The sequence below is a fragment of the Rhopilema esculentum genome, chromosome 11 (genome assembly GCF_057945365.1).
Source record: "Rhopilema esculentum isolate cy_ngs chromosome 11, ASM5794536v1, whole genome shotgun sequence".
Taxonomy (NCBI): Eukaryota; Metazoa; Cnidaria; class Scyphozoa; order Rhizostomeae; family Rhizostomatidae; genus Rhopilema; species Rhopilema esculentum.
In genome coordinates this window covers 9,393,252-9,647,566 of record NC_142825.1, presented here as the reverse complement: position 1 = coordinate 9,647,566, position 254,315 = coordinate 9,393,252, and the positions used below count along the sequence as shown (strand labels likewise).

Sequence of the window (254,315 nt, the reverse complement as noted above, 5' to 3'; positions counted from 1 at the left end):
CTTGTTTTTTTTATCGGATTGAAGTAAACAAAGAACTTTTTGACTGTTAATGTATGTATACGGGATATGTTTTATACTTTACTGGACACCCTTCTAGCAAGATGCCCTTACTATAGCGTTACTGGTTTAACGATTTCAAGTGCAGATATAGTCAAAAGTTTACAAATAATTTGATCTCTACTATGAAAGCGTTGGGAGTCGTTATAATGGTGACATGAGACAGCTTGTTAACCATAAAAAATGTTTGATTCATGTTTGAAAAATCTTGTTGAAATGCTTTGATGCAAAAAGTAAAGGAGAACTAGCCACACTAGGGATATAGCAAAGTTCATTTAACCCATAGTCATTAGATGTTGAATCAAGAAGTTTCTTGACATCACGAGCATCTGAGGAGCATAGTTTTTCCATCCTTAGAAAAACAGTTGTACTCTCATCTAAAACATCAACACTGTCTAAAATCCTTTCTGAAGGTTTCTTGTCACCAAAGTGAGGGAGCTGCTGAAAGTTTTCATTATTTTCTGCAGCAGATTGGGTTAGGACCCTCACCAATTCATCACAAAAAAGATAACTGTGCAGCAGTACAACTTTTTGCAGGCATTTGTTGAGAAAAAATGCTTCCTTGGCCTTATCATCATCAGTTAAGTGGAAACAAGATTTGTCAATAAAATGACTGGTTTTTCTTTGTGTAGATCTAATACTGTATAATGACCCTTCATAAATTCAAGCTGTGATGTTAGAAAGTGAGTCAGTCTTTCGGCATTGTGTATAAAGGTGGACTTCAACATGGTTTCCAAATTGTCACACTCAATCCAATGCATATTTGACTCAGTACTTTGTAAAGCTGCCCTTATTCCAACTTTGTTCCACAGTTGCCTAGCTAACTTACTGTCTTTAATGTCTTTAGCATAGGAAAATGAAAGACCTGTCCTATTTAAAACAGTCATAAGGTTCTTGCTACATGTTAGTGAAACTTCATTTGAAACAACTTTTTGGGTTTGATTTATTGCCCTTGGGTCAATAAGTTTTTCTCTGATCCCAATGATGGCAAGCAATTTGAAAAGATTTTGCTTATCTTTCCATCTATCTAATTGAAGGTTACCATTGCTAGCAATAACAAGATCAAAAAGTAGAAGAATAAACGGTGTGCTGAGCACCTCGGCTCCCACCCTAAAGTCAGACACAGAAAATGTCTGGCCCTGGAAAGCTTTTCTTGAGTTAAGGCACTGAGTGAAGATGGTATTAATATTCTTTGCAGCAAAATAAATAAGAACTTCTAGAGCATTTGGTTTTCTATTTTTACCAAATAGTTCAAGAAGCTGACAGAGGTCACTGTTTTCACTGCCATTGACAGAAAACTCATGGCTTAACTGCATTATAATTCTTTGAGGATCAAGATCGCAATTGTAAGCTCCCTTTTCATTAGAACAGTACATGTTGATTGCTTTGAAAGACTCTTTAAAGGATTTCCCATTCAATTTCCTATCAACCCAGTAATGGTGCTTTAATAACCTTTCCCAAACATTTTCAGACTTTAAATAATTCAAAACACTAGTTTTAAATCCTTTGCTAGTTCGGGCAAGCCTTTGTAGATCATGATAACCAAGGAAATCAAAAATTTTGAAAACCAAGCCTTCTTTACTCTCATTACAAATTGAAAAAACAGAGATATCTTCTTGACATGACTGTTCATTGTCAAATTCTGGTATACCAGAGCATCCAAGGTCCTCATCAAAATTGTACCCTAGAGAGTCCTTCAAATAGTAGTTATAATTATACCACTTTTCCCAATGATCATGACATATAAATCTATCAAATGGATCACCTACATTTTCAAGATGGTAATAAGTAATAAGAAGAAAAGGTACTTTGAATGTCTATTATGCCTGACCTTGACCCTCTAGATTTCTGCCTTGCCAAAGTCTTATGTTTTCTGTTACTAAAACAGCCTTCAACAATACATTTGCTGTTTAACTCTTCTTTGCTTGCCTCATCAGTTTTGGATGCTAACTTATGAAACTGAGAGGAATTAACTGGAGAAAATCTAGAAATGCCATGTTTTGCTGACAATGGTGTTGATATCTTTTGCCTTTTAATAACAAAACTTTGCAGGGGACTAGTAGGGGGAGACAATAATTCCAAGACAGGATCACTACCTTCATTGGGTAGAGAGGAAGCTTCGAGTCTACTATCATTAGGTGAATCAATAGGAGCATTCATGAGAATTTTATTGGCACATAATTCTGTTTCGTGCTTGGAGCAGATATGCTTCTCCATCCTCGTTGAATTCAAGCCTCGAAAGAAAACTGCACAATAGTTGCAATGATAGTGACTCTCCGTTGTTTTAAGCATGCACCCAGTTCGGTTACAATGCCTTCCAATTCTTGTTTCCTTACAAAAGAAGGTAAAATGATCCTGTACTTGGAACCCCGCCATACTACAGAGGATCAGCCAGTTAAAAAACCGAGACTACGCTAAGAGCGTACCATGCACTAGGTCAAGGCTTTTTGCTTACAAGGGCTCTACAGGCCTATTCTGACGATCATAATCGGCCTGTGCCCTGTTTCACCTTGCCCAGGCTGATATCACACTCTATCTGGGCCAACCACCACGTAAAAACACTGCACTAAATAGACAGAACCACGCAAAACATCCATGGCTGACCTCCATAGCGCGACCAGTGAATTTTTCCGGGAACAGCAACCACATTCGCGGGAATTTGATTTCGTACTGCGCAAGCGCCAATGAAGTATGGCCAATCAGACTTGACTTGAACTTCTTTGTCTTAAACAAAAGGGGGACATCGTTATATCCCCAACAAGTATGTTATCGCTCGGAGCTTCATTCTTTTAGGCTTCTCGCCTTCTGTCCGCAATCTCAATTGCTTCACTTGTTAGTGTTAGCCATTTCGATTTTATCCTTTTCTTTGCCTTGTGCATGTTCGCCATGGCCTCTTCTCTAACGATGATGGCCACAAGGAGTCTTTGACTTCGCCTTCTCTTTTTTTCAGCATGTAATCAATCAGGTTTCTGTGGACTCCATCTTGTGTTGTCCATGTGTACAGTCTTCGCTTCGGTTGTTTTTGAACCAAGTGTTGGTTATTTTATTACCATCTCGTTTGCGTTACATTCTCTCCCCCTCTTCATTCCTTTCACCTAAATCATTATTTCCTGAAATTCTATGAAATGCCTCTTCGCTTACTTTTGCATTTCAATCTCCTGTGATGATAAAAACATCCTGACTGATATCAATCTGTCATTTACTGGACAGTCTTGCTGTCATTTACTGGACACTGTTATCAACCCATCACTGTTGCTGCCATCATTGTTACATATAAATGAAACCCCTTTTTTCAATGTTTCGTTTCCGCTGTAGTAGATTTTGTAGTCGTCTAATTGAAAGTGACCTCCGTCTTCCCATTTCATTTCACTCACGGCTGCAAGGTCAATTTCAGTCCGCTTTATTTCACGTTTGATGATTACCAGTTGTCCTTGGGTTCATTTTTCGGACATTCCATGTTCCGATTTTGTGTTTTTTGCTCAAAATAAGTCTACATTCTTTGGAGTTTGTTGTGTCAGACGCCAGGATTCTTTGCGGGTTTGTCCTACCATCGTCATTTCTACCCTGGGTATCTAACTGATGATACCCAGGATTTCTACCAGACCTACTTGATGCATCCTGGAGCTCTTCCCCAGTCACAGAGTGGGTACCGTCAAGCCTGAGGGTCTCGCCGTATGGCACTATAATTGTGGTTTGTGGAGATATAAGCATGACTTTTTTCTTAGCAAGATACGGAAAAGGTTTGCTGTTGCCTTCTTCCGGGCCCAGTATCTTCATTCTTCACTAGACAGTTGATCCCAACCATTATCCTCCTATAGAGAATCATTTGCCTAGCATCAGCGACATCATAGCCCATGCTGTTAACATTTATTTGGTGCCTATTCCATCATCCACCACCTGGTCCAAATGGCTTCACTCTTGACCACAAGCCGGAGTTATTTGACCCATAACTGGGACCCTGACAGGTACTACCACTCCGGGTCAGATAGGGCCTGGGAGCAGTGGCTGATCAAGGGGTAGCTCCATTATTCCTAGAACTCTAGGCCTCCCGGCCCAAAGACTCATCACCGGTTGCAGTTTATAGTAAAACCCGGTATACGCATCTATCTATCTAAGTACCATGTCCCTTGTGGACGTAGGCGACCATGGATTTCCACAACTTTCTGTCCTTACAGGTTCTTATCAGACTCTGGACCTTATACCTTCCTTGCTGTTCCTCGGGAACTTGATCTTGCATCCACTTGCTGAGACTTGTCAGGTAGTTCAGCCGAGGTCTTCCCCTTCCTCTCTTTCCTTCTATCTTGCCTGTGATAATAATCTCTTCTAAACCCTCTTTTCTCATGATATGCCCAATGAATTCGGCCTGTCTCTTTCTAATCATTTTATTTAGCTTTCTTTCTTCTCCGGCTCTTTTCAATACTTCTTCATTTGATATATGGTCCACCCATGATATTCTCAACATCCTTCTGAGGAACCACATCTCAACGGCTTCGATCCTGCTATCCATACCGGCTGAAATTGTCCAGCATTCGCTGCCATATGTTAAGATGGAATAAACATAGCAGCGTAGAATCCTTTTCCTAGTTCCCAACGACATTTTTCTATCTTTCAACACTCTCTTTAACTTCTGAAAAGCTTGCTTAGACAGCCCAATTCTGCGCTTGATCTCGGAGTCGCATTTTCCATCGTCTGTTATTAGGCTACCTAGGTAACTGAATGACTTTACTTGCTTTATTTCAGTGTCCTCTATTTTTAGTCTGCATAGCTGGTCAGATTGCTTGCTAATTACCATACATTCTGTCTTTTTACAATTGATGGTTAAACCTTTTTTCTTACTTTCTTCTACTACCTTTTGTAGCTTTCCTTCAGATTGGGCTATTAAGACCGTGTCATCGGCCATACCGACGCAAAATATTACAACATGCCATTTCTTTTTGTATCGTTTTGCATGGTTTCTACTAAGACTCTATGGAGTCATGCAGAACCTCTACAAAAATGGGACAACTAGTTATACTTGAAATTTCTAAGAAAGCCTATAGAGTGGGTTTCAGCACCTCCGGTACCTTTGGCACCAGATTTTCTGTAAAGTGATGTCAAATTCACAACTGGAAAACTAATATCTACTCAAATGTCTAAGGAAGCCAATGACAGTGGGTTTCGGTATCAATGCTACCTTTGGTACCACATTTTATGTAAGTGATGTTCTGTATCTATTACATGAATACTTCAAGTGTTTCTCTAATTTTATGCAAATGAGAAAATTCTCTAGAAGTTCCACATGACTCATAACAGTTATTTATATATAGCGTTATAACAGTATGGACGCTACCAATGCGTGATAGAAAATGTAAGTAAGGTTTCTACGGAATGAAGTAACGAAATCAGACGCACTCCTACGCGAAATATACTCACAATCTTGTGACAGTCGCTAGGAAGGGGAATCCTAGGGGAAAAAGGGATTGGAGGCTCCCCATAGCATTGTTCTTGTCTTTCCAAGGATTACACTCATACTACATTTTCATTAGCCTCCAATTATCAAGTGTCATAATTTTAATCTTTTCGAAGGTTTCCCCTAGCTCATCTAGTTATTCAGTCCCCATATAAAATCATGTAAACAAATTTCTTTGTACACCTCATTCAAATCTTCTCGACGGTTATCCCCAAGGTCTTCTGTTTTTTTCCTGAACCCCAGACGAATCTCTGGAAATGAACTTCTGTTAGGCCTAGTTTGTTCAATTCCTTTTTCTAAAATACCGAGGAAAAATTTTTCGCTTTTTCTTTGCAGAAGTCGGCTTCAAGTATAGTTTTGAACAGAGTCAGGAATACATCACGGCCCCCCGGCCACTGATCGGAGAAAGTTTGTAGAATATTAAAGAATTGAGGAAGTTTAGAAACTTGAGGCAGTTGAAGAAATTTTGTTTTCAATATGAATGTGTTTGCAGAACTGCTTTGTACTGTAAAAAATTCAGGCATAAACTGTTTATAATCTATTTATTTAAATTATGGCACGCTTTTGTTACTAATTGATCTGTCTAAAAATATCTATAGTTGAGAACAAATCATGACTCAGCGGATTTTGGCACTTTGGGAATGCCCAATCCATTTTATCATGATTCAATTCCTTGAAAAATTCTTAAAATGTTGTGGAAAAACAGAGTTGCAAGGAGAGGAGAGGAGTTGAGTGACAACGCCCATTTTAAACCTATTAAAAACGAGGAAGGTTTCATAGCACGATTTTCTTGGCCGCAAGAAGGTTGCCATTTTTCTGGACTCTGGTTTTAAACTGCAGCGCATTCTTGTCTTGTTATTAAGTTGTGATAAACATTTTTGCATCACAAGAACGGATTTGCCAACAGGTGCTCGATAGAGGGTTGACGCCACTATAGTATCATTCGATTGCTTTTATTATTGTAGAATTTGTCATACCTAGCTAACAGATGACGTAGCTTTCTGTAAAAAACCTCCATGTTATTATATAGATCTAGCGATATTTGCTATAATACTTTGGTAAAAGCTGTTATGATTTACATCATAATACGAATCAACTCAGAGTTATTTTTTGAGGATGTTTCATGTTGTCCAGAGAGGACTTAAAAGAAAAACTCAGTTTCCTAATGGAACAAAGAAAAACAATGAATTACCTTGATACTCAACGTAATGACTGAATGGTTTTAATCACTATCAACATTTACAAAAATATTTCTAAACATCAAATGTCAAATAAAGACGCCTCTTTGCAGATTAATCAAAATAAAACCAATTTGGTTGTAAAGCTGTAAGCTTGGTGGCAGATTTGGGGCAGATCGAGTTCCTCGATACGATCGATAATGCGGACTTAGTAAATCATGTGGACTTGCAGTTGATAACTTTCACTTTGTCAGAATTTAAAAGTATATATACTTTTCTAGATAGAAGAGGTCCATCTTATTGTTCTTCTTGAATTGCAGACAAAGCAGGCTATTCACATCGGAGCCAAAAAGTGCCTGCGGACAGGTGCATGCTGATATAAATGAAGTATGAATACTGAATTTACATGATGCCTCGCTTTCTCCCTGAACAGGCAACACAGAAACGTCACAAGTATTTACAAAATATCTGTATGCACCACCCGATATCAACTAGAATGCGCGAAGGAATATCCCACATTTACAGATTTCGCTAACGAAACGTTCTAAATTAATAAAAAGCTAGCCAATTCAACATAGAAGTATTTAACAAAAATCATAAGAACGGCCGCACGAAAAATTATACATCTTGACTGTCGCTACAGTTCGTGCTGTCAGGGTCGTTCTTCGCCCTTCGCTCAGGGTCTTCTGATTTCTTTTGTATGGTGCCATTTCTACTGCCGTACTTATTCCTCAGCTGCGTCAGAGCAGCAACAAGCCTTCGATTAGCAGTGTCCAGTGACTTAATCCTCTTTTCCTGCACTTCAATTATATGCTGCTTTGCCTCTATGACCTCTTGCATTTCAGCCTGTTCTTTTCTTAGTTCACCTTCGACGTTCATCAGCCTTGATATGATGCTTTTCATTTGCTCGTCCTTCTCCTTTTTCTGCTTACGCAGCCTAGCTTCGGTGTCTGCTAGCTTCTTTTTATGTGCAGCCATTCTCTGCTCGTAACTGTTCGCAAACTTGGCAAGCTCTTCTCCTTTTAAACGCAGTTTGACCTGGCACTCGAGCAGCTGACGTCTCAAAGAGGCATTCTCAATCTCATACTAAAATAAAGCGATTCAAAGATATAAAGGTTTCCATTCAATAACGTTCACTTTTGGGTAGAGAGATTCTACCATGTGATCTATAAGAGGTTTTCATTGAAGTTATAAGCGATTATGACCAGTTTGATATTCAAATTTCAGGTATAGTTACAAACAATTTTGAAAATATCTAAATGATTTAGTCGTTCATAAATCCACCCAGTCTTGCAAAACAACCAGAAAAAGGATATGCAAAAACAGATGCCAACAACAGAACAGAGCACATCTTAATAAAGAACTTATGCCTGCAAACCTATGCCTGCTGTTGACCAAAGAAATAACTTGCGTAGACTTTATTTGGTAGTTGAATACACCCGATATGGGCAACGTTAACTCCTGAATTACTACAAAATATACAAAAGGTACAGGAGACTTGGAATTCAGATTTGTTCTGAACCTTGCTCTTACAATTTTTAGCTAACGTATTGTAAAAAATATTTTTCTTCACTTTCTTTTAAGTTGGTAAACATACAAGTCGAGCTAAACTAGAGTTTATTATTTAACAAATACCGAATTCAGCAACAGATTTTAACAACATTTTAACAACTACTGCAAAATTTGGCTTCAATCATCCCACCAGATTAGGCAAGTTAATCTCTATGCCTTCTTCCTTATTTTCAATGGGCCTGTTGCCTCGAAAAAACAGCCCTTCCCTCCGCAAAAAGACCCTTCCAAATTCATCTTGATTGATAAAAAAGTCTAGGAAAAATGCTGCACTTAAGTTATAACGTTTTTCATACGTAAGTTCAAAATGAGTTAAATTTGTTTTATATTTTGTAGTTTGCCATTCAAAAGGTTTGCTTGTCTAGCATCCATTGTCATAGCTTGAAACTGGAACACTGATGCCAACTTCAAGCTTACGTTTCCCTATTAAACTTGCAAAAAATTAATTTTTGATGACAAAAAAACTGGGTGAAATAACGAAAAACTTATATTAGAAAATGACCACTCTCGAAAAAGCGCTCCCTCAAAAAGCTGAAAGGCATTCGAAATTATAAAGCGCCCTGGAAATGTAGAATACAAAAAATCAGTAATAACTTTAAAATAAATATAATGTCTCAAAGGGGGCCTTCCAAAATCGCTTTTTTACTTTGGGAATTCCATAAATCATGCGTCAAATACAAAAAATCTTCACCTGGTATTTTTTCTAATGTCAGAAACTAATGTCCCTTTAGCCATTCTACAAATGGCCAATCAGTGGGCGTGATACCGTCCAAGCACTTATTGGTTGGGTAATGTTGATTGACATGTGGCTTAGGCCACATTAGTAAGAGCCCCTCTTCAACGATATATGTATTTAGATAAATTAATTTTTTATGATGGTGATGATGGTGATGATGGTGATGATGGTGATGATGATGGTGATGATGGTGATGATGATGGTGATTATAATGATGATGATGATGATGGTGATTATAATGATGATGATGATGATGATGATTATAATGATGATGATGATGATGATTGTGATTATAATGATGATGATGATGATGATGATGGTGATGATGGTGATGATGATTATAATGATGGTGATGATGATGATGGTGATTATAATGATGATGATGATGATGATGATGATGATGATGATGATGGTGATGATGATTATAATGATGTCGGTTGCCTTTACTGTTGGGGAGACTAACCAGCATTTGTCTGAAGGTCGTTTGCCTTGCTGCCTGTTATTATTCTGCTTCTGCGTTGCAGACAAAAGGCTACTAATTCCAGCAAATCAGCAAAAACTACTCGTTACACGAATTTCATTCTTGTAAAACTGTACCCTGGGTACCAGGCAGGGGCGGACACTTGATCAAATATTGGGGGGGGGCAAGCCTATTGTTTTAATAAGATGACGTCACATGTCCCATTGTTCTAGAACAAAAGACCATTGTCCTCTAAAGTATTGGGGGGCGGTCGCCCCCCTCACCCCCCCAAGTGTCCGCCACTGGTACCGGGCTCACTCTATATAAAATAAGTCTCTACCCTGGGTATCAGATTAAGTCTCTTATTTTATATAAAGTGAGTCTATTACTCAGGGTAGTAAAATTGATACTGATCAGGTACTGAGAATCGGAAATAAATTCAATTTGATACTTGCAGGCAGGGTCAGAAAAAATGAAAAGAAAATTATTTGTTTCATCGGATATCGGATACACTGGACATTGGATAGGGAAAAAGAATGAAGGCCACAGTAATGTAAAACATCGAAAAGTGCAATTTTAGAGTTTGGAAAAGGAAAGAGAGCGATAACATTTGATAAATATCGTGAAGACTTTCTTGCATATATGTTAAATACATTTCATACATTTGCAAAAACTACCACGAGAATGAAATGATCGCAAGGTTTTCATTTCCAAAGGTTTCTTACTAAAAAATATAGGTAAAAATGACAACACAGCTATTAACACAATTATTTGCATAAAAGAACAAACCTCTTCAGGTGCCTTTCCTTCAGCAACGACGTCTCGTTCCATGCTCTCTTGGACGTTGTGATGTTCGTTTGAACTGAAAAATTACAAACAAGGCTGATTAGAAGACGAAAAAGAATTCCTGGAGCTTCAGCGCCGGGGGTCTAGTACTTCAAATCAAGCAACCTTATAGTTATGACTAAAGATAAGAGGGCGATAAAGTAGAAGGCAAGGATAATGTAGATGTTCCTAGGATAAGCAATGGATTCTTGATGAAAGTCAAAAGATTTTCAAGAGATTTATGCATTATTCATCGCTAAATTAGTTTGTATTATTTATAAGACGACCTTGGGTCATCTAAACTATGACTGGAGTATCGTATGGGTCGACAGGTTGTCCTTGTTGTTACTGTTATAATTGTTAAAACCGCACAAATGCTTGACAATACCGTGTAAAACTCGTATTTATCAAGGTATCCATTGAAAAGCCAATGATAAGTTATAATTGGGTAATAATGCACAAAAGCGTGTTCAAAGACCATTGAAGTGCAGACTACTTAAAAAAGCATGTGGATCTGGATTTTTCAACACTACACTCAATTCTTTTATAAGAACCTGAGGTCGGGTTTATAGCACTCAAATTCTTAACATTTTTGTTGATTTAAAAGCAAAAATTTTTATAAAAAGATATTAGATACCAAATATTACACAGCTTTTTTTAGAAACACAAAATTGCAAACCTGAAGATAACTTCGAGCCCCCGTGCAAATGGTGAAAAGAAATTTTGTGATATCTCGACACAGGTGATAAGAGAGGTGAACAAAAGACATTATAAACGAATTTGATCTATGAAACATATCAACTTTGAAAGGGTTTGTTTTCAATAGCGTAAAAACCAACACAGCTGTGCACTGCAGCTTAAATGCACGAAGATTAACGGCAAAGCGGCTTCATATTTTGTTGACTTGTAACAATAGACCAGCACGAGTGCAGAGAAAGTTCGCGTTTTCTTTTGCCTTTGATTCGCTGCTTCTTGTCAAGAAATGTGAGAAATAGGCCTCCTATTCGCAAACCTACAAAAACATTCAACGTTGAAAATTAAAGACTAAATAACGATATTGCCGACCAGCCAATTAAAGATCTATTTTTTGTTTCGATGTCGTAGGTCTCGATGTTTATGTAACTGCTACTTATTATTCAACTCTCTTTTAGCGATGTTTCTATGCGGCGATTATTTTAACTCATGCCTCTAACAATCCTTAAGACTAGAAATAATGAACAGTTACCAAACTGCGCGCACTAATGAACAGTTACCAAACCACAGCTGTCTGTGATATCATGTGACCCGTTCTAATTGTTGCCAATGATTGCGGGTGGCGCATGCGCACAGAATATTTTGCTTGCTCCTTCGCTGTGCGCACTAATGCGCAACCACAGCTGTCTGTGATATCATGTGACCCGTTCTAATTGTTGCCAATGATTGCAGGTGGCGCATGCGCACATAATATTTTGCTTGCTCCTTCGCTGTGCGCACTAATGCGCAACCACAGCTGTCTGTGATATCATGTGACCCGTTCTAATTGTTGCCAATGATTGCAGGTGGCGCATGCGCACAGAATATTTTGCTTGCTCCTTCGCTGTGCGCACTAATGCGCAACCACAGCTGTCTGTGATATCATGTGACCCGTTCTAATTGTTGCCAATGATTGCAGGTGGCGCATGCGCACATAATATTTTGCTTGCTCCTTCGCTGCGCGCAATAATCAAATAACAACAAAACGATGCTTAGTTACGCTGAGGCAGCACATACTGTATTCAGCTTACAAAGTTATACCCTTGGGGAATATCTGCACTGGAAAATCGAAAATATTAAACCTAATATAAAAAAAAATGATTCAAACATAAGCTAAAATTCTTAGAAAGCATGCAATTTCATAAGTGGAAAAAAGAGGAGGTATCTACCAAAAGAGAAATTGTCACCTTTCAAGAGGTTGCCCTGTTGATCGATCGTCGTAAAAACTGTCATTCAGATTATGAGGATGGTGGCGTCTGTGGCTGCGTTCTTTACCACGATGCGCTGGGGATTCCTGGTCCTCCGAACAGGTGCAGCTACACGTTTCGTTGGAACAAATGGAAGCAGCCTCATGATCAGAAGTTCGCTCACGGTCTGAACTAATCGAAGAGTACCCGGACAAAATTGAGTCCGAGTGCGGCTTGTATTTAAGTCCCTCGTCGAGATTTCCATCCTGGGGGCTGATGAGGCTCATTTCCGAATTCGATGACAAATTTGGATGTTTAACAATTGACAATTCGGCGGCAAAATTTCTACGCAAGTGAGGTGTGCCGGTATCGGTACCATTCAGTTCCTGCAGCGATATACGGTAATTTCCTGGCGCAGCAAGCGAGTCACTGTCTGAAGATTTGCTTGACCACGTGTTATAACTTATAGGTATGGCAAGTGGCCCAGCATCGCTGGCTTCGCAAGAACTTTCATTATTGCTACGATCTCCATTTGTCTGCTTTGCATTTATATGCTTCTGGTTGTCAAAGTCCGTGATACTGTTTAATGAACCCTCCTCACTTTGATTGCCATAACTAAAACCAAACTTGAAGTTTCGATTTCCTAACGGTGTCATCGGTTCAGTTGCTGGCGAAAAATACAGGGGTTGGTCGGGCTGTAAAGTGATATCATCTCGTGACACCAATTCATGGATGATGTCTGGAAGACGTCGGATGGTTTTATCGCCATCCAAAGACGAATCCTGCAGCCGGCTAGCAGAGAGAGATTTAGCACCGTTGGCAAAACTGTTACTTCGAGCCTTGGCTGTTCCATCGTCATTGATTAGCAAAGAACGCTCTTGAAGTGATCTCGAATTTGCAAGCTCGGGAGGCACTGGGTCGGACAGAGCTTTGAGCCTTGAATCAGATTTTAAAGATGCAGTTGATCGATTCGGGTTAGAGCCAGTATCAAAGGATTGCGACATCGAAAAGTAATTTGATCGCTCATCCCTAGAGCTCCGTCCATGATAAGATGAACTGCGGACAAAGTTTGATTGATCAAGTGACAGATTCGAATCTTGGCCTTTAAATGATCTGTTTGACCAAAATCGCAACTTCTGGTCGGACGCACGACCTTTTGTCCGTTTGGAGTTACCTGACTTTGGTTTACATGGCGTATGGGCTATCAACGAGCACCCCGACACATAGTCTTGGGCACTGCTTAAGACACAGTCTTTATACATAGAGAACCTATTGGCGTTTACGGGCCTGCTGCCCGTCGACATACTGCGAAATACTCCATGCTCAGATTCTTTCGGTATGCTATGAGAACGAGGCATTGGCGAAAGCCTATCTACTTCCAGATCATTGACTTTCAAAGATTGCACGCCAATTATCCTACTTGACGTCATTTTCAGTGATTCTATTATTGATTCCAATGGACTAAGTCTTGCCCGTGAATCCTGAAACAAAACGTTAGCAACAAAATAAGCTTCAACTGAGAGGACAAATTTAATCTAAAAGACATAATCTAAAAAATAACAAATATTACTTTTCGATTTTGATCCAAACGTGGCAATTCACTCTCACTATCAACATCGGGTCAAAGACAACTTCAGACGTGAGCCCTACCGAAATCTCTCTAAATTCTAACAAGGTGGGCTGAGCACCCAAAGCTCCATCTACGGAAACCCTCAGTCCCTGGTATCGATGACAAACTATTAATGAAATGCAGAACTGGCGCGCGGGTTGTTTACGAAAATATTGTACTGCCCCTTGAACAACATTTTGGAAAAACATTTCAGAAACGTATTTTAGACAAATATTTTAGAAAAACCATCTCCGGAAAACCTCCCGTGGAACCTGGCAACATACTCCGAGTAAAAAATATTGTATCCATAAAAGACCAAAAGAATCGGCAAAGAGAGCCTTCTTATCGCAAGTCACCTCATTCAGCAAGGGCAGCTGTTCCATTAGAAGTTTTGAGATGACCGCCAGTTCCCTACCAATATCGATGTAACTGTCAAAGCTGCTTTGCTCGCAATGCTCTGGTTTACTCTGAAAGATCAAAATGAAAAATAAATATCAAGGAGCAATATGTCCTTTTTTGCTATCCAAAATTAGCAACATACATATATAAATGGAGGAAATCTAATCAAGGGAACAAAACAGGCACAGTGATGCATTATAGAACGCAATTTGTTTGGTTCAAATTTTCGAATTCCTTATAAAGGGAATACATTTTGAAGGACAAAAACACCTTGGTGGATACTTAAGATCATATCCTGCTACATTTTAACTCTAAGTAAAGGCTCTGTATCATGCAAGAGATATATCGTAGTTTTCTTATTATTTAACGTTTGGATTTTTACTGTATTGGACACTGGAAAAATATATGGATGTACGTAAACATAATGGTCTAAGTGACACAACATGTGAAAGTGAAGAAAGCTAACAGAACATCATGATTCGATCACCTTTGTTTATATTCTTTTGCGAAATAACTCTCCCTTATTGAACACTCTATTATGTTACGTTTCAAAAGGACGTTCACATTTATCAAAACGATCAAAAGACTTACTGAAATAAGATCCAGAAAATTTTTCATGTTTGGAAGCTCTCTCTCAACGAACTCGTTCAGACTCTCCATGTACTCTTCTTTACCACCAAACCTGTAACACAATAAATTTAGATCACTGCACTATATACTCGGATGTCCCTTTCGTAGCGCCGTGGTAAAAAGTTGTGAAGTGCGTTGTGAAGTTGGTATTGGTGTATTACGTTTGTAAACACGGGTATTACGGTTTTTGAATGTGTAAGTTTTTAAATCAGCAGTCGTGGCCCCTTTAGTTTAAGAGTTTTCTGATAATCTGTAGCGAAAACTCAGCACAAACTGCAGCTCAAAAGGCTGTATCATGGTTCGGTAAACTGGCTAAAATGCGAGACATAGTATGTTTTTAACCAAATTTTAATTAAAGGTTCATGGCAGAGGGTGTCCTGATGATTCGAAAAAATTCAAAACTTTACTATCAGACCCTCTTTAACTAACATGGAATTGCAATTTGATAAGAAACAAGTACTGTAATTGGCTTAAGCGAATGAAATAAAGCATAGGTTCAAGCCAAGTTTTACACGAGAAATACAACGATTATTCCAAAATTGTCTTGCAAACTTGACTGAATGCTTCTGCCAATAACTCGAATAGGTAGGATAGGTTTCTCATATCATTCTTAAACCATTTTCGTGTTATTTTTTTCGGCCTCACCATGCTTATCAAAAGAAATATGGCAATATAACTGTAAAATGAGGTTTTGGTATTTAATTCCTTTAATATGTAGCATATGAAATGCGACAATTTCAAAAAATTCCTTTCAACTTGCGTTTTCCAACACCGTTTATCCCGTGACACAGCCCTTAGACATTTCAACAGGTTGCTAAAAACACCTTACCTTGTAAAGTTTGCAAGATTTTGAAGTGCTTTTGCAATTAAGGTGAGACATCGCCCGGTCTTTTCGTCGGGATATTCTGAAAAACAGAATTCATTTTGTTAATGGAAAAAAATGACGTCATTAGGAATAATTTAAAAAGCCTAATACCTACTTTAAAAGCCTAATTGCGGGGTAATGACTAAAAAGCAAAAAAAACTGACCTCCAGCTCAAGCGCACTTCGTTGAGGGTGAATTTAATGCTTGGTTAGGTTAATCAACTGTAACAAGCTGCAGCTATGACGCTTATGCCAACCAAAGGATAAACAGAAAATTGTATGGAGAAGAAGAAAGAATATTCAGTTAAAGAAAATTGAAAGAAACAATATTGAGATGAGGGATATTCTGAGGAAGAATAAAGGCAGGAAAAATTTTCAGAGGGAGAATATTAAGAGGATGAATATTAAGTGGAAGAAAATTAAGAGGACGAATATTGAGAGGACAAATATTAAGAGAACGAATACTGAGAAGAAGAGGATTAAGTGGACGACTATTAAGAGGAAGAATAATAAGAGGATAAAGATTAAGAGGATTAAGAGGTCGAATAATAAGAGGACGAATATTAAGAGGACGAATATTAGGAAGAAGAATACTAAGAGGACGAATATTAAGAGAACAAATATTAGGAGGAAGAATACTAAGAGGAAGTAGATTAAGAGGACAAATATTGAGAGAACAAATACTGAGAAGAAGAGGATTAAGAGGACGACTATTAAGAGGAAGAGGATTAAGAGAACGAATAGTAAGAGGACGAACATTAAGAGGACGAATATTAGGAAGAAGAATACTTAAGAGGACGCATATTAAGAGGACGAATATTAAGAGAACAAATATTAGGAGGAAGAATACTAAAAGGAAGAAGATTAAGAAGACAAATATTGACAGAACAAATACTGAGAAGAAGAGGATTAAGAGGACGACTATTAAGAGGAAGAATAATAAGAGGAAGAAGATAAAGAAGACGCATATTAAGAGGAAGAGGATTAAGAGGACGAATAATAAGAGGATAAAGATTAAGAAGACGCATAATAAGAGGAAGAAAATTAAGAGGAAGAGGATTAAGAGGACGAACAATAAGAGGACGAACATTAAGAGGACGAATATTAGGAAGAAGAATACTTATTAAGAGGACGCATATTAAGAGGACGAATATTAAGAGAACAAATATTAGGAGGAAGAATACTAAGAGGAAGAAGATTAAGAGGACAAATATTGAGAGAACAAATACTGAGAAGAAGAGGATTAAGAGGACGACTTTTAAGAGGAAGAATAATAAGAGGAAGACGATTAAGAGGACGAATATTAAGAGGAAGAAGATTAAGAGGACGAATAATAAGAGGACGAATATTAAGAGAACAAATATTAGGAGGAAGAATACTAAGAGGAAGAAGATTAAGAGGACAAATATTGAGAGAACAAATACTGAGAAGAAGAGGATTAAGAGGACGACTTTTAAGAGGAAGAATAATAAGAGGAAGACGATTAAGAGGACGAATATTAAGAGGAAGAAGATTAAGAGGACGAATAATAAGAGGACGAATATTAAGAGAACAAATATTAGGAGGAAGAATACTAAGAGGAAGAAGATTAAGAGGACAAATATTGAGAGAACAAATACTGAGAAGAAGAGGATTAAGAGGAAGAATAATAAGAGGAAGACGATTAAGAGGACGAATATTAAGAGGAGTAGGGTTAAGAGGACGAATAATAAGAGGAAGAAAATTAAGAGGAAGAAGATTAAGAGGACGAATATTAGGAGGAAGAATACTAAGAGGACGACTATTAAGCGGAAGGAGATTAAGAGGAAAGTTATTCACAAAGAGAGAGCAGTGCGTTTGGTTGGTCATAGCTTTGATTATCTCTACTAAAAATAACACCATTTTTAAAATGTGTATGTAATTGATTATAACGAACCTCTTGTTAAATGAAAAAGACTTGGCGATAGGATTGCTGGACACAGAAATCGAAGAAAAATGGAACCACTAAAAAAGAAGAAAATAATTAAGGAAGTGCATCTAGACCTTTCAATGGTAGCTGCATCAAACATTGAGAAAATTTAATCACGACAATCAAATCAACATTGAGAGCTTTTATTCAAAAGCTTAAATGTTAACAACATTTTCTAACTTTACTTTTAAGATGTTTGTTATTTTCATAATTTGTAAAAAATCAATTAATTAATTTTGAATCGCATGGCTCGTTGAATTTTTAAAAATATGGTGTGTATGAAATAAATGACAGCTTTAAATAAGAGTCAATTCACGAAATTATCTGTATATCAACATAAAAAAATGCCAGGTAATTAGGTATCCCAGTAAGTATCTCGGCCAAAAGTCTTTGGAACACCAAGTTGCCTAAATTCTGTTTCGGGTAAAAAAGACCCAAACTTTTTGTCTCTACAGGGAACAAAAGAATGCTATCTGAATGAACCCATTGGACCACACCAAGCCTCTGACCTCTGCAAATAACAACGGAGGGAGAGAGGGGTACGCAGCATAGAATATTCATAAATTTAGTGTAGTGTACAATTTGAGTGTTAGGCATTGTAGAATGCCCATGTTAAGTAAGCGGTATCGAATTTGGCTGGCAAAAGATTGCAAATAATTTAAGCATTTACATACATACAATGTTAGTATCTGGAGAACCTTAGCGATGTTAGTATCCTTAGGCAACTATGCGACGGGCTACGTAACTGCATAACTCTGGATTGGGTCTATTGATAATATCTAATACAATACCTTATAAGCTTTACACTGACATCCTTCTCAATCGCCTCGCACCTCTTCTTGATCAGGCAAAACGTTTCCTGAAGGTCACTTCAACGAAAAAAACAAAGCATATACATTTAATTCATCTTGAAACAAAAAATAAATTCGGGCATAAAATTATCCTCTTAGTGTTTACTAAGAAAAATTACTATCAACATACAATAAGTATATAATAAATAGCTATAGAAAAATATATACTAGATCTGCTACAAATACACTAATGGGCACAACACAATAGGACAATGTATAAAACAATTGTAGATCAAAATAGAACTGAAGATAGAATGTCTTCCACTGAGGTTTTCTGTGTTTTTACTTTCAAGCTTGGCTTTGCGAATACACTAGTCTCTTCTAATAAAGATGCCAGTAAACGAAAAGTTCACAGCCGTTACCAGGGTAGCCAAAAAGATTATCGTCCAGGTAGGTCTGACAGAATACAGTTTATGACCTTGGGAATGCGTTCTCTCTGTACAATCTTAAGCCATCATGAAACCAAATATAACCTTGCATACACTATACATGGCATCGTGCGCTATCACATCAGGAAACAGTTACACATCAAGAATAAAACGAAGACGAAACATAGTTCCTGATATAAAAGGCTTCTAAACAATAGGATGGTACAAAAATCAATTCTTTTACAACAACATAATACAATAAATTTCTTTCCAAGGAAATCATGTTCCATTCCCTCAAACAAAATACATCCAACATTGCCGACTATGGGTTTTTGTTGCTGCATTCCAGCCTTGCCAAAGGTGGAGAGAAATTGAAGACAAGAGAGAAATAATTCTTACGCTGGGAAGAGGTAATATGATCCAAGAACTCGCGCCCAGGCTTCTTCCACCAACTTTAAGAGATTCTTTTGATTGTCCAGCAAATTACCGCTAGTAAGTTTCGTCGGGTCAACCTAGGCAAAATAACAAACCTTTCGTTCAAAGTCGCAAGACCCGATAAGGAAATACAAAAAAATCTTAAAAGATGTCGGAAGGAAAACGAACAGATGTTAAAAGTTCGATCCTGTTAATAGAAGCAGGGTTTAAAATGTTGGCCGGCTTTATTTTGTAGAAAACAAAGCAAAGCAATGATGTTTAGGTTGGCCACTTGTTTAACCCCGGGTATGCAAGAGATTCAACACTGGTTCCTTCGCCATCCCTGGGTATGCAAGAGAGTCAAGACTGGTTCCTTCGCCATCCCTGGGTATGCAAGAGAGTCAAGACTGGTTCCTTCGCCATCCCTGGGTATGCAAGAGATTCAAGACTGGTTCCTTCGCCATCCCTGGGTATGCAAGAGAGTCAAGACTGGTTCCTTCGCCATCCCTGGGTATGCAAGAGAGTCAAGACTGGTTCCTTCGCCTTCCCTGGGTATGCAAGAGAGTCAAGACTGGTTCTCTTGCCTTCCCTGGGTATGCAAGAGAGTCAAGACTGGTTCCTTCGCCATCCCTGGGTATGCAAGAGATTCAAGACTGGTTCCTTCGCCATCCCTGGGTATGCAAGAGAGTCAAGACTGGTTCCTTCGCCATCCCTGGGTATGCAAGAGAGTCAAGACTGGTTCCTTCGCCTTCCCTGGGTATGCAAGAGAGTCAAGACTGGTTCTCTTGCCTTCCCTGGGTATGCAAGAGAGTCAAGACTGGTTCCTTCGCCATCCCTGGGTATGCAAGAGATTCAAGACTGGTTCCTTCGCCATCCCTGGGTATGCAAGAGAGTCAAGACTGGTTCCTTCGCCATCCCTGGGTATGCAAGAGAGTCAAGACTGGTTCCTTCGCCATCCCTGGGTATGCAAGAGAGTCAAGACTGGTTCCTTCGCCATCCCTGGGTATGCAAGAGATTCAAGACTGGTTCCTTCGCCATCCCTGGGTATGCAAGAGAGTCAAGACTGGTTCCTTCGCCATCCCTGGGTATGCAAGAGAGTCAAGACTGGTTCCTTCGCCATCCCTGGGTATGCAAGAGAGTCAAGACTGGTTCCTTCGCCATCCCTGGGTATGCAAGAGATTCAAGACTGGTTCCTTCGCCATCCCTGGGTATGCAAGAGAGTCAAGACTGGTTCCTTCGCCATCCCTGGGTATGCAAGAGATTCAAGACTGGTTCCTTCGCCATCCCTGGGTATGCAAGAGAGTCAAGACTGGTTCCTTCGCCATCCCTGGGTATGCAAGAGAGTCAAGACTGGTTCCTTCGACATCCCTGGGTATGCAAGAGAGTCAAGACTGGTTCCTTCGCCTTCCCTGGGTATGCAAGAGAGTCAAGACTGGTTCCTTCGCCTTCCCTGGGTATGCAAGAGAGTCAAGACTGGTTCCTTCGCCATCCCTGGGTATGCAAGAGAGTCAAGACTGGTTCCTTCGCCTTCCCTGGGTATGCAAGAGAGTCAAGACTGGTTCCTTCGGCATCCCTGGGTATGCAAGAGATTCCAGACTGGTTCCTTCGCCATCCCTGGGTATGCAAGAGAGTCAAGACTGGTTCCTTCGCCATCCCTGGGTATGCAAGAGATTCAAGACTGGTTCCTTCGCCATCCCTGGGTATGCAAGAGAGTCAAGACTGGTTCCTTCGCCATCCCTGGGTATGCAAGAGAGTCAAGACTGGTTCCTTCGCCATCCCTGGGTATGCAAGAGAGTCAAGACTGGTTCCTTCGGCATCCCTGGGTATGCAAGAGAGTCAAGACTGGTTCCTTCGCCATCCCTGGGTATGCAAGAGATTCCAGACTGGTTCCTTCGCCTTCCCTGGGTATGCAAGAGAGTCAAGACTGGTTCCTTCGCCATCCCTGGGTATGCAAGAGAGTCAAGACTGGTTCCTTCGCCATCCCTGGGTATGCAAGAGAGTCAAGACTGGTTCCTTCGCCTTCCCTGGGTATGCAAGAGAGTCAAGACTGGTTCCTTCGCCATCCCTGGGTATGCAAGAGAGTCAAGACTGGTTCCTTCGCCTTCCCTGGGTATGCAAGAGAGTCAAGACTGGTTCCTTCGGCATCCCTGGGTATGCAAGAGAGTCAAGACTGGTTCCTTCGCCATCCCTGGGTATGCAAGAGATTCCAGACTGGTTCCTTCGCCATCCCTGGGTATGCAAGAGAGTCAAGACTGGTTCCTTCGCCTTCCCTGGGTATGCAAGAGAGTCAAGACTGGTTCCTTCGCCTTCCCTGGGTATGCAAGAGAGTCAAGACTGGTTCCTTCGGCACACCAATAGTTGCCCTAAATGACTGCTTGTCATTTACTCGAATAAAACTTTTCGAAATGAAAATTTTCTTCCCAGAAACAAGAATAAGCAGTAGAAAAGATAGTTGTTTACCTCGAATTCGTCCTGAAGATCATATAGCCGTTTTATGAACTGTGCAAATGTCTTTTGCAAATACTAAAAAGAACAGTAACAAAACGTGAAAAACTCATTTAAAAAAGACGATAAATCGCAACGACTTTGAATCATCCACTTACAAAAAGCTGCAGCCTGCAAACAAAACAGTTCTTTAATCTGTAGGATTAATCTTGGGCACCCAACAGAAGGAAGGAGACTCTTACTTACCAAGCACAACAACAATGAAATTACGTTGAAACTAACAAAGAAATGCTACAATTTTGTAAAACATATCTAAAAGCCGTAAAATGAGGCGTTTTCGTTCATTTTCTGCAGTCTTTGGCCATTTCTCTTTATTATAAATCCTATTTGACTTATTCAATCTAAGCAACAGTCTCCTTAATTCATTATCCCCAGAAAACCCAATTATATATTCTCATCCCCTATATGAAAGTCATTGACGAACGGGTTTAAACACAAAGTCACAAAGTAGGAAAAATTCATATGATATAATAAAAAGAAATTCAATTTGATATGATTGAATCGAAATTGGGGAGGGGGGCCTGCCGTTTATTATTAGGAGAAATTTACCTTGTGACCAACCATCTTCATGTAAGTGTCCATAGATTTGGTAGCAAGTGTGTTGCCGCGGAATGTTAGGTTTTCATTGTCTAAAAGAGAAATACACAAAGGGATTACACAGTAATAACTAAAATATGTGATTAGCTGAAACTGGTATTAAAATTAAACGTGGCTGCATAAAGACAAGAAAAATCAAAATGTTCAAATCCGGACATTCTTCTTCAATTATTCTTCAATTAGAAGCCTCCTCTGTGTCTTTTCGCTTTTCTATTGACTACAAAAAACTGCAGGTTACAAAAAATTTAACATCACCAGGGGCAATTGTGACATGGCCGGGGGTCAATATGACACCACCAGACTTGAAATGGTGGTCCAGTGAAAATAGCGGCCTATACTGACTGGAATCACGTTTGCTCATTATAAAACTTATTTTGTTACCTTGACAAGCAACTCTCGTTGAGCCTGAAAAGATAACATGAAAGGGGTCGTCCGTGTAGTTTTCGATTAGGTTCTAGACTCGAATTATAGTTGTATAAAGATTTAATCACGGAAAATCTGTCAGACTGGAGAAACCTATGCTCGAGCGAATTTACGTCAGCGTATTTAGACTCTGTCTGGTGAGTGCGCAAACAAGAAGCTTTGAGTAACAGCGAACTTGCCTCAACTTCGATCAAACCCCAAATATACCAATGGCTAATGTACTAATGGCTCTGTGCCTCTGTGCATCAAGCACTTTTATGTCAGCATGGACAAAGCATATTTAGATATAAAAGTGTTTACATATGCCAGGAAACCTACCAAGAGAATTGACCTCTGCAATTATGATATCAGCCAGAAATTCTTTGGCTTGTTTTGTCACTTGAAGAATTCTTAAGAGCGTTTGGGCCAAATCATCCTGGAAAAGGAATAGGAAAAGTGATGCATAATGATGATCAAGTTCAGTCGGCATGCCCTTTGGACTGCTCGGGGGGGGGGGGGTTGGGGGGGGCACTTGTCCAGGAGAGTGATGCGGGAAACCTTTAGCATCCTGACCCTGTCCCATAAAAAATATGCCAAAAGTATGCAAAAATGGCAGAATTACGACAAAATATACCTGAGCAGAAAAAGAATCTGCACTGTTCCTAGTGTGCGTCGTTTGTGCAAGCAGATAATTAAAATAATTTCTATCCTCTGCTTATAAATTCCCTCATAAATTCCCAGACTTTTGATGCGCTTCGTAATACCCTGCCCCATGATTTCAAGTATGGGATTGCTTCCCGTTGTTATCCTTCATTTCCCCAGCAATATCCTTTAGTTCTCGATGCAGAATTCAGAATTAAGCAACTTAAAGCAGGGACCAATGGGGAAAGAATTTCTGTTTCAAAATCTCAAGGGCAAGATTTAAAATGGTAGAAGTCTTTAAAAATAACCCCGAAAAATACATGCTAAAACAATATTGAAATGAAGAAGAAAACAAGATAAATCTTTATTTATTCAATGCGGAATCACCGGTAAAGATATGATTTAACGAAAACACAGAGCGAATATAACAAGTCTGTGTCTAAATGTTATACATTAAAAGGCAAGGATCCTACCTTAGCTCTTAGGCTTATAGCGGGTTCCAGCTCTTTGCATAACAGGAAGTAGTTTTGTTTAATGTACTAAGAATAAAAAAAGAACAAGCGAATTTAGAAGATTTAGACAAACCGTTCAGCAGACGAAAAATATGCAAAGAAGGACGAGACATCGAGAGAAAGGGGCAATAATCGATCCAACGCAATTACGCCGTACCTTTCACTAGAATCCGTGCGATTCTCGGAATCCATGAACTACGCTAATTTTTTCGTTTTTTTAAATTGTGTAATCATAAAAATGTATTGGGGTATACGCTTCGGCTTGGGAAAAAATTGAAGCAAAAGAAAACAAACATTATACAGTTGAATGATAACAACATTACCCTTAAATTCAAATTTTTAGATCCAAAAAAGAGATGCTATGTCCATTAACTAGTATATGATTAAGATAAGCACTGTTTTCGATAGCAGCCAAATATTCTTTTAGAAATTAGCATTGAAAAGTAATAAAATATATTTGATATAATTAGTTACAGACAAGAACTTTCTTCAACGTGAGCTATGGAAAGTATAAAATCGAATTACCTCGTGGAGGTCTCTGTATTTTGAGATTGGCTGTATGGCAACTGTCTGTGGCACAAATTAAACAAATGTACAAGCATTAATGTAGCTACAGATGAAATTTTTAAGGATCTATTGCATGAAAGAAGCAGAGCACGTAAAATTTAGATTATATTCTAAAGAACTAAGTGGATAAAAACTTTGAGTGGTGGGTGCAATAGCAGGATAATGGGAGAGGGTGCAGGGGGAGGGGGTTAGGAAATCATAATTTCAAGGCTTACGTATCCCTTGGATGCCTTTAAATTAGAGCTGTATACAAACAAATAATAACAGATGCATTCAGCTTTTTAACCCCGTACTGCCTTGTTCGTAGCAGTTTCAGACACATAAATTTGTGCTCAACATCAACCAATTCAGTGCAGAACCATCTTTTTTACAAAACTATAGAAGTCCTACCTCGGGTTTTCAAACCCTTCTCTGTTATTAGCCATATGAGAGGAGGTTACCAAACGCTGGCAATTTCAAATAATTTCAAGTTCATACAGAAAAATATAGGTGCATTACCTGGTACTTCACCTTAACGCGAATGGATGGCGTATCATTTTTATTGCTGGAGTTTTTCGGAGAAGGTCTTGGTGAGGTTCCCGGTAGGCGGAGGTGTAGCCATTGTTCAACTTCGTTGTTCGCAGGAATCGTGTCCAAAGGAACTTCAACAGACCCTGCAAGACACATGAAAGATGCATCAGAAGACATTCATGTAGGATTAATAATGGTTCTAAAATGCTTTTTTAGGACTGAAATAGAGAAACCTAGAAAACAACTCTATGCGCCTTTGCCTTGATCAGTGAATTACTTTTTATCTTAAATGTCAATTTTTTTAATTTCCTATAGATTGAAAGGGGTCATGATGAAGAGGGTATTGGGGTGTGATACCCCCTATTGTTCAAAAGGTTTGAAAAAAATATTGTTCAAACGGCGAGGAGTTGTTTATCTTTTTACTTCCATAGGCAAATTTTCAAACCTGTCAGACAGATCAGCCAATCTAAGCAATATGTTTGCTTCCAATCAAATCTAGACAATGGTATCAATGATGAAGATAATGATAATGGTGATTGATAGTGATGAAAGTGATTGGTGAGGATAATATGATAATGATTATGATTGACGATAATCACGATTGGTGATTGAGAATCACGTTTGATGATTAATAATGATGAGGGTGGTGATTCAAGATGATGGTGATAATGACGCTGCAGATGATGATAAATGGTGATGATCAACCGTATGAGAAAAAATACCTTATCATTGAGAAAAATCGAGGAAAGGTGATTATTTTTTTGCAAGTTACTAAAACTTTTCATAGGTGGCTAAAACTTTTGCAAGATGCTAAAATATTTTTGCAATTTACCTAAAGTTTTCGCAAGTGGCTTAAAATCCTTTGCAAGTTACTGAAATTTTCACAAGTTACTAATTCTTCATGCAGGATACAAAATTTTTTGCAAGTTACTAAAATTTTTACAAGTTACTAGCTCTTTTTGCAGAATACAAAATTTTTTGCAAGTTAACGAAATTTCCCCAACCTTTTTTCACCTGATTAGTGTTCTCCCCTGTATTTCAACCCTTTCTACCCTAGAATGTACGTTATGTACCAAAATACAAGTAACTGATGAGCCTGAATTTTCCCGCTTTCTTATAAGCTTGTGAAATAAATATAAGAAGCAATTTTCAGAAACAAATCAGACTTTTAATAATTTAATCAAGAAAAATGTTCTTTAAAAACTCACTATTTTCTTTCCAATTGTATAATTATAAGGACTTCTCAGGCTGGTTCTGATATATTCCTAATCTTGCGAGAAAGTCGCTTTTAAAGATCAGATTCATTTTAAAATTTATTCCTTTTATAAGAACCTTAAAGTTTGATTCGAATCTTTTTTGCTGGCTTTTACTGTAGCTTCATGTACAATTTACTCCATACTTTATTAGGGAAAAAAGGACATTGCCTTGGGCTAACTAGTTCACGGACTTAATTTTTCCTAACTAAATTTGTCTTAAATTTTTCTTTACTGCTATTTCTTCTTTCCCAGATAATTTGAATAACTCACCGACAAAAGCACTCCTTTCTTTCCGTTTCTTTTTGCTGTCATTCTCTCTGAACACATAAAGACATAATCTTTCGACGCCTGGGAGGTCACTGCGAACAATAAAAACTAACGTTTACACTTGAACAGAAGCATGTTGCAAATTATGTACAATGCCTGCCGAAATCATGGAAAACTGAAGTCCGTTTGCAAGGTCAATTTCAGCCACCAATCCCCCCTTCTCCCCCATGGAACAATGTTGGTTCACTATAAAACGGGTAAGGGAATTAGGGAGCACCTTTTTTTGCGCTTTCCAAATGATATTTGCCTAAACTATCAACATTTTTTTATACATTTCAAAAAATTACAAAACAAGTTACTGTAATACCTAAACTACACGACCTTACATACAGTTCAAGGACGATACCCCGGAGAGCATTAACTCTGTCTACCCCGGGGCCACAACATAGAGAGGAAAAAATGCACGTTTAAAACTGCAAATACTTAAAGATATAAGAGGGGGTTGGTCCATCAATATTGTTCTAGGAAAGATATAAAATGAAATGAAGATTGCTGGATCTTCCAAGTACTTTTGGCAAGCATTGTAGTTTCTATGTACAGAGACACAAAAACCCTACAAACATCAAGACCTCGTTTGGACAATAGTTTTGCCAAAAAATGAGGATAGATTTGTTGACAAAAACAAAATTTTATATATCTGTACTTGTTCTTTTAAGTGTGAAATAATAAATCACCAAATAAATCTTACTTGGAGACGTTTAAAATCAGGTCAATAGTTGCAAATTTATACTTCCAAATAAATCAAAGGAAGACACTTAATGACATGTTTTCCTGTGGTACAGAACACCGCTCAGCAATTGTAGGCCATAAAACTGCAGGTTTAGAGGAAAGTAGAAAACCTTTTTGCAACTCTATCTGTGTACACAGTCAATACGAAAACGTCACAAAATAGATCAATGCGATACATTTTACCATGTTCCAGTCTTTGATCTGAGTCACCACAACCTGTAACACCAACACTCTGCCGGTAATCCAGCAGACTTCAAATGTTTTGATAACTATCTACAAACAGGAACTTGCACTTGGCACATAGAAATGGGGGGGGGGGGGGGGGATTTTCAGTCTGATTTTTTGGGGTCAAACTTTTGCCTAACAGTGGTGAAAGATTTGTCAAAAATTATTTTTGGATCCTGAAAAAATACAGAAACGATTCGGAACTGCTAGGTACCAATTTTTGATTCAGCTTACTCACTCGAATGAAAACTGTTCGCCCCAAAAAAGTATATCAGACTTCAATTTCGTTGATGTCCTTCCGTAGAGAACTTTATCCAAGACAATTTCGCAGTAATACCTAGAACGACAAGATTATATAATGGGAGATAGGATTCGGAATTGGCTTACATCACTTTAAACAAAGATTGAGATAAAAACAAATTTTTGATATTCAAAAAAAGGTTGGGGAGATTTGAGGATTCTTTTTCACAAAAAGTCCATCTTTTTGGTTATCGTAAATAAAACGGTTGGGGAGATTTGAGGATTCTTTTTCACAAAAAGTCTATCTTTTTGGTTATCGTAAATAAATAGCGGGGGGAGGGGGGGGCTAGAGGGAACACCTTGAAAAAATACTTTGTGACGTAGCCCTTAAGGGTAACGGGAACCGTCCCATTTTGAAAGCTAAAATGAAATGAAACTTTTTTCAAACATCATCTTTCGCAATAACGGGGCGATTTTTTGCCTACAACAGGTTTTTTGCTTACTTTTTCAATACTTCAAGGTTGTTTGAACAGGTCCAGAAATATTGATGTCTTTAGTCAATTGAAAATGATAAACACGTCATAAGCATAAGTAAATATAAGGATAAGTGATGATTCCGTAGAGACTCCTTGGCTGTAGCTAAGTTTTCCTTCATGGCTAATCGACCTTTAGTGAAAAGGCTAAATGTTTACTCTGACTTTAAAAAAGGGACATACATAAAAGATGTGGTAAAATGGTTTGCAGTTGAGCAAACACATACAACTGCAGGGCAAATCGGTGACAGTAAGGATTGATTCGATTGGGTAATCTAGTTGTTTACATGCTTTCCTCGTACATCCTACCCTAGTGATTATTATCAAAACCAAACTGAATTAGGTTGAACATCACACTGGATTTTTTAAGGAGCTATTTCGATCTTATATGGTACTTACAGCCTATATCTACCAATTAACCAAGATATATTTAAAGATAAGCTGCTTTCACCGCAAATCAACAAGCATTGTGTAGTTTTACCTTTTCTTTGATGGAAGCCCTTTGGCCTCAAATAGCCAAACATCCAGGGAGGTGTCAACCCTTTTCTCTTTGTCTCGATTTGGGTAAATTATTTCCTTGAGGCTAAAACAGAAAAACCAGTTACAGACAAAATTCAACAAATAATTTCAAGCAAAAAATAGCAAAATAAAAAACGTAAAAAAATAAAGAGAGGCTGATAGAACTATCGAGGCAGAATATCCGAACTGGATGCCGAGTTATAACTCGCATTTTTCACTCTCTACTTTGCATTGAAAATTTGGTGTCTTCATTCGTAAATTTTCTAACTTCAACTGAATTTGCAATTATCAATAATATTGTTAAGATATAAAACAGCTTTCAAATGAACAATTATCTTAACCAGCATGTGAAAACAACCAGGGCGTAAACATATGGGCAAAGGGAGGGAGTCTCCTAAAAATCGCAAGACTTTTGTGTTGCAATTTGCTTTTTTTTCATTACAAAAATTGGCCTCCTATTCTAGAACGAAAGTTTAAGCTTCGTTTCATTCTAGATTTATCCCAGTTGGACAGCATATCCATTACAAGTAAGCTAAAAAAATCTTTAAAGCTGGGAAACTGTTAAGCTAACCAACTGGTAAGCTAACTAACTGGTCAAAAAACAAACAAACAAAACAAACTAACTTGTTTGCAAAGTAAACTGACATAACTAATTAGCTACTAGATAACTAGCTTCTTTCATTTATGGATAAAATTTGTTGCATACTTTTAATTGAAGAATCATCCTTTTTCTTTTTACATTTGATTTGAAAATACTTTGTTAATTATTTCTACCCACGGACCCAAAAATGATGACGACTTTACTATAAAAAACATGCATTTGAAAACAATAATTAAACAGCAACTTGACTTCAACATGAAGGTACCTGACTATGCCTAATGACAACCAGCCGAAAGCATTCATGAATTTTCACAAAATTTAAGATTTTTGTGTCCTTCACAGAGTGTATATATTTCGTAATTTTTTGCTTTTAGTACTGAACTTTGCATTTTTTTTCTGATTTTCAAGTACTTGTTTCTTCAAGCCTCTTTAATACTGTAACTCGTAGGAGAAGAGAGCATTTAAAACTTTTTCTAATATGTCATGATCGGTACTCCCCTGATTTCATCCAATGCAACACTTACTGGAAACCTCAAAACTCTCAGAAGGGATGAGACAACGGTTTTAGCTTAAAAAATTTTAAGCAGAAATTGAGTTTTTAAGCGGAGTAAAAGACACCTAAGATTAGATGTACAATATTTCATTTCATACCTTAAAGGGTCAGCGGATAACTGGACCTGCTCAGTCATGTTTACACCAAGACAAACTCATGAGCATAGAAAATCAAGGTTTAATGTCGCCGTCGGTTGAAGAATCTTCCCAAATCACTTTGTTGTTTTAAAAATTTTCAAGGATTCAACAATTGATGAGCCCTGTAAGCTTGAATCAATGGATACAGAAGTACAGTCACAGAGACGGCCTAGTGCTTGCGACAGCAAACAATTCAAATGAAAAGGCCAGCGAAGAGACTCACGTGGAATGTGGAAGTACACTGGCACCTGCCATGGTGTTTCGAAGAGAAACTAGCAATCAAATTGATCGAAATACAGTGCTTACGTCACCAGGGCAATTCCAGCCGTAAAAATTACAAGTTTAAATAAATTCAGGCCACATTTGTGAATTGTCGTGACGTTTGTGTTAAAGAAACAAACTTCAAGAAACCAAGAGTATTTGGTTGAAATGGCGATGAGAGAATTTGAATGTTTATTTACAAGGAGCAAAGGCTTTTTACAATGAAGCTTAAATATTTAGGAAACTGAACAAAATGGCTTTCATTACCCCGCCGAGCTCCAGCTTAATATTGTCTTTCTTGTATATTTTTGCTTCGTTCAGCCTCGTGCACTTGTTATTTTTCTGTAAATCCTATTTCCTGCTTTTCAAAGTGACCTAATCCAAAATATGATATTCAGCCCAGATGCTACAGCTGATTGCATTTTAGCAGCATCTGCTGAAATCTTTAGTTTGATTCATAATGTTTTACTGACTTTCCCAGCTAAACAGTTTTGTAACCTAGCAACGAGTAGCAGTCAATTTGCAACTACCAAAAAGGTTGCCGATGACGATTTGCAAATGTGAAAAGAGCAAAAACAAAATCAAAATGAAAGCGTAACAAGTTGAAAATATTTCGAATATAAAATGAAGAAAAAAATGCTTAAAGTTGCACGACAGAATCAGAATTAGCGCCCTGGATATACGCGATTTGTTATGGAAGATTATGCAACAAATTGAAAATTTGTCCGATGCGCCGGTGAGTGTTGCCAAGGGGCATTTCATTCTTGAAAACAGCGTACGAAATTTCCACAAAAACAAAAGGATTTCTAGGGATCTTCAATAAAAATATTAGGATTTCTGCCAAAGGTGTACGAGATTTTTATGGAGTGATTTGCCCCTCGAGTGTGGCAGTGATAACATTCCATCAAACAAAAGTCAGTGAAACAGATAAAAATGTAGGGGAGGGGGGGGGGCTGATTTTATGTCTTCACATCGTCCTTAACAGATATCTAGAATGATAATTTTGTAAATTTCTTAACAAATTTCTTCCTTTTAACAAAATGCCTTAAAACTACCCTTAAATGTCTTGCCTTTTTTACTTTCGTAAGCAAAATGGAGTTTAGCTTGAGAGTAGCTGTAATCAATTAGTCCCATTAGGTAAGCAAAGTCAAATGTTCGATACAAGAAAATTTTGAAATGGTGAAGAAAAATTGTCATCATTTTGGGAAAAGTTGACAACTAAGAGGTAAGATGAATAGAACTCTGTGCTTAAAGAAAAATCTGTGCTTGAAAACTCTTAGATGGTGTGCTTTGCTATTTAAAAGCTAACAAAAGAAATAAACATATATTTGCGTTCATATGTAGTTTCATTTGAATACTGCTAATGTCACTAATAGTTAAGACTAGATGACCTTTTGTCTTTCACCATCATAAGAGGCATCAATTCCTGTAGTTTTAGTCGTGGATAGATTCTAAATTAGTAAAAAAAATTTAACATATTAATTTCCAAAGCTTAATTCGTCTGATGTTGTTTAGTTGCGTTGCAGTCTATATTTTAGAGTGGGCCTAATAATCAGAATTTCCCGATAAAACTGTCGGATCGATCAGAGACTTAGATGGCAAAGTGCAAGCCCTGCCTCTTAGTCGCTGTCCATTCACTTGAATCATAAAAATAGAAGCGAGAACTCTTACCCGGCAACCCAATTGCTTGCATCCTCGGCTGAATTGCAAGTGAAATACCTCGTTTCTAAAGGTGTTGTAATTTGAAAACAGTGACTTCTGTGGAGGACACTTGAGTGGACCGGTCGAACAACTGTGAGGCCACGCAGCGGCAAATCAATGGACTCAACCTGCAACGATAGATGCAAATAGTTCATTCAATGATTCAACTGATCTTTTAACTTCTGCAATTTAGCTCCTGCAAAAATATATGGTTATTTGAGAAGAAAAAGTTCAAATATTATCAACAGTTTCTATCAATAGGTTATTGCTAGTAAAGGAATGAATGAAAATTTAAGAAAAGTTATTTTCCACGAGAACGTCGACTGGAAAAAAGACTGCAAAAACCATAATATGTTAACCGGAATGGGAACTTAATCTCTTGTTTAAGTTCAGTCCAAAATTTTGCTAAATATGACTTTTTCATACATGATGACTTGATTCTAGCGAGAACAGAAGATCACAGTCTATAAAGCTGTCTATATGAATAGAATCAGGTCGACGTTTCGAATGTCGTATCTAAGCTCCCTTTCACCTCCAGTCATCAACCTCTTTTGGCTTGCTTTAAATACAATTCTACAAAGTGCAGCATCAAAAAAACACACACGCATACTCCCATATCTTTGACAAAGCAACAAGATCTATAAAAGTTCCCCCCGGTATGCAGGGTCATACATTATTGACATCCGATATTGACATCCGAAGTATGGGGGTACTGACATCCGATATATGCAAGACGGTGGTTTAGTATTCTAAAACCTTATCAAATAGATTGTTTGGAACGTTTAATGATTGTCTTCTTTCTATAATTTTCGTTCTTTTCCCGAAAACTGTCACTTCAGGTACCACTTAATCCTAAAACAATGTTGATTGTGAAATCATATCATACAAAGCATATTGAAAGCATTTTTCATAGACCAATTCGTTATTGTGTAGAGTTTAGTCTACCAAGACTAATGTACCGTGTAAATTGAGACGTTAGTGTACCACGACTAATGCCAATGGTTGTAGGCCCAAAAGTCCTCCTATATTCATTTTCATACAGATAAGATACGTATGTCATTTAACGACAAATAACCGCCTTATTCCTTATTACTTTATGTTTGGGTTGGGTTTTAAGCGCTGCTTGAATCATGATAAAATGATATTTTCTTGATAGGAACTGCCTACTGCGTCTCACGAGATGCCACGACAAGGAGCATAATAAAGAATAGCAATTAGGCAGACACATTGTGATCATAAGAGCTGGAAATTAGTTTGTCTTGTCTTTTTGAAATCTCAACGTCTTTCTTTCTTCGTGAAACATTAAGGTACTATAAAATATTCATGCAATACAAAAGCCCGTGATTTTTAACGGTTGTGTCGTACTTTTAGTGACATGGGTAGAATCTACACTGAAAATATAAGGCAAACCTGACTGGTCAGCAACATTTAGTTGGTTATATGACGTAGAAGGGGCTTGGGTTTAAATGAAAGGGCTTGCAAATGATGTTATAGTACTAAATTTGTGAAAAGATGTTTCAATTCAAATTTAGTCATTTTTGTCAAAAAAGCTTATGCATGTCGACAGAAGCAATCAGTAAATTTCTTCAACGGGCGTAGAGCCAAGGGGCGAGGGAAAATTGGAAAATATGAAGAGCATGATTTGCCACAACCTTTTTTGGAAAGTGTCGACGATGCTCGTTATCAAGACCACATCAAGAAAAGAAAGGGAAAATTGTACCTACAAGTCAGCTATAAAGAAAGAATGTGAAGTTTACGAAACAACTAGCAATAAAATATTCTTATACCAACTACAAAAAAGAGCAAACGGAACAAAACGTGAATTGCTAAACATGAAAGCCTCCTAAGAAAGGCTTGATGAAAAGAAAAAAGGAAGACCATGACTAGATTTCACCGCTTCTGAAACTAAACAATGATCGATGCTATGAGCTTATCATGGCGATAGAACCTTAAATCGACACATCATCGATATGGAATGGGTTTTCAGTGCGTCTTTTACGAGAGCCGTGACCGCAATCTTCCCCTGATAAATGGAATCTAATTGAGTAAAGTTCATTCAAACTAATAATGATTCTTTCAACCATTCCTCCTAATGGAGCCACTGTGAAAAATTTGGTTACCAGCTAAAGGCATACAATTTCATATGCATGAAATAAGCAACGGAGCAAGAGGCTTTGGTTACAAATCAGGGTAAATCTATGGTTAGAATGACTTAATCATTCATGGTATCCATAAAATGAGCGACTTAAAACTAATCAAAACATCAAAAATCTAAAGGTTTTCCAGCCCCATTCAAATCGCAATCCGTTAGCAAGATGGCATAATAGCTATTCATGAATTACGTGAACTGTCTCCTCGGCAAAGATAAATTTAACGTATAAGCCCTCTACAGGTACACCCAAGTTCAAAATCCTTCTGTGGATCACAGAGCAGGGTGCCAAGCAAAAAATACTAAACACAGTAACAAAGAACAAAATTTTTGGGGATCCTCTTCACATCTGATGATGATACTCTCGAGTCCGGAATAATTTTGCGAAAAAACCACCAATGAAATCCTTATTCAAGAACCCCCGTTAACTACTTTTGGGTCACGTGTATCAAGAAACTTCAAGGTCCATACAACAAAGCACGCCATAGCGTTGCGATTTTCACGTAACTGTTATGCTCGATATGTTAATACGTGTTTTATACAACGTATTTTTATATTCTTGGTTTTTTTAGCCTGCGTCACAGACCAAAAGGTTTTTTATATTTTCGTTTTTTTCATATTTGCGTTTTTTTATTATTTCGTTTTTTTATCTAAATAAACCAACGGCTTGTCTTTTTTCTTTCTACTTCCAATTTAGAGGAAATGAAAGCCTTTTCCCATGTTCATCATAATTTGGGAAATTTCCGCCCACCCGCCCCGTTTAAACCAAACCCCATCTATTCCGAATAATAATTATTATTATCATTGATGACTGTGACTTTGTCAATGATTGCATTGAAGATGATCATTATTCCATGATTAATACCACAAGTGATGATGTTTTGATGCTGAGGATGATTAATGACGATTGAAGATGATTGATGGTGATGAGGATGATTGATGATGGTTGAAGATGATTGATGGTGATGAGGATGATTGATGACGATTGAAGATGATTGATGGTGATGAGGATGATTGATGATGGTTGAAGATGATTTGAGATGATTGTGAGATGAGGATAATTGATTTTGAAAAAAGATGATCGAAGTAGTCTGATAATGATTGCAGGAGATCGATGATGATTGATGATGTTTGAATACGATTGAAGCTGATTGATTACGATACAATATTAATTAATATCTTTTACAAAGGCTTGTAGGCCGGAATGGCTTATCGTCAGTTAACCATAAATGCAATTCAACTATATGATAACAAGAAACAACCAATACAAAATATAAGAATATTGTAAGTGATCAAATATCATTATCTAGATTGAGATAGAGCAGCACCCGAATGATTCCCGTGGATCAAAACCCAGCGATATAAAATCAGCTATTGATTTAAGACCAGGGACGCCGGAGAGAGGGGCAAGGGGGGCTAGTTGATAGGAGGGGCAAGGGGGGTAAAGTGCCCTTTTCATAGAAGTGCTTTTTTCATAGAAGTGCCCTTTTCATAGAAGTGCCCTTGACGCCGGCCTTTTGTAGGAAATTCATGACGACAATTTCTCGAAACTTCGAAGAAATTTCTTATGCCAAAATTTAGCCGATTTTGAGATACCGACAGAAGATCGAAAGAAAATGACAGTTACGAAAGAATTGCTGGTAGCTGGAAATTAATTTTTTGAAATGCCCTTTTACTCAAGCCCGCCCCCTTGCCCCTTGATCGTTCCGGCGTCCCTGTTTTAGACTGTCCTTATCAACCAAATCGTCTTATTAACAATGTTAATAAAAGGTTCGAAAAAGAGAGGTTTTTCATCAAACTAGTAAGTGGTGAAAACGAAAACCAGCAAACTTTAAAAATATTATCTTCCTTTTGCACAAAAAAATATTAGGGAAATGTTTGTTTAATCGGCATTTTAAAACTTTGAAGTCTGTCTTACCGTTACAAAGACGTGCAAATATTTCCTCAACTTGGGTCAATTTGTATTTTTTGCTTCCGTATCAAAACAGATCAAAGGAACCTAGAGAGCGAACGCACACGTTTTCGACACTAAATGTATTAGCATGGCACAACTAGATGTTTTCTTCAATTGTTTATGGTATTAGTATCTTCCATTTCTTTACACTTGCAGCCCAAAAGATCGAATGATTTGGCACACGCTTCAGTGCCGCGAAGCGCAAATGTTTGGTTGCGGCGCGTAACTGAATTTGACATAACTCCACGGCCAATTCAGAAGGTGCCGCCACGATTCAAGAAGGCTCAAAATCGCTGAACTTTAATATAAATTTAAGAATAATGCACGGCTCAAGCTTCATCAAGAATTAAGATTTTTGTTTATTAGACTTTTTTGGAAAACAAACGAGATTCACGATAAATGTTTTGAAATAGACGTATCTGGCCTTGGAGTCTTAGAACTATTATGCAACACCGTTGCACCTTGTGATCTTAGGCTCAAATAAAAAAGGTAAGAATATTGAGGCTCAGCAAAAAATTAGGCAAAAATATAAAAAAAGTTTGAACGGTACATAAGGTCACACCACTATTTATCAGATAGCGGCTTGGAAGTAGCAACATTGTCCCTGCCATTTTTCTCACAAGGGGGAAGTGCCCCTTTTCCGGGAAAATTACGTAAAACGCTCGCTTTTCCGGAAATTATTGTGACTCCTAATTTTTCTGGACTTTGCAGTTTTTAAACAAGAAGTGTTTCTAGCCATTAATCTAGAAAACTGGCATGGTTAAAAAACCTAAGAATTACTTAAGTAACATGATCCTTTGTAGTTCAGAATTCTAAAAACGGTTAGGTAATAAATACTCAATAAACATTTAAAAATTGCAGGGAAGGTTGCCATGAATTGTAATGGTCGGAAGGAAGTCGTATATACTGAGCGTGACCGCGTGATGGGAGATTTGAAGCCCAAAGGGAGGTTTACCTGTCTTATGAAAGGAATCGGAAACTCGTTCATGTTAATCCAACGTAAGTTAGTCTTAAATGAATAGCGGAGAGCGGATTCTCTAATAGCAGTGGGTAGATCTTTTGTATAAACGTTACGCAAAGTAATAGTTTCAGCATCATCTAAGCAACAATATTTTAGTGAAACTCCGCTACGCTGTGTCAATTGGCTCACTGCATAGGAATGCTTTTCAAAATATGATATTTGACAATGAATGAGCAGAACGGGTCATAAACTCTCTTTTTTATAAGAACCAGTAAATTTAAGTTCAGGCTGACTGTTCTTAATTTTTTCGAAAATCTGAGGCTAGATTGTTCTTAATTTGTTCTTAAATTAAGAGGGTGTAAGCAATGCTATTGCTAGCTTTTCGCTCTAAGGAGGTGTAAGGAAGTGAGTAAGACAGCCTTAATTTGCTGACAAATTTGAATATTCACCAAAAAAAGCACCCACACAATGCTAAAAATCCTCCATTTTGAGAAAAAACGTTGTTCAAAATTGCATTTTGCAGAAGCTCAGCCTTAGCTTGTTCTTTATTTGTTCTTAACTTTTGACCAGTTTTGAGGCTTGTGTTCTTATAAAATTGTTCTTAAATTGTTAATAAAATTGTTTCAAAATTGTTAAAAAAGAGTGTATTTTATAAAAATACAAATAACGATGCGCTTTTGCTGGTGAAAGGTTTACAGTCAGGTTGAAAGAACAACAACCTTAATGCTCCTCATACTCAGATGTTGCTAAAGAAATGATTAGTGATAGTAGTGATTGTCATTGTGATTATAATTATGATTATGAGAGTATTGTATTGTAGTGTTTTCTACCTAGCTTCTGAAGATAGCTTTAGGACTCTGAAAAGCTATGCTTATTGAGCAATGTCCAGGACCTTCTACTCAATGTGGCTACACTTTGTGACCCCTTTGCCTGGAATTACAGAGAGCTGGAGACTCTCCTCACTCTGAGAGAAATTGGGTAATGTCAGGGCCCTGAACCGAGGATCTTTGGATTTGTAGTCAAACCGAGGATGATTTCAGGCACTCAAAGTGAGGGACTAGCCTGGTTACCATAATTTGTGTTTTGTTTGGCTATTCATTACAATTCCTCCTTTGTTTGGAATTACATGCTTTCAATATTTATTCACTGTTCTATTGTGGATTATAAAATGTTTAATTATAATTCCATCAAAATTTTAACTTCCATGATAGAAAGTTCATATCAAGTAAATTGCTTACTGAAACAACTTGGCCCACTTTGCTCCAAGAAATAAGATAGTAAAAATTATAAAATTGCAAAAACAAGTATCCTCAGTAAAAGCAGTGGAAGAACTACAGAAGAACATTTGTCAGCCTAACTTGCATTCTACACAACAGTACAGTGGTTACTAGATGCTATTTATTGACTACTATTTAACTGAGTAGGATAAAAAAAAGTTTATTAGTAATCTATGATGTGCCAACAGTATTTGGGGAAGCCAAGAGAGCTTTGTTTCACCCCCTCCCCCACCCCTTAGGCACCACTCCGGATAAAAAGTTTAATGCATTTTTACAGCTAAGACTAAAATTTGATCACTCCAACCAAAAATCAGAATAAATGAAGGAAGCTGGAATTTTTGGTTTTACAGAAGTAAAAAAAATAGCATAATATATAAAGTATTTTTTGCCTGATACTATTCAGAAAAGGTTGGATAACAAAAGATTCCTCATATATAAAGTTTTTTTTCATCTAAACTTAAATAAAAATATTACTGAAAAATTGAGAGTTATCCAACATCTTATACTTAAGGACAGTTAAAAGAATTCTACAAACATTACTTCAAGCTAAAAATAAAAGTACTTCACATGACAAACACAGTATTCTTGCATCCTTAATTTGTTGAGTTTTGCACAGAGGCTCTAATACTGATTTTTAGAGACACAAAAAAATTCTATACCATACTCTGAACAGTTTTGTCACATTCCAGATTGCTGAAATTTGTTTCTCTGGAAAGATCTGCTTGACTTGCATTTTGAAAGCTTGGGATACTGTTGCATAATTGTGCAAGATCAAAGAAATGATTCTTGCAAGGATAAAACAAAAGCCTCTTATGGAAGCCTCTTCTGTAAAAAACTAGCATTATACACAACACTAAAAAAATGATGACACATTCCTTAAGAGAAAAATATTGTGTTTGTGGAGACAATGATTATTATGGCTAGCTGACGACAATTATAGTGAAAAGAATAATGAGCTAGGCAATCATTGTAATTGTGATGATGATGATTGTGACTTTGTTGATCTCAATTTAATATGGACTGACAAAATCATCTGAATACAAAAGTATTTGCCAGAAACTGTTAATAAGAAGTACAGTAAATCATTCTCCTAGGCGGAGGAAAGGAGGCTTTGATATTTCACTAAAAACCAAGAATTGACAGAACCCACCCCCTTGTCGAATTATCAGTAAATAAAAAGCAAGGAAACTGGAGGTGATGAAGTCATCAATACCGAAAAGAACAACCTCTTCCGTCATAACAGACAAGCTGTTGACTGAACCAGTCTAAAGAGAATCAATGTCGATGTGAATAGCAATAAGATGAAAGATCGACATTTCTGAATATCCCATATAAACATTCAAATAGAAATGGGAGAACGATTTAAATGGGAGAAAATTCATCAGCACAGTCAACTGATGCAACATTTCCGGGAACAGAACTAGATATCACCGTTTGACCGCAGGTCACAAAGTTATTTGGATCAAAAACGAAACAAATTTGCTATGACTAAGAAAATAGACATCTTTTCGCTTTTCAGTGTAACTGCATCTTCGAAGTCTGTTTCTGGTGTTAAAGAGAACGTCTGTATATCTACTATTCTAAAAATTTTAAAGATTGGGCGTAGGACAATTTTCTCAAAGTCGGTGTGATCAGTTTTGATGTTGGCCTATGTATGCGTGCTGGTGGTGTAGTTTACAGCTTGTGAATAGGATAAAATCTGCTCAAAATAACTAGACTGAAAGTGTGCGAGACTATATTGACCATTTGGAAATAAAACAACTAAATTATGTACTGCTCGCTTTGTATCTAGGTTTGCCTGGAACATCTGCTCTGAAATTTCGCACACACCAAAGCCGAAATGAGATGTGAACAAAGGTTATTTCAAAACATGAATATTTCAAAGTTTATCAACAGCACAGAAAACCTGCAGAGGTCGAAAAGGTCACGGTGTATTTTAAAATGAAGGCGAAATTACGATGTCTTTTCTAAGGCAACGCCGATAGGATGGCGGCCTTCCACATGAATGATATCTCGCTTGAACGAAATAATTTCAAGTGAACAAGACAAAACTATCTGGAAAAGGTCACTGATTAATTTGCTGGTTAATAATTATAAGACATCACTTACAACCATCCTAAGTTCGTTCTCCCCTGCGCTTGATCCATTCTGATCAGACGAAATTTTTCGAATAGACAGCTCAGACTTTTCCATAACCATTTTTGACCGCGAAATAGGTAAGAAAATGACTTAAAAACATAGATAAAATCACTTCAAAGGCCAGCAATGTTCAACGGTGCGGTTGGTGGCAATAGCATAACATATCCAGTCGTAGATTATCGTCAAACTAATCTTTCTCGATGAACGAAATCCTGTCGGTTACGATCTTGTTACACTCCAGTCGCGACTGACCACTGGCCGGGGGGAAGCCACCCAAGCAAAGACTTCATAACAATGGGGGAGAAAATGGTTTACATATCGGAGAAAATAACGAGTTTTTGTTTTGTTTACATTGACTCAACAGATTCAATGGGCAGAAGAGTAAAGCATGCGTCATAAAAGTGGCAGTGCAGTTTTAAACGTCCTTCAAAATAGAAAGCTTCTATGAGTAGTTGGGAATAACCAAACAAACGTAATGTGCGAAATGATTCAAAATATGAACGCTGGATTGCATTGATCAAAGTCATGCATTGATAAATCTATTCTGTTTTCTGAATACCTTTGAGAAAAAACTTTTCTACTTTTACAAAGTATTTGGGAAATAGAAGCATTTACACTAGTTTTTCAAAGAAGACATTCACGACGAATTTGTCCTCACAAAAACATGTGGAACTTTTTCTATTGCAATCAAGTTTTTGTAATAGATTAGATAAACTGTTGTTGAAATTCATTTAAAAAACTCCGTCTCATTAAACTACAGGTTCTTGTCACCTAGGGGTGATTTTGGCGAGTTTTCAATTTTATCGGAAATAAGTGGTGTCTCATATATTGAATGGGCCAGAACGCCCTCCTCCCCTTCTTCTAGAGCTCACTGACAATCGAGTTCACTATCTACATGCTAATAATTTATGAACAAACAAATCTGCAAAAATTTATAAAACAATACTGTTTGAGAAGGGAGATGGCGACACAAGCGAAAATGTGCAAAGATTTATTGTAATGTACTAAGATGTAAGGCAGGGAAAAACGAGGCAGTTCATTGAAAAATTACGAGGTTTGGAGAAGGGTGCCGCCATTAGCTCGCTGCGGTGCAGCACGGGGACGGATTTTAGAGGCAAGGATTGGGGAGTGTCATATAATGATTGGATATTGGAGCCACACCCTTCAGATGGCTAGCGAATGTAGGAAACGCCCATTTTTACGACTAACCTTTAACGATAAAATAAGAAGATAAACCAAGTGAAACATTTGCGTTCTGCATACTAAAAATTCATTTAACAGAATAAAAGCAAAATTGAACGAATGACAGAAAAGCATTGTAGGGTGTCGCAACCCCAACACCCCTGGTATGTGCGTCACTAGTGCAGTGTCTCACCTCTTTTCCAATTGCACATATACAAGCCTTATTTCAACCAAGATCACCCAAGTATCTTCAATAGCAGAACTGTAATAAACTTCGAAGTGACACACATTCTTTTGTACAGAAAAATTAATCTAACAGAGTTCACCGTACACGCCCGTCCTATATTTCGGTTTCTTCACAAAGAACCCAAGGCTTAATAAATTATTTAAAGAATTTCTACACGTGAGTAACAAACCGCGATTTTCATCTCACAACTTTGTGCGGTAAAATAACTTGAGAATAAGAATTTCGGTTTTGGAGTGTGTCGAAACAGTCTCAAGATAATCTTTCCAGAAACGCACAATACGAGTTTAGGAAACGCGTATGTTTCAAATGAAACTTGATAAATGCTTTTTAGAACTTTTTCTTAAGGTTGTGGAATATTCGTGAACTTTTGCCTAATTGACCTTGATAAAAACGACGTCAAGATAATATTAGGCAAGCCTTTTTACAGTTAGTACATCCAGAGCGTTTTATATGTCAAACAGAGGGTTTATTAAATCTTTCAGTTCTACACGGGCGACTACAACCATTGCCGAAACTACTTGGAATACCGAGCGATTTGCGTTGTGTTTTTATATTTTTCAATTCTTTTCCCAGATTCTCCTATTTCCGCACCCCCTCCCCTAAATAATGTCGATAATTTCGAAACATATCTTAGAAGTCGCAGAATGAAGGGCTCTTCCTAAACCCCTATGTCGTTTTGTCGTAAACCAACATTGTTCAAAGGGGGTGGCTGAATTTGCCGTTGGAAAATGACGTTAGTGTACCAAGCCTTTTGGCAACCATTGTAGCAGGGCTTTCACAACAAAGTTATAGCTATGACGATGTGGGTGAGTGCAGAATCACTGCTAGCATTTGGAAGACAGCCCCCATCCCCCTACTCGCACCCAACTGTCTAAATTACATGAGGTGAGGTTACACAAAGACAGCCTCGAATCGAGTGCTGGCAAAACTTTTCGATTTTACAACAAAGGAAACCAACGATAGCAAGTTGGAGTAGCGCCAGAATTTGAGTAAATATCTGATAGGATAATTGATCCAGAAAGAGTCTTTTTGGTGCTTTCTAATCACAGTACGCTAAGACTAGATGTGAAAAAACCCCTGGCGACAGAACTTAGAGCCTCGAGGTGGTAGAGAACTAAAAAGGTTATTTGTAGTGGTTTCGTATTTTGCATCATGTTCTGTTAACGGCTGCCAAAACAGAGAACAATTTCCGGATAGTGTAAATTCTTGATAAAGCTTTCTAATTCAATACCACAGTGAAATTCATTCTATTTTGAAAACTATTTATCAAGTGCAATCAAATATACTTTATATATTTCTTATACACGCTTTTTTTGTTATAAGGAACCACTTTACAAAGAACCTACTTTGAATCTCTATTATGAATCTCTGTTATGAATACTATAAGGAATCTCTATTAAATGTAAGGGCTTATTTAGTCAAAACAAATTAAGGAACTATTAAGGAACTTTTGGTACTACAATTTGATTATTTGAGGTCTACGAATATAGAACTTTTGGAACTAGGCCTTGAGGTAGGTTCCTTATATAAAAAAGCGTGTAATTCATCCAAACTTGTCAAAATATTCATTCAGTCCGTATTCAGAATGTTCATTGGGACTGACGTCATCAACTGAATTCGATTCAATGACGAATTTCGCCAAAAAATGACAAACCATTTAACCCTTTCCTGCATAATGTTGTTGCTCAACAACAATCTTTGGAAAAGTTGCTGTCGCTGCGCAGGAGACTAGATTTGTCTGAAAACCGTGTGGTCTGATTTGCCACAGGTAGTCTATATGAAAAGTTAATAAAACCTTTATTCTGGCGTTTTACATGAAGTATTGGTTTAGTTGAAGTTTTGGCCTAAACTGATTTCAGAAGGTGTCAACAGCCCAGGTTACAAACAGTCTCTGTACTAAGGTAAGCCTCTTTTTTGCATGATAAAAAATAATTTCTACTTCAGTTAACTTAGTTATACACATTTTCATGGTCGATCAGTGTATTTGTTTGTTATGTTAAATTCCAGGCATGTAGACATGATTGTTGTTGTACAACAACATCATGCTGGAAGGGTCATAATGGTGTACCGTTTATAGACATATTTTGATTTGTATCCAGCATACATATCGAGGTATTTTCTGAAGTCTTGTGGGAAATGGTTGTTCACGCAGCATAAAGGGAGGTAGGGAGGGTCTGGCTAATTGTTTGGGGGGTTCTGGGGGTAAGGGGGCTAGGGAGCCAGAGAGATTATTTTTAAATTTTTTGAACGGATATAATATCTTAGATAAGTTCAAGTTGTTTCAAATAAATCAGGAAAGATTGATTGAATTGTTTTATTTTCATCCCAGATAAACAAGGCTCAATTTGCAAGATGGCAAAGAGCATACCAACCACTTCGTTTTATGGAAGCAGGAGAACAACAATTCGAATAACGAATCATGGGGTTGAGGAAAAAGAAGCAAATTTGGGAATTATTGTCCCTGATGCTTTTAACAGTGATATAGAAGATGAAGAGAGTGATGAAAATGAGAACAATGATGTCATTATCAGAGGAGACATGAATATCAGTAATGATGATGATGGTGAAGACAGTGATGATTGTGATGATTATCATTATGATGATAATGAACATGGAGAGAACAATGTTTTCAGCTTCCCAGAGAACCCAGTTCCTGATAATGTAGTCAATACCACACCAGAAGGCACATCAGTTACCAGAAAATCAGCTACAAAAAGCAAAGCAACCATGAAAATCCCAATGCCAAGATGGCGCAAGAGGGAAGCTGCCGTGGTTAACAGTGTGTTCTGTGGAGAACCTCTACCAAGTCCACCCAATGAAGTTTTGACACCAATAGAATACTTCAAAAACTTTTTTGATGATCAGCTGATAGGTCACATATCTGAGCAGACAAACCTGTACTCTGTGCAAAAAAATGGATCGTCAGTTGCTACAACAGCTGATGAGATAGAGCAATATATTGGTATACTTCTGCTTATGGGTATTTACAAAATCCCTCAGTATAGAATGTACTGGTCAAGAGAACTGAACATTTCCAGCATTTCAGAAACAATGCCTGTAAACCGCTTTGACAAAATCAAAAGCTTTTTTCATTGCAATGACAACTCAAAAAATGTGCAGAGAAGTCACCCAGAGTTTGACAAACTCTTCAAAGTAAGGCCAGTGATAGATTCTGTTCAAAATAAATGTAGGAAGGTTCCACAAGAGGAAAAGCACTCTATTGATGAACAGATCATTCCTACAAAGGGCAGGTCTCCAATAAGGCAGTATATTCCCAACAAGCCACATAAATGGGGAATAAAGGTTTGGGCACGCTGTGGAGTCAGTGGCATTGTTTATGATTTTGATGTTTACACTGGTGCTTCTCCAAAGGGGAATCTAGATGAGTCATTGCAAAATTTTGGCGTTGGTGGTAATGTGGTGGCTCGCCTATCATCAACGATGCAAAGAAATGTTGGCTACAAGCTTTATTTTGATAATTACTTCTCTTCCGTCGCACTGATGCAGTATCTTCAAAAGGAAAGGATCTGGGCTGTAGCAACAATACGGGCAGACAGACTGAAAGGTGCAGAGAAAGTCCTAGAAGACAAAAAAAGCTTGAGCAAGAAGGGAAGAGGGTCCAGTGACTGGTGTGTTGATGCCAACAGTAATGTTGTGATTGTTCGTTGGATGGACAATGGAGTTGTTCAATTAATTTCAAATTACATTGGCAAAGATGATGGTTCCAAGGCTCAAAGGTGGTCAGCTAGAGAAAAGAAGTTTATAACTATATCTCGACCTCTGATGGTTGAAGAGTATAACTTGCACATGGGGGGAGTAGATTTATGTGACATGCTGATGGCTCTCTACCGGATAAGACTTCGCTCTAACAAATACTACATGCATATCATTTATTATTGTATTGGCGTGTCAGTCATCAATGGATGGCTTCTCTATAGAAGGCACTGCATGCAGCTAGGAATTCCAAGTAAAGATGAATTGACATTGATTCAATTTCAGTCCATGGTTGCAAATGCCTTGACACTTGCTGGGAAGAGCACACAGCCAAGAAGAGGACGGCCATCGATTACCCCCCCTCCAAAGAAGAAAACAAAATGTCATGCTGTAGCAACACCCATCAATGATGTTCGCTTTGATAATGTTGGGCATATCCCAGATTTTGAGGAGAAGCAACAGAGATGTCGTTACTGTCCTAAGGGGTACTCTGCAGTCAAATGTGTGAAATGTAAAGTTCATCTCTGCTTTGTACGAGGGAGAAACTGCTTCAAGAATTTCCATTCAAAGTGAAGATTAGGACCATTTGCTAGGCATTAACTGCAGTATGATAGGTTCAAGATTGTCAGTTCATTTAAGAGTTTTAAAGTTCATGTTGAGTTATTATAAAATATATGAACAGTATATACCTTCTGTTATCACTTGTACCACAACGGAATCAATATGTATGTAGAACAGCCCAGGGGGAGAAAGTGCTAATTATCAAAAGGCCAATCCTCTTTCCAAAAGCCCTATCTGAACTGAAAATTCAAATAATTGGCTATCTGTCTTAATAAAGTGTGTGGAAATATACAGAAAACCACATTTTTAGATATTTTGATATTTCATTATCAGCAACAACTTTATACCATTGCTGCATAATGTTGTTGTGGGACAACAATCTGACATGACATCATCTTCTAATAATAATGTCAAAATTGGTCTGAAAATAGTTCTCCACATCAAAATAAAACATTCTAGTGCAAAAAATTTTTTTTTTTTGGATTTAAAAAAATTAATGCAGGAAAGGGTTAAGCTCTGTTTACCTTACACAAACTAACGTGGGTTCGCCCCACGTTAAAACTAACCCAGGTTAGATTTTTGTAGTGTAAACGCAAACTAACCCAGGTTCGCCCCGCGTTAGTCAACCCATCTCGAAAGGTGGGTTCGTCCTAGGTCGAGCCTGGGTTAGTTTAGTTAAAGTGTAGGGTAAATAAACGCAAACCAGGGGCGAACCTGGGTTAGTTTCGATTAAGTGTAGGATAAATAAACGCAAACCAGGGGCGAACCTGGGTTAGTTTAGATAAAGTCTAGTGTAAATCAACGCAAACTTGGGGCGAACCTGAGTTAGTTTCGATTAAGTGTAGGGTAAATAAACGCAAACCAGGGGCGAACCTGGGTTAGTTTAGATAAAGTCTAGTGTAGATCAACGCAAACCTGGGGCGAACCTGAGTTAGTTTTTTTAGGACGCATGCGTAGTGATAGAAATGGTGCCAATTGCAAAACAATGCAAAGCGCGAATGAAAAGTTAGCATTCTGTCTATGCCACTTGACCATACAACTAAAAACTTTAAATTCGAAACTGGTGACATGGCTTATATTTTGCTGCTAATTTTTTATATTCTTTAATTTAAGTTGAAACAGGCTTCTGCTTTGACGCTTAAAGCAGTAAAAGATTACTGTTTGAGATAAAGTCTAAGTGGCTAAGCCACCCCCAACTCCCCCTCCTCCTCAGGGCCATCTCGGCTCTATACCTTTAACCATAGTTAATTGTGGCGTAATTCTGGCTTATGGAGTCCGCCACTTGCGATATCTAGTTTAAGAGAAGGCAACTCAAAAACACTTTTATTTGAAAAGAACGTCATTTTAAAACATTTGCTCTGCAAAAACTGTTTACTTTTGCGTGGTTGCTGTTGGAAAAAAGAGTAGCATTGCTTTGGAGATTACGTAGGGTGATATCCTGATAAACAACAAAAGTTGTTGTAATGCATTCTAAAATAAATTCAGTATTATCAGGAATTCCCACCCATAATTTCTAAAATGCTAAACAGTTAATAGAATACTTCAGCATTCGCCGCTCTTCAAACAACAACAGCAGCAAATAAAGGCATTGAGAAAAGTTATTGTACTGGAATGACGAGGGTGGCCTGCATCTGACTGAATATAGAAAAACGAATGTTTCAGTTAAGCAGTCTGTTTAGGTCAAGAAACGAATAAGAATACAGATCAATCCTTTGAAGTTTTTAACCATCACAGACTGACATAATCTATCTCCTAAGAGGACAATGTTGCTAAATATTGAATAAATAAAAGGATTTGCTCAAAGGGAATTAGCAAACTGTTACAAAGGTAAATAATTCACTCGACGTGAAACAGTTCTTTGTCTTGGTAAACCTATGAAGGGTTGTTTGGAATAAGTCCAATAACCAATACGCTATTATTGACAACAGAATGTTATTCTGCGTTTTAAACGAATAGGAACTAAACGGTCCTTTTGACTGATGACGAAGAAGTGGACGAGGAAGACGATGACATTATAGGCTAAAAATAATTGATAACCATTATTGTGATAATGATTATGTGTTAGATGATCGTAATGGTCGGTAATTATCATTTATAACGATGATATTATTTAGCCATGACATTGAAAACTAATGACAAATATTCATTAATATGATTAAATGATGATTATGATTATGATTATGATTATGATTATGATGTGTATGATGATGCTAATAATTGGTAATGAATATTTATAATGATGATATTGTTTGGAGATGAATGATGGATTAAGATAATTGATGACAAGTGATGATAAGTTCTTAATTTCGTTAGAATAAAATAAAGCATATAATATCAAAAAGGAAACTACTGAAACTTCAGAAAGTTAGCGAAGAGCATGTTCATAAGGAGAAAGCTTTACTGGCATTTTCTTGGTCAAGCCAGAATCTAGCAAGAATGTAGCATGATTGACCTAAATCAAACCGAATCAAAATAAGATAAAAGGTATCTTTTCCTATTGAAACCCTGGATGTCAGCGTCGACGAGATTTCAATAACAAATTAACGATTTCCAGGTATTTTTCAAAGGAAAACGAGGTTTTCAAATAAACAAAGTTGTATGAAATTTTCATGGAGTACAAATTATATTTCTTCAACGGACCTTTCACCTCAAATATTGCGATTTGTATAAATAGAGGTTGCACAATGAACTTTATTGCGAAGTGAATTTCAAAAAATCTTAGCAAAGCTACTAGAAAGAGCATATATTAGAAGATTGGGGGGGGGGCACCGGCCTCCATTACCACAGGAACCTACGCCTTTTTTGGACCTCTAGAATTGCAGTAATACTTTAAAATAAAACAACCGGTTCGTTAGCATAAAAATAGCCTTAAGAGGTAATCATCCTGTTGTTAATCTAAAACACGTAAGCATGTTCATTAGGCCTGGCCCAACCCAACACAGGGCCCGCCACACGAATTTGGAAGTGGGGGGCCAAGGCTAAAAAAGTTGGGGACCAAGGCTTCTTACCTGTTTTACTGCAGCTTTTAAACTACTTGTTTCGCAAGAAAGTGGGGGGGGGCATGGCCACCCCGGCCTCCCCGGTGGCGCGGGCCCTGCAACAGGAAGATGTGTCCTTGCAGTTGACCGAATCCTTCTACCTACATTAATCATATGTAGACTTATTTGCAAATCTGCCAAATCCACAAAACGTGCTCCATCTATTAAAAGGGAATTCATCATCTTAACACTATGACACTAATGATACACTGAGATCGAATCCAATAGATTGGATTTTCAAATAGATTAGGCTGTATCAAAGAACACAATTGCATGTTGTTTGTGAAATGTCTAGATGACAGTTTAATGTCATAAAGACTAACAATGTAAAGATTTCTCAAAAATTTATCTATAGCAAAATACAAAAACCAAGACGTTACTAATATGGCTATCTCCTTTCAAATTCAATTCCGATGCATTATAATTACCACGGTTTAGTTAACTAAATGTAAGATCTGTATATTCCTTAATAGAATTTCGGCTGAATTAGGCTTTGTAATAGACAGACTTTTTAATGATAATGATGTTACGTCTGAAGCAGCATTTTACACAAAAACTTGACAGTATTGCACTTTTGAAACATATCGTGGCTTTATGTCACATGCAAGGTAGTAGTTAATGAGGAAGATCAATGAGTTCTGGATTTGGGGGAGGGGGGAAAAGAACTACTGAAAGGAGAGTTACAAGAAACTATAACAAAAGTCTTTTAAATATAACTTATGAAATTAAACGAGAGCAGCCCACAGAGTGGTATAAATAAAATAAGGTATAATGAGTCATGAATACATTCAACTCTTTCTGTGGCATAACAAAATGTGAGTGCTATTTTTTTAAATTTCAATGCAAACCGGAGAGTGCACCTTACGGGGGGTGCATATTACCCCTGATAGAGGAGAGCCCAAAAGGGATGAAGCCCAGGCAGTGGGCTGTTGGTCTTAATATACACTGATCTGATGGAAAGAGGGGGGCATACGCCTCGAACCCCTTCTGGATGTGGCCCTGCAGAGCTACTTGGGTATAATGTATTATCAGCTCATGGATCCAACATATTACTTCAAGGTTGTCTGTCGAAGAAATTACAAATCAAACGAATAAGTGTAAGGATTTTATGGATTATGTTTTCGAATGAATTATGCTTGCTGTAGCCCCCGTCTGTCAACAAAGATGGAAAGATAAAGAAAGCATGGTATAAAAACTTGACACGGCATTAACATTGAGGAAATTTGAACAGGAAGAGTTAAAAATATTTCTTGACAAATCAAAGTAAATGTTGTATTCAAATTGTTTCCGGGCAGTGGATAATGTACAAAATACTCAAAAGCACTGAACTGTGCGAACTAAAAAAAGGAAAAAAAACATTTGTGGGAAAATGTCTTGGCAAGTTCTTTGTTCCAAAGTTTATCTTTTTCTTCCTACAATTTCATGCATCAGGCAGCATATGACAGATTGAAACCAAATTAACTCCCATAAAAGATTTTGAAAAACACAACAGCAGCTTCATTCATGAAAAGATGCTGTTACAAAATTGTTACAAGGTCTCAAAGCAAGATATTAATCCTGCCCTTCCAAACATTTCTCTATGTTTCCAACTACTAGAGAGTTTGCAACTTTATTGCCAGTGCAAGGAAAAAATAATCATTTTCGCTGATCCAATTATCTGGGCGACTGGCTTTAATCTGGGTCTATCATGACGAATCTGAGCGTACAATGATATCTTTGTCTTTAAACTTTAATCCAATCGAAAATAACCTTACAATAGTGATAGTTTCGTTGAAGGCAGGTCAGAATTCTTGGAATATCTAGACAAACTAGCGTTTACAAGTCAATATACTATTTCAATCAACATCCGGCTTGTAACTAATTGAATAAACAACAGACAACTGAGAACTTTTATCATTCAAATCCAACAGTATATTAAGATATTCCTGTCACCCGGGCTTCGATCGGAGGAATGGACCCTAAGACCCCGTTCACTCTAGCACGGATCCAAATGGATCCGTACCCAAACTAGCACAGATAGGCTTTTCGTTTACACTGGACCTGCTGGATCCGTACTCATTTGGGTCTGCTATCTGGACCTGCGTGGGATCGCTTTCCAACGTGTACTCACTTGGATCCGTTCCCGTTTAGGTCTAGTGTAAACGGCTGGAACCGAATCAAACCCAGCACACTTCAGGCCCCGTTCACACGGGAACGCAATCGTTCCGTTCCGTTCTTCTCCGTTCCGAAAAGCGGAACGCTCAGGGGTTGTGTTCACACAGGAACGCTTCAAACGACATCGTTCCGTTCCAAAAAGTGGAACGATAAAATAAGTGATACGAAAAGTGGAACGGTACGCAATCGTTCCGTTCCGTTCCCGTGTGAACGCGCAGAACTGGTCCAGAAAATGGAACGATAAGAGTTTCGCCCTTGGCGCATGCGTCTGTGTTGTTGTTGAGGGAAGGAAAAGGTGACAATAATAAACTCAGCGAAGAAAATGGAGGATTTCAAAAACACCATTGGGCTGAATCTCGCCGTTAATCCATTTAAAAGATTCAACACCATTCTGCAAACATTGAAACTCCTTCCTTTTAGGGTTGGCTTCAATTTTCCCACGAGCTTGCTTATTTTGGGGCGCTTTTGTATTCTCCATTTATTCAAATTGTTTAAAAAATTTAGAGATAGCTCAGAGATAAATCGAAATGATGAAATCTATCTCCATTATGGACATGCGCATTAAAAATCATTTGCGTATTTTGGCGCGCAAATTGCAGAACGGAACGATTGCGTTCCCGTCTGAACATAAACAAAAATCGATACGCAATCGTTCCGTTACCGTGTGAACAGTATACTTTTTCGTTCCAGAAACTGGAACAAAAATGGAACGGAACGTGGGGCCTCAGATACGAGGCATGAAATTTTCTCCTTAAGAGGCCAATTGTTTACAAACAGAAAGTTCTTCTTATACTCAAAATGTAAGTGTTATGTTTTAATTCCTGGCTGCAGTATATTGCTTTTCTATGTGCTCAACACAGGATTCGTTAGTTGAGACTAGCTTTGGTTATATCTAAACAATGTAGCCTGGGACTAGGCCTACATCATAACATTCAACAACATCAAAATAGAAAATCCACTTCTGGGAAATCAGATTATGAGAAGTTGGTCAAATGAAAAATGACAAGAAAAGTTCAATGAAAAATAGGAAAACAGACTTTAAACAAAGTTTCTTTTCCCAAAACACGTAATAAAGATTGGATGAAAAATGTATCTAAAGTTAACAAAAGATTTGTTCACGTTATCGAAATGTCAAGAAATGTCAATATCGAATTACTTTCGAATAATAAACGTACTGTAAAAACTATTTGTTACTTCTTGTTTGGTGTGTGCTTTTCTAGATGCGGCGTTTAAAAGAGGGCGGCCTCGATCAGAGGGCGGCGCTCTTCACAAATGAAGGTGTGGCGTTCAATAGAGGGCGGCGTTTATCAGAGTGCGGCGTTCAGTAGAGGAAAACGGTACTTGGTCATCTTCAGCACAACTCTCAACGCATAACGTTATAATGAAAGAAATCCTAATTGACCCCTACATACCACACTGAACACACACAAAAATCTGAGTGGGGGTACGTTTTAAGTTCCAATATTGTTCTCCTTGATAGCATGCCTTTTCAGTATAACTTTGCGTGTTGAGTTTCTTTTATGGTATCGTTGAAACCTCTCATACCTTTAGGCATCTTTTATGCTTCTTTGAGTTTTCTGATGCTATTAGGTAGGACTGGTGCATCGGCTATTAGTGGGGAAAAGAAGCTTTTCCTGTCCATTCCCTCCCATTTATCAACCATATTTGGGGGTTATTGTGTAACTTCCCTTAGTAACCCCTATATGGTAGGTTGAGCGATTGGCGCCGATGCACCAACGGCCCAACTCGCTCTCGATGATGTGGGAACGTAGCCTCATGACTGACCTTTCTGATGTCAATGGCAGTTTTTCTGAGGGAGCTTTATGCCCTTCATGTTGCATTGGTATTTCATTCCCGAGTAAGTAAATTAAATGAAAGAAATCCTAACTGACCACTACATACCACACTGAACACACACAAAAATCTGAGTGGGGGTACGTTTTAAGTTCCAATATTGTTCTCCTTGATAGCAACCCTGTCCCAAATCAACGATATTACATATGCCTCTTTGACAGCAACTACAAAGGGGTCAAAAAGACCTGCAGAAATAACCAACGACGAATAAGTTGTATGGAAAAAGGGGAGGGGCAAATCACTTCTCTGAAATCCCGTACATCATTCGTAGAAATCCTTATGTTTTATCTAAAAAATACCTGGAATATAGGGGCTGGGGCTGCATTATAGCATTCAGGCTCCATTTAGGCAATTTTATCCTAAATGAAGCAATAGTTTTGGACAAGATCCATACTAAGCCCCAACCACCCACTCACCCCCACCCCGTAAATACGAACTTTCTGTTCCCCCCTTACCTATGTATATGGATACAAGTTCTTCAAAAAACGAGCAAAGAAATAACAACGTTTCTCGAGACGAAAATAAATAATTGATAAAACCAAGATAAAATAAGTTCTGTTAATTTGTCTTGATAAAACTTGTTCGATTATGAGTACGGAGGGCGTGGTACAGGCTGGCTTTCACGCGTTCAGTGATTGGATGGCCGAACAGTTCTTCTGCACCAAATGAAACAAACAAACAAACGAACAAAGAAGAATTTTGAGGATATATGTAAAAAACTATGTGCATCTATGTTCCTTAACAAGTAAAAAGTTGTCTGGGTCAGTTGATTTGATCATTTAATCAAAATCACGGTCATACAGGCAAGTGAATCGAAGATGGTCCTTTCTTGAAACAAATAATACAGTTACACATACATACGATCCAAACTAATTGATCACAAAATTAAAAATGTATTTGAAAAACTTTACCTATATCATTCATCCTGGCGAAGTGATTTGGCAAATTAATTTAGCAAGAAATTTCACAGTTATAACCCGCACACTTCTATCCAACTGTGAGATTTTTGTTACCAAATAGCAATCAATACAGAAAGAGATGTCAGGATTCTTCTAGCGCAAGTAGGATTCGTCTAGCTTTGAAAATGCATGAAAACGTGGGTTCCCTTTTTTAAATTCTACGGAAGACAGCTTTATGTAGAGATTATACTTCGTTTAGGAACCAAGAAAACGGTTGAAGCTAATCAGGATGAAGGAAGCTGCAACTTTTACTTGCAGACCAAGTTATTAATAAAACTTAATTTAAACGAGCAGCATTCGAACATTTATATAGCAATGGTTATGTGTTCTAGAATAAAGAAAATTATACATTTGAAAATAACAAATAGAAATAAGTCATCCTGATAAATGTCATTATTGAGTCATGATAGCAAATAGTCCTAACGTTATAATTTAAATAATTGATAAGCTTTAGTCTTCCAACAAAGTCCGGGTGGACATTCCGTACGCTCGGTAGCTTGCAGGTGCTGTGTCATTAAAATTCATATTTGGGGTATTAACATAAGTAAATTAACATTATGTGGATTTAGCTTATGTAAATTGAACAAATTTAAATTTACACACTTGTTAAAAAATTTGAGACTTTTGAAGTTGGTTATGAGGAAATGCTGAGGCTGTTCAAGAATTTATGTTGTTTGTGTCTTGAGTTTTATGCCAACCAGCCAGACCGAAAGGAAAACCTCCCCAAACAATGAGTTTTAAATCGTGTATATTATTATACACGCGTCTCTTTTGATATAAATAGGAAAGTAGAAGCCCATAACATATGAGCTAAGAGCATCAACTGCCTATGAATAGGATAAAAAAGTCTGGGGCAGAAGGATTACAAGCGACCGCCTGAGGTACAAAAATTCTTTCTTTAAACTTCATCGAAAATTAATACAAACGAAGTTTAATAGTAACGACCGACCCACCCTAAGAAATAGATAAACATTAAATTAAATAAGTACCACAAAGGATTAAATATAATCTCCTCGTTTTTTCATCAAAGCAAAGTTATTATTCGAGCTTAAAAAATGTCATGAACCTAGAGTAGTTTGCGACCTAGGCCCTAAATAAAGATAACTGTGTTAATGTTGTCATTGTGTCGCTATTATTGATGACAGAATAGAGCCCATTGGTCCTTGGCTTAGGATCTCATTTGGTTGAAGCGTAAAAGAAGCAAAATCAAAATCCAGGTTGACAAATTAAAAAATAAAGAAAAAATAAGACCTTATTATCCAGTTGTGAAAGATTTGTATAGAAAATGGCCAATTTACAGCTGCTAGAGGCTGAAGAAGTCTAGTATAAAAAAGAACTTTCACCGACAGACCACTAAGCTAATATACAGTAATATGTCTAAAATGCTAAATCGAAAACAGCAAGTCTCTTGAAAAAGCTAGCCTCCGAAGAAATAAATGAACTTCAATATAGTATGCTTTAATAAACCAAGTAGGTTTAAAACAGACGAAATATGAAAGGCCAATAGTGACAGCACAACGGAAGGCCAAAACTGGACAAGACTCGATAGAGTGTTTAATGGAAGAGTTTGAGAATCGAAAAAAGATTTGGAATAAATACCTTCATGAAAAAAATCAGAACCGTTCAAAAGTTGTAGTAGACTTATTATAATTGTTATGTGCGTTTGAAAGGCCAAGCTCTGTTGACGTTTTAAAGCACTGAATCTTGTCCCTATAGCTTTGCTTGAGGGTTAAGAGCAGCTCATGCTGAAATGCTTAACAGAATAGAAATAGAACTCTCTGATTGGCTATTCAACTTAATGTTAACAAACCAAAACTCCTTTCGTTGCAAAATCTGCCCTTGCTAATAGAAGCAGGAAAACAAGCGAATGAGCCAAACTTCATTACAGACTAGCAAGAAGTCCAAGCACATTAACATCTAAATGGAGTAACGACTTGCTTTTAATACCAATCGAAACGAAAGATGCGACGAATGCTGAAACAAGTATTGCAAAAAATTCATGGCCTACCTTCTCACTAACAGTAAGCAAGGATTCATGGCTTCGCCAGCTGACAAGACGTGCTTGCTCCCTGAAAGCGACGGCAAACAATCAATATTCTTAAAAAATTGCTGGCTATTGCGCATAACACCACAGTAAATAAATTTTTAAATAGAACGAAGGACCTCTTACTGCAAGTAGAAGGGTGAGCTCAGAATACGATCACTCCTAGCATCCTTTGTCTACCACTGTTGCTATTTATTAACCATCTTTTAAATGATTTGAGGCTTAATAAAAATCTTTAACTTATGCACTTTGGAACGTTCAGACAAGTCTGTTTATGGAAGGCCCTGATTATGAATCCTGTTCTGCTTTAGGAGGAGAAAAATTGCAAACCTTGGCCAATAGGGGCAACGTACCGAAATTGATTCTATTTCAAAAAGGATTATGAAGCCTGATTTTAGATATTGGGAAGTTAATGTTACCCTCTAAAAATAATAAATAAGGGCTAATTTTTTCAAAAAGATACTCGAGGAGAAATTTATTTAGAGGTCACAGTTGATTGTAGTGGTCACAATCCTCTCCAGACAAAGAAGCATTAAAGTTTACAAAGCCTTCCTCGCGTACTCGAGGAAAGGGACTATTTCACTGGGACGATTGGTAGTAGCATGGCTAGGAATTATCTCTACCTAGAAACTGTATTATAAAAACAAGTAACGAAGGCCTTATTCCTTTATACCATAAGGTCCTTGCAAGGGTGTTATGTGATAAAAAAATAAGGTGGCTTTTGATATAGCATTTAAAGGTGCAGTGAAGTGAAAATTATGAAATCTGTAAAAACTTATTTTTTGCGTTGTCTAGGGTCAGAAAAAATGGACAAGTTTTCTTTTTCATTCAAATTTGATGTAAATTGCACAAAACGGCCATCCAAAGTATGACCATGACGAAAACTTTTGCTGAGAGTTCGTACTTCCATTGTGACGTCACACAGGGTATAGCACCTTGATAGCCTCCGATGGACTTAGCTTCGTTGAACGAATCATCATCAATTTCGTGACTACCTTTACTTCTATGTCTTTTATCTGCGTTTTTACCCCGGAAAGAGTTAGCACTTGGTATTTGTCAGGGTTAGCATGTAAGAAGTTATCTCCATACCATTTACACATCTCTACCATATTGTTGTTGATAGCCTTCTTTACATCTGTAGGTGTTTCTTTTGCGATATATAATTGATGGTTATCATCTGCGTACATTGACAAGTTACAGCTCAATGTGTCATGACATAGATCATTTTGGTAAATGTTCCATAATAATGGACCTAGTGAAGATCCTTGTGGACATCCCCTGGTTGATTTCATCCAATGACTTCGCGTTTCACCAATTTTCACTCTGTTTTTGCGATTCTCGAAATAATATTTCATCATATCTATGGCATTCTTGCTAAGGCCATATATTTCCATTTTCTTTAGCAGTAGTGGAGGGTAAAGAGAGTCAAATGCTTTACATATATCGGTAGACAATACTCCAACTATCTGCTTCTTATCAACTGCCTCTTTCCAGTTCTCTACCAACGTGAGTAGTGTCGTTTCTGTACTGTGGCCCTTCCTGTAGGCTGTGATACTGTCACTTAAGTAGGGTTTGATCCCTGGATGGGAGCACCTAAAACACTAAGAATTCACAGGATGGGAGCACCTAAAACACTAAGTTGTCTACCATCTCCATTTGATCTTCATGTTGTACATGTAATGTACTAGCCTGTAATCAATCTATATGTCATCATCTCTGTATCATGTTCGTAATGTACTGCTGTCACTATGCTTTGTACTCTGTTGTTGTTGATTGATTTTAACCAGATTCGTGTATTATAAGTAATTGTAATTAACAATGTAAGTTAGTCGTGATTCAGAATATGATGAATACAGGCGTATAAACCAGTGTCTTTTATTAGCGTTAACGCTACATACATAATTCAACTAAGGAAACTAAACTTTGGACGCATAGTGTAACGTTACAGTTCTTACCCACTATCTTCTCTGTCACGTGTACCAATCTTACTGGTGCTTCCTGTCCTTCGCAGATAGGGTATAGGCAGCTTCTTGCTTAACTAAAACGAAAAAAGAATTTCACACTTGAAATTAACAAACATACGACAACTAACCAGTCAACCAACCAAAATCCACCTATTTCAACCAACCAATCAACTTTTATACTTGAACCAACCAACCACTTCAACCAAAACACCCACTTTAACCAAACACCCACTTTAACCAAACACCCACTTTAACCAAACACCCACTTTAACCAAACACCCACTTTAACCAAACAACCACTTTAACAAAACAACCACCTCAAATAAATACCCACTTAAACCCAAAAACCACTTCAACCAAACAACCACTTCAACCAAACACTCACTTTAACCAGGCAACCGCTTCAACCAAACACTCACTTTAACCAGGCAACCAAAAACCCACTCAACGAACTAAATAACTTCAGGTGGCGAATAAATTTTCTTACAAAATTATACTTGTTTAGTAGCACTGCGAGTAGTGCGTCTAGATAACTGATATAATTAAGATATCAATTAAATCGTACTGTCATTGCCACAAAAAAGTATCCACGAATCCCTATAATTAAGATATCAATTAAATTCTACTGTCATTGCCTACCCAAGTCAGATCTATATCACAGTTACAGGCGGTGACGCGTGTCTTTTGAAATGGTTAAGACATTAAAACTAGTCTTCTTCAAAGGAACGTTAGGGGTTTACAGAGTGACAAACTGATGAAGTCATAAAGATCTATTTTTATAATTTTCAGTTTTGACAACTTTAACAGAAAGAACAGGGTGAAAATTGCGTGAAAAATCAGCTAAAACTATTGCATGTGTTTGTGATGTAGCCAATAAAATATTTGCTTTTGCTAAAGGATTCACAAGTTACTTTGATCTTGGTTCCGTAGAACCTGTGCCAAATTACGGTGGCTTTTCCTTTAAACTGTATGCCAGAATTTCACTCTTTTATGCATTTCAAGTAAAAGGTTTCATAATAGCACCGTTTTATAATAGTTTCCTTCCATTTCCCCTTAGCAACATTCAAACTGAAAGCGTTCTTGTGAAACTGTTAAGGCTAGTTTTGAAATTTTCGTTTTGGTTGAATACCATCTGATGAAGGGCCATGAAAATGCGTCATCAATTTTGATATTTAAATTTCCGAGTTTGCTTTGGGGCGGTTAATGATATCTATATAAACCCTGTTGATAATCATTTTATGGTGCATCCAAGTGCTGAGGCTTCACAAACCTGCATTGATGTAGGTAAGATAACAGATGTCATTTGTAATCTTATAGGTAATTTCCTCGAGCTGATCAATGTTAATTGGTCAGAAAGCAATATCTATTATGCCTCTCTATTTCAATGTTACTTTCTTTTCCTCAGATGATTTGATAGGAAAAGCCTGTACTCGTGTGGCCAATCTCAGGCGATCTGAAACAAATCATGTAAATGTGAAATAGATTGTGCACATTTCGAGGAATTTTGTGGTATATTTCCAGGTTAAAAGGAAAAACCCAAAACTTGTAGAAACAAATTTTGTGACGTCAACACTATGCCACTCTGTCCTCATCTATCAAAAAGTTGCCATCGGGAATTTTCTGGTATCTGCTATCACTAGTATCATCCAATGTTTAAAGGCCTAACGACAAAAAAGTGAATGCAAATATGAAATTGCATTTACAAAACATAAAACAAACAAATAATATTTTATATTTCGAAGTCGCCGTTTCTCGAAGTTTAATTTTTCTTACTCAATGTTTTTCTTGAAGATATTTTGCAAAAATTCAGCTATTGCATAAATTTATGATCTCAACTGAAGGAGATTCAATGAAGATTCGCTACGTATGTATATAAAAGGAACAATCGCTGCAAGTATCTTTTGTCTTAATTCGTAAACAAGAATCAGGAACCTCTCTAGAGTTTCGCCTCTGTCAATGGACGAGACGTTAACCCAGCACAGGACAATTCAATTGATTCCCCACACGACATGCAGGGTCCTTCTAAACCAGATTTTATGATCTCCTCTGACCCAAGCTAGAAGTTTGTTACGGCAGTCCAGTAGACCAGGTAGCAACCCCCCTGGATATGCCCATTATGCTAGCCTAAAATCTTATTTTCCTCACGCAAAACTTGGAGACTGCGAAGCCAAGTGAAGGATAGCCTTTGGCTAGATCCCGCAGAAATAAGTCCGCCAATACGGCTTTGCCCAGCATGCTTAAAACTACGGATATCGCGTCTTTGATGCTTAAAGTATAATAAAAAAGCAGGTATACAGGATGGCAGCTTGGTGAGAGCTTATACATTCGGATTTGCTTGTCATTTCTAAGCACGAGATTAATTCATAAGTGTGAATTAGAGTACGAACTAAAAACGGAAAGGATGCTGCTATTCAGGCTATTAAGCTGTACAAAATGCAGGCCATTTGGATATTTCTATATCATGGACTGCGTTTACCAGCATATCTCGTTTTTGTTTTATCATGTATTAACATCCTTTGACAGTACTAGATTTTTAAAGCATCATGACTAAAGACACTTTGCAGAGAAAGAACAGGCCAAAATGGGAAGCTAGAAGACCATAGGGTAGTCTGTGTTGAAAACATATACCTAGTCATGGATTAAGATAGGCAAGAAGAGAGTGTTCCATACCTATAGAGAGCATTACCATTTGAGTCCAAGGGTTAAAATAACTGTCTACAAAATAACGGGCTGTTCCTTTTTATGTTTAGATGGGAACCTTGGGTAACATGAAAAATACACTTTATGTGCTTGCCATTGGCCTATTTCGATGCAAAACTTGGTATATATTCTCTAACTTTACATTTTTAATCAATATTCTGAAGTTCAAGATTAGTTTTAGACATTTCAAACTAGAATTTAAGTGTGCTTTAAAATGTTTGCTTTTTCAACCTATTTTTTACCCATTTTAGTGTTTTATACCTGTGCGGGAATGACGCGCGCTCGTGGTAGCCAAGGCTATCTTTCTTGAAGGAGCTTACATAAAAGAAGTCTTCATCGTTCTCAAGCTCCAATTCACATTGGATCTCTTCAATCAGGAAGTTTTTATAGAAATTTTGCAAACGGCGACCCAAATCTGCTTCCTTAGAGAAAATATCACAAGGTTCTCCCTGCTATCTGTTTATTATAAATCATCCAGCAGTAAAATGGTAAAAATCGAATGCCGAAAACAGATAACTCCTATTTAAAGGTTTTTGCTTAACCGGCATGCTTTGCGACTATAATTTCAATAAAGCAGTTTCAATCCTGGAATTAGTTTACATACAATACTCATTTTGCTTCTGAAGGTTCCTTACTGTTAGCAATTTCAGCTTGATCAAAATATTTTTTTTTCTCAAATTATTGAGATTCAAATATTTTTTAAATAAAGTATTCAAGCCTTGATAGCAACATAAACATGTGCTAGACACTTTTTTTATAAGAATAACGTCTATAAGAATACTGAGGCTCAAAATGTCTAAAATTTAATAATAAATTAAGAATAATGCCAGGATCAACTCATCAAGACTAAAAATTTTCCCTAATCTGAGTTTTCTCCCAAAGCAAAACAACTGTCACTTTGACATTTATGATGAAGCAACACATCAAAAAAGATTTAATTTAATTCTTTGATTGTAAGGCGAATTTACACTTGTGTTGGGCAAGAATGATTTAAGAATAATCTTAGGGTCAAAATCGAAAATTTTTAAGAATAATGAGGCTCGGCAAAAAATTAGGTATTCATATAAAAAAGAACTGTGTACTGTGAAAGTGTTTGCAGACCAAAAATTGTAGCAATTTGAGCAATTCTAGTTGAAAAATGAAAGGTATGGACTAAAATACCCTGGGTACCAGCGCCACAAAAGTTCGTGCAGGGAAATAGACTAAAATGAATATCCGCAGAGTCCATTAGAACTTAAGAATCAAAATAATAGAACTTTTTTATATTGATAATGTTTCGGTCCGCAGACATTATCTTAAGCCAGTCCTAACTAGAGAGTTGAAAGCTCCCGTGGCTGATAACAACCTGACGCCACTAAAATAGTAATATTGATATCAAGTGAGATTCAATGCTGGGGCCCTTGAAAAATAATATTTCCAATTTAATATAAGATTTGACTGCTCAACTAAGAGACGGCTCGATTAATAAATGTCATGTGAAGGGTTGTTGCTATCAATGCAAATAACACCACCACATCTCATTCCTCAAAGGGCCTAAGTAGTATCATAACTTGGCTACAAGCAAGACAAAAGAAATAAACTGCCTCTTGATTTGTCAGGAGTGCAGGGTACCGAACTCGTTAAAGATTGTAATGCTCAACCTTAACAAAATTGTTCCAGGCTCCCACTGTCTTGGCACACCATCACAGATTGAAAAATCGAAAAACCATCATTGCTCTCCCATTTAAAAAAACAAAACTAAACTGACAGGAGCAAAAATTTACAGCCTAGTAAAGACTGAACCCAGGTACTAATACTACACGACATAAATGTACTTTGCGGACTAGCTCAATGGAACGAACTAAAAAAAAATTTTATCATTAGTATATGAAAATACAAAAATTAAACGAGTACAAAATCAATATACAACCTTGATTTATGCCAAGGAGTACAAAGTAAAAGACGTTTGTTTATTTATGCAATTACTGTTATCAGCTGAAATGTTTCGTAAAAAACACATATAAATATTATTGATAAAACTTCGGCCTTGGCTAGGCAATTTTTTCATTTAACTTTATTTTTATGAAATAAAAATGTATGCCTGTCCGTTTTAGCACAAAACCAAAAAAGCAATAATGCTATAATTGATCGGGTCCAACCCATATAAATAAATATTATGTTATGGCACTGATTGGTCAACTATACCGGTCTTCTATACTGATTGGTCAACCGAATTTGGCACTGATTGGTCAACTATACCGGTCTTGTGCTTGCGTTTTTCTGATTGGCCTATTTCGAAACAAATGGGTATATATTTTTCATCGTGTTCTTTCGGACCCTTATTCTGGCGTTTTATGCTCTGAGGAGTGTCAGAAGAAAAAGCTTTTAGTGTGTTGTATAATGTTTGCTTTTTTCAAAGCCATTTTCAAATTCTGTATCGCAAAAAATTGTTCATATTATGTTAGTATGCCATCTAAAACGTTCGTTCACCCGCTTTCAACTTTGGGCATATTCACACTCTCTCGACATGCCACTGGCACTAACTCACTTAAAATTTGTCGATTAAAGCTCCATATTCTTTATTCTTGAAACAGCAATATTGGGAAATGATAAAAAAGGTCTAGGCATCTTTTAAACAAGGCGCACCTGGAATCAGCAATTAATATTAACAGAAATCGAGTACCGAAGTGATCACGTTACAAAATTCAATTTTTAGAATTTTCCACTTTTAATCCCATAACCTGAAATAGCATCATGAAATGCCTCTAAATATGCAAAATCAGTAGAATCTGTTAAAAAGTGGAGGAGATGTGGCCACTTGAGCACAGGGTCTCGCTTCATCAAACCTCTGTAATTTCGTTTTGTTCATAACTCTATGAACCAGGCCAAAATAACAGTAACCGTTAGTAAACTTTAAGTCTTTCATTGGCCATATCTCACCCAATTTTGAATAAATCTATCTGATTTTGCAAAATGAGAAGCTTTTTATGCCGTTCTTTCAGATCATATGGTCAAAATTAAGAAATTCTAAATATAGATTTTTAATGACGTCACACTTCGGTACTCTATTAAGCAGAAAGCGAAAATCATATTCAAATCCTGGCTATAGAAATAAAGGAGACAAGGCATTAAGAAGAGCTTAACTTCTTTCAAATAAAAGACTTCTTTTTAGAGAGGAAACGGAATGTCCAGCGAAGAAGGCTGATCAAGATATCCTGTTAGGAAAGAAAAGTGAATCTTATTGTCTATATGGATATCTCGCAGAGACTCGCAGAACTACCCGAAGTTTAAGGTCAACGAACTGAAATTGTAGTAGAATAAGAAGTGCTTTCAGAAAAGCAAAGGCCATAATTTTAAATAAGCTTGGAAACAAAAAAACCATTTGTTTATGCGCATAAATTTTGCTAATTTAACGTATGTTTGTGCTTTTCAAGGTTGTTGGAATCTTACATCAGAAATGTTGCTCAATACACTCTACACTAGAAGTAATGCAGCGATAAAAATTCTGAAAACGAAATGGCCACGAAAAGAAATTCTGAGAACAATGGGGGACAGACTGCCTTTGATCATATTTAAAAAAAGTTTTCAATCATACTCTGGCTAGTAAATCAAAACTTTAAAAGACTGTCCTAAAAAAATCAATGAAAACAGACCCCTTTAATCAAATACAACTTTATCTTCATAATTATACCGTAAAAGCTCTGTTAAGTCCTCCCTCTCTATTAAGCCCCCCTCTCTATTAAGCCCCCCGTATCAAGCAAAAACATTATATAAGCCTCCCTATCTATTAAGCCCCCCCCCCCCTCTTTAGCCTTTGATGTCAAACATAGAAAACATTCACATTTAGAGGGTTTCTTGACGGGTGTGATGATGATAAGATCGTGTGCATTAAATACGGCCAGTGTAAAGACTTACTTGTACGACTTGTAGTCAGTCAATATATGTTTTGGAGTTGTCCAAGGGTTACCAGTTTATTCTGGTGACATTGATGAAGGTGATTGATTAATTAAACTTTCAAAGCTGCTAGCAAAGTTTTTTGAGAACATTTGTAGGCCATTTTCATAACAAATAATGGCCAAGGTATTTTTAAAACATTTTTTGCTTCAAACTTTCAATAAGCCCCCTCTCTCTAATAAACCCCCTCTTTTTTAAGCCTCCCCCTCAAGGACTGAAAAAACAATAAGCTACCGGGGGCTTAATAGAGCTTTTATGGTAAGTAAAAAAAATGCTTTGACGTATCAGTAACCCTCAACGCCAATTATAAGAAAAGATAACAAAAGGTTCTGCAAGAAATAGCAAGAAATGCAGACAAGATGCCATAAACCACATGAAGAATCTATCTAGAGAAAAATTTGAGGCATTTTCTCAAACCGAACGCAGGCTGGGATACGAATTGTTAGGTTTTGTTAACAGCATAACAGCATCTCATTATCTCTTTGAAGAAAATCTCGCAGATATCCCGCAAATTTCAAACGGCACAATTTTGCTAGCCGTTCTCAATTCCCTAGGAAAAGGAACTTATTTGGGGCATCTCCTGAAAAACAAGCGGACGTTTTCAGTACTTAACAGTTAGCAACCAAGTCACACCCTTGCCAAAATTTCAGATCCTACAAGAGCGGGTAAGTTATTACAACGATTGCTTAAATCAACTGTGTTTTGAGAGGGCCCTAAAAATCCAATAAACCTTGTACTGTAATGCTTAAAAATAAGAACCTGTACTAAAAAATAAAAAACAGCACCTTAAGATAAGGTTATAAATGAAAATCTTGACGAAATTAATATTGAATGAATAAATTATGTAATTGATTGAAGTGTTTAGCGTTAACAAGATGCATTGCTGGCAGTTAGACAACATTTGCATTTTTTTCAGAGTAGGCTCAAAAAATTAATGACAATTCCTAATGGCAGCTGCTGAGGTCACAGGATAGAAAGTGGATTAGCTAAGGGCTTATAGGTGATTTTTCCGTGCATTCTTCAGTATCGAGGAAGAAGAAACACACAAATGAAATTGATGCTTCCAGCCTCTCTGAAGGATTGGCCTCGAGTTGGATCTAAACTCATGTTCACAATAATTTCATACTTTATTTTGCTGTAAACGCAATTATCTAATGCAACAAATCTTATGTGTGAAACCACTAATATAACAAACTAATCTAAAAATTGGTGAAGCACTTCCCTATTTTCCCGGTTTTCACCAGGAGGGACTGAAGCCCCAGAGCCCAACCCCCCCCCCCCCCTCCCGGAGTTTACGCCTATGTTAGACAAGGTGATGTAACTCTAATGAATTCGAGACATGATCTCATTTGTTCAAAGCTAATCGAAGCCATTTTCTTGTTCGAGATATAAGAAAATTGAAGAACCTCTCTAAGAGAACTGTCAAGGCAGTAGAAGAGAAGGGAACATCATTTACTGGTTGCTTCAAAAATAGCATTAAAGATTTAGCTATGCAGACACTGAGTACTAACTTACAAACTGTTTGAATGCGTTGGTTCCAGAGCCGTCAGCAACATCATGAACATTTGGGGCGCTGCTTCTTCGGCTTTCTAAAAAGCTCCCAGCTACAAGAAAATAACATTTCCATCACTAAAAGTAAACCAAAAAGTCTGCTTGTGCAATAAAACAGTCTTTTATTTCAACTGGCAAGAAATGATGACAGTCAATGTATTATGATGCTGGCGACAAAAGTTGTTTCATTCAGAAAAAAATAACCAACAAGACGATCTAATCACTTCTTTTGATTATTTGATGCATACAGAGCACCCCTGCAGGGTAACAGCAAATGGACTTTTACCAACCCTTTTATATACATTGAAAACTTTCACAACAGTTACAAAATTCAGTCTTCCAAATCCAAATCAAAATCCAAAATTCAAAACCAACCAATGCGAATGGGACAGTGGAGTGGCACTTCTACATTTGATCGAAAATAGACTCTGACTTAGAAGCTTGTGCATGTGAAACGATTGCTGAGTGGAAATACCCCTTTACGTGCGATGCTGGTGGTTAAACCAAAGGGTCCTTAACTTGTTACTTGAGGCCACTGAAAATTTTTGGAGGGGCAACGTTTGAGACAGCACTCTTAAGGATTGTCCGCCCCTAAAAAGTTATAATAAAAAGGGTGCTGTGATAGTAAAATCCAGCCTGAAAAGGGCACTTACTTCACCTGAAAGGACACTTGTATAATCTGAAGGAGAGGGGGGGAGGCACGGTACCCCTCATGTCCCGGTATCTACGTCCAGATTGGTTAGCGATATTTAACAATTCTGCATATGATTCTCCATTTTGTCTCACAAATTTCGGGACCTAATATTTTCTAGCCACCAAAACAAACATTTCTTTCAGTCCTTTAAGATACCTACACAATTTCTTATAATTTCATATAACAGCGCATCATTTGATTGAACTTGATTCCACAATCGTTAAGGCGAATCAAAATTCCATCGAGAAAAAGTAGTGTGGCGGAGTATTGACGTAATAAAAATCATTTTTAGAATTTTTGGATTTAGAACATAAAGCCCAAAATAACACCACAAAACGCCTATTTGCATATTTCTTGAAATATGGCCACATAGGTCTTCGCTTCCTTTCCAAAACCACTGTAATTTGGCCCTGGTTCTAAAACTTATAAACCAGACGTGGCTTTGGCATTGATTCAGGCCTGGCAAGGAGATGCGATCGAGCTCCATCAAGCGCCTCCACACGCACCTAGAAAGTTCTAGTAGCATGACTGATCGAGCACCTAGCGTGTTTATGCTGTCTAAAAACTGAATGCGAAAAAAAGGTGCAAATGATGATATTTGATGATGCTCAATCGAGTGCCTAGAAAGTTGAAGGTGCTCAGTTTGTCAAGCACCTGCTTTTTGCTCCTTACCAGGCCTGCATTGATAGGGAGAAACTTAAAAGCAGCAAATAACGGTTGCATGAAACTGTCATAAAATATGATTTTAAATGCAGTTCGTGATCTGAAATCATTAGGAGCTTATTTACAAGGAATTGAAAAGAGCGATGATAATTCCAAATCTGTCTTATTACATACTATATTATATTATGATAATTACAAGGGGCTATAGCAATGAACAGAAAAATTGAATAAAGAAGAATTTGAGTTTCAGGCGTATCGGGCTGTACACTGAATAGCCTGTAATGGAAATTATGTTAACAGCCTATATTGTCTCTGGCAGGTCATATCGAATAAGGAATTAGAAAAATTTAATGTAAGACTTGGAAGAACGAGTTCCAAGCAATTGGTGTCCGTGGAGGCTACAATAGACCATCTCGGAGTTCGCGACGACATGAAACAAGTGGGGCAAAAGCCGCAACAAAATACAATAGCGACCTATAAAAACCAGATTTGTAAAATGCTCTGTAGCTCAAACAAGATCCATTGTTAATCAACCAAATTCAGTATTTTTCTCTAATCTAAAGAAGTTTCATGACCGAAATAGATGGAAGAGCAGCCTCTATTCATCATGAATTTTTCTCTAGTTTGGCCCTGTTGAGGGATTGGAACTAAGTAATACCATCATGGCGTCATGAATTCCGAGATGGTGTTTCCATGCAAAAAGAAACACATACCACTTCTTGACTTATGAAACCGTATCTTGGGCTTGGTGTGCTCGACTTCATCTTCTGAGTCGAAATTGTTTGAAAATGTCTGGAAGAGATGCGGAAAGGATCTGTCAATCTTTTTTATTAGGAGAGAATGTTCAGCAACGTAAATAGATAATTTATTCTATATTAAAGATAAAGAGAATGAATAAAAATAAAGAAAACTATAGCACTCACTCAAAGGATAAGTTGAATAATATTGACAAGTTGGAAATCGAGTCTCATTTTCTTTTTTTTCCCTAGTTTTCATTTTCTCTAGACCTCGTTAATTTTACAAGCAATAAAACTTTTATAAAAGTTAAGGTATAGATATAGACTTATAATCAGGTTATTGCGGCCATTCTCTATCCTGAGGCCGTAATTTCTTTGATATGCTAAAAGTCCTGAGTTTACACAAAAGATTTAACAGTATACTTAACGCATATAAAGATAAAAGTACAAACTAGCGTTAAAAAGCCCTTGTCAGAGAAAGCCATTTATTGAGACCAAAAAAACTGTAAGCAGGGCTAAATGACTTTTTGTGGGCCTGGAAACGATAACCGTAAGCAAAATTTGCCTGTACAATAAATTTTGCCTGCGTACGACATCCCTATATGTCTCGGGCCATTTCACATGCTTAGATTGCAATAGTATCCAGTATACTTGTTTTGCAAGTCACATTTCTGAATCAATCTTCATTTCTATCAAAGGAGATAATATTTATACAGAGATAAACACACATTTTTAGGGCAAACTCTACTTGTAACGGGTGATCTGTGTAAGACCCAAAGAGATCGGAATATAATAAAACACAGTGTTTCAATCTCTTTGGTAGTACGAAAAAGGCAGTGATTTCAAAAGAAAAGCTTTAAGCCAATAAAGGGAAAATTGAACAATTAAAATATTACAGATAAAATAAATGAAATATTAGACAAATGAAATATTCAACTGATCTTTCTTAAGGCAGCTTCGACCCTTTCTTAAGGAAGCTTCGAAACAATTTTTAGAAAGCTGTGCGAAATGTTTGATGCATTCCCATGGGTTATCTAGGTATGAGTGAACCAGAATATGGGCTTTTAAAGAACCAGGGCTTTTAAAGAGACTTGGACTGTGTGAGATGAGCCTTATCCAAACGCTTATAAATTAGCTTAATATTTTTTATTTTCTCAAATACTAAGTATGATTGAAAATTACCTCGATGGTAAAGCATAAGTGTACTCATTTAAATTCAAAACTAATAAAAATTCAATTTAGAAGATGAGCTCCTCCCAACTACTACAGCCCAGAGCTAGAACTACGAGTCTCTTTTTAGAAACAAAGTAACCGTGAATTTCTATTGTACTTGAAACTTTATTTCTAGAAAAAAATGCTTTATGAATGGAAAGCTCTTCGGTCAGGTTGTAGGGACTTTGTTCATGGCTGACAATGAATCATGAGCATATTTTTGACAAAACAAGAGCACATTTTGTTCTAGACCAATCAGCGAGTTTGTTTACAAAATGTCATTAGCCAATCCCCTGCCTCCATTTCGAGCTTGATTTTTCAATATTTCAAACCAAAACACAGCTGCTGTGGAGAAAAACCTACCCCCATACTTTTGCCCGGGAAAAAAATTTACATTCTTCTACGAAGAAGATTTTTTAAACTTACTTTCTAGAGTAATATTTTGGTACGAATCTAGGAGCCCTAAACAGGAACACAAACGGTTGGTAAAATATCTGCAGTGAAACATTACCTATTTTCTACCTCGGCCCTACCGCCAAAAATGCCCACCCCCTAATTTATTTCTTATGAAGTTTTCGTTAATTAAACAAGGAATTTTTTTTAAGATTTGAGTTACCTGATATTTTGCGCAAACAAATCACCCAGCCATCACCTGGGAATATTGTATTTTCTAAACAAAACTAGGCTTTATGATTGCCTTTTCCTTCCTCTACTGTTAGAACACAGGGTTCCCATTCATTGCAGGACATCACATGACAATTGCATCATTGCGCTGCAATTGCATCAGCTTCTGTAAATTGTATTATTCTTAGGGTATAAAAGGGGTGGCTTTATAGTTAGGTTGAGTCTTGCCGTAAGCTTTGTCGAACTCAGTGTACCTTGTCGCTAGCTTGTAGAATTGTGTTTGCCGTTACATTGTCGCCGTTAGCCGTTTAAGATATTTTTAGTCGTTTGCCGTGAACTGATGAATTAGAAGAAGTGTATAGAGAATTGGATAACAGTTTTTGCCGTATTTATCGTGTACGTTTCTGCGAACGACCTACGAACTCACATTTGTAAAACCCCCTTTTTAAGTGGTTTTACACTACACTACCGCACGGGATGCCTAGGCCCTTTCTGAACCTCCATCGATTTTGACCCACGACAGGAATGCCCTTTCTCGTAAAAGGAATGTTCTTTAGATTTAAGCCAACAAGCACTTTTTGAAATGGCTCTTTGCCCTAAGCTGGGAAAACTTAAAATTTTGGAAAAAGCACATTGAGCTATACCTACTACTGTACACTAGATGAGCCAAACTTTGTACTGTACACAACAAACCGGCAGTTCTGCCGCAAAATGTTTTTAACTAACCTAATTAAAAAGGCTGTGACCAGTTGCATAAGAGTTCATGACTGTTTAGATGGGGAATAATGAACGATCTATATAGGTAGAGTAACAAATATATGAAAGTTTTCTATTTACAAACATTAGCAACAATTGCGAAAGCACGGAAATTGGGCTACGATGACAGGTGTGCACTGTGCCTAGAAGTACCTCTGTATTTGCAATAAAATAAGCTTTTCTTTGCACAACCTCGTAAGATTTCCAGAAAGTGAACTCGCATATACTTAACATTATGCTTCGGTGTCTAAGACTGCTCATTTTCCTCTGTGTTATTCAAGAAATATTATTCGATAATAACACAACAGCTAAGTTTAGCTTGCGATATATTATAGACAATGAACAAGGTTTTATCTTTCCCGTATCAACAACAGTCAATGGCGAAGAAATTTGTCAAAGAAGGACCAGGCGCGTTCAAAGAAATGGATGATACCAATGGCATAATTTCTGTCCTTATGCTACCATTTGAAGGTTATTGTCAAAAAACACTACCATTTGAGGGTACTTTTTTAACATTTTAGCTTTGGCCCTGATTGACCCTGATTGGACCCTCCTGTTAGGCCATAATGAGAGTGGCCCCCCTCCCCGGGGTTAAATTGCACCAGAAAACTAAGTTTGAATCCGATTCACTTATAGTTGAATCCATATAAGTTATAGCTAGCATGGTTTTAAAATTTCTGATAAATACCCAAGAGAGGAGTAAGTACAGGTTACCTTGGTTCAAACATTTCTGTGGTTTGGGGGTCTTTTTTAAATGAGGTCTGCATCTCATCCTATGCAGCCTGCACAGTTGTATACACTCTTATTTATTTATAAGAACAATTTTATAAGAACACGAGCCTCAAAATTGGTCAAAAGGTTAGAACAAATTATGAACAAGCTGGGGCTGAGCTACTTACTGTAAAATGTAAGTTTGAACAATTTTTTTGCCACCTAGGGGTTCTTATTTGATGAATTTTCAAACTTGTCGTTAAATAAGGGATATCTTGTTCAATTTGTTGGCAAAGGAGGCCAGAACACCTTCCGAAAGCGCAATGGCTAACAATCGCTCTGCTTACACCCTATTAATTTAAAAACAAATTAAGATCAATCCAACTTCAGGTTCTTATGAAAATTAAGAACAGTTAGTCTTAACTGAAATTTACTGGTAATTATAAAAAAAGAGTGCACCACTTTTCATGCTTTCCTTAAAATGCAGAATTCGTCCATTTTTAAGGTTGAGAGGCTGTAAGAAAGTCAGGGCTGTAAGAATCTAAATATTTGTGAATCTTGCAAATTGTGGTAGAAGCATGAAGCGTCGTAGAGATACACAGTTTGTTACGATAAAAAAGTATGATGCAGGCCTCTTCAAAAAATGTCCCTAAATGCCATTTTTAAAATGGGGTACTAGATCCCAACCTTTACAATGGTTACTAGAAAACAGAGCTGTGATTTGCGAAATTGGAACTAAAAAACAGTGCTGTGAATTGCGAAATCACTTACAGACTAATAGCATAAAAGTTTCCTACGAGGAAATTATCACGAAATGTGTAAGGGTAGGCTTCCAGTTCTCCTTCGAATGGCGCCTCGATGTTTTAATAATGAGTTTCTATACAGTGCAGACAGTGGTCTACGTACCCAAATCGATAACTGCCTTGCAAAGGATACCGAGTTTTCACCCCAGGCCCACCTTTCCTATTGTTCTCACAACCCCCTTTGTACCTGGACTTATTTGGAAGATTGTTTTTAAACCTCAAAAAAATTTAGAAAAAGATTTCAATCAAATAAGCCCAAAATCAAGAGTACCCAGGGCGTTGCCCCTGGTCAATAAAATGAAACCATTTTTGCTCCAAGACCCCTCAGTTCCAAAACAGAAGCGATCAACCTTAAACCTTTTGAATTACTTCAACCGTATTTTTACCAAAAACATACCCGCCATTTACTTGCCCAACTATGCCAATAATACGCTATGGGCCCTGTGAATCTTGATTTTATCATTCTGCTTTCAAACCAAGCTATAGGGTTCTGGAACTTCTAGTTTGCAAAATAAGAATTTGGATTTGTAACTTGAAATTCGGCCCTTACTTTCTTAAATTGCGTCAGCATCCATATGTTATTTGTGATAAAAATGTACAAATCTCACGGTGAGTTATTCAGTATTCTTCTTTAACCCAGGGACGGATTTTAGCGGCATGGATTGGAGGGGGTATCAGATAATGATTGGATCTTGGTGCCACACCCGTCAGGTGACTGGAAAATAATGGAAACGCCCCTTCTTTTACCGAATCGAAGCAAAATTTAAATACGAACACAAAAATATGGGGACGGGGGTGTCACACCCCCACAGCCCCCACCGGCCAATCTGCCCCTGCTTTACTTTTGGACAAGGTATGAAACCAGTTAAGGCGTTCGGTGCATTGATCCTTTGTGGTTTAGCTGTGAGAAGCAATTTGAATGGCACCTGTTGACATGATTGCCTCTGAATGTAAGCAGTTAACCACAAACTCTGCTCACAAGAACACAGATCAGCGGCCTAGGGTCAATAGCAAAACATTTATCATTTGATTTTTGACACTCTTTGGCTCTAAATTGTACCAAAGAGCGAGTTCAATTTTCAATCAAACTGCGGGCCAAGTTTAGACGAGGTTCTAATTGTTTAAAACACTAACCATTTAGATTATTGTCGTGGACGGGGAGCAACAGTACAACTAATCAACTGAAGCAAAAATTAGAAATCAAATCTATAATTGAATACTTAATGTTATTCTTATTATCACTGCCTTTCTGTGGAAATAATTAATAACTAACTTATCTCAAAGCCCTTCTGTGTAATGATGGTCGCAGCTGGCACCATCTGAATCCCCGGAGCTTTTCTTGTTTGATAAGAGTCGCCTTGGCTGTCCTCAGAAAATCAACTCAAAAAAGGCTTGCACAATCTGCACTGTTTCGACAGCCCGTCGACATTTAGTTTGAAATATAAACAAATTCTAGGTTGAGAACTCACCTCTCCATCAGAATCCTCGGCATGGAGGAAGAATTGTCTGCGATTTGAATAAATAACACAATATTTCTGTTTCCATTCGAAGACTTGTAGATTTGCTTCCCCACTCTTTAGCACAGAGTCTAGTTTGTGTAAATAAAATAAAACTGAATCGTAATCAATGAACTGCTTATGTTGTGATCGCCTGTCATCCAAACATGATTTTCATAACACGACTTAACTAATGGGTTCTAAGATGACGAACCTTTGTTGTGAAAAAGAACTTTCGAACCCAACAATTTATAATAATAACATAATACGTTAACAGTGATCTATGCGTTAGAAAAAGTTATAGAAACATGTCAACTTATCGTAGAATTCACAAGCAGTGGCATCGAAAGAGGCCTAGTTTCAATATATTATCTATTTCAGAAAAATTAAGTGATTCTTCAGGGTAAAACGAAAATGGATCAAAACAATGCATGAAATAACTAAGAATTTCTAAGGTGTGAAAGTATTGACCTGTTGCTTGCAGCCATCCACTATGCAGCACGCTGCCTTCGCTTTGGCAAAGAAACTCCATCAAATAAACTTTAATTCGTATGACATGCTTGCATACACAGTTCCCTGGTGATCTTCAAGTGTAACTTCTTACTAAACCGAGCATTTTGTATGCACAGAGTTTCGAAAGATTGTGTTATTATTTACTCATTTCCAGCATCTTGCTTACATGCAACATATCAAACAGACAAGCCGGAAGTCAGCTGACCATCCACTTCCTGCTTTCTCGAACAAAGGAAAGCCATAAGAGGAAGTGGTATTGCTTTGTAGGTTTTTAATATTGTTTGGTGTCAAGCCCTTATCGAAAGTCAGATTCGAAAAGCTAACGCATTGAAAGCATTATGTTATTATCATTCAGCATACGAAGGATCAGTGAGTACTTTTGGGGTCTGCAGCGAAATCGAAGCTAAAAATTGTCATAGCAACCAAGTGCTGACCTGTACCTGAGTAATATAGCGCAATGTGTCGGATCCTTATCAAATTGTATTGTCTGGCTGGCTTGTGTGTACAGAACAAGGGCCAAATGCAAAGCATGAGTTGACTTGAGTCTTTCCGTATTTGCCCAACACTTTCAGGAATAACGTGACCGCAGATTCACTCTTTTTAGATCGCAATTGACGCAAATTTAGCTAAGGGAAGTTTAATGTTTTCGGAAAGGCATTACAACAAAGCCTTGTTTTAAATAATTACTAAAAGAATTATTCTCCAGTCCAGGCCCAGCCCACACCTCCCACACGCCCTCTACCAAATGATAGTTTCAAGAATTCGTGGTTACACTTTTTTTTTATAAGAACAAGTAAAGTTAAGTTCAGGCTGACTGCTCTTAATTTTCTTAACCGTACATGCATCGGTTGTCTGAAACAAGAACCGAGATACCGGGGGCCGGAGGGGCCGAGCTTGGCCCCCCAAAAAACTTACGTAGCATAAGTAAGTCTGTAAAATATGGCTGTTATTACACTTATTTGTCGGTGCTGCCCCCACCCCAACAAAAAGGCTGTATTTCAGTCTTTGGTCTGAAAGATCATAGAAAAATGCCGCGATGTGGGGCAATCTTCTCCCTTGCTGATGTCCTCAGTAGTGGCGTAAAACTTATAACTTTAAAAAACTCTGCTCCAAATTTAGATATAAAACGAAATGCACACCCGTAAATTTATTCTAAATTTGCAAACGTCCAACAGCTGAATCAAGTATATGAAAACATTTAACCTTTCTTATAAAAACTGAAACACCAAAAATTAACTTCATGCTAAAAACAACCCCAACATTTTTGACCATGTTTGGTTTTACCAAAATCGATAACCCAAAATTTATTTTCTTATTGAAAAATGGTACCCCGGACAATGCCACATCCTGTGCCAGCGTATCTTCCTCCCAAAAGTATTCGAACCGTCTAGCAAAATTTTGGGACTAATTTTAGCAAACGCCATGTTAGTGAAAAAGTAAGATAAAATTTTGGAGGGAAAATAAAACGATGGCGTCAGGAAATGCGGAATTATAAATTGTTACCTAAAAAGAGAGCCTAATTTTTCAGCAAATAACTGCACCTACCGGCAAAACAGAGTGCAAGTCATGAAGGAACGACCTGTCACCGACTTGGGCGATAATGTCTTCTTGAAGGAGTCATAGTCTATTGAAAGTGTAGATTTAGTTTAAAAAAATAATTCTGGAGCCTTCTCAATCCGGAAAACAACTGGAGAATGAAGCAATCTAAAGTGTTTTCAACCAAATGTAAGGAAAGGAAGGATTTTCAGTAATGGTCTGTCTAGGGTTGCGTTAGGCCTAATCGCCATCTTGTTCTTCGGGGGTAAACTCCGGGGGGAGCCAAAAGGAATACTGGGGGGAGCCAGGGATGGCGCTTCAAAATTCATTGAGCCCCCCGTCGGCACTTCAATTTTTGAAAAATTTTAAGCAATGTCGGCACTTTCATAACTTCCACTTAGTGATTTTTTTTCAGTGTTTGATTTTTTTCCAATTTTTTTTCATTTTTTGAACTAGAATTCACACAGTGGAACTGGTGTTATATTACATTGTTGTGGGTGGTTCACTAACTGTGGGTGGTTCACTAACTAAGTGACATTACAGTCCCCCAGCATTTCATTTCTGGGCCAGAAATTCTGGCGCCATCCCTGCGTGGAGATGGTACAGTATTTCATTAATATAATGAATAATGGCTTGAAATTTAAAATTTCGTGTAATTTAAACTTTGTTTTATGATTGCTTGATATTTTGAATTGATTTTTCCTATCGTCATTCTATAAAAATAAGCAATTAACTTCTCTCTTCATGTTTTCAACAACTTGACCCGACACTGGCACAGTGGCAACATTGGCTTCCATTCGAATACCTTTGGGAAGGGAATGTATGTGGAAGTTACCCTTTCTCCTTGGGCTTTAGCAAGATATCTTAATACTTACCTTTGCACAATCGTGAAAATGATGAAAACACTGTTAACAATATCTTTTAAGTGTCAGACTATTTGTTGCTACCTGCCCGGAATGGCAGAGCTGGCTACTGATGTCGCTCTGGGTAAACACAAACCCCAGGCTCTTGGATCTGTAGTCAGCGACTCTTAAACACTGAGCCATCCTCACCCCTTAGCCAGCCTCAGTGTCAGTTTCCTTTAGACAAAATGCGGTCATATGAGAAATGTTTGGCTTGGCAGCAAATTCGAATTTTATTAGAATAGTTCATAGTGGTTTAGAAATCGTTGTTACTGAGAACAATTGTCTTATCTTTGTCCCACAGTCAGTTACTGAGATTCTGAAAACTATTTCATTAGCATTGGTCAAACTTTAAATTCACTGAAATGAGCATTCAGCAGTCACAAAAGAAATGAAAAGTCTTTATCAAAAAATATTCTTTAAATAGAACCTGTTTGTTGCTGGGTATGAATGGATTCTATTTAACTTACTCGAGACTATTTATCTAACAGAAAGCAAAGAGCCAAAAGAAAAGGACACTCCACCAGGGGCGGATCCAGAGCAAATTTGAAAGAGGGGCAGTTGGTTGTAAGGGCGATGAAAAATTTTCAGAAATTGTTGACGAGAGTACGCTGTATTGTATACAACAATTTCAGACCCTAACTACTGACAGAAGGATCTCTATTCACTTTCTAAGGATGAACATGACTGAAGGACTCTTTAAAATTTTTTTCTCTTAATGGAAGAATTCTCCAGCTGAACATTCGCCATTCCGCCATAGTAGTTCCAGCCAAGGGCACCGGAGAGTTCCAGCTGCCCCCGTTGCCCTAGTGGTGCAGAGGCAGCACGGGGGCAGCAAAGTGCCCTTTTCAAGAAATTGTTTTCCGAGCAATTTTAATTCATATAAATATTCTGAATGCTAATAAAATCTAGGTTTCAAGCGTCTCTTGATACCAACATGCCAGACAAAAGTCAATATTTTCCATTTTTATGAGAACTTAAAATCGATTTGCAAACCTGTCAAAGGAATATGGAATTCGATTTATGGAATAGGAAGACGGAAATAAGAGCATGGAAAAGAATAATTTAAACTAGTTGGCTTTGTTTAGCTTGAGTACAGCTGTAGATTGTATAGAAATAAAAAGAAAGAAAAAAACGGTAAGTTCAGAGGAGTTACATCCAAAAGTTATGTCAGGCCATGAATATGGTCATCAGAACAAAATTTTGTTTTAATGTAAGGTTGGGTGCAGCCTCTTTTGATGAGTGATGTTGCGGTGAAAGAAGTTTTGAGAATGAACTTTGACTGTAGTCTTGATTCAAACGTATTATTATGGGTGTTACCTCCATTCCCGTGAGTCTTTAGGGCGTAGCAATGCAAAATTTTCCAAGGGGCTGCGCCCCCAGAACACCGACCCTCTCTTTCTTGACAGGGCTTTCACCTACAACAAGGCTTCGTCATTGGCTAAACGACAATTCACGATCTGTTTCATCAGCAAACTTTGACACCCTAAGGTGCCATTTCTGCTAGTCCTGCCCTACCCTGGGTACCAGACTCACTATATATGAAATAAAATAGAGCATTTTATATAGTGAGTCTGGTACCCAGGGTAGTCCTGCCCCCGCCGCATCCTGAAGCTTCCAGCACCTCTGGCTCCAACTCTGCTATACTACTCTGCAAAAGGGGCTGAATAGAATGCTTTTCTTTACCGGGAAATCGAACTCATGGTTCAATTTTGGAATATGGCTGTATAGTTAGGCAGTACTTAAATAAATCGCCAAAAATTCAATAGTACGTCAATATTGCAAAAAGTAAGATTGATTGTTCAGGACTTGATGAAGGCGACAACCACGGTTGGTGGCAGAAAAAGTTTTGCAACTTTGACATTTTAGAGATAGCAGGAAAATGTGTCTGGGATATATGCAACAACTGTGAACCAAGGATTTCGTTCCAAAAACACAATTCTCAAAAAGGGGGACAGACTTGCTTAAATTCGATGAGGGAGGGGCAGTAGCCCCTAGTTTCCCCCCCTTAAATCCGCCACTGCACTATAAGTTTTGGGAGAGCTTTGGGCACGGAATACCATACTTTTTCTTTGATTTTCAAACGGCATTTTCCAACCTTAATGGTGGTCATGTATGTTATGTTGCCGATGATAACACAATATCTGACATTGTTAATACTACTGAACTTTCACGACTTATAAAGACCGAAACTTAAAAGTGCTTTGACTGGTTGAAATAAAATAGAAATCGCCGCAAATCTCTCCGCATCACGAGTTATCGGAAATAGAAATAATCGCATATGCGAGTCTGAAGCTAACAAAGATACAATATAGAATTAGACAGTCATGTGAATTTGCTTGCCATTCATTGTCTGTCAATAGCTTTCACTCATTAATTGGATATTACGCGTCAAAGAAAGCCTGTGTAAGCTAAGATTGTTTGCAATAATAGGTTGGATTAGAAAATATTCAAGAAGTTCACTCTGATACAACTTTGGAAAATGTTTTCTAAGGCGAGATTCTAAGTAGTACCAGCTCGTCTTGACTAGGAACCCTTTTTGGTTCATTTTCTTGGTGTTTTATTTTGTTTAATAATGTGTTGCATTTTCTAACTTTGTTAGCTTGTTGTCTAAATATCCTTACATCTACTTTCATAGTAATTGATATCTTCTCTGAATCGGACTGTTTGTAAATAGTAATTGGAAAGAAGCAAGTATTTTCTAACAGGGGTGTTTTCCAGCGCTCTAAGGGGCGTGGCCTAAAAAACTATCGGTCACACACTTTTTACTCTATCCACTTTTAGAATGGGGCGCGGTGCCTGATGACCACATACTTTCACTAATAGAGGGGAAAGCCAGCTCTCTGTCGCCAGCTCTCTGCTATCCCAGGCAACACGATGGCATTCGCGAAGTGTCTGCGTGCGTACCAATAATTGCTGCGTAACCACTCTTCACCTTATGTAAATCGTTATGACGAAAACGATCTTTCCCACAGTGCAATTCTGCGTTGCCACAACAACAAGCGAAAAATTAATGGCGGCCAGAGCTGAAAACATAAGGAAGATTATTTGGCGCCCGAATTGAATGGTGGTTATGTCAGTTTCAAGTGCCCTTCCTCGCAGTGTTGAAGAAAAAAATGTTCATCGCAGTGCTTTTACAGGAGAGGTTAGCTACGATTTTATACTAATTTTGGGTTATGGTTTTGAATTCACATTTTTATAAGGCCGACGACTACTGTTGAAAACTCATGCGACAATTTGGTGTCCAAAATTCATCTCCTTCTGTTTTGGCTGTCATTAAAAAATATGCCAACAGGAAGAACACTGCCACTATTACTTGGCATCTTATTCTCTAGTAGACATAATCTACAGACAAGAATAAACTCTTCATTGTCTAATTAGTACTGGAATTATTCTCTTCAGCAATGATCAACTGTTGCAAATATTTGTTGTGGTAGGATCACTGAGGTGGATCTTTCATTTCTTGCCTTTCTCATCTCTTCTTTCAGAAACTCAACAGCTTTTTCAGTTCATACACATGAAACATAAGGCTGGTTTTTTCATTTTAAGTTCTTCTTCTGACTTGGAATAAACTGGAAATATAACTTAAGTGTCTGTATTGACAGAGCTGCATTCTTCCTTTTTTGTTTTTATTATCCCCATACCCTTTAATCCAGGTAAACTTGCTCTTGCAAAGACCTGCCAATGACCATTCTCTATGTTGTAGCATTTGCTGTTGCCTTTCCATCTCTGTAGTGTCTAGTCTTGTCATCTTTTAGGGTTTTGGTTGTTACACAGTAGCGTAGCCAGGGTGGTAAAATTGGGGGGGGGGGATGCAAACGCAAATATAGGAAGGAAAAATTGGGAGTCCACACCCTTTTGAATGTCAGAAGTGCCTTTTTTCAAAGAGGTTTCTTGCCATTAGTAGGGGGAAACCTGCCCCCTCTTGCCCCCTCGCTATGCAACTATTGTTACATTTGACTTGTGAATGTACTTCATATGAAAAGATAATTTTTCTTCTTAAGCATGTTTTATGGCCTTTCCTTGCTTATAAACTTCAGTTTGTTGTTTGACATCTTGCCTGTTATTTTTCCTCAAAGACGGATACTACCTTGTTGTAATTACAGAATGACAAAATAACTAACCATTAATATATTGTAAATCTATTCACAGTATATAAAGACAAGTCCTTTGGGCCTTTAGGACCTGACCTGATCACAATTGCTAGCGTCTAGAATTAATTATCTGATTGGAAGTGGTTACTCTTCTCATGATCTTATAGGCAACTATCCACTAGACTGTGATAAAGCTTTTTTGAATCTTCATTCTTCTCATAAAAATAGAGTCATCAACTTTCTCTCAAAATAAAGTTGCTTAATCTAAATAAGCAAAGCACTTAAGGGTCTCATTGAAAAGCATTGCACTTTTGAAAATAGAAGGTATGTACAACATAAACCTAGCAAAAGTTTTCATTGCAAAATAGAATTTTATCGATGTGAGACATAAACCATCAATACAGACATTAGAAAAGTTCTATCATTGGAAATATGGTGCTATCAAATTATGATGAAGATTTCCTGGACAGACAAGATAAAGAATGAAGGGGTCTTAAAAACAGTTAGCGAACAAATGCAAATATTCAAAATGATAAATAAAAAACTTTCAAGGAAAGATTGATGGTTCACAATCTAGAGAATGCCAGAGAATAAAAGTATCTGGATAATTTAGCTCTGGTAAAATTAGGCTGCTGGCTGCTGCTGGTAAAATTATGGCTGCTGGTAAAATTAGGAAAGAGAAAACCTCTCCATACAGCTCAAGATCAAACTAGGTTCAGGATCAAGTGTCTAAATTGGATCAGTGGTTCAGTTTCTTAGCTTACTTTAATACAAGCATTGTTTATTGGACTTATAACCAGTGCAACAACAAAGAAAGACATAGTGGTTCTGTTTTAACTCGAATCCATTAACAAAATCAGTGATCAATTGACAATACTTGACAAAATCGTTGCCTCATGAAAATTGACAATCCAGTGCGAAAGTCCGGTGACATCTATTAAGTAATCGTTTCAACTCTAGCTAGAGTCACCTTCAGTATATTATAATAAAGGCAAATAAGGAAAAGCTAGACAAAGGGGATCGTTAATCATGGAATCTAACAGTACCATGAAGGAGCAATCAGGACTTGAAAGAAGACACAAGGAATGATAAACAACCAAAAGAGGAAAACAAGGAACATTGTTTATTGTTACTTGAGCAGTGTTTTTTTACTAATGAAATTCTATTTGAATTTTTCAGACTTACCATGGGAAATCTGTTGGTAATGCAAGGACAACAACATCAAAAACAGAGCCAAACATTCCTGTAGCTAAAAGCAATTTATCAAAAATTGAATCTGGCATACTGACAGAGAAACAAAAATTATGGACTAGAGCAAAACCTAATGAAGGGGACATTGAAAACCCTGTTCTCAAAAAGTATGACACCCATCTCTCTTTTCAGATTATTCTTTTTAGTCTAGCTAAGATGAAAGCCATTCCTATCATTCGGGTGGCATAAATGCATAATATGCTTATTTTCTGAAGCAATCCTAAGAAAGATTTGAATTACCAATTTTTATGACCTTGTTGCAATTTTGTCACCTTAAGCTAAGAAGAACACCAGTTTATGTCATTCTGGTTATCTCTTGGGTCAGAGAAAGTCATCAGTATGAAATATCTGATATAATTTTATCATGTTCAATTGACAGTTTTGTTTGGTCAAAAATATCTGTATTCAATTACATTCACACAGACCAAGAGAAAACAAACTACAAGTCTAACTGTTTAACTTTCAGTTTTAATTCCTATTTATTCTATTTTTATTGAAATTTCCTATGGAATTTGACTAGTTAGAGAACATATCAATATCTTCATCATTTGACTTTTTTTGTAAACCCCAATCTTTCTTAAGTCTTATGAATTTTATTGAGCAATTTTGATTTTTCAGGCTTCAAAAACAGATCAAATCCAGAAGAGAGGAGGTGGCAGAAAATACCTTTGCATCACAGGAAGTCAGGGGACTTTCTTCTGATTTCAAAGGTAATAGCATCTGTAATATCCACATATCATACTTCTAGGCATAAAAATGTCAAGTAGCATCTTTCTTCTTGGAGAATATTTTGTTACCATATTTATGTTTTCAATGGTTTCAGAAAAAGCTTGTATCAGTGATATTTTTGAGAAGTTCCCTTTTGTGATTTTTTTTCATATTGCCTCAAATAATTTAACTTTAGGAATCCTTGAGTTCATTTTTTAAAATTATATTTCAATAAAATTTCAGTGAGCAAAATAGAGAACTCAAATGGAATTTTAGAGAGAATTCAATTGAATAGAAAAGAAAGGTAAAATTAATACATTTCCAGTCATTAATGTTTTCCTGTGTATCTTTGTTACCTTGAATGTTGGTAAGAAAGGAAATATTAAAGGTGGTTTCAGGCCTTAACAGCTTTTTATGGAGTAACTGGGAAATTTGATTGCTATTTTCTTTAAAGTTCACTTTGACCAGATCATGCTCCGATTCACATTCAAACTTGAAACCATTTACAACTAAATCATAAATATGTTGTAGTGACTCTACTTAGACCTGTTTACATTAATTCTTTCTTCTCATTCATTTCATCACATCACAGCACAGGCATTTTTTTCATATATTCGGTATAAAAACTTACACAACAAATTACCTAAAACAGTACGTACGACTACTAAACTACATTACAAGGACGGAACCCAGGAGGAGCAATATAAAATGACTGCCCCTGGGGATATGACATGTATTTAAATATAACTAATAATACAACTATAATACTACATATACATATACTAGAATATAATAATACATACATAGTAAAATACAACATATACATATTATACAGTAAATACTTGAGCCTGTTTCACATTGAACGCCATTGGAAAATATGTTATAATGTTTGAGGTTTACACCTAATATGTAATTTATTGAGAAAATTGGTATGGAGCACAGGCATCCTCTACATCACTCTTTTACCACACATTCACTAATTACCTTTTGTTAGCTTCATTCTTGCCATGCTATTCAATTTACTTATCACCTTGACTCACCCTTTCAATCATTAATTTTTCTCACATAATTCGTGTTAACTTTAGATTTTCATTTCTGTAAAGACATAGGTATGTTATTTCTTAAGCAATTTTAGTTCAGCTAGAATCAAGACACGCAATAGGCACATCATCTCTTCTCTGGCTCTGTGTTTTCACTCGTTAAATATGAAGTTTTCACATAACTCTCAATCTGTTATTGGAACCAGATAATGATTTTAGTTTCTTTTAACTAAGACACGATGCTATTGTCAGTGAGATGCATGAAGAACTAGCATTGATAAATTCAGTAAGTACTTCCTTGATGATAGTATTTGCTACAATTAATTTCTCAATGATAGAACAACTATTACCAGTTATATTATAATTAACTAAGTGCCGAACAAGGAATAAATGTGACACATTGTTTTCACACTTTTTGGAGACTTTGCTTGAAAGTGTTGCAAGAAATGCTTTCAAATACATCTAAAAAGAATGATTGAAAATCATTTCTTACTGATCTGTCACAGAGTGTCCTTTGCTGTATAGGTAGAGCTGTACAAACTTTAGGTGACCATTTTCCTACACATATGAAGAGGATGACAGCTTATGGTTTCTTCTGGCACTGTAATTTTCATCTGGGATCAACTTTTGTGATTTATTATGTGTAAATCTTTGTATCTTTCTGAAACCCCCAAGTAGTATTCCGAAACTTTTAACAATTTATAAGTTAAGTAAATAAGTGTGTTTACTTTGCAAGTTAAAAAATAAATGAATGTTTCTTGTTGCAATATAAGATCAATTTCATCTATGTATGGAGGATATCTCTCTACTGCAAGACTTTTTGCCGGAAACTTATTAGCCTTTACTCACCCTGAGGTTTAAGTCATAATATATTTTCAATAAAGTAAGCAAATATAGCTTGTAATATCTTGCCTCAGAGACCAGCTGTTTCATAGTTCTGAATTTTAGGTTTCTATGTTTTTTTAGAATTTCGTCTCCAACAATACACTACTATTTTCCACTACTATTTTCTTGTTTTGTTCCTTGGATTATAATTTGTTTGGTTTCTGTCACACTTTCAGGAACTGGAACCTCAAATTACAGAGGCTTGTGTAACTGTCAAAGAATATCTTGAACAAGACCAATTGGGTGGGTTGTACTTTCATAATCAGAAAGTTAAATTAGTATAATTTTCTATTTCCATGCAATCACTGATTCCAATGCCGCAATTTTTTAGGCCATTTGCAGAAATATCTTTAATTCTTTTTTCAGAAATAATGAAGGTCATTAAGTTGCTTGAGAACAATGAGGTAACAGCCTTTTTTTCTGTTGCATAAGATTAATTTGTTGAAGTTTGAATCAAACGTGTGTTATTTAATGCATCTGCTTTTTATCTTGATTTATTTTAGGGTGTAAGAAGCCATTAGCTCAGCATTTCTATTTATATCCTATTAGCTAGTTCTCTAGTTCTCGAATATTTTGTTTATTCTTCCTCTTATCCGCTCTTAATAATGTTTTCTAGGACCTGGTGAATTTTTCGCTGAAAGACTTAGATGGTCTTTGGAAACAGGTTGAGAGTCACACACAAGTAAGGCATTCATGGGTTGAAGAGCTTGATCTCACGCTGAGTGCAATAGCGACGGACAGAGCGACTTTGGTAAGGCTAGCTTTTTTTTCTCTTTTCAGATATGGCTCGAGAAGATCAGAGGAGGAACTCGTGCACTCTTTTTTAAAACTTTTTCAATGCTGACGCAAAAACTGGCACATTGGTACATGTCCCTCCCTGTTTTTTCCCAACATGTGCCTATTGCAGCTCACAGAAGCGCCCCTTTTTGCCTATCCTCCCCCTCACTTTTAGAAAGCTTCCTACGTCTATGCGGTGCCAGATATCTTGGGATCATATAGAGGAAAAGCAATCTTGATCATAAGTGCTTCTTTTGGTTTAGATCGAGGAGGTGTACAAGGCATACACGCAGAGATTAGTGAGAGTTGCCCATCTAATGCCACCAGATGTGCACAGACTCATGGAAGATGAATGCTTAGTAAGAAATTTTAAAGTTGTTAAACAATAACTTAATTGTTGAAACTTTCTCGGAAATATCACATACAACGTTAAATAGTTGCCTATTGTCCAGCGAATAATTGTTCTGTTATTTCGGAAAGAGGAGGAAACAAAAGATGAGAACAATCGTATGCAGAATGTTTCAACTGAGTCCGGTTGTCCATTTCTAGTTTGCCCAGGCTTCTGGAACAAGACACTTTGGTATCTGTCGTATGTCATTAAGATAAATATGTTTACAAAAGAAATGAAAGTTCAATGCCTGTAGCTATTTTGTCTACAAACAATGTGATTTGATTTGATCCGTATTTTATGTTTCATATTCAATTTTTCAAGGGGGAGGAGGGGGGTTGCCCTTCAGCAGAAGCTCGTTTTCAAGAAGCCCTCTGATAATATTAATTACAAGGCTCAGCCTTTTAAAAAAGTTCTGTCCCAAGTTCGACATCATTTTGAATGTCTGAGCCGCGTACCCCGTATTTCTACTTAAAGCCTTGGTAGTTTTCGATATTATTAGCATTTGCCCCTGTATAAATATGTACTATGTTAGAGGTAGCTGATTGATTTTCACTTAAGGGAGATGGCTGGACAAATCTAAGACTTATTGGATTATTAGTTTCTCAGCTGATTCATGGAGAAATTTACTTTCGTGGCTTCAAAGCTAAATGAGAACTTATAAAAAATCGTCTTTTATCATCTGACAAAAGTGAGAAGATGTTCGCAGATTGAAGTTCTTAGAATATTTACCCTTTTCAGAATTTGGAAACTTCCTTATATACAAGGCGATTAAAGCACATACAACAATTCAGAATTCTTAATGTAAATATGTGAAGTAAGGCTACAGTGGCGTTCAATAGAGCTTTTGCAAAAGTTCTTCTTTCTTACCATGTATATAATTAAAGGGTTACTGGATTGATGGTGGAGATTAACAATATCCTATTGTATTATTCACCCAATGAAAATTCAGATGATCATTCGAAATACATCAGGGCCTAGTGCCGTTAAGAAAGAGTCTATTTTAACAAAGTATTTTTTGGATTCTCTTACGTTTAGGGTACAAACCAGACATTGCTTTCAAACAAGAGATACTGTGCTAACTTGATCAAACGTTTGAAAATGGGTAAAGTATTGTTAAACAGCTTACTGTTTCTCAACTTTATGTATCATTGATAAACATTAATTCTTGTGTTTGTGCATTATTTGCCTATTAAAGGCAAGACACTAAATGGGCTTAAAGGCAATCTGTCTCGTTGTGGATTGGTTAACGAAAACAATAGCTGGAACAATAGCCCGAACACAATTCCAGTGCTCCGCCATATTTTTTACAATGCGATAAATTAAAGGGGGCCTGGAAACAATAAAAAATCCCTTTGCTCTTATAATCAATCAACTTCGTGACAGATTCCCTTTAAGCCATCTTTCAATGAAAAATTGACCAATCAGTGAGTGTGATTCCACTGTCACGCCGCCTATTGGCTGACTAATTTTGATTGACAGATGGCTTAAGCCTTAATCCACTTTTGTATCTGTCGTTTGACTTTAAAGTAACGAATCAGTTGGGTAGGGGTATTTTAAATCTTTCGATCCATGTAACTTTTCTAGGCTCGATCATAGTCTTGGCAATAACATTAACCCCATAATTTAAAAGAATGATTTTATTAAATAAATGAATGATTTAGAAGAGCTCAAAGGCAATCGACAGTAAGTAAAGTGGCTTAAGCCATCAGTCAATCGATTGCTTACTGACATGCTGCAGCTTGATTTTAGATCAACGTTGTTGACATTACGAGATTCAGCATAACGATAGCCCCATTTCATGCCAGATCCATAAAAACAGTTTAGGAATTTATACCTAATTTATAACTTGCAAGCTACAGTTAAAGACTCTCGGTGAATTTTGATGTCCATTCAAATTTTCCAATTGGTTGGAATACATAATGGGCCTATTGTTTCATAGCCAATCGGTAATTTAAGGCAAATTCTCGATGTTACGATGGTGCCTTTAAGCGTTCAGAATCCCCAATTTAGTGTGATATTGTTTAAAACATTGCCGACCTCTATCGTTTAAGCCAATCCTCCCCTGTTTATTAGTTTTTTCCCTCTTTAGAGAAGTCTCAACTCCCGTTCATTAAGACCTATGCATCAGAACTTTTGCCAGTGACTTTTTATTCGTGGTACCTTTTATAATCGTAGCTGATATGGAGAAGGAACGAAAGTACTATCTGCATTGGAAAACAAGGGTAGAGGATTGGAAGAGCATGAAAACAGAGATGGCAATTGAAGGATTCACGTAAGTCATGTAAAAATACATTTCTTGAAAGATTCTTAAAGGCATTGAGTCATGGTAAATAGGCTTTCTCTATAGGGGGTCATTTGGTTTCGTCGTCATCGCTGCTATTTCATGTGATATTTGCATCCGCTGTTGACAACTTGCTATGTACTAGTACGAGGTGAGTTCATGTGACCAGTTCCAGGTCAACCAATAGCATGGCAGTCATGAAAATCACTCAGCGGATTTTGCACTTAGGGTATACCCAATCCATTATATCATGACTCAATGCCTTTAAGCTATGGCTGTCAGTCAGCGCTAAAAGGGTTAAGGACCATTATCAGATTAAAAGATTTCCAAAAATTTCTGTCGGAGTGACAGTGAAACAAATGTCATAACGTGTAAACGCTTAAAAGCTAAGAACTATTTACGTAGAGCTATTTGTATATTTTCTAGAGCGTTGATGACAAGCTCAGCTATGAATGATCCGCCAAATGTCCATCATGCTATGAATTCTCTTGTCACCGAGCAGACGAATTTAAATCAAAGAAGACTACAGCTTTTCAATCAACTCAGGTACTTTTCTCAGGTATTTTAGCAAAATAGTAGAATGTACCCAACAAAGAAGTATATTCAATTTATCGTCTTAAAATGTAGCAAAAAATATGCCTAAAAAGGAAGCGAATTTTTGTAATATCTCTCTATATTGTAATGACTGTCTTAATAATCTGTACCGTAAATCCTCCATGCTCGAATAAGCCCCCACCTAAAAAATCATTTTTGCAAATAAGCTCCATAGGGGCGTATTATAGGGAAGCATAATTGCAGAATAATGTCTTATTTCAAGAAAGCCCCCACATGATAATAGCTATACAGTATTACTTTCTTTGACTAGAGACCATAAAACAAAAAAACGACTTTTGTGATGATAAGAAATTATGATATTTGTTACATCTTCACACAGCACTTTCTAACTCTTTTAATGATATAAGTTGTTGTAATAAGAAGCTCAAAATGCTCATGTTTATCTTTTTTCCATTCAATTGGTCAACATTTCATTGAGAAAATTATATCGTTTTTATGTCGAAATTTGAGGAAAATACTAAACTTTGATTCAAGCCCTTCTCAAATAAACATCCCCCCCTCGAATAAGCCCCGAGGATTTACGCTAAACAGGCCAGCTTTTCGATAAAAGGTGAAGGTGAAAATATCTAATAATCAGCCAAAGCACAAATTCAATGATTATTATTCATTGTCCATTGCAAATTATTAAATTTAAACTGAGTTATTGTACTTCATTTTCTTTGCGAATTTTTCGTTGACAGGGAAATGAAGCCTCCTGGATCTACAAAAACTGCAGTTTACCAATGGCATAATTCACTAACCAGTATAACTGAACAACTAGGTAAATATGATTGCAACTAAAAGCTAGGAAAGGACCTGTCAGATATATTAAGGCACTTTACAAGGGTCAATTTCCTTGAAGACGATTGTATCTAGCTAATTTAGAAAAGGAATCGAATGTTCTGACGAATGAAAAAAAACCTAAATTTTTATAAGCATTCCAATATCTCAACATCCAGTACTCTTAATTTGAATTTCTTGGCAACTGTAGTTTACTTAGCAGGAATTTTGCAAAATGATGTCGTCCGGGCATGGAGAATTTCATTCTAAAGCCGGTTGTTTCAAAGGAGAATAATTGCAGCATTTAGAAAGGTGTTCTCTTATTTGTCCTGCCAGGGTCTCCATCTATTTTTGTGCAATGGAGCCTAACAGTTGAAACGCCTACTTGGTGTTATCCGTTCTGAATGCCTATTGGCTATTGCATTAGGACCTGTGAATTATCTTGATCTGCGGATTTAACCAAAAAGCTGCTAACAATGATGCTTTCTTTGTCGAAGACGTCTTTAAGAAACAAATTACATTTCAGTCTGCATCATGCCGTAAAGGTTTATTTGGGTGTTCTTGTTGCGCAGCATAGCACCGCCATACTTTTATGATTTGTTATTTGTGATAGTCACATACCATATGAATTTTAACAAAATCTAACATAACAGACGGATTCCAGATTTCCAATATCTTATAGCTCCTTAGCTGATTTACAATCAATTTATTGGTATATCAATAAAATTTACTACATTCCCATTACGCTTTGCTTCATATTAGATGATGTCCATAAGAGATACATGGGCATATTGCGTGTTAACTACGAGAAGGCCCTCTCTGAATGCGAAGAGGAGTTGGTCAGAGTTAAGGTACTGTTATTGTGCTTTTGTATTATATGGCTAGTTACGCCTTGGATTTAATGCTAAATGTTTTTCATCGATTTCCACATATATACTGGAAATACAATAGGGTTTCTCATTGGACTAGCAAGGGTAATTTTTCAACAAGGCTTCAGTATATTTCAAGTATGAATTAATATTTTGGTCATAAAAGAAGATATTTCATAAATGTTTCTAGATACTTCATAGAAGATATAAATTTATAAATTAACAGCCATCCGTCGAACAGATTTCGGAAAATTGTCGAGCTACTGTAATTTGAATAATTATCGCTCTATACTTATTTTATTATTTGACTATTTTATTAGCCCCAAAAAAATCTTTGAATATCATTTTATGAATCAAATTTGTTCGCATATACCATAATGTGTTTAGCATATTTGAAATGATTCCACTTCATTACCTACCTTCATAATAAGTTTCTCCCTGTTTAATTATTGGAAGGACAGTCTTGGGGGATCGGATAAAACAGCATGTTCCTTCCAACATAAGAAACAAAACTGCCCCACAAAGAGAACAGCCTCCTCGATCTTGTAGGTCTAGAAACACTGTTAAAACAACTGATTCTGCCATCGGTCAACATCTTTTAGACAACCCAGATTGTGCAAAACTCTATAATGACGACATGTTTCGGATAATTGGCAGAGTCGGGTCGTCCTTCCATCTAGCAGTTTTGGAATCGATCTACATACAAACGAAAAAGCCGCCATTTTGTAGACAGAAGGAGTTCGTTTTCTCTCTTGAACTCCAGTGGTAATTTTTCTATAGGCACGCAGCACTGATTGGTCAACTATACCGGTCTTGTGCTTGCGTTTTTCTGATTGGCCTATTTCGAGCCACAACTGGGTATATACTTTTCATCATGTTCTTTCAGACCTTCATTCTGTCGTTTTATGCTCTGAGGAGTGTCAGACGAAAAGGCTTTTAGCTAGTATATTTAAAATGTTTGCTTTTTCAAAGCCATTTTAAAGACAGTCTTCTGTTTTTTAGTGGATTTCCCAATCGGCTGTACAGTATTTTATTCCCTTTTGCAATGATATTGCACTAGCATCAAATATGGAACATCAAATTATACATTTTCTATGCTTACATCAGCATAGGCAAGCGAGGATTGTTGATCGGCATGTCTTTAGGCCAGACAAGAGTGTCAGGTGCCGCTCTTTCGAATTTCTTCTCACGGGAATAGTCTTGGAGATATAGCCAACAAATTTGCTAGAAATTTGACGGCAAATCACATTTTCTCGCCTATAAACTCCAATTTGGAAATTAAATATAAGATTACATACGTCTGGGAAATCGATAATTTCTTGGATATTTTTCAAAAACGACAATTTGTTTTATGTTTTTTAGAGATAAAAAACATGGACAATTGTTGACAAAAAAAACACTCTCATTTTAGTCATACTGCTTCAGTGATTCCAGTAGAAAATAAATTTCAACTTTTAACTCTTATTATTAGCCTTTTCTCAAACAAATTCATAATCATCAAACATTTTAGGCCTTGACTATTTTAGGATCGATTTGTCTCCTTATTTGTCAGCTTCAGGCTAACCTTCTTTTTTGATAGATTAGAAGTTCTAGCGCTTGCACATGTTTATACATTGCTTTCTGTCTTTATGCATTAATTCAATGTATATTTTTCAATATTTTAGACTTTGTTGTTCAATGAAGGTGTTTGTAATGAAGAAGATATTGAACAGGTAAATTTGAAATATCAAATTTTGCCTAGAAATAAGTAAAAATAGATCTTTGGTATATTTTTTCATAAATGGCTTACTAAGCTTTGACATTTTACTCAGAATCTGTTCCTTAGATAAGCAAATAAACGAATGTATCTGTAAAGCTAATATAACTAGTCTGCGCCCCAGTTTACAAATGCTGCCACGTTTATGGACTGTGCAATATTGATAAACATACTGTCCAGAGAGAGGGCTGGGTCTTGTGTATGAAAATAATTTAAGCAATTAAACCATTGATATGTACCATGAAACATCATCGAAGAAATATGCACTGAAACCAAACAGGACATAGATAAGATAATGTATGGAGAGTTTAAAGTTTTACAAGGTTGGAACAGTTGACAATTTCAGCTAATTGCATTATTTTGAAGGCTCGCATAAATTAACACCAGATCCTGATGGAAGCTGAGGACAGAATATTCATCAATATTGCACAGTCCATAAATGTGACAGGATTTGTGGACAGGGGCACAGGCTTAATGTAATAGAATAAATAAAAATCAATGAAACAAGAAAACAAATCATCAATAATGACAAATGTGATAATACTTTCCTCACAAATTTCACTTTTCACTTCTACTTTTTTAAAAAGAAGCATAAGCTTTATAACTGGCTGTTATTTATAGCTAAACAAAATGAGAACATAAGTTTATTTGTTACCATTAATGAGAATTTGAGACAGTAATGCTACCATTTTTACTTTTATTTAACTAAAATTTTCTTAGATCATGTGCTGGTTATTTTTGCATGATTATTATTCGCTGGTTAAGCTAATGATGATGGTTTTTACTAAAAGTTCTTCATTTTATTTTGTGATTAATCCACGTTCTATTATGTTACACTTAACAACTTTATTGCCTTTACAGATTTCTACAGATCATCTGTCTCCTTTGGTTGGTGAGAAGAGAGCAAGATTTGAATATGAGCTCGATAAGTACGAAGTATGTATATCTAACAAACAGGCTCTTTGCCACATTAATTTATGGTGTTGGTCTACCGTAGAAAGTGGCTGAGGCTCGAGTCCTGTCATGAGTAAATTTTTACATAAAATGGGAATGTCGTAAGCGTGTTTAATCCCATGGAGGGCAGGGACCAGGACATTTCTCTGTATTCTTAGCTTCTTCTCTAAAGATAAGCACATTCGATAAACTTAGCTTCTCAGTGTCCCTCGAATGCTATTTACACAATAATACAAGTAGAAAGTGTCCGATCTGCAGCTTCACCCAATAGTAGTGATTGAGTTTTGGTTTTAAGTTCGAGGACGGTTAAAACTAAAACCAAGAGACCAATGGAGATAAGAAATGACTCATATACTCATATATAATGCTTTTGAGACTAAAGGGTCGAAAGAGACATTGTTTACTTCTAGAAGTCATAAGTCAAGATGACTGAAATTGGAAACCGTTAGGAAGTGTCCTCAGCCTCTTTAGAGTGAACGAGATAATCTTAAATGGATGACTAGATTCCTGGATGTCTAACATTTCTATCTTACTCTAGCATCAATAATTGAATTGTTCTGACATTTCTTACCCAGAAATTCGTAAATAATCTCAAACGCAAATGTTCTTGGCCTGTTTTCTCACAGAAATTCGTAAATAATCTTAAACACAAATTTACTTGCCTGTTTTTTCACAGAAAACTGTAAATAATCTCAAACGCATATTTACTTGCCTGTTTTCTCACAGAAATACACTGATGAAATCCCTGCCGCTCAGAAGCAGCTGTTCAAAATGCTGTTTAAATTCCTACTAGGAGCTGCTCACGTCTGGGATACCCATGAAATTGGACTGACAAGGGAGGAAAGAGAACTACAGGCACAACTAGCATATTTGTTTATTCGTATTTGCAGTGTTATGACCTGTTGATATCCTAAAGGCTTATACACATGAAGTGGGCTAGCCCACTTAAGTCGCCTGGTCACCTCAAGTGGGATCCGTACGTTCAACACCTTCTTTTTGTTATCTTAATTTGCGTTTACATGGAGAGTGGAGTAGCCCGCTCTGGTGAGATCCGCAAGAAGGACAGGTGGGATCCGCATCAGATGGGATGAAAATTAACCATGTAAACGCAATCAGGTAGGGTGGCCCACCCAATGAATTGAATGCAAATTTATTGCAAAATGAAAAAATTAGCTTGCCTTGTAAAACTGGCCTTGTAGCGCTGGTATTTTGTCAAATGGGCTCTTTCGCTCAAACCCATGCATTTTTTTGCTTTATTCATTTTAAACGAAGGTGGTTTTTCAACTTTTATTACATCTGTTATGCTTAATTTTTTCCATATTTTGTAGGAGCGGCTGGACAAGAACAGACGGGAACATGATACACAGAATCAGGTTTGAAATTGAGATTTCTTTCTGTATAGTCTGAACTTACCGCATCAGTATTTGGTATAATATGAACACACCTCTACAAAAAGCACTCTGACCACAGAAGCCTAGACCGCTTCTAGTGATAATCGATGATTTGTTAGAAATCATTTTTTGAAAGATCAAAATGTAGACAGTTTTTTCGAGGCACATTTTTACATGCCTCGTTCGGTCAGAGAGCCTTAGTTCTCCAATATAAGGGAGTATTGAATTTAAAAGCAAATGGATGGGCAGCCCCATTGGAAAAAATTAGTTCTGAAGACACTTTGGCATTTCTGATGCTCTGTTGTTCCTATGTCTCTCTTTGTCAGTTATCAGACATTTTTACCTATCTTGATGCCAAGTTAGCTTTCTGAAATCATCTTGGTTCATTTCATCCCGTTTCAGATCAAGGAAGCAAAACTGGACATAGTAATGGATAGAATGAGACAAGATCCTTCGGAGGAGGTGAAAGCTGATTTATTCCCCTTGACATGCTGACATATTGACATATTAATCGTTGTAACTTTGAGATCTTGAGCAAGACTAAGCACTTGCCGCTTTTGTATAGCACTATAGACCTAAACCAAATGAATTTGATACTATTTCCTTACGCCAAGCACTTGAAATATTTTTATTTCTATTTTAGGCTTTGAATATGAGTCTTAAGCAATCTCTTGAAATGCTGGAAGAAATAAAGAAATCGTGAGTTATCTTTATCTGCTTAGAATGTCTCTCTCTCTCTCTCTCTCTCTCTCTCTCTCTCTCCCTCTCTCTCTCTTTCTCTCTCTCTCTCTCTCTCTCTCTCTCTCTCTCTCTCTCTCTCTCTCTCTCTCTCTCTCTCTCTCTCTCTCTCTCTCGCTTTCTCTCTCTCTCTCTCTCTCTCTCTCTCTCTCTCTCTCTCTCTCTCTCTCTCTCTCTCTCTCTCTCGCTTTCTCTCTCTCTCTCTCTCTCTCTCTCCCTCTCTCTCTCTCTCTCTCTCTCTCTCTGTCTCTCTCTCTCTCTCTTTCTCTCTCTTTGGTTCGACCGGCCTCCCTTAATTTATGGTCCTAATTTTGCTTTATGATTCAACCCAATCTCTTTAAACCCGTCTTTGAAATAGATAGGCAAATTCGTATAGATTGCGTACACTTCCAAAAAGTATCTAAAGGAGAATGTTTGTGAAGGTTTTCTGCGAGAAAAAGGATCAAAGAACACTTACAGCTTGTTCAAAAAATAGCACAATTAACTCGCAGTATAAGAACCTTATATGATGTAGATTTAAATTGCAAATTTTCCGCCAAGGGGTTAAAGAATCGAAGTAATTTTTTGTCTGAAATCTTTTTTTGTCAACAATTTCTGTAATAAACTTCTGCAAAGTTTATTAGAGAGTTTATAAACTTCTGTCAAGTCATCAATCATTGCAGATGAAATGCCTGCTTTCGTTTTCCAGGTACCACGATTTCCAGACACTGCAGATAAAATCTGCCAAACAGTATCCATTCCTGGTAGAAGGAGAACTGAAGAGTTACTCTGAGTCTGTTTGCAGCTACTTTGGGGTTACTCTTAACAAACCGAAGAAAACGAAAGAGGAACTGAAAGCCAATGAAGGTATGCTATTGAAAAAGTTCCTTGATCTGAGTCATGTGAACTAAAACAGATTTTAGGTAGACTTTTGAAAGCATATTATTGTTTTGAAGAACGTTTGGGATCGAATATGATTATTTTCATTTATTATGCTAGATACCGGAGTTGAGGAGGAAGCCACAAAAGCGTCGCACGAAGAGGCAAGCTCTCTTTTATTATTCATCTCTAGTATTAAAGTGAAGATGCCGTCATTACCTCAATTTCTTATGAAAAAAGTATTTCTGTGCTTCTGGGTCAAAATTGCTTTCGCTTTAAGTGTTTTCATTTTTGCGTGCGTTAAACAGTGCAAAAGCTTTGTATTCCTGGCTGCCTTATCATATAATTTCATTTGATCAGATAGCATGACTTTTCTTACCTTTTATTGCAACAGACTGTAGATAACTTATTTTATTTGACGAAAAATCGTCTTCTATTTTAAGCATTGATTCATATGATTGACGATCCTGATATTTTGAAGTTTTTCCACATAGGAACCATGTAAAGACCAGGCGATCCATTTGTCATCTGGAGTCATTTATTATTTAGTAAATGACAAGGAAGAACCAATAGCACCTCCAGATACAACAGCAACCACTCGAACCAATTACACATTTCTCACAGATAACTTGGGTAATCGCTTATTTCATAAACCTATTTGTCCTTACCGCTATCAATATTTCTCTGAGAACTTTTCAATGAAGCTCATAGCGTTACACATACAGACAGAACATACTACAAATTGTGTGCTTATAAATTGACAATCCTCTGATGCTACCGCTTGCTGCCCTATTTTTTCTGCTTTCATTTCCATGTTCTAGTTGGATCTTTTTTACATTTTACTTTCATCGACCTACTTTTCTTCTCTGACCACTACTTGTTTGTATCTGTTGTCATATGCTAACGAAAATTATTTTACTGTTATGTCATGTACTGCTCGATGCCGTATAGGCAGGGCTGTACACAGAATTACCTTATGATTGCATCAAGTGTGAAACGCGGAGTTGTAGCTTAGAACTGTATGAATGTAGTCCTTCTAATATTTGTTTACATCTATGCAGTGCATGGTACAGTGCATGGTTTTTTTGTATAACAATTGATTTTTCAACCTTTACATATGATACTTAATATTAAATCTTCCTTTCCTACAGATGAAATGGAAGTTATGCCGTATGTGGCAAGCTTTGAAATCAGTGACATCCTTATTGACGAGACCAAAGAATTGTAAGCATATTTGAAACTCATATTTTAGCCCATTCGTCATTCAATATTCAAATAAATTACATTAAGAATTGAGAATACATAACATAACAATGGATAGCATTTTCCTCTTTTCATAGCATTTTTTGAGTATAACAGTTTACATGCGGTTTTTTGTAGGATACGAAAAGATTTTCTCGAACATCTCGAGTTTTGGAAAACGGACGCGATAAATAAATCAGAAAATCTTATGGCCGCAAAGGTTTGTTTAAATCAGAGTACGCGAAAATGATGACTTTAATCAGACTAAAGCGCCTTGAATGTTATGATTAGATGTCACGGATATAACAACAGTAGTAACGAAATATGGTACGATGAGGTAGTAAGTTAAAATAACGATTATGAGGACAGGCACAAAGAATGGGACGCAAAAAAGAGAAAAGGACATTAGAAAAAATATGCTTCTTCAAAATTAAAAAAAGTGCTTGGTTTTTATGTAAGTTCTAGTTTTTTCTTTTCATCTTCTCTGCGTGTATTAGTGAGACGTCTAATCATTATGTTCATGGCTATTAAATTATATTGATAATCATCATCATCTTTGCAAATATTTAAACAATTATAGGCCTATATGTAAACAACTAATATATTTGAAATCTTGGTTCAGGTTTAGTGGCTTCTTCTTCTAGATTTTGTCTTTCGTTTATTATGAAGAAATCTTGCAATTCTTGTTTATAGAAAATCGTAGCCATCATTGAAGGCGATCGTTTGTGTCCAGGTGCAGCACACGCATGTGTTTTTCCATAGTCGATGATTTTCGAAAACTGATAGGCCTAGCCACCTTTGTAACCTGTATTAAAGGGTATTTTGTTTGTTGCAATTAATTTAAATAGTATTTTATCTATATTTGCAATTCAGTAAATAGCATTTGTAAGCCTGCATTAAAGTGCATTTTGTAAACTTTTGAATGCAAGAAAGAGTGCTGCATCAAGGAAACGGAGAAATAATTTGGTTCTTTAGTTGTTTATTTGTTTGCAGATCGAGGAGCTTAACAATGAGCTTGATTTGCGCTTACATCTGCATGAACCGAGGCCAAATAGAGCGGAGAAAGACGTCCACAACGTGAGAGCTGGTAATACCCATGTTGATTTATTTCTTAAAATAAAATTTGGGTAGCGTAAATCCTTAAAATGAGCAATAATTCAAGGTGCGATAATTGTTGGGGAGGGAACTCATTCGAAGGAAGCTGCAGATAAAATTTTCAATATTGCACTTACATTCGATGTTATATAAAGAATATTAATTTTACAGAGTCAGTACAAAATTATTTCTCGTTTTAAGGAGACATTTTCGTTTAAGTAGAAGGCACTCATTCAGGGGGTGCTTATTCGATAATTTACTTTGTCTACCAAGAGCTCTTTGCAGCTCGCTTTGACAATTTTCTAGTTCTTTTCATTAAAATACTCCTTGTTGAAGCTTACAAGACCTGTAAACATTGATTTTTATGTCATGTTAATTTGCAGCCGAATTGGTTGTCCACAGAGAACGGGTCACACAGCATTGCCAAGGAATCCTTAACTCGCTGTCAACATTTAAATCGAGGTTTTCAACCATGATTCACGAGCATGATAGCGAGGTAATTACATTGTGTCAATAAAGCATGACATCATATATCAATTTTTATAATTTTTCTGTTTCATTGAATAGCCATATTTGTGAATTATCTGAAAATACAACATCTGTAAGATCCTCTACAAATTTACTGAGATGAAAAAAGTGTCAGAACTGAATTTTGCTACTGCATTTTGCCTGGTTCATAGGTTTAGAACAAAGAAAATTGAAGTGATTTGATTGGAGAAGACCGTCTGCTCATCTGGACACGTCTCAGCAACTTCGTAAAAGATTCTTCTTTCGGTTATATCGTCTAGTTTTAAGAATACAAAAAGCCTATTTATATGGTGTCATGACTATTGAACTCTATTTGACACTGCGAAAAACTTGTGACGCAAGTCACTATTGGTTCCACGATTGTTGGTGTTTGCCAAAGCAGCTTTTATAAACACTATATCAACCCATAAAAGTCTGGACACTTTGCTTCTAGAGTAACTTGTGAAATTTTTGTAATTTTACTCTCTTTAAGATTCAACAGAATTATTGTCAATTTACAGAGAGTTTATCTGAATTTCCATGAAGTTTTTTGAAATTTTGCCAATGCATGGAAATGATAATTCTCCCAACAATCCCCAACGTATTTATAAGCTTATGTGTACCGTATTTCCTCTTAAGAACGCCACGGCGTTTATTAAATATTCTAAATTTTGTATGCGGCTTTCGATAGAAAGTTTGTCAAATGAAAAATGGCAAGAAAAGTGCGACGAAAAAGATAAAAACAAGCTGTAAACAATTTTTTCTTTTCCGTAATAAGACACGTAATAAAGATCGTGTAAACAATTTTCTAAAGTTCACTGAAGATGTGTTCACATTATGGAAATGTCAAGGAATGTCAATATCCCTGTTTCTGTCATAGGAGTCCCCGTCTCTATGACATAGCAACTTTCATAGCTTTCGAATAGTAAGCTTATAATTGATTCGTTACTTCATGTTTGGTCTGTTTTTAATGAACGCCGCTTTTCAAGATGCGGCGTTCAAAAGAGGGCGGCGTTTTTGACAGAGGGCGGCGTTTTTTTCTTCAAATGGTTGGCTGAAGGTGCGGCGTTCAATAGAGGGCGGCGTTCATTAGAGGAAATACGCTATAGTGGAAAATAGTTGCAATTTAAATAAGCTCGTTTTCATGAAAGATGCCTGTTGTTTTTTACAGACAGAAAAGTTCAAGATCTCGGTTGAATCTTTGGAAAATACGTTTGTTAGTGCGACAAAGTCACATGAGTAGGTTTAATATATTTCTATCAAATAAATTCTAGATCAATGAGGGGTTGTGCTTATAATGTTGGGATGGTCTCATTTGCACGGTACCGGTTTTACTTGTAATATTTAACTTGTAATTTTCTATTCAAGCAGCATTGCATTTGACTCAACTTACATTATAAATACATTAATATTTGCTAACAACTTTTTAGATTACTTTCAATAAAAGACGAGGTTTCAAATCAACTTGACGAGGTATTGTTTTCTCAGCTCATTTATGATTTTAGTTCATTTTATCAGCTCTTTGAGAATATCAACATCATTAGAAACTAGGCTGTCTTTCAAGTTCTCTGCTCACTATGATAACATGAACTTCACAACATTGCCATAAAAACAACTTTACAACAACTGAACCATAAAAACAAACCCTGTTGAGATGTTGCATGATAGAATGAGGAAGGGATTTTGCATGTCAGTCTCCCTTTTTTAGGTAGACTCGAGTTATTTTGTTAATCTTTCTCATCTGATAACAACGAATCTTTTGTATTTCAGTACATGAAGGTTATTCGTGCATCTTTGCGGAAATTTAGACAAGACCTAGATGAAATGCTCAATAATTTGAGGAATTCAAACGCTAGATTCCGTCGAATGCTCAAGTACGTTAATTGAGAATCCTTTGTTTTAATTGCAATAAACGGAGATTCGAATTAGTACCTTTGGAATAATAGAATTACAAGGACCAATCATTGTTTGAAAAATATGAACAAATGGGATCATTCATTTGAAATTCCATAAGGAATACAAGGGAAATTTTTATAATTTTTTGGGAGGGAGCTTAGGGGGGCTAAGGGGGGCTCGTGCCTCCCTTGAAAAATGGTCCCTACGTCCCTGCAAACTTCAGAACTCTTTCCACCGGCATATCAGGTCACTGCAGGTTGTTGTATTTAACAAAGCTCTCTGAGTTAGCTGCAATTTGTAAAAGCTACTTCTCATTGTTTCCGATATCCGGTATCTCATTGTTTAAGAGTATCCGATAAAACGATGATAGATGAATCAGCATATCAAATAAGAATTAAATTTATTATTATTGAAGAAGGAAAAGACATTTTCTATCATGTTTTCATCCTCCTTATTAAACACGAAGTTCCTTGTAATTCTTAAGTGTCAATAGTGTGGTGTATTTGCCATAGGATATTTTCTGAGGGTGGAAACTTTTGTCCTGAAGAGGTTGAAGAATTTCGAAAAAAATTGGTAAGGCAGCCTAAAAAAGATTTGGGCATATTTTTCTTTGTTTTCAGCATAATGTTGAAATTAAGTACATTTGTTTTTATCACTTAAAAGTTTTGATTTTAAAGGCGAGTCATTGGCTACTTATTGTAAACTTGTGCTCGAAGTAAAATTTACATAAAAGAATATTTTAGGGAAATGCTTCTTTTGTCAGGTGTCTTCTAACAGCACTCCTAAACCTGAGAAGTGAAGATAGAAATCGTGATAAAGCCAAAAGGAAACCTTTACACTATGTTGGCACTCCACTCCTTTTAAAGACATTTCAAATTCGTTTTGATAATTTGGTGAATGGTTCTCTTGTCGAGCTGCACCAAAACCATTCACATCTACTAATAATGTAAACGTAACTGATGATGTTAATAATAGCATTGCGTATTAGATACTCAAAGCATTTTTAAATCAAAGATATCATAGAATTCCTAATTATCAAAAGATAAAATACAGTGCCGTAAGAAGGATTGAATTGTTGAGGGCCAATTGCTTGAGAACAATATCAACTAGAGGGATCATTTATTGGAAAAATTGATTGAGCACCCCAACCAAGAGCAATAAAATTTACGTTGTGTGTGTTTTTATCAGGAACATATGGCTACCAAAATTGACAATGCCGAAGGCTCAATGATGGCCGAGCTTGAAGGCATGGAAACTAGACGATTGGATGCGGCTCATGAATACTCAGGGAAACTTGAAGAGAGGTAAGATATTGCAGTATATCGTGTTTGCATTGCAGTATGTTGTGTTTGCAATATATAAGCATCATAGTAAGCATAATTGCAGATTCAAATATCTTATTTAAAGAAAGCCCCCACAGGACAATAGCTATTTACTTCCTTTTACTGGAGACCAACAAGCAAAAAGCGACTTTTGTGATGATAAAAATTTTTATATTTGTTAGTTCTTTGTTAGATTTGTCAGAAAAGTAATGTCGTTTTTATGTCGACCTTTGGGGAAAATACTAAACTTTGAAATAAGCCTCCCCTCCAATAAGCCCCCCTCGAACAAGCCCCCACGCAAAAATTAATTTTTGCAAATAAGCCCCCGGGGGCTTATTCGAGGATTTACGGTACTTAGACTATTAATCGTAGCTAGTTTTATAGTACTGGTTTTCATGTCTAGGATTTCAACGAGAAATTTTCCTTTTCTTTTCGCGCAGATTCAAACATCACTTGTTCGATTTGACCTACCTTGAAAAAATATCACGATGGCTTACTAATATTCAAGTGAAGATCAAATCGGAGGTGAATTTATCTCAAGTTTTGTTTTCATCATGCCCAAGCATTAATAAGTCATTCACTCCGCTTATAGCCACTCAGTCACATTAGGTTTAGACTCAAATATAATAAACTATCAACTGCTTACAGTCACAATCAGTTTTCAAGCAACATTTGGTGTAACTTCAACCGGAGTCTACTCTATAAGCAAGGAAACCGAGCTCTAATGACAGGAAACTTTTGGAATTGGTTTATTTCTAACAAATTCACATTTTGAGTTTTCTGTCATATAGTTTAATTGGTCAAAACTATGAAATTCAGCCGTGCCTTAAAAAGTCATTATTATGACCAAAGTTCTGTAAATAAATAGAGTTTATAAACTATTTATTTCCTTGTTTTTCTTAGTTAGCATTTTTTTCTTTTTTTATGCTCATAGAAATTTCCAATACCCTACTACACAAACTACGGTACAATAACGATACAACAGGGGCATGAATCTTTCGAACTGCTAGCCAAGCACCCCAAAACACTCATAACGTTTTACAGGACCCACCCCTACCATTCAACAATTCCTTGTCTAGGAAACTGTGCAAAGTTTTGTTTATTTTTATTTTAAGTCCCAACCCATAATCCTGTTGATGATAGTATCAGAGGCACCAGGTTATCCTTTTCGAGCATGGTGTCAACTGGCTTTCATTTGAATCTTTTCAACCCTGCCTCTTACGGTCGAAGGAATAATCAAGGATTGTATTCTTGGATTTGCTCTGTGTGTTGATGTCAGTTGCATTAGATTTGCTCATTTGATTCTTACTTTCGGCGCGAATAATAACTGGGAAACATGGCCTATCGATTCTTTAGTCTAAGGGAGGACGTCAGGAATAGGTGTGTCCCCAGTTGTGATTTTCCGTTTGGTGTGCACTCAATAAAAGTTTCGGAGGAATGTGGATAGCTTTATCTTATGTATTGAAGCGGCGTTGATTAATGCAGTTACAGGGCCTCCGACGAAGGGAGGGGCCGGGGGCCTTGCCCCCCACTTTTTTGCAAAACAGTAGAGTTTTTTTCAAAATCTTTTGTTATGGGTGTTAAATTTTTCCGTGGCCCCCCCCCCCCACTTCTCAACCTTTGTCGGAGCCCATGAGTTAGTATTTATTACTTGCTTACCGACTTGTGTTTTTTGTCGATTTAAGGTTGCAAATAGCAACACACAAGCGCAGAAACTTGCCAAGATGATAGCGACATTTGACAGGCGTATTGATGCTGTTTTAAGACCCAATCTAGACAGAGAAGTAAGTATCAAAGCCAATCTACTTTGGACGTGTGATCGAGTAGGAGGAGCTGGGTGAGAATGTCAAGCTTAATCAGGTTGAACCCTGTCAGGATGGAAATTATATAGGTGTAATTTTCAAAGATTTTTTTTTCAAAATCGAAGCATGTAGCTGTTTTGAATCAATTAACAGTTTAGGTGGTCAACATAATAACTGCCTTGCTTCTGTCGTAGTACGTTGGCCAAGAACGCTTTCAGGTTTCTACAAAATATCTTGTTGCAAGAGGCAATATGTTGTCACACCTGGCAGACACTTTTGTAAAAGGCAAAAAATTGTTCTATGTAGCTATCATATGTAACTCTGACTTTTGAAATTGCCGAATTTTCATTGAATAACGCAGTTATAGTACCAATAAACTTAGAATTCCCTTTTGTCTAAGCACCAGTCGAAGTATCATAGGTTCGATGACGCCATAAAGGCGCTGATGTTCCAAGTGTGCGAATAGAAAACATCCTTTTAGCTTTGCTTTTTTATTCAAAGTAATTCTATGATGTGGCTCAACCAAAGGGGAGCTAAAGAAGCCATAGTTTCTCAGGGAATTTTTGGCACTTTTCAGTCAATTTATTTCTTCATCAGTGAAAAGCAACACTTTTTCTCCCAAATGGAATCTTCATTAAGAACCTGTGTAAACGTTACTTCAAATAGTTTTAGATTCTTGTATTTTTATAAATCACTCACCTACAGTGGTGGCACCAGCAACTGGCCAAAGTTTTCAGGTCATGCCCTTTTTAGTGTCAGAAAACGCTTCCGTAACAGACAGCACAAAGTTCACTAATAGGGAACGCCCGTGACTTGGTAACGTAAAATCGATTTCAAAGGCAAATAGCAATTTGCTAAACCACTTATATACCGAAGTTAGATAAAGTACGAAATAAATCCTGCCAAAAACTAGGGGACGTCATAGCGCTATTTTCCTCCAACAAGACTTGTGTAATGTTGTAATGTTTTTTAATTTTTATCGATAACTTTCGCCTACCACTGAAACTGATATTTTTCTGTTCAATAGCAGATTAATGCAAGTCAGTTGCATGAAACTCTAATGCCAATATTGGAAGCGTTTCATCACAGAGTAAAATATCTTGACTGTGCTGTCGATGAAAATGCTCCTTCGACATTAGCAGAGCTGCAGTCTACATTGTCAAAAACAGATCCCAAACAGGAGGAAACGAAACTAACAAGTAAAAGGTTGGTAGGCTAATAATATTTATGTACCTATTTATCTTGATTATACTTTGTTAGATTAATTACACATTGGGTAGGAAGAACTGTCAAATCAGTACATAAAATATTTTATTGCCAATTTTCTGAAGGAGGTGACATCTATTGCTCAAGGAAAGTTTCAGTAAAATGCTCATTGGCTGAGGATTAAGAATTCGCATGATTAAATTGTTCCTGATTTATTAAAAGGTTGACCTTTTCAAGTTAGTGTCGCACTTTCTTTAGCTTTTTAAGGTATCTGAATAATTTTTGAAGATTAATAACAGATAAGAATTTTAAAAATGACAGTAAATCATATCTGATTTAGTCAAAATCACCAACTGAGTTTGGAATAGGGAAGGTCAGTGAGTTAGGGAAGTCATAACGTCTCCCAAATTTCGGGCAATGCATATATTTAAATTGCCATTTTTTAGCACGCAACGAACAAACTCTGTGTATTGTATTGACTTTCAGACTTGTTCTAGGTCGTTTCTGAGGTCACTTTTCGAAATTAGCAATCTGAAACAGGTACTTCGTAATAAACGAGAAGGTTACTTAACTAAACTGTAGCATGGCAAGGTATGACGTTTTAATTCTGCTTGCCAATTTATATCCAAATCACATCCTTATAATTTATTGAGAGTTGAATAACGGTTCTTTGGAGACTGCAAGCACTTCGAATTACCCCGGATACCAGAGCCACAAAATTTCGAGCGTGAAAGTAGAAAAAACTGGCACCCAGGGTAACTACGAATGTGAATTTTGTTGTGTTTTTGCCAGTGAAATATCAATTGTATCTTTGCAGGTCTCGTAAGCAGAAGGGATCCGAATCAAGCATCAGTAAATCGTCAAGAACAAAAATCATTACATCTTCCAAATCATGTTAGTTGAAAAGTCGGTATTAAAATGTGCAACTTTGTTTACTGTCGATCTACGATCGTTTTAGGATGGTAGCTAGTTTTAATCCTCTGGTGGTAATTGCAGCCACGTTTTAGCATACACATTTGAACAGTCGGCTAAGTAAGCTCCAAATATTAGTTCTAAACACAACAGAAACAAATTATATGCATTATAAGAGGTTGTTAAACGCGGATAAATTAATTGAATACCCTAGACAAATTATACGGTTAACGTGAAGACTACTGCAAGTAACAACGATTAAAATGTTCCAAGAAGCAATTTATAGTTCTCGTGCGCACAACCCAAGTAACGATCCTCCTCTATTCTACTACCTAGGTTCAACTCCTTCTCTGTTTTTTCCCAGACCCCTTCATTTCTACAATCACGTGATCAACAAAATTGACAGTGACAACAAAGCAAATGCCAGCAATAAAAAAACATACCCGGAGAAAATAACGTTCTCTCGATCTTTTGTCACATGATCAGTGGATGTTTTTCAATTATAGAACCTGTTGATAAATGCCTGATTTGTCAGCATTTTATTTTTGAGATATTTTTGAGATCTTGAAATATAAACATAATTGTCCCATTTCGCTCACGGGTCGTGGTTTTGAATTTGAAGTCTCCTGCTCTTGAAAGTAAATGCTTCAATATTGATTGTTAGAATTCCCTCTAGGTAAATAACTAAAACATTTAAAAAGCCAATAAACCTATGAATCTAGCAGATTTAAAACCGACATATTTGTAGAATAATCGGGCGAGAATTAAGACTACTCGATCCCCTTTTCGAATACCTTATTTATTAGATTTTATATGTTACTTTCATATTTGCAGCTACCCGGTTTGTGGATAGCGATCAACGGCCTGGCACTGTTCCAGCAACAAGGATTTCAAGTAAAGCATCCGTAAGGCTCTTCACTGTATTTAGTATTTTATGAATTTTATATGGTGAATAATGAGAGCTGTCACTATTAGTACCTTATAATATCTAAGTATGTTTATTAGAACATAGCCAAAGTTTAGCAAAAGTCAATTTTTATGGGGGGGGGGGGGGATCAAGAAGCTAGGGTGTTTGACTTGGATGCTAAGCGATTAGACTGGATGCTTTAAGAAGACGCAATGTTGTTTTCCTCACTATAACAGTCGGCTCTTTGAACATTTTAAGCGGCAGTAAGAGGCAAAAGCAAGTCCTAAACACGATTTCTGCGAGTTTTCCGGTCAAAATTTTACTTTTTTAAGATATTAATGTTTGCTTGTAAATGGGTCATCTTAGCCAGGATTTCATAGTTGATATAGCTACAAAATGAGTGGAAATCAAGCCAGCTCCCACCATTACGGCGATTCCCTTGCTAAAAATTTGTCCTGAAACCAGATATAACGATTCTGTGAGGAAGAATATTAATAAAGCTAATATTCTATATTTGAAATTGAGAGACCATATCTGTTGCATGCTTGCAGGTTCTGGTAAAAGCATCATCAGAGTCCGACGGTGAGAAGCTAAGCAAAACGAAATCGGGAAGGTATTGTGAACTATATCATTATTGCCATTACATTTTTTATCCGTCCACAACGTCAAATTGATGCACATCTCAAACTGGGTAGCATTTTAGGAGCTTTCGAGGTAAACCCTTTTGTCACCGCCTTGGCATCACCTTGATGTCACCTTGATTTCCCCTATGATGTCTCCTTTTGGCTTGATTGAAAATGAATATGGTGTTATAGAGGGGATTTGTGAATAGAAAAGACAGTTTATGAACCTTTACGCTTTGGTATGCAAGCGTTTTAGTTATTGTTCTATAATTTTATCTCCTTCCTCTTCTACACTGTCTTTTTTGTATTCTTAGCAGTAACACCCAAAGCAGCGTGTCGAAATTGTCAACCAAATATGACAAGAAATATTTGGCGTTTGGAGATGGTACAGAAGAAATTCAGTAAGTCGCTTTAGCAAAGATAATAAAAAAAACTTTTCATTAATAACATCTTTCAGCTAAATGCAATTGTAAACCTCGCTTTATAACTAGGTAGTCTACAACTGGCTGACCTGTAAAGGTAAAAAATATGTTGTTTAAAAGAAAGAATTTCAGGGGAAGGCTATTTCTTATTCATGCAGCAGTAAATGAAGTATGTGGTTCGTATTGCGATGTTTGACATTTTGGAGATGATATACTTTTGATGGTGACTATCGAGCGCTAATTCGTTGCATATACCGATAAAGGTAGAACAAGATTTGCCTAAAATGCCAAGGCAGCTGATAGACAGGTTGATGAATTTAACTTAATGGTAAAGTGGGTCAAATTCTTTGATGAGTTTAGCATTTTTTTGTCTTTTACGCCGAAAGTTGCTGGCCAAATTGGTTTCGAAGCCAACAGACACTTCCATGATACCTGCACATTGTTAGTAGTAAATAACAAAGGGTTACGTCGTAGCATATCTCCAGTGATAACGCGTGGAGACAAAAAAGTGGGTAATCTACATTGAGAGTGGCAACACGAACAAAAATAATAGTAATAACAATGGATTAGTTCCAGCTTATCCATACAGTGGCTCTACATCTGGAGATTTGATCTTGATAGCAATGTAGGTTGCTGAATTTCGAGAAACCAAACACATAGATATGAGCAAGATAGGTAGTACCGAATTAGATTGGGTGGAAAGATTGTTGTCTTAAAAATAATTGGAGAATACATGAGATGGATTAGTAAATCAAATAGTCTGATTTTCTTTCTGGAGGTTGCAGTGGAAAGGTAGTATACAGTCAATATCTTAACTGGGGATTTAGCTAGTTTTAAGGTGCTGAAAACATCAGAAGAAAAGTTTTATATGGAAAAGGGTTTATACTTTTCATGATCTATCCTTGCCAGGTTTGGGCTAAAAGCTTGACCCATCATTGGCATCATCACCACCATATATTCATAATAACTCACTACCCTATTTCATCAAGCTGTTGGTCCAGGACAAGTCCCTTCTCTAGCGGAAACTTCCCATCGTTACCTCTGCATATCTTTTAGATTACGCAGATTAATTGTATGAATCTTGTTTCAATGTCATATTCTTTTCTTACAGAGATCATTTCCCCGGTCATATAGTGAGGATATGCAGAGAGGGTCTGGATGGCTTGCTCGTTTCCTCCGATGTATGTTGCCCCTTGTTTGTCATCTACAGATGTTTATTTAGAGATTTCGAATCTCTTACATTTTCAATTTTTATGCTTTGTCCAATTTTAATATATATAACTGTCACGAATTATGCATTGAAAACTAATTTAGCTGCATATTTACCATATATCTTTATTTGAAGGTCTCGCGGCTTAAAAGGCATGCTTAGATATACCCCATTTCACCCTATTTTCGCTTTTTACCTGCATGTTAAGGATGCTATAAGTTCATTTTCTGCCAATGTAAAGTACGACAAATGACAATTGGGATATCTTATTGTTAATTTTAAAGATTTTTCTTACTTCGCATGCTAAGGTAAGAATATCAACCTCCTGTTATTATTATTTTAATCATTGACTTTGAAGTTCTGTATGCACAAATTTTATACCGGCCTATTCTGCTTCGTCAAAATCTTTTTTCGATAGGTGTCCTTCTTTCATTTGAGTTTGGCCTTCAACTGTTTTTTGATTTTTCGCAGATGTATTATCGTCAGAAAGGTAGCAGATCTGCCACTAGGCCATCAGCTATCCATGACAACTTTGATATGTGTGCTGAATCGATGATTAACCGATTGCAATCATATCAAGTGCAGGCCGAGGATTATCGCAATACTTGTATTCAAGGTTCGTAATCATTATCCACTTATCTTAAGCCCTTGGAGGTTTTCAGTTTGCCAAACCGGTATCTATGATTTGAGTTTCCCGCGTAAAACTACCTATGTCTACTTGTTACTGAAGTTTGTAAGGGGATTTACCTTCTATCTAACTAGTCGAGCATCTTCATGTAAAGTAGATCTTCAACCGAAATTTTTACCTTGGATATGTATGCATATTTGTTTTGAAATACCTGTGTCCGAAAAGAGCGATGTTTTTATACTGCACAAAGTGTATAATTTAATACTGCACAATATATTTCGTTTTGTATTCATCTTTTACTCTTATTCCTACGACCTGTTAAATATCAATCTTATGCTATTATAGATCCAGGTTTAAATCTAATATCAGTTATGAATATTATTTACTTTTTGCACCGAAAACTCTTATAAAGACAAGTAAACTATTGAACATAAAGACAATACGTTCTTTGCTGTTTTTTTTATTTGTGGTATGCTTCGATTGTATGTTTTATGTTTTAATCTTTTGACCCATTTGACTCTGTTTTTTTACAAATCGGTGTCTTTTTGCCAAAATCTAGACAAGACAGGAATAATTAATCTTTCATAAGCTTTTCAATTTCTCAAGTTATCAGCTGCTTATTGGCACTTTTGATTTTTTTAGTTAGCAAGAAGTAGATTTCAATTGATTATTTAAGATAATATTCTTTGTGCTATTTCGATAAAAGATTTCGAATATCTATATTAATCAAGAATTTATATTCAGCATATAAACGCGGAAATTCTCATTTCAGAACTTCGGGCACAGGTCGAAACGTTTGGAAAAAGTTTAGTGAAGTTTCCTCCACTTATTATGAGTCATGTTTACAAACAGTATTTATCAGCTGTGAAAAGATCACAAGAAACATCAAGAAGGCATTTTGCTACCACGTATGAATCCTTGGAGAGGCAAAAGGTTAGTGTAATGGCGAGACTCCTCGCTTCAGGCTTGAAAATAGGCTGTATTTGAATTTCACATTGTAAGGATTCTTGTTGCATCAAACGTAGGATAATAAAGGAAATAACGAAAATTGTATAATTCAAAGGAAAACAGTGCTAATTATGTTTTATTGGCTCTTTATCGACCAGTCATCATCACAGCATTTATGGTATTGCTAGTAGCGTGCGTAAGACCTGCTAGAACAGGGTGTGAAACTTTTCATACATGTCTTAAAAATGAATTCTTTGATGTTTACTGAGGTTACGTAGCTTGTAGTCCTGTGGTTTAGAATATTGGCCAACTGATTTGACAAGGAAAACTGTAATTTAATGCAAAGGAAATATCTAGGAAAACTTATCAATTCAAATTTGTTAAAAATATTTTCATTATTTATTCATTATTTAGAATATTTAGAACATGGATCAACTGTAAGTTAATACAAAGGAAATATCTAGGAAAATGTATAAGATAAAACAAATAGCTTATAAATAAAACGATTTTTAATAGAATGGTTTGGCAAAGTTCTGTAATTTCAATGCTTCCATATTTCTTTTTCATTTGTTAGTAAGTCATAAAAGAGCAAGAAAATCTTGCTGATGTTATTTTTTAAGAACTAATTGTAGATAGGTTTTGATGGTTATCAAATTACCAGAATGTTCGTAAAAGATTTTTATTTTTGCTCAGAAATATTTTGTGGTTTTTGTTTGATTGAGAAAATCGTTCCTGATGGAAAATTTTTTGATACTTGTAATGTTTTAAGGATTTATGATAACGGAAACCTCCAAAAATTGAACATCAAGGCATTGATATTTATATCTGAAAATATTTTACATCTTCGAAGAATATTCTATATGCTTTAAAATCCAATTTATGTTTGATAAAAATTCATGATTTTTATAAGTAAATTTGGTTAAGGTTGTGATATGATAGAACGCAGTTATATGGCAGTTGTCATATCATGAACAATGTGAATCTGTTTTCTTTTTAATTCAGAAAGAGAACCAAACACTACTTCGACCGACACTTGGTCACCCAGGCAATCGAAATGAGCTGGACAAATTGCAAGCTAGCGAAGAAAGCAGAAAAATTGCGTTTGCTGATTTAGTTACGTCATTTATAAGGGAAAACCAGGTAAGAAATATTCATGTAAATTTTCGCGATTGTCTAGTATTCGTGTAACTTTGAGCTCTTTGGCCATCTTTGTGCTCGATCTGGTTATGGAATATGACAGGAATGTCTTTTGGCTTAGAGGGCGATAACGTGGTGACAGTGGGTTGGGCACCTAATTCTTACTGTTTCAATCTGGCGTAAGAGCAGATAACGAAAAAATTTAACAGCAACCCTTTACTGAACACATCAAAATAATAAAATGTATTCTTTCTTATCAAAAGCTTATTGAAGTACGCTGATAAGCCTCTAGAATAAATGGTACTTCTGATTGCAAATTGAGAATTGAGGCTGAACTTTATAATATTTTCCTCTATTATGTGTTTATCATACCAATCACGTTTAGGCCCACGTGTTACCAAGGGATGGTAGTATTTTAACTATCCAACAGTTACTTATTGCTTCAGTGTGTCTGTTTGGTTCATTTGTCACATGCAAATAACGTGTGTTAAACACGATACACTGAAATCAGTCTGGTTAATGTCGTGTTACAGTAGTTTACCTTAAAGTCTTTAAAGGCAATTTTGGTTTCATGTGATCAAAATTCAGTAAGCTAGAGGCCATGATAAATCTATGAGCTTCCTAAAAGGATGCGAAAGAAGATTGTTGACGTCGTGTTACAGTGTTTTAAATTAAAAGCAGTTTTAATTTCATGTCATCCGAAAACAGTACGCTAGATACTACGATATGCTATGCTATCCCTGTGCGACATCAAGGAAACTGGTTGATGTTTATCACTGAAGCTCTTGTTGCGCTTCAATGTCAGAACATCAGATATTGTTTCAGCACAATTAATGTTGAGATGCCGTTTCATTTTCAGGAAATACAAAGCCAGCACGCTATAGATTTTACAACAAGTTTGAATGACTTGACACTGCAGCTTTTAGCCAAGTCTGATGTTTACCTAACTAAAAAAGACATCCAACAAGGACGTATGTAACAACGTGTTTCTATTCTACCACCTTGTAAACAATGTTTCTGTTTTTGTCGGTTTAAAGAAAACTTTCCCGAACTCCTTTTGGCACCATCATGTTTTTGCATAGAAGAAGCGTTCAGGTTGCATGCAAATCTCGTCTTGGTGGGCAAACGTTGCTTGAGATTTCCTTAGGTTAATTGTTGCACCAGAAGGAAATAATTGTTTAAGATCAGGTTTAAACCTCTACTTTTCTGTGCTGTTGTCGTGTAAAGGACGTTTGCATGAGCTAAAATTCAAAATCCTACCAATGCATTGTATTTGATTCGCATAAATTTTTGATGCGGACTTATTGTACTTCTTTTTTGTTGATTTTATTTTATGAATTGCCATCAATAGAAACTTTCCAGTCGTGATGCAAATCACTCTATGGAAAGCACGTATACGTGATAGAAATTCTTTCATTTTGTCAGAAAATTCGCAGAAATCCTTTCATTTTGTCAGAAAATTCCCAGAAATCCTTTTGCTTTGTCAGAAAATTCACAGAAATCCTTTTGTTTTGGTGGAAATCTCGTACCCAACTTGCAAAACTAATTTGCCCCGCGTTCATGGTAATGCCAATAATTACCCGACTCGTAGTTTCGAAGGCCTGTGTTCTTATGGCTGGCTCATTTTTGTACGATATCATATGTTAAAATATCCAAATTTCTGAATAAAATTCTAAATTTTCAGAGTTGATACCGAAACCAAAGACAGAAAAGCAGCTGCTGAGGGAAAAGATGTCAGCAGGAAACTCTGAAAAAACAAGTAGGTTTATACAAACTTTGCAGTGTAGAACCTGTTGGGTCAAAGCGAAATCTGCTGGGACGACTTTCACCCCTCTTACCCATAATAAATGTTAAATGGACACATGTAAAATTCACAGAACAGGTGGGTTTTCAAGCAGAATCAGCCTTTTTTGTCACTGCATTGGTTCTGCGGGAAGGGGCGGATACTACGTATCTCTCAATTATGGGTCGTGACTGCAGAAATGTGTCTAAAACTTAGGTGACATACCATGTACGGCTAGGTTGAAATTTTCGACCCACACACTGGATTTACAATACCACAGCATCATGATTTTTGTGTGTTATTTGTGGCGCTCCCAGTTGCCAGAAATCTTCTAAATATATTCAAACAATCGCAGTAAGGTATTATTATTATTATTATTATTACACAGCAAGTATGCTCCTCTCTTATCTGGTTTACAGCGGAAGTTCAAATGTGTCTCCTTTGTTAATCTTTCTATGAGCTCTCTTGGCATCTTCGGCAATTCCTGCAGTTCATTCTTAAAAATGTGTGACTCTCTCTCTTTCGATCAGCAACAAAAACAGTATCTCATTTCTAAACTTTCCAACATTGCCATCCGTACTACGTACTACATATTTTGTTGCAAAAATAAGCCATGGACAAATCCGGAATTACATCCTTTTTAACTTTAGTTGTTTTATTTTTTTTCTCAGTTTTTCCTTTTACCTTACGGTTGTTATAGTTTTTTCTTGTAAAACCAGGCTAGCCAATTGCAAATTACCTTGTAATAGTAAGATTAGTAATTGTAGTTTAAGTTAAATTGAAAATGAAATGTTTCCATCATTATTATTATTATTTTTAACAATTTTTTTAACGTTGGCAAGAAAGAACAAAAAAATACATATAGCTAATAAGCTAAGGTATTTTTTATGAAGTTTTAAAAGAAGTAGAATTTTTAATTTTGGAAAAAAGTTTGCTTGAAGCATTATGACGTAATTTAGAATATATTTTTGAGTAAAAGAAGATCGTTCTCAAAAATGAAGTTTGATAGCAGGTAGCAGCCTCCTTAAATAAAGGTAGAAAAAAAGAAAAGTACATATTAAACGATTTACGAGTGCATCACAATAAATCAGTGTATCCATAATGTACTGTCAATTGGCGTTTGTATTGTCAATTTTCTAATGAAAAACACGTGGGTTTCCTCTTGCAGAGAAAGACAATGATGAGCCCGTGTTAGAGGAGTGGAAGACTTTGTCCATAGACCATGTGTTAATGCCAGGTAGCGATGAAAGTGGCAAATGCAACCTGATCACAACAAGGAAGGTTACTGATGCACATAAAGCTGTTATTGAAGCAAGGAATTTGGTTTACAAGGTGGGTATTTAGTGCCAGTGACAGCTAAGCCAGGTTTAACCTATGCTTTAGACGATGATGCCGCCGAGGCACAGGGCAGGACATAGTACAGTCGTCTCGGCTTATAGTTACTCCGGTTAAACTCACACTACTCTTTACAGTAACTAAATTTAGACCCAAATATGCAAGACTACTCAATGAAGCTCCGTTTACAGTCATACTCCGTTTACAGTCAAAAATCTCAAAGAAACTTTTGGTGTGACTATAACCAGACTCGACTTGACTGTAGAACTCAAAGAAAATAAAACTGATTGCTAATTGTTCATTGAGGGAAAGTACCTCTCTCCCTGTGCCTCCTGTGATCTAAGAGTGCGGCAAGTTTAAAGAAAAATGCTGGAATGCCAAATATGAAGAGAAGGACCACATTTGGACTTTGTCGCCAAGTGTCCCAGGCCCCTGGACCCGAATGGAGTTTATGTTGTATCCTTTACAATAAGAAACAAGTAGCTGTTATCAACCATAAACCAAGGCTTATTGTAAACACTGACATTTTGCAACAACACTAACGTTGATTTCAACTGTAAAAGACGTATTACGTAATCAAAAGGCGAATTTTGCTTCCTCAATTCATTAATCTTGGTTTTTTGTTTTCAGGAATGCGTTAAAATTTATAGGCTGGGTATGGATCAGATAGATGAAGAATCAACGAAATTTCAACAAGAAGCCGAAAAGTGGACAGAAAACTGGAACAGATCGATTCAAAAAATTAAAGACTTGTACTAAAGGTAATTTCACATAGCCATGTATTTGCATTTACCATTTCATAAGATGTAAATTATCAAAATAATCGCATTTTTATAATATCAAGAATGATGATGTCATTGAGTAGCAACAACTACTTAGCATGTGATTAGGCCTCTGAAAGGGTTTTACGCGACACAAAGGAGGAAATATGTGGGATTATCTGAGTGACATCTTGAGAGGATATTAGCTTTCTGAAAATCTTTGGATGGGTAGATTTGAAACCTATTTATAAAAATGGGAACCCAAACAAGGGCTGAGATAGGCTTTGAAATGTTTGGGGGCTTTGATTTTGGCAATTATATAGAACATAGAGGTTCTCAAATTTAACTTTTCAATTATTGTATATCTTTAATATTTTCTGGTGGTGGGTGGGGGGGAGGGTTAAAGCTCCTTAGCCCCTTGCTATCTATGAACTCAAATATGTTTTGGTCTCTTAATTTCATCACTGCTATTTGTGCAACAAAACACTTATTTAAATAGGTGCAACATTTCATATTATCAAAAGCCTAAACAAGCCCGGCTAGTTTATGCATACTTTCCTTGCAGCTAAATCCATTTTACAAAGTTGCTCTATACTTTTTCGTTCATGTAAATGTTTTATTCCTCGGGAAAGGCCTTTGCAAGAAGTCAGATTGAGTAATTGCAGGCCTGGAAAAATTGCCAATATATACCTAGATTTGAAAGAAAACAAAAAATCTTTATACTGAATGTTCAACTTTGAAATAAATTGGAAAAGCAACAGAAAAAGGAATTTGTCATTTGAGACAGACATAACCATGAAGTATTACCTCTTTCTATCAGCTTGTGAAGTTTTACCTCTTACACAGATTGAGCTTAATAAGTTAAGGAAATTGCCACTATTTTTTAAATGCCTCTAGAATTTAACTGTCCTGCCAAATCATTTTAATACATAGTTCATTTGTTGACAATGAAAATAAAGTTGCCTTGGAATGAGATACACTTACCAGACACCAAGGTCATTAACTGTTGTACCTGACAGGTCCAATTTAACCATTTTACAGTATTTCATTCCAGCTTTTGCAATGTTCCCTAGCATGTTATCATCTAGACCATCAAATTTGGAACCAGCAGATATCCAGCTGAGATCCAGCTCTTCTAAGCTATCCCCCCACTGATTGTTGGAAGAAAGAGAGAAAAGGCTTTAAAACAATAGGGATAAGATATCTTAAAGGAAATGTATCCATATAAAAGGACTGCGTATACCCAACTTGTCAAGCCACCTATCAAAATAACGGTTTGCGATTGGTTAGTATTCTTGCGATGCAAAACTGCTCACATTAAAAGCTAACCTCGCAGCAGTAAAAATAAACAAAACGATGGGACGATGACATGAAAAATCACATGTTTCTAAAAAACCCAGCAGAGTCGCTTGCTTTAGCTGGACACATTACCTTTATGATTGCAAGAAATGTTATGATTTCTAATCTTGTGAAAAGTTTCTCCCCAGTGTCATTAATCAATAATTTGTTTGATTAGCTTATCAATATTTCATGAAACAACTTGGAGATGAAACAATACAAGAAATTGTTGCAACTATTTTCTAATTAAAACCTGCTGGTAAATGCATCAACAAGAAAGTGAAAACATACAATTTTTAAAAGTTTATGTTTTAAGTTATAACATCAGTTTATTTTTTACCAGTAATGAGGCAACTTCAAACAGAGAAAAAATTGCATTCTAATGATTTGAGCATATTTATAGTTGCAAATTTATCAAGGAAAAGCTATCAAATTATGCACGATAGCTGGAAATTTGCGGTTTTTCTGGAAAAAGGTCCAATAAGATGTCTTTTTTTAAAAGAATTAATTAAGAAATCAACTGGCAACAGAAAAATTCTGTTAGCTGGATTTGCTATGAATGCAATACAAAAGATAAATGCAATAAATGAAATTAAAAAAAGATATTAAGATATCCATTACCTTTTCTAAAATATCCCTTAAAGAAAATGATGCACACGAATGAGACAAGAAAAGCCTCTCAATGCTGTGAGCTTCAATTTCCTGTAACAGAAAACATTCTAGTTGGGTCATTCCATGTCAAATCATCAGACCCATGTAACCCATGGTCTTAGAATTTCCTGATTTTTTTGCTACAAAGAGCCATTTTTGAGAAAACACCACATACAAAATTTCATCCTTATATCTCTTATGGTTGCGATTTTGTAGCCGTTTCAAAAGTGACCCATTTTAGCCAAATATGCCACACCCAGTTTACCAAGCGATGTACGTGGCTTGCTATCAATAGCTGTAACTTTTCTTTAGTTGTCAATATTTGCTTGAAAATAATGTCAATTATTGATTTGATACTGTAGATTTCAAATATTGCATCAGAATTTGCCAATTCTCTAAGGTGAAGCAGATAGTCATATGTTAAAGACTATCACTTGTTTTGAAAATATTCCCAACCGATGTATATAAATGTTGAAAAAAGTCCTGTAGCTGGAATCATAGCATTAGAAGCTTGCTATATTCTGAAAGTGTATTCTTTGGACTATCAGAAAATGTTTAAGATTACAATTGCAATTGAAGTATTTTGAGTTAATTGCACCTTACAAAATGGGTATAATTTTGCAAAAATCGTGAGCAAAAACAAATTTGTATTTAAGGTAATATTGCATGAAATAAAAACAGCTGCTAAAAACATCGAATTAATCATGATTTCACATTCAGAGACAACGAAGAATAATTGAAAATGATCCCTAGCCATGGACAAGCTGAGATACTGCTTTATAGTCACTGTAGCTGAAGCTCTAAGTTTGACCTGTAATTGTTTTGGATGAATCAGTTTTGCAAAGCATGTAAATGTGATACCCAGCATATTTCTGATCTGCTTGATCATGTAAAGTTCTGAGTGGGTTCATGTGGGTGCATGAAGGTCATTTGAAAGTCCCCTTAATCTTCATTAATGTCATAGCAACCCACCCGTCATTGTCACATAGGCAAGCAACATACTTTATCGTTCGAGTCCCTATGCCATTCTCTCCCTTCTTAGAAAGTAAAGCAAAGTTTCCTGCAAAGTCTCTATCATCAGAAAATTACTAGAAAGCAATCTTTTCATCTTATAGTAGATAAATTAAACTGCAAAAAGCATCACATGTTGAAATAACTAATATTTTTTGAAAAGAATGCTAGCTTTGAATTTGATACTTCTTTGGCACCTCTGGAAAAACACTTGCTGGCAGAATAAAACTGTTACTGGTTGACTGACTATTAAAGCTTGAGTGAATTTGCAATAACATACCATAAGTGCTTTGGATGTCAGTAGCCTGCAAGAGCGCAAGTCTAAAAGTTTCAGATTTTTTGCCCCTCTTGTAGTGCTAGGAAACAAAATACAGACTGTCAGCAGGTCCGTTAAAACCATTTCTGGGTCTGGGTTCTTTTAGGACATGTTGTTATAGCTTGTTATAGGACAAAGTATTTATTTGCATTAGTTGGTATATAGTTGGTCAACAGTTTCTTGATGATCACATTAAGCATGAAACTCAAAATAGCAACTTAGAACAGTCCTGTTCTTCACACCAGGTAGCACATACAGCCCAGCCTATACAGAATCAAAAACTTTATGACAGACCAGTAAACAGTAATTTTTAGGAGTTGATATATATTTACTTGGTATTAATCAATTAAATATTCATCTAGTACCACTACACCAGGACCTTGGAGGATGGGGATCCAGGGAAAGGAAGCTCTGAATCAACAACTTTTATCAATAGAAGCTTGAATAAATAGAGTGGATTTGAAAAAATAGAGTGGATTTGTGATCATGTCATAAACTTTATATAACAAGAATTTGGAATTTTGACAATGTAATCTAAATAAAACAACTGAATCTATCAAAAATGCTGATGTTTGCATGTGAGCTAAACCACTTTCAAAGCTCAATCACAGTGACTTTTTTGGTAGCTTCAAATGAATGAACCAAGCCAAAAAAACAGGAGAATTATAGTGTCATATCTCATATCTCAGTAACATCATTTGATGTTCTTTAACCTTATAAATATATGTAGTTCAAATCCATGAATTCAAAAACAATATTCAAGGTACTTCATCAATGTGGGGTAATACCATGCTAGTAGCTTGTCTGTGAGAAGTTCACTTTGTATGCTTAGAGCTTTCATATTCTTGAAGGAGGGTTCCTAAAAGAGAGATAAAAGCTAAAAATATACAACAACATTTATATCAAGCCCTTTTCTACTGGTAGCAAAAACTTATCTCTTGATTCTTATTTTAAAAAGTCCTTTTCAAAAGCTGATAACAAAATCTGGCTTAAGAGCCTTTTTCTTTTCAAAAATGTAGAAGTCTTGATACAGTAAAGTTTATCAGACTGTTTTTAGCTCTTTTAAATTTTGACTCTCTACCTAATGACAGTGTGTGGCAGAATTATCTCCTTGTCATCCAAACTTCCAAGATAAAATTGACAACTCTAGGGTTAATTGTTTTATTTAGGTTTTCTTTTTGTGACAATGTAGGCTGGTTCTTAACTATTTACTAAAATTGATAAGGAATTTAAAAAATTCATCAAGAGAAAAACGTTTCCTGATTCATGCACCCCTATTACTTATTTCTGCACTCAATAAAACTTGCATATACATACATCAGTAGCCTTTTTTGTGCCATGTGACTTCATGAACACATTACTTTTGGCAATATATAACTCTACCAGGTTTGGGAAGCTGCTCTAAAAGTGAATGAAGCAAGGTAGTATATAAAAACTACACAATATATGTTGAAATTATTATTTAGAGTGAATAATAGTTAGGAAGGTGGCTTAAACCAGGGGCCTTGACAGACTAAAAATAGACAACCAATGAGGATCTGTCATTTGATTTTGCCGGTAATATATTTGGGAATTCTTTCTGTTGTTGCAATTTACAGGTATATATCGTTGTTCATTCTCGTCGTATTGCGGTGTTTCTTATTTGCTACATTGTCGCTGATTTTTTGCCGCAAGAACTCCTTGGAGTCTGTCGAGCAGACTGCTATTGTGACCTTTTCTTTATTCACACAAAATGTTATTTGCAGGACAATAAGTAGCCATTGGGTAGGAGACATTTTCTAAACAAACTATTGTGATTTGCAGCAATGTTTTAAAATTTAAGTTGGAATATTAATAGAGTTAAATTATGGGGATTACTTTTTGAGTTGGCTAATAATCAAGCAAGCAATCAAACAAGATTCTATTCGTCAAAGCAGGTTAGGGTTTTTGCAGCTAATAGCTGATGCGAACCTGCAGCTTGTGGTCTTAGAATAATATGCTGGAACCATTTCCCTGGATATTCATTTATCAACCTCAAAAGGATTGACAGCTTAGTTGGCTAGAGGGTTGAGGAAAGTGATCCCGGTGGGGCTCAAACGCAATATTTATATAATGTGTGGAATACCTTGACTACATGTCCACAGCACAAAAATATAGTGACCACAGTGTAATCAATGGATCTTTTTGTCTTTTGAAAATAATGTAATAATTACATCAAAATGGTCTTTAACATGATCAACAAGTCACTTTTCCTTGTTCAATATTTCCTTGTATACAAAATGCAAAATACTGAATCAGTCAGTCAGAACTTCATAGCAAATGAAAAAGTATTAATTTAAAATCAAAACAATACCATTTTAAATGTAAACATTAACTTTTTACCTGCAATTTGATCATATTTATGTCAAAAATCAGTGTGTTTGATATATCCAGGATTTGCAGGTTTGGGCAGCCATCCTTAAAGAGTATAGAAGTTTGGTAAAGTTTGTTCAAAACTGCAATTTCAAAAGTAAAAAGCAATGCATGCAAATTACTTGGGATAAGATTGATGGCCTGTAACATGCACAAGCTGTTCATCTTTCATAAAAAACTGTTAATCATGCAATATCTTGAAGGACTGATAACAGAGGGAACATTTACTTTCGCCTTCTGGCACAAAATAGTAAAAATACCAAAGGAAATGCATCAGAAGTTAACATTTGCATGAAATATCATCTAGGGGAAAACTCTGTGTTCACATCACAAGTTAGACAACCCTCATTTTCAAAGGGGCAAGTTTTGAAATATTAGGCAAAAAGTATGCTGAATGAAAGCTTTAAATGACATACCATTATACTGTTGAGCATGGCAGCTCTAACTGGGCAACCACATAAATTTAGACTCAACAAATTACAGCCACATTTGTCAGTAAGAGCAAGAATAACTTTTGAAAAATTTGAAAGCTGCAAAAAAAAACAATTGCTAAATTTTTAAGAACATTTATTAATGATATTTAAATATTAAACATCAGAATTTCAACTTTTAAAGTTATACGCAAAAGATAATTCATTGATTTTACTAGGGTTATCATTTTTGCAGATCTCATTTCTAGAACCCCAAAACAGCAGCTAAATCTTAACACATTTTCATTAACTATACTTTGGTCACTTGAGTGTGTACTTAATAAGTATATTGTTAAAAAGAAAATATGCTGAGCATTTTAATAAACTAGCTTAAAGTGGCAAAAAATTGATAAAATATATCAAAACAAAATATTACAAACCTTGAGCCATGACAAATCAACAACTTGTAAATTGCATTTATCAATTATTGCCATTACAGATTCTGCACTTATTCCTTTATCTTTTCTGGTATTTTCACTGCACCCTGATAAACTCAATGTCTCTAGATTTGGGCATTCACTTGATATGGCCTGAAATGAAAAGAATTTGAAACAATTGGTATTCATTTTTTTCTTTTGGTCCAAGAAAGATAGTCTTTCTGAAAACTGTTTCTTTAAAATTTGCTAGGCTTTTAAGAACAATAATGCATTCACCATTTGTTGATTTACCTAATTTAAGATGACACACAATAGCCTTAGAATTATTTTTGCTGCACAAAACTTCATTTATGTGACAATGAATTTTAAAATGTAAAACATCTATACCAGTAATCCTTTGCTTGTTATCTTTTTCCAGTTATTTAGAAATAAATGTGATATATTGTCCCCATGAAGTTTGACTAGCTTCCTAATGCAGCTATCATTTGCTTTTGAAGTGTTTGACATAAAGGACAGGTCAACTTTTGTCCAGAGTGAAGGGTGTTTTGAACAATAATTCCATTGCGAACAAACTCTTCCACATCTACAAAAAAATTTGAAGAATAGTTTACATACTAAGGTTGTCTTACAATAAACTGGGTAGCTATTGCAGTGCATAAATTTTCATATCGGCAGGATTGCTTCTATTATTCCAAAGGAGACACTCTACAAATTAGAGTGAGAACCAATCTGTCAAAGTAGGTCACATTCATTGCACCCAAGCTTTCTTTTTAAAGAAGATTTTAATATGTGACAAAGAATCCTTGTTTTGTGATGTTCTGATGATTAGGAACTCTTAAAAAACCAAAGAGGGGTGCCACCTCGTTTTCTTTTAAAAATAATAATTTGCATATCATAATGTAAGCAAGGTCTTTTTAGAAATTGGTATACACGATGTGCTAAAAATAAAAATATTTGGTAACTTATCAACCAAAAATTGCACATTTTAAAGAATGGTAATAAAACCCCATTCTTGTGCATGATCTAGGTATATTTGTCAGTCTGGTTTGACGTGCTATGTTAATGTCTTTAAGAAAAAAAAGTCTCATTGGATTGGCGAAAATCTTGAAAGTCAAGTGAGTCTTAAGACCTGATAATGGTAGATATCCCAGCTTCCTCTGCAACAAAATATTTGAAAACTTTTACGAGAATTTCGGTTGGTGCTCTATTCCAGAAAAGCTTCTTTGTCTGCGATGGCTGCTGAACAGAGTGAGTGTCATCATACTGACATCGTCGAGCAACGAAATCCCCATCTGGTTCATTCCCTTTTTCGAATACTTTGTTTTCAACAAAACTATCATATCTTGCATCTTTTCCCGTTCCAGCGACTGTTTTATCAAAATTGTCGATCTTCTTTGCTAATTTGATTTTCTTCTCCTCAGCTTCACAATCAGATCCATCAGGGATGTAATCCGAGTCTGATGTTTCTGACGACAATGGATCAGCAAATTTGCCGAATGGTCGGAATTGTGGTCGCGAAATTTTCTTTTTTGAAACGCTCTTCCTTTTTCTTTTTGTCTGTTTTCTGTCCATAGCAAAACAAAACAGACTGCCTCTAATTTTCAACTTTCCCTCTTTCGATCGGTGAGCCTACTTCTCCATACGAGGCTCACCTATTCTTACCGTAAATCTCGGTTATTGTTTTTTAACGAAATGGCTATAAGGCGGGGTTCCACTGTAGAAAGAGTCTTGGAAGGTCACTAGGGCTAGAGGGGTGATTTTCCCCTAGTTAGTATGCTAGCTAAGGCCCTGGGGTGTAAGTTGAAAAACGAAGTCAACATTTTATCGCAAAACAACTTTTGATGTGCAAAATGAATACATTGATTTTGATCCCTTAACAGTAACAATTTTTCTTAATACATAGCAATACCTTACAGATCATGTCAATCATTTGAAAGTATATGCTTATGACAGCAAACGTTTGACAAAATTGTTTTGCAATGCGTCAAAGTTTTGAAAAATTTTTGCGGCCCCTGACTTTGTAAAATTTTTCTTTATCAAAACAGTGTATGTGCATACAGACACCAGCAAACGGACGAAGTTGACAGTTTTGCTTAAAAAATCTTTCGTTTTCAAAATTGAGAGAGACTTCTTTCTGGTTATAGATATTCAGAAGAGCTTATTAAAAAAATGGAAACCCTGCCCAAGGGAACCCTGCCCCGTCCTTCACGACCACCAGTTTTTATTCAAATGAAACAATACATGATATTGATAATGCAGTGTCCATCAACATGTTCAATTGTGCGTCGCTGTGGTGGCGTATTAAATAATCAGCCTCCTTGGATACAGCCATCTCTATTCTGCGATACAGCAACAACGGCGCATGGTATCATGGTTTATGTTTTAAATCGATCAAGGTTAGACGTGATTCACTCTCTCGGAAATACCTATTTAAAAGTGTGAAGACCTCAAAATATTTGTGCTACAAAACATCATAAAGATACTTGTTAGTTGGAACAAATGAAATAATGCTTACATCAGAAGTGGCTTAGTCTGTCGAGTGCCGAAGTTACTGATGCTCATTCTCAGGCCATTTCAAACGAGTTGTAAAGTTTTTGAATAATTTTTAAGAGAACAACACAAACACGTACACTAAAAAGGAGAAATGATTTGGTAAGACAGAACATGGAACTGATTTACTGCATATTGTAAAGACCAAAAGAAATTTCAGGGGAGAAAATGACATCTGAAGACGTTGCTAAAGCAGTCGCAAAGAGATTGTAAGTACTCCACATATCGAAGAAATCTCTTTTTCAATCATTAAGTTTAACATTTCTTATAAGTGGGAATGAAATAGATGTTGTCGTGCTCCACAGGACTTAATTTGCAACTATCATGTAATTTGCAACAAATATGTCAACGATCATTAATGCTAGCATTCAGAGTAAAGTCCAGTCCAACAGTCCAGCGTAAAGAATACCGTCAACAAACTGTTTGTTTGTTTAAACAGGATGACATAAGAAAGCTTTTTTGCTTTTTTGGCATCGTCATATATTGAATAAGAATCACGGCGCTAATCACTATAAGTAAAGGCTCTGAAAGTATGAAAAATAAAACAGCTGTGAGGCGAGGATGGCTCAGTTGTTAGAGGCGCTGACTACGGACTCAAATACCAGGACACTGTTCAATAAGCATAAGCTTCTCAGTGTCCTACCTTCGGATGCTAGGTAGAAACAAATACAAATACAATACACAGCTATATGACAAATTTTGTTTATTGTTGAAGAAGAAACAAAATCAATTTTATTCATCAATTTTATAGAGAAAATAGTAAACATTCAAAAATCGTTTTTCCATCTTACAGCAAATTGAACACAAATTACTAAATTAAGTTTTCCATTTTGTGTCATTCTTCTGATCTGTTCCAATGTACCCACAATCCAATATAGGCGTAATGAATTATACATTTTACAAATCATTAATTTTTTATAGTTTTCTTCTATTGTTCCAAAAACATTTCTCCTTGGGTGCTAATGCATTAACATACTTCTTGGACATTGTTCCTACCCAAACCCTAACCTCATGTCTGATTTGGTTTTTGTAACTACTTGCTAAGAAGTATGTTGGTGCATTAGCCATTTCTCTTGGACTTATTTGTCCTTCTTTGTTACTCATATATTAGCATGAATAATATATATGTGCTATAAATTATCCTTTATATTTATCACTTCTGCTTAATTATTTGAAATTCTCTATAATTTGACCTCTGTAAACAAGAGCAAAATACACACTATCCCAAAAAGTTGTGGTCCTCTTTAGACTTGGATGTCTTTCAGTGGAAATCCATTCACATTCTTAAGTTTCAAATCAGCAGTTTTTAAAAGCACCAGTCATTTGTGTCTCTTCCCTTCCTATCTTTCCAGGAGTACAGTTGCCAGGGCCCCCTAAAAGTCCTAGCGTTCCCATGAGTTTATCTATCTGCTTTGGCTTTTCTTGTGTAACTATAGGCCTTGATTTCTTCCAATGAAGACATACTATTGGGCTGATTTCATTGTGCAATGTTCTCTTGCAGCCTGTTCATTTTGCTGCCTGGACTTATTTTCAGCTAATCAAGGACTCATGTTTTGTTGAATTTAAACTCTCTTTTGAGAACAAACCAGGTGCAAGATCTTTCTGATTTCAAATTGAGATCTGCTCATGTCGTAGATCCTTGTTGGTGATTTTTTCTGAAAGTATGGGAAAACTAGTTGGTCTTTTTCACTCTCTTAAACCCTATTCTACAGACATTATGTTAAAGAATATAATTGTAAAGGAGCCAGAAAATTCTTAGAGAGATAACTACATTGTCAGCTCAAATGTAAGCTGTTTAATATTTATGATCCACTCTTGTGTCAGAAACTACATATTTATTTAAGTGATCTACCACAAAGCATAATTTAATTGTTTGTTGAAATGAAAATTTCACCACAAACTGTGGATAGCAGCATAAAAAAGGGCTTCTTTTGAATTTTCAGGTAAGATTTGCAAATAAACTCTCATAAAGGCAGATGTTTTACTTATCAGGTTTGTTTACTTAGATACAGAAGACTGTCAATGGTTTTGAAAAGAATACGAAGCTAGATGTTCTACCAGCAAGTCTAGCAAAAAGCGCTAAATTCATCATATTTTGCATGAGTGTGAAAGAGAAATGGAGGACAGGGAAAAGCTTTTTAGAACTAGTTGTTTAGTGTTCACACCTACAATCAGAAAAAATCTATGGATGGCCAACTCAAAACGCAGAATGTTTAGGGGTGATATAAATTCATCGTGTCAACAGGATACTGCAAACCAGGGAACTTCATATGATGCCTACATGAGCACAAATGAAGCTACTAGTGCTAAATAGTTCTCAGCTTTTTACCCTCTAATGCCTTTACGAGCTAGCCTTCTTTTTAATTCCTTACTTGTCAAAGCATCTAGTAAGAAACGTTATTTAAGAACTCGCATGAGGCTGCAAATGTTTGGGGTGGCAAAGGAGGCTCGATTTAGTTGACGCTGTTTCAATTAGCGACAGTATGCATTGCGAGCTTTCAGGAAGAAGTGTGCCACGGCAAGCTTATTTAATACATAGCTAAATAAATCCGTTTTAAACCCAACCCAAGGAATATCAATGCCAGTATTGTAATGGGGGAGGCAAGAGGGGGCGGACGCAAGGTTTACACAACGTGATTTCGAAAAGGAGCAGACACATTTGAAACATTTGTTACTTTCATCACAATGCAATCGTCTGGGACTCCATGCCCGAAAGCTACAATGTTCTATCTCATACAGTAGATGCTGTTTCGAATTACCTCACGGGCAATCGTTATAGAAACTATTTTCTATATATCTTTGATGAAATGAAAATCTCTTTTTGTTTTTTAAAGTTTTTATGCTGTAGCCCCCGTCTTGCACAAAGCAGGTCATGATTTTGTGTGAATTTTGCCGCAATAGCACGGGTCTTTGTTTTTTGTTTATTCGGACTTTGAAGAGCAAATATCTCAGACAAGCAAGGAAATTTTCTTACTTTGGCAAGCATATTTGGAATGGAGGTATTACAGGAAATTACAAATGAAAGCTTGGATGCGACGTCCGAGTCTTCATTTCAGGAAACTTGGGCCAGCTATCCCGGAGCGCTCAGAAGCAGGTTTACAGTTAATCAGTTTTTAATACCAGTGTAGAATATCGGCTTATAATATTGGTTTATGATATTGGTTAAAAGTATCGGTCTATAAACTCGGTCTAAAGCATCGTTTTATACCATCGGTTTAAATCATCAGTTTATAATATTAGTTTATAATGTCGGTTTATTAAATCGGTTTAAAATATCTTTTTAAAGCAGCGATTGATAATATTGGTTTAAAGATCGTATTTTAGTATTAATTTCTGATATGGGTTTATAGTTTTGCAAGCTTTTCCAGTCATGTCAGTTTATCGGCTAACGTGGAATAAGTAGTACAGTAAAAAACGCCATCTAAGAATCCTTTTTTCCAGTTGAATGCAGGCGGGCTATTCAATGAATATATTTAAGAGATCGTGGACTTTTATAAGGTCGATGCTTTCTAATTTGTGCATTATACAGTAGACTCCGGCCATGATCACACCAAATATTTGAAATTGAAAATCTATAACAGTAAGCGGAGTGTGATTCTAAGCGGAGCTTAAATTGAACAATTTTGCGTATTTGGGTCTAAATCTCAAGTTACTGTTAATGGTAGTGTGACTTTAAGCTTCGTGACTATCAGCAGAGTCGACTGTAATTTTTGAAGTTTTCTGATACAACATCATTTAGTATCTTCAATCCTTGTTTTACGATTTACCTTATTTATTTTTGAGTAAAGTTGAAGAAATCATAAGGGGGGGGGGGGGGGGGTCAGAAACCATAGCACAACAACGGCCTTGAGTTCACAATCTTTAAGCAAACAGTTTACAAAGGTGCTAGTTAAACAGAAAGTCATGCAAAAAGCATCTCAAAACATATTTGCAATGTTGTTCCCAATTTTTGGCCGTAAAGCATTTTATATCGCATCCGTGAAATAAATATTAACAAAGCACTGTCTTTTAAGACCCACGTTGTTTCAAAGTCAATAAGCTACCGCCGCAAGGTCCTTAGGGACACCCAAAATGAAATTGATGATCGAGAGTGCCAGGCACATTCTGGCACAAAAATTTGGTTTGCTTTGCTCTATTTACATTTTTGGGAACTTTCTCGCCAAGCTCTAGCAAAGAACAGACATGTAGAGCTTATTTTACCGAATGCTTCCTCGATGTCTCATGCCAATATCTTGCACTTTCAATCAAACTGTGTAGCTTCACCCCATGCCTCACGATGTTAGCGTCGTGCTTTGCCTTGCTTTGCCTTGCTTTGCCTTGCTTTGCCTTGCTTTGCCTTGCTTTGCCTTGCTTTGCCTTGCTTTGCCTTGCTTTGCCTTGCTTTGCCTTGCTTTGCCTTGCTTTGCCTTGCTTTGCCTTGCTTTGCCTTGCTTTGCCTTGCTTTGCCTTGCTTTGCCTTGCTTTGCCTTGCTTTGCCTTGCTTTGCCTTGCTTTGCCTTGCTTTGCCTTGCTTTGCCTTGCTTTGCCTTGCTTTGCCTTGCTTTGCCTTGCTTTGCCTTGCTTTGCCTTGCTTTGCCTTGCTTTGCCTTGCTTTGCCTTGCTTTGCCTTGCTTTGCCTTGCTTTGCCTTGCTTTGCCTTGCTTTGCCTTGCTTTACTAAAATACCATTGAATACACGCTACTTTACATACACTACAAAAACGATACTCCGGGGAGCATCAACTATGACCAGGGGCGGACTGGCTAATTTTTTTGGCCCGGGCAAATTTTGATCAAATCGGCCCACAAAAATAGCAAATAAAAAACTCCTCGGAAAATGCAAGAAATGTTAGTCTGTAAGGACAACAAGTTTTTAAGTTCAGTAATTTTGTGCATGGATGAATGCTGGTTAACAGAACATGTTAAATAAGTCATTTGCTGACTAAATAGTAAATAAACAAAAATTTTAACTCATTGGTTTGACTTTCTTTCTAAATACAGTAACTTATATTTTGATAATGTGATCGTTCTAGATGTCATCTAACAGGTGTTTTAAGTGGAAAAGCTTCTATCACACTCAACTTGTGACAAATAATTTTCTAATCCTCCGGAAAACCACAATGATTTTCAGCAGCCCAAAAATATCGATTTGTCAATTTCTGACCCCTAAAAGAAAACATGGGCACCCTTGTTGATATTTTATCGTGTAGCACCATACCCCTGTCGGGCGGGGGGTCCATTTGACTTATGATAGTATATGCCTAATAAATTTACCATAACTTGTATGAGTTTATTGAAAGGAGCAAGAGCAAGACCCTACTGTTTTTTGTGACGTTGTTGGCTTTTGCTTGATAAAAAAAGCCACTCTACTGAACATTGTCCAGTTCGCGCACGCGCAATGGATTAATGGTTTGGATTTGGCGTCAATTTATTTCCCATATTCAAATCTTCAACAAACTTTCCTAGTCAACACCGCGAACGAAATGGAAACAACGTGAAAATTCAATTCGACCAATAGCAGAAAAAGGCATTTCATTAGTAACGATGAATCTTCTGATCAGATTAGCTTTAGTTCCGATAAGGAAAGCGATGTCAGAGAGCACGAGGACGGTGATTTTGATGAACCTAGCAGTCCTAGCCACTTTTCAATAATACACTCTAATTCATACGATAACACGGTTAGGGCTATGAAAAGTGTAACAAAAATTTTGCGGCGACAAAAATGAATTCATAATTTGATGGTTTTGGAGTACTCGCGTGTATATTTATTCTTTCCCAGAAAGTCTCTGAAAATTCAAGGCAAACAGATTAATGCGTGGGTATACTTTTTTGCCTCGCATTCACTTTTTAAGCTAATTTATTTTTTTGCACTTTTATCAACCGGCCCTTAAACCGACCGGCCCTTCGGGCGATCGCCCGAATAGCCCGACCAGCCAGTCCGCCCCTGACTATGACTATCCTTAGATGGATAAATGATACAATACACGGTCGTACTTTCAACAAATACTCAAAGATACAATGGGAGGTGTAGTTTGGTCTATAGGAAGTAAATATTGATCGAATCATTTAGTTTCAAAAGATATATTGTGATATTCAAAAAGATATTTAGTTCCATCTCGTTCCATTTTTTCTGGAATTTTGGGCTTGCGCTGTCTGTCTCACTCTTTTGTCTCACTATATTGGAGTGCTGTTTGTTTCACTCTTCTGTCCACAAAAAGCTTCGCATGATACATTAACGGTTATTAAAACTTTTATCGTTGTTTTGGTACTTTTTTTCTTATTTTGATTCTTCATTTTGTTCTATTAGTAGTCGATGATCCGGAGAATTGTTTTCAGTACGAATCAAGTTCAATCTACTGTAGTGAGCAAAACATATAATGAATGCGATGTTGAAGTTAGGAAAAACTCGGTATATAGTTCTTCCTGCCCATTCTAAATGCCTGTGCAGGTGCAGTTAGATGCCAGCAAGCAGAACATCGAGGGGTGCCTGTGATAAAACCTTTTTGGTGCTTTACGGCTGTATAAGTGTTTTAGCTGTTGATCAAATGAGATCAATTTTTAGAATTTTTAAATGTTGACCATATTACCTTAAAGGGCGTTATAAAATATCTCAAAATGTGCAAAATCAGTTGAAACAGTTACAAATTGGCTGAGATATGGTCACAGTAGCACTGACTTCTTCTCATAAAACCACTGTAATTTGGTTGATAACTTGATGAACCAGGCCAGAGTCTATTGAAAACTTGAAATCTTTAATTGCTCATATTTTATCCAATTTTGGAAATATTCAACTGATTTTGCACTTGAAGAGGTATTCAATGCTGTTATTTCAGATTATGTGATCAAGATTAAGAACTTCTGAAAATAGATTTTTGATGACGTCACACTTTGGTTCCTTTTTGGAGAGAAAAGTTTGCTTAATTAGGATTCCCGGAACAACACAATAGAAGTGTATCTTATTTCCGGAACAACACAATATATGTTTGTTTATTTCTGTTGTCAATAAAGCAAGGAACACATCATCGAACAATTGCTATAAACATGAATGCATTTTCCTATCTTTAGTCTCACGTCAATCGATATTGTTTCATATATTTTTAAAACTACTGAAGGTATACCTGTTTTTGTGCAATATCTAGCGTCATCATATTGTGAAATTTCCACTGACCTTTTCAATGAAATCAAAACTCCCTACAGCTGAAAGCGTGCATACTTGTGATTGTTGAATTTATAGTTGGCCAAACAATAGGCATTATGCAACTCATCTACTCATTGGCCAACAATTGAATGACAGATGGCTTAAGCCAATGCGGTGCCTTTCGATTGCCTTTAAACAAATTTATCTAAAATTTCCATTTTGTTTTTACCAATTTTGTTCATTTTTACTGTTAATTGTGACCTAATGAAATAATAGTTAATACTAGAAGTACACAATGTTACACTCTTTCTCTTCTTTTCCACAGAAAGTTTTATTTGGATCAACAGAGACGTGAAGACGCATTTGACCTGTCTGGACCTCAGCATCCAGAACGCGATCACCCAGCTGTTAGGCCGGTGAGTTTGATAGTTTCAATGAACGTTTCAAAGGCATTACCATTCTGTATTCCACTTTATACCAACAACTGCATAATAGAAAACGATTCTGCACCATCTTGTACCATTTTAATAAAAATGCCACGTCACGCAGTTAAATTTATAGCTGTAAGTTTTTCTTTTATTTGAATCCCTAACGCTACGATGTGTTTGGCTTTTAACGCATTTTTGGCTTCTTTGTGTCATTTTCTTAAAATTTCCTATTTATTCTTTGCGCAAAATTTTGATAAGGTGAGTGAATTTGTTTCCCACTTTGAACCAATGAATTTTGCACGTTGATACATCTATTGCACATGAAATATGGTGGTGAAGCAGAAGAAAATGTAAAATAATACTTGAATGGCATTAAAATTAATGGAACTTCCAGTTATAAGTACCTCGAGGTTCATTTAGATCAAACTCTAAATTTAGAAGATCATTTCAATAATACCTACAAACAAGCTATTGGTCGGTTAAACCTATTGAGAAAAATCCGATAACTTGTTGACTCTGCAACTGCGGAAGGGATCTATAGAACAATGATAATGCCGATTTTTGGATACTGCGGGTTGATATTCTTGGCCAGGTCTCAGTCTTAACAGCACAGAATCGAAAGCTTTGAACCTCCAAAATGTACTCAAAACAATACAAAAATCGCCCTGCTCTTGGTTTTAAGGATGTTTAGCCCACCAAAACGTTTTAGCCCCATCAATCTGTAATATGCTCGGCAGTCCTCGGGTTGAAAATTGATGCAGTAATTAAACAAAGAGCGTGTACGTTAGTCTTTGATAAACTACAGCAAAATGTCTGCGATATGATGAGACTTCATTAAGAAAATACATAGAAAGAACGCAAGAAATAAGAAACTATCAGCAAGTTTGCTGCTAATGAAAACGGAATTCGATCGAAAGTAACTTTCTTTCTTGGCTGCAAAAGAGTTCAGTAGCCTGCTTCTACGGGCAAGAAAAATTGAATCCCAATTTCTTTTTAGACAGTTTTTAAATAGCCATTTTAACAACTTTTAATTTTGTAAAAATCGAAGTTTCGCTTGTATCTTTAATTCTTTTTATCTAACTCTTTTTATCTTTACATAAAAAACTTCTCTGTAAATTTCAAGCCAGCAGGATTCTAATGATAAATTGAAAGGAAGAGAGAAAGGAAGCATGTAAAAAATACAGGGTATATCAATTTGAAGGGTACCTTGAGTATTTACCAGAAGAATCTCGACCACATCCTTTCTCTCCATCGGAATCCCTTAAGTTGATCAGTGATTTTGCAATATAAAAAGATGACCGTTTTAAAGTTAAGAAGTTCGCCTATTTTTGACTTGTAAAGCACGTTCTCAGAATATGGAAGGGCCGAAGTAATCTGTGTCTCTCTTATTCCTACGTCAATGTCACAGCTAGATATTTGGCAATAGGTGCATACGACGAAATACTACAGGATATAACAGGTATTAATCTACTATATAACCAAAACTCAAATTCTTATTTGTTTTTACAGGGTTCCTCTTTGGCATACGACGGTCTTCACGATCGCAGTCTAAAGCATTACTACCGACAGAAGAATGTAAAACAACAGTTGCAGAAGATGAAAACAGTGGGTGGAGCTGGCGGTAGAGAGAAGCAAGTGAAAAAGACTATTGAACGAACAATGCAAAACTACAACTACAAGTTAACGCCGAACACATTATCTCCATATGCAATGCCGCTGATACATCCGAAAGATACCTCGCGAGAAGACACTGAAGTGAGACACAGGAAAGGTTCAAAAAAGAAGTAAGATTCGTTTTAAAATCAACTGCTTCTTGAAGTAATCAGATGGTTCTGGGTTGCAAACATAGAAAACCAATCGAAAAATTACTTTGGTTTCTTCAGGGTACTTATTATTACCTTAAAGGGCCAAGTATTGTTGTTATGATTTTCAAATAAGAACAGTATCTCATTCTTGCATTTAGTTTGGTAAGGAGCTCTATTTGCATAAATGATGATAATTTTATCCTGTTGGTTTCATCTCAAAGCCATACGCTAGGCATAATTAAATTTTTTTATTGTTTTTGGTTGCATGAAACCTCCAAAACTTTTTGTGGCAAATGAGTGCAGGAAACCTCTTGAAGTTTCAACCTCCTTGGGCTCGCATTCTCTTAGTGTCTACACTCTCTTGTATAAGAAGGACAGGCATCATTTTCAAGCCATTTTCAAGCACTTCTGATTTATTTACTTTGTAATTTTTCTATTATAAGTTACTGTAATTAAAGTACGATTTTGCTAAACGTACAGTTTATTTTTTGTCTTTATTTATTTTGGCAATGATATGAAAGCATCATACTCTGATAATTATAATGCAACATCATGCTCTATATTTATGCAAAAAGGTACTAAACATTTAAAAAACCTCTTTTTAACTCACAGTCACCAAAAAGTTTGAAACTGAAGTCGTTGAAAATTTAGAAATTATGAAGAATAATAAAAATGGAGTTATTTTTGGTTGTCTCATTATTAAAAGCGATAAAAAATAGTTTTTCAAAGTAAACCGCTTGTATTTTGACAACATTCGTCTTGTAATTTTTATTTAAAGACCAAACCTGGTATTTTTTCGTTATTGTTGCTACATTTACTTTTATAGGTAAGGCATATGTTTAAATTTTAATGAAATAATTGAATAAAGGATTCAAAATGAAATGAAAACATTCCATCTATATCTATGAATAATAAATGCTAGTTTTAAATTTTGATTATGTATTGTCTGAATTTTGCAGAAAGCATCCCCGTATGGTTGTAGGAAAATCTCCCAAAGTCAGTCGACGTGCACCCGATGAATTAGTATCTCCTCATGAAAAGGAGAGGCTGGTAAACATGGCAACAAAGCTCATTGTTGCAACTGTAAGTGATTAACGAGGAGCCGTGTTTCTTGGAAAATAGTTTTATTTGCCCAGTATCTATCCTGCTACACCTCGCACTATGAAAAGCCAAAGAGAGTCGACTTGGACCTAGCAAATTATTGCCTACAGCTATTTCCTGCTTTAAAAAGGGCTGTTTATTTCATGATCCACATTTACAGTCCCGGCCACAGCTTTATGTGGCAACAAGCTTCACGCATGCGCAACAGCTAACTCCATCCTACTTTGATTCAAGATTGTTCTGAGAAAGGGTAAGGGCGGTAATCCTAGCACTGTCTGTCCAGTTCCATTGCTATAAAGTCAGATTCTTCTCTTTTGAAGTAAAGTTTGATGCTTAATACAGAAGGAATGCCGAACGAGTGGCAGTCGTCATTGAAATACCGCGATGATTAAAGAACCCCCCTTTCTTTTTCGAATATGAACTCATCGTATTAACTCTCTGTATAGGCGTAATGTCTGCGATTTTATGCTACTATCGTCATGCTATATGGATCAATTTTAATTTCTAGCTTTATATTATTATGTAACAATCTATCCCTATTTCTTTGCAAACGATCTCTCGTATGATAAGGTTAAGTAGATACTGTCTTTAACAAGTTTTTGTTGCAAGACAAGGCGGTTTTAATAAGAAATTGTTTCTGATTGTTTTTCCATCTGCAGGAAACCATAGCACTTCCACAAAATGTTAAAAGAACCAGAGGAAACCAGACCGATACACGGGTATGTCCCTCTGTTTACGCTGTCAGTATTTCTTTGGAAATGCTTTGCATGTATTGATAAAAGGGAAGTTATTCTATTGAATAATAAGTCTTAGGAATGGTCCAGTGTATGACAGAGAGTTTTAAGTATTTCTAGTAAAGAAATGTGTTATATGAAATTTAAACTTCTGGGGACAGTGTATTACTCGCGTGCCAAACGCATGTATGTAAGGAACTATCAGTATATATTCGGACACCAACAAAGATTTCTTGGTTTTTTATCAAAACAAAAGCTGTTCCTTAATTTATGTCCACGTTTTGCAACTGAAATAGAACATTTCTTCTCGATGAAATACGCATGGGCTGTTTATCTCGAGAAATTTTTTGCAATGATTTAGCCATCAATGCTGAAATACCAACCAGTAGATCCCGACAACATACCTGTTCATTGTATTTGATATGACAGTTTTTGGAGAAAAGTGCAATGATTTTTTACTGATAAAAGCAAAATGTGAAGCGTGTTGGCTCCTTCCAAGAGGCTTTGGGAAGTCGACCTTTTTATCTTCACAGGCATAACAGAACCACGTGTCAGGTTTCCACCGCTTGACAATGTATTTATTTTTGCAGTTGGTAGTTTTTGCAAGGCACTAGATCTAGGCGATATTCACTTATAATTTTGAAAGATATCGTAGCACGACTACTTGTCTCTTTCGCATTAACTGTCATCACTTGACCAGGCTATAGTGGCCTAGAATAAAGCACTATTTGGCAGTTTTTCGACAGGAAATTACAGTTTGTTCGTATGTTAAAAAGTTCTGGGTCGTAGCGAACTAAAAGCTTACAGTGCATTATGAATAAACATTTCATGGAAAACACCCACGCACTTCGAACTGTGGTGAATGTTGTTTTTTACTTCAAGGAAAGGCTCCCACTTGTCTCTGCCGGTGGTATTGAAAGGCGAACTAGCTCAGCTTCTGGTGAGTTGATTGCCGTTTGAACGCTCGTTCTATGCTCTACCTCTTTTCTAATTTTCTTTGCAATTTAAATGAATATATTTTACAAGCTCCTCCTTAAAGTCAGTTGTTATCTTCAATAATTCCAGTGTATGGAATTACCAACTCCTTTTGTTTTTCAAGTATTTATCAAGTCTTTTTCATGTAAATCTTTCAAAAACCAATAAACACTCTCCATTTCAGGCATTTTACCAGATCCTTGCTATCTGTTTTCTTGCCTTTGTGTGCATTGATAACCACCGGTCGAAGAAGTAATCGATCAACATGTATTCAATATTTTATAAGAAAATATTCTATAGCATTACAGACTATGTGTATTCTGTTTTTCTTATTCAGCACAACCAATTACATTATTTTATAATTTTCTCGGCTACTCTTGAATGCCCAACGGATGCACCGTCCTTCTGCATTCAGGCATGCCATTTTTGCATTTTAGGTAGCTTTTAGCATTTTATATAATTTCCTTTTGTAAAAAAAATTTCATTTTTTCTGCTCTTTAGAAATTTTTTCTTCATCTCTAGACTGCATCAGAATTGTGTTTTTGTTTTCATTTGTCTTCTTGTTGTTGTTGATAAAAGCCCTCTTTTATTAAAAATATTTTCGAGAACTTGTTGTTGTGTTTCATTTTCTGAAAATTAACACTGAGAACGAACAATGATATTTGCTTTGGAAAAGAGTCATCGTTAACAATTGATGCTTCAATATAAAATAGCAAGGTGACATGACATCTTCATTTTGTATCCAAGCCTCTTTGTCAAATGACCTTGGATACCCTTTCGACCTTATGAGATTTTTGAATAATCAAAATTAGGAAAGGATTGAGTTAGTTTGTATTTCAGCAAAGATTAAATTTCTTTTCCTGCTGCTTGTTGCTTCATACAGTTTGCTTTGTTCTAGATCCAGGCCCAAGAGCTACCCCGCAACCTCCTAGATATAAGGTATGATTCCTAACGCATGTGTCAAAGCTGTTGTACAAATGTAGTTATTTATTGTGTTTGTGCCATTGTCTCTTGTCAGTATTAGTAGTGCCCCTGCTTAGGTAATCTAGATTCGTGCTTAGGTAATTTAGGTTCGTGCTTAGGTAATCTAAATTCGTGCTTAGGTAATCTAGATTCGTGCTTAGGTAATCTAGATTCGTGCTTAGGTAATCTAGATTCGTGCTTAGGAAATCTAGCCCTTAATTTTGAAAGACTGGACTCATTTTGTTTTCATTTTCTGTTTGGTTTCATTTTCAGAATATACTAATGTTTCGAAAAATATCATCATTAAAAAAGTTATTCCGCTTTTTACTTTCTAGCCGTCCTTGAGTTTCGTTTCGTAAATTCAAAAAATACTGTGAACCATTATCAAATATTCGTTTTGAAGTCCAAACTCATGATTAATAAGTAAAGAGAAATCATACACAGAATGTCTATCAAAAATTATTTTTTTTGTCTAATTTGGAATGAGAATTTATGAAATGTGATTTTTAATATTTCATCGTTATCAGTTGTTACAATAAGAGGGAATGTTATTTAAAATTGTTGTCCGAATCATTAAGTAAACTGTGCTAAGGGTCAATTTTTACCTATTTCTCGAAAAACTTCCAATTTTTTCACATTTTGCAAGATAATTTTGTAGACTTTGTTTCAAATAGTACTGGAAGTTGTCAGGCCGTTCCACTTCCATGTGGCATCTTCCGGTGCTTAAGGGCAGGTGAATAATGTGCAATATTTTATAAATTGTCTTTTCTGTCAAATACTTTCTATGAAGAAATGTATTATCAAGGAGGCGTAATATAAAGTTATTCATTTTGCTGAAAGGGTTCGGGAAGACACCCTGTTGCGAGAAAGTGGAACGATTCAAGTTCTGGTGAACTTTCATTGGACAGTACAATGGACAGCGTTCGGTAAGAACTTAAAGAGAAATAGCTGTTTGCTTATTATGGCATTAGTCAAACTCCAAACAGTATTAAGTATTATGTTTTGGTTGCGAACAGAATTTTAAAAAGAAGGGAGAGAATATGTGGGAGAGCTGCACAAAGAGGGAAGAGCTGATAACGCGGCCAGCAACGACTGTATTGTGTAATTCTTTGATCTTTTTTCGTGTCAAAAATTTAAGATTTATAACAACTTATGTTAATTCAAAGAGGACTTCAAGATTTCATAGCGTCTTTTTTCACAAGATGTTTTTATGTTATGCAGATAGGTTCAACTTGTAATTGCTACTCTTGATAGACGCTTGATGACGTATGTCCTTTCTCACTGAGAGCTCTGAAAGATTTGATAGTAAAACGTTAGCATTTAGTAATCAGAGATTGACATTGTTTTTTAAAGGAATGATTTATTTTTGGTTGTTGATTGTTGTTTTAACGCGTCTCTGCTCTCTACTGTCAACAGAAGCCAGATGCAGCATCTGAAACTCGAGACCAGAGGTAATGGCTACTTGGTATCGCAGAACAATCAGTCCCCTCCAGCCTCACCAGATGAAAACAGTTTTTTTTCTAAGTCGAAAACGCGACCAAAAAGTGCTGGAGATCAGCTCAGTCCAAATCAAACTGACTCTGATTTGGACGATTTCTATAATCAAACACCACCGAATGTGTCGCCTATGACGTCATCTCGACCAGCGTGGAAAGACACGGATGCCGCCCATTCAGTTGACAATGCAACACAAACAGTGGAATCTAAAGGTAAAATCAGTAGCTAATGATGCGTACACATTTTTAACTCCAGCTTGTGCTCTCTGATGCGTAACTACTTATATTTAAAAGTCACTTATTCCCTTCAGCAGCTTTAACAACAGCTTTAACTAGATTGTTCAAATGTTTCATATAAAACTTTGCAATATAAGGATAACAATAGTATTGATTTGCGTAATGCATAGAATTCGATTGACAAACATGAAATTCAGCTTTTATCTACATTTAGTCTAACCCAGGCCCCTTAAATACCAGAATACCAGATCTATAGAGGAGCTTTTTGGCCTAAGAGCGGTGGTACCGGCAATTGCGTCCTGAAATGTGGAGCAATGGTACCCACTGTACTACCAGAGTAACCTGCAAATAAAGGGGTTGAGTCTCAGCTTTTTAATCACAAGGTCTTATTTCTTTTACTCTGATGAAGCCCGGTATGCCGGGGCGAAATATTAGTATATTCTTTAAATTTAATTTATTTTGAAAATTTTATTTCGTGACATTGGATTCTTGTCGTCGTATTGCTTTGTTCCTGTATATCTTTCATGCGGACAGCCTATCCTGCGGTTCTTCCTTCTCACACATCTTATTTCTTTGCCTAGGTACCCAAACTTTGGATGACCCACAGTCACCTGTGCAACATGCTCCACTCAGACAAGTATCCACTGGAACCTCTTCGCGGTTCACCTCGTTTGACCACTCGTTAGAAAGTAGTGGAGCACAGGTGGAGGAAGCAGTCCAAACGACATCACCGGAAATTAGATCACAGGGTACATATTTTTCTTAGCGATTTAGCACGGGCTTTTAAGCCTAGTATTGTTAATAAACCATCTCACTTCAAAATGCTTATAACTTGCCTTTGCAAGCAGGTCTTTTTGATGGCTTGTTTTGAATTTTGGCAGGCAACGTATTTCTCGAAATTAAAGATTTGTGAAGAATTTTTCTGGAACTTTTAACTTTTATCTGTTCAGAGGCAACCTAACCTTCTTGTCTGTTAATTTCGGCTTAATGATTTTTACAGTAACGTTAGAGTCAACAGGAAATTGGACATAAACATAAAGTCAAAAAATGTAACCGGATATTAACCATAGAAATTTGACTAACCGGAGCAGGACCATGTCGAAAGAAAGCCTTGTCTCGTTGTTCCTATATGTATGTGCTGTAGTAGATCTCAGCAAATTAGAGAAAATGCTGCTGTTTCATTTAGTTATTCGCTTTTAAACGGACTGTCGCCCAAGGGAAGGCTAATCTCATCCTCTGTCCCGAGCCATACCTAAAACACAATTCCACACTTGTTAGACTTTCGATATAATCGTAGGATGTGTATATCAGCAAGATGACAATACGTTTAAACTGGTCAGCCTTTTTATTCGTTTTAACGGAAGAGCAACTCGTTTTCACGATCAGTCGGAACTGTAAATGAGCTAATGTACATTTCATTTAACGACGGACAGACGAGGGACAATTCAGTCTTGTAAATGGCATTCAAGGTTTCCATCAAAACAAAAGGATTTCCAGGGATTCATTGATAAAACAATAGGGTTTCTACCAAAGATATAGAAGATTTTTGTGTAGTGATTTGCCCCTCGTGAACAGAGAGACAAAATTTGCTACTGCGGCAGTAGTTGCTGCTGCCTTTTGAAACACAAATGGGCAATTTCAGGAAGGAAGAAACCACGAGCCCAATCAAATGTTCATCGCGCACCCATCTTAAATGGCCTTCTTTTCTGGTAGAGGAAGAAGTGGGGGTGAAAGTTGGTTTTTTAAACACTTCAGGGTTGCTGAAAAAATCTTTCCCTTTACTGAAAATATATTTTCAAACTTTTATACCAGTTTTTCTCTCCATTTTGTTATAGTTTTGCCTTATGAAATTTTCGTGGTCACCGGCGATAAACTTGGAGCGGGCACTTCAAGTGACGTGAAAATAAACTTATTTGGTCAATATGGTGATTCGGGGGAAAGACCTCTCATACGCTCCAAGTCTAACAAAAATCCATTTGAAAGGAAACAGGTAAATTATCTGTTTATTATTTACAAAAATCCTATTTATTAAAAATTTCTGATCTGCAATTTTCGCGATCTGCAATTTACCCAGAAGATTTTCTTGTTATGTAAAGTTTTACTTTAGGATTATATAATGTCTTTGCAAGAATATTTAAATTTGATGAGGACTAGCATGCGTGCATACTCTACGGAGGAGTTCTTCTCCTCCGTAGAGTCTGCACACAGGCTAATGAGGACATGTTATGGGATATGCAGCGAGGCCTCGATTTATAGGACTAGCAAGGCATCTATCATCTGCCTTTACACAAACGACGTATCGATTTGTTATCCTGTTGCTACTCATTTTGCAGGTTGATCTGTTTATCATCGACTCAATATTCCTTGGAGAACTGAGAAGCATACGTATAGGACACAACGGAACAGCCCTCGGTATAGTAACTTCAACTCGTTTCATAGCTTGCCTTCTTCCTGATTATTTCCTACTATGCTATTTGTATCATTACCTAAAAACAATGTGGCTGCTACAGCTATTCTGTTATAAAGGCAGGGCTGACGAGGGCCATGCCGGGCCCAGGGGCAGGCAGAATACATGGGGCCCTTCCTACCCAAAGAAATAAACCTTAAATGCGTGTTTAAAATGCATAAATTTTTCTTTATTTTTTTTCATTCATTTTCGTAAACCAATGTTAAACTTTCTAAATACAGATGTTATTTGTAATTACTAAGCTATTAAGCGTCATATTATAAATAGAGACATTAATATTATCAGCGGGTCCCTTTTTGCTTACAAGGCCATAGGCGATTGCCCCACTTGCCCCCCCCCCCCTCCTTCTCAGTGTGCCTTTGTAAGGGTTCTTTAAATATTAAGGACAATATATTTTTGTCTCTAAGCCGGGCTAAGTTTTTTTAACCCGACTTTTTTAAGCCGGGCTAAGTTTGCTATGAATCATTTAGGTTTTGTCCTTATTTTCTGTTAAATTCCCTTATATTACTGCGGCCTGGTTTCCTTGTTTGATCAAGGCTCTTATGCCTCGGTGTTACTGTGTCCCTCAGTATGCCACACCCATCTAGATTTGGGCTGATAGCAGCTAAATCTGCTTGTCAGCGGTCCCTGCTCAGGCAGCTCAAATAGATTAACAAAGGATTGATGTATCAGAGAAACTTAAATTTTAAAAAAGATTTTGTGTATCAAAGAAACTCAAATTTAAACCAAAAGTTTGTTGTTCCAAAGAATCTCAAATTTACAACCAGTATTTGGTATTAGCAGTTTGTATTGCTAAGCAAAGTTTCAAATCCTAGTTAATCCTGTTTGAAACTATTTCATTTTTTGTAATTTTCAAGGAACTGGATGGTTTTTGGATCGAGTAGTTGTAAGAGAAGGAGAAGACGCTAAAAGAGCTTTTGAATTCAAATGCGGAAGGTTGGTTTGATAAGGATTATATTCTTTCTACTACCTGTCATTTTTAAAACTACTAAAGCCTATGCTCTTTGACGTCCTCACTGTATGTCAACTTTAAGTAGCTTATTTGCAATATTTAGCAGAAGAAATATTTAAAAAACATTTTTTAAGTAACTTGCAATTTATATTGCTGATGCCACGTGTGTTCAATTGGGCTTGTACGATTTGACTATATTGAATTTTGAGTGTCTTTGAGTAGCTTTGCTGGTTGCAAGTATCTTTGATAATAACACCGTTATGACTTTGATAATCAGAGACAAATCAATCTGTACTTGTTGAACTGAATTGTGATGGTTTAGTTAGATAAACTGAATTTGTTATGTTTTGAAGCTATTACTCAGTGTTCAACATTAATACAGCTGAAAGTAGGAAAATTCTTGATTTTAATTACTATCCCGTCTTCATTTTTCAAGTTTATGGTTGATAATGTTTTATCTATCTTCCAGGTGGCTGTCGGCCAGAGATGATGATGGACAAATTGTGCGGGACCTGCCACTGTCGAGCACCTTACAAGGTGATTTTTGTAGTTTGTCTTTGTTGATAGCTATACGAGAGTTTTTAAGTGTTTTTCCTCGAATGCCCTTCAGAATCTCTACACGCGTAAAATCTCACAAAGATTATCTAACCGCGGGTATCTCCGCGTGTAATAAAAGTGATTATCCAGAATGGTTCATATTATAACCCATGTTTATATACTTTGAGCATAAGGCAAATTTATCCCTGGATGCCAGAGTCTCCATTATTTAGTCTCAGACGAAACTCGGAACTAGAAACGAAAAGGAAAGAAAGACTACCAAAGCAAGCCAAAACGTAGAGTTAAGATGTAAAAAAAGAAAAGCATCTTAAAGAAGTTCAAAAGTGGAAGAAACTAATCAATCGGAAACTAGTCATCGGAATTTATATTACATTGGTGAAGGGGTATTACTTTACGATGGAAGAAATACGAGGGTATGATTAATTTGCAGAATCAAGCTACTCGATTATTCGTACGCAATTTGATATAAACATGATAGCTCAACGTACCTATGACGTACTGTATTTCTCAAACAGGCAAAATTGTACGAGCTGTCTGGAACAGGGATATATTTGAACTTATCCTTTGAGTTTGAATTTCAATTTTGTGATTTCCTGAACTCAATAAAATGACAAGATCGATGAACATTGTTTCAATAATCGGTGAAGGTGATTGCCTATGTTAAATTATTTGTGTACACGTTTATGTGGATAATTTCAAGCAGTACCTACACTCTATTTACTTCGGGCCTTTACTCTTCTTTTTCTAGGAAACGAAGTTCCAAATATAAGCACCTCTAAGCGAACATACTTCAATTATCGGCCTGATTCAGCAAGCTCAAAAGAGGGAGAGAAGAAGCAGTTCAGACCGCTATCGGCTTCTAAGAGTTCAAATGCAGTGCCTATCAAGGCTGTACCGTCTGATGACAAGAAAAAGGAAGACCGTACGAAACCGAATCGACAGTTTTTCTCAGCAGATTCTACCGATAGTTCGCCATCTGAAGACGAAATATCGACTAAATCGAGCGATAAGACAAAAAAACAAACGAAGGAAATAGACTCTAAAGAGCAGAAGGGGTATGCAGAAGTCGGGGACAAGAAGGGTCGGCAAATAGAGAAAGGAAATCCGGACGAGATTGCGTTAAAGGAATCACTTACCCACGAGCAAATGAATGGGGAGAAAAATGAGACCAAACCAAAACGTCGAACTAAGAAGAAGAAAGAAAGGAAAAGATCTCAGGAGAAACTTGAAAGAAGTCGAGAAGAACAAGGGGACCAAAGTGATTTAGTAAATTATGATGCAAGTGATAAAAAGGATTTTCCCGCTGAAAATGATACTGGAGACCAGGAAAATGAGAATACTGAACCTGATTTTGAAGCGGTGTCTGCATCAAAGGGTGAGCCTCAAACGGAGGGTGAGAATATGAAAGGAGAAGCCAAAGAGAAAAGAGGGATGGCAGAGGAAGAAGAGATTACCCCAACAGAACAAGATTCTATGCAGGCAGAGAATGTTGCAAAGGAAGAAGCCGATGATTCTGATGACAGGAGCAGTAGCAGCTCAAGTGGTAGCGAACTGTTTAGTGTTTCTTCTGATAGTACGAGTAGCAGTGACTCTGAGGAGGAGGACAAAGATGAAGAAAGGAAAGAGTCAAAGAACGACTCAGATGAAGAAGAGGAAGTAGAAAGAATTCCAAAGGATACAACCAAGAAAGAGGTGATATGAATTTCAATTATCAAATTGGTTTCTTTGCATTGATAATGCCCTTTGCATTGATATTACCTTCCGGGTTTATCGACAAAACGTAATACTTGGTATCTGATATTTGATGCTTGATATGTCATAGTTGATACTTTTTAAGTTGTGAATGATATTTGATATTTTTTTTCTTGATTCTTTAAACTTACTACTTGTTATTTCATACTGAATACCTGATATTGGATAGATATTTGATGTTTATGACTTGACACTGATATTTGATATTTGTGTCTTTATGCTTGGTACTTGGTACTTATATTTGACACCTGGTACGATGTAATTGAGACCCTGTTTACACGAGACCTGGACCAGATTGGATCCAAAAGTATCCGGATAGTTATGGATCCGATCCCAGGTGTTTACACCGGATCCGGTCCAGATGGTAACCATACGGGATCACCTCTGAAGGCAGTCCAAAAGTATCCGGATAGTTATGGATCCGATCCCAGGCGTTTGCACGGGATCCGGTCCAGATGGTAACCATACGGGATCACCTCTGAAGGCAGTCTAAAAGTATCCGGATAGTTATTGATCCGATCCCAGGCGTTTGCACGGGATCCGGTCCAGATGGTAACCATACGGGATCACCTCTGAAGGCAGTCCAAAAGTATCCGGATAGTTATGGATCCGATCCCAGGCGTTTGCACGGGGTCCGGTCCAGATGGTAACCATACGGGATCACCTCTGAAGGCAGTCCAAAAGTGTTCTGATAGCTGATCCAAAAGTGTGCGGATCCACCTGTTCCGCTGTAAACGCAAGGCCTATCCGTACTCTTTTGGGTCCGATCCGGATATAATCCACTCCCGTGTAAACGGGGTCTGATACTTAATATTTTAAACTCGATTCTCAATACATATAACTTGGTACTTCATACATGGTCCTTTATACCTGATATTGGGTAGATACCTGATACCTATTACTTAGCACTTATTTTTATATTTGTTACTTTGTACTTGATATTTATTACTAAATACTAAGCATTTGATACTTTGTATCTGCTTCTTGATATCTGGCAGTTAATGTCTGATTCTTCTCACATTCATGTAGGCAGTGTTTCTCTAAAGTATAAGTAAATGTGATATTTGTTACGAATTGAAATAAGCTTTTTTCTCTGACAGGATTCTGATAGTGAAACACGCAAAACGTCGGCTCAAGATGATTACATGGCTGGCTTTATGGCTGCAGTCAAAGCTCAGCAGGAAGACAAGCATAAGGAAGAACCGAAGGAGTCGCTTTTCACTAAAGGTATTGTTATTGATTTTTGAATTTTTCTTATTTTACTTTGTTTACTTTGCCTTCTTGGGCAGCTAATATTTTGTAAGTTCACTTCGACTACTTGCCCTTCTTAAAGACAACAACTCTTGCCACCAGGTACTTGATGATTGAGACTTAAGGCAAGTAATCTTTTGCCAATCATTTTATCATACTTTGTTAAGCAATTACAAAAAGTTATTCTTGACATTCATGAAACGCCTATCTTTTGGTTTTTTCACTTTGGCTAATTAACATTCATGGGACACTTGATTTTTTGATGTCGATTTTATTTGACTTTCATAAATTGCATATTAGGAATGCCAAATAATCTATTTTATGCACCAAAGTCTGTTATTTTGGTTTAGAATGTGACAAAGAGTTTAGCCAATTAATAGTGCTTACTTGTCCATAGTTCCTCGCCACTCTTATTTTTAACAGCCCTAGAGGAGTTTCTGTAAAATAAGGCTTTTTATTAACAACAAACTGTTTTTAATTCTTTCTTGTCTTTCTGTCACCGTTGTTACTCTTCAGCTAGACTTTCTTTGGCTCTATGAGACTATATACCACTATGAGAATGACTGCATATACATTCTGATCTTTCCTCTTTATGAACTTTCCAATATGATTCGCTACAAAGCGTCTATCATACTAACTCAAAAATATCTTGGTCAAAGAGAATTAACGGACTCAAGTCTTGTTGTTCTTAATATAATTTCAAAATCAACTCAGTTTGCATTGAAATTGAACTGCATTGAAACAATTATATTGATCCTCTGGTAGCAAACAGCAGGTTGGTTATGATTGGCTACCTATTTTTAACTGTCCTTGTTAGCACCAATTATTAAATTTCTTCAAAGTACCATCAGGCAATGTTTTGTGGTGGCATTCTTGACTCTAGGTTTTACCTAAAAGTGAGATGTTTCTCAACAGTGCGACTCTAATGCGTGTATTTGCAGAATTTTTCTGTTTTTCCTTTGAAAATAAACCAATTCCTCGTTGAAATGCTGTTTTAGGCCCAAATATCCATCAAGCAGCTGAAAACGGGGACTTCGAGCGAATGAAGGAGCTAATAGCCGAGGTACCTGACGTAAAGAGCAAGCCAGACGAGCGAGGATGGACTCCCCTGCATATTGTCTCTGCTTTTGGATATCTTGATATTTTGAAATGGTTGTCTGTAAATGGAGTCAATCTCTCAGAAGAAACACCAACAGGGTTCTCTGCGATTCATTTGGCAGCAATGAACGGACATGTGAAATGCCTCATGGTAAGCTTAAAATTATTCAGATCTCTATATAATCATTTGTTATTTCACTGGCTTGTACTTCCACTATTCGAACTACTTGCAATCAATAGAAGGAAAATTTTTGTTAGAATCGTTTAATCAGCTCTCAATGCTGTTCTGTACAACAACTTACATTAAGCTTTAGTTAATAGTGCTCTTTATTTAAAAAAGTATTATTCGACCTTTCAATTTAGCTACATAGTTTGACAGAAATCGCCAGTTTAATATCCAGTTATTAAAAGATTTTGGCAAACCGGCGGCTGAGATATAAAGAGTGATACTTCGAAACAAATGCCCTCGAGTTCCGCAGGGACAGTTAATTTCTAGCATCTTTAATTCACCTCCTCCCTATTTTCTTTAAATAAGAATGCAAAAACTTATTTTTGGGACAGAATAAGCCAGACGGTCCGTTGTTTTTCCGATTCGCTGAATACCTTTTGGACGTTAGTTATAAGTTTAATGTAGCGAATACCTTTGCAGTTTAAATCTCATAAGCGAAGATGGACTCCTCCTCATATTGTCTCTGCTTTTGGGTCTCTTTACATTTTGAAATGGTTGTCGGGAAATGAATTAATAAAGCGAATGCCTCTGCAGTTTAAATCTCGTAACGTTGTCAAAACGCTTTTGTTTAGGTATTAGCTGCTATGGGCTGTTCTCTGAGTTGCCGAACAGTTGATGAAAGTACCCCTCTACACCTCGCTGCAATGAGGTAAGTACCTGCTAAATCACCCTCTTTCATGAAGTCAGAGGTAAGTACCGGTCAGAGGTAAGAGGTAAATCACCCTCTTTCACTAGAAGATCTGGTTTTTTAACAGGCATGAAGTAAACAGCAGTTATGTCACTTAAAGGCTATTTAAATGAGAACTGCATTAATAAGTGATTTTAAGAATTTATAACGACAAGAAGCATGTGATGAAGCAAACGAACACTTGAATCTGTTCGAAATTTATATCAAAGGTCACTGGGGTAAACAATTATGTCATGAAATGCATATATGTATAACATGACTCACGTGTTAGAAATCAATCCATTGATACAAGAGGCAATCTTTGAATTCACAGAGTAAATGAAATTATCTCTTGGTACGATGAAAATTGCATCCATGGTCCGTACAAACTTCTTAGGTTTGAAATGTTTGTTTTGGAATGGCAGCAATTGAGATAAAAAGAATAATTTGATCAAAATCTGAAAATCCCTTTACTAGACAGACATCTGGATAATGTTAGCATTTTGTGGCATCTAAAGCAAATAAACTTATAATTAGCCCCTACTCGACGCTCTGGAGCCCAATATAATTTACGCTTTGCCTGAAAGCTTTTTTCAACTTTCAGTGGACACGTTGAATGCGTGAAATGGCTTTTAGCAAACAGAGCAAACCCAGATGTACATGATGCTAATGGAAGAACACCACTAGACTTAGCAACAGAATATCAGCATGAAGGCTGTGCCGAGCTTCTTGATTTGATGGGTAAGTGACGGTATAAATTGGCATGCGCACGTTTTAAGGTATCTTTTCGTAGATTTGGATGCATTGATGACTTGTAGAATGGTGTTCGAAGAGCTGATATAGTCTTTTGCTCATTGTATGCAAAGTTTGAAAAAAACACATGTCTATAATTGAAAAATAACGTGTGAAAAATTAATTTTTTGTCTGGAATTAGGATGGGAAATGGTCTTAAAAAGACCTCGCAAACAATAACAGCGACAATTTAACTAGATTCATTTGACTAGAGGTTTGAAGGCTTTTAGAAAGAGCCTCCACAAAGACTGCTGTTTTCATAACTTCGTTGTTTTTCAAGTGTGATCTTTTCTCTGGATATTGGGTGCCCTAATCATTTGGTATCTTCGGTATTCATTTCAGACTGCTTATGTACTGAAATATTCTAGTAATTCTTTTCGAGTGTCCTGAGGTTTGAAAAGCTTTCCAAAAGTACTCTAAAACATTGTAAGGCCTCGGAAGATCTCTTTCGAACTCAGTGTTAAGGGGCCCCCATCTTAATGTTAATTGTATTTCTTTGTTTATCTGAAGATTGCTGTTAACTGGCTGCTGGCTCTGGTGATTGCAGCAAGCATAAAACTTGTACTTCGTGTACCTTAGAACTGCTCTGCTCTTTAAGTTCTTGAAAAATTTTTTCACAAGTTGTTATGTATATGTCAACCATCATTTAACTTTCATTTCAGCCACAGAAATGAAACGAAAGGACAGTATTATTTCAAAATTAAGGCATCCAATCATGCAGGAGTGAGTTTTTTACTGTTTTTTGGCTTTTAAGTGATTTGTGCTTTAAGTATTGTCCTTTGGCTGATTCATCAAATAAGTAGCAATGATCAAGTAGCTATGTTTAATATGTTATAATTTTAATCCTATAACTCAGTGCGAGGATGGCTCAGTTGTTAGAGGCGCTGACTACAGACCCAAGGGTCTGTGGTTCGAGTCCCTGGCATGACCAAACTTTCACCCAGAGTGGCGAGAGTCGCCAGCTCTCTGTAATTTCAGGCATAGGAATCACGAGGTGTGGTCACATCGAGAGGAAGGACCAGGACACTGCTCGATAAGCATAGCTTCTCAGTGTTCTAAACACTACCTTCGGATGCTAGGTAGCAACAAATACAAAATTACAAATACTGCCTTCTTCTGCCACCCGTCAGTGTGTGAGATTGATAAAAAACGAAATGCATGGCTTAGGCAGACAAAGAATTAAATTGATTTTTGCCTACAATCATGTAATAAATGTCTTACACCATATTTTGCTTTGAATGACTAAGGATTTTAAAAATATATTATAATATCTGCTATTTTAGCTGTTTGGACGTTTGTTTTGACGGAAAAAATTACGTCACCATTGCTTCTCTATTAGTACACATAATCTCTTTTCTGAAACGGTCAAGAAAACAGTTTCATTAATAACTGTGAACAATATATGCCACGTGGTGCTCTACAACGGCGGTTTTTAGCTCCTATCCTGTTTAAATCTTTATTTACCGTAAAAGCCCAATCAAGTCTCCAGGTGCTTCCTTGATTCTAGAAGCTATAGAGGGAGTTTACCAGAGAGGTGGCTTACTAGAAAGGGGGGTTGTCAGAAATGGGGGGGGGGGTCATTTTATAAATTGGAGAGTACCAATGCCTTTCCAGAGTTTTCAAGACTGTTTCCGAAGACTTGATTTTTCATTTTTTCTCTTTGCAAATTTTTTTAGTTCGAAGGCTGTGTTTCACACCACAGTGATGGTCGCGAATGGATTGACTGTTCTAAGAATACCTACTTGTCAGTACTGACGGTACTGACGGCTGCCAGAGAAATATAAGGCAAAACCTGACAAATTTGATTTTATGATACACGCCTTTACAGTTAAGAAATTTTATGCGAAAAATGTGACTCTAACTCACTTCACTTCTCTTTCTTTTAAGCGTGAAGTAAATGTTTCTTGCAAATGGACTGTACCCATATATCCGTTGCTTAATCGCATGCGGGGCAAGTTGCTTGAGATTAGCCCAACACCCAGAGGTTCCTTTCATTATCAACAGTTAGCTTTTACGTAATCATATGATATTATTTTAGTCACAATGAGCAGATGAGTGGATCGTCAAAAGGAACAGACAGTGGTGTAGGGGGTGTTGAAAGTGGAGAGGATGCCTGGGTCAGTGATGCCGAGGTTGGTCCACGTTTACTTGTATATTTCTCTTATAGGAACAATCCTTGTAATAAAGCAAGTCCGTTAATCAGGTCTTGATGAGCTATAAATTGCTTTATGTGTACACCTCATTTTGTTTCAAATATATCTCGTATCAATATTTGTTCTATTCACCGATACTTCGAAATCTGCAACCTTAAAATTTACTAGACTAAAGGCAACTGAAATGGGAATCAGGTGATATTTAAAGGCAAGAGATGTTGAGGTATTGAAATTGATTTTTGGATAGCCTGAAACTGAAGCGCCAAACCCCAGGCTCCCTAATTCACAGAGGCCTAGAAGTTTTGACTTCTTTTCATAAGAATTTTCATTTCATAACTCGCTACATGGCTAAATCTCAGCCTTTGCTAAAGTCACCTGATTCGAAAGCATGTTGTTGGTCCAGACAAGTACAGTCTATACAGACTTAGCTGTAGTTATGACTTTCTTTTAAAACTAGGATGAAGTAATCGGTAGAGGCGAAAGAGTACAGTCGGCGAAATCAAGGAGCGATTCAGCAAAGTTCAGACGGAAATCTAAGCAAGAAGAGCGAGCAATGGAGGAGAAAGAGGTCAGTATTGATTGTTTTCACTTCAATATTTTTCTGCTTGAAAACAGATTTATTATCTTTTTCTTCAAATTATTTCCTGTTAACTTGATTTGTATTTATTTTATATAATGTCTATTCAGCATTAATGTATATATTAATAATATCAAGTGATTAATGTTACGATTTGTTTATCTCTTGATAGGAAAAACGGAAATTGTATGACAAACAAAGAGAGAAAATGCAACGACGTGAGTCGAGCTTTCTTGACAGTATTCGGCAAGACATAGATTTAGATGACAATGATGACGATTTCTAAATAATTGTAAACTTTTGTAGATTAATTGGGTTTTCTTTAATCACAGGGTAGTTTATGTTCACATGTAAATGATCACAGCCGTTGCAACCGTAATGAGCGTAAATTTTTTGGTACTGCGGCTGCAAATGATCAATCTGCCATAAACTTGCAATGAAAATAATACTTCGCCTATAAATGATGTAATTCTAATAAAAATTTTATGAAACCCGCTTTGAGCAAATAAAATTTTCATTAAACCGCTCAAAAATCCTGCAGGAGGCTTAAAATTGTTTTTAATACACTTCAATCCAAATATAGCATGCCTTGCTTTGTTCCGCCAAAATGCAAAATTTCCCAGAAAGAGGAGCCAACATACTATGGCGAGGGGCTTTAACCCCCTAAGACCTTCTCCTGACACATGGCTTTTCGATCTTATTCTCTTGCTTTTAAATTTTAAATTTGTAAACATAACCTGTGTATTCTTAAATACATTTTCCACCTGTAATTAGATTGAACACAAAAGTATACTTTGTTCTTTGTGTTAGAAAACATTTATAAATAATGTTAAATTTTCCCAGCGTTATCTTCGGAATCTATCAAGGCTTCTTTGGTTATAGTTGTAAAACCTCATATTTACTACGCAAGCCGAAACAAATGTCTCACAAGATAATTCTTTCTTTGAACTTATTAACATTATATGTTGACGCTTCTCTGGTTTAAGTTATGCTTGATCTCTATACTCACATGTATTTTTAGCTTTCCACGACTCAGATCGAGATATTGTAAGGAAAATGATATACCATCAGTACCCTGGCACTTCTAAAGGATTTCAAAGTTGGAAGGAAACAGGTTGTGAAGGAAAGGGCAATAAGGTAGAAAAGGGGCATTTTCTCAAAAGTCTTGGGCATCTGCCCCTTGTGCCCTGCTCGCTCTGACCCCCCTTCTAGTATCCCAATGCAAATGCACTCTTTTTGTCAGCTGGGATTGGTTTCAGACGCCAGCGAACCTATTGTCTAGGATCTACGTCGTCCGAAATAGGATAGGGAAGGTGAAGATTTATGCTTTCTCTACTTTGACTTTCGTTTGTTATTAGCATTTAGCTTATTTCAAGCCATGTTTGAAGATTATGACAGCATAGAATTATCTATTTGACCCTGGGATTGAGAATTATCTAAAAATAGTTTATATTTTTACACGGAGGGGGGGGGAGTAACTTGTCATCTTGTTAAAATTTGATTAATCAAACGGTTCGTCAAGTGAAATTGCTTTTGCTATAGGTCTTAGTCATGGTACGTAAATGGCTATTTCGAAAAAAAGAATTATTCTTGGCTATAGTAACGTTATACCTTTCATAAATAGAACCATGTCTATTTTTTATGCAATAGAATCATAAAACGTTTTTTAAAAATGTTCTAATTACTTCGTCAATTGCCCCCATTGTTAAGTACAAAGGGTAACTCCAAACGGTGAAAATGGCAATTCATGGCAATTTATCTCAAGATTGGAAACTTTTTTCCGTGTGAAAGAGGAAAGGAAAAACCACCCATAAAGTTGGTTTTGCTTCCTCTCCACTAGCCTTGATACCAGAGCCGCAGAGAAAGAGACGGTCAACCAGTGGTCGCACTACCCATTCTTAGGGCCTGTTTATGTGGGGATTGCCGCTACTAGTCGAATAGTATTCCGTGTTGAATATACAAAGAACTGTACACTATAAGACGATTATTCACAATTTGCTTGTATTTTATTTTTGACTTTTGCTAACAACGTTAATCAATCTATTTATGTATTTATTCCAGTTTTGATTGTAATTAAGCCGTTTTTCGCTTCGCTTTCAAATCAGTCATACAATTTGTCACACTCATTTCAATTTCTTTGGTAAGAATAGTCAAATAGACTTTGGTGAAATATAGAACTTTTATTTAAATCTGTTACTGTGACGTTTTTCATCTATGTATGAAGTGACGGATTTAAGCGGCAAGGGTTGGGGGTGTTAGATAATGGTTCGATTTTGGTGCCAAACCCTCCGGATGACTGGAAAATGATGGAAAAGCCAATTTTTAAAATTCAATTTTTAGCTTTAAGATAAAGATGATAAGAAGATAAATTAAGTAATCTTTGAATAATTTTGTTACTACTGACTACCAAAATGGGGCAGGGGGCAATGCCCCCAATAATTTGCGAAATTGGAGTTTGAAGATCTTATAAGCGCAGCTTGATCTGACAGTATTTCGTAAGGCAGGTAAAGAAAAAGCTATATTTCTATCCATGCCCCCCAATCCAGTTTAGCCGTCTACGGGCCTGGGGTGTCGCACCCCTCACACCCCTGGTTACCAGAGCCGCAAAAATTAAAAAATATCATTATTTTTTAATATTATTTCTTTATTTTTGCGGCTCTGGTACCCAGGGTAAACCCTGGTAAATCCGTCCCTGTATGTGTGTTTAGGTCTTTGATCATTAGGGCCACTCATGGACCACCCTTGGACGCGAGGATTGCGGGACATATACCAGATTGGAGGCCTGCAGCACTTTTGCCAGGTCACTTTTTGTCTTGTCTTGTACTAAGTGTTGCAGATTAGTTTCATTTACGCAAGAACGAGTGTTTCGATGCAGTTTGTATCTGCTAGAAGAGGGGAACACATGCTGTCAACACAGCTATGGTTTTAAGAACATTTTCGGAATTGTTGAAGGAGAAGACCCCGTTGACCTTCACTACCCACCTCTGCTACCCATAAACATCGCGGAGCATTGAGAAAAGTGGGGAGTCTCAGAAAATTGGGGAGTCTAAGAAAAGTGGGCTCCAAGCCCGCTTCTCCGTGGTGTCTGCATGGTACCCGGATTGAAGTGTAAAAAGTTTCTTCATTGTTATTTTTGCTTTTCAGTGTTAACTGCTTATTTTCACTAACAATGCACAAAGAAGTTCCCACGAGAGTCATACCCATTGTCCGCAAAAGTTCTTCAAATCCACCCTACTCTGACTTCCCTCGTCGCTTGATTGCATGCTCATTGTGAGTAATCTGGCATCTCTTCTACATTACTCCTCTAGAAAACAGCATTTGAATACAAATGTAATGTAATTTTGAATGCCAAATTTCGATAGCTGTTTACAGCCTTGGGAGAAGACAAACACTTTAGGTCTTTGGAAAGTCAACTTTGCAAAGCATTCTTGAAAAATGGCGCCGTGATTCCGAATTTCGATGAGTTCGAAGAATGGCCTAAATCAATAATTTCTTAATGAGTAGAGCATGTTACTCGTAAGAGTATGAGGTAAGCAACATGGATTTTAAAGGTGTTTGCTAATTGTTACTCTTTTCTGTAGAATGCTGACAAGAAAGGGTGCAGGAGATTTGGAGAATTCATAACACATCGAAATAAACCATTTTTAAACAGTATCATGCGTTCCCCTGAAAGAAAACATCAATTCACCTCGCATTGTTCGCGATTGTCCTTATATTAATGAAGCCTTTTTTATTTTACACGTGTCTCATTGGGTGATTTCACGTGTTGACAGACACTCTGTTTCCTACAGTTTGCTTGCATTTTACTTGACTAGTTACTTGACTAGGCTAAAAATTTGAATATAAACCATGTTAGCCAAGAAAGTTGCATGAATTACTGCAATAAAAAAGGCCCAATACTTAAAGTTTTATGGTCAAAATTGTCAATCAGATAATTAATTTTTACTCACTTTCTTATAAAACGCTATCTTAGATAGGCTGAAGCAAAAATCATATCCGAAGACTTTGTAGTGTTACAAGTAAATTCAGCATTGCAATAAATCAGGTGAAAAACGAACATCTGCATCAGTAATCGAACTGAATCCAACATCTTTGACGGGGGGTATCTCACAGAGCAATGCTGTTAGGCAATATATCCCTTTCTTCTGTTAAACTCCCGATCATATGAGCATATGAAACCTTATTCTGCAGAAAATGTATGGATTCATTCTAAGAGCACATGGGGAACTTGGATTAATATCATCCTATTTTGCAGGGAAGACATAAACAAGAAGGTGCTCAAAAATGTATTTTCAAAATGACAATGACGTCAATGCTTGAATTGTAAATTGTACCACGAGTGATGAAAGTTCTTTCTACTTTTGTTACAGATATTTGTTTGTTAAAAGTCTTTAGAATGTTTTGATATAACCAAGCTCAAATGACTTATGAATATATATATATATATATAAGTCTTCCGGAAGGGATCGCAGATGAACCAAAATGTCAACTGTTTACCGTTTTCTTGCATTAACTTTCTTTTACTTTCGCGGCTTTTCAACATTTACCGACAAATAACCACCCAAAACCATCATACAAATCATTCAGGAAAAAATGTTCCAGCTGGAAACACTGCATGTATTCTAAGTGAAATTGCAGATTTTGCTGTTAAAAAACGTTTTTGCCGTGGCCAACCTAAGAAATCTTTGCGTAATTAATTTTTTTTTAAGTTTTGCTGATTTTATGGTTGACGCGCGAAAATAAACAAACATATTTACGAAATAACTTCCGATACTATAAAGTTGCCAAGTAGTTAATTATAGGGTTATTTCAAGATGTGAACGATGTTAAAACTGAAAACCAGGGAGAACCTTTTCAAGTTGTGTGCTTAGCTTACTCGCTAATTAGAGCTAACCAATAGCGGGCAATACATCTTTATTAAAAACATTAAAAAGCAGTGCCTAAATTTTAACGTAAAAATAATCTGCGTTATTGCTATCCATAATATTGCCAGCGCTCTAATCAATCCTGGGAAGAATATCAAGATTGTGTATTTTCATCATATCAAGGGTGGCGGCTACTTTCTGGGGAAAAATTCAACTTAAATTTCCCCTAATCGCAGAAATCATAATTTTTCAGAAATTCGAAAAAGCTATTCCATTTTTTTGGTCTTCGAAACCCTGCGCGTTGGCGATATAATTCGGCCAATCATTTTCTTTAATTTCCATGGCCATTAAAATGGTTTCGTCGCAAATTGTTTTTTGAAACATAGCTAGTTTCATTTCAAAATGCTTCAGGCAAAAGGTAAGCTTCATTTTATCTATGTATGCAAAATTGTTATTGAACCCAGTTGTGTTTACTGTGTTTATTACAAGCAATGAAAACTTCATCATGAAAGTAAAACAATTAACATCTTTGTATTTTTCGCAATGCAGTTATCGTTTGTTTGATAAACAATAACTACCTGATAGACAATTCTTAGGCCTACGCAATGTCAACTCATGCATTTCACCTTTATTTCGCCAATTCTAAGCATCACTTTTGAACGTTTTGTTCAAATAGGTACTTTAATTGATAAATAAAGCAAAACTAAATTTGCCATGGCAAAATATGAGGAAGGAGGGAATTTCAGCAAAAAAAGCAGCATGTTAATTTTGAAATTGTACATTTTGATGTTAGTGATGAAGTAATCATACTCTTAACACGAATCACTAAATTCTATTTCTTTTAACTAGGAAATTTTTTAAACAATTAAATCTAGAAAAGTAAATCCAGTTAAAATTGGGGCCCGCGCAATTTTATAACAGTATTTCAGGAAAATATAGATGCGCGGATGTATCGAGAAACAATGGCGGGAATCGCTTAGCAATACTTTTTCATACAGCGTTTTTTGTATGATTCATTGCAACTGAAAGAAAGGTTTTATAACAGTTTGAAAGGTATTTGAATGAAAAATTGATAAACCAATGTCTTGTCTGATTTTATCAACCGTTAATTGTCACAAAAATTTGTATGCAACTTTTCGTAAACCAGTGTTATTGATTGCTAACACAAAAATTGTCAATAATTAAGAAAATATATCTTTTTCAGGAATCAAATTTTAAAAATATTAATGTTTTTATGTACACAGACAGATAAGTTGTTTTTTTATCAAATATATAAAAAATCGGGTGATAAATTTGTTCTTTTTGATTGAGGGAACGATTAGGAAACTTTGCAACTCATCTTTGCAAAGATGTCCTAGCATCGTGGTGAAAACCAAAGAAATGGCTCTTCTTTAAAATGAATTATGCGTGAATGTGTTACGATATCTTTTTAGTTGAACGCGATTTTAAGCTTAAAAGTAAATAAAAAATCGCAACCTTCATAATGATTTTGAAATTAAGTGATCAATCAGTGATTATTGAATTACAATCAATAATTAAAAAGCTACCTTTTCAATTGAATATCAATTCTTTCCCTTGATAGCAAGTCGTTGCAATGAGAACGTAAAGAGAAGATAAAGAAAACGGAATTTTCAATCAAAAACCAACCTTAAAAATCTTCCTTTGTTCCAAAACCTTTAGGCTGGAAATACATCATACATGAAAAAATATTTTTACTACAAATTTTGCCCGTTTAGTTTTTTATTGTGGATTTTTCAATGTCGCTAAGTAATTTGTTTTATTTTCATCCACAGATTCAAGCTTTATTTGCGAAACATCCATGTTCACTGTCCCTGAATGGGAAAAACCGTTGGTGTCATTTCACGAAGCATTTCCTCCAATGGTTCGTTTTATATCTTCATATGATCACAGGCCTGAGCTATCATGCTGCAAAGGAAGCTTTATATAGCATAACATTACATCACCAAACACAAAAAAGTATCATAACAAAAGATAACATACCATAATGTAAAATTTTGCAACGTAACGTAACAAAATATGATGAAAGCAGTGCAGCATAACATAAACAAACATAGCATAACATAAGATAACAAAGCATAGAAAAGGATAACATAGCAAAGTATAACATAACAAAATATAACATAACAAAATGCAATTTAACATAACATCACATCACATCACATCACATAAAGTAACGGAATGTATTGTAAGCAATATAATGCACAGTAAAACAATGGTAGAAGCACTCCAGAGCATTTTCTTGTAATTGCTATATTTCTGTACGCAAATTGATGCAAACACCTTTATTGGTCATTACCAATGGTACAAACTGATGTCACGGCACAACAAGCTTAACTGCCTTAATGGGGCTAGGTTGAGCTTTGCTTTGCAATGAAAACAAATCTTGAATAGATAGATAACTTTGTATAATCATTCCAGCTAACTTCGAGGTGCCACGAAGATGCAATCAAGCTTCCATCCCTTGCATTAGCAGACACAAGACCTGTGGATAATTCGTGGTTTCAAAGTCAGCAGTGGTCACCTAATAAGGCTGTAAATCCAAGTCAGATATTCATGAAAAGACGAGCGACAAAGTCCAGGGTATTTTTAAAATTATCTTTTTTATACCCCTCTTCAATGATCTCTTTCATCAGTTTTTAAAAATTTTAAGTTACTTTGATCTCTATTCCGAGATCAGAAGGTAGAAGTGGATCACGTACCCTTACCACTTTTCAGAATCATGCTGTTAAGTACCCTTCAAAAAAAAGACCTGTCATTGGTTATCGGGATTAAAGTTGGCAGAATTATTCTAATCAACTGTCAATCCGGGTTAAATTGTTGTGAACAGGGTCTGCCAGAAATTATGAAAATGGTGCCCTACAATCATTGTGCTTAATCACAGGTCAAGGTGCCCTACAATCATTGTGCTTCATCACATTTTAAAAATTTCCCATTAAAGTGTTTTTGGATTGGATTTGATTATCGTGGATTTTGTAGAAAAACATGAGCATCAAATAACCACTGAAAAAAGATTGCACCAGACCAGGTAATATTAGTTTTAAAGGTCTAATGTGTTTGTGAGCTGAAATGTGTGTTTCCTGATATTGTAAATGCACATGTGAATTTCTTAAACGGGCGGTCTTCAATACGTATAAAGTAATGTATTGTACAAATTTTTGAACCAAACAGACAGGGCCCTAGCTATGGGGGCACGAGGGTGCGATGCCCCCATTGAAATAAATTTAGAATCAGGAGCTTTTAGTCGTATAGGGTTCATTTGTCGGCGAATTTTTTAAAACTGTTGGCAAAAATTGTTGACTCAACTACTCCGTAGCATTAAGGATCTGTGTCCCCTCTTGACCACAATAACTAGCGCCCAACCTGTAAACAGGCATAGAAAGCGTCCACCTTTAAACCTGCTCAAGTTTGCATCCAATTTAAATGTTCAGATTAGTATTCTAAGCTAGAGACGAGGAAGATTTTACAACAGGATAGACTTAAATCAATCGCATCTCTGATCACGAGCTATTCTGTTAGCTTGTTTTCCAAATGCCTTCAAATGACATTTCTCTCTTGTTCAAGCCAATTTTAATTTGATCTCTTACAACAGCATTTTCTAAAAAACATAATTTCAACATTCAGTTGATTATTTCGTCAAATGTTGACAATCTGCTTAAGGACAACTTTAAAATACCAATCAAAAATAACCTTTTGTTCTATCAAATGGAGATCGTGTTTCGATACTGCATGCTGTGCAAATACCTTCAGTTCTAAAATGGCTTTGAAAAAAACAAACATTTTACAACATAACTAAAACTTTTTGTCGGGTCAAGGACCAAAATCGCGCTTTTGATTAGTCTATTTCGACCCAGAACTATTTTCCTTTCACAGTTTCGTGTTTCTAGATTCCAACCACAAAATAAAGAAGCTAAAAAGTTGACTGGTCAAATAATCTTTTGTTTACAGTACTTCTTTAGTCCTAAAGTGTGAATATCGTAAAATGGGTGAAGTATTCGACCCATTGGAATCAAATATTAAGAATGCTCTTTAGAGAAGAATAACTTTAATGAACATAGCTAATACTGTACATTGACGACATATATCCATAAAAAGGGACATGGATAAAGTTAAGAGAAGTGTTGAAGAGACACACGTCTTCCCGGGTTTCTAACTTCTATTTCATCATCGAAGAAAGTCTGGAACATGCTATCTTTGTAATCTGGAAGATGAATCACGAGAATGAATGTTGAATAAAACAAATGTCTGACACTTTGATTAAATTTTTTTTGTTTCAGTTGCCACATGAACGAAACAGGTGCATAAGGAGGCTGCAATCAAATGTCTGTCATTACAGCTACAAACTCCCCAGCGACGTTTCTGTACCGATGGGCTGCTTCAATGGGGTCAGTGCTAGTTTGGAGTGGAACATGGTTAAAGACAAAGGATTTCAAAATACAGTAAAACGTGAGATGGAAACCGAACTGAGCTGCACTGAAAATCACTACCAAAGAGGTAGAACAAAATATTTTGCATATGCCTAAGAGACCTTTTTGGTGATACATAAATTCCAATTACAGTTCATAACAGGTCTCCTATGAAGCTGTAAAATGATATAATCTATTAAGTTTTCATGATTTTGAACAACGAAATGCCTCGTTGACATTTTTCTAGTGGTACGATTATAGTTTCAAACTAGGCAATCTGTTTTAATTTCTGAATGCAGAGTGGAACATGAACCAGCTCTTGCAAAAGCTTTCTTTCTTTTTATCAGCTAAGTTTTTATCTTCCAACTCAGCCCATTTGGAAACCATAAAAAAAGATTCGACAGCCCGAAAAGGAAACCTTATACATCAACCAGGAACATTTCCAAATCTACTTTTGCCGATTCTTCCTTGCACCCAAGGAGCAACTACCAGTGATATGAGTAGTCTTCAGGTAAACTAGCTTTTTTGCGGATTTTGAAAGTCTTAATCTTAAAATTTCTTATCTCAAAATGTTGCAATAGCATGAAATTATACATTATTTTAGCTTACTATCTAATTTATCACAGGTACTATTTTTATCAATTAACAATATTCAAATGCAGCTTAAAAGCGTGAAATCCTCATATCTAAAAAATAATTAACTGCTCACGATGACTTGGTGCAGTCTTCCTTTCGGTTCAATGGTGTCCTTTCGAACTTAGATGAATTTAGTTATCTTGATGATTATACTCTAGATTGGTTTTAGTAATTTAAAAATCTTAATCAACCCTTGGCAAGAAATTGCTTTACTCTCATATCCTTTAGTACTAACTTTGTAAAAGTTGCATGATTTCGCACAATTGCAGAAAACACCATGCTCTTTGAACCAATTGCATCAGCAAATGCAAGCCTCAATGGCTACGTGCAAATCAGCACTGCCGCATCCTTACGTTGATCACACAAACACACAGATACAACCGATTCCATTTGATATGACATTTGCGTCGTCCAACGCTTCTTCAGTATCTTGCGAGTCACCAGCCGTCTTCAAATACGTAAACCCATATGCAATTGCAGGTTGGTATGAATTGGCTTAGATGGAATTTGTATCTTGATAGTTTTTTTTTCTCCAAAATCCTAGACAAAGATTTTGAGACACATGACCAGACTTGAAGAGTTTTACAGAGCTTTAATTTTACAGTGAGAGCAAGCAAGCCTCAAGATTAATTTGTCACATAGCCAATCATATATATCCTGCATTTGTTTTACTATTCATGGTCTGGACTATTTCAACTCCAAGATTTAGCATTTCTAAAAAAAAGCTTTTGTTGGAATTAGAAAGGCGCTTTGCTAGGCAAAAGTAAACAGACTTTCATATTGGAATGGTTGCCTTACCAATCTAGCAAACATGAGTTAGTTATGCTTCCATTTTCTTTCAAGTTGCCCCACAACTGGAACAAGGAAATAATAGCATGAGCTGCAATCCAAAGATATATCAAGCACGGAAAACAGGAGAAATCTTAAAATGGTCAGTTTTTCAGAAGGGAAGAAGCAGAACAGAGACAGCAAAGAAAATCAAGAGACTAGGAAAGGTACAAAGATCAACAGACAGGTTAGTACGGCAAAATTGTACTTCAAAGTTAGACAAGTCTTTGAACCACGATTATGTGATTTGGAGCTGCACTGAAAAGCCATTGTTTCATTATTGTCTTATTAAGGATTGGACCAAATTTATTTCAAATAATACATTTTTGACCAAGCATGTGAATATGGGGAGGAGGGTTGTAGGGGGTGTAACATCCCTCCAATCTTTTGATTTCTTTTAATTAATCTGACGATTGAGAATCATTGTAAGATGAAAAAGGTAATTCCAATGCTTATTTTCAACGAAGAGTAATATTTCAAATGCTGATGCCGAATATTTTCTAAAGTAGAAAGGAATTGAACGGACTTTTGATTTCCATATGAAGTAGAAGGACAGTGAAGTATTTATTCAAACAATAGTTTATACACTTGAGCAGCCAGTGCAAAATACCGGCTCATGCCCCCCTAGAGGCATGAACATATTTCAGCATTGCTATGATGCATCTAAGCATTTGTCGAATTCTAACACAGAGTATAATAAGTTATTGAATGATTTTTGTCATTTGAAGGATACGTGAACGAGCAATACAAGAAAAGCTCAAGACATTGATTCAAATTCTTCCTTACGAAGTTTGCAAAGCCTCTCGGCCTTTAAGACAGACCATCCTTCAAAAAGCTGCAGAGTACATAGAAACCTTGGAAGAAGATATCAAAATCATGAAGCACAAGCTGTCTCTTTGTTCTACACAGGGGTCAATTGCCTCAAACGCTCAAAGTAGTTTCAATCGCACAGGAACCTGTGAGTTGTTTTATGGTTAATCACAGCAAATCGTTCAACTTTTTAAATTGAGATCACTGAAGATCATTTCGTTAAGTGGTATGCATTGCCGTGTAAACAGAGCTGTGCATATCATTGGGTAAATGACATCAGGCACTGCGAAGGGTTAAGAAAAGTGGGGGAGGCTAAAAAAGTGGAGGGGGGGGGGGTAAACCGAATAAAGTAGCTTGACTAGTAATTTATTGATAAATTCTTTGCGGGGAGGGGGTGGGGGGCTATAGCCTTTCTCCGAGGTGATGGGATATGCCTGTTGCAACCACTGGTCCACGCATTTTGCGTGTAGGCGAGGGTGTATTGTACCTAACCATAGGTTGCCGTTTTACACTGTCAAGGAGACTTCACATTTATCTAGTTTTATTTTTTATTTCATTTTTCATTTCATATAATCTTTTGGTAGTACAAAACTTGAAAATGGCTTTGAAAAAAGCAAACATTTAGTGAACTAAAGCTTTTCGTCTGACACTTTTCAGAGTTTAGAACGTCAGAACATAGATCGAAAACTCTACGCTAGGAAATATATATACCCAGTTGTGGATCGAAATAGACCATTCAGAAACACGAGCACATGACTGTTGAGGTTGATCAATCAGTGCCGCTTGCCTATTGCCATTTTCATTTCATGCATTTCATTTGATCTTTTAATCAATTACATTTTTTGAGAGCATTTCAATAACGCGTCAAATAATTTCTTTTGCTGACGACTGCGTGTTTTGGTGATGACATAAATGAAACCATCGTCATAGCGACTTATTGTATTATATGATTTTATTTAATGTTAGTTGTAATAATTGTGGAAAAACATCAAATCATACTAACATGAAGCAATTTCAAGGACTTTTTGAGGCAGTTGATTTAGTGCAAATATAACACGTACATTTTTTTTCATGGACCAAGTTTTAATCAGATTTTTGAATCCTTTAGAATATCGGGCTGTTTTCATTCTGAAAATTGCTACACCGTCAAGCTTAAGATGTTCTATGCTATGCTTATTGAGCAAGGGAGAAAATATAAACAATTTAAAAAGAACATTTCAAAGCGTTTACGAATTTTCCGGCATTGTAGGCGACAACTTACCAAAATTTTTCTCTTTTTTTAAAAAAATCTATGAAGATTCAGGGTGCGGCATGGTAAACATTTTTGACGATCGTTCATTAAGGTGTAGACTTTCCCAAGACATTCTTTTAAATCCGTAAGGCATTCGAACTACTGCGAAGGCATATCTGAACTATCATGTATCTACTTCGCAGTTTAGAAGCTTTCACGAATCCACAGTACATCCTAAAATATATTTTGGTTTTAACTTATCAGTTAATCGCACGTGTAATTCAAAATAAGGTTTCTTTGCGGTGAAATTATAAAAGTTTACGAATTTTCCCGGTATACCGACCAATGTAATCTTATTTTTGAGTCGAGAAAAGCAATCAGCAAAAACAACAGCGTGAGGCATGTTGAATAATTTCTCCGCTCCAAGACAAATTGGCATACTTTCATGATCCCCCATCATATTTGATGCCTCTACCTGGGTATCAAAGATCAACAAACAAGTTAGGGGAAATAGCCCCTCCTCAGCCCCCCTCCCCCCGGCTCTGACGTGCCTGACCATACATGATATTTCCAAAATTTTGACTCGTAAAGAGGCAACTATGCAATTATGGCACAGGAGCAAGCTTCCTTGTTGCGATTTTGGCGCCAACATATCTTCCATGAAAAAATTAAGATTTTATCCCCGTCGTTGCCATCAAGTAGACTAAAAATATCATTAAATCTACTTGAGGAATGAATCTTACCATTATACTTCATTCCTCAAGTAACATATTGTCAGGCTTTGGTAGTATTTGCTTGTTCATTAACCGTAAAAATTGGTTAGCTTTCATTCACCAAACCCTTTTGATCTGCATATGCTTTTTTCAGACTCTTTGGCGGAGGACAGCCTCGAAGAAAGTCTTGCAAGGAAATCTTTGCTTAGTGAGTCGATAAACACGCTAACTGGCCCATCTTCTCGAAGCGAAATTTCTGCTGAAAATACTAATTCTTTGCCGAAGTGTCAAACAACAAGTGCCGTCAACCAAATCGAGCTTCAAAGGGAGGGCAAAAGCGACTACAGCATAAGTACCCAAACATTTTCATGCATCGATACAAGCATAGCTAAATCTGGGCATAATCACAGATTTTCGCAAGTACTTCAAGGAAACATGGATTCGCGTCCGAATAATAAGACTTACGGCTTGCAGCAGAAACTAATTACTCACAATGAAAAGAAATCCTGCGGTTATTGCAATGACTATTGCAACAAATGCAATAAAGAATTGCCTCAAAAATACCCTTCTTCAGATGGGTTTGATTTAACAGCAACAAATGGAGGCACAGTCACCAATGCAGCTGACGAAATTGCCTATTTAAAAAGGCCAATGAATCCATTCATTCTATTTAGCAAAGACTATAGGTCTACAATTTCGCTGTAAGTTTCTTTTACGACTTACGAGTGTTAATGTATTAATAAAATCTTGATACAAATCATAAACCATCATTAGCAATTGAACTCATTGTTGAATGTACCGTCTCTGAGTTAAAACATGACAGTAGCTTCCGTTTATGCTTTCATTGGTATTGTTTTGAGTGGTGGTTATTCGCTTGCTACTTAGAGAGATTCAAAGCAATATTCTATAGAGTTCTACAGCGATGACGTCACAAAAATCTATTTTTTAGAATGTTTCAATTTGGATCTCATAACCTAAAAGAGCATCATGAAATACCTCTAAATGTGCAAAATCTGTCAAGTGTATTATGAAATGGCAAAGATATGGCCACATATGTATTGGCTCATTCTCCATGAAACCTCTGTATTTTGGTCTCTGTTCATAACTTTATGAACAGAGCCAAATAACAGTGGTTCGTTAGCAAACTTCAAATCTTTCATTAGCCATATCTCAACCGATTTTAGACATATCTGGCCAATTTTGCGTATTTGAAAGTAATTCATGGTGATCTTTTACGCTATGTGGTTAAAATTCAAAAATTCTAAAAATAGGTTCTTGATGACGTCACACTTAAGAACTCTATTCTAGCGAGACATTCATCTGTACATTCTAGGGCATATCCAGACTTGGACAATCGTACAATAAGCAAAATACTAGGGAAACAATGGACAATGCTGCCCATTGCACAAAAAGCAGCATACAGGTAGGAAGAGAAATTCATTTACGTCATAAAAGCCAATTTTAATAATTTTTGGAGTTCTGACCATATAACCTGGATGAACAACATAAAATACCTTCAAATGTGCAATATTATTCACTTATATTGCCACTTGAGCACCGATTTTTTGCCATCAAATCATTGCAGTATGTTCTTGAATCTTTACAGCTATAAACCAGGACAAGGCAACCCATTACACCTAACTATCATTAAGTTTCAAATCTATGATATATGATGCAAAAATTTAGAAACTTTAATAACTTGAAATATAAAGAATATTGAAATGTAGTGAAAATACATCACAACAAAGTGGATCCAACCAAATTCACAGCTTTTCATTGAGTTTAACAACTAATCAACCCGCAGAACTAGCCATTTAGCTAACTTAATCAATCTAATGTTTTTTATTTCTCTTAAGTATGATTCAAGATATATCGAAAGCGTGGCCCCTCTTGTTAAAAATTTCTAAGGTAAACGAAGAAACTCTGGCGAAACAAAATTGTACCATCGAACTAAATGAATAATCTTAACAGATAGCAAAGCAACTTGACTACGAAAATTCTGCATTGAAGTACCGTATTTATTCCGTTATAAGATGCGGTTATTGATATTTTTTGGCACATTTTGTTGCGGTTGATAATCAAGGCGGCTAACATTTTATCCAGGTCCTGGAAAGCTTTCCGGCTACCTGAAGCTAAGGGTGATAATGCGGAAGAGTAGGAAGAAATACTTCTAAGCATATTGCTGTTGGTTGAACTTCTGAGTTCTAACGTCTGTTATTTGGTTTAAATACACAATCAAGTTTCTATCAGTATTTGCATCCGTCTTTTCAAACCAAGTATCTCTGCATGATGTTGTGGGTGCGGCTTTTAATCGAGGACAGCTAACATTTTTTTAGAACCCTATTTAATGCGACTTATTATCGAAAGTGCCTTGTAAACAAGGGGGGATTATAAACAAGGGGGCTTATAAACAAGGGGGGCTTATAATCGAGCAACTACAGTAACAGTCTTTTCCGAAGCTATAGTTGAACAAGCTATCTAAGTTAGTCTTTTGAAAGGTTTTATTGCGTTGGTAAAGTTAAAAAAGCTATCATATGATTCTAGAGACAGAAATTCCATTGTTTTTCACGGCAAAATGGTTAAGTATATTTCATTCATCCCAAGAAAAATGTACAAACTTCAATTCCAAGCACTTAAGTCAAGATACCCAGAGTGGAACTTCTGTAGCTACAAAAATCGACCAAATTACGTGACAAAGGATCAAAAATGCAAACAAAAAGTCCGTAATCAAACGTTTGAGGCAACTGAATACAAAGAAGACAAGATTGAACCATTTACTGACATCAAGGAAAATCCACAAGGTACGTAAATTTTCCTTGCATTTCATTTCATTTCATTTTCAAAAATTTAAGCACGGTAGCCCATACAGAAATGCTGGTTTACAAGGGGCCATGTAGCATAAAATATATTTGCTTTTTTCATGCTTGTACTCTGAGGTCGGAAATAACCAACCCCTTCCCTGTCTAATTTTTCCGATATGTTTGAAGAACACTCTTTTTCATCGAAAGAGTCAAAATGTCCTCATTATTACTATCAACAATTATTTAGTTTAGTAAGTAAGTAAGTAAGTAAGTAAGTAAGTAAGTAAGTAAGTAAGTAAGTAAGTAAGTAAGTAAGTAAGTAAGTAAGTAAGTAAGTAAGTAAGTAAGTAAGTAAGTAAGTAAGTAAGTAAGTTAGTAAGTAAGTAAGTAACCGTTCTCCGCGATTTCCGTAACAGAATGCTACGCGAAGAATTCCCATTTTCCTCTAATTAGTGTCCAGCTTTCTATTGCTCACGGCTACGAAATGATGTTGACTCAACGTCATCAGCAAGTTAATTTTGCAAATTTTTATTTTGGCCGTGCCAAAAGAGAAGTTGGCACTGTTTCAAAGGAAGCTGTAGCACACAATCTAGTTATTGTGCACCCGTACAATGGAAGAAAAGCCTATTGTGGGAATTAAGGTTTTCTATTCGATAAAATTTTCAATTATTGACAAAGCTCTTTGATACCGCTGAAAAAATCTCCATGAAGAATCCGGTACCGTGTTTTGCTAGATGTCATATTTTTAGGAGAGCGTTCCCAAAACCTAGGCGACCCGTGATTCATTGATGCAATCCAAAAATCTCCTCGACGTGTATGACACGAGGTTAACCGGATTATCCGAAGCAGTCAACATCGTGACAGATTGCCTTTAATCTGCGAAGGTCATCATGAATTGGCTCAAATGATCATGGATCATTGCAAATAGCTGTAAATCGGCATGCCGTAAAAGCTCTAATAAGTCCCCCCCCCCCCCCCCCCCCACCACTCGATTAAGCCCTCTCTCCATCAAGCCCTATTACCATGCTAAAATTTTTAATAAGCCCCCCTCTCTATTAAGACCCCCTCTTGAGTCTCTTATGTCAAACAAAGAAAACATGCACATCAAGTGGTTCTCTTGATGGCTGTGACGACGATAAGATTATGTGTATTAAATACGGCCCGTGGAAAGGTTTTATTGTGCGCCTTAGAAGTCAAGAGGATACTAATGTTGTTCTTTCAAAGAAATTCGATGGCTTTGTGGTCATAAAAAAATAGGCATAAAATATCGCGAAACATTTTAGTGCATTTTTCAAAGATGGTTCTTTAGTCTAATAATGCTATCAATTCGAACCCCCCCCCCCTCACTTTGAATTTCTTGGCGCCGCCCCGGCACCCTCAATGACAATCTCAGAGAGAGTAATTTCTCACCGAGACCCTATATTCTGATAATTTTTCTTTATGAACATCTTCATAGAAAAGCCCAATCCTTTCTTGCTGCCGCTCTTTACTGAGCTCATATTACGTACCAGACATCTTCTCCGTACATAGCCATTGGGCCCATATGTTTTCATCATGCTGCCAAATAATAGCGACGGATGATGCATCTATTTAGGATTTGAAGCCCCCTTGTCTCCGCTTCCAGGGTCTTTGCCTTTCCTGGATTGCATTGCCTTAAAAATGAAGCTCTGAAACTAAGAACAACTATAAATTCAACCTTTTGCATGATTTTATTTCAAATTTCCTTCTGTAGAAACGTCGGAAGAAACTCTGGCCAAAAAGAATCACGGAGATGCAATGAAACAATGGTTTGTTACCCTTGGTTTTTTATCCTGTTAGCAATTTTCAACAATTTTCATATGCTTATTATCAACAATACACAACAACAAATAAAAAGTACACGAAAAAACTAGATACAAGCCTAAAAATATTTAGCATTTCAAACTTTCAATTTCAAGGATTTTCCGCTTGCGTTTCTGGCTCTACGCATAAAACACGCCTTGCTTCCACATTTTTACACTGAACTTTTTTGCCGTGACTGTTACACGACCAGAACTAGAATCGTTGTAGCAAAGAATGACATAGATATGGCGTAATTTTCGACAATTAATGAAGGTTGATACATGATATTACGGAAAATAGGAAAAATTCATCGCGAATTTACAGGGGGCGGATTCTATAAGGAAATGAGTTCACAGTGAACTTCTACCTAAAAAAATTAATGACCAACTGTTTATTTAAAAGTAAGAGTAAGAGTTTAAAGGGCTTATTCTAAGTAGGTCAGAAGGTATCCTGTGTACCAGAGCCACATAAATTCGAGAGCGGAAATAGAAGGTAGGATTGTAAAAGCGGAGAAGCGGAGAAGTGGAGAAGCGTCTTTCCTTCTTCTCAGCTAGACGCTCCTCCGCTTCTCTGTTTGGCATTCTATTTACGCGAATTTCTGTGGCTCTGGTACCCAGTAGTCAAAAGAAGAGAACAAAAAAATTAAGCAAAAAGTTGCTAGCTGCAGTCACAAAAACAGAAAACCTAGCTCTATTTTGATAAAACTATAAGAAGCATTGATCTAAAGCCCCCGCCTTTCCATAAAGGTTACAAACTTGCAAAATCTGTATGACGCAGTCTGAAACTGATTCAAGTTGAAACACAAGAGCGAAACCTGCTAGCATCTAGTGTTGGTGTAAACCCCCTTATTAAAATTAAGAGAGGTTCTAGGAGTACTCAGCCTCCCTTCCCCCTTCAAAAGCCAGTAGATGTTTTGTTGGGCAAATTAACCCTTTATTGTGCTGCTGATTCTCCACGCAAGAACAATTTTTATTAACCTTTAAAAGTCGATGATTTGTTTAACTGTTTTCAGGCACAAAACAGATAATCTTGAACAGAAATGTAAGAATTCAAGGTGTGGCCGTGGGTGTGGTCTTGGGTGCGGTTTTAAGACATTTCCTGCAGCACAGCCCCCTTCCTAACTTTTTAGGACGGCACTCCTATTCATTGCTACATGTAAACCCGAATTGAAATGCTCTTGAAGTGGTTAGATCGGTGACCATCGAGTAGAACTTCAAATTGTAGAGATCATACGCTCGAGAGATTTTGGTTTTCCATAAAAACAAGCTATTTTTCTGGGAAATTCGAGGACATTCTCCCTAGCTCTCAATTTGGTACAGCCCTTGTAGAACAGTTTTTGTTTCTTAAAAAGGCATTGTAAGTGCATCTTCAAATTTCAGGTCTTCGTGGCTGCATGGTGGACCATATTTCTCCTGCTCTTTTTCTAAAAAATGACAACTCAGTGTATTTAGCTTAGTTTCTGTATCTTAGTGTATTTATACTCTTCTATCGATAGTACCGGTATCTGTTTTTTCAAAAGATTTTACAATGGTATGCAGCCAATTCATTAAAACATGTCAAAAACGCTCCATGAGGAGAACAGTGAGGGTGGAGGTTGGAGTTGGAGCAATAGTTGCACCTAGAACAACGCTGTAATCACTATGCCTGACTATACTGTGTGAGATCAAAATCCATGGAAAACGTCCCTGCAAAGCTAACTGTACCACATGCAAACATCCCTTCAACTTAATATCAACAAAAGATATCGCTCATTTTCTCAAGATTCTACCACTTAATTCCAAATATAGATGCAAATCTCTCAGGGGCTGTGTTTTATTTCTCATAACAAAGATTCGAAATCCACAGCTGCTGGATCTTATGGTAACAAATCTTCACTCCCTAAAAGTGTGAAAGATATTTAACAGAAAATCTCTTTATGATATGTTTACTAAATTTTAATAAATGTACTTAAATAACTTCCACTGGTTTACTTTGCATCAAATCATTCAATGGGAAGTGCAGTTTTGTTCAAGTTATTAGTCTTTAGCAATTTCTTCAATAAAATAAAATAAAATTGTTTTTCGATTATATAACAGACTATGCGAATAATACTGAACTGTGCCAAAGATTATGCGAAATACTAGTTTTGGACCATGTCGTTTAGGCTGACAGGCCTTGCACATCATGTTTTTTCTGTTTTGTTTTTACACAAAACCATACCATCCACCTTTTTATTTCCATCTCTTTTTGTAACACTCTTTGACATTCCAGCGCTTCTGTTGTTTTCCTTATTTTTCCCAACAGTTCATGATAAATGTATTCATACATTCTGCATCCTGACTGATCACAACATTATCTTATCCTACTAGTTGTTTGCTTATGAACTACTTATCATATTACTTTCTTGACAAAACTATTGTTTGCAAATGAATGCAGAAGCAAAAGCGGGGTCTCACTTTGCATCATTCTATCGGTGACCCTTCAAGCACCGTTTCATCTTAACAAAATGGCAAACCCGAGATTAATTGGCTCATGAAACAGGAGCCAAGGCCAAATTTCATTGATTTTATAGTGAAAGAGCGTTTGCTTTCGCTGCAGTAGCTCCAGATGGATTCTTTATTTCCCACATTAAGAACTATTCTATTAGAAGCTTTCAGATTACATCATCAAATTCAGAAACTATAGAAAGTGAAGTTACAGCGCCTTATCATTACAGAGACACTAGAATATTAGCGCAATCAAAGGTAGAGGCAATCTAAGAAATGTACATAATTTATAAAATGATTACGTATTATTCATAGAAATTGTAGGTACCATTTTTGCATGTTATTAACTGTTATAATTTATATAGCACAGCTTGCTGTTGTCAATGTTTGATATCGTTTTAGTCCAAGGTTTGCGTTTAATTAAGAGGATATGGTGACTAATTTCGATAAAAATATTCTTAGTCGTTTGTGAGACTAGCTGTGCATCCGTGATAAAAGCAGTTTGTTTTATAAAAGTCTTTCTTTGTTAGGTATGGCTTCTAGCAATGTTCTTTAATTTCACCAAGAAGCATTTTAAATACCATCAAAGTACTATTTGATAATTTAATTAGCTTAACAGAGGCTGCTTGCGGGTCTAATTCATGATACCGCAACACAGAAACCGTTTTTCCTTGAAACAGGCTAATTTGTTTTCCAACTAAATCAAGCTAATTTGGTTTTCTTACTTGTTGGGGAGACAAACCAGCATTTGTCAAAAGTTCCGTCAGAAGACTTCCAAAATTGTACATCATATGCGCAGTTGCTTCTATAGAAATTAAGCCAGTCTTGAATAAAAAGATAACGAAAATTTAGAGAAAAGGGTGTCATCAGAAGGGTAACAATGAAATTCTGTTGTAAATATGCAACTATGATATAAGTTATGATATAGTTTTGATAAAATGTTGTGAAGCACATTGATATTTAAATGTAAACTAACGCCTTTTACGTTGTTTTGAGCCAGAAATTTTTTCTTAAAATCTTTCACAATTTTCTAAGCCTTTTGCAGGTCCTGGCTGACAGATTTTTTTATTTAATGAGCTAGAACAGGACCAAAAGTACCTGACATTGTGTTTTGAATGTAAACTAAAGTTTTTCAGGTTGTCTTGAGCAAAAAAAAATTGAAAAAGTTTATCCATGCGCCTGCCCTCATGATGCGCTTTCTCATAGGTTCAGGCAAAGGGAAAGGATGATAGCCCAAAACAATAGGAGGTTCGACTCCAACAACAACCTATTACTATTTAACGCGCTGGATGTTAAGTATAGCGTTTGTGCTCTAAATTAAAAAGAAACTCAAAGCATTTCCGTTTCTTTTCAGTGCAAAACTGCATGCGATCACTGGAGTAAAAATTTCCATCACAAGCTAACGGGCTCCTACAATCACAACAGTTTACCGGCGTATTGCATCAAAAAGTATTTCATCAAATGACAAATGTATTTCATTCTTGTCAAGCATCGTTTCACTAATTGCTTTGCTAAATAAATTTCTCACTTCATCGTTTCCGGAATCTATTATCTTACTACTTCTATATAGTATTTCATATTAAAATTCCTCACCGCAATACTAATTACATAAATATAGGACAACAAATAATGAGCAAGGAAATGATTGCAAGTAGATTATAAGAATTCTGGTGATATTTTTTGAGGGGCACTCTTGCAAATAACGTACGAAATGTTCTCTAGAACGAAAGGATTTCTGGAGATATTCATAAGACAATAGGATTTTCACAAAAGGTGTGAGACATCTTTTTGGAGTGATTTGTCTCTTGATATTATCAAGCCTTCAGTCAATCAATAATCACGCTCATTGATTGGCCAGTTTTTGATTGACAGCAGAGTATCTGCCAATCGCCTTTAAGAGAATTCTCAAGGGATGACGTCACAAGAATCTATCTTTATGATTTTTTAGTTCTTATCCCACAACCCAAAAGAGCATTATTAAAATACCTCTAAATACACAAAATTGTCAAAGGTATTAAGAAATATGGCAGCATGAGGCGTAGGCTCTTGTATCATTACACCATCACTATAATTTGGTCTCCATGAACTTTATGAACAGAGCCAAAATAACAGCAAGATAAACTAAGATATGACTTTTTCTCATTTTATCTTGAAAACAGTAATCCGCTAGCCAACTTCAAATCTTTTATTGGCCATATCTTACCCTTGTGCAGTCGTTAAAAGCTTCTTCAACAAGTCGTTAAGTTGCTTTACATTTATCTAGCACTAATCTTGTTAGCATATTTTTGTTAGCCTGCACGCAGACTTGACTGGTTTTTCCAGAGACCAAATTTGTTGATTGGAAAATCTAAACCCTAAATTTTCCATTCAACTAAACTCATCTCTGAGAAAGCCAAACGAGTCTGCGCGCAGGCTAATTTTTGTTCCACAATATCGACTGTCCGCTTTCTTGCTATGACATATCAATGAGTTGCTTCCCAACACGCCACTGACCTACACCAGGGAGTTTTCGTCTCTACACTATGACCTTTATCCGCTAACATAAGTTGTATATACGCCTATATGTGTTTACGTTACTACCTTATATGACATAGTGTCCTTGGCCTTTGTCCTTTGTACGATCTTATCACGTGTAGGTATTGTTTCCTGTAACGAGGCTGACCTGTGACTTTGGACACTTGCTTCTATTCTTCTCTAATTACACGCGAGGAAATATCTTCAGTACCTAAGCTTTGCCACAAGAGAAGGATCACAAATCTGGTGTGACAACGAAAAGGAAGCTAACTATAATGATTAGCATTATGAAAAGAAAATTGCTTGAAAGAAAGTTCAAGAAGTTGAAAATTATGAATGCAATGTATGCAAAAGAATGCATGGATGTTGGCTTTAATTTCTTTTTTATGGCATTCCTGTGTGAATATATTTTCCTTACAAAAATTTGTGACACGTTTTTTTCCGTCCAACGTACTTTTTGACGTACACTAATTCTCTTCATAAGACACTCGCTAAAGGCAAGAAGACAGAAATTTCTTGGAGTCCTTCAAATTGACTGGCTGGTTGACACAAAGTCTTTTACACCGAGGAAAAAATATACAGTTTCTTCTAAGTACAGCATTTGAACGAAGGGGGATATGTTGACAGAAATGTGACGGGTATCCTGAGATGTTGTAGTTTTCTTGGCCTAGATGGCGTGTATGTGTATATTACATAATCAGTAAGCGTATCATTTACAGCAGAAAATATAAATATTCAACAAAGTAACAAGATGATAGCATATTGGGCTTGAAATGTTTAGGCGTTGATATTGTGTTTTTATCAAATATACTCGCCTCAAAACCATATCGCTGTGAATGTGGCAACCAACTTAAACATCTTGCGTCATCTTCACACAATACCCAAAACAAATGATTTAAAATAGTTAACTGTTTTGCATTAGGTCCTGAAGTTTGAGTTCACTTGTACCTACAGTAGTTCTGTCGTTCTGTTGCTATTTTTTTATTTTTCAATTTTTGCTGGTATTTATTTCTTGAGTTTTGTTGAATTCTATCTTATATTAAAAACGTGTATGTCCTGTCAGTCAACCGTTCAGTGTTAACAATAGGCTCTGGAGCGCGTGTATGTTCGAGAAAACAATGCGAATCAGCCTTTCACTACCGATTGGATAAGTAACAATAAGTTCATTGTGTATTCCAACCAATGGGAAATGGCCAGTGAAATGCGTCGGAGCATAGTGCCTTCAAGAGGTAGTGGTCAAAGAGTAGTAGTTGATAGCGAACATATTGGTCAAACTCCGAGCATACCATCAATGCATTAAATTCATCACCTGGAAACTGTGAACCTGTCGATAAGCAGCAAAATGAATGTCTTTTTTCTGTGGAAACATGATGTGCAACAAAACGACCAGTCTCTACTTCTAGATTATGAGGCTCAACCTTGAAAGACATCGTCTTATGTCAAGATCTGTACCACTTACATTAAGCAACTCTTTAAAGGCAATCTGTCACGACGTTGATTGATTATAAGAACAAAGGGATTTTTATTGTTTCCAGTCCCCTTTAATTTATCGCATTGTAAAAAATATGGCGGAGCGCTGGAATTGTGTTTAGGCTATTGTTTCAGCTATTGTTCTCGTTAACCAATCCACAACGAGACAGATTGCCTTTAAACTTGTTTATACGATGGGCAACAACATCTACGAAGTGCTTATCCTTCATTCAAACAGCACCTTCAAAATGGATTGCTTAAAGTAATAATTAAAAAGTATTGTTGGGGGATGATACTTCAAATTCCATTGTTTTATCTGTCTTCTTGGCAGTATAAGACGGTGGGACCGTCATGTTTTCTAGGGCCTGATGTGTACACAGTGCTTTCTCCATAATCATCTTGTCACAGGAAATCTCCAATAGTTGATAACCAATAGTTAATTTTGTTACAATGCTGACAGGAAATGAGTAAAATGAGTAAAATGCTGGCAGAAAAAACATCTAAATGCAATTTCCAGCATTTAAAGATGTTAGAGATATTTGCTGAGACAGCCCTTTCTTGTATGATAATAAATTTGACTGAAAACAATTTGCATTTAAAGGCCAAATATCACTCGAAAGAGTTTTGTTGATAGTGATGAAAACAAGCTCTGCAACAAGTTGCTGGTAACATCATAAATTCTGTTCCTTATTTTTTTGTCTCCTGCTTGTCTTCCAAAACATACTTTTTCATTGCATGTTTTGAGATTTCGAATAGCAAAAACCTTGAACCCTAAAATTTTTTTCATAAGTTTTTTCAAAAACTTTCAGTGGCACAAGGTCGATAAACGAAACACACTGATGATTCGAGGCTCCTATCAAACCTAATTGCTATAGGTTTATCGCATTCAGGAATCAGTGAATGATTCAAGACTCATTGCCAACAATGAGCCTTTGCGCGCTTAGCAAGTTGTCTAGGCGACAATCCAAACAATGGCGGTATCATCATCATCTACCATGACCCTCCAACTATCCCAAAATCTGAGTTTTGGTTTGTTGTCATGATAAAACTAAGGGGCTAATAGTAGAGATTGGCCCCCAGGACCACCTCTACAGTATTTTTAAAGGGACACCATCCCTCTTTCCAGGAGTTCTTCCACCCGAAGCCGTTGACCCCTGGAGTCGTAGCTCATCCGCCCTCCTTGCCGGTCCCCGCCGAGTTAACCGTTGGCCATCTCTCGTAGCCCTGAGCTAGGGAACACTGCCAGGTGGTTCCAGTCGGGTCAGGCTGGACCTGTAAGCTAGTGGAGGGAAGTGACGCTTTAATTCTCAATTCATGTCCTGTCGGAGCATGCCACGGTCCTGAATGGCGGTATACTTCTACGGATTAACCAAAATTGATTTAAGACTGAAAATGCATTGTGGGATGCCTGCGTAACGCAATGGCAATGGCACAATAAGAGGTTTCACGCAACTGATTCATGATTCAATTTTTGGAGCTTTTTGAATTTGAGTTGAGAGACAAAAGACTCCCTTACAACCCCAAAGCGAGGGTCACAGATATTTAAACATTAAGAAACGATGTATCTTTCTTAATTTTTATTCGAATATATTTACATACATAATTTTTCTATCAAAATACTTTAGCTCAATTCAGTAACATGCTATCAGTAAAGATACAGAAAAATGATCTGAATGAAAAGAATGAAAATAGTTAAAAACGCATGGTTATAAATAAAATAACACTAATAAGCAGAATACAGGCAATTTACAAATCAATAACGGAACACAAAGTCGTTAAAAAGATGCCAAGCAGCTTTAATAGAAATTGATAACCAATTCTTAATAGTAAGGGCGAGAATAATAGCTATGCATTAACGAAACACATGGCAAGCTGGCACGCGAGCTAATTGTGTTTTTCATTGGGGTTGTGGTTATCAAATTTCAGCCGGAGGAGAGAGCAGTTCTTGAAGTAAAGAATGTGCGTATACAAAAAGGCATCCCCCGGTAATACAGGCAGGCAATAGGGGCGATATAGCCCCCTAAATTTTTTGCTGAACTATGATATTCACAGTGATATCAAATATAATGGAGGAAAACTACAATAAAGTTTGCTTATTTGTCTAGATCCCTATCCCCTACCACCCTACAGCCCTACAGTCCTACTCCCTGATACCCCTACTCCCCTACTCCCCACTCCAAAATTTGCTCCGGTGTCCCTGTAGCAATCCAGCTAGTTGCAAAGCACTTCCCGGCTTGAAATTTCCCTTCAACGCGTAAACAAAAGGAAGTATCATTTTGAACGAATGAACTGCTTTGATAACAAATATTTTCTAAATGACTTTCCTTGGAATGACTAAGAATTTACAGCACGTATATATTATTATTAAAAAATTATTATACAAACATTTTTATTAGAATGAATTTCTAAAGAATACTGTTGCTCGAAATTGGTTAAATTTAAGAGTTTGTCAGAAAGCAAGGCTTGAATTTGATCGACAATTTGACTTTTTCTAAGGAAAAAACACAAATAATCTGAAGAGCACTTGCTTTTTGCAAGTATTTTTCATTTCCTACAATGTTTTTGTGATAATGAAATACACCAATAAAGAATTGATATCTTTTCTAAAAAATTGTTTAAATATAATTCTAGGTTCATAACCACAAATATTTAAAAAAGTAGGCTTAGTAAAACCATCTTACAAAAATGTACGTATAATACAATGTAGTTTATATATATTGACCCTGGATGCTTTAAAAAAATTGCAAGGGGGTGCTCACTATTGCCATATTCATTGAGGGTTCAAGATGACAAAACTTTCATCAATAATATTGATAATAAAATCAAATTTTCATTGATAGCAACGAATAAAAATATCATAATAAATTGCCGATTTTATAAATTCTTTCATAAATTGATTGAATAAAAATAAAGTGATGATTTTCAATTTAAGTGATAATTGCCCCTTCAACCCCTTACTCATACAGCATACACGAGGATGAGTAAAATGTGGCGTTAAAAAAATACCAAACTAAAAACGAATACCAAATTCTTGTGGCTTGTATTTTTCTGCAACATAGGTTAAGTTGCTATCTGTAGCTCAAAGGGAGGTCCCTTTCTGACTACAAGTTTCCTCCATTTTAAAAAAATTCCTACGTCTTTAGTCTTACAAATAGCTTCAATCGTGGCACAAATTCATTTCATATAAAAATGTTAAAACTGGCTGCCGTAAGATGGCGTATCTCTAAAATAGAAAATACATCACCATTTGATAGAAATTGCTTTTAACGATCTCGATGCTTTATTTTCACTAAACTGTCTTCTCCTGACATTAACAGGGATCTGTTTGTTACTTAAGTCCAGTATTGACTGCAAGAGCTGGAATACACTTTCCCCTGTCTTGGCTGATATTTTTAAAGTTGTAAAGGACGAGGCAATAAGATCGTCCTCTTTCTCAACGTCCAATGTTTTTGCGTGGGTTTTAACGTCAGTTTTGTTTCCAACTATAATGATACCTGCACCGCAATCTCCTTTCAATTCAATTATTTCGTCCTTCAGTCGTTTGACCTCTTCATACGACTTGCTATTTCCAATTTCATACACGAGAACAAATACGTTGCTTTTCGAGATGGCGATCCTTCGCATTGGAGGGAACGAATAGTATCCCGACATATCAGTAATTTGAAAATTCACTCGGCCATTATCGTTGATGATTTCCTTATGAAACACATCGTATACAGTAGGCACATAATCTTCCATGAATTCTCTATCCAGTAGCCTCCGAACAAGGCTGCTTTTTCCAACCCCAGCAGCACCGAGAAACACCACATTTACAACTCTTGAGTACACATCTGGTACGCTTTGGGCTCTTCTAAACCTCCAAGATTTCATGGTTGTATTCAAGTAAAAATATTCGATTCTTTGTCGATATGCCTCCTCTTCGCCCTTGTGTTTTACTATCGTAGCATAGCACCAACTGCAGTGCTGGCTTTTTATGTTGTCCAGTTGCTTCTTTGTTTACTCTGACCTCATTGCAAATCCGTGGGTTTATATCGATGTATTTGACAATAAAAGAAACTAATCAAGCATGTACAAATATGTCAACAATCTCATTGCTGTGTCGTGGGAGAGAACGCAACCAACATTTATAATAAAACAACTTTCCCATCCGGTACAACACATCACAACAAGTGCAATCTTATCTGATTCATCGCAAGTGCAATCTTACCTTATACGTCGGATAATTTCCAAGCCACCAGCTGGATTGCCACCAGCCGGATTGTGTTTGTAGCAAAAGCAATGCCGTAGAAGATATGATTAAAGTTTTTGGAGTCGTTATTATCTTTCAAGAGTTTGAAAATGTTTTTCTAGAAACAATTTGTTGTGGTCATCGCATGATGCCAAGAAGCACTTTGGCTAAATGTTTAGCAACAAAAACCCACAGACCTATCAGCCAAGAACCTATGTTCTAAATTTATACCAAGATAAATTATACAATATCAATCAATATTGCTGTTGCTATTTTTAGCGATTTAGCGGAATATCAGCAATGGTTGACACAGTCAAGAATTCGTTCTTACTGTTAATAAAAGGGAGGGCTTTATTAGGTGCCCAGGAGACAGGGAGGAAGCATAAAAGCGGGGAGGGAGGGGGTGTTGGGAAGTGAAAATATTGCATCTTTATGAGATCATGGGAAATAGATATAAATTACAAGAATGAACATCGTCTAAGAATAAGAAAAAACTCTTGTAGATTTGAAAGACCGGATGATTTAAAGTGACAATATTTTTTCGGTCACAACCTGGATCAACGACCAGATATTTATAAGCAGGAATGGGGGCAAAGATACCACCGTTTTGGGTCACAGAGGGGTCATAGACATTTTGCAAGAGTACCTAAATTTCTGTTTTGCATCACTATTGTTAAAAACCTCAATTTTGGGCCTTATAAGATATTCTGAAACAGCACACGGGTAAATTCTTTAAGAGAATCTAGAATTGGAATTATGTGCAATGCTCTCAGTGGAATACTGTGTATTACCAGTTAGTTATAATTTAGTCTTAACTTCGATGCTTTTTTCAAACCCTTCTAATACAACCTTATTCGAGTAAATTCCCAGTGTGCTAGTTTTACAAATGCCAAAGACAATTTAATCACCTCGATCAAAGTTTTTCCTCCTTAAAGGGCCAGTCAACTGCTTAATGTCAACACCTGATAAATAACTGGCATACAAACTGTTTTTGTATGAAAGAAAATTCAAAGGCTGTTTAGCTTAAGGATCTTGCATCATTGATTCAGTTACTTCAAATAATCATGAGATGTATTGCCTGAATGGCTTTTGTTGAATTTTGTTGTACAGGAAACCACTTCTGGCCCACATTACCTGGGCCAGGAAAAGTGTCTCCTTTGCTATCGTTTTAGCCGTAAGGATCAAACTTGATTCAGTAGAAACACCGTTTAATTGTTGATCATTTCGTGACAGTTTAACCACTTATATTGTGTCTGGCTCTTGATTGTCCTCCTCCAGTCACGAGGATTACAATCTGTAGCAGTAAACTGTAAAGACAAACGAACGTGCACGAGGGGCAAATCATTTCAAGAAGATCTCGTACACCTTTCGTGAAAATCCTATTGTTTTAAATCAAAGTCCCAATAAATCCATTTGTTTTAGGGAAAATCTCGCACGCTATTTGCAAGAGTGAATTGCCCCACGAACGTGCATAGTGAAGTAGACATCGAAAAAAGAAATTTACTGGTTTTTTCTCACGTTGAATTACATTAAGTTCATCAAGCCTTCAGTCTAGTGGCTGCACACTACGTTTTATAAGGATATAAATTGCGTTCAGTCTCAATTTTCTGGAGATACTCTCTAACGAATACACTCGATTGAGGTATGTCAGGCATGCAGTTACCTGTTATGAACATGGCAACACAGGCATCTGCTGAAAAAATGAGACACAAATTTGCGAACTGAGCAATATTCTTAAAAACAGATTATTCCGAGCCTGAATATTCTTATCAATTATATTCTGAAAAAAGAGTTTATACCATAAGCGATGCGTTTATTACGCAAACCCTTGTACTTGTATAAAATTGTACTTTGAAAGTTTCCTACAAAAGCAGAGGGGTTTTTAAGTGCCCAAGTAGATGATCATGCCCCCTCTAGCCTTAACGACATATAAATGTTCTAGAAAATAGAAATGTCTAATTTTTTTTAGCAACTTAGACTTAACCAGATAAAGTTTTTATGACGTAATTAGGATTCCATGTTAATGTAATTGACCCGCTATCTCGGGGGGTAAACTATGCATAATTTTGAATGGGGACGTGCCATTTTGGTTAAAATTTTGGACCCATAATTCCACAAATGTTTGAAAAAATGTGACCCATAATTCCGCAAAGATGATGAAAACTATACCCATAATTCTGCAGAGCGAATAAAATTTTTAAAGTACATAAAAATTATCAATCAAATTTTGCATGTCCTATGCCCCAAAATCTCAATATTACACATATTTCATATTTTTATTTCTAACTGGACATTCATTCTGTTAATGCTAAATCTCTCTCCTAATAATTTTGCAATATTTCCTCAAAATGGTACCCATAGTTCTGCATGTTTCTTCAAATGATACCTATAGTTCCGCACAAATTTCGAAAGCTGATGCCGATAATTCCGCACTTTTTAGAAAAAAGGTACCCCTAAATAATGGCACGTCCCCGTTCCTTCAGACATGTTAAGGCACTTTATTTTGTCGTATATTTGAAGAAAAGCGTACACCGCTAGGGAGGGCATGATATTACTTTAAAAATACAGCTCGACTTCTTAAACGTACAGATTCGACTGTTTCTTAAACCTACTTCTAAAACTGTTTCAAGTGTTCTTTTTCTTAAATCAAGAAACTTTAAAGAAAATTTTAATAGCGACATAGGGTCAGTAATTAAGAAAGTGTTGCTTTGTTACTTCTGCTTCTTTGGCTAGCTCCATTTAAAAAATGTGTTGAGTCTTCGTGCATTTTATTACACATTCTTTATCCTTTATTATGTCAGACCCTGCGAATTAGAAGTTTTTGCTTGCTGTTGAGGTTATATCCAGTAAATGAAATCACCAGTTTAAAAGGATTCTCTGAAAAGTTGCGATTAGCTTGATCTATACTTCAAACCATAAAAGGGAGATGGATGCGTTTCTATAAGGAATAATGATTTATAAATGACATCTTTCACTTCAAAATCCATTTTTAAGAAACTTAGTATATGGTATGCTGGCCTTCAAAAGAACTCTATAAGATGTCCGCTGATGAAGTTTAACACGCATATGCATTCGAGTCCAAACCCTATTATATTTTATCAATTCTCCAAGGTGAATGGCACACCAAAATTGAAGTTGCCAGGGTTGCTTTGCCCAGGACTAGCAGACTAAAGTTGATTAAAATTTCAATTTCTATTAATTACAAGGTATTTGAAGCCCCTTTTGCTGAAAAATAACACTTATGTTGGTATGTTTTCCGTCTGAAGTTTTTAATAAAATCAGATTCTGGTTGGATTTGGAGGCATGATTTGCTGCTCCTTTTAAATGGTGGATTTCGAATATTTACACTATGCTCTTCTTTCTCGATATCTCCACTCATATGTAAAGAACCTAATACGATTTCATTCTCATTTGGTAAACACATTCCTTTGTTTCAGTTTTTTTAATTTATTTTTATTTTAAATGACTTTTAATTTCTTTGCTTTTTTCGGGGGGCGGGGGGTGGGGGGGGGAGGACAATGTCTCGGTTAGCTTATTTATTTAGAAAGCTCCTCCTTTATCAATCGATCCTTACCAGAATTATTGTCTGTAGTCCTGTATTATACTTTATACTAGGAACATCTCTGGAAGAAGCATTCTACAATGAGGTATTATACCTCATTGGCATTCTTATGAATTGGCATTGTAATTGGCATGGTATAAATACGCACGTGAGAAAACGCAGCACCAAGTATTGCACTTGTTTGGCGGATGAATCATGCCCGTCTTCCAGACATGCACTAGCCCCGTTTCAGGGTCATTCCGCATGCGTATTATCACTTGGAGCCCTGGCGGGAAGTTCAAGAGGTGTGGTCCAAGACAAAACAGATATGCGTATACTGTTATTAATGCGCATGTGCTATGACCCTGCAACACTGATTGGTTTAAGACGGTATTGTTTCGAAACAAAGGACTGAAGGTTCAAGCACGTTCACTGCAGCGGGAGTAAGAATCTTCATTTGACTAGTGCGGTGCAAATGCAGATTAAATATCAAAATACGTAATAAAGACGGCTTTGCAAATGAGTGCGCTTTTCAGATATGACGTTTGTCGGCAACGAAATAAGTTTGTTATTGGTGACCCACCAAACTGTTGATTATTCAAATTTGGTTAGTCTGCATTACTGTGCTCATCACACCATTGAATTGAATCGCTGAACAGTGTGACTTACGTGTGTGATTACAACTGTAAACGCATTAGATCGCCCATCTTTTCAAGCTTCAAATGAATGGTATAGTTAATCAGGTGTGTGAGACAGACGTCATAATTTCTTTTTGGTCTTTCTCACAATACTTTCCACTGGATACAGTGCAACTTCGTTTATCCGAACCACTGTCATCCGAACCTCGTTTACCCGAAAACCGGTTCGGTTGCAATCTTTTATATCCAAACCTATTTTAATTTGACAGAACACTAATTTAAGCTCATCTCCAATTAAATTTGAGGCCTAAAAGAAGTTAACGGAATCATCCAATCTTCTTGGTACATTATTCTCGTCAATTAGCGGACACCGTCGGGGCACGAGAAAGGTGTCCGCTAATTGGAAATTTCCGCCTTTTGGAAAGTTTTGCAATGTAAGTCCCAAATTTGAAAATGGACCCGAGTTTTGTATTTAAAAGGTGTAATCAGTGGTGGTGCCAGGGGAGGGTTACAGCCCCTCCGTCGGAAGTATCTAGCCCCCCACCGGAGGAAGTTATTGGAAAGAGGTTGAATTGTGGAGGTGGCTATGGTCTGAAAATTCCAGTAATTTACCACTTTTATGGACAAGAAAAGTTAGTAAACTGGGCTGTAAAGAAGCTTGAAGCTGTAAAAAGCCATCTAGATTATCAAATGTCAAAGTGTTTGAAATAGATATTTGAACAAATATTCATTCGTCTAAGTGTTTTGTTTGCTGGCTCCTAACATTTTCGTAATGTCCGCTAATTGGATAGAAAAAAAACGAAATTGATTATTTTGTGCAAAAAATATTGTCCGCTAATTAAGTGTCCGCTTTTTAGAATGTTTTTTATGAACGTTTGACCAGAAAACGATCGGGGGAAAAAATTTGTCTGTTAATCAGAGGTGTCCGCTTTTTAGAATGTCCGTTAATTGAAGAGAATACTGTATCTCTTAAACACAAAATGATTTCACTATTCACATGCTCTTCCTACCAGAGAATGCAACCATGAAAACTAAAATGACACTTTTGACTCTTTCTAATATCTTGTGTGTTGCTCGGTGTGTGGTTTTCCCTTACCAGAATCTAATCCTCGATTACCGAACCGAAATTTCGGCATAACCAAACGGCTCTTTTCATATTTCAATTCCAAGCTGTACATTTGTCTGAAAGTATATTCACAGATCTGTTCTGTTGACAGGCTCCGTTGGATGGCTCCATCGCAAACAAATAGGAGGGAAACAAGAATTTTAATGGTTTCCTAGCTAAGAAATATAAAAAAGACTGCATTGTGGTGCATGTGAGTGCCATATAAAAAATAGAAAAATTGTAGGGGCACCATTGTTTGAGAACATTAGGAACAATACAATGCTCTCATTCGAAGCAAAGTAGTAGGTGCAGCCCTAGTGCATGTAGACTTGCTACGAGAAAAAAAAGAGTGAATATCCAGGGACACCGATATGATTGTATAATAACATCTGTTTGATATTGGCAAAAATGTTAAGCTGCCTCGGCTATCTTTAAGCAATAACAAACCACAAACAGAATCACACCCACGAACAGTTACGCGTATATATCAACATTATTTATGATAATTCTTATCAAAATTCTTATTAAAAAGCCAGAAAGTAAATACCTGCAAATATCATTTACTTTACAGCAGATGATAAAACTATTCAAATCAATATAAGAATGAACATATTGAGTTGAATATTTTGGGCGTTGTATTTTTATCAAAACAATCCCTCAAAAAATCTCGATACAAATGTGGCAGCTAAATTTAAACATCTTGAGACCTCTTGTTTCAGTATCCAAACAAATTGATTCCAAATTAATAACCGGTTTAAATTCGGTTCTATAATTTGGAGTTCTTTAAAGTGTATGCATTCTATTAATAAAACCCATCATATAGAAATGTGAACCTGTGGATGAGCCTGAAATGGAATACTTATCTTTTACGTCTAGGGATAACATTTTCACCAGATCGACCACTCTCTTTTGCCAGATTATGAGCAATTGGTCCTCTGAACCTTGAAAGATATCTTTTTTGTTCAAGTCTTTTACTTATCATGATACAGCTCAAATTTAAAATCTGTTTTAGCTTGTGAATACGTACATAATTTCTTTCCTAGCTCTATTTTTGATTTGATAGAAAGATTTCTTTTGGTCATGACTTTGTTTCACCATGTGAAAATGGTGACAAGCTAAAAAACAGAAAATAAATTTTCAAAGATTTTATCACAGTGCTAGCAAAGTCTTATGATTGTGACTTTTTTAATGGTGAGTTTCTTGTAAACGAATTTGTAATAAAAATATTGTGAACAAGTTTTATCGGGATCAAGAATTTCATGTTTTGTCTAAATCCTTTCAATGGCAAAAGGTCTGGGTACCAGGGTCTCGGAGAGTCAAAGATTAAGAACGGAAGAAAGAAATTGCGAAGTAGAATGGCAAGGAAAAGAAGATTCTTCTTCACAATTCCTTTTCCACGTTTGTCACAAATTCTTTTCCCCGTTCTTAGTCCTTTACCTCTCACTGGCTATGGTTCCAAGGGTATAAAAGAACAAAATACAAAAGGGCAAGCAAGACAAAAACAACTTTTTCCGAATCCGGCATAATTAAGAATGTTTAGTTATTTTGTGTCAACCTGCTGCACTCATTTTGAAAGTTTAAAGCCAGAAATTGTGTTGGTAAACGGGGATTTGAGATTTTTAAAATATTTTTTAGCAAAAAATGTTTGACCGCCAAATTAAAGTTAACCTTTCCAGTTAGATGGTTGTTGGGTTTAACCGCAACAATGTGCCACATTGAGTAAATATTGGATTTATTTTTTATTTCCGATTTTACTGATAAACCTAGACAAGTACTTTCTCACGATAATGATAATCAAGAATTTACTCCACGAATTTACTCCATAATGATATTACTCCACGAATATCTCGTACGCATTTGTTAAAACAAGTGATTCTGTCTTCGGTCAACATCTTTTAGACAACCCAGATTGTGCAAGACTCTATAATTACGACCTGTTTCAGATAATTGGCAGAGCCCAGTCGTCTTTCCATCTAGCAGTTTTGGAATCGATCTACATACAAACGAAAAAGCCACCATTGTGTAGACAGAAGAAGTTCGTTTTCTCTCTTGGACTCCAGTGGTAATTTTTCTTTAGGCACGCGGCACTGATTGGATATTTTTACCGGTCTTGTGCTTGCGCTTTTCTGATTGGCCTATTTCGATCCACATCTGGGTATATATTTTTCATCGTGTTTTTTCGAAACCTTATTCTGACGTTTTATGCTCCTAGGAGTATTAGACGAAAAAGCTTTTTAGCCAATATGTTGTAAAATATATGCTTTTTTCAACGACATTTTCATGTTCTGTACCACCAAAAAACTGATAATATAACTTACCTTGAAAATTACGTATTTCTGGAGTAATAGGCTTTCCTTGTTTAGGTTGTTGTTGGCCTTACTGAGCGATTTTGAAGGAGCTTTATTCGTTATGGCGTACAGTTGTTGTTGCGTTCCAGCCCAGTTCAAGTATAGACACGAATTGATTTGTATCCGATCTGTAGAAGAAAGTTGTTATGATCAGTAACCGTTCAGACCTACAAAAGTATGATTTTGGCCTGGATAAGAAATTTTTTGTAAAAGGAACCAAGCTCGAGATTTATACTGTGATTCTTAATTATATTTACAGGTTTCTTAAATACCTACAATCACTGCCAAAATTACTTGGAACACCTAACACTTTGCGCTATTTTTCATTTGTTTCCTTGAATACTACCACTTTCGCCCCGCCTTCCCCTCAAAACAATGTTGAAAGTATAGAAAAATATCAAACAATCTACAAGAAAAAGCGTACTCCATAACCCATTTATTTTTTCTATAGTAAATCAACATTGTTCCTAGGGGGAGAGGGGGATGGCTGAATTCGCCTTTGAAAACCTACGTTAGTATTCCGAGACTTTTGGCAGTGATTGTATGTACTAAATAGCCACAGAAGGAAACGCTTTTACAAGAAACGTGAAACAATATAACATAACATAACATAACATAACATAACATAACATAACATAACATAACAGAACATAACATAACATAACATAACATAACATAACATAACATAACATAACATAACATAACATAACATAACATAACATAACATAACATAACATAACATAACATAACATAACATAACATAACATAACATAGCTTAGCAGATGTTAATGGTGTTGTTATAACAAAACACAATATAACAAAATATGATATAAGTGATTAAATTTTCTAGTTATTGAGAAGTTTCTTCAGGCCCGCAGTTATTTGCTCCATGGTTCCTGAAGTTTTTCTGTCGTTTTAAGAGGTCAGTTTTTCCTAAAAGAATGTAAAGTGAAGTGAAAATACAAGATTAAGCCTGGCTCTGTAACGCCCCCACTTTGCAAATGCTCACTTGCAAAAGAATCTTTATAGGATTAAAGTTGTATTTATTTCTTTCAATGTCACGAAGCGAGAAAAGTGATTATTTTGATGGTATTTTGATGGTGTTGTCTACTTACATCGATCATTCAAAGTAAAGTAGGTTTGAAGTGCAAAAAAGTTGCTTTAAACAACTTTATTATATTCTAACATTCTGGTTTTGCAGGTGAAAATCGAACCTTACGAGCTTCTTCTTCTTCGAGTATCATTTTCTGTAAGGACATTCATGATCATGGATTTCCACCGGCTACCTTTAAAACGCGGAATCCGGAACCGGAATACGGAATCCTATTTGTAGAAAACAAAATATTTGATGATGAAATAATGACAATACTTTCCGTGCTCAAAATAAGCATTTTATGCAAAACGGAACATGGTGTTCAACTAACTAAAGTTTCAAATTGCAAATGGACGATGCAATAATTGAGAGAATAAATGGAATCCTCTTGCACTGGAAATAGAAATTAGAAAATTTACATAGTCATCATCTATTTCACAATCTTCAATTATGCTTGGATAGAGGCAGTCTGGTGGGGCCTCAATGAGCTCAGCCCTCGTCTCAAAATTAACGTGTCAGAAAATGTAGCAAAATATCGGATTCTATATCCCGGCTTCCGGACTCAGTGTTTTAAAGGTAGCCGATTTCCACCTCCAGCGATCCCTTCTGATACCCCATCCATCTTCTCAAACTACCAAAATCGGTTTACCTCTGCCTTTCCCTGCTTCCTTTTCCATTCACCTGATGCGCCCTTCTTCGAAATTCGTATAGATTCTTATCATTGTTGCGCCTTATATTTGTAATGGGGTTTTTACAAAGGCATTCTATCGTCGAGACAAACTGGTCTTCGAAGAGAATTGAGATAAAGATACAAAATCATAATGTTCCAACTTCTATCTTCCGATCAAACGATCTTTCCACGATCTTCATGAAGGTTAAAATCAATGTTTCTCTACGGTTGTCCCGTAACGTCAAATCGTTCTCGTAATATTAGGCAGATTCTTTCAAAGGACTGTCCTCACAATTTCAAAGAACATATAAATACAACAATATTCCAAGTCATACACGCGCGATTCCATATATCCAAATACGTTACTATGTAACTACATACTTCGTGTCGACAAGATATTTCGTCGTTATTGCATCGTTCAAGCATCTCGCCACATAATTTAAGTAAATCGTCGAAAAACTAAACATACATACATATAAATAATCAAATCTTAACCTTATAGCTCTCAACAAAGTAACACACACGCCCAAAATATAACATAAACAAGAACTAATTGAAATACTACATAGCATTTACATAATAATAGTGGATACAAAAAATATTGCTCCCAAGACTAATTACATAAACTGAATAATGTTACCAAATATCCCTTGAAAAATAACTAATGAATCGTAAGGTGCAATAAGATAACAAAAGGAATCATAAACAGTCGAATGTGCGAAAGGTGATAAATTTCTATGGTTACAAATAACAAAATAAACTAAGTCTAAAATAGCACTATTACATATTGATTATGTAGCAAAAGTAATTTTTGAATGCGCTTTGCATCAATACAAAGGTCAACGAATCGTTATGGTGTAGAAAACTCAAAATACATGAATATATGAATGATAGGACTTAAAACTAGCTTAACAAGCAGAGATAATGAGCAAAGATTTGTGTTATGTTAGTTTTGTCTTTCTAATTAATACTGGGAGACCTCTTGCACTTTATTCATTCAAATTTCTCATCAAAATCCATCAAAACATTATGTGAAATGGAGGGAAGATGATGGTAGAAATTCTAAATGTCAAAAGAATTAAGAAGGATTAAGTTTCTCCATAGAGAAAGAAGCCGTCACGACAAAAACTTTCCGGGCATGGCAATGTTTTTTGTGGTTAATCTTTAAGGCCTTGATGAAGGGGCACCAGAAAGGTGAACTAGCGGGAGGTATAACAGGTCTCCTAGCATCGATCACACGATCAGTTTGAATTGTGAAGTCCCATAATATTTTACATTTTTCATTTTCCATAACACTTTCAGGTGCATGCTCGTACCATTTCTCCGCATGCCCTAAACCGTTTTTACAAAGAATAACATACTCTAGTTGAAAATTCTTTATCACGTCCTGTCAGTAATTGCCTACCCCCTCTCCCCTCATTTGAAGGTCTTACAGTACCCCATAGATGGATAGATATAGATCGGCGTGCTTCCGAACTCTTGTACTTTTCTGCACGTTGAAGGAAAATTGGTAGATATGTGGGGCGCCATCTTGACCTTTTGCCCCCCCCCCCTGCGATCTCGTCCCAAGCACGCCACTGTTGCAGCACATTCATCGACATGTGTGACTCTTTGTCCATTGATCATCAACAGATAATCCAGAGCCACTCCCTTTTAAATTTTTTTTTCTTTTCGCATTACTACGATTGTAATAGTTTTATTTTGTAAGAACAGGCTAGCCAGTTACAAATTACCTTGTAATAGTGAGGTTTGTAATTGTATTTTTAACTGGCATTCAAAATTAAAAGTGTCCATTATTGTTATTATTATTACTATTATCATTATCATTGATACCAAGTTCGCTGAAATTTATGAAAACGATTTCTTAATAAATTGTAGCTCTCAATGCATAAAACTGTAAAATACTTTGAGGCCATATTTGTGAAGCAGGTACTGGTGCCTCAGTCGTGGTTTTGATACTACAAGTAAGATTTTTATCATCAATTGTTTGGCTCATTTCTAATGTCGTCTTGAAAGATAGAAACAATTTTGAAACAAGCGCAATATTTAGATAATCTATGAATATATTTTACAGCTTTTTGCTTGATACAGGGTTTGTGGAATGTACATTGCTTGTAGCAACTTAATTTAACAGTGTGTTCTCCCTTGTTGACCTGAAATTATTAGATTAATAACACTAGAAATATGAGATAGAAATGTTGACTGCTTTTTTGAGAAAAGAACGAAGCAGGCTTTACAAAAAACCATCAAATGAAGTAACAAAGAAGTAGAAACGGCTACTTCTCTGTACTAACCAGGGTGCTTAGCTCTCCAAGGCCTCTCGTGGCTTTTTTTATCATTTTTGTCTTGTAGTAAAATCTGTTTCTTTATCTTGTTTACATATTTATTGATGGTAAACACTTGACATCTATCTTGTTTACATGTTGACACGATATTACAATCAAATTTTAGGCCTTTTGAGTATATAATCGTTTTACCTTTAGCTTGTTATGGTGACTGCATTGATATTACATCCAGTTATCAAAACCCGACTTTTAATAGGATTTTTGCCAATAAGCTTTTGCTCGTCAGTCATGTGTCAACTGAGATATGACGTTCATTTAACAAGGGTCGCTTCGCTAATGACAACAGCTCGGAAGGGGCGGTGTCCTATGTTCTAAAGAAACATCAAATACCAGATAGAATAATTCCACGCATAACATTAGAACGCAAGGAAGACATAGGCAGCCTTTCCACTAGCCTGGGTTAAAACAAAACCGGGTTAAAAGTTATCCGTTTTTAAAGTGAGTCAATGGAAACGGCGTTTTTCTTCGACCCGCTTTTAATCCGTTTTTGATCGTTCCCACTGAGCCGGGTGAAAATGTATCCAGGGTGAAAAGTTGTAAGAGAAATCAGTATTTGCATAAAAAATCCTTCAATTTCTATCGTTGTAGGCCAATGGAAGCAACATCGACATACAGGATTTATTTTTTATTTTTGGCGCCGTCTCAATTTTTAAACGTTGCTGTTGTTGCAAGTGGATCAAAAGTTATCCGGGTTCGGCGTTTCCATTAACTCGCAGGTACGTCAAAAGATACCCGGGTAAAAACTGACCCACTTTGAGACCCGTTTTCAAACTTATCCGTTTTTCAAGTGGGTTAGTGGAAACGCGACATTATGCTTGATCAAAAAGAGTACCGGTTTATATGGTTTGATACTTAACTAACCTTCAAAAGCATACTGAACAAAGCTTCAAAAGTTTAGCAATAGACTGTCAACAAAACTGTTATCAAGAAAAGCTTCCATAAATTTGTTCAAATTAAGATCTCTTATTTTTCATCGAAACGACAATGCCGACGATAATTTTTTTGGAGAAAAGTGGACTTTGGGTTCTTTTTTATTGTTGTCATAATATTATTACCCACATTGTATTTTCCCAGTGTATCTGAATAACAACAAATCGTATAACCACAAATATTTATAGAAATAATGCTAAAGATTTTTATCCATTCTTAAAATGGACTTCTCCAAAAGAAATTTTCAAAAATTTAACCACAGTAATATTGCGCTAGGTTAAATTTTTGACAGATGCAGCAGTTGAAGATAAAACCATTATCAGATAAATTTTGCATTTTTAGAGAATTTTCGAGGATAAAACCATTATCATCAATAAAAAAAGCAGTGGAATTTTGTTTATCAACCACGAAAACTTTATAAATCAATTCTGTTTCCACTTTTGATAAGTCGGTTGATAAGGTTCCAAAAAATAGGAAGTTGTTTTTTTACATTTCATTGAAATAGGATTTAGCACAACCATAGCAGTTCAGGGATAAAAAAACCGCGCACAGGCAGTTTTATCTGATCTTCTTCTTTGTAAGTAAAAGTCACAACTTTAGCCAGTTTATTACAAAGATAGAGAAGGGGTGGAAGCAGTTTTCAGACCTCCACTGACATATAAGGAGAACCTGGTCAGGGCGTTCGCTTCTCTTTTAAAAATTCTGACTTGGTCCTTGTTTAAATTAGCAAAGAAGAGGAGCTCTTGCACTGTCTAATAGAAGTATTCCAGTCATCCAACAAAGCTCAAAGTATCTAAATACAGATATGTCTGTAGGCGATCTTAAGGTAACTACAGTTATCAAGTTATTCCTATATAAGCAAATAATCTTTTCTTAATTTAGATGCTATATCACTTCATTTAATGACTGTATTAATTTGTTCAGTTTGAGGAAGACTTTGGCTTACTTTAACGCAATACACAAAACAGGTATCTGTGGTACGAGTGCGTTTAATGTCAAATGTCAAAATATGCTAAAGAACATCACATTATAAAAAGACTGTAATGAAAATACATAATAATGCGCAATTCGCCTATGTATGCAAATTTATGGACAGATTGGCTTATATATATTGGAAAATATACTTACGCCCTTCACGTTTAGTTTTCGAATTCCCTGAGAGTTTTAGATTGTTTTCATGCAAACGCCCAGAGAAATTTGAACAAGATCTCAAGCTAGCTAACCAAGGTAAGATGCAAACATGTATCTTTTACAAACTTTTGAAAATTACCAATCATTTTTTTTGCTTATATCCTAGAGAAAGTAGGCTGCCTAACGCCACCGTATGCACAGATTGAACCTAACATAGACTGACGTTCCTGCAGCCCTTAGACAGCTGAAAACCGTATAAGGTTAAACACGTGTTTACTGCTAGTTCAACAGAAACGTTGCTAGTTTTGACAATGATGATCATGATAATTGAGAAAAGCATTAAGCAATTCCAGAGGTTTTATTCAAACATTAATTGCTCTAGAAAAAGCAGAAGCATATACACGCAAGGAACATTTCATTGATGAAACATGTTGAATGTTATATGTTTTTGGCTGTCTCAATGTCAGGAAAAAGGCAACATCTACCTTTATCCCTTTGAAAGCTTAATGATTTGATTCCAAGTTAGTAGTTCTGTGAAATTTTGTCGCAAATTGTTTGCAATTCGTACGGTACTATTTAGCCTTTTTGGTATATAATATTTCATCATGACAAATTAGGTCAAGGATATAAAGTTTCAAAGACTTCACACACAAACTTGGAAGTGCAAAAACTGGTAAAGTATTCTACAGGTATGCTGCAAATTATTCGTCTTAACGAGTGTAGAAGTTATACAGGGGCGGGGCTCGAGTTATCTACACTTACGTTCGAAAAATACTGCACCAATCCCAAACGGCAGCCCTGCCATCAAATTTTTTTTAGCTAACCAAAGTTCAAATAGCTGTAAGTTAAATAGATGTTCTAAGCTGACTGTTTAGGTGTAAAATAACGAAAAATTCACATGGGTATAGTAATAAAAATGAAAATAAAGAAAACATACTTGATTTTTTCTTAACTTCAAGCCGTATCGACCGTTGCTAAAGCACGAAAATTGAGCTATGATGATAGGCCATGTTTACAACTCTATCGCCAATACTCGCTTGTCAAATTGGTGCAATATTTTTCGATGTAGCTAACATCACTTTTGTTTTGGTTCACTTAGAAACTATTAAATAGGGAATTTTGAAATTTTAATCACTAAAGTTTTCCATATTTTCGTGAGAAGTGAGTTACATTTTGAGCTACATTGATCTTATCAAATATAGCAGAAAGTGGTTGAACATAGGCTAAACAACAGAAGTACGAGCAACTTTCGATGACTACGTATAAACTGAGGTGACTATTAGTTTGTAATGATTTGCATTCACAAAGTACGTTTTGTTTCCTTTAAGCCATACAACAGTGCTTGTTAAAAAGCTTGAAGACTGGTGATGGAAAAACTCCACCTTTGGATAATGTTTATACTGCTGGCGTTTTGGACGAAGTTTATGCTGGCGCAACCAGGTTAGTTTGGTTTATGAATGCAATGCCTTATTGAATAGAAAGCATTTCATTTTAAAGAAATACGTTTGCAAAATATGTTTATTTCTGGGCGTTAAATCATTCACATCGCTTTAAAGAAGTTCATACCGAGCAAAACATAAAAGGGTTCTTCCCAATAACAAGATAAAGCGTTCTAAACAAGAGCAAGGTCACGAGTACCTTTTTTAAAATTTTGGAAAGCTTACATTGTTAACAAAGTACTTGTTCAAATATTTTGCTGTTTGTGAAGCACTTAAATTTTTCCATGTCACTTGTTATTTGTTGCGTCATCATAAAAACTAATGCTCAACATTAATTGCTTTAAATAGGAGTCTAGCCAAAAATTATTTTTGGAAGGGTACAGCAGTGTTTTTGCCAACAAAAAGGGCATGCCACATTCTTTTAGGGTGTGGTCATAAGATTCGAAAAATTCAATTTTACATGTTTCTAGTGCCATACTTTGAAAGGTCAGCTGCTACAGAAATGTCAATACGTTACAACTGTAGCACAAAGGTTGCAATTATACTACAGCGTGAAAAGACGAATTTCTTCTCTGGCCCGATAAAAGATCCCGTTGCCGACGGACAAAGTATTGGGGGCCCCTATACCCCTTTTGGTGACGCCCCTAGCTTTAAAAAAGTCATAATAAAGCATATGCTTCATAGCAACAAAAAAGCATAGCATAGCATAGCATAGCATAGCATAGCATAGCATAGCATAGCATAGCATAGCATAGCATAGCATAGCATAGCATAGCATAGCATAGCATAGCATAGCATAGCATAGCATAGCATAGCATAGCATAGCATAGCATAGCATAGCATAGCATAGCATAGCATAGCATAGCATAGCATAGCATATCATAGCATAGCATAGCATAGCATAGCATAGCATAGCATAGCATAGCATAGCATAGCATAGCATAGCATAGCATAGCATAGCATAGCATAGCATAGCATAGCATAGCATAGCAAAGCATAGCATAGCATAGCATTGCTATGCTATGCTTTGCTATGCTATGCTATGCTATGCTATGCTAATTTCTATAAAAATTTGAATACTTCTGATATTACAGACAACAAGAAATTTTGGAAAACTGTAAAACCTGTCCTTTCCGATAAAAGTCGATCGAACTCAAATATTACCCTTATCGATAATAATAGGATGATTTCCAATGATAAGGAAGTTGCAGAAGCCATGAACGATTATTTTATATCGATAACTGACTCATTAGGTCTGACAGGGAACAGGGAGGTTACCATAAGTACAGATGGTTTATCAGATCCTATAGAAAAGGCTATAATGAAATATTCAAAACACCCTAGCATTAGGAAAATTCGCAGTTTTGCTCGAATTAAAGGCTACTTTAAATTCCAAGAGGTTACTGTGGAACAGATACACTCTGAAATTGAGGGGCTTAATCCTAAAAAGGCAACAACCTTTGGAAATATACCCGCGAGAGTGCTGAAAAATAGCTCTGACATTTGTTCCGAATCGTTGCAGCTTATTTTCAATAACTGCATTCAAAATGGTGTCTTTCCCGACCTATTAAAACTAGCAGATGTCACTTCCCTCCACAAATCGGAGGAGAAAACCAATAAGAAAAATTACAGACCGGTTAGTGTACTACCAACTGTTTCAAAGGTTTTTGAGAGACTTATGGATAAACAGATTATTGATTATATGCAATCGTATTTATCGTCACTTTTATGTGGTTTTCGTAAAGGGTACAATGTGCAGCACGCATTAGCTCGAATGCTTGAAAAATGGAAAGCAAGCTTAGACAGGGGAGAAAATGTTGGCGCAATCCTTATGGATCTCTCGAAAGCCTTTGATTGTATTAAACATGACCTCCTTATAGCAAAACTAGATGCTTACGGATTCAGCCATGAAGCACTGTGTCTTGTTAACAGCTACTTGGAAAATAGGCATCAGAGAGTTAAGATTAATGGATCATTCAGTACCTACAAACAATTGCTCCTTGGTGTTCCGCAAGGATCAGTTCTTGGTCCCCTCTTCTTTAACATCTACATAAATGACTTACTTCTCTCCTTAATGGATACGGATATCTGCAATTACGCGGATGATACAACTCTATATGCGTGCGATAAAAATCTCAATAATGTAATTGCAAGGCTAGAGAATGACTCAAGTATAACTATCCAATGGTTCGCTGATAACTTTATGAAGTTGAATACAAACAAATGTCATTTACTTATTCTTGGCAAAAGTTCTAATCAACAGGTTAAAGTTAATGTAGGAGATTCTATCATAGAAAACTCGGAAGAGGAAAAGCTACTAGGTGTTGTGATAGACAAAAAACTCAGTTTTGAGACACATATCAGTAAGTTATGTAAGAAGGCTGGTAGCAAACTCACCGCCCTCGCTCGCATATCTGGATACATGGACGCTAATAAACTTAAAATCTTAATGAGAGCATTTGTAATTAGCCAATTCGAATATTGTCCACTAGTCTGGATGTTCCACAGTAGGCACTTGAATAGTAAGATTAATAGAATACACGAAAGAGCTCTGAGAATTGCATACAAAGACTATGATTCTAGCTTCAACACTCTGCTAGAAAATGATGGCTCGGTAAATATTCATGTAAAACACCTGCGAAATCTTATGATTGAAATGTTTAAAACAAAAGGAAATATCAACCCTCCTTTTATGAGGGAGATTTTCTGCGAGCGTCATGCTGTTTATAATTTGAGAAATAATAATGAATTTATGGCACCAAGAGTAAGAACAACCATTTATGGAACCGAAACTATCAAATATAGAGGGCAGCGTCTTTGGCTCTCTTTACCTCAGCACATAAGGAATGCTCAATCTATTAATGAGTTTAAGAAAGAAATTAAAAGCTGGAATGGCACAGACTGTACATGCAAACTATGTAGGACGTTCGTGCCACAGCTTGGTTTTTTGTAATTCTATCTTTTAAATAGCTCAGGTTTTATAGTTTTTTAATGGATCACTTTGTATTTAAAATTTTATGTATTTAATCTCGTATGTATTTAGTTGATGTAGTAGTTTTAACAGTTGGCTTGGATTAGCTCATTTCTTTGTAAATAGCTATGTAGCGCCAACTTTAAATAAATTGATTATTATTATTATTATTATATTATAGCATAGCATAGCATAGCATAGCATAGCATAACATAGCATAGCATAGCATAGCATAGCATAGCATAGCATAGCATAGCATAGCATAGCATAGCATAGCATAGCATAGCATAGCATAGCATAGCATAGCATAGCATAGCATAGCATAGCATAGCATAGCATAGCATAGCATAGCATAGCATAGCATAGCATAGCATAGCATAGCATAGCAAAGCATAGCATAGCATAGCATAGCAAAGCATAGCATAGCATAGCGTAGCAAAGCATAGCATAGCATAGCATAGCATAGCATAGCAAAGCATAGCATAGCATAGCATAGCATAGCATAGCATAGCATAGCATAGCATAGCATAGCATAGCATAGCATAGCATAGCATAGCATAGCATAGCATAGCATAGCATAGCATAGCATAGCATAGCATAGCATAGCATAGCATAGCATAGCATAGCAAAGCATAGCATAGCATAGCATAGCATAGCATAGCATAGCATAGCATAGCATAGCAAAGCATAGCATAGCATAGCATAGCATAGCATAGCATAGCGTAGCGTAGCATAGCGTAGCATAGCGTAGCATAGCGTAGCATAGCGTAGCATAGCGTTGCATAGCGTAGCATAGCGTAGCATAGCGTAGCATAGCATAGCATAGCATAGCATAGCATAGCATAGCATAGCATAGCATAGCATAGCATAGCATAGCATAGCATAGCATAGCATAGCATAGCATAGCATAGCATAGCATAGCATAGCATAGCATAGCATAGCATAGCATAGCATAGCATAGCATAGCATAGCATAGCATAGCATAGCATAGCATAGCATAGCATAGCATAGCATAGCATAGCATAGCATAGCATAGCATAGCATAGCATAGCATAGCATAGCATAGCATAGCATAGCATAGCAAAGCATAGCATAGCATAGCATAGCATAGCATAGCATAGCATAGCATAGCGTAGCAAAGCATAGCATAGCATAGCATAGCATAGCAAAGCATAGCATAGCATAGCATAGCATAGCATAGCATAGCATAGCATAGCATAGCATAGCATAGCATAGCATAGCATAGCATAGCATAGCATAGCATAGCATAGCATAGCATAGCATAGCATAGCATAGCATAGCATAGCATAGCATAGCATAGCATAGCATAGCATAGCATAGCATAGCATAGCATAGCATAGCATAGCATAGCATAGCATAGCATAGCATAGCATAGCATAGCATAGCATAGCAAAGCATAGCATAGCATAGCATAGCATAGCATAGCATAGCATAGCATAGCATAGCATAGCATAGCATAGCAAAGCATAGCATAGCATAGCATAGCATAGCATAGCATAGCGTAGCGTAGCATAGCGTAGCATAGCGTAGCATAGCGTAGCATAGCGTTGCATAGCGTAGCATAGCGTAGCATAGCGTAGCATAGCATAGCGTAGCATAGCATAGCATAGCATAGCATAGCATAGCATAGCATAGCATAGCATAGCATAGCATAGCATAGCATAGCATAGCATAGCATAGCATAGCATAGCATAGCATAGCATAGCATAGCATAGCATAGCATAGCATAGCATAGCATAGCATAGCATAGCATAGCATAGCATAGCATAGCATAGCATAGCATAGCATAGCATAGCATAGCATAGCATAGCATAGCATAGCAAAGCATAGCATAGCATAGCATAGCATAGCATAGCATAGCATAGCATAGCATAGCATAGCATAGCATAGCATAGCATAGCATAGCATAGCATAGCATAGCATAGCATAGCATAGCATAGCATAGCATAGCATAGCATAGCATAGCATAGCAAAGCATAGCATAGCATAGCATAGCAAAGCATAGCATAGCATAGCGTAGCAAAGCATAGCATAGCATAGCATAGCATAGCAAAGCATAGCATAGCATAGCATAGCATAGCATAGCATAGCATAGCATAGCATAGCATAGCATAGCATAGCATAGCATAGCATAGCATAGCATAGCATAGCATAGCATAGCATAGCATAGCATAGCATAGCATAGCATAGCATAGCATAGCATAGCATAGCATAGCAAAGCATAGCATAGCATAGCATAGCATAGCATAGCATAGCATAGCATAGCATAGCATAGCAAAGCATAGCATAGCATAGCATAGCATAGCATAGCATAGCGTAGCGTAGCATAGCGTAGCATAGCGTAGCATAGCGTAGCATAGCGTTGCATAGCGTAGCATAGCGTAGCATAGCGTAGCATAGCATAGCATAGCATAGCATAGCATAGCATAGCATAGCATAGCATAGCATAGCATAGCATAGCATAGCATAGCATAGCATAGCATAGCATAGCATAGCATAGCATAGCATAGCATAGCATAGCATAGCATAGCATAGCATAGCATAGCATAGCATAGCATAGCATAGCATAGCATAGCATAGCATAGCATAGCATAGCATAGCATAGCATAGCATAGCATAGCATAGCAAAGCATAGCATAGCATAGCATAGCATAGCATAGCATAGCATAGCATAGCGTAGCAAAGCATAGCATAGCATAGCATAGCATAGCAAAGCATAGCATAGCATAGCATAGCATAGCATAGCATAGCATAGCATAGCATAGCATAGCATAGCATAGCATAGCATAGCATAGCATAGCATAGCATAGCATAGCATAGCATAGCATAGCATAGCATAGCATAGCATAGCATAGCATAGCATAGCATAGCATAGCATAGCATAGCATAGCATAGCATAGCATAGCATAGCATAGCATAGCAAAGCATAGCATAGCATAGCATAGCATAGCATAGCATAGCATAGCATAGCATAGCATAGCAAAGCATAGCATAGCATAGCATAGCATAGCATAGCATAGCGTAGCGTAGCATAGCGTAGCATAGCGTAGCATAGCGTAGCATAGCGTTGCATAGCGTAGCATAGCGTAGCATAGCGTAGCATAGCATAGCGTAGCATAGCATAGCATAGCATAGCATAGCATAGCATAGCATAGCATAGCATAGCATAGCATAGCATAGCATAGCATAGCATAGCATAGCATAGCATAGCATAGCATAGCATAGCATAGCATAGCATAGCATAGCATAGCATAGCATAGCATAGCATAGCATAGCATAGCATAGCATAGCATAGCATAGCATAGCATAGCATAGCATAGCATAGCATAGCATAGCATAGCATAGCATAGCATAGCATAGCAAAGCATAGCATAGCATAGCATAGCATAGCATAGCATAGCATAGCATAGCATAGCATAGCATAGCATAGCATATTATAGCATATTATAGCATATTATAGCATAGCATAGCATAGCATAGCATAGCATAGCATAGCATAGCATAGCATAGCATAGCATAGCATTAGGGGTGTACCGGATCAGGATTTTCAGAATCCGGCCGGAACCGGATTTACCGGATTTCTTCGTGGATTATCCGGCCGGATTCTACCGGATAATCTGACCATTTATAGAATTTTCAGTAATAAAAAGTTTTGAGCCACTTTGCGAAAAAATGTATAGCGAGAAGATCAAAGAGACCTATTCAGGGTTGCCAGATTGAATTTACAAACGAAGGCTAGACTGGTGAGCAATTTAAGCCAAAATGCTCATAAAAAGGCCAAATCAAAAACTCTCTCAAGAATCCATCGAGCAGGCACTGGTTATATTTCTACGCTTGTGCCTGTTAGATAATTTCTTAATTTTGATAAGAATCTTACTTTTTTCCAACACCCTTTGCTAATATCAAGATAATATTTAGGTTAGGTTAGGTAACACTTTGTAGTTAACTACTAATTATTCTATGAATGTAGTAATTACTTATTAATTTTAGACGTCTGCTGAAAAGGCCAACATGGTCAAATTTAAGTAGTAAGCAAAAAACAATTTTTCCAGGCAATCTAAGTCTAAAAACCAAAAATGAAAAATTTGGCCTAAAAAGCCGATCAAATTTGTGAATTATATCATCCAGTCTTCCTGTTTCGTGATGACGAGCACTTTCATTTCAAATCTGTTTTCAAGGCGCTTGTTTTATCGTCGATATTGTTTAGTTCTGGAAAATCCATTTTTAATAACTGTATGAAGGGAGTCTGACTTGGTTTTCCAAATTTTCTTAGTTTTGATTAAAGTTCTGGAAAATCCGGCAACTGGCCGGATTTCGGAAACAAATCCGGCCGGAACCGGATTTTCAAAAAATCAGCGATCCGGCGCCGGATTATCCGGTCTGCCGGATATCCGGTACATCCCTACATAGCATAGCATAGCATAGCATAGCATAGCATAGCATAGCATAGCATAGCATAGCATAGCATAGCATAGCATAGCATAGCATAGCATAGCATAGCATAGCATAGCATAGCATAGCATAGCATAGCATAGCATAGCATAGCATAGCATAGCATAGCATAGCATAGCATAGCATAGCATAGCATAGCATAGCATAGCATAGCATAGCATAGCATAGCATAGCATAGCATAGCATAGCATAGCATAGCATAGCATAGCATAACATAGCATAGCATAGCATAGCGTAGCGTAGCATAGCGTAGCATAGCGTTGCATAGCGTAGCATAGCGTAGCATAGCGTAGCATAGCGTTGCATAGCGTAGCATAGCGTAGCATAGCGTAGCATAGCGTAGCATAGCGTAACATAGCGTAGCATAGCGTAGCATAGCGTAGCATAGCGTAGCATAGCGTTGCATAGCGTAGCATAGCGTAGCATAGCGTAGCATAGCGTTGCATAGCGTAGCATAGCGTAGCATAGCGTTGCATAGCGTAGCATAGCGTAGCATAGCGTTGCATAGCGTAGCATAGCGTAGCATAGCGTAGCATAGCGTAGCATAGCGTAGCATAGCGTTGCATAGCGTAGCATAGCGTAGCATAGCGTTGCATAGCGTAGCATAGCGTAGCATAGCGTAGCATAGCATAGCATAGCATAGCATAGCATAGCATAGCATAGCATAGCATAGCATAGCATAGCATAGCATAGCATAGCATAGCATAGCATAGCATAGCATAGCATAGCATAGCATAGCATAGCATAGCGTAGCATAGCGTAGCATAGCGTAGCATAGCGTAGCATAGCGTAGCATAGCGTTGCATAGCGTAGCATAGCGTAGCATAGCGTAGCATAGCGTTGCATAGCGTAGCTTTCAAAAAGGCGCTGCCATTAAATTACTTTAAATTTCCTGTGTCACAATTTACCATTCATTCAAGGTCAAGCTTGTTTTTTATCATTCCCATTGCTGAATAGTATGTTTTCAATTTCTAGGAAAATGTGAAGACAAAAAACCAAGTAGTTACTGCTTTAGGGCTGTAAAAAATGGTTCGTGCAGATATAAGCACATTCGGAAGGGCTGCCAAAGATCTTGCTTGGTTTGCTGTAAGTGAAAGTTACAATGGCATAAATATTATCATCGCCTAAAATATTATCCGACCCGAACTTTAGCCCAGAAGAGCTATGATTGTAAGATAGGTGATTTCTTCGCAATGGCTGGATTATGTACTAAAACTTGAATATTCTTTCAAGTTAAAACTTGAATATTCGAAAACGTAGATATCCCAAACGTAAAACTTTCCTAACGTAGAAATCCCAGTCCTATTTTCGTTTTTCTGTGAAAGAATTTTAAAGATCAAAGTTGTTTTTCAGAGGAGAGGTAAAATTATGGTCAACCATTTACAGTCAACCAGCGTTTAATTTAACAAGTTGTTTTGTATCATATGCGCGTCCATGAGCTCTTAAGCCTTTGAAATCTGGCCCCTTTAAAAACTGAGACACGTTTTTGTTCCATCCGATGACCCATCTATCATTTGAAACAAAAACCATTTGATTGGTACTTGAAAATGAATTCGTTTCGCATCCTTCACTGGAAAAAGGTTGCGAAAAACCAGATTTCTCGAGCTGTTGTAAAAACGCATCAGTAAATGCTGATAAGGCTGCAAATTTGACCTTCGTTACTCGATACCTCGTTGATTCTTGCGTGACAGTTGGGTCTTGCGTTGAACCTTACCCATGTTGGCTTTTTCTAGTAATAAGCCCGATTTAAAACAAAGTTTTTATTGAACATGTATAAATATTCTCCATGATTTTAATCTACTGTCGAGCATCATGTGACTTGTCAATGTAAGACCACAGATCAAAGATAATTATTAACATACAGGCGCTATCGTTTCAGTGGCCAACACATAAATGTAATTACTTCCTGATGGTAGAGAAAACTCTTGCTATTATCAATTTAAGTTTTTAGAAAGAATGAGGAATTTGAATAGCACCAGACCAGAAACAAGCTTAAGTTCAATATTCTTTAAAGTTTGAGACGAGCGAAAATAGTCTTTTACAGAGACTTTTACAGAGAGGATGAGATGCCTCGAAATAAGTTGTGGCTTGTAGGATGATGAACTACAAGCTGCATAGCTGTTGAGCAGATATGTTTTCTTTCCCACCCTAAAATTCCTTACGATTTACATCACTTTTTTCTTATATGCCATGTGTGCTGCATACTCTGTCCCCTTTTATTTTGACACAATAAACAAAATGAAAGTTAAATAATAAATGTCTATTCCTTTTTTGATATTTCTATTCAGTTCCTTAAATTCATTTTTGATTAATATAAGACTCAAATTATCTCATATTACCGCGTTCTTTTTTCTACTAGGTGCTGATCTTACAGCTGCATGCAAGTCAAGGAAATTCTTATGCTTTCACTCTTACCTTAAAATGAAATTGAGGTACTTTTGCCCAGAGACATGTGAATATTGTGGAAAAGGTGTTTTAATTTACTTCTTTCGATAATTTGCAAACTTGCATCACTATAAGGCATCAACCCAATTCCATTATAAGGTCTAGAATTTTCAGAAATCCAGCAGTAGCATTTGGAACTTACTGCACTAATCTTATGCTGCAAGAGCTTTAAGAAACCTAAAGAAATTGTTCCGGGTAAGAAATTACAGACATCATTGTCAGTTTTTAAGTACACGACTCCAAAGGACTTTCAATGACGCAACACGACTCCAAAGGACTTTGAAGTTCTTGCTCTGAAGTTCTAGCAATCTTTAAAACCTGCCAATATTTAGCATGTTTCAAAGGAAAAGGGCATGCCCCAAAAGACCTATGCAAGGTATTGCAGCTTTACCTCATATGTCATATGCACTTCTTCATCATGCAAGAAATATCAAGGGCAGGAATCAATAATTGATAGTTTAGCACATCAAAAGAAAGGCAGTGCAATGGGCAGAAGAAGAGGATCATTTTTATATGGCACATTATACTTACCGAAACAACGATACCCTTAATTCCATCTTGTCCTAAAAGAGTTTTCAATATTCATAGTCAATATCGCAACTTGAACGTAAGACACTTTTTGGCCTTATTTTTTCAAAAATTAAACTAGAAATTAAACTTTACATTAATACTTAATATTAAGTATGAGATTAAAGTACAAGAACAAAAACGGAAAATTATTATGTCATAATATTGAAAATAAAAACAATAGGACTGAAGATGGAGCCATGGGTCAATTGCAAACCAAGTTTTTTTTACTAAAGAGCACTGCAAACATCGAATTAACACCAAATCATATATTCACTACGTCATCTAATATACAAATTTACCTTTCATCAAGCCTTTGCTCCTCCGCCGTGTTTGGACAGCAAATATGGTTGCTGTTGGGACAAATCAACGCCCGCTTTGAGGCCGATTGGTAGTGGCGAAGATAGTTGCCCGCGTAAGTTCATGTCTACACAATATAACAAACTAAAATGGATAACGTTTTATGCAATCGTGATTTTGGTAGAATGGCAGTTGACTTACGACTGGAAATACAAACAAAATAAGTCGTTGCTGTGGTGTATTAGGTAGCACCGTTGCCTCTCGTCACGGCCACGCAAAGCACTTTAGATTGTCATATAACATAGACTTTTCGGCCTACAATCTTCAGCGAAATAACATTAAATGATGTTCAGAAGCAAGCAAAAAACTAAATACCAGGCTTATCTAGATTTTGATATCTATTCTTGTCCTGCAAAATACTTAGATACTGTATATAGATCTTATTCATACAGGGCAAGAGCTGAGATAGCTACAAAATTGGCTTAAATCGAATATTATAAGAACTTAATTTTAAATTCAATTTCAACTGCCTCGATTGTCTGCAGAATCAAAAGTAAAGGAGACAGTATCAACACATGCATTCACTTTGTTTTCATCAATTGATTAAATGAAAAAAACCTTCAAAAATAGCAAGCAATATATTTCAGAATATATCAACACTATCAGGCAAAAAATAGTTTTCAATTTTCAAATGGAACTGTTTGGACAACACTCTAAAGTTACACCTTTGTTGTTGTTGTAGTGAAGGAACCTTCATTACATTAACAATAGGTCCAGGGGCACAAATGCAAATTTTTTAGAGGGGTGTTCTTTGAAGAGACCGAGTTTTCGCCACGACAGACCGATTTTTGCGAAATAGATCGGGACCGACTTTATCGTACAGTATGATTGCAGTACAGTAAGTCCACTTGTTGGTCCACTATATGCCTTACTGAAATGCAATACAGCATGGTACCAGCAGAATTGGGACCAGTGTTGGGTGTGATAGACAGAAATAATAAGCACATGACTAGATCGGGATCGCCTTTATTGCTATCAAATTTCAACTGGGACCGGGTGGTGAAATTATTGTGGGGTGTGACACCCCTTCATTTGCGCCCCCGAATAAATCTTTACACGTCTTTGGGTTGCACGTTAAAGTCAAAACTAGACTTAAAAAAACAAGTTGTGTAAAATTGATCATTGGTTATATAAAAGTGAGTTCTAGCAAGATTGCATAACTTTCTCTTCTTCGCCTATTTAACATCTTTAGTACAAATTTTGCAAAGCAATTTTACTAAAGCAAAGGTCGATATCATTTATGAATTTTTTATTCTATAGCCTGCCAAGACAAACAGAGTTCAGCCTTCTGCAACCATTTTAAAATTGACTGTCTCGATTTTCACCCGGCTCACATTAAAGGAAAGCAGATCAGAGGATTCTGCCCAGAAACATGCAGAGTGTGTGGAGGTAAGCAAGGCAACAGCTATTACTTTCAAACATCTAAAAAATGGGGAGTTTCGATAAAGAATTGCTGAAGAGGGTTTTTCAACTTTTATCCAGGCTGTCCCACGGACTCGGCCTTTTACAACATTCAAGATGGGTTGTACCAAGTTAAGAAATACAACACTCCATTATGGATGGTATTCATCAAAATTCGATTAATTGATCATAATATTGTAAGAGATAAATTAAATGGCAAGTTTGTTAAATTTGCTCTTTTTTTGTAAAATTTGCCAATACAAACAAAAATCATTTTCTCAATTTCGGCAAGTTATTCCTGACAGCACTTTATATGTTTTTTTATTTCTACGAAACTTTCAATTTAAGTCTTGAATGTTAACAATTGTTGTTGTCAAAAATGTTGGCCTATCTGCAGACAAGCAATTGTGCATGGATGATCGTAGACAGGCACACTTATGCCCGCAATACAAGGATGAAGGTCTTTGTACAAAGAACACAAAACTCATGAAACTCTGGTGTCCTTACACATGCAAGTTTTGTAAACCGTGTAAGTACCTTTTTTACAAGTTTATTTCATTTAACCGAAGGCAGCTTGAAGGGTAACAGTTCACTTGAAAACATAAGCAATATTCAAATAAAAAATTGCCTGATGAAATACAACTAGCCTGCCAATGTAGAGGAAATTTTGTTTTTCCAACTTCTATCTTCCTATGAAATGATCTTCCCGCGAATAAGGTTAATAACAAGTAAATAAACATTACATATATGAATTCAACACTGTTTATATACCGATAGGCTGCCGGTTTACAAAATGAAATGAACATAAAACTAAGTAACAAACATATAGGAACTTGTTTACACTTTCCGAGGCTGTGATTGGCTCAGCGGTGAGAGAGGTCACGTGATTTAGCGCAAGCTCTCAGCCAATCAAGATTTGAGCCCTATGCTGATGAAATACAACTAGCCTGCCAATGTAGAGGAAAGTGGCTATATTTTACACTTTAGGCCTCAACTTTAAACTTTTTGCAACAAGACCATAAACTGCAATAAAGGCACTATGGCCTGATGCCATTTGTTGGCCATGTAAATTTCCCATTTTTGGACTACACAATAGCGAAATTGTTTCTCATCTAATCTGTAACGTAAGGCTTATTCACGATGTCAGCTCTGTAGAAGCTTGAAAGTCTTTTTTCCTCATAAAATTTTAATTTCTGAACATTTTACTTTCTATCAATTAACATTGTTAAGCGTTCGCAAGGCAAATAGTTTTGTACAGCTTTATTTACTTCTGCAAAAAAGATCGCACAACAAACGTTGCAACCGAATGCTCACTTAAGGCTACTTTTGATAAAAATGTCTTCTTTGGCATAATTTATATCATAACTTAACTGCTCCCATATAATCACAAATACACCAGTCCAAGGCCTAACTGAGTTGATTTAGCTTATAAAGGGGTGGTAGCTTAAGAAATTTGTTTGAGTGTGTTAATTGCTATATTGCGTAGTCTAATGATAGCTTAAAGGGTAGATTCGGGAGTTCGAAAGTCTTGTACATATCCTCAAAGGTGTTTTTACATTTGAAAGAAACCGTGATGATTACAAATTTGTAAAAACACATTTGCGCATAGATCTGGTGAATGAAAATTGAATTGTTCTTTTTACAGGTACTGATAAGTCTTCGAATTGTAAATATCTAAAAAAGCATCATGCTTGTAAACGAATCTCCAAGCAAATGAAATTCTTGTGTCCTTATACCTGCAATTTTTGTTGAAAGGTTCGTATTTTTCTGTTTTGCACTTATTAGCATTTTATTGATTCAATTTATTTCCAAATAGCCCTAAAAAGTATCCAAACAGCTGATATTCAATTGAAAATTGCTTTACAATTTTAAAACGTTAGTGTGAATTTGAGCATTAATCGCACTGACTTTCTGAATCTAGGGGTGTTAAAGGAAGCTTAAAGGGCTAAAGGGGGCTAAGGAGTTTAAAAAGCTGGGGAACTAAGGGAGTCATGAATTTTGAGAAAATTTTCTTTTCAAAAAGGATTTAAGTGTAACTAAGAATACATTTAAAAACATAGGCGTTCAAGCATAGGTTCAAGATTATATTACATTTCATCTTTATGAAAAAATATATTCGCTCCCCTGGCCCTTAAGCGTTTCAAGAAATAATATTTCATTCATCATTAATTTTCAAGATTACCATTGTAAATTTTAAATTCTTGCTTGTTGGAAATTCATTGCGTCTTAACTCGCCTGTTTTGATTTATGTTAGTTATCTGTCTGATGAATCCCTAATTTGCCATTATGAATTAATATTTTTGCATTCAAGATACTGATGCAATCCATGCAAGCTTGATGATGGAAGTGAGAGGCAATTTATGATACTTTACGGAAACACTGGTTCAAGGTAGACATGTTGAAGTAAAGTACTAGAATTTTGCTCCAGCAAAAAACGATTTTAAAAAGTGTACGACCGAGGGGCAAATCACTCTTGAAAATGGTGTACGAGATAAATAATCACTAGTGATTAATTTGTGATTAAATCAATTTTGTGTGTGATTAATTTGATTTCACGTGATAAAAGAACTTGATTTTTTTTCATTAATTTTTTATTCTTAAGAAATTGAATCATAGATTCAAAAGTGCTCTCAAATAGCTTCATGCTCAATAAACGTCGTCCACGATTTTGCAACATACTATATGAAATTGAAAAAGAAAAGTTAGCAGTTCAGCACAGGGGTGGATCCAGAAAAAAATTTGACCGTTGCAGATTTGCAAACGAAAAAGGTGCAAAAATTTAATAACATTAACAACTAAAAACAGAGATATCTTTTCTAAACAGCAGCATAAGCAAAATATTAAATCAGTATTATAGGTTGGTGACAGTAGCCTTAAGTGAAAAACAGTGAAAGGTTGTTGATCACTCTGAATGAGTCATTAAGACAAATGCATGTGCTCTTTTCTGTGGGCCGTCAACTTTTTTCATAAGAATTCGAATTTGCATCAAAAGAGCTATCTTTCCTAACATTAGCATTAGCAACATGGAAGAAAATAGCCTGGAATGAAAAACAGTGAACAGAGTTGAACACCTTGTAAAAGTCGTTAAGGCAAATGCATGTGCTCTGTTCTGTGGGCCGTCTACTTTCGTCATAAGAATTTGAATTTGCATCAAAAGAGCTATCTTTCCTAACATTAGCATTAGCAACATGGAAGAAAATAGCCTGGAATGAAAAACAGTGAACAGAGTTGAACACCTTGTAAAAGTCGTTAAGGCAAATGCATGTGCTCTGTTCTGTGGGCCGTCTACTTTCGTCATAAGAATTTGAATTTGCATCAAAAGAGCTATCTTTTCTGAACAATAGCATTAGCAACGTGGATGCAAATAGCCTAGAATGAAAAAAACAGTGAACAGTTATTAAACAGCTGGTGAAAGACATTAAGACAAATGCATGTGCTCTGTTCTCTGCCCTCGCAAGTGATGTCGCTATTGGGAAATTGAACTGTCATTCCTGAAACTTTCACCGATATAAAAGATTAAAAGTTCCAGAAATATGGGACTTGATTATCAAACTTTATCTGTAGAAATTAAAAAAATCTGACATAAACATTTCCCATAGATGTATCAGTTGCAACTGCGAAACCCGGAAATGTCTGGATCTGCCCCTGTTATCAGGCATGGTTTTCGGTCAGATCAACTTCAGTGGCATTTGGGCAACAGCAATGTTTGTTTCAGTGACCCCGGCATCATAACGAGGCCTTTTTCTTCAATAACATATCTGGATAAAAGTTGGCAAGGATTCCAATATTTGTTTTAAGTAGCTTTTGTGATCAATGTTATATTTTGTGATTAATTCAATTTTTTTATAAATGTGATTAATTTGTGATTAAAGTGTGATTATTCTGAGAGCGTACATAATTTTAAGCGGTGATTTGCCCCTCGTGTACGACAAGATTCAAATGATGGATTTTTCCTATTAACGTTTTGTTAAACAATATGTACAAAATAGTTGAATTTGTTTCTTGCCAACTTCTTTTCTTATAAAGCAATTAAAAACTTAAACAAAGTATAAATAATCGAATAAAATAAAACAGTAATTTGTCAGTGCATGTCTTTTTGAATATCAAAACAGCCTGGAATGACGTAAAACTACAGGAAATTCTATTCTTATACACTGTACAGAATTTCCAAAAAATTGCGTGGTACAATTTGAGCAAAAAAGTAGGCCTGCCTAACTTTTTATCTACGTAAGGTCTTCAGTTTATGCAAAAATAATCGTTATCACGTTACTCAATTTACTATTTTTAAAGACAGTGCATGCTATGGCAGCTCTCGTTTCCTATGAAGGGTACTGCTCTAAATCTCTACAAAGTTTAGCTATTCTTGTAATCTAAAGCTTTGATCGGATGATGTCTTCGGTTGTCTTCCAAAAACTGTTGTATTTGATCTCATGAAATGGCAAAGGCAGTGCTCCCATTCACTTCTTGCAATCGCATTCGTATCCACTATTACTTTCATCAGAAAAGACAAATGGCATTTAGGATTGCGTTGGTGAAATAGTAGAAAAGCTGCACAGTTGCCAAGTTTCGGAGAATAAAATTCTGGAGATTTGAATGCTGCACAGCAGCACTGTGTAGCTACGGAGGAGCTTAAATATTTCAATTGCAACACGATACAGAAAAGCAGCAGGAGAAGAAGGGAGATTGGAACTGCAGGTCGCAAGTCCGTGAGGCATCTAAATATAGGAAATACAATACTATTGGTTGGATGAAAAAACGGGAAAGGTCATCTTGGATTTCACGAAGCCATGATGGAATATTTTTGTTTTATAGCTAGTTCTAATCCCTCAGTTGGGGAACCAGAGAAAATGTATGATAGATAAAGGCTGCTCTTCCATTTTTGCCGCGAAACCTCTTTAGAACAGAGGAAAATACTTTTAGAAAATTAAAAATCTCAATGATATAGGCCGCTATTGTATTTATTGTGGCTTTTTGCGCCTCTTGTGTCATGGCGTCGTGACCTCTGAGATAGTCTATTGTATAACAGCAAGTGACAAGAAGGCAATGCTTTCTTATAGTTTAGCAAAAAGCCTGGACCGTTTATGCATTGCATCCACAGCTCCCAATTTTCTGAAATTAATCTGGCAATCTAAGTCACAATTTCAATGCTTATTACGTCAGAGAATAATCTAACATATCACCGAGGAGAATTCTCTCAAGGTTCCGCGTTACAATTTACGTACAAAGTTATTTCGCATCATTTACCCTCCGAAAAATATCCGTCAACTAACGTCCCTGAGATTCAATCTAATACACCAGAATTTTTGGTTTCGATTTCAAATTTCAGCCATTCTTGTGTAATGCTGGCAACAACAACAACTGTGGAAATATACGTCACACCAACCATTTATTACTGTACTTTTCTTTAATGACAAACTTATAGAAAAAAATAATGCTGCATTTTCACAATAGAGATTAAAGTATTCATATCTTGTCCTGGAAAAGAGTCCTTACTTGGTATTTTCATGCAATGTGGCGAGGCGGTTCCTTAAAAGGCGAACAACCAAAAGGAAAGACCGGAAATGCATCACGGTCCAATGTCGCATATGCATCTCATTGATTGCAATGATTGCTAATGCAATATATAAAAAACGAGATTTCGTGAACATCTATAGAAAATGACGCCTTCAACATTATCAAATAGCCATGTTTACAATAGGTTTACCTGGGTGTGAATAATTCATTTGGGGATCAGACATGTTTTCAATGCACGCTTACTTATTGAAAGCTAAGGCATTGAATTTCTACAAAAAATGCATCTACCTGAAATTGTTTTTATTTGAATGCAATACGCTAATGGTGGATATTCGCAGATTAGATTTTTTGATAACGCACGGATACGGTATAATTCGTTTAGCCTTTTATTTGAAAGTTTTAAAAACAAAAAGAGCAGTCCAGGTGTGGCTTCTTTGAAATACGGCATCGCAGTCTGCAGCATCAGGTTCAGCAGAAGGAAGAGCAGAAGCAAGACTGCCATTATGAAAGGTGTTCAATTGCTTGTTTCGCTCATCGCAGCATCCGCAATCTGCCCGTTATTTGGCGCTGAAGAAAATAACAAAAGTAAGCTATTTGATATTCAAATTGGAGCTTCTGTTTATGTCTTTATTCATGTGAAGCTTTTATATTACGGAACGGTTGAAATAGACAATTTTAGATACGAAGCTTGATCGAATATAGAAACTCCAACAAGACCAGAATACCTATTAAAATGAAAAAGTTTAAAGGATGCACCAGTTCCTCATTTGGTTGATGATTACTCATGTAGTTGATTATCTTCGCAAATCTTTAGAATCGTGCGAGTTTCGTACAAGGCTGTAGTTTCTATTGTTCATAGAGGGGCTTGCATCCCTCCAAATTGTTTACACATTCTTTGTGTGAAAGAGTGTCTTGTATTGCGTGCTTATCTCAGGGGACCAAGGATCATGTCTCTGATCTCCACGGAGCAGTGGCCGTTGTAAAATAGATAGTTTTGTTTCGTTGCAACTTCTTTCTTGGATTGCATCTTGCATTGCCATCATTGGATGTTGATCTTCTGTCACAGCCAACGCGTATCACTGATGACAAACCACAAAATTCATATGCACCTCATACTTTTACAAAATTTGCATTTCATTTTGATTAAGAATTAGTTTTGGCTGTTTAGAAAGCCGAGACAGCAGCTTCTATCTAAAAAGCTTAAAGGCAATCTGTCTCGTTGTGGATTTGTTAACGAGAACAATAGCTGGAACAATAGCCTAAACACGATTCCAGCGCTCCGCCATATTTTTTACAATGCGATAAATTAAAGGGGGACTGGAAACAGTAAAAATCCCTTGTTCTTATAACCAATCAACGTCGTGACAGATTGTCTTTAAGGCTGATTTTCACAATGCCATTTCCGCATCGAAATCCCTGCGAATTCTCTTCGAAATTGTCTTTTGATTTGCAAATTCGCTGCGAAATTATATATTGATTTCCCCAAAACCCAATTTTGAGGCGCCCATTTTCAGAACTGCACGCATGGCGAATGTTCCAAGATTGTTTTCTTACAAATCAAGAAAATTTACTTTTGCTTTGACTGGTTATTAGGTGCTGCGAAATATTTCGCCGAGAAAAAGTCTTGCGAATTCGCTGCGAAATCAAAAATCAAAACTGCGCATGCCTTGATACCTTCATTAGCGGTTTCGCTGCGAAATTCGCCTCCTGGAAATCAGCCTTTATGAATGATTCTTGAATGTGTAATCTAAAACTTGATCCGATAAGATCCTTTCTTTCCTGACGGCAAAAGAATTGGCGAATCCCCTTCTACTAAAGGTAGGGTCTTAAAGGTAGATATCCAAAAGATATTACAATTTCCGGCTTACATCGAGCGTAGGTATTACAATCCAGCTCTCAAAGAATGGCAGCTCTCCAGAAGATCTTAGACGATAAGAAGACGTATTTGCAAGAGCCAATCAAAGTAGGTGCAGGGGTGTAGAAATCGTGAGTAATTTTGTGTGTGCACATGCCACGCGGTGAAGGCCTGTTTCCATAGGCGCAAACTTAGGGGCAGCTCCGGGGCTTAAGCTCCTGCTGACAAAAATTTTGGGGGCTCAGCCCTCCTAGGAAATAGGGAAGTTGACTATCAATTTGCTAGACTAATTTTAATGTAAATTGAAAAATTTTAATTCGCAAATGAATAAATTTAATTGGGCTTTTTAAACATAAACCAGGAGCATATCACTTCCTAAATATATCAGGGATCTTTATCAACAAAGGTGCCCGAAAACGCCCTCTTTGAGCACAATTAATAACTACTTGCCAAATGTCAAGATAAAAACTTTTCATGTTTATGTGAGGTTCCAGTTCTCGTGACTCAACAATGAATCTTCGAAAATCTGCTCAGGGCAATCGAAAATTTCAGTACTAATATTTAAATGTTTAAATGAGTAAACTACACATTTAAATGAATTAAGTAAATATACCATGCACAGCAGAATTTATGCTTTTAACAATATTATTAAAGTAGCTCGTAAAAAATGCATTTGAAGTCGTCCTGACCGTCGATTTCGTCCTTTGAAAAGTCAATAAAGGTTTTTTCATCTACGGATAATTTTCTTACGTATGTTTTTTTTAGTTACCGATGTACTCAAGGAATTGAAGGACATTGTGGATAATTATCAAGGTCTGTTTTTCACGATATTTTTTAAAAGTTAAAATAAGCCAGACTTCTAGACAAGAGCGTTGCCTTTTGCATAAGAAAATCAAGAAATCTGGTTCTTACCCCCCCCCCGCCCTGGGGCAGCCCCAGCTCTGGCGTGCCTAACAAAGAATACTCACCAAAAATGCCACTAAGCCAACGCAAAATTAAATCTATGATTCCACAAATTTAGTATTACCAACTTTTCCAAACTTTCTTCACCTTGTTATTTTCGACCATAATTGTGACCAAATTTTTACCTATTGATGTAATCTATTGGCAACACTTACACACACGTTCTCGTCTGTCGTTTGTCTTTAATTTTATTTGCAAATATATATATATGGTTTTATTTTTTTCTCGGAAATAATTTATCCTTTAATATTTCAACTTTTAAATATTTTTCCAATATTTTTCTATCAGTAGGGTAAAGAAGTCTAAATATTCTCTACAGTTTACATATTTAAGCTCAGATCAGATATTCAAGTCGGGGCGTATCTTTTAAGCTCAAGTGGAGGCAGGCGTATCTATTTCGTCCTTTCTTTAGAGTTTAAACTCGATGTTATTTGAGTTAATGATATCAACCCTTTCGTCATGATATTTGCACAATCTTTAAAGTGTTTCAAAATGCTATCCTCAAATTTTACTCTTAAAAAACAAGTGTATTTGTTTATTTATCTTTCGCCGTGAATGTTTCGGGCTATAGTTTCCACTAATTGAAATATCTAAGGCCAGGCCCTAAGAGAAGAAATGAAATCGGTGTACTGCAAGTATATTAAATCGAAAAGCTTTCCCCAAACAACTTTCCGTTTTTACTTTTTTCGCTTTACTAAGTTATGTCTGGTTTGAAAATTCCTAAAAATTAAGGCAAATAGCCCTAATGGAAACAAATCTTTTCTTTTTTGACCACCCCTCAAAATACGACTAGTATATTTTTGCATTATTTCTTTTTCTTTTACAAGCATTTGTTTGCTTCAGTTGTCAAAATTGCATGTTAATTTGTATCCTGTTCAAGAATAAAATGCATCTAAAGCAAAATTAATGAATATATCAGTTTCCATAAATCTGATCTTTATAGTCTGGAGAACTTAAAATTTCGTTATATGCAAAGGAGATTCGTGAATTTTTTGGTAGCTATTTTTCTCCCTGTAATCGCCAAGAAACATTTACACCCCTCTGTAACAGGCCCTTGTGTGAATTTTATTCACGGAGGAGAGAGGGTAAACATGGCAGGGAGCAGCAAAATTTGTCTTGGAATGGTAGGAAATGGGATGCTTTGCCTTAAAAGGAACTAAAGGCTGATTGGAGAAAAGGGTTTCTCCGCTTGCAGGGGACGTTGGGTAATTAAAAATTGAAGGGGTCCTTCCTTTTCTTCGAAAGTGGGATACCTTTTCAGAAAATCTCTCACTGTTGACAGTCTTCATCGGGCTTCTTACACTGGGTGTAACATGAAACATAAAAGAAGCTTATTGTGCTTGTTTTTACAACCAGAACCTGAGTCAAAAAGAGTCGATTCAACAAAGACATCGGGTGATATCAAGAAAGCCCTGGACGATGAACTTGAATTTGAAGCTGATGTGCAAGAGCTCGAAGATAAGAACGATCAGCGTAAGACAGAACCCATTTTAATTCTAGCTAGTGATTTAATGTGAAGCTTTGCAACTATTTGCTGACTTCATAAAGTGAGAAACATTCACAACATAAACATTTGCATCAAAATATTTTAAATATCTTACCAATGCCCTGATATAGTAAACAACTGGATATTTTAGCAATTCTTTGCCTACTTCTAGATGCTTGTATCGTCAACTGCCAAGCTCTTGATTTTTGCCAGCTTTTTAACCATGGAGAGAAATAATATATATATAAATATATATATGAGACAGCATATTTGCATGCAAAATAGACTTTCTCCAACTTTAAATTCTAGATTACTATTCATTCAGACATTTTTTTTACTTTCATCTACTGTATTCAGTGTGAAATGGCATAGATGAGTAAAAATAAAGATGTTTACTTTTTGCATAATTCATTCTTTGCAGCTGCTTGCACAAACACCAATGAAAGGAAATGTCTGGATAACTTGATATCGTGCACCACGCCAGCGATTAGAAAGTTTTGTCCCAGAACATGTCTCGTCTGTTGTAAGTTTGGTTGTTTTGTTGCTTTTTACCTTGTTTGAAATTTGAAGTTAGAAAGCAACATATCTAATGATAAACCTTTATCAACATCTGTCACGTTTTGTTTTAAAAAAATCCCACCTGATTTAAAGTTAATATTCATATTGAAAATTATATGAAAAACCAATTTAAATGTTTGCTTGATAATAAAAGTTTTCATTTTCATTTTCACTTTCATTTTCAACTTCTGATAATACTAAAGTTTTTGGGATAAGATTCTGTTTGAAAAATATAATGTTAATGTCACTGAAGTCCGCTTTTTCTTCTATTTCCACCATTTTCTGTTGAACTCCCAAACAAGCCTTTTCTATTCTTTTAATAGAATATAGTTGCAAATCCTCTTTGGTTTGAACTTTCACCCCGAGCTATGTCATTACATTCTTGTATCTAAACAGGAATAATTTTTGAATTGTAAGAGGCATGCAGATTGTAATGCTAAGGCAAAAGTTCAAAATTCTTTTTGTTCCTTCTGCAATCAAAGGTAGATAATGCCTTGGGTTTTCTTCGTTATGAAACTTTCTCTTTGTTTCAAAGTCCTAAAAAAATTCCTAAGTCCTAAAAAAAGATTGACAATGTTGTGCAACTGTTTAAGGAATCTTAGATATATTGCCAAAATCTCGACCTAATCTCATGGCCTTGCTTGGCTCCCTAGTTTTATGCAAAAGTTACTATTAATAATTTGATGCTTTTTTCCATAATCATTTTTTGCCATTGTTGGAATTGCTCTCTTTTATTTTGCTCAATTCGATCTTTATTGCATTTATTTATCAAGCTCAGATCCCTGATAACCATTTTGGTTTGCAATTGAGATTGTCATACATTAATGACATTCTGATTTCTTCCTGAAGTTACTAGAAAAATTTCATTCTTACAACTACTTTTTATTCTATGTTTGCTATTTATATATTTTCACAAGAAAACACTTCTTAGGATGGGGTGCGCTATTGTAAGCCCCTTTTGCGTAGGGAAAAGGCTTTTCTAACTCAAACTTGGCCCACGGCTAGCCCCTTCAGATTTTAAGGCTAGATTCGCCGCTGATATCGATTAGAAAGTTGCTGCAACTTTACATCTTAATGGAATTTTGATTGTCCTGGCACTAGTTGCTAGAAGGGTTTAAATGTAGCTTCAATTTAAACAAAATGTGTTTTTGTTTAGGCATGGTTTTTTAAGTAGCCATTCATATCCAGGTTGGATGCAGAAACGTTTTCTATCTTAATAAATTCTGACTTGGGAAATGTAGCTTGATAATCAGACAAAAAAACAAGGATGCCGACAAAAAAACATTGCAATAGTTTTTTTCTTCTATTGAATGGAATCCATTGACAGTCATATATTTTGCAAGATCAGTGAAATCGCAATATTGACAATCCAGTAAAGAGAATCCATGAATTTATAACTAGAGGTGGTTAAAGATTTTCTTGTGTGATAGTTGAAGAAGGATTTAAATTCGATCTTCAAACATTTAAGAAGAATATATGTTAGAAATAACACGAAAGTAATTTGTGATTTATCTGAAAGTGATAGTTCATATTTGCAGGTTTTGGAACATTTTTAGAGTAGAACCTCGATTTTAGAACATTTTTAGAGTGAATAATGCCTCGAGGGGGAGCTTTCTCCTTAACACCTCCCAGAATGCCCCCAAAAGCAAACATGAGCTTATTGCTACAGCAACAAATTTTATTTTTCTATTAGGTGCTGATTTCAGTGAGAGCTTTTGCAAGAAAAGAAAAAGAGCTTGCCATGTCAAGTTTGCCAAGGAGAGGATGAGACATTATTGTCCTAAAACATGCGAATATTGTGGAAAAGGTAAATAAAATTTTTTAAAAAGCCCTAGAAATGTGGCTATCGTATCTTTGGACACCGTGAATAAGGACAGTAGAAACAAAAGGACAAAAGTACGAAGCAAAGAAAATCTATACTTTTCAACTGCTTTTATGAGGAAAGTTGTTATTAACATAGAGTATTACCAGAGTGATAGATCAATACATTCCAGTACACTTGGTTTCAAAAGAACTCAAAAGAAAGATGAAGCTTTGAAAAGCAATTAATAGAAATACCAACAACAACTTGGGTTGATATTTACTTTGCATTCAACAAAACCTTACATGGTGTAAATGCATAGTATTTTTTACTAAAGCTTTTGATTTGTTTTGAGGAATTTTACGGATCTAAGCATTTTCGTTTTCCTTTCAAAAAGTTTTAAGAAAGTGCCTGCAAGAACAACGGACCTATTAAATACGCTCTTTACAAGGATGATTAAAACAAACAGTGCCTACCAATTGTTTTGGTACACTTTGCTAAACCCTTAGACATTGATGTACTGCATCCCGTTCTCCCCCTCTGAACAATGTTATTTCATGCAAGGGTAAATTGGTCTGTATAGTCAAGTGGAAGTGATCTTCCTTCAGATGAACATAAGAATGGGGACATTTTCTTTTAACCTAAAAGATACTTATGATTTTTAACTTTAGAAACAAAATTGCTTTGGGGAGGAGGGGTGCGGTGTCGGTCTTTTTTTACCGAAATCAGTTAATTTTTTTTAAGCAAAAACATTAGCAAATTTGGCTGGTGTTGGAAGGACTTTTGGCTGGGATTAAAAGTAAATGCCTGAAATTGATACCAAGAAAACGTTTCAGAAGCAAACTGCTAATGCAAAGATCTTTAAAATTTGGTAATAGTCATTTGATGTTGTAACAAGGAATGACGTAATTAGTTTCGTCAAAATACAGAATTCCTTGCTGCCTTATAGCCAAAGGCATGAACCAAACTAGGGAAGACATTAACCAAGAAAAACTGCCTTGGTAGATAGCAAATAGTCTCGATAAGGTCAAAGTCGGTTCAAAATCACTAATATGCTCTTTGAAGCATGAAATTTTTGCCCGTTAATTAGCTTAAGAATTATTTGCTATGAAGTCAAATATCATCGACTAAGTTATTTTATGTTATTTAGTGTAATATGAGTATTTTAGAGAAGGACCATTGGAACAAAATCTGTCATCTTTGAGGTCGCTGTCCAGGAAAATTGGATTTGTTTTGAAACGACAAGGAATTCCATAGACTGCACGTGCAGATTGCATATTTTGGTTGTGTCAGCAACAAATCTAAAACCTTTCATCTTGAGAATGGCATGGCAAACTGAAAAGCGCTGTGGATTACTAAAATGGCAATACACCAATTTGACTTATGGCCTTGTTTTGAAAATTTCTCCAAACTTCATTGTACGAAATTTTTAAGCTCGGGTTTGGTTTTATCAACATAATTTTAGGCTAGATACAATTTTTCGTATTGTTTGTGATACATCTTGGGCAATATCATAATGAAAACTTCCTAGTAGACTAATATGCTTGCTCTCATCCTGAATCTGCGTTCAAAACCATTGTACAAAAGAATTTGAAAAAATTTTCAAAATGAGGCCGTAAGTTGTTGTATGGATTTGGAAATTTTTCTATTGTAAACCCATAAACATATCTATGTGCATAAGGTCTTTTTGTGGCAGTGTTGCTAATGATAACAATTTTTTTTTGATTGACAGCACCTGCTCCTCCGCCGTGTCTGTCCACACAGTTCGGTTGCTGCTGGGATAAATCAACTCCTGCATCTGCTCCTATTGGAAGTGGAAGAGAAAATTGCCCACGTAAGTCGATAGCTTTATTCACAGGTATTGCCCCAGGCACCGCGGAGGAGAGGGGCTGGGGGGTCTTAGCCCCCCCCCACTTTTTGCAAAAAATGCCAAATATTAAGTATCAAACTTCCAGAAAAACCTCTTTTTATACGGTTTTAGCCCCCCCCCCACTTTTTTTAGACCCCCCAATTTTTGTCAATGCTCCGCGGTGCCTGTGCCCACGTACTATTCTTATGCTATCCATCATAGTTTGCATGGTTTGGCTAGGTTGCTATCCATCATAGTTAATGATGTGCTTCTACTATGGAGGCTGTACGGCCGGTTAAAGAACCGAAGTTGCTGTCAGGGTGATTAACTTGTCTAAAGAAAGCGTTTAACTAGAAAGTAAATTCGCAACTTAACCACAAGCTGACGCAAAATGATAGGTTTTTATTTGAGAAACAGTTTATTGACTTTGGCCTGAATATCTTTCATTTTATCAGCACACATGTGAGATGTTTTATTGCTGCTTCCTAAAATCTAATCCAATAAAAAGTTACCTGGCCGTTTTCCTGAAAAATTGATACTTAAATAATTTCAATCCTTTTTTGCTTGCAACGTGAACAAGGCTAGTATGCATGTTGTTTTCTTAAAGACTTCATTGCAAATTAGGTAATGGTTTGATTATTTCGATCTACCTGGATCAACGCAAAAAGGTTTCCCAATCGTTTATTAATTAACATCTGGGCAAGCAATCTAGCTTTAAAGCACGTTTCCAACATTTAAAATTGAGTAAAGAGCATTTTTTTATATTTTTTTCAGCATGTAAAGATAAACAGAGCGAATCATTTTGCAATATGTTCAAAGGGGACTGCACTGACTATCACCCAGAACGTATCAAAGGCAGGCAAATACGGTCGTTCTGCCCGAAAACCTGTCGAATGTGTGGAAGTAGGTTCATTCTTAATACCCTCAATAAACATTGATTACTTCGTGCTGAAATTGTGTGGATTGAGGTTGACATAGATTGAAGATTGAACGAGTAGATTGAACGTTAGCCGTTATTGACACTTTGAATGGGGTAAATGTGTCTGCCGGCTAGCCAAACTTGAGAACTTGAATTAATCGTCACTTTTATCAATTATGCAACGAAAATGTAAAATGAAAATAAGGATTTATTGTGAAATAGAAAGACAATGACATGCTGTCCACATAGGAACAAATGTTCGTGGAAGCTCATCGTGGTATCTTTAAAAGTCATATCTGCGACAAAAGAGGATATGATGTGCTATTAAATGAATGGTTTGATTTCCTATCTGCCCCTCTCAAAGACAGCCCCAAAATTTCCATCAATTTTGCATTCATCTATATTCGAGTATATTATTTCCATTTCCTTGTTGTTAATTTTGTAATTATTCATGATCACTTTATAAGCTATCACTTTTATTAGAATAACCTTGTGCTCTTACTCTTACAAATTCATAAATGATCGTTTTTGGCATACTATCTTGATTTTAGAAGTGTAGATTAGGGCTGATTACATGGAGCGGGCTGGCCCGGTTTTCCGAGGAGGAACATTTTTGGTGGGATCCCGGTACCAATAGCATGCTTTGTGTTTAGCAAACTTTTAATCACATGGAGAACGGGCTAGCACGGTTAGAAGGGATCCCGTCTTCTTCCTACCGGGCTAGCTTGGCAAACCGAGCTGTGATCTTGGCAAACCGGGATGTTTTTGACCATGTAATCGATTCAAGCCGGGCCAGCCCGGCAATTCGGGCTACGGACTTAAACAGCACATACGCTATCGGGCTTAAAGACATAAATCAAACCACGAAGCCCAAGAAATCACAATGTAAAAGACCCAAACTATTTAATCAAACCTTTTATAGCTGAAAACCGTTTCTTGGTGAGCGTTTCAGCCATGTTTAATCAAGCCAAGCCAGCTCAATTCTCCCGCCAAAATTTTTACCGCCAATTTTCAGACCGGGCTTGCGTTCTCCATATAATCGTTAAGAAGTCGCAGCCCGTATGACCGAGCAAGCCATGACAACCGGGTCAGCCCGCTTCATGTAATAAGCCCCTTACTGTAACTTGTAAGATCAATCCAAATTTTGATATAGTCGCACAATTTAAATAGTAAACATAAGGGATGTGTGTAATTGCGACGCGTTCTTTTCAACACCTTGGACAGATTTTCGAGTTTACACTTTAAAGAAACATCTTGTGTAATATTTACGAAAGCCCAAAAATTATCTTCACGGTCAGAGAACCAAACACTTTGATGGCGAAAATGTTGAAGATAAATTTTTTAAGGATGCTTAATTCTAAAAGGTAGTTTTAATCTATTTTTAAAAGCCAAATCCATCTTTCCCCTAACTCTTGTCTTGTCTTGCCTTGTATTTGCAATTTTTCTTTTCATGTTTTTAGAGCCTTTAAGGCTAAGAATTTATAGCTGAGACAGCTAAGAAGATAAAGAATGAAAAATTCTTCTGCTAACGCTGATTTTACTTTACTTTTCTACAGAACACCCGCAATGCGTTGATCACCCTAAACAGCAATACAATTGTCCGCAGTTCAAGGCTGATGGTCTTTGCAAAGCCAACGAGAAACACATGAGGCTCTGGTGCCCTAAAACTTGTGGATTCTGCAAACCATGTATGACAGTTTATAGAAACAACATTTGCTAGCAAAGCTTGTTATTAATTGCATTATATACGAAGGCATTATAAAATAAGAATGCTCCCCCTATTGATTAGGACATTAACGTAGGTGGAGTAGACAAATAGAGTAGAAAAGTCGAAGATGTTATTAATTATTAGTTAGATATTATAATAAAGTTATCAATGACATGGCTACTGAATTGGCACGGGCTTTTAACATTTGAAAACTATTTGGTATGACGCTCCTCTAGCATATTCTGCCTCTTGCTTGAAACTAGTATGAAGCTGTTTGTCAGATTATAAAAACTATATTTTTGCTTTTTGTCAGAAAATGAAAACAATTTTCTAGCGAAATCTTTTCGAGGAAGCTAAAATCTTCCGAAACCTTTTTAAAATATGATCTTTGACGACTTTAATGAATTCCATTTCAATGCTGTTTTCCAGTCCTCGTTCATTTAAATAGACAATGGAAAATAAGTTTCTTGCTACTATTAAATCGTTATCATCCTGGTATCTCTTAGGACTTGTTACTTGAAGAATATCTAAGAATCTAAAATCAACTTAAAGATTTAAAATTGAGTACAATTTTTCAGGCAATGATAATCCAGCAGTGAATTGTGCTTACCTGAACAAGCGCAGAGCATGCACCTTGGAGCGAGTGCGGGTTCTATGTCCTTACACATGTGATGCATGTGGGTGAGAGGTAAGATGATGAAGATCCTATCTTGATTATTCCTTGATTAAGCCAGCCCTGATCAATAAGTGTAGAAACAGCCATATTTTACAAAATAGATATACTTTACTAATACTAGTTAAGTTTTTTGGAGGGGCAAAGGCCGCCGCCCGCCCCCCTTTCCCTCCCTCCCCCCCGGCTGCTTCTGTCCTTGTATGAGCATCTGTAAAGCAATATAGACAAAGCATCAGATGCTAGTCACCATACTTGCAACTCATTAGGACCGATAAATGCCAGAGTGCAAACTCATTTATCGTATCAAAGTAAAAGAACAAAGAAATATATTTCTGGTGCTCCTTAAGGTTTGAGTCCTTAGCTTTGGAACTAAAAGTATTTTCTTTATTTTCCAGCAAACGAATAACATAAATAATGCAATTGCAATTGGATTTCAAAATCAAGATATCATCAACTCTAGCCAAAGGTGAAGGTAGACGGACCCTCTTAATTTCTTTTAATTAAATAACTTTCATCAAAGCATAGCTTTTCTTGTTTCTTTCTTTAAGTATCGTCGTAAACAACGTATTTTATACACGACAATGACATGACAAAAGAGCGTCTTAACTCTATGTTTAGTTATTTAAACGCCCGTATATTTATTAACATGTTTGGCTTTCAAGAGAGGGGCGACTATTGGGATGAGGCCTTGTTACAGAGGGGCATTTAATAAATCAATCACGGTACTCTGTAATTCCAGCCAAAAAGGAAAATAACAAATCACATATCATAAAAGGCGAAATTGTTCATAATTTCTGCACATTGCATTAACATCGTTATTCTTCATTCAAATAGAATTTTGACACTAAAATGATTCTATAGCTTTATATCTATTTATCTACGGTACAAAGGTGAAACGAAAATGTGCGACGTACACAAATTAGTCGAAAAACCACCACTGTTTTGTGTAATGAGCTCAAGTACTTCGCTTTTTCCGGAAATATAAACAGGTCTTAACCATATCTTCTAGTCATTCAAAACAGTTAATATAAGAAAAATGCAGCTTTTTATTGTTCTTCTTTGGTAAAAATTAGGCTTATCAAAATTGCCATTTTTCAATGAGATGTCTTTGGTCCAAAAATTTTCAACCTTTTTTTAAAGATATTCAAAGCGAAAAGAACAAATGACAGTTTTTGAGGTTCAATTTTTTCTTTAAACACCAAGTCTATAGGCTTACAAAGACTGCCATTTTTAAGCAAAATGATTTGGCTTCAAAATCTAACCTATACTACTCTCTCTGAGCTATAAAGAGATCTGAAGCATATTTTCAAGAAATTGAAAGCAGTTAATATCACGTTTCCTTTTGTCATCAAAGAATCAAATCGATAGGCTTAACAAAATTGCTACTTTAGATCAATTTTTTTGGTTCACAACCTTGCCTATACAATTACATATTCTAACTATAAGAGGTTTGAACAATACCTTGCATAAAACCAAAGCATTTGATATTAGAAGCATTGCATTTTCTTTTAAAATCAATGTCTAAAGACCTACCAATATTGCAATTTTTCGATACAAAGGGTTTGCTTTTCCCTCAAAAAGCCATGTATACCACTCTATATAAACTATCAAGAGTTTTAAACCTTACATTGAAGATATCCAAAGCAAATAAAATAAGAAAATTTGCAGTTTTGAAAGCTTCCTTTTGCGTCAAAAAGCCAAGTCTATAGGCTTATCAAAATTCATTTTTTTAAGTCAACATTTTTTGGCCCAAAACCTTGCCTACACCATCAAAACCTTTTTGTTCTAAAACCTTGCGTAAACAACCCTCTTTGAACTATAAAGAGTTGCAAACCATACCTTCCAAACATCCCAAACAAATGATGTAAGAAAAAGTGCGGTTTTCAAGGCTTCTTTTTGCGTCAAAAAACAAAGTCAATAGGCTTGTCAAAATTGCAATATTTCGATAGAAAATGTTTGGTTCTAAAGCCTTGCCTATACTACAATCTTTGATCCATAAAGAGGTTTAAACCATACTTTGCAGATATACAAAGAAAATAAAATGAGAAAAATTCTTGTTTTTAAAGCTTTTATTTGCGGCACAAAAAGAAATTTATATTCAAACGAAAATTCTAATTGTTCGATCAAAATTGCCTCTTTGCATCTTATCTGTCTATGCAAAGTTGCAATCATTAATGCACAACTTTTTCTAGTATTTTTGTTATATTTTTAAAATTTTCTGCCTCGCGTATCACTTTTATTTTTCATCCCACATAGCTCTCTGGTCTTTACTGCTTTTTTTCTCCTCTAAAAACAATATCTATACTATTTGCTACTCTATCCTTTTACCTTTCACACATTTTTTCGAGGTTGTACTTGCTCCTCTTAAATGTTATATTTTCTTTCCTTTTCTCATCTGCCTACGAAAAGTTGCAATCATTAATGCACGACTGTTTCTTATTTTTTTATCGCATCTTTTTTATTTCTCTGCTCCTTGTATCAGTCTTATTTTCCATCCCCCTTCGCTCTCTGATATTTGCAATTCTCTTCCTCCTCTTAAACAATATAAATGTTATTTATGACTTCCTCCTCTTACCTTTCAAACATTTTCAATTCGTTTCTGCTTGGTATATTCTTTGCTATTTATTCCTATCTCTTCTTAAATCTCGTTTGCTTTCTTCTCTCAGCTGCCAATCCAAAGTTGCCATCACTATCACTTTTATTTTCCATCCCCTTTAAGATCAATCGAAGGTATAGAGTTTGCTTCAGATATAGTTTGTAAAACGCTACACTACACCACACAGCTTGGAACTTGAGTGGGTTATTGACTTTCTAATTCAGTTTCCTTGAGAGCTTAGAATGGTTTGTAAGATTCTCCAGAAGAGACAATTTTGGGTGAGTTTGGTTTAAACTTTTGAAAAGGCCGATAGGTGAACTATTTTGATAAAAAGACATTGATAAGGAATATCCAAACATTTGAAGGATCAAATCATAATTTTGAGGAAAACATGCATGAGGTATTACTTCATATCAGCGGTATCAAATCCTAATGCTTTTCTATATGATAATTTTCTCTTCATACTTATTATATAAAACCATTATTCATTTTGTTGCTTTGTTAAACAAGAAATTTATGTAAAATACTTTAGGAAATCGTGCGTACTTTCAAGATTAATTAGCTACAATCTAAGAGGCCAACGTAATACAAGCTTTGAAGTCTATTCATTGATGTTATAGTTTCTAAGCGAGAATCATAAAAGAACCAAAGAGTATGCAACAGACAATCGATAGTGAAGCTTTTGATGTATAACTACAGAAAATGTGTAAATGAGGCCTTTAGCAAAGCCTAATTTTCCTTTTCTTTTCACCTTGATTGCTTTCTGAAGTTAAACTAGGCTGTTTATTTTGCTTTTTGGGCACTTTCTTGGAACAGGGTCTTAGGAAAATGTAGATTCTTGCTTCGTGACATTCAAGAGAGGGAGGAATATGTAAATGTGAATATACTTATTGTGGAGCATCATTTTTTTTTATTTCTTGTTTTAAAGGTCTTAGTCAGGCTTTGTGATCAATTTTTGCTCTTTAGATCCTTAGTCTATTGTACAAAATATTACTCCAGTTTTAATTATTATAAAGGATTTTATAGTCAACTTAATTTTTGCTTGTTTTAATCGAAATAAATAATGGTAAATGTCGGACAAGGCCTTGAGAAATGTTGAGCACATAATTATATTTCTTCTCAAATTCTAAAATAGCGTTAATTTACCGTTATATCTTTTTTGCATAGAAGGTATCTCAGAATTACCTCAACTGTAATGATGTAAAGGGTTTTGTGGTTTTGTGATATGTAGTTTTTGCCAGGGACGCCGGAACGATCAAGGGACAAGAGGGCGGGCTTGAGTAAAAGGTCATTTGAAAAAATTAATTCCCAGCTATCAACAATTTTTCCGTAACTGTCATTTTCTTTCGATCTTCTGTCGGTATCTCAAAAATCGGCTAAATATTGCCATAAGAAATTTATTCACGAGTTTCGAGAAATGTCGTCATAAACAAGGCACAACAGTCAGGATTTCATATGAATCTCGTAAATTTCATACAAAAGACTGGCGTCAAGGGCACTTCTATGAAAAGAGCGCTTTAGCCCCCCTTGCCCCTCCTATCAAAAGGCAACATGGGTGGTTGACCCCCCGCGCCCCCCTCTCCAGCGTCCCTAGTTTTAGCTGTCTAATGAAGATCTATGGTGGAAAACGAAATCTTCTGAAATCAATTAAGATTTTATCCTTGAAAATAGTTTTGCATTTATATCATGTTTCCAATTGTCGTCGAAGAATTTTTTGTCGTTATAAGAAATTCATCGTTAAAAGAGATGTGAGAATGTCTTGATGTTTTATGCATATTCTTATTGCAACTAACCTAAGGATCACAAAAATTGCTCCAAAGAAATGAAATACAGCATTTCAACTCACAGTGTTAAGGAAAGTAAGATAATTTCTTATTTAATATTTTATAACTATCTTATCTTACATCAAGATCACTTAGGCAATACGTCTACCTCAAGCATTATTGAATCATTTTGCCTACCGTTGATCAATCCAGCAAAAGAACATGTGTATCATCAATAAAAGGCATTGCCATTGACCGGCAAGAAAACTCGATACCCTGGAGCTAGTGTTCTAGAGGGTGATCTCATTGTTAGAGATGCAACGTTGTTACTCATGTGACTGATATATTCAGAAAAAAGACGTTACTATTTCAGAAAATAAACATTCTTTACCGCAAGTTAGCAAATGTAAGAAGAAGTTCCAAAACATTTTCTATTTGCACAGATAAACTTCATAATGGCAATGGTAACGAAAATCTAAGCTTTTGAATTTTTCCGGTCAAAGAGATAAGGATAATCAATCGGAAAATACAAAACTTCACTTAAAATTGGTGCTTTAAAAGACGGCTCAGGACACCAGTCAAAAATGAAGAATTTTAGCTGACCAATTCAGTTATAAATGGAGAAAGGCAATTCCCTTTTACGCTACAGGTTTAACCTATTGACAATGCTCGGAATCATTGTTGCCAAACCTTGAAAGCGAATTGAATATAAAACTATTGGAAAAGTTATTCGCACGCTTGTTCTTAACACACTAGAGACTCAAAGTACGAAGAAGTTTTCTTCAATTGAAATACGAGGGTAAACCATATGTCTTCCAGCTTGATACAGCAACTTATTCGAGTTTTCACCGTTTTTTTTTTAATTTTCCTACTTCAGATGTCTATTTTTAGGAAGGCCACAGTCAGTATGTTAGAATATTAATAGATCACTTGAAAAATGGCACAACAATTTGGCAATGTGATTGTGCTGTTGCCACGCCCATTTTAAAACGAGCAATAACATGACCTCTCCCATTTGATCGTTAGGCCTTAATTGATCTCCAAGTAGACGTAGTATTGAGTGTCATAAAGGTCATATTATGAGCAAATCCTGTACAAAAGTACGGCTATTAAAAGTCAAGTGATCACTTAGAGGAAACTTTCTGCAAGCTGTTTTTAACGTGGGAGGGACATGTGGTCCCGATGTTTTCCTGGTAGCTATTTTTAGCGCCAGTAGTTATTCAAGATGTGACCTTTATTTACGTAATTCTTCCTGGTCGCCTAGAGTAAATGAACAAGAGACTTGTCCTTAGTATTTCTTTTCTTTGGTTCCTGTGCAGTGAATTTCTTTTAGGTTCGGTTCCGTGACTGACTGAATACCCGGCATTCGATTAATTGAGGGTGAATCTCCTTAGTGTAGCCCATAGAAATGGTGTCAGCCTTAGAAATCTGCTATTGAATTTCTTTTGTGTAAAGTGAGAAGTCTTTGTTAAGCTCGTTTTCGTATAAACTAATTTTTCCTAGCTCAGTATTTTAACCGATTTATTAGCCCTATTGTGTAATAAAAGACGAATACTTGAACAATCCGTTGTATTTTCTGTGAATTTTTTCTGCTTTTCTTAGTGACGATAATAAACATTTTCTGTGAGCCGGCTCCGAAATTCCTCTGTTTACACAAAGAGAGCCTTTTGTCCCAGTTTGAATGGCTAGTGTTTCAGCTAAAAGCCACAATTTTGGCAAGAGTATAAACTTGATGGTAATATAGGTTGCACCACAGGATGCAGAAGATTATGCTCTTTCTTTTGGTGTTTTCAACGAAAAAATTGGACCATTTTTGGCGAAGTTATTCGACTTCTTCTCAATTTTTGGCAAGGGGGATTCAGGTTTGCACAAAGCAGTTCAGAAAAAACAATAGGCTTGTGATTCCCAGAGTTTCTAAAGATCTCGGTTTTGGGCGACTTACTCCCAAACTATAATAGTTATGAATTTGTGGGTACATTCATTCGACGCGCCGTACAATGCTTGATTTTTTGAGCCGTTTCCCGTATTTTTAGGACGAGATTTGACAGAGTTATTAAGGATTTTGTCTCCAAAATCGCCAAAAAACGGTTTTTTGCACTTTAAAAATCGAAAATAGCCGATAAAAATCTGCTGATACTTTCTAAAAATCGAGCCAAAAATCGCCAAAATTCTGATGTACAGCTTGCTCTATTTGAAGCTTGCGTTAATGAATAAACGCGAATTTTCTGAAAAGTGCACTTTTCAAATTTTCTCAAATTTGCATCGCAGCGACCAGGGCAGGTGAAAGCTGTCGCTGCGGTGGCCGTGACTAGTTTCTGCTTAAAAACAGTAGTTTCTTGGAGTTTTGAAACGGGGCAAGCTTGTAACATACTAAATACGCTTTTTAGAATTTATCTAAACACATTTTAAGTCAATTTTCGTGATTTTAAAAACTTTGGTAAAATTTCAAGAGTGTTACTGGTCGCCCGTAGCCGATCGTCTTTGAAAGCTGAGAAACCATTTAAAATCGGCCGATTTCTGCATCTTATTGTAATTATTCGACAAAACATTGGATTATCAGTGTATAATTGTAATTAGGAACTATTAGACTATTAACAGTGGCAGATTTTATCAATGTATGTCCTACTGTTGGACTTGAGTAGATCTGGTCAAACCGTCAAAGCAGATATATGTTGATTATCATTACATTAAATATGCAAGATAAATTGATACGTACGACTGTTTTTAATCCATTTCACCTATTTTCTGCATATATTTATGCTTTGTTTTCTTAAGAAACGAATAATTAAAGTCGCCAAATCTTATCGAACCACGGTCGCCTTGGGGCTTCCCCTGAGCTTCAACTTCGCAAATGATAGAATCTCCCAGCTACTTGTTCAAATGCCCTTCTAAACAGTGTGGCTTTGTTTTGACATTTATAAACTGATAATCCAATGTTTTGTCGAATAATTACAGAAAGATGCAGGAATCGGCCGATTTTAAATGGTTTCTCAGCTTTCAAAGACGATCGGCTACGGGCGACCAGTAACACTCTTGAAATTTTACCAAAGTTTTTAAAATCACGAAAATTGACTTAAAACGTGTTTAGATAAATTCTAAAAAGCGTATTTAGTATGTTACAAGCTTGCCCCGTTTCAAAACTCCAAGAAAATACTGTTTTTAAGCAGAAACTAGTCACGGCCACCGCAGCGACAGCTTTCACCAGCCCTGGTCGCTGCGATGCAAATTTGAGAAAATTTGAAAAGTGCACTTTTCAGAAAATTCGCGTTTATTCATTAACGCAAGCTTCAAATAGAGCAAGCTGTACATCAGAATTTTGGCGATTTTTGGCTCGATTTTTAGAAAGTATCAGCAGATTTTTATCGGCTATTTTCGATTTTTAAAGTGCAAAAAACCGTTTTTTGGCGATTTTGGAGACAAAATCCTTAATAACTCTGTCAAATCTCGTCCTAAAAATACGGGAAACGGCTCAAAAAATCAAGCATTGTACGGCGCGTCGAATGAATGTACCCACAAATTCATAACTATTATAGTTTGGGAGTAAATCGCCCAAAACCGAGATCTTTAGAAACTCTGGGAATCACAAGCCTATTGTTTTTTCTGAACTGCTTTGTGCAAACCTGAATCCCCCTCGCCAAAAATTGAGAAGAAGTCGAATAACTTCGCCAAAAATGGTCCAATTTTTTCGTTGAAAACATCAAAAGAAAGAGAATAATCTTCTGCATCCTGTGGTGCAACCTATATTACCATCAAGGTTATACTCTTGCCAAAATTGTGGCTTTTAGCTGAAACACTAGCCATTCAAACTGGGACAAAAGGCTCTCTTTGTGTAAACAGAGGAATTTCGGAGCCGGCTCACAGAAAATGTTTATTATCGTCACTAAGAAAAGCAGAAAAAATTCACAGAAAATACAACGGATTGTTCAAGTATTCGTCTTTTATTACACAATAGGGCTAATAAATCGGTTAAAATACTGAGCTAGGAAAAATTAGTTTATACGAAAACGAGCTTAACAAAGACTTCTCACTTTACACAAAAGAAATTCAATAGCAGATTTCTAAGGCTGGCACCATTTCTATGGGCTACACTAAGGAGATTCACCCTCAATTAATCGAATGCCGGGTATTCAGTCAGTCACGGAACCGAACCTAAAAGAAATTCACTGCACAGGAACCAAAGAAAAGAAATACGTAGGACAAGTCTCTTGTTCATTTACTCTAGGCGACCAGGAAGAATTACGTAAATAAAGGTCACATCTTGAATAACTACTGGCGCTAAAAATAGCTACCAGGAAAACGTCGGGGGCACATGTCCCTCCCACGTTAAAAACAGCTTGCAGAAAGTTTCCTCTAAGTGATCACTTGACTTTTAATAGCCGTACTTTTGTACAGGATTTGCTCATAATATGACCCTTATGACACTCAATACTACGTCTACTTGGAGATCAATTAAGCCTAACGATGAAATGGGAGAGGTCGTGTTATTGCTCGTTTTAAAATGGGCGTGGCAACAGCACAATCACATTGCCAAATTGTTGTGCCATTTTTCAAGTGATCTATTAATATTCTAACATACTGACTGTGGCCTTCCTAAAAATAGACATCTGAAGTAGAAAAAATAAAAAAAAACGGTGAAAACTCGAATAAGTTGCTGTATCAAGCTGGAAGACATATGGTTTACCCTCGTATTTCAATTGAACAAAACTTCTTCGTATTTTGAGTCTCTAGTGTGTTAAGAACAAGCGTGCGAATAACTCTTTCAATAGTTTATATTCAATTCGCTTTCAAGGTTTGGCAACAATGATTCCGAGCATTTTCAATAGGTTAAACCTGTAGCGTAAAAGGGGATTGCCTTTCTCCATTTATAACTGAACTGTTTTTAATCATTTTGCTATTGATAAAAGCTTCGATAAAGATATCCTTGAACAGTATTATCATGTTCTTAAGTCAATAATAAGCAGAGGGCAAAGGAATTTGCTTTAGAAATGATGGCAAAACTTCAGCCAAGGCTGGTGGTAACGATTAAATATTTGAATGGGGATGCGATGGGGGGGGGGGGGGGGTGTAGAGGAGAGAGTCGGGCTCAGTGGCCCGATTGCTACATTTGCAGTAATGAACCATTTACTCTGTGTTTATTCAAAATGTACAGCAAAATGACATATGTTTTTCTTATATTATATGTTGTCTTGCATCTTTTACGATCAGAGAACTAAAGGAGGCGTTAGCTCCAAAACACCCTTTTCCCTTTGTTGTCTAATTGTAGGAAATTTGTCCACGAAGGCTGCTTGTAAATAATTTGCTCCTTTTTAATAGTATGATGGCTCGATATTTCAAACTCAATGTATCAAATGCCTATAAAATTTCAAATAAACCAAGGAAGTGTTCGATCTTGTTATTTCTTAATGATTTAAAATATTATTCTACCAGGCTCATTAAAATTGCCCTTGCAGTGGACAAATGTAGTAATATCATCATGATTTTAATCAGATATCATCATAAAATATCATCAGGTACGATCGAATAAAATGAAAAGCGCCGTAGAAAGATACTGCCACACAGTACCACACAATGCCGTGGCTCATGACGATGCGCCCCCTAGCAGCGCATTCCTCAGCGCTCGATATCGAATACGGGACTAGAACCTTTACCTTTTTATGATCAAATCAAGAAATTATTTTTAGACTCATCGTAAATCATCATAAAGAATTTAGTTCTTTTTCTTCTGCCTTCTTTCGAATTTGGGCTAGACCAAAAATATCCCGGAACAAGCACCAGTTTTCAACGGAAATTCTAGATACATTGTTTCACAAGAGAAAAACTAGAATCATTTATCCCAGAAATCAAAATTACACACCTAGACGTATTTGCTAATAAATGCCTGCATGGCAACAATATTGGGCTTCCCAAACGATAAAAAAATGAATACTGGATAACAATTAACTAAAAATGTATCGCATCTGTAGTATCTGTAACATGTATTTATAGTAGAATGAAGTAGCAATTTTAAACGACTGGAGTATGAGCAACAAAATAGATGTTCCATAAAGGGACGTCGAAGTGGTTTTTGTTCCCCTGTACAAGCCCAAATGAATAATTCTATGTCCAAGAAAGCCTAGCATTCATGAGTTCACGCAAAGGACTAATTCGAAGCTTTATTCTGAGTTAAAAAAAATTTTGTATGCGTTACTAATATAAAGATATTATTAAGATAAGATAAAAACTTCAAGGTCACAAGTTCCACTGAAATCTGCTTAGACTCCTCCAGAGAGACAGAGCACCGTACCTGCTTGAAATAGCGGTGGTTAAAGACGTCTTTTTACCTGGAAAGAACAAGCAAAATTGTCTCAAAATTTTTTTCGACGCAGTTCATTTGAGCAATGTCTAAAAAACATAAAGTTTAAACTGTTTAAACTAATCTGCAGATCATCGAAAAATAAAAAAACTTATCAGTCAATTAATTAAATGCGAAATTGGAAGGGCGCCATCTTTGGAGAAGAATTGAAAAAAATAGATGGTTGATTAGAAACAAAGAATGGTTATAACTTATCGAGGGACACGAGTCCCCTAAGAACTTCAGTAGTTATGTCCCTGACGAAATTGGTAATGATTCAATGTGCAAAAAAGTTATTAAAACTAGACATTAACAAAAATCAATTCTTATATCAAAATTAATATCGAGAGGGAGCTTAAAGAAAGTTTCTAGAGAAATTTAAAGAGACAAAGGAGAGAGAGTGAGTTTCGAAAAGAGTTAAAGGAGAGACGCAACGAGAAAGATCTTTCAGAGAGTACAGTTTGTAGAGAGAGTTTCTAGAGAGAGTTCATAGAGCGTTTTACGAAGTGAATTCCTAAAGATAGTTTGCAGATAATTCACATAGAGTTTCTACAAAATGTAAGAGAATTTCTACTGGAAAATAACAGGAGAGAATTTGGAGAAAATCAAGCGAGTGAGTTTCTGAACGGTGTTTCGAAAGAGAGCTGAGAGAGAGAGACGGAAAAAGAGAGTTTCTATAGGGTTTTGCATAAAGAAGCTGCATTCTAGAGGGATTCTGAAAAATGGAAAAGAGAGTTTCAATAAGCAATAAGAAAGGGTCTCAAGAACGATATACTAAAAGCTGTTTTAATAATAAATCGACTACTTTGAGGAAAATTCTATATTAGGAGAAAATGAGAGAAAGGTCGAGGGAGAAACAAAAAACCGAATCAATCGAGAGAGAAAGATCCACGAGAATGAAATTCTAATAGAGTATTAAAAAGAATAGGGAAAGAAAGCAGAGAAAGAAAAAAGAGTTTCAGAAAAAGGTTCTGCAAAAAATTAACAGAGAGTTGCTAGTAAAAGTATCGAGGATGAGTTGCCACTACCAGACTAGCAATTTGAGAGAGATAAACGACAGCCAATAGAACGAGATTCTAGGATAACCTCAAAAACAATCCAGGATAAGGAATGCGTAAAAATATTCTCTGAAAAAGATATGCGGAGAGTTGGCAAAGAGGTTCTAGAGAATGTTTTGAGGGAGAGTTTCTACTGGACTATTAATTTGAGACAGTAAAAGGGTAACCAAGAGACAAGATTCTAGGGATTCTAAATAAGATTTGGGAAGAATTAACAGAGGGATTCTAGAGAATGTTTTGAGGGAGAGTTTCTACTAGACTATAAATTTGAGAGAGTTAAATGGTAACCAAGAGACAAGATTCTAGGGAAATTTTAAAAAGAATCGAGCATAAGCAGTGTGATAAAAATAGGCTCTCTGAATAAGATTTGCGAAGAATTAACAAAGGGATTCTAGAAAATGTTTTGAGGGAGAGTTCCTACTGGACTATAAATTTGAGAGAGTTAAATGGTAACCAAGAGACAAGATTCTAGGCAAATTTTAAAAAGAATCGAGCATAAGCAGTGTGATAAAAATAGGCTCTCTGAATAAGATTTGCGAAGAATTAACAAAGGGATTCTAGAAAATGTTTTGAGGGAGAGTTCCTACTGGACTATAAATTTGAGAGAGTTAAATGGTAACCAAGAGACAAGATTCTAGGCAAATTTTAAAAAGAATCGAGCATAAGCAGTGTGATAAAAATAGGCTCTCTGAATAAGATTTGCGAAGAATTAACAAAGGGATTCTAGAAAATGTTTTGAGGGAGAGTTCCTACTGGACTATAAATTTGAGAGAGTTAAATGGTAACCAAGAGACAAGATTCTAGGCAAATTTTAAAAAGAATCGAGCATCAGCAGTGTGATAAAAATAGGGTCTCTGAATAAGATTTGCGAAGAATTAACAGAAGGATTCTAGAAAATGTTTTGAGGGAGAATTCCTACTGGACTATAAATTTGAGAGAGTTAAATGGTAACCAAGAGACAAGATTCTAGGGAAATTTTAAAAAGAATCGTGCATAAGCAGTGTGATAAAAATAGGGTCTCTGAATAAGATTTGCGAAGAACTAACAAAGGGATTCTAGAGAATGTTTTGAGGGAGAATTTATACTCGACTATTAATTTGAGAGAGTTAAAGGGTAACCAAGAGACAAGATTCTAGGCAAATTTTAAAAAGAATCGAGCATAAGCAGTGTGATAAAAATAGGGTCTCTGAATAAGATTTGCGAAGAATTAACAGAGGGATTCTAGAGAATGTTTTGAGGGAGAGTTCCTACTGGACTATAAATTTGAGAGAGTTAAATGGTAACCAAGAGACAAGAGTTGAGGGAAATTTTAAAAACAATCGAGCATAAGCAGTGTGATAAAAATAGGGTCTCTGAATAAGATTTGCGAAGAATTAACAGAAGGATTCTAGAAAATGTTTTGAGGGGGAGTTCCTACTGGACTATAAATTTGAGAGAGTTAAATGGTAACCAAGAGACAAGATTCTAGGGAAATTTTAAAAAGAATCGAGCATCAGCAGTGTGATAAAAATAGGGTCTTTGAATAAGATTTGCGAAGAATTAACAGAAGGATTCTAGAAAATGTTTTGAGGGAGAGTTCCTACTGGACTATAAATTTGAGAGAGTTAAATGGTAACCAAGAGACAAGAATCTAGGGAAATTTTAAAAACAATCGAGCATAAGCAGTGTGATAAAAAAGGGTCTCTGAATAAGATTTGCGAAGAATTAACAAAGAGATTCTAGAGAATGTTTTGAGGGAGAGTTTCTACTGGACTATTAATTTGAGAGAGTTAAATGGTAACCAAGAGTCAAGATTTTAGGGAAGTTTTAAAAGGATCGAGCATAAGCAGTGTGATAAAAAAGGGTCTCTGAATAAGATTTGCGAAGAATTAACAAAGAGATTCTAGAGAATGTTTTGAGGGAGAGTTCCTACTGGACTATAAATTTGAGAGAGTTAAATGGTAACCAAGAGACAAGATTCCAGTGAAATTTTCAAAACAATCAAGCATAAGCAGTGTGATAAAAATAGGGTCTCTGAATAAGATTTGCGAAGAATTAACAGAAGGATTCTAGAGAATGTTTTGAGGAAGAGTTTCTACTCGACTATTAATTTGAGAGAGTTAAAGGGTAACCAAGAGACAAGATTCTATTTTAAAAATAATCGAGATTCAGCAGTGTGATAAAAATAGGGTCTTTGAATAAGATTTTCAAAGATTTAACAGAGGGATTCTAGAGAAGGTTTTGAGGGAGAGTTCCTACTGGACTATAAATTTGAGAGAGTTAAATGGTAACCAAGAGACAAGATTCTAGGCAAATTTTAAAAACAATCGAGCATAAGCAGTGTGATAAAAATAGTCGAGCATAAGCAGTGTGATAAAAATAGGGTCTCTGACAAAGATTTGCGAAGAATTAACAGAAGGATTCTAGAAAATGTTTTGAGCGAGAGTTTCTACTGGAATATAAATTTTAGGGAGTTAAATAGTAAGCAAGAGTCGAGATTCTAGGAAAAATTTAAAAACAATCAAGCATAAGCAGTGTGATAAAATAGGGTCTCTGAATAATATTTGCAAAGAATTAACAAAAGGATTCTAGAGAATGTTTTGAGGGAGAGTTTCTACTGGAATATAAATTTGGGGGAGTTAAATAGTAAGCAAGAGACAAGATTCTAGGAAAAATTTAAAAACAATCAAGCATAAGCAGTGTGATAAAAATAGGGTCTCTGAATAATATTTGCAAAGAATTAACAAAGGGATTCTAGAGAATGTTTTGAGGGAGAGTTTCTACTGGACTATAAATTAGAGAGAGTTAAATGGTAACCAAGAGACAAGATTTGAGGGAAATTTTAAAAAGAATCGAGTATCAGCAGTGTGATAAAAATAGGGTCTCTGAATAAGATTTGCGAAGAATTAACAGAGGGATTCTAGAGAATGTTTTGAGGGAGAGTTCCTACTGGACTATAAATTTGAGAGAGTTAAATGGTAACCAAGAGACAAGATTATAGGCAAATTTTAAAAAGAATAGGGTCAGAAGGATTCTAGAAAATGTTTTGAGGGGGAGTTCCTACTGGACTATAAATTTGAGAGAGTTAAATGGTAACCAAGAGACAAGATTCTAGGGAAATTTTCAAAAGAATCGAGCATAAACAGTGTGATAAAAATAGGGTCTCTGAATAAGATTTGCGAAGAATTAACAGAAGGATTCTAGAAAATGTTTTGAGGGAGAGTTTATACTAGACTATTAAGTTGAGAGAGTTAAAGGGTAAGCAAGAGACAAGATTCTAGGAAAAATTTAAAAACAATCAAGCATCAGCAGTGTGATAAAAATAGGGTCTCTGAACAAGATTTGTGAAGAATTAACAGAGGAATTCTAGAGAATGTTTTGAGGGAGAGTTCCTACTGGACTATAAATTTGAGAGAGTGAAATGGTAACCAAGAGACAAGATTATAGGCAAATTTTAAAAAGAATCGAGCATCAGCAGTGTGATAAAAATAGGGTCTCTGAATAAGATTTGCGAAGAATTAACAGAAGGATTCTAGAAAATGTTTTGAGGGAGAGTTCCTACTGGACTATAAATTTGAGAGAGTTAAATGGTAACCAACAGACAAGATTCTAGGGAAATTTTAAAAAGAATCGAGCACCAGCAGTGTGATAAAAAAAGGGTCTCTCAATAAGATTTGCGAAGAATTAACAGAAGGATTCTAGAGAATGTTTTGAGGGAGAGTTCCTACTGGACTATAAATTTGAGAGAGTTAAATGGTAACCAAGAGACAAGATTCTAGGGAAATTTTCAAAAGAATCGAGCATAAACAGTGTGATAAAAATAGGGTCTCTGAATAAGATTTGCGAAGAATTAACAGAAGGATTCTAGAAAATGTTTTGAGGGAGAGTTTATACTAGACTATTAAGTTGAGAGAGTTAAAGGGTAAGCAAGAGTCAAGATTCTAGGGAAATTTTAAAAACAATTGAGCATAAGCAGTGTGATAAAAAAGGGTCTCTGAATAAGATTTGCGAAGAATTAACAAAGAGATTCTAGAGAATGTTTTGAGGGAGAGTTTCTACTGGACTATTATTTGAGAGAGTTAAATGGTAACCAAGAGTCAAGATTTTAGGGAAGTTTTAAAAGGATCGAGCATAAGCAGTGTGATAAAAAAAGGGTCTCTGAATAAGATTTGCAAAGAATTAACAGAGGGATTCTAGAGAATGTTTTGAGGGAGAATTTATACTCGACTATTAATTCAAGAAAGTTAAAGGGTAACCAAGAGACAAGATTCTAGGCAAATTTTAAAAAGAATCGAGCATCAGAAGTGTGATAAAAATAGGGTCTCTGAATAAGATTTGCGAAGAATTAACAGAGGGAGTCTAGAGAATGTTTTGAGGAAAAGTTTCTACTGGACTATTATTTGAGAGAGTTAAATGGTAACCAAGAGACAAGATTCCAGTGAAATTTTAAAAACAATCAAGCATAAGCAGTGTGATAAAAAAAGGGTCTCTGAATAAGATTTGCGAAGAATTAACAGAGGGATTCTAGAGAATGTTTTGGGGGAGAATTTCTACTTGACTATAAATTTGAGAGAGTTAAATGGTAACCAAGAGACAAGATTCTAGGCAAATTTTAAAAACAATCGAGCATAAGCAGTGTGATAAAAATAGGGTCTCTGAATAAGATTTGCAAAGATTTAACAGAGGGATTCTAGAGAATGTTTTGGGGGAGAATTTCTACTTGACTATAAATTTGAGAGAGTTAAATGGTAACCAAGAGACAAGATTCTAGGCAAATTTGAAAAACAATCGAGCATAAGCAGTGTGATAAAAATAGGGTCTCTGAATAAGATTTGCGAAGAATTAACAGAGGGATTCTAGAGAATGTTTTGAGGAAAAGTTTCTACTGGACAATAAATTTGAGAGAGTTAGATGGTAACCAAGAGACAAGATTCCAGTGAAATTTTAAAAACAATCAAGCATAAGCAGTGTGATAAAAAAAGGGTCTCTGAAAAAGATTTGCGAAGAATTAACAGAGGGATTCTAGAGAATGTTTTGGGGGAGAATTTCTACTTGACTATAAATTTGAGAGAGTTAAATGGTAACCAAGAGACAAGATTCTAGGCAAATTTTAAAAACAATCGAGCATAAGCAGTGTGATAAAAATAGGGTCTCTGAATAAGATTTGCAAAGATTTAACAGAGGGATTCTAGAGAATGTTTTGAGGGAGAATTTATACTCGACTATTAATTCAAGAAAGTTAAAGGGTAACCAAGAGACAAGATTCTATTTTAAAAAGAATCTAGCATAAGCAGTGTGACAAAAATAGGGTCTCTGAATAAGATTTTCAAAGAATTAACAGAGGGAGTCTAGAGAATGTTTTGAGGAAAAGTTTCTACTGGACTATTATTTGAGAGAGTTAAATGGTAACCAAGAGACAAGATTCCAGTGAAATTTTAAAAACAATCAAGCATAAGCAGTGTGATAAAAAAAGGGTCTCTGAATAAGATTTGCGAAGAATTAACAGAGGGATTCTAGAGAATGTTTTGGGGGAGAATTTCTACTTGACTATAAATTTGAGAGAGTTAAATGGTAACCAAGAGACAAGATTCTAGGCAAATTTTAAAAACAATCGAGCATAAGCAGTGTGATAAAAATAGGGTCTCTGAATAAGATTTGCAAAGATTTAACAGAGGGATTCTAGAGAATGTTTTGGGGGAGAATTTCTACTTGACTATAAATTTGAGAGAGTTAAATGGTAACCAAGAGACAAGATTCTAGGCAAATTTGAAAAACAATCGAGCATAAGCAGTGTGATAAAAATAGGGTCTCTGAATAAGATTTGCGAAGAATTAACAGAGGGATTCTAGAGAATGTTTTGAGGAAAAGTTTCTACTGGACAATAAATTTGAGAGAGTTAGATGGTAACCAAGAGACAAGATTCCAGTGAAATTTTAAAAACAATCAAGCATAAGCAGTGTGATAAAAAAAGGGTCTCTGAAAAAGATTTGCGAAGAATTAACAGAGGGATTCTAGAGAATGTTTTGGGGGAGAATTTCTACTTGACTATAAATTTGAGAGAGTTAAATGGTAACCAAGAGACAAGATTCTAGGCAAATTTTAAAAACAATCGAGCATAAGCAGTGTGATAAAAATAGGGTCTCTGAATAAGATTTGCAAAGATTTAACAGAGGGATTCTAGAGAATGTTTTGGGGGAGAATTTCTACTTGACTATAAATTTGAGAGAGTTAAATGGTAACCAAGAGACAAGATTCTAGGCAAATTTGAAAAACAATCGAGCATAAGCAGTGTGATAAAAATAGGGTCTCTGAATAAGATTTGCGAAGAATTAACAAAGGGATTCTAGAGAATGTTTTGAGGGAGAGTTCCTACTGGACTATAAATTTGAGAGAGTTAAATGGTAACCAAGAGACAAGATTCCTGTGAAATTTTAAAAACAATCAAGCATAAGCAGTGTGATAAAAATAGGGTCTCTGAATAAGATTTGCGAAGAATTAACAGAGGGATTCTAGAGAATGTTTTGAGGGAGAATTTATACTGGACTATTAATTTGAGAGAGTTAAAGGGTAACCAAGAGACAAGATTCTGGGCAAATTTTAAAAAGAATCGAGCATCAGCAGTGTGATAAATATTGGGTCTCTGAATAAGATTTGCAAAGAATTAACAAAGGGATTCTAGAGAATGTTTTGAGAGAGAGTTTCTACTGGAATATAAATTTGAGGGAGTTAAAGGGTAACCAAGAGACAAGATTCTAGGCAAATTTTAAAAAGAATCGAGCATCAGCAGTGTGATAAAAATTGGGTCTCTGAATAAGATTTCCGAACAAATGAAAAAGGGGTTCTAGAGAATGTTTTGAGGGAGAGTTTCTAATCGACTATTAATTTGAGAGAGTTAAAGGGTAACCAAGAGACAAGATTATAGGCAAATTTTAAAAAGAATCGAGCATCAGCAGTGTGATAAAAATTGGGTCTCTGAATAAGATTTGCGAACAATTAACAGAGGGATTCTAGAGAATGTTTTGAGGGAGAGTTTCTACTGGACTATAAAATTGAGAGAGTTTAATGGTAAGCAAGAGACAAGATTCTAGGGAAATTTTAAAAAGAATCGAGCATCAGCAGTGTGATAAAAATAGGGTCTCTGAATAAGATTTGCGAAGAATTAACAAAAGGATTCTAGAGAATGTTTTGAGGGAGAGTTTCTACTGGACTATTAATTTGAGAGAGTTTAATGGTAAGCAAGAGACAATATTCTGGGAAAATTTTAAAAAGAATCGAGCATCAGCAGTGTGATAAAAATAGGGTCTCTGAATAAGATTTGCGAAGAATTAACAGAGGGATTCTAGAGAATGTTTTGAGGAAGAGTTTCTACTGGACTATTATTTTGAGAGAGTAAAATGGTAAGCAAGAGACAAGATTCTAGGCAAATTTTAAAAAGAATTGAGCATAAGCCGTGTGATAAAAATTGGGTCTCTGAATAAGATTTGCGAAGAATTAACAGAAGGATTCTAGAGAATGTTTTGAGGGAGAGTTTCTACTGGACTATTAATTTGAGAGAGTTAAATGGTAACCAAGAGACAAGATTCTAGGCAAATTTTAAAAAGAATCGAGCATAAGCAGTGTGATAAAAATAGGGTCTCTGAATAAGATTTGCGAAGAATTAACAGAGGGATTCTAGAGAATGTTTTGAGGAAGAGTTTCTACTGGACTATTAATTTGAGACAGTTAAAGGGTAAGCAAGAGACAAGATTCTAGGCAAATTTTAAAAAGAATCGAGCATAAGCAGTGTGATAAAAATTGGGTCTCTGAATAAGATTTGCGAAGAATTAACAGAGGGATTCTAGAGAATGTTTTGAGGAAGAGTTTCTACTGGACTATTGATTTGAGACAGTTAAAGGGTAAGCAAGAGACAAGATTCCAGTAAAATTTTAAAAACAATCAAGCATAAGCAGTGTGATAAAAATTGGGTCTCTGAATAAGATTTGCGAAGAATTAACAGAAGGATTCTAGAGAATGTTTTGAGGGAGAGTTTCTACTGGACTATTAATTTGAGAGAGTTAAATGGTAACCAAGAGACAAGATTCTAGGCAAATTTTTAAAACAATCGAGCATAAGCAGTGTGATAAAAATAGGGTCTCTGAATAAGATTTGCGAAGAATTAACAGAGGGATTCTAGAGAATGTTTTGAGGGAGAATTTCTACTTGACTATAAATTTGAGAGAGTTAAATGGTAACCAAGAGACAAGATTCTAGGGAAATTTTAAAAAGAATCGAGCATTAGCAGTGTGATAAAAATAGGGTCTCTGAATAAGATTTGCGAAGAATTAACAGAAGGATTCTAGAGAATGTTTTGAGGGAGAGTTCCTACTGGACTATAAATTTCAGAGAGTTAAATGGTAACCAAGAGACAAGATTCTAGGCAAATTTTAAAAAGAATCGAGCATCAGAAGTGTGATAAAAATAGGGTCTCTGAATAAGATTTGCGAAGAATTAACAGAGGGAATCTAGAGAATGTTTTGAGGGAGAGTTTCTACTGGACTATTAATTTGAGAGAGTTAAATGGTAACCAAGAGACAAGATTCTAGGCAAATTTTTAAAACAATCGAGCATAAGCAGTGTGATAAAAATAGGGTCTCTGAATAAGATTTGCGAAGAATTAACAGAGGGATTCTAGAGAATGTTTTGAGGGAGAATTTCTACTTGACTATAAATTTGAGAGAGTTAAATGGTAACCAAGAGACAAGATTCTAGGGAAATTTTAAAAAGAATCGAGCATTAGCAGTGTGATAAAAATAGGGTCTCTGAATAAGATTTGCGAAGAATTAACAGAAGGATTCTAGAGAATGTTTTGAGGGAGAGTTCCTACTGGACTATAAATTTCAGAGAGTTAAATGGTAACCAAGAGACAAGATTCTAGGCAAATTTTAAAAAGAATCGAGCATCAGAAGTGTGATAAAAATAGGGTCTCTGAATAAGATTTGCGAAGAATTAACAGAGGGAATCTAGAGAATGTTTTGAGGGAGAGTTTCTACTGGACTATTAATTTGAGAGAGTTAAATGGTAACCAAGAGTCAAGATTCTAGGGAAATTTTAAAAAGAACCGAGCATCAGCAGTATGATAAAAATTATATCTCTGAATAAGATTTGGGAAGAATTAACAGAAGGTTTCTAGAGAATGTTTTGATGGAGAGTTTCTACTGGACTATTAATTTGAGAGAGTTAAATGGTAACCAAGAGACAAGATTTGAGGGAAATTTTAAAAACAATCGAGCATAAGCTGTGTGATAAAAATAGGGTATCTGAATAAGATTTGCGAAGAATTAACAGAGGGATTCTAGAGAATGTTTTGAGGGAGAGTTTCTACTGGACTATTAATTTGAGAGAGTTAAATGGTAACCAAGAGTCAAGATTCTAGGGAAATTTTAAAAAGAACCGAGCATCAGCAGTATGATAAAAATTATATCTCTGAATAAGATTTGGGAAGAATTAACAGAAGGTTTCTAGAGAATGTTTTGATGGAGAGTTTCTACTGGACTATTAATTTGAGAGAGTTAAATGGTAACCAAGAGACAAGATTTGAGGGAAATTTTAAAAACAATCGAGCATAAGCTGTGTGATAAAAATAGGGTATCTGAATAAGATTTGCGAAGAATTAACAGAGGGATTCTAGAGAATGTTTTGAGGGAGAGTTTCTACTGGACAATTTTTTTGAGAGAGTAAAATGGTAAGCAAGAGACAAGATTCTAGGCAAATTTTAAAAAGAATCGAGCATAAGCAGTGTGATATAAATTGGGTCTCTGAATAAGATTTGCGAAGAATTAACAGAAGGACTCTAGAGAATGTTTTGAGGGAGAGTTTCTACTGGACTATTAATTTGAGAGAGTTAAATGGTAACCAAGAGTCAAGATTCTAGGCAAATTTTAAAAAGAATCGAGCATAAGCAGTGTGATAAAAATAGGGTCTCTGAATAAGATTTGCGAAGAATTAACAGAGGGATTCTAGAGAATGTTTTGAGGAAGAGTTTCTACTGGACTATTATTTTGAGAGAGTAAAATGGTAAGCAAGAGACAAGATTCTAGGCAAATTATAAAAAGAACCGAGCATAAGCAGTATGATAAAAATTGGGTCTCTGAATAAGATTTGGGAAGAATTAACAGAAGGTTTCTAGAGAATGTTTTGAGGGAGAGTTTCTACTGGACTATTAATTTGAGAGAGTTAAATGGTAACCAAGAGACAAGATTTGAGGGAAATTTTAAAAACAATCGAGCATAAGCAGTGTGATAAAAATAGGGTCTCTGAATAAGATTTGCGAAGAATTAACAGAGGGATTCTAGAGAATGTTTTGAGGGAGAGTTTCTACTGGACAATAAATTTGAGAGAGTTAGATGGTAACCAAGAGACAAGATTCCAGTGAAATTTTAAAAACAATCAAGCATAAGCAGTGTGATAAAAAAAGGGTCTCTGAATAAGATTTGCGAAGAATTAACAGAAGGATTCTAGAGAATGTTTTGAGGGAGAGTTTCTACTGGACTATTAATTTGAGAGAGTTAAATGGTAACCAAGAGACAAGATTCTAGGCAAATTTTTAAAACAATCGAGCATAAGCAGTGTGATAAAAATAGGGTCTCTGAATAAGATTTGCGAAGAATTAACAGAGGGATTCTAGAGAATGTTTTGAGGGAGAATTTCTACTTGACTATAAATTTGAGAGAGTTAAATGGTAACCAAGAGACAAGATTCTAGGGAAATTTTAAAAAGAATCGAGCATTAGCAGTGTGATAAAAATAGGGTCTCTGAATAAGATTTGCGAAGAATTAACAGAAGGATTCTAGAGAATGTTTTGAGGGAGAGTTCCTACTGGACTATAAATTTCAGAGAGTTAAATGGTAACCAAGAGACAAGATTCTAGGCAAATTTTAAAAAGAATCGAGCATCAGCAGTATGATAAAAATTATATCTCTGAATAAGATTTGGGAAGAATTAACAGAAGGTTTCTAGAGAATGTTTTGATGGAGAGTTTCTACTGGACTATTAATTTGAGAGAGTTAAATGGTAACCAAGAGACAAGATTTGAGGGAAATTTTAAAAACAATCGAGCATAAGCTGTGTGATAAAAATAGGGTATCTGAATAAGATTTGCGAAGAATTAACAGAGGGATTCTAGAGAATGTTTTGAGGGAGAGTTTCTACTGGACAATTTTTTTGAGAGAGTAAAATGGTAAGCAAGAGACAAGATTCTAGGCAAATTTTAAAAAGAATCGAGCATAAGCAGTGTGATAAAAATTGGGTCTCTGAATAAGATTTGCGAAGAATTAACAGAAGGACTCTAGAGAATGTTTTGAGGGAGAGTTTCTACTGGACTATTAATTTGAGAGAGTTAAATGGTAACCAAGAGACAAGATTCTAGGCAAATTTTAAAAAGAATCGAGCATAAGCAGTGTGATAAAAATAGGGTCTCTGAATAAGATTTGCGAAGAATTAACAGAGGGATTCTAGAGAATGTTTTGAGGAAGAGTTTCTACTGGACTATTATTTTGAGAGAGTAAAATGGTAAGCAAGAGACAAGATTCTAGGCAAATTATAAAAAGAACCGAGCATAAGCAGTATGATAAAAATTGGGTCTCTGAATAAGATTTGGGAAGAATTAACAGAAGGTTTCTAGAGAATGTTTTGAGGGAGAGTTTCTACTGGACTATTAATTTGAGAGAGTTAAATGGTAACCAAGAGACAAGATTTGAGGGAAATTTTAAAAACAATCGAGCATAAGCAGTGTGATAAAAATAGGGTCTCTGAATAAGATTTGCGAAGAATTAACAGACGGATTCTAGAGAATGTTTTGAGGAAGAGTTTCTATTGGACTATTAATTTGAGAGAGTTAAATGGTAACCAAGAGACAAGATTTGAGGGAAATTTTAAAAACAATCGAGCATAAGCAGTGCGATAAAAATAGGGTCTTAATAAGATTTGCGAAGAATTAACAGAGGGATTCTAGAGAATGTTTTGAGGGAGAATTTCTACTTGACTATAAATTTGAGAGAGTTAAATGGTAACCAAGAGACAAGATTCTAGGGAAATTTTAAAAAGAATCGAGCATCAGCAGTGTGATAAAAATAGGGTCTCTGAATAAGATTTGCGAAGAATTAACAGAGGGATTCTAGAGAATGTTTTGAGGGAGAATTTCTACTTGACTATAAATTTGAGAGAGTTAAATGGTAACCAAGAGACAAGATTCTAGAGAAATTTTAAAAAGAATCGAGCATTAGCAGTGTGATAAAAAAAGGGTCTCTGAATAATATTTGCAAAGAATTAACAGAGGGATTCTAGAGAATGTTTTGAAGGAGAGTTTCTACTGGACTATTTATTTGAGAGAGTTAAAAGGGTAAGCAAGAGACAAGATTCTAGTGAAATTTTAAAAACAATCGAGCATAAGCAGTGTGATAAAAATAGGATCGCTGAATAAGATTTGCAAAGAATTAACAGAGGGATTCTAGAGAATGTTTAGAGGGAGAGTCTCTACTGGGCTATAAATTTGAGAGAGTTAGATGGTAAGCAAGAGTCAAGATTCTAGGGAAATTTTAAAAACAATCAAGAATAAGCAGTGTGATAAAAATAGGCTCTCTGAATAAGATTTGCAAAGAATTAACAGAGGGATTCTAGAGAATGTTTTGAGGGAGAGTTTCTACTGGACTATTAATTTGAGAGAGTTAAATGGTAACCAAGAGTCAAGATTCTAGGGAAATATTAAAAAGAATCGAGTGTAAAGGATGTGAAAAAAAAGAGTCCCTTGAAAAGATTTGCAAAGAATTAACAGAGAGATTCTAGAGAATGTTTTGAGGGAGAGTTTCTCCTGGACTATTTTTTTGAGAGAGTTGAATGGTAACCAAGTGACATAATTTGAGGGAAATTTTAAAAAGAATCGAGCATAAACAGTGTGATAAAAAAGGGTCTATGAATAAGATTTGCGAAGAATTAACAGAGGGATTCTAGAGAATGTTTTAAGGAAGAGTTTCTACTGGACTATAAATTTGAGAGAGTTAAAGGTTAACAAAGAGACAAGATTCCAGTGTAATTTTAAAAACAATCAAGCATAAGCAGTGTGATACAAATAGGGTCTCTGAATAAGATTTGCGAAGAATTAACAGAGGTATTCTAGAGAATGTTTTGAGGGAGAGTTTCTATTGGACTATAAATTTGAGAGAGTTAAATGGTAACCAAGAGACAAGATTTGAGGGAAATTTTAAAAAGAATCGAGCATAAGCAGTGTGATAAAAAAGGGTCTCTGAATAAGATTTGCGAAGAATTAACAGAGGTATTCTAGAGAATGTTTTGAGGGAGAGTTTCTACTGGACTATAAATTTGAGAGAGTTAAATGGTAACCAAGAGACAAGATTTGAGGGAAATTTCAAAAAGACTCGAGCATAAGCAGTGTGATAAAAAAAGGGTCTATGAATAAGATTTGTGAAAAATTAACAGAGGGATTCTAGAGAATGTTTTGAGGAAGAGTTTCTACTGGACTATAAATTGAAGAGAGAGTTAAATGGTAACCAAAAGACAAGATTCTAGGGAAATTTTAAAAACAATCGAGCATAAGCAGTGTGATAAAAATAGGGTCTCTGACAAAGATTTGCGAAGAATTAACAGAGAGATTCTAGAGAATGTTTTGAGGGAGAGTTTATACTGGACTATAAATTTGAGAGAGTTAAAGGGTAAACAAGAGACAAGATTCTAGGCAAATTTTAAAAACAATCGAGCATAAGCAGTGTGATAAAAATAGGGTCGCTGAATAAGATTTGCAAAGAATTAACAGAGGGATTCTAGAGAATGTTTTGAGGGAGAGTTTCCACTGGACTATTTATTTGAGAGAGTTAAAGGGTAACCAAGAGACAAAATTTGAGGGAAATTTTAAAAACAATCGAGCATAAGCAGTGTGATTAAAATAGGGTCGCTGAATAAGATTTGCGAAGAATTAACAGAAGGATTCTAGAAAATGTTTTGAGCGAGAGTTTCTACTGGAATATAAATTTGAGGGAGTTAAATAGTAAGCAAGAGTCGAGATTCTAGGAAAAATTTAAAAACAATCAAGCATAAGTAGTGTGATAAAAAAAGGGTCTCTGAATAAGATTGGCAAAGAATTAACAGAGGGATTCTAGAGAATGTTTCGAGGGAGAGTCTCTACTGGGCTATTAATTTGAGAGAGTTAAATGGTAACCAAGAGACAAGATTTGAGGGAAATTTTAAAAACAATCGAGCATAAGCAGTGTGATAAAAAAAGGGTCTCTGAATAAGATTTCCGAAGAATTAACAGAGGGATTCTAGAGAATTTTTTGAGGGAGAGTTTCTACTGGGCTATTAATTTGAGAGAGTTAAATGGTAACCAAGAGACAAGATTTGAGGGAAATTTTAAAAACAATCGAGCATAAGCAGTGTGATAAAAAAAGGGTCTCTGAATAATATTTGCAAAGAATTAACAGAGGGATTCTAGAGAATGTTTTGAAGGAGAGTTTCTACTGGACTATTTATTTGAGAGAGTTAAAAGGGTAAGCAAGAGACAAGATTCTAGTGAAATTTTAAAAACAATCGAGCATAAGCAGTGTGATAAAAATAGGATCGCTGAATAAGATTTGCAAAGAATTAACAGAGGGATTCTAGAGAATGTTTAGAGGGAGAGTCTCTACTGGGCTATAAATTTGAGAGAGTTAGATGGTAAGCAAGAGTCAAGATTCTAGGGAAATTTTAAAAACAATCAAGAATAAGCAGTGTGATAAAAATAGGGTCTCTGAATAAGATTTGCAAAGAATTAACAGAGGGATTCTAGAGAATGTTTTGAGGGAGAGTTTCTACTGGACTATTAATTTGAGAGAGTTAAATGGTAACCAAGAGTCAAGATTCTAGGGAAATATTAAAAAGAATCGAGTGTAAAGGATGTGAAAAAAAAGAGTCCCTTGAAAAGATTTGCAAAGAATTAACAGAGAGATTCTAGAGAATGTTTTGAGGGAGAGTTTCTCCTGGACTATTTTTTTGAGAGAGTTAAATGGTAACCAAGTGACAAGATTTGAGGGAAATTTTAAAAAGAATCGAGCATAAACAGTGTGATAAAAAAGGGTCTATGAATAAGATTTGCGAAGAATTAACAGAGGGATTCTAGAGAATGTTTTAAGGAAGAGTTTCTACTGGACTATAAATTTGAGAGAGTTAAAGGTTAACAAAGAGACAAGATTCCAGTGTAATTTTAAAAACAATCAAGCATAAGCAGTGTGATACAAATAGGGTCTCTGAATAAGATTTGCGAAGAATTAACAGAGGTATTCTAGAGAATGTTTTGAGGGAGAGTTTCTATTGGACTATAAATTTGAGAGAGTTAAATGGTAACCAAGAGACAAGATTTGAGGGAAATTTTAAAAAGAATCGAGCATAAGCAGTGTGATAAAAAAGGGTCTCTGAATAAGATTTGCGAAGAATTAACAGAGGTATTCTAGAGAATGTTTTGAGGGAGAGTTTCTACTGGACTATAAATTTGAGAGAGTTAAATGGTAACCAAGAGACAAGATTTGAGGGAAATTTTAAAAAGAATCGAGCATAAGCAGTGTGATAAAAAAGGGTCTCTGAATAAGATTTGCGAAGAATTAACAGAGGTATTCTAGAGAATGTTTTGAGGGAGAGTTTCTACTGGACTATAAATTTGAGAGAGTTAAATGGTAACCAAGAGACAAGATTTGAGGGAAATTTTAAAAAGAATCGAGCATAAGCAGTGTGATAAAAAAAGGGTCTATGAATAAGATTTGTGAAAAATTAACAGAGGGATTCTAGAGAATGTTTTGAGGAAGAGTTTCTACTGGACTATAAATTGAAGAGAGAGTTAAATGGTAACCAAAAGACAAGATTCTAGGGAAATTTTAAAAAGAATTGAGCATAAGCAGTGTGATAAAAATAGGGTCTCTGAATAAAATTTGCAAAGAATTAACAGAGGGATTCTAGGGAATGTTTGAAGGAGAGTTTCTACTGGACTTCTTATTTGAGAGTGTTAAAGGAGAATCAAGAGAACAAGATTGTAGGGAAATCTTAAAAAGAATCGAGTGTAAGGGATGTGAAAAATAGGGTCCCTGAAAAAGATTTGCAAATAATTAACAGATAGATTCCAGATCTCAGCCAATTCGTCATACTTTTAATTGATTTTACAAGACTTAGAGGGATTTCATCATACTCTTTCAGGTTATGGGAAAAAATTTCAAAAATCCCAAAAGTAGATTTTTATGACTTCGTCACTTGACAACTCTATTTTCCTTAGGAAATAGGATCTACAATATGATCTACACCCCTACCTAG

General features: G+C 36.2%; 8 protein-coding genes across 15 annotated transcripts; 5 read left to right on the top strand and 3 right to left on the bottom strand.

The window, feature by feature from the left end:
- Window positions 1–6,694: 6,694 nt before the first annotated feature.
- On the bottom strand, window positions 6,695–74,881 carry LOC135694042 (uncharacterized). Of its 2 annotated transcripts, XM_065212683.2 has the most exons (25): window positions 74,642–74,881; window positions 74,144–74,262; window positions 68,545–68,623; window positions 66,439–66,527; window positions 58,282–58,364; window positions 56,291–56,351; window positions 32,064–32,221; window positions 28,803–28,904; window positions 27,787–27,885; window positions 26,538–26,626; window positions 25,000–25,154; window positions 24,460–24,504; window positions 23,896–23,961; window positions 23,120–23,216; window positions 22,331–22,410; window positions 21,737–21,799; window positions 19,262–19,374; window positions 18,435–18,512; window positions 17,611–17,678; window positions 15,661–15,736; window positions 14,793–14,883; window positions 14,159–14,269; window positions 12,194–13,674; window positions 10,239–10,311; window positions 6,695–7,770 (listed from the first exon to the last, which is right to left on the bottom strand). In XM_065212683.2, exons 1-25 carry the CDS (start codon window positions 74,700–74,702, stop codon window positions 7,303–7,305), a joined length of 4,005 nt encoding a protein of 1,334 aa, XP_065068755.2. In that variant the 5' UTR covers window positions 74,703–74,881; the 3' UTR covers window positions 6,695–7,302. The 2 variants fall into 2 exon arrangements, with proteins under 2 accessions (XP_065068755.2, XP_065068756.2); XM_065212684.2 differs by lacking the exons at window positions 56,291–56,351; window positions 58,282–58,364; window positions 66,439–66,527; ... (1 more) ...; window positions 74,144–74,262; window positions 74,642–74,881 and adding an exon at window positions 40,544–43,657.
- A 5,204-nt stretch (window positions 74,882–80,085) lies between these two features.
- On the top strand, window positions 80,086–117,788 carry LOC135694040 (coiled-coil domain-containing protein 180). 2 transcript variants are annotated; one of them, XM_065212682.2, is made up of 47 exons: window positions 80,086–80,266; window positions 82,395–82,573; window positions 83,085–83,176; window positions 83,418–83,478; window positions 84,449–84,500; window positions 85,276–85,342; window positions 85,466–85,503; window positions 85,716–85,850; window positions 86,140–86,235; window positions 87,303–87,369; window positions 88,443–88,539; window positions 88,975–89,094; window positions 89,844–89,923; window positions 90,685–90,773; window positions 92,456–92,503; window positions 93,409–93,483; window positions 94,228–94,356; window positions 94,830–94,874; window positions 95,295–95,354; window positions 95,536–95,591; window positions 96,319–96,476; window positions 96,609–96,652; window positions 96,983–97,121; window positions 97,640–97,712; window positions 97,869–97,950; window positions 98,724–98,817; window positions 99,209–99,321; window positions 100,504–100,571; window positions 100,763–100,805; window positions 101,103–101,206; window positions 101,741–101,801; window positions 102,417–102,532; window positions 102,991–103,075; window positions 104,236–104,334; window positions 105,380–105,558; window positions 106,376–106,452; window positions 107,305–107,375; window positions 107,929–107,990; window positions 108,318–108,401; window positions 109,534–109,603; window positions 110,104–110,248; window positions 111,033–111,193; window positions 112,211–112,348; window positions 113,205–113,316; window positions 114,030–114,104; window positions 115,297–115,460; window positions 116,094–117,788. In XM_065212682.2, the coding sequence occupies exons 1-47, from the start codon at window positions 80,186–80,188 to the stop codon at window positions 116,220–116,222; spliced, it is 4,413 nt and encodes a 1,470-aa protein (XP_065068754.2). In that variant the 5' UTR covers window positions 80,086–80,185; the 3' UTR covers window positions 116,223–117,788. The 2 variants fall into 2 exon arrangements, with proteins under 2 accessions (XP_065068754.2, XP_065068753.2); XM_065212681.2 differs by having other exon boundaries at window positions 80,087–80,266; window positions 108,315–108,401.
- Window positions 116,764–124,436, bottom strand: LOC135694048 (F-box/LRR-repeat protein 6). Its single transcript, XM_065212704.2, has 11 exons — window positions 123,908–124,436; window positions 123,166–123,361; window positions 122,782–122,931; window positions 122,348–122,461; window positions 121,902–121,976; window positions 120,858–120,941; window positions 120,329–120,399; window positions 119,505–119,580; window positions 118,184–118,264; window positions 117,209–117,375; window positions 116,764–116,914 (listed from the first exon to the last, which is right to left on the bottom strand). The coding sequence occupies exons 1-11, from the start codon at window positions 124,348–124,350 to the stop codon at window positions 116,764–116,766; spliced, it is 1,608 nt and encodes a 535-aa protein (XP_065068776.2). The 5' UTR covers window positions 124,351–124,436.
- A 519-nt stretch (window positions 124,437–124,955) lies between these two features.
- LOC135694043 (uncharacterized) lies at window positions 124,956–154,862 on the top strand. 2 transcript variants are annotated; one of them, XM_065212687.2, is made up of 23 exons: window positions 124,956–125,537; window positions 132,770–132,860; window positions 134,382–134,656; window positions 135,637–135,760; window positions 136,438–136,497; window positions 137,395–137,452; window positions 138,386–138,426; window positions 139,291–139,376; window positions 139,867–140,159; window positions 140,765–140,932; window positions 142,019–142,173; window positions 142,517–142,595; window positions 143,508–143,586; window positions 144,072–144,139; window positions 144,909–145,852; window positions 147,013–147,139; window positions 148,162–148,412; window positions 149,063–149,139; window positions 149,762–149,898; window positions 150,612–150,672; window positions 151,988–152,081; window positions 152,560–152,670; window positions 152,852–154,862. In XM_065212687.2, exons 1-23 carry the CDS (start codon window positions 125,497–125,499, stop codon window positions 152,963–152,965), a joined length of 3,534 nt encoding a protein of 1,177 aa, XP_065068759.2. In that variant the 5' UTR covers window positions 124,956–125,496; the 3' UTR covers window positions 152,966–154,862. The 2 variants fall into 2 exon arrangements, with proteins under 2 accessions (XP_065068759.2, XP_065068757.2); XM_065212685.2 differs by lacking the exon at window positions 124,956–125,537 and adding an exon at window positions 127,880–128,422.
- A 236-nt stretch (window positions 154,863–155,098) lies between these two features.
- Window positions 155,099–177,589, top strand: LOC135694044 (uncharacterized). Of its 4 annotated transcripts, none has more exons than XM_065212689.2 (13): window positions 155,099–156,208; window positions 159,338–159,426; window positions 159,984–160,145; window positions 161,840–162,056; window positions 162,340–162,479; window positions 162,874–163,084; window positions 163,448–163,619; window positions 164,161–164,390; window positions 166,341–166,887; window positions 167,520–167,609; window positions 168,791–168,987; window positions 170,720–170,774; window positions 176,272–177,589. In XM_065212689.2, coding segments are annotated over exons 2-13 (2,085 nt in total). In that variant the 5' UTR covers window positions 155,099–156,208; window positions 159,338–159,363; the 3' UTR covers window positions 176,273–177,589. The 4 variants fall into 4 exon arrangements, with proteins under 4 accessions (XP_065068761.2, XP_088967732.1, XP_065068760.2 ...); XM_089111606.1 differs by lacking the exon at window positions 176,272–177,589 and adding an exon at window positions 174,628–175,381; XM_065212688.2 differs by lacking the exon at window positions 176,272–177,589 and adding an exon at window positions 172,188–173,252.
- A 1,230-nt stretch (window positions 177,590–178,819) lies between these two features.
- LOC135693607 (GTP-binding protein Di-Ras2-like) lies at window positions 178,820–181,683 on the bottom strand. Its single transcript, XM_089111617.1, has one exon. The coding sequence runs from the start codon at window positions 181,125–181,127 to the stop codon at window positions 180,498–180,500; it is 630 nt and encodes a 209-aa protein (XP_088967743.1). The 5' UTR covers window positions 181,128–181,683; the 3' UTR covers window positions 178,820–180,497.
- Window positions 181,684–196,580: 14,897 nt separating this feature from the next.
- On the top strand, window positions 196,581–212,104 carry LOC135693971 (uncharacterized). The gene is made up of 8 exons (XM_065212581.2): window positions 196,581–196,726; window positions 205,145–205,255; window positions 206,529–206,639; window positions 207,495–207,596; window positions 208,802–208,930; window positions 209,340–209,471; window positions 210,588–210,697; window positions 211,254–212,104. Exons 1-7 carry the CDS (start codon window positions 196,654–196,656, stop codon window positions 210,692–210,694), a joined length of 765 nt encoding a protein of 254 aa, XP_065068653.2. The 5' UTR covers window positions 196,581–196,653; the 3' UTR covers window positions 210,695–210,697; window positions 211,254–212,104.
- Window positions 212,105–214,842: 2,738 nt separating this feature from the next.
- On the top strand, window positions 214,843–226,787 carry LOC135693756 (uncharacterized). 2 transcript variants are annotated; one of them, XM_065212320.2, is made up of 10 exons: window positions 214,854–215,041; window positions 217,077–217,124; window positions 218,631–218,747; window positions 219,182–219,283; window positions 221,012–221,125; window positions 222,852–222,953; window positions 223,743–223,871; window positions 225,444–225,575; window positions 226,174–226,283; window positions 226,664–226,787. In XM_065212320.2, the coding sequence occupies exons 1-9, from the start codon at window positions 214,960–214,962 to the stop codon at window positions 226,278–226,280; spliced, it is 933 nt and encodes a 310-aa protein (XP_065068392.2). In that variant the 5' UTR covers window positions 214,854–214,959; the 3' UTR covers window positions 226,281–226,283; window positions 226,664–226,787. The 2 variants fall into 2 exon arrangements, with proteins under 2 accessions (XP_065068394.2, XP_065068392.2); XM_065212322.2 differs by lacking the exon at window positions 217,077–217,124 and having other exon boundaries at window positions 214,843–215,041.
- Window positions 226,788–254,315: the final 27,528 nt, after the last annotated feature.

Coding starts and splice junctions, on each gene's coding strand:
- LOC135694042 (XM_065212683.2), bottom strand. CDS start 74,702: ATGGAGTTTCTTTGCCAAAGCGAAGGCAGCGTGCTGCATAGTGGATGG. Junction 23,217..23,895: donor CTATAAGCCTAAGAGCTAAG/GTAGGATCCTTG, acceptor TTCCTTTTCCAG/GATGATTTGGCCCAAACGCT. Junction 14,884..15,660: donor AATCTTGCAAACTTTACAAG/GTAAGGTGTTTT, acceptor ATTGTGTTACAG/GTTTGGTGGTAAAGAAGAGT.
- LOC135694040 (XM_065212681.2), top strand. CDS start 80,186: ATGGTGGTTATGTCAGTTTCAAGTGCCCTTCCTCGCAGTGTTGAAGAA. Junction 82,574..83,084: donor GAAAACCCTGTTCTCAAAAA/GTATGACACCCA, acceptor TTGATTTTTCAG/GCTTCAAAAACAGATCAAAT. Junction 114,105..115,296: donor AGGAAACTCTGAAAAAACAA/GTAGGTTTATAC, acceptor TTCCTCTTGCAG/AGAAAGACAATGATGAGCCC.
- LOC135694048 (XM_065212704.2), bottom strand. CDS start 124,350: ATGGACAGAAAACAGACAAAAAGAAAAAGGAAGAGCGTTTCAAAAAAG. Junction 122,932..123,165: donor TAACAAGCAAAGGATTACTG/GTATAGATGTTT, acceptor TTTTCATTTCAG/GCCATATCAAGTGAATGCCC. Junction 120,400..120,857: donor GCACAAAAAAGGCTACTGAT/GTATGTATATGC, acceptor TCTCTCTTTTAG/GAACCCTCCTTCAAGAATAT.
- LOC135694043 (XM_065212685.2), top strand. CDS start 128,322: ATGGAGGTATTACAGGAAATTACAAATGAAAGCTTGGATGCGACGTCC. Junction 134,657..135,636: donor AGGAAAGGTTCAAAAAAGAA/GTAAGATTCGTT, acceptor TGAATTTTGCAG/AAAGCATCCCCGTATGGTTG. Junction 139,377..139,866: donor AGTACAATGGACAGCGTTCG/GTAAGAACTTAA, acceptor TACTGTCAACAG/AAGCCAGATGCAGCATCTGA.
- LOC135694044 (XM_065212688.2), top strand. CDS start 159,364: ATGTTCACTGTCCCTGAATGGGAAAAACCGTTGGTGTCATTTCACGAA. Junction 163,620..164,160: donor GTACAAAGATCAACAGACAG/GTTAGTACGGCA, acceptor TGTCATTTGAAG/GATACGTGAACGAGCAATAC. Junction 170,775..172,187: donor GGAGATGCAATGAAACAATG/GTTTGTTACCCT, acceptor TTCAAATTTCAG/GTCTTCGTGGCTGCATGGTG.
- LOC135693607 (XM_089111617.1), bottom strand. CDS start 181,127: ATGAAATCTTGGAGGTTTAGAAGAGCCCAAAGCGTACCAGATGTGTAC.
- LOC135693971 (XM_065212581.2), top strand. CDS start 196,654: ATGGAAAAACTCCACCTTTGGATAATGTTTATACTGCTGGCGTTTTGG. Junction 196,727..205,144: donor GTTTATGCTGGCGCAACCAG/GTTAGTTTGGTT, acceptor TTCAATTTCTAG/GAAAATGTGAAGACAAAAAA. Junction 207,597..208,801: donor TGGCGAAGATAGTTGCCCGC/GTAAGTTCATGT, acceptor TTTATTCTATAG/CCTGCCAAGACAAACAGAGT.
- LOC135693756 (XM_065212320.2), top strand. CDS start 214,960: ATGAAAGGTGTTCAATTGCTTGTTTCGCTCATCGCAGCATCCGCAATC. Junction 219,284..221,011: donor CAGAACATGTCTCGTCTGTT/GTAAGTTTGGTT, acceptor TTTTTCTATTAG/GTGCTGATTTCAGTGAGAGC. Junction 221,126..222,851: donor ATGCGAATATTGTGGAAAAG/GTAAATAAAATT, acceptor TTTGATTGACAG/CACCTGCTCCTCCGCCGTGT.